Source organism: Acanthochromis polyacanthus, chromosome 19 (genome assembly GCF_021347895.1).
Source record: "Acanthochromis polyacanthus isolate Apoly-LR-REF ecotype Palm Island chromosome 19, KAUST_Apoly_ChrSc, whole genome shotgun sequence".
Lineage (NCBI taxonomy): Eukaryota > Metazoa > Chordata > Actinopteri > Pomacentridae > Acanthochromis > Acanthochromis polyacanthus.
In genome coordinates, this window is record NC_067131.1 from 5,338,105 (window position 1) to 5,626,462 (window position 288,358).

The 288,358-nt window shown below is 38.5% G+C and overlaps 9 protein-coding genes and 1 non-coding gene across 13 annotated transcripts in view; 4 read left to right on the forward strand and 6 right to left on the reverse strand.

Annotated features, from left to right (window-relative positions):
• Nucleotides 1–2,229: 2,229 nt before the first annotated feature.
• LOC110954653 (ankyrin-3-like) lies at nt 2,230–187,492 on the reverse strand. The gene is given in 44 exon segments (XM_051939494.1): nt 2,230–3,481; nt 4,936–5,007; nt 6,676–6,918; nt 7,068–7,151; nt 10,852–11,017; nt 11,633–12,242; nt 19,944–20,087; nt 21,275–21,406; nt 23,065–23,139; nt 34,141–34,222; nt 37,079–37,201; nt 38,464–38,589; nt 39,109–39,337; nt 40,475–40,571; nt 40,660–40,867; nt 41,781–41,992; nt 43,554–43,708; nt 50,228–50,452; nt 54,962–55,068; nt 58,292–58,394; nt 62,171–62,294; nt 69,482–69,554; nt 70,265–70,360; nt 70,517–70,615; nt 70,743–70,841; nt 71,641–71,739; nt 72,023–72,220; nt 73,227–73,325; nt 73,437–73,535; nt 75,518–75,715; nt 76,975–77,073; nt 79,898–79,996; nt 81,707–81,805; nt 83,851–84,048; nt 85,078–85,176; nt 86,966–87,064; nt 88,226–88,324; nt 91,509–91,694; nt 97,113–97,135; nt 97,138–97,210; nt 100,579–100,677; nt 103,911–104,009; nt 107,886–107,987; nt 187,151–187,492. Coding segments are annotated over 43 exon segments (6,054 nt in total). The 5' UTR covers nt 187,478–187,492; the 3' UTR covers nt 2,230–3,481; nt 4,936–4,959.
• LOC110954664 (microfibril-associated glycoprotein 4-like) lies at nt 116,876–124,030 on the forward strand. Its single transcript, XM_051939498.1, has 6 exons — nt 116,876–117,027; nt 118,823–119,014; nt 119,822–119,918; nt 121,094–121,261; nt 121,402–121,710; nt 122,428–124,030. The coding sequence occupies exons 1-5, from the start codon at nt 117,022–117,024 to the stop codon at nt 121,665–121,667; spliced, it is 729 nt and encodes a 242-aa protein (XP_051795458.1). The 5' UTR covers nt 116,876–117,021; the 3' UTR covers nt 121,668–121,710; nt 122,428–124,030.
• A 2,181-nt stretch (nt 187,493–189,673) lies between the features above and the next one.
• acsl5 (acyl-CoA synthetase long chain family member 5) lies at nt 189,674–201,703 on the reverse strand. Its single transcript, XM_022214762.2, has 20 exons — nt 201,223–201,703; nt 200,014–200,125; nt 198,957–199,021; nt 198,779–198,880; nt 198,275–198,374; nt 197,266–197,444; nt 197,142–197,174; nt 196,998–197,049; nt 195,193–195,266; nt 195,032–195,109; nt 194,813–194,947; nt 194,590–194,724; nt 194,412–194,507; nt 193,028–193,100; nt 192,790–192,878; nt 191,559–191,675; nt 190,760–190,903; nt 190,573–190,674; nt 190,278–190,349; nt 189,674–189,877 (listed from the first exon to the last, which is right to left on the reverse strand). Exons 1-20 carry the CDS (start codon nt 201,376–201,378, stop codon nt 189,740–189,742), a joined length of 2,052 nt encoding a protein of 683 aa, XP_022070454.2. The 5' UTR covers nt 201,379–201,703; the 3' UTR covers nt 189,674–189,739.
• A 2,651-nt stretch (nt 201,704–204,354) lies between these two features.
• On the forward strand, nt 204,355–220,210 carry gucy2g (guanylate cyclase 2g). Its single transcript, XM_022214757.2, has 22 exons — nt 204,355–205,814; nt 207,219–207,567; nt 207,644–207,768; nt 209,024–209,206; nt 209,283–209,427; nt 210,959–211,094; nt 211,177–211,280; nt 211,400–211,566; nt 211,854–211,994; nt 212,221–212,304; nt 212,489–212,587; nt 212,690–212,761; nt 213,556–213,724; nt 213,810–213,965; nt 214,691–214,868; nt 217,078–217,218; nt 217,294–217,486; nt 218,095–218,269; nt 218,516–218,614; nt 219,737–219,828; nt 219,915–220,022; nt 220,115–220,210. Exons 1-22 carry the CDS (start codon nt 205,464–205,466, stop codon nt 220,208–220,210), a joined length of 3,363 nt encoding a protein of 1,120 aa, XP_022070449.2. The 5' UTR covers nt 204,355–205,463.
• Nucleotides 220,211–221,263: 1,053 nt separating this feature from the next.
• Nucleotides 221,264–255,709, reverse strand: tectb (tectorin beta). Of its 4 annotated transcripts, none has more exons than XM_022214761.2 (11): nt 227,787–227,908; nt 227,636–227,711; nt 227,106–227,296; nt 225,212–225,363; nt 225,032–225,104; nt 224,763–224,866; nt 223,936–224,019; nt 223,681–223,843; nt 223,284–223,362; nt 222,704–222,736; nt 221,264–221,616 (listed from the first exon to the last, which is right to left on the reverse strand). In XM_022214761.2, exons 2-11 carry the CDS (start codon nt 227,700–227,702, stop codon nt 221,543–221,545), a joined length of 1,020 nt encoding a protein of 339 aa, XP_022070453.1. In that variant the 5' UTR covers nt 227,703–227,711; nt 227,787–227,908; the 3' UTR covers nt 221,264–221,542. The 4 variants fall into 4 exon arrangements, with proteins under 4 accessions (XP_022070453.1, XP_051795455.1, XP_051795457.1 ...); XM_051939495.1 differs by having other exon boundaries at nt 225,032–225,134; XM_051939497.1 differs by lacking the exons at nt 227,636–227,711; nt 227,787–227,908 and adding an exon at nt 255,257–255,709 and having other exon boundaries at nt 225,032–225,134.
• LOC110965636 (dickkopf-related protein 3-like) lies at nt 231,843–234,275 on the reverse strand. The gene is made up of 3 exons (XM_022214756.2): nt 233,723–234,275; nt 232,550–232,724; nt 231,843–232,048 (listed from the first exon to the last, which is right to left on the reverse strand). Exons 1-3 carry the CDS (start codon nt 233,870–233,872, stop codon nt 231,843–231,845), a joined length of 531 nt encoding a protein of 176 aa, XP_022070448.1. The 5' UTR covers nt 233,873–234,275.
• LOC110965643 (plexin domain-containing protein 1-like) lies at nt 242,566–262,397 on the forward strand. The gene is made up of 13 exons (XM_022214763.2): nt 242,566–243,042; nt 253,431–253,603; nt 257,445–257,588; nt 257,669–257,738; nt 258,992–259,114; nt 259,199–259,317; nt 259,399–259,498; nt 260,412–260,507; nt 260,600–260,681; nt 260,766–260,826; nt 260,901–261,024; nt 261,517–261,677; nt 261,865–262,397. The coding sequence occupies exons 1-13, from the start codon at nt 242,967–242,969 to the stop codon at nt 261,988–261,990; spliced, it is 1,455 nt and encodes a 484-aa protein (XP_022070455.2). The 5' UTR covers nt 242,566–242,966; the 3' UTR covers nt 261,991–262,397.
• Nucleotides 262,398–264,482: 2,085 nt separating this feature from the next.
• Nucleotides 264,483–264,554, reverse strand: trnac-gca (transfer RNA cysteine (anticodon GCA)). The gene has a single exon. It is a non-coding gene; the product is annotated as a tRNA-Cys (tRNA).
• Nucleotides 264,555–266,161: 1,607 nt separating this feature from the next.
• On the forward strand, nt 266,162–277,631 carry LOC110965640 (LIM and SH3 domain protein 1-like). The gene is made up of 7 exons (XM_022214759.2): nt 266,162–266,331; nt 267,640–267,734; nt 268,827–268,911; nt 272,426–272,533; nt 275,811–275,880; nt 276,000–276,088; nt 277,236–277,631. Exons 1-7 carry the CDS (start codon nt 266,263–266,265, stop codon nt 277,407–277,409), a joined length of 690 nt encoding a protein of 229 aa, XP_022070451.1. The 5' UTR covers nt 266,162–266,262; the 3' UTR covers nt 277,410–277,631.
• A 241-nt stretch (nt 277,632–277,872) lies between these two features.
• LOC110965632 (kelch domain-containing protein 1-like) overlaps nt 277,873–288,358 on the reverse strand; it is a 12,582-nt gene continuing 2,096 nt past the window's right edge. The window contains exons 2-13 of the mRNA XM_022214750.2: nt 288,321–288,358; nt 287,464–287,581; nt 286,204–286,316; nt 285,907–285,997; nt 285,725–285,823; nt 284,216–284,290; nt 282,809–282,867; nt 282,363–282,472; nt 281,722–281,794; nt 280,914–280,998; nt 279,256–279,335; nt 277,873–278,242 (exon numbers count right to left, since the gene is read on the reverse strand). The exon at nt 288,321–288,358 is cut by the window's right edge and continues 33 nt beyond it. Coding sequence (XP_022070442.2) covers nt 278,119–278,242; nt 279,256–279,335; nt 280,914–280,998; nt 281,722–281,794; nt 282,363–282,472; nt 282,809–282,867; nt 284,216–284,290; nt 285,725–285,823; nt 285,907–285,997; nt 286,204–286,316; nt 287,464–287,581; nt 288,321–288,358 — 1,065 coding nt within the window. The 3' untranslated portion in view covers nt 277,873–278,118. The remainder of the gene's footprint in view (nt 278,243–279,255; nt 279,336–280,913; nt 280,999–281,721; nt 281,795–282,362; nt 282,473–282,808; nt 282,868–284,215; nt 284,291–285,724; nt 285,824–285,906; nt 285,998–286,203; nt 286,317–287,463; nt 287,582–288,320) is intronic.

The window sequence follows — 288,358 nt, forward strand, 5'->3', positions numbered from 1 at the left end:
CGGCGGATCCGGCCACTCCGCTGGGCATTTCTGAGGAAGACGACGGTGCTCGTCCAAACTGTCAAGTCAGGTAATCAACATTTACCTAATTGGGGCGCCAGCATAGCTCAATAGATTAAGGAAGGGCGACCCATGTACAGTGGCCCAAGTTCAATTCCCGGTCGAGGTACTTTGCTGCATGTCTCTCCCCATCATTTTATTTTTCTGAACGAAAGAACTCAAAACTAGTGTACTAACAGGAAGACATAAGAACGTTTTTGAGACATGTCCATAACCATAACAATATTATTCCTGGTTAGCCGAGCTAGCGAGAGTCCTATTGAGGGCTCCTCTGGCACGGATTATTACCATCACACATGTAGCTTTGAAAATAAATCTAATACAAGACAGAGCTCCGTTTCACTGTGAGCTCTAATGTTTCTCTGTGTGACTGTGTCTGACTTCTTCTAATAAAACCCTCCTGTTTACTGGGAGCTGCAGCCATAGATATCTATCTATCTACTGATTCATATCTATGCTCACTAGTCTGGATGCAGTCTCGATGATGACGTTTCACGAGTACGTGAGAACGAAGGTAGGGACAGTTACGTACTGAGAAACGGCCACAGTCTTCTTACCGCAAAGGTACAAAACTGCTGTCTTCTCCTCCGGCATCAGGAAACGTCTTCAAAGCTTATTCAAATCCAAACTAAATACAATCAGAAGATCAAACTAACGTCATTGGTGCATTCAGGTGCAGTTCAACAACGAAGTTGCGTTCAGGGGCATCTGAAATCGGAGTATCAGTAATGTAAATTTCCAACGAAAATTTTGGGGGGGACACACGGGATGGCCAATCAGATCACAGGGGGACAACTGACCCCCGCGTGCCCCCACGGAAGATCCGCAAATATTGCTGATGTTTTGGATGACATTCTAAACTATGACGTTTTTGTGACATTTCAGATGTCATACATGACTTTATTGATCAAATTTCACCAGAAACTTCAGTTTTTATTAAACCTCACTTTCTACCCCTTTATTGATTATCCATGCTGTTGTGATAACTTAATTTCAATAAAGTGATCTCAGTAATTAAGTTTGTTTAGTTTTTAATTTTTCGGTGCAGTTTGTGAACATCTTACCTCTTTCTGGTTCAGTAGCTTCTTGCAGAAGATCAATATGTAGTGTTTTGTTCAAGTTTTTGTTTCCAGTCGTAAGCAAAAGTAGTTTAGTTTGTAGTGTGCTTGAAGTTTAAACTGTTTAAAACCACCGTTCAGCACGATTAATGTACAAAAAAAAGTGAAAACATGACCTGTAATCTGCAGACAGGCTTCTGTTGAACCTTTTACCTCAAACGCAAATCATTTACGGTTTAGTCGAATGTTTTTGTGAATCTGCTCGGGTTTTTCTGGCACAAACAGACGATTTTTAACCGACCTCTTCCAGAAACGTCCTGTCCCAGTTTGGGTTTACAGGAATAATTAACTGACCCACACAGATCCAGACGTCACAAATGATCTGCCAGAAGCTGAACTTTGAAATTTTTGTGTTTTACAGAATTCAATGAATTACAATAATGATAATAAAGATTCACAGCAGCAGTTTGAATATTCAGACGCAAACAAAACCTTTACATGTCAGTTAATGTAGTTATTATTATTAATTATAATTAATTAATAAAAATAATAATTATTATTCAGAAGCTGGCTGTTGTTTGGGCTGCACAGTGGTGTTGTGGTTAGCACTTTCACCTTTCAGCAAGAAGATCCCGGTTCAAATCCTGGGGTGGGCCTGGGATCTTTCTGCATGGAGTTTGCATGTTCTCCCTGTGCATGTGTGGGTTTTCTCCGGGCACTCCGGCTTCCTCCCACAGTCCAAAAATATGCTGAGGTTAATAGATTATTCTAAATTGTGCGTAGGTGTGAATGTGTGTCTGTATATGTAGCTCTGTGACAGACTGGTGACCTGTCCAGGGTGTCCCCTGCCTTCGCCCGAGTCAGCTGGGATAGGCTCCAGCAACCCCCCCCCCCCCCCCCCCATTGTTTTTTTCATTTTTGTTGTTTTCTGTCTTTTTTTTGGCCAAAATTAAATAAAAAGGTAAATATAAACAGACTGATGAGGGCGTGAACGAACTGAACAATTTTTTTGTGCACAATTTGACCTTTTTCTAACCAAAAAAGCAGAAAATAGATTTTACTCAGTCATCAAACAGCATTTGCATTCTGCACCTGGAGAAACCAGACGGACTTGTTGAGTTTAAACACAGTTTATTTTTCTGCTTAAATAATTACTTGGATCATCCAGTGTAGGCTATGTTGGTTGGTCATACATGTCGGTACCAGATTTATCATCGACAACGGATGCTCGGGGTGGATTTGTATGAAAAAAAACAACAAAAAGACAAGAAATAAGAAATACACGGGAACAGAAAATCACATTTTTAACGTGTAAAATTGAGATCGGAGTCTCGTCGGTACAAAGGAGTTTTTAACGGAGCTTCAAAATGAGATTCTCTGTTCTGGTGTAAATAAAAACAGTCCTCCTGGTTTTGTATTTTATGTTAAAACCACAGTCGACCTAAAAGCCTAAACTTCTAGACGGGTTTACAGATAGGCGGGATTTATTGGATGCTAATCGCACACACATGCGCGCACACACAAACACACACACACACACACACACACACACACAGAGGGCTGCTAGCGCTTTGAGCTAACGAAACATCGGGAGTGTTTCCGTTAAAGTAAAAAGTCATCATGAGTGCAGCTCAGACAGAAACCCTCTGATTTTTATTACAGTGCTCTGAGTTAGGAGGAAAAACAGAAAAGCGTTAAAGTAAAGTGACGCCACATGCAGTCTGCAGAACGCCCCGAGCTGTTAAAGAAACAAACCAAGCAGTGTGTTTTTTGTTATTTTCTCCATTCGCTTCTCATTCGGCTGTTTTTTTTATATATATTGGCTTAGGAAGAGCAAGTCAAGGTCAAGGCTTCTCAAACAGTGTCGACCTCTCGGCAAAGCTTCATCAATCAGTGCAGAAACAATCCGTGAAGCTACTGGTTTCTGTTGTTTTTAAAGATTTTTATACAGTGTCATTTATATACAAGAAAAAAATCACCCATTTTACCATTATATTTCATTTGTTTTTCTTTTTTAAAAAAGAACCACGTGGTACAACCCCGATACTGAGGGTCCAGGAGGAAAAATAGACGATATAAGGCGAGTGTCAGAGTGGAGTCAATCCGTCAGCGGTTGGTTTTTTTTTTCTCCTCGTTTTGCGCCGTCTTCGGAAAACGTCTGGCTCACGTCCATGCGAGTCCTCGAGGCGGCGTTCCCCAACGGTGAGTGAGTTTGGTGACATGCTCATGCGAAATCAAAGAAAAGTAAACGTTGTCTTGCTGAAAACCATGCGTTTGTTAAAGTGAAAGCTTTAGACGCGACTCGGCTGATTGACATGTTCCTCTGATGCTCCTCCCAGAGTGGATGCTGGACGTCGGTGGACCTGCAGGAGGAAAATCACAAAATTAGGTTTAAATTTGATGAGCAGATGGACTCATAGCACAGAGGTGTGCAGTATCCAGTTACTAATGAACTTTTTCATGCAAGAGGTCTAGTTCCAAAAAGTTTTCAACCAATTTAAGACAGATTTGTTGCATGGTTGATACAGCAACACTGTGGACCGTACCACCATTTGATTTTGGATCTACAGATTATTAATGATTGATTTTCTGGATGTACACCACCTGTCAAACGTCCATTTTTTATTGGAAATTCTGCATGTTAATGTCTTATTGTTCTCCGAAATGAAAACAAAGAACAAATAAATAAATCAAGTAAAAAAAAAAAATCTATTTAGAAACCAAAATGTAGTCGTTGCAGTGGTAGTAGTATTTGTAGTCGTAGCAGTTTTTATAATTCTTGTTATTAAGTAAAATAATAAAGTATTAATTCACATGTTTGTGTCAAAAACGTTTACAGTTATTTTAGTGTATGTAAATCCACAAAAAACAATTATTTACCAGATGTTTGCAGTTATTTTCAGCTTTTTAACGTTTTTAAATGTTACAATACTCCATCAGTTTCACCATTTTTTTAAAAACAGGATTTCTTTTTTTTGTTTGTTTTATTTGCAGTATAACCATGGAGCCGTGCACAGAGAAGCCTCTAGTCTCCACTCAGTTACTGCATCATTTTTCTGCTTATGCAAGTTGTAGCTCTAAAAAAAATTGTCATTCTGGTGATTTTAAAGGAAACCATGCCTTTTAGACATGCTGGAGGTTGTTTAGAGAGTTATAAACCGGGATAAATTTTAATGCTAAACTCTAGATTTGGGTAATTTTCCTGATAGAGTCGCATGTTACAGACTATTAGCTCAGAGGCTGTTTAAAAGTTAAAAATCTGCAGGATTTTTTTGTTTTTACAGTTTGTAGCTCTAAAAATGGTATAATTTAGGTGATTTAAAAGAAAAATGTGGTTAAACCGGCTGCACTTTTTTTCCCCTCTCCATGTTTATAGCAGCACATTACTTTCTGCATTACGATACTGTTCTAATAAAGCTGTGGAGGGTTTGGTGCCACGGTGGGTTCCAACACTACTTTTATGCAGACAGAGGGGGCTGGAAGGAATCTAGAAAAGTTGAGACATCTGTAGGATTTGGTAGCACCAACTTTCAAGACTGAATCAAGCTCCATTGCTGCAGAACAACTTTAAGTTGTTTACCCATTTCTGTTCCCTGAAAAAGGCCTTTTAGTATAATTCTGAAATGTCCGTTATTTTTCAGTTTTGGGTCATGTTACCTTTTTTTAACCTCTGGCAGTTCACCGCTTACCTTTGGACCATTTCAAGCTATTCACTGGACTTGAACTACTTAAACTGCAATAAAAAAATAGAAGAATTAAGCGTTCTAAAACCTCTGACTGGTGGTGTATCACAGTGAAGATGTCGTTAGCTTCTTACCAGGCGTATCTGAGAACTCCACTGTTATGACTGACTCTTCTTGCCCTGTTTCTTGTTGGAAGCGTCTCCAGGCTGAGCAGAGGAAGCAGCCAGGATCATGAACAAAGAAAAAGAAAGAAAACACAGAGTTAGAGCAGTATTCGGGCTAAACGTGAACCGTGAGTTAAAGAAGCTCAGATCAGCAACATCAGGCGACATGCTGCAAGAAAGTTTAATTAAGGAGAGAAAAAAAAAAAAGGGGTTAGAATGACTACAGACATAATCACACATGCTCAACACAGAGATTTTTCTATATTAGTGGAATATCTAATGTTAGTAGATCTGAAGCTCAATCAACGACTGAGCTACAAAAACAGTCACAGTTACAACCACAGCAAACTGCAAAACACACATTTTCCGACACAAGCAGCTCAGAGCAGCACTGAAATCAGAGTTCAGGTCACGGAAATGGGCCGATTTGTTCACTCTATCTGCTTCAGTTTATCAGTATAACAACCGCAGCAACTTTTTCTGGAATCTTTTGCTGTATTTCTTTGAACTTTTTGCGATATGCATGAAAACCGCCGGACCAAAACAAACCTGGGACACCTGGGTACAATTTTAGTAGAATAATAGGGGCTCTGAATCTGAACTGACACTTTATTTGGTCCAGATTGGACAGTAGTCGGGCTGAAATGAGCCCTCGAGTTATTTGAGTTATTTATTAATAACAAAATTCTCTGAGGGCTTCATTTAATCCACTACATCCAAGACCACAGGTCACTAAGAGGACCCAGACTTCATCCTATACGGACCCATAATGCTGAACTACGGAGACAGTTTACCAGTCAGACTGTCTCTGTACGATACTATATCAGTAGAATACTTTATATGTACAATACCGCAGTGCTACAGCGTGGGCCATAAGTTTCCATACATAGGAAAATGTATAATGTAGATGTTTTTATGCTTCGGAAACCCGAGAAGATGCGTTTGACGATATCTTCTGAAGACCACGGTGTATAATTTGACCAGGTCATTATCGAAAATGAGAACTCGTTCTCAACTAACTTACCTGGGAAAATAAAACTTAAATAAATCCAAATAAAATAAATAAATCAGGTGAAGATGTGAGACATAAATCATCTCCAGGAATCACCATAACAAGCAGAACTTCAGCTGTGCTAATGCAAGCTCATCAACAGTGGAGAACACAATATGTTTTCTAAACATGGTAATCATATAGAGCACATTAAAACGGCTGTCCAAGATAAAATATGTATTTTTCCTATGTATTGAAGCGTATGGCCCTCCCTGTTTACTGTATACATATGAAACCCCACAGATTTCTGCTGCACAGCACGCTAACTTCCACTTCTGATGCTTTAACGCCAAACACGGAATCGAATCACTCAGTTAATCGCTAGAATAATCGATAGAATACTCGGTCACTAAAATAATTGATAGCTGCTGAGAAAACAAGTATGATGAGCAAAGGAACGTAAGCAGCTTCTGCTAGAAGTTGACTTTGTTTTTTTTGCTGTTTTATGTCATTCTCTGTTCATCTGTGTGGCTTTAAAACGCAAACATGCAAAGCTACACGTGGATAGAAGCTACATGTATCTACAGATTTGGGCGTTTTTCCTTCAGGTTTCCATCTTGAACTGCTTCTTTTATATTAGTCTGAGTGATTTCAGTCAGTTTACATTCAGCTACAGCTTCATGCAGGTGTCAGTGAGCTGAGACTAAACTACGTTAAACCTCAGTTTTCCCTCTCTGGGCTTCGTCCTTGTGTCGGGACCGCTTCCCCCTCTTCTTGCTTTTACCCCCCGAGGGTCCGGCTGATGGAGCAACATCTGCTCCAGCTGTTGTTGCACTAACAGCAGCATCAACAGCATCAGAAGCATCAACAGCAGCAGCAGCCGGTTCGTCGGCTAAAAGTTCGCCTTCGCTTTCCCTCCTTTCCTCCGAGTTGTAAATCCGACGAACCACTTTTCTGATCACCTGTAGGGGCAAAGCATGAGGAGGAAATAACGGAGAGGAGGGTTTGGATGTGTGAAAGAAGATGTTCGTGATGCTTCCGTAAAAAAATGAGATGTTTCTGTGCTTTTTTGTGAGATGAGGATGAAGCAGGTGAGGATGAGGACGGTTACTTTTCTGGTGACCAGATTCCCGTCTTCGTCTATGAACTGCTCCTCGGTCACAGACTCTCCAGGAATGTTTCTGGCTTCCTCTCCCTGCGATAAAAGTTTATAGTACAGATGAAGGAGTGAAGGATGAGGAGGGCGATGGTTGTTATTCACCGGCATTTCCAAACAGACAAGATGGAAAAGTCAAGAAAAATGATTTGAAACCGTCGATGTGGCTCAAAATCAGGATTAACTGTGTTTTTAAAGTGGTCAAATCAATAAAAACATACTTTATAGTTTCCATTTGTGCTGCAGAACTGTTGGTGAGAAGCTGCTAAAATATTCTACAGTTTTTATAACAATATATACAACCAATATTTAGCATTTTGACAAGATAAGGCAGAGCTCACATGTGTGTGTTGTGTTAAGGTTTGAGAGGTTGCTGTGAAGTAAAAATGACTCTTTCCCCTTTTTAAGGTTTTTCCTTAACCCTCCCGTTATCCTCATTTACGGGCAACAGTTATTTATCAGTAAAACTTTTAACATTTTTTGGTGGAAAAAAAGAAAGGTTAAAAATGTTTCTTAAGAATGTTCACAAAAAAATTTGATTTTTTTCCTTTTTTTCTAATAGAAAATATTAGAAGTTTTACTGAAATATATGTAATCACTTTAGATATTTTTAGGATTTTTTTTGAAGGATTTTTACTCATTTTAAAAAAAAAAACACTTACTAGAATTTTGTTGCCAGATTTGGGGGCTTTTAAAAAATAAAAGTTGTAAGGGGAAACCTTTAAGGAATTATGAGAATTTTCTTCCTGAAGGTTTTTGCAAAATTTCTGAAATCTGGGGAATTTTTAAAAAATTTTTTAAATTTCTTTCAGACAAAGAATCAATATTTTTGGAGCACACAAATGAGGACAACAGGCGGGTTAAGATAAAATAAGTCTAAAATGTCTTTCCTGTCTATATAAATGTTGAAAAGTTCTCTTTTCATTAAAGTTTTTGAAAACTACGTAAACATTTTTCAATCTATTATTATTATTATTATTATTAGTATGTTTTATAAATCATGGTATTTCCATTCATTTTGAAGTCAGAGTTGCTGTTATTCTGATTCTTTTGACAACAAGATTTTCAGTTTTACTGCAGCTGTACAGTACACCTGTGCAAAATATCACTAGTGGAACTTTTCTCATTTTTCCGCCACAAACAAAACGAAGCAGCAGTTCAGTTCTGCAGCACATGGCATCTCTCCAATTCAAAGAAATGACAACTGAAGCCTGAAATTTTTACTCGTGAGTCCACCTTAACAGTTTGGAAACCCGGCTGATGCTGATTTGTTTCACGGGCTGCGTTCAAACTTCAAACCACAAACCTGCAGCAGCACAGACACTGAAACAACAAGCAGAAGCTACAGATGCGAAATAACACACCAATCAGTGTCAAAAAAGACAGAAAAATATAAAAGTTCAGCTGCAAACTAGATTAAATTCCATTTTCAAACCAAAAATCCTTCATGCACAAGAAGAATGAAGCTCATTCAACAACACCAGACACAAAAACACATCAATAAATCAGTTAAGTATCAATTAATCGTTTTGTTTTGGAGGAAAATGCCAGAATTCTTTAGTTGCAATTTTTCAAATGTAAATATTTGCACTTTTTTTTTCTTGCCCTTTTCCAATTGTAAGTTTGAACTTTCTGTTCAAACAGCAGCCAAACAAAACAGCAGGAAGTGAAGCAGCTCACACCAGCAGCAGTGAGTCGAGCTTCAGGCTTTAGCGATGCCGAACAAACACTTTTTCTGACAAGTGTAGCGTATTTTTTCAGTACAAATCCAGAAAATTGTTCAAAGATTAGTACAAATTTCCACCCACTAGAATCCTCCAGGTCAGATGACGCATGTAGTTGTGATTTACAAACTTTTCCACCTCAGCACATCAGAAAATCTATGCAGAAGTATCACTTTTTAAACTTCCCCGCTCAGGTTTTTCATGTGCAAATCTAAGTTTTGCACCATAACTCTCCTTTCTCCTGCATTTTCTCGCTTTTGCAAACACTAAAGCTGCACAAACGAAGCCGGCTGCTACCACTACCGTCATGCTCAGCACACTCAGCAGCAGATAAATCCTCTTTCTGCCTGAATCTTTGTGAAGATTCTCAGATCTTTAGCTACAGCGCCGCCTCCAGCTGCTCCACACACCTTCAGAATGACCCGTCTGCGGTAAACTCTGGTGGTGACGGTGGTTTCTTCCTCAGAGTCCGACCCTTCGGCTGTAAGTCTCCCCTGATGGAGGCAGCATTAATCACCCAGACGTGTCGTCAGTTTAAGGTTTCCTGGTGTAGTTTTAATGTTTGAACCTCTGAACCTCCAGCAGGTTTTTATTATTTTTATTCACTGTGGGTTCATTTTTCGCTGCAGTATAAAGTCCTAAACCCCTATGGAGACTCTCAGCTGTGTTTGGTGCTAACAAAGTTCAAGAAATCATGAAAATCTAAAATAAATGTTGGCTTTCTTCAATTACTCATTTTATAAATGAATAAAAATAACTGGAACCAACATGGAAACATCTTTAAAGTGCCAGCAGGTGTTACTAACATTGGGAATAATGGTGACTCTACAAACTGCAGGTATTTTGCAGCTTTTTTATACTTCTACAGCCTCTACAAACTAGTCATTTTTAACACTACTCTGACGTTTCACCGTGTTAAATGTATCTTCCAACAACTTGCTGCTCTGTTTACTGTTTTTGAGCCGTGCTGCATTTATTTTAATGATCCTCTCAGTCTAAAACTGGCTCAAAATCTTCCTAAATTAACTCAAATTTGGTCTCAAATTGCTTTAAAAGAGTTAAAAAATGAATAACAATACGTTCAAATAGACCATTTTTGAGTCATTGTGGACAATTTGAGTATTTTTGGGCAAATTTTAGTCCAGTTTTGAGTGTCATCAGCAGTAGAAAGGAGTTTCTCCATGGTGAATGTATCTCCATCAACTTGCTGCTCTGTTCACTGTTTCTGAGCCATGCTGCATTTATTTTATCTATTCAGCAGGTTTGATTTTCCTCTCAAGATCATTTTGGACAAGTTTCAAGTCTTTCTGGACATATTTTTTCAATAACTTGGACAGGTTTAAGTCACTTCAGACAATTCTTTCAATCATTTTGGTCAAGTTTTCTCTCTGCTCATCAGCTGTAAAAAGATCGTTCACCATGCCGAATGTATCTTCCATCAACTTCCTCCTCAGTTTACTGTTTTTGCTGCATTTATTTATTGTTGCTCAACTGTGTTTTATTTTCCATTTTTTGTTTCCATACTTGTTTCCCAGAATTTTTGTCACATATCTGTTGGTCATAACTGAGTCAATCATGGCTTCTAGGTTGTGCTCAGGAGCACAGAATTTATTGTTTTTCACAGAAATCAGTTTGTGTAAACGGTGCGTTTTTGGCAATTTTTTAAAGCCTATTTTTCCCAATGAAACCGCATGTCATATGACTAGTTCAAGCACCGTTTGAAAGTTGAAAATCTGATGATTCTTTACGTTTTTGGTGTAATTTTGACATTTCTTTAAAACAATACCACCAGATGGTTTCTGAGTTCAGAGGGTTAAATTTGAATGAAAACTCTAGTAAAACTTAATCCCACTAAAGCTAAAATGAATCCTTTAAAGTCTGCTGATGAGCATTTTTGAAGCTTTAAGTTAAGATAAAATACGGCTGAAAAAAAAACATGAGGTGTGTTGGTATTCTGTGTGTGAATTTTAATAACAAAACTATCGACAAACACGTTGGTCTGGAGCGGTTCTCACCTGGACTTTGTGCTGGGACCGGTCCCCTCCGTCTTCCCGTCCTTTGCTTGGTCCCGCTGTGCTGCTGTCCTCCTGAGATTCCTTCTTCTTCCTGTCTCCGGACGCCTCGGTGTGACCTCCGTTTTGAGCTGGCGTCTGTTCCAGAGAATCCACCAGGCTGTCGGGGCTGAACGAGCCAAATAAAATACGGATATTTATCAGATTAAATCAAATTTATTAATGGAACACTTTGAAACGCAACCTGAGCTGACCAAAGTGCTGTTATCAGGCAGGTAACGTCAAAACAGGAGTCAAAACGGTCTTAAACTGGTCAATTATTGCCATAAAACCTGCAAAATATCTAAAAATGCACATACTTTTACTTATTTGATTTATTTCAGACATTCCAAGGTATCTTAAAGACACAGAAAGAGAAAATGAAACACACTAAATGAAAAACAAACCTAAAATAACACCTGAAAACGAATAGAATAAGGTCATTAACTTTTACCAGCTACATGTCCATACATCTCATATCTTTTCGTCTTTTTCCAACTTCAGAGAAAAGAGAAAGTTTGATACGTTCCAGGCCTCTGCTGATTGGTCAAACGCCATGATGTAGTGTTTTGTAAGGTAGAATGATCTCTGATTGGCTGGGTGGAAAGGCAACGCCATATTTAACGTGTGCGGAAGTTACCAAATATGACCACCTGCCCGATGAAGGGCTACCACCAGGTGTCCTCATACCACCTGTGGATTGATGTTAAATGTATTTATGTCTGGGAATGAGATGAAGCCCCACCTGCCCTCCTCGGTGTTGGGACTTTGTCCGGGGGCTGCCGTCTCCTCGCTCCTCCATCCTGGAACTGAGCACACGTCTTTTTCTGCTTGCCGTACTTGTTCGAGGATGGCGTTCACCCTCTCCTCCGTAATCTCCTCTTCCTCCACGCCTCCCTCCAGCTTTATATCCTCCAGCAGACTCTGCAGCCTCTCCTGGGTCATCTCCTCCTCCTCCTCCTTTTCCTCCTTTCCGTTCCCGAGTCCGGCGTCCGAGGCAGCCTCCACGACGACTTCTGCTTCTCGCTTCGTCGCCTTCCCTGACTGTTCCACAGCCCTCCGGTCGTTATCCGGACCGGTTTTATTTTCCACGGACATCCCCGTTTCTTCAGGGCCAACCAGGGGCGGCTCCTGGGCTTTGGATCCGGGCCCCGGGGCCACGGTGAGGGGGTCGCTGCTGGAGGTACTGGTGGTCTGAGTGAGGGAGAGGTCGCTAGGTCTAGTTAGGGCGGACTTGCTAGGGGACTCTACGCTAGCGTCGCCCTCGCTAAAGAAGTCGTCGGAGCGGAGCGGGGTCGGGGGCACGTAGTTGAGGTCTGAGGGGGTCTGCAGCTCCAGATCTATATTGTGGTATTCTGCATGGATGGCAGGAGTAAAGGATTAGAGGGTCAGAGCACGGAAGAGGGAGGAAGAGATAAAAGAGGGAAGGAGAAGGTAGAGTGGTGGAGGTGGTGAAATGAGAAACACTTGAGACATTTAAGGGCTGCATTTGTTCAAAAGTCACAACGTAAAGTAACGCAAACATGTCTCAGATAACGGATTTTCTGTGTAGGAGTCAGAACAGGCTGTAAACGCAACACTTTTTAAAGTTATGATGAACTTTTTAGCAAACTGCTTCCATTTACACATCTTCTAGTAACAAATCCAACATCAGGATTCATTTGGAGTGGAGTTTGTTTCACTCGATGAATGCGAGTTCTTTCCTTTTAGTTCTATTTTACTCTCTATTAGCTCCTGAATAAACTATTTAGCTCTTTAGCTGCTAATTACACCCACATGTTCATTGGCTAGTTGCTAACTTTACAGGCTTTATCCTTTAGAATCCAAAAGGCTAGTGGCAGATTTGAAAGGCAAAAAATTCCCAAAAATTACACCATTTATCCGAGCAAGAAACTCTAAAGCAGAAAAAAACTCTGATTTTTCCCCTTTTAGACCGTCCTTGAATGAATTACTTGTGACACACTGTTTTATTGGAAAAATTCACCAAATCTAAGCTGAAAATTCTCATATTAAATCAAAATCACTTTATTCTACATGTCTTGTTTAAAACATTTGGCAAAAAATGAATCGTTTACATTAACTACATTCCCTAAAAAACAAAAAAATTCTTTGTTCCTCTACACAACTGTAAACTTATGACCGACTCAGCTGCGAAAACAGTCACATTACAAAAATTCTGAAAATATTCAGCTGACCTGCAGTTCTTTTGTAAAAACAACGAACCAAATCGAAGCTAAAAATGGCCGCATTTCGTCAAAATCACTTTATTCTACATGTCTCATATGAAAAATAAGAAATTGAGCATTTGCATTAACTATTTTAAACTAATTTTGTTCCTTTGCACATCTAGAAGTGACTGATTGAACTGATGAACTGCAGGCTGTGTTTCAAAGACCAAGCATAGAAACCAGTTTGAAAGATTTTGAGGAAAACAAAACATGGTTGATCAATAAAATTAATACGGCATGGTTCAGAGATAGTATAAGTTGTCAGCTAGTTGTTGGAGGATCCATTCATAAAAATAAAAGCAATAAACCTATAAAGCCACTGTGAGCTATCAGACTAGTACCAAACAACAGATTGATTGGGTTAGCAAATTACTGGTTGAGCATACTGAAAGTTTAGGAGCTAAAAAGTCAAATATTTCCCTCAGGAGAGCAAACAAGAGCTAAAAGGTGAGAAGGCATGAGATTTTAATTCATCAGGAAGTCAGAAACAACTCTTGATCTCAAAAGTTTGGGGTCACCCAGACAGTCTAATGTTTTCCATGAAAACTCACACTTTTATTCATGTGCTAAAGTAATTTCACAAGGGGTTTCTAATCGTCAATGAGCCTTTCAACACCATTAGCTAACACAATGTAGCATTAGAACACAGGAGTGATGGTTGCTGGAAATGTTCCTCTGTACCCCTATGGAGATATTCTATTAATAATTTCCAGCTAGAATAGTCATTTACCACATTAACAACGTCTAGACTGGATTTCTCATTCATTTAATGTTGTCTTCATTAAAAAAAAACTGCTTTTCTTTCAAAAATAAGTGACCCCAAACTTTTGAACGGTAGTGTATGTTTAAAAGATGTGCAAATGATAAAAACATGTCAGTTCTTTTGTGTTTACATCTTGTTCTGCTGCATCCAAAAGGTATAAAAAAAATTCAACACTTCTTTAACCCTCTGAACCCGAAATCCTGCTGGTGACATTAAAAGGTGTATTATCATTAAAAAATACCAAAATGAAACCGATTACCGTCCCCAGAATCTGAAAAGCGTTGGGAAATCGATCAAATCTAAGCTTAAAATCCAGATTTTTTTAATCAAAATAAATTTATTTACATGTGTTGTTTAAATATTTGCCATAAATATTCAAATTTAGTCACCAGATTGGGCAAAAAATTAAATATTCTGTGCTGCTCATTTTCCCCATTTGTTTCCATTATTGGTGACGCATGTGGGCAGTTTCTCATTATGTGTAAATCAAATTACCACAAAAACCCAACTTTTTTGGGGTGATTTCTAGCATCATAAATGGCTTTACTGCACAGAAAACCTTTTTGAGTTTTCTCTACTTTGTTCTTCTGTTTCCACAGAGCTACAGGACTTTATACTGCAGTGAAAAATGAGTAAAAATGTGACAGGGTAAAGAAAAAAAAAAAAAAAGAACACCCAGAAACTGTTTCAGGTTCAGAGGGTTAATGATTTTCCTTTTACACGTTTTAAACACTGGAGTGTGACTTCTGAACCAGCCCTCCATACACAGTAGACACGACCAGATCAAAAAAAGGATGGAAACAGAGTAAAAGTCCCAAAGACAGGATATAAAATGTGAGCTAAAAACCTGACATAGACTCTATAGGATTTACAGGAACATTCAGTCACACTAATCTCATCTGCAAAAAGTGGCACTTAAGTCAGACAGATCTTCTGTAAAAACACTAAATTTCAGACCCAACCTCGGCTGATCTGACTGTAGCATTAGTGGAATTAATGAGGAGGGGAGTCGCTGTTATTTTAGTTATTTATGAGCCAAAGCTGGAGTAGAATTAAGGTAGTTTAGTTGTGTTGATTTGAACATAAAAGGCATCTAAATGTAAAGCTCGGGAACAGATCGATCCCGTCTGAAGTAAGGAGGGATACCGGGAGGGAGGGGAGACGGAGGAGGGGAGGGAATGGGAGGATCTGGGGAAGGAGAGGGGGAAGATGGAGGTAGAGGAGTAAGAAGGGAGGATGAAAGAGGTGGAGATGGGGATGAGGCACGTACGAAAGGAGGAGAAAGGGGGAGGTAAACGGGAGACAACGAGGGTGAGGATGGACCAGGTAGGGAGAGGGAGCCGGAGGGGTGAGGAGGTGGGTGAAGGACAACAGGGGGAAATGGAAAACACGAAGGAGACAAGGGGAGGCTTAGTGCAGAGGGAGGAAGAGGAGGCGGCGTGAAGAAGGAGAAGCATCGAAATGGACACCGGGGTGAGGATGGTAGAGGAGGGGAGTAAGGCAAGGTGGAGAGGTGAGGCAGGACGGGGGCGACGGGAAGGAGGTAGATGGGAGGTGAGGATGGGGGAGACGGGAAGACGAAGACAGACGGGGAAGGAGAGGTGAGACACAGAGGGGAGGGATGAGACTTTTGGGGACACAGGGGGAACGTAGGACTTCTAAGAGGCTTTGGAGCTGTAGCAGTGAAACCACAATCCACAAAAGACAAAACAACAAGACAACCGTTAGACAGGAATCAGATGGAAGACACAAAACAGCATGAAACAGGTTAATACACGGACAATGAATGTGACTGATGAAGGCTACGAAGCTGCAGAAGCATCGGATGGTTTGCTTATCTCGGCCGATAAGCAAGAAAAGGCCTCCTAGTCGAAAAGCAGAAGCATCTTTCTGATGGTCAAAATAACTGCAGTCGAAGAAAGTTTGCAGAGCTGAGAGAAACTCCTGACTAATGGGAAATTATACGATGTGTCACCAAAGCGTTGGACGCCCATTAGTCTAATCCACTGCATGGAAACAGTCTCTAATGTTACCCTAAGTACAGCTCTACAGCAGAGAGAGGGAAGTTCACCAGATCTACGTTTGCCAAACAAAGCAATTAAACCTCAACCTTAAAGATTTTTTGTCAATGCTTCAGGGTCCAGTCCACACGTAGATAGATTTCTCAAAAAATGCAAGAAAAAAAAAGGCAAAACCACGGACGAAACACTGTCGAAAGCATGCCAAAATTGTGCTTAAAACTAATGTTTGTTCTATAGAAAGACTCTACGAGAAGAATCCCAGTCATCCACACCTTTAGAATTCATCCTTAAATGAGTGACCACTTGGATTTCTACAAATTTTCCATCAACAGTTAGAAGTTCTGAAATCTCCAGATATCTCGTGCTCCATCCACCCATGGAAACCGTCTCTAAAATAAAGCTCTACACCAAAGAGGGGGAAGTTTAACAGATCTACGTTTGCCAAATCAAACAATTAAATCTCAACCTTAAAGTTTTTTTTGTCAATACATCAGGGTCTTGTCTACATGTAGACAGACTTCCAAAAAAAATACAAAGCCATGTATGGAATCAGTATTTAGCAACATAATCCTGACCTTGAAGCCATGTTGACAACAGGAAACCTGAAAAAAGGTCTTACCAGTTCCAGTAGTCTATCAACAACGCCACATTAAGCAAGAAGGGACTTATGCAAAAATATTAAGGCCACTTCATGCTTTCTGTGTATGCAAGGATGCACCTGACAAACTTCCGTCTAGTCAAACAAATCATGCTTAAAACTAATGCTTGTTATGTAGAAAGACTACGAGAAGAATCCCAGTCATCCACTCCTTTATAATTCATCTTTAAAAGAGTGGCCACTTGGATTTTGTACATGTTTTCTATCAACGGTGTCCAACCACAGTGGGAAGTTGTAAAATCTCCAGATATCCTGTGCTATATCCGTCCAACTGTCATTGACACATGTGCATGGTGCTACAGTCTAATCTGTAACCACTGAATTTCAGAAACATCCTCTGAAGCCTCCAGTGTTTTCCCTGTGTTGAACTGGTGGTGCACCCAAGTACTACAGCTGATCTACAACACATTTTCAGACATCCATCCATCCATCCATTCTCTACACACCGCTTTATCCTCACTAGGGTTGCGGGGGGTGCTGGAGCCTATCCCAGCTGACTCGGGCGAAGGCAGGGGACACCCTGGACAGGTCGCATTGTCAGACATGCATTTGTTAAATTATTAACAGTAAATAGTTGATGAACCATCCTAGTCACATCTCTAGTCTCCATGCAGTGGGTAAGACCATCCTTAGGGGGCAGATATCTGTTAGCATCATCCAGCTGGAGCAGGAAACATCAGTAAGTCTCATCAAAGAAGCTAAAGCCTGTTAGCGCCTACATGAGTTCAGCTGTCAGCCCTAACAAGCTGCTCTATTTTTAATCTAGTCAGCGGCAGAAGCTAGGATTTGATCCAGAAGCTGCTGAAGTTTGCAAAAGATAGCCACAGGTGAGAAATTAGCCGGTTAGTGTTGCTCAGTGCTGGCAAAAAGAGAATTTGCTGTAGAAGTTAGTCACTCAGAAGCAGCAGGAAGAGTAGGAAGATGAGGAGGAGGAGGAGGAGGCGGGAGTCTGCTGGTCTCAAAGCAGAAGAAGCTGGAGGCTGGGAGGCTCAGAGGAGATGACAGGAACAGTACAGCTAGCAGCATTATACACTGCACACTTTGAAAAAAGGTGTTTCATTTTCAGCTCATCTGTGAGTGACATCAGGCAAACAAAAAAAAACAACAACAACAAAAAACACTCATGGATGCGTTGAAAAGGATCCGCCCGTTTAAAGAGTGTTAAAAGTGTATCGTTGTGAGTCAACACCAGAGCAGGCAGGCCTTCACAAAGCAACAGCCATGCATTTTGTAGACATATTTAAAAAATAAAAAGTCTTTAATGTTGGTTTCACTTAAAATCATCTTTACAAAAAGATCATTTTCATTCTGTTGTCATTTAAAGCAACAGGAGCTCTGATCGTTGTGTTAAGACGACTTTAAGAAACCAAATCAGACAGACTGGAAATGAAGAACATTTCAGAACTCTGCTTTAAAGTGTCCTTGAGTATTCCGGTTGGATATCTTTCTTAAATGATATGATGAGGAGCTAATAGCAGCTGTTAAAAATGTAATGTATGCAGCTGATGTAGTGGAAGAAGAAGAGTTCAGATCCTATATTCAAATTAAAGTAGGAACATTTTAACTCTCAAAAATACCGCATTTAACTTTAAATCCTTCAGGCAAGCAGAGAAAGATCAACTAAAAATGGACTTTATGTATAAAAATAAGCTCCCAGTAATTATTACTACAACTGAATCATTAAGAAGCTTTTAAACCATCTAAACAAACGTCTGTGTTAGAAAGGCATGCTATCTTTTAAAAATCATCACAATTACACCATTTATTTGAGCCAGAAGCCATAAAAACAGAACAAAACTGGCATATGTTCAACTTTAGGAAGGCCAATCACGTGTTTCTGTCAGGATGATTAACCATATCTAAATTTAAAATGTGACATTTCATCCTAATATCAGGATTTTCTACGAGTCTCATTTAAAAAGAATCGCCCTAAATAATCAGCTTGCACCAGATTGTGTAAAAAAAATAAAAAAAAATAAAAAAATCTGCATTTCTTAGTGCACAAAAACATGAAAACCCACCAAATAAATGTTTAAAAATGTCCATATAACCCTCTGAATCCTAAAACCAGCAGTTTTGATAGCAATATTTTTACAAAAAAAAAATCACCAAAAAATACAAAATTTATCAACGCTACAAACTGGAGAAACAGAAATAATCATTGGGCTTTCAATTTTCCAGTGGTACTTGAACTCCTCTATGTGGTTTCATAATTTAATTCGACATGTTTCAAGTAAAAATTCACAGGAAAAATAATGTGCTTAGAATAACCAGATTAAAAATGTGCTCATTGTTGAACTAATCAGGCACCAGAATAAACCCACTAACAGGTGAAACACTGATAATCTGGGTCCACCTAAACAATACTGCAGACCAAACACATTATAGCTTGTTTTATTTTGCATTTATCTTTCACTATCTTCACTTCCTGTGTCTAATTTCGTCCAGTTCTGTCTGTTTTTCTGCCGTTCATTAGTCTCTAATTCTATTTTTAACATCCTACGTTTTTCCCGTCACTTTGAGCTGCGTTTGATTCGTCTGAAAGGTGCTAAATAAATAAAGATTGATTGATAGATTGAGGTAATTTTAACCACTTTCTATCCTTTTTTGTCTGTAAAGTGACGCAGAATGACTTACATGTGTTAAAAGTGATAAAAAAAAGTGGGGTTTTTTGAACGGTACGGACTAATTCCTGGACACACCGTGATCAAAGTTCTGAAATGCTCCTCGGCGGGTCCATCACAATCAGCCACATTTCATTTTCATTTCTTAGGAGGAAAGAGAGAAAATACAGAGGGAGAGAGGAAAAAGACTTGCCATACTGCTTAAAGCAAACATGCCGTTGTTAGAAACTGGTTGTTATAATTATGTTTTTATGTATTTTAACCGCACAAATCTGCAAAAGGGGTTAAAATTTCAAACATACACATAAACATAACTATTGTTGAACCAAACCAGCGCCCTGAACCGTCTCACAAATTCACCGATCCCGAGGTTATCAGTACATTTGTGAGATGGAACGGAGCCGGCGTTCGCTGCCTTCATCATGCTTTTGTACATTTTTACAAAAACAGGGACACACTATAAGTTTCATGCACCCAAAATGGTACAAATTTTCCTGCAGTTGATAAAAATCTGTCAGTTGTCGTTAATGCTCCATAGACTGAATAAATTGCACTGCCCAACAAAGACGTCCCTGACCGTCCGGAGCATTAAAGCCATTTGGGTTCTTAATGAATTTCCACTGTTTAGTTGGAGCCCGATTGGTTCTGTATTGGTTTTGCACAGTCGGGTCTGACTGTCTGGCTAAGAGAGGAGGTGAAGAAGGGTGAAGGGATAGACTGAGAGATAGACTGAGAGTTCAGCTAGGGTGGGCTACACTTTACCATCGGACTGATCCGGGAATACTGCGTTATCATCGGCAAAGCAGCGTGTGCCTGAAATGTTACCGTAGTCAAATATGGGCCCTTCCAGCAAAGTCACAATATCCAACCGATTGATCTTAGTCAGCACCGCGGTTAAAGCGTCCGCTGGAGGGGAGAAAGACAAAGAAATTACATCAAAAACAATGATTATACCATTCATGTTACTTAATATTCTCTGTAAATTTGCATCTGAAATAAGTACACTCAACAAAAATATAAAAGCAACACTAAGGCACAGCTGTGCACTAATCATGGTGTCTAATCAGCATCTTGATATGGAACACCTGTGAGGTGGGATGGATTATCTCAGCAAAGGAGAAGTGCTCACTGTCACAGGTTTAGACAGATTTGTGAACAATATTTGAGAGAAATGGTGATATTGTGTATGTGGAAAAAGTTTTACATCTTTCAGTTCATCTCAAAAAATGGGAGCAAAAACAAAAGTGTTGCTTATATATTTTGTACTGTTCAAAAGTTGGGGGATTACTCTGAAATGTCCTTATTTTTGAAAGAAAAGCATTCTTTTTTCATTAAAGATAGACCTTGTTAATGTGGTAAATGACTGTTCTAGCTGGAAACGGCTGATTTTTAATGGAATATCTCCATAGGGGTACAGAGGAACATTTCCAGCAGCCATCACTCCTGTGTTCTAATGCTACATTGTGTTAGCTAACGGTGTTGAAAGGCTCATTGATGATCAGAAAACCCTTGTGCAGTTATGCTAGCACATGGATAAAAGTGTTAGTTTTTATGGAAAACATGAAATATACTCGAGGTGACCCCAAACTTTTGAACAGTAGTGTAAGTAACAGGTAAAATGGACAATCTTTGTGACAGGTGACAAATCAAAGGAAAATCCTGAACCATTGACCCTACAATGAAGGAATGGTGGCTTTGGTAGGTTTTTTTTGCTGGCATGTTGTGTCCTTTTGTTGAGACTCTAGACCGATGTGTTGTAATACACGTCAACAGGATCCATCATTTCAATGCTTTCCATTCATTGTCTACGTAAGATTCCCTTCAATGCACTCTGGCAACGCTGCTAGAGGTTAAAGGCGATTTGTACACAATTCTCATGTCTAACAAAAATCCTTGTGAACATATTAGACAGCATCCTCCACAACCATCATCCAACCAAATGAGCGAACATCCTCTGGAGAAATGGAGCTCCATACGTCCACTAGAGATCCAGAGACTGCGGTGGCCCCAACGCTTTCCTGATACACTCCATGTTAGTTTTTCCTTTAATTTGTCACCCATCTGTAAACAAAAAGCACACAGGCTTTACTTACTTGTGGCATTTTTACCGTCCCTGTGCACCCATTTCTTTAGGAGCATGAAGCTCTGTGCTGTCAGGGAATTGGGGTTCTCCACTCGGATGAAGTTGATCTCTTCCACAGAGAAATCTAGCTCCCTGGCCAGCTCTGGAACATACAGGAAACACCACAAAAACATTACATTTCTGCTTAGAAGAAAGTTTTTTTTAATGGTTAAGCCACGGTGCTAACATTACAAGGCTATTAGCATCTGTACTGACAGTGAGGCAGCAATATTTGGGGGTTTACGTTGCTCAGAATGGGCGTGAAGCAACAGAAATATATGCATTTGTGACCATTTAATGAACAAAAATTGTCAATTATGCTTGAGTAAATGAAAATTTGCTTTTCATTCTCAGATCTTATGACTTTGGCAAAGGTGGTGGTTAAAACCTCTTTATCAAGAGCCAAAAATACAAATATATAGCAAAAACTCTGTCGCTGTCTCACACAGATGCTAGTTTTGGTAGTAAAATGTGGATAAATGCAACAAAACAGCAGAAATAATTAGCAAGTAAAGATATACGAAAAGCTTTGCATTTTAAAGATTTCATATAAATCTTTTTTATGTCCAAAGGCGATGCAAAACTGACTTATTCCATCTTACATGAAGCTATGCTTCTTACCTGCCAGAAATGCCTCAATGTAAGTCCAGGATTTTCTGATGTTACTTAATAATGTCATCATGTTACATATGCATAATGCCTGCTAGCTTAGCACACCCTCAAAGACTGATCAGCTTCCTCCTAGTCCATTATTATTTCCCCTTTTTGAACATTACAGCAAGTAAACACATTCCTGTAGTCCCCCAAAATAAAATTATGAACCTCTAAATGAGCAGCATAAGGGCTCTTAAATTAGATTCCAGGTCTGCAGCACTGATTATGCACTCCAAATCACATGAAACTGATTACAAGCTGCACTTGGTTGCGTATTATTATCTGCTTAATCTGTAGCACTGAAATAAAAACCACTTCTAACAGTCTGAACATAATAAAGGGGTGAAATGCTGCTTGTGCAGACGAGCACAGCGGCCGTAAATCTAAAAACCACGAGGACAAAATGTTCACTGCAGCTCTGCAACAGGAACACACATTAAATATGGATTAGATTCCTCCTCTCAGCTGGTCGGGTGCTCGCTAAGTGAACCTAACTGGACAAACCGGCACGCCACTGCAACTGTAGTGGAATATTTCACATTAACAGCGGACACACCCTCAGACATGCTGGGCAGTGCTGCAGTGCTTGGACTGAACTGCAGTGGCCACACCCTCATCGCTGCTCGAGTACAATAAACACAAGAAATCCTCTCGCTGTGTCTCTTAAAATGCACCCAAACACAACCACACAAGCATTAGGTCATTAAAAACACCAATGCATTTACTTCTACATGCATTTTTCACCCTCCCTAAAATCTGCTATCATGAGCTGAGTGTGTTTTATTTTGGAAAATATACACAAAAGTCGAGGTGCTGTCTGAGTTTTATCATCCGTTTGATGTTGCTGATGATGTATGTGACTATAAAAGCCACTGCGGTACTCGGGAGTTAAGATGTTTTTATGGCAAACATCCACCAGATGGCAGCAAACACTGTACAACTAAAACTGTCAGTTCCAGCCGATTCATCCACTCAGACGATCTTTCAAATAAAGAATTCTTGTTGTTGCAAAATGGGCATCATATCTGAGGAGGTGGTTAAACTTCACCTTGCAGACGGTATTTTTTCATCACTTCATGCTTCTCCTGTGGTGTATTTTGCACTCACCAGTCCAGCTGAGTCCGAGGTGGTCGGCTACTATCGCCATGCGGAGGTCTGTTCTCTCACAGGGACTCTGAGGGCCTGAACGAGGAAGCAGTGGAGGGCAGGATACAAGCAATTAGCACGATATCATGGCAGCAATTCCCAAATTAATTAAGTGTCGCTCTCAGTAAGACACACAAATCTGCTCCCTGAGGGCCTCAATGACATTTAAAGAAAGAAACAGATTGGGATGGTGAACTGAAAGTTTGTCTGTTTCTGACTGTTGGTGTTAATGAGGTTTAACCATAAGACCCACTGAATAACAAGCTAATGGATACCTATGTAATTAAGTAATGCTGTAATTCTGATTTTAAACACAGAGTTACAACAAACAAAGGCTAACTTTAGCTCACTGTCTCAGGTCTCACTTTTCTGGCCAGACTCTCCTCAACATTTCAGTTTCGATGCCGGATTCTGTTGTTAAATGAATAGTTGGACGTTTTGGGAAATTGTTTAGCGCGATCTTCATCTGGCTGTCCAGTATGAAACTAGAGTCAGAATACAGTTATTTGAGCTTAGCACAAGACCTAACACCACCTCTTAAGCTCACTAATTAATGGATTGAATTTTATTTGTTGAATCTGTACGAAAATCAAAGTGCCGAGCCACATGTTGGATGACTGACGAAGCTTCATTCCCAAAATGACAAACTATTCTCGAGGCTGTCTTCTGTTTCTGATCTTCTATTTACTAAACTTATCAGGGTTCTCTGCCCCATCCTTACAAGACAAGCTTACATGTTCTGGATATTAAGTAGACTTATATAAATCTAGGGCTATAGTCAACCAAAGAACATGACCGAGATCATATCTGCTCTTCAGTTAACAGACTAATTGACGATATGCCTTATTGGTTGCTGGGTTTTGAAATGCAAACTACTGTTTGAAAAGTTCCCACTCAACTTTTTGTCTATTTATTTAAAGAAAATGCAGCCACATCAACAGCTTTTTTGACATGATGGAAGTTAGCTTGGTGCTAACTCTGAGTAAACAAATAGCAGTCTTCATTAGGTTGCGTAAGTTCAAAGTTGTGAAAACGCCCGGGTGTTCACAAGCAGCTGCTAAACAGTGGATCAATCCTGGAAGGCTGTTGATGAAGCGCTATTTCCTTAGATCCTTTTTTCTTTGGTCAGATGAAAGCATATTGACCAACCAATCGACCTGGACGCTACAGGTTTTGTTGGATTTCCCACTTTCCAGCAAACGCTACTAAAGAGCAACAGTGAGACGGTGGAATATACCAAAAAAATCTAAAGTTTGAGGATCTGTGAGGCCAGAAAAGAAAAAAACAGAAATCACATTTTCACTCTGAAATTTTTGATGCTCAGTAGTATTAGTAGTAAAAGTTTAGAGTAGTAGTTATATACCACGTCACTAACAAAACACAATCTACCGTCAGGCAACATTCCCTCTCACCGACGAAAGTGATTCATGGCTTCAACTTGAAACCAAATGCAAATCCAGCTGCACCGAATTTACCCACCAAGGCGCAAAAACCAGGTGCAGCTGACATTCACGTGATTGCCACGTTTAGCCGATGAATCGCTTTCATAGAGTTTTGAAAAGTACCATCAAAAGATATCTACAAACCAGGCAAGCAGACCAAAACAAACACAAGGCTGTAGTTCCCCAAACAGTCTAGGTCCCAGGTGTGTCTACGGTGGAGGTGAGTGGTGTGTCTTACAGTGAGGTGCAATGCTAACTTCATCTTGGTGTGAAATGAAACTAGACAGGAATGCATACTCTCACCTAGCTTAGCCTCACAAGTGTGCTTGTGCAAACCAACTAAAAGGTGTTGCTGATGTTGAAATTGTGGTTCTTGTACCTTCTCTCCAAGACGTTGCTGTCACTAGCTGAACACTATAATACAAGATATTCCGTTTCCTAAGAGATCTAACGGCCTGATATTAGCCCAAATAACATCTCCTGCCTGATCCAGGTCCGTGTCGTAGGATTTACCTCTACATCGGACATCACAGGACACAGATAACAAGAACGACAAGAAGAAGAAGAAGAAGAAGAAATGACAGCTACACTCACAACGTCACATCACAAGGCACCCACAACAGCTGCATGCATCTCGTAGAGAAAGATAAAGTACAGCAGAAGACGTTTAGAAAGGGTTTACAAACTAGTCTCCGTGACAGGAGCCGCGATCGGTTGATCAACCTGACTCCCTTCCTCCGTCCGCCTACTCTTCCTCCTCCTCATCATCATCCTCCTCTCACTGCTGGCTTGCTCAACCTCAGCTCTCACATCTCTAGCAGATGGTGTTGATGTGGTGGTGCAGGTGGAGGTGGAGGTAGAGGTAGAGGTGCGTGAAGGGCAGGAACTTCTAGAAGCTCTAGATGGCTCTGACAGGGAAGTGTTCCTGGTAGTGTTCAGGTTGCAGCTCTCTTCATCCTCAGTGGTTTTCCCCTCTAACTTTCTCCCAGCCTCCTTGGGAGTGGTTTTGTCCAAAGACTTGGCTAATACCTTCCTACTCGCTGACTTAGATGTAAGGTTTTTCGACACCACTGTGCTGTTTTTTCTCTTGTTTGTGGAGGTTTTCATTACGCTGTATCTGTCTTCAGCGCTGGATCTGCTTTTAGCTGGCTGTTTATTACTCCTGGCGGTTTTAATGATCCTATTGCTAATTGCAGATTTAGTTATAACCTGTTTCTGCTCCTGGGAACAAGAAGGGTATTTAATGGCTTTCATTACTGGGATTCTAGACTTAGGAAATAAATTCTCAAAAGGGTCGAATCTTTCCCTGATTTTAAACGTTGCTTTTTTCACAACTTTTTCTTGTGCTTTTTCTTTTGTCGTTGACCGACTTTGACTGCATAGTTTGCCACTGGGCACCCTCACTGGTAACCTGGACTTGGATACGTGGCTTTTGACCTCTTTGGCTTCAGTGGTCATTATTGCTGCATTAGGAAAAGCCCTGCCCTCCCTGCTTTCGTCCTCTAACTGGCTGGAAGATGCTTCTATCCTGATGACCTCCTGCAGAGTCGGTTCTGAAGAGGATAACAGGTCAAACACAATGCTGCCAGGTTGAAAGACCACTGAGTGGACATAATGGGAGTTAGGGATGCTGCTACTGGTATTGCTGCTCTGCGTTTGGGAAGTGCTAATGTGTTGTGTAGCTGTGCTTTGGTAATGTGAGTTCTGATCTTCCAGGGTCTGAACCAAATAGTCCCTCTGCTCAGATGTACCTGAATAATAATAATGATCTGTCATGCATGATGGTGTAATATTCAGCTCTGCCATGTTCAGTGCATTAAAATGACAAAAATCTGTATAAGTTCCACAGTAAAAACTATCTACAGTTCCTGAGGTTGCATTATTAGACTGATCAAAGGTGCTTCTACATTTAGAAGTGCTGTTTGAAGCATCTGAGGTTTTATCAGGTGACATTTTGAAACCTGTTCTAAAAGTGGAGAATTTAGGCTCAGTATTGGAGTCTCTACATGTGCTGTAGCTGCCAGCTGTATTTGATATCTCTAATTGGACAGTAGTAGTCTGAATGGAGACTCGAGGGACTGAAAAGGTATCTGTGGGATCTTCAGTGTTAAACTCTGAAGAGGCATCTATCTCTAAGTCCCTGACTCTGTACCTGCCCGCCGAGAAGTAATGCTCACCAATCTGAAAAAACTGGAGCCTCTCCTCCACCATGTCCCTCTTGCTCATGTCAATCGCACCACTGCGCGTCATCTCAAACATCTTCCCTTCATGGAAGGGGAATGGGTTTGGCTCGCTCGTCGGTGTGCTATCGTCTGTTGGTGTTCGGGCCGGGGTAGTGTCTGGTGTTGTCGCCTGAGACTGGTCGTCGACCGCCAGTCCGAAAGGCTTAGGCTCACCATTGCTTCCCCGTGTCCCTCCCATGTCAACGACTTCTTCTTCCCCACTTTTACTGGGCCAGGGGTCAAAATCCAGCCCTTTAGTAGCAACAGTCTTAAAAGGAGAATTAAACTCCTCTTCTAACTTATAACTAAAGTAAGTGTCTGAAAACCCCTCTTTATCCGAGGGTTTTTGCTCCTGACTTGTGGCTCCTTCTTTACTGTCAGGCTTACCACCATTTAGAGGTGAATCTTTTTTCAAAGTGTCCTTTTGACATTCCTCTGGGGTTTTCTCCTCCTCAATAACTTCCAGTTTGGTTGGAGGAAAAGAGCGATCGGTAGACCGATAAGTGTCTGTCGCCCAAACGTCTCTCCGGCTGTCTGGAAGACCAAACAACCGTAAGTCTGCTGACTCACACAAGCCGTCATCCTCATCCTGAAGTTCATACCCATCAAGGGAATCTATCTCTGTTGCATCTGTGTCATGAGAAAATTCAGCCGTTGTGGCTATCGAACAGTCCGTTATCGACTGGTCATTTCCATTTTGCTCATAATCATAGTCCTCTCCTTTGCCATTAGAACCTTTAGAACCGTTGCTGGAACCATTGGAGCCATTGGTCCCACCATTAATGTCTTTGTTATTACCATTTTTGTCAGGTTTTTTGGGCTTAGAAGCCTTTTCCTTCTCCTTCTTCTTGTCCTCCTCCTCAGAAACTTTGGAAGCGAATTTCTTAAAAGGAATCGGCTGGAAGATCGACTCGTCCTCGTCTTCATCGTCATCGGGTGGCACCGGTGAAGGGGGTTGTATACGTATAATTGGCTCGGTTAGGAGATGCTTGTCGTGCTCTTCTTGCAAGTTTACCTCCATCATTTCTGTTTCAGTCTCTGAAGAGGCACATGAACCTTTTCTCTCTGGGTCTGACATTTCTGAAGACGAGTCAAGAGGAGGAGGGGGAGGAAACTCAATATACGCAATACCTTTATCTTTTGACACTTCCTGCTGCTCCTGCCCTGCTGCTTCATCATGCACACCATTTGTTTCTTTCTGGTTCAAATTATCAGTTAATTCCTGCTGGTTATCAATAAGTTTTGCTTCATCTTTATTAGCATTAGCAAGGTCTGCCTGGCTTGTTTTGCTTTCTGGTAGGACCTCTTTAAAAGAGAAAACGCTCTTTCCTTGGTCGTCTTCCTCTGATTCCTCGGATACCTCCATAATGGGGCTTGGCTTCCCTGTCAGGAATCCCATGAAGCCATCAGGGGTCTTGGACGTGAGGTCGTAGCTGACCTCCTCGGAGCTGGGGGTCTCTGGTGTAAGGGGGCTTTTCCCTGAGCTGTCTATAAAAGAAACTTGTTCTAGTGTGTCATCATCTGGGCTTATGGGACTGAGTGCCGAGTTGGATTTCTGTTTTACTGTGTACAGTGATCCTTTAGCTTCCCTCTCTGCCTGCCTGCCCACCTGGACGCTGACATAAACCGGCAACGTTTTGATGCCCTTGAAGTTCTCTTTGGTTGTTACAGCAGTTGGAGGGGTTATGACTTTGTCCAGCACATCTCTGGGGCTCGGAAGGTTATTAGAGTTGGAATCTTTGGGCGCATTATCAAGAATTTCAAAGGTTAGATCAGTTTTTACAGGGGTCATCTCAGGACTTTTGGGCTTAGCTAACGTAGGTATCTGTGAGGGTTTAGTGATTGTCTGTTTCTTCGTTAGGTCATTATCTAAAGACAGGGATGTTGCTCTTATGGGAATTTGAGATTCTGTCTTTTTTCTGAGGTTTTTGTTTAGTGGTTCCTCGTCATCTTTTTTGGCCACCTCGGCTATTATTTCTTTGGCTGGGGCACTCTCAGTTTTTGTGATTTGTTGGTACTTTTTAGCCTCACTGACTTTCTCTACAAGTTTAGCAGTGCCATGAACAACAGGTGTTTGAAGTTTCTGACCTTTATTGCTTTCTTTAATTTCCTGAGTAACAGTGGAAGGACTTTCTTTCGCTTTAGTAGTTGTTTTGTCAGTCTTAGTTTCACTAATTTGTGGTGAGGCCTCTGGGATGTTTTTGTTTGGCAGCTTTTCTACTTTGGGGACTTTAGATGGTGATATCAAAGCAGACTTGCTTCCATCTGTGTCCTTCTCTACATCCTTTTTCGAGCTCCCTTCCTCTGACGTTTCGGATACTTTTGATTTTCCTCCTGCAAAGAACTGATAAACTGGAAGTTTGCTTTCTTGTAGTTTCTTTATTGAAGGCTTTGGCTGCACTGGAGGAGGAACTTTACTTGGGCTAGGTTGACTTTTACTCACTTTCTGAGCCTCAGATTCAAACTTCATCCTCACAGCGCTGACTTTGGATGTAGATTTTGCAGGAGAAGATGGTTCAGACTCACTGGTCTTAGTTTGTTTGATTTTATCCTCACTGGTATGAGAGAAAATACTTTTCTGTGGGCTGCTCGGTAAGCTAGAGCTTTTCTTTTCAGCTGCTGAGGCGCTGCCAAACATTTTACCAACTGAAGGCTCCCTGAGTTTGCTTCTACTAAACGTCTCTTCTACTGGTTTCGGTTTCTGCTGGGTTTTCTCGGGACTGCTGCAAGCTGAACTAGGCCAGGATCTGGGCTCCTTTAGCTCTCGTCTTACCGGCTTTTTCTCTGGGGACTGCAGCTCATCATTGAGCTTTTCTGTTTTGTCACGGAAGAACTGTGATACCTCGCTGAGCTTTTCCTCAGCCTCCTTTACAGTTTGGTCCACCCTATCCTCATAAAGCAGCTTATCCCTGCTCCTGTCGTGTTTATCTTCTGTAAATCGCATCCAAACTGCATGTTTTGGGCTACCTGGTTCTGTGGAGTAATGGAGCACTGTCACCTTATCAAACTGAGATGGTTCATCCCTGTGCATGAATTTACCAGATTTAGGGGAACTATCTTTTGAGGATTTAGAGCCAAATTCTCTTTTGGGGCTCCCATGCTCAGCGCTACGACTACCGCTCTCCTCGGAAACCTGGTGGCGAGTTTTATCAGCTGCTATCGCTGAATCCTCTGTGTCAGAGTGAGACATCGACACATCGAGTTTCTCTGAGAGAAGCATTTTCTCAGCAAACCTGTATGACTCGCCACGGATCTCTGATAGCTCGTCATCACAGTATTCTATCGAGTGTTGGCTCAGTAGTTTGAGAGCTTTATATGAATCATCTCCTATTAGCTGCGCAGAACTTGGCCGACTGTCCTCCTCCTGCGACACTGGGGTATTAACGCGAGATGTTTCCAGGAAGGAGGGCAGTGATTCTTCGGCAGTAAGCTCCTCTTCTTCCTGTTGGGCCTCATCAAAGTCGGTAAGCTCTCTTATTCCACGGTCACCTTTGTAGACGTAAAGCTCAGGGTGTTTCTTGGTTTCCCTGAAAAATACTTCCGTCGGCTCTGCTGTGCTGTGCCCCTTTTCAATGTGAACTTCGATTATCCTTTCGACTTTGGGTTTGGATTTAATGTCTCGGTCTAGAAATCTAGGGGTCAGCTCATCACCTTTGACTGAATCCTGGCTGGCTTTGTGCTCAAAAAGACCTGCCAGCTCTTTAGAAGGGTCCCTACCTGACTGGAAAGCTTTCATGATATCTCTAACTGACATGCCTTCCTCGATCATCTCTGCGCCGTCCGTCAGTTGGGGCTTATGATAGACCATTCTAGTGGTAGTCGTGATATGAGTTTCCTCTTTAAGACACACGCTTTTGTTCATCATGCCGTCGTCTTCTGGCATTTTCATCTGCAGTGCTTTCATGGAGCTGGCCGAAGCTGCATCTGGCTCTAAAGCAGGGAGAGCAGAAGCAGCTTCGTCCATGAATCCGGGCTCGCAGGGATCGTCGTAGCTCCTGATATGGACCACTTCAGTTCTGGTCTCGGTTACACAAGGTGGAATGGGCGAATCAGTGAATAAAGGTTTGGGTCCTGTACTTTCTGCACTTTGAGGGGCGGAGGGTGTCTTTTCGCTTCTGGTTTCAAACCCACTGTCTGACAAAGGACTCTTATCCTGCTCATGTGACAAGTCCTCAGGCGATTCTAGTATCGTGTCCGACCCCTGATAGGACTCAGCCAGTTTGCTTAAATCCTTCTCTGATGGAGACCTGATCATGCCCGAGACTGGTGGAGGCATTTTGAGTTTGTGCTCTTGTATGGACATGGATGGTTTGAGAACACGTTTTTGTTTTTCCTCCCCTTCCCTCTTTGCCTCCTCCTCATGCCTACATTTGAGCTCGGCCATCTTCGAGAGAGAACTCGCGCCGATGTCATTCGTTAAATAATCTACCACTTTTGCCAGCTCTAAGTCTTTGCTCGACATGGCCTGGTGTTTTAAAAACAGCGTGTTCTCATCAAAGAGAGGGAAATAGTCTGAGAATCTTTGTGCCTCTTCAATCTCATCTTTGGAAAACTCCTCCCATTCATCCTCTGAAGCTCTCTCTTTACCTGCAGTGGCCTTACTCTCGCTCATGATATCTTTCTGTAATATCTCGCTAACTTTAACTAAATCTTCTTTCACTTTTTCTACTAAAGTAAATGGCTCCTCGTCCTCTAATTTAGCCTCTTTAGGAGTACCAGTATGTGATGTTTGGACAGTTTTAGCTGCTGTCTGTGTGTCTGTCTGCAGGATTGCTGTCATTCTGATAAGATCTTCCTTCATGTCTGCTACATCTTTCAGTATCTCCTGATTGGACGCTGCAGTCGGGTGGATGATGGGCGGCGTGATAAACGGGGGGGATTTTAACTGGGACTTTATTTTTGTGGCTGTAATGCAGGAAGACATCGAGGAGGAAGATGAGGTTGAGGCTGAGGCACGAGGGGAGTTGGGAAGAGCCATTTTGAGAGAACCGGGCCCGGGTTTGACGGGCGTCTCTGGGATGATGTTGACCAGAGAAAAAACGGGTACAGTCATTGTGTTAGATGAAACTGCTGCGTTTGGTGGGACGGTTACAGATCTCAGAGAACTATAAGCAGAACTTGGAGTTGCAGATCTGCGCGAGGAGGATAGTGATTTAAGGGTGCCATAACCCGACACGGAGTACGAGTCTATGGCTTCGTTTATGGCTGCACTGACACCAGATGTCGCCGCCTGGGTGGTGGCCTGAATCCTCTCCTGGAGGCTGCTGCTTCTCTCTGAGAGAAGGCGAGAAGAAGGGGAGGACGGAGTCGAGGAGGAGGATGGGTATTTAACTGGCGATACTTGTCCATTCATTGTGGCCAGTTCTGAGGAAGCAATGGTCGTCTGGCCGGTTGAGGAGAGAGACGACAGGGATGTCCTCCCCCCTCGGGATGACAATGTTGAATCTACAGAGGTTTTCAAAGAGGACAAGCTGGAGATGCTTTTAACGGGGGAAAGGGTAACGTCTGTGGACCCAAGGGCAGTTTTGAAAGGCAGGTTGGAGTTGTACATGTTGTACGACGTCTTTGGCGATGCTGCAGCAGGAACAGGAGCTGGTACAGAACCGTTGGATATCGAGTGAAGTGGAGATGTTTTGGATGTGTATGCAGAAGCAAGGTTTTTGATGGAAGCTGGATCTGTGGCAGGTTTGCATGGGCTTCCAGAGGACACGAGGCTGGCAGACCCCTGGACGGGGTACTGGCCCTGCTGGACAACAGTTTTAATGGGTGAGGGCATAGTCCTATAAGACCTGATGGGGGATGAAGCTGCTATTTCGCTGACTGATTTAACTGGGGACGACATGGAAGGTGCTGGTGGTGGAGCTCCAAGGGAGGCTATGATGGTTGCAGGGCATGCAGGTGAAGGGGCTGAAAGGGGCCAGGCAGATTTCAGTGGAGAAGCAGCTGGTGAGCCTGCCGGTGAATCGGTAGAGACGAGGGAACCCCCCACTCCGACTGGCCTTGTTTGGCCAGGGACGGTAATAGGAGCAGTCGACCATGGTGGGTAAGGTCTGGTTGGAAAGACAGGTTTGTGAGGGTAACCAGTAGGCAGTGTTCTTGTTGCTGTTGCGCTTCGCTCAACTGCTGTTTCTTCAGGTGAATTTGTAGAAATAATGATAAAGAAAGAATGGTAGAAAAATAAACCAAAGGATACGGGAGAGTAAAGGTAACAGAAAATTATGTTAGGGGAGGAAAAGGAAGGGGAAAAATGTGAAAGAAGAGGAGACCAGAGGGGGAAGAGTTGGTCAGTGATGCAGTCCTAGTATTAAAGAAGGAAAAACAGCAGTTTTTAATGTGCTGAGGTAAGATATTTGGCTGAAGATGGAGTTACTAAAAGAAACAGTTGTGATCCTGTGTGATTCAGGACTTGGAGATGACTCAAACAGCAACAACGGCAAAAAACAACACAAGGAATAAACTGAACTGAAGCACAAACAGCAGCAAAGTAAAACTCCAAAGACGATGGCGAAGACTAACAACAGAAAAATGGCAAGACAAATGCACCAGGATTAACAGAAAAACAACTTCTCTCTTTGGATTTCAGAAGTTCTAAGTCAGCATATGGATTCTGGCTCTGATTTCAATCCGCTTTTTAAAGTGCCTTTTATCTGTTTGGTCCAGAAATTACATGTAATGACAGATTCCTCAAAGACAATTTAGACACTAAAATACAATAGAGCCAAGGGCTGCAGAAGTTTCCATTTTCCTTTTCTTAAAGAAGAAACAAAATATGACAAAATGTGCTCTCCAAGACTAAAATTTTGGCCCATTTTGTCATGCAGCGTCAAACTGGTGACAAGCAGCGATTGTGAAAAACTGAAAAGAAAAAACACCTGAAAGAAAGCCAAGACCTCGAACATGCAGGGCTTTTTTGTCCCACACGAAGATGCTACGTCATCGCAAAACCAAAAAGAGCTTCAACTCAGAGGGGACAAATGACATACAAAGAAAATTTTACTTTGACCACCTTCCAAAATACCTTTTTTATTCGTGCCGGTAAGTCAAAGGAAAATTTTGTCGTTGCCGCATTCTCACTCTGCAGCGGAAATCAACCAAACAAACCCAGGAGAACGTCACAACGTGGGCAAGCATGGCACAGAAACTCAAAAACCACTCATCGACCCATGCAAAAAAAGTATGTACCATGTTGTAAACAAGCATGTGGACAGTGCACGTCATGTGGGATGAGAAATATGCATTTATTACATTAGATAAGTCACATCTACATACTTGATGACGCTTTTTTTTACAGGGTTAATTAAAACTGCAGCTAACTTATCCACGAAACTTCTTATAGTCATCACAGGGTTTGTTAGTGAAGATGTCAGACTCACTCAGTGCAGGCTCGGCCAGATAGCTGTAGCGCTTACGTAAGGCTAGGGATGCAAAGGTATGACGTCGCTCTGGCTTTTCAGTCTGCAACAATAGCAAACAACACAAAATCCTATCAGTTCTGGTTCACCCTGCATGTCAGAGTGCTGCCAAATGAGCAACATTTGGACCTGTCAGATTAAAGCAAACCCTCTAGTCTGGATTAGTGGCTATTTACATGGAAAACAAAGCCCAGATTTAAATGCAAATTCTCATTTAAGAGTATTTACTGCACTTCAGTTCTCTATTTTGTTAGTGCTGATGCTACGACTTGAGTGTTGTTGTTCCAAGCTAGTCAGATTAGCTTGAGTTAGTCATTCTAAGGTAATGAACTCTAAATTACAAGGACTTATGGGTGGAAATAATTAGTCTTAACCCTCTGAACCCCCAAATCCATCTTCAGGTTTGAAAGAAAGAAAGAATCTTCAGGATTTTCAGACAATCCTCAGGTTCTGTTGGCAACATGATCCAAATTTAAACTTCTAATCAGGATTTTACGTCAAAATCACTTCATTTTACTCTATTTTGATTAAAAATGTACCACAAATAAAGTGTTGGCAGGAGACACATTTTGCAAAAACCAGAAAATTCTGGATTCTTCAGCACAACCATGAGGTCACGACTGATTCGGCCATGGAAAAAAACAGTAAGAATCTTTGGATTTCATCGTGCTTGAGCTCCAGCCGCAAAATGTTGTAAATCTAAACTTGAAATTGCGATTTCTTTTTGTTAAAATTACTTTATTCTACACATTTCGATTAAAAATGGACCAAAAAGCAAAAAAACATTTGCAGGAGATAGATTCTGCAAAAAATAAAAATTCTGCACTCTTCAGTGAAACCATGAAGCCACGACTGAGTCAGTTACAGTAAAAACAGAAATACTCATCAAAATGTTTTATTTATTTTATTTTATTTAACCAGGCAAGTTAATTTGAACAGATTCTCATTTTCAATAACGACCTGGCCAAGAGGAGACTCATTTAACCCTTTAAGCTTCAGTCAATTCCAGCCGTTTTCAGTACAAAAAATCGCTAATATTCTATTTTTAAATTAAAAAAATTACGAAAAATACGGGGAATATTGGACGCGCATCGGGAGGTGCATTTCCTTGAAAACGACCGATTCGGGGATTTTATACCGACTTCAGGACATGTTTTGGACAAAATAGTTTCCTGGCTTGTGTCATCTGATGTAAAAGGTTGGATTATGGCCGTTTTTTGTGGAATCTTTTTTTTGTGTGTAATAATAAACCCGGAAATGTGAGTCGCGCTGTGTGCGTTGAAGCCGTGTATAGAGAACGGATGGATGAATATTCGTTTTTGTCGGACAAATGTGTTTTTCTCACCCGCTGTGGTAATCGCATCTGAAAGTGGTTTATACCGGCGGATTCATGAGAATCTAAGCTTTCCATCGGTGTATAGTGTTTGTATAATCGCGTTTGCACCCGTCGGACATTCTTGAAATTCCTATGCAAATTAGTAGGTGTACCGCCGGCGGTACACTGAAGCTTAAAGGGTTCCAAATCTCAGCTTAAAATAACGATTTTTCATGTCTTGTTTAAAAAAAAAAATCGCCAAAAATAATCAATTTGAATGAACCAGATTCTGCAAAAAACTAAAAATTCTGCACCCTTTGGCACAACCGAGATGCCACAAATGACTCTGCAGTAACTAACAGTCATTTTATTACAATTCTGGGATTATTTTGGTTGAACTGCAGGCAGTGTTTGCACAGAGCAGATAGAACATTAGCATGGAAACTAATTAAAAATGTAAAAAAATAAAACAAAACTGTAATATGTAGAGTAACCATTTTCCCCAGTATTAATAACACATGTAGGCACTTGGAAAAATTGTGATTTTGTTGATTCTATTTTTTTTATTTTTGCGAAATTAAAAAAAATCAAAGAAAATCAACTTTTCTTGTTTTTAAAAAAAAAATTCTCACATTATAACTTTGTTCAGTTACACAGAGGGAATTATTGAGTTTCCTCCACTTCTAGTCATGGTTGCTCTCTTTCCATAGAAGTGCAGGACTTTATATTTTAGTGAAAAATGAGCTCACAGTGAGCAAAAACGCGATGCCGAAAACTTCTTGGGGTTCAGAGGGTTCAGAGCTTAAATCTGAAGGACAAATAAACTCCAGAGCTACAAACTGTAGAGCGCCAGGAGGTGGAAGGGCTTGACATAGGACAGGTAGCTCTTCATATCTATCAGATTTCATGCAGCGGCTAAAGGTTGCTTTGGACAGGGAAAGCTTGTGTTGCCCTCGTAGAAGCGTAAAGAATAAGAATAATAATGCGGCTATGAAGAGCAGATCTAGCGCAGAGGACAGCACATGGTGGGGAGGGTGTGGTTTACCTCGTCCTCGGCATCTGACTCCATATCCTGGTTCCCAAGATGCATTGCAGAAACAGGGGGAGTAACATAATGGAAAGCAGGGAGGGGAAAAGAAACATCAGGGCGTGAAAAAGGAGTGATCGACAGAAGAGAAGCCACTTTAGCAAACCAAGAGAAACCAAAAAAAAACACACCAAAAAAACAAATAAAAAAATAAAAGTATTCAGCGCCGACATTCAAAAACAGCAAAATGAACTCAAGCCACAAAAAAAGCCAGCCTGATAATCACACAAAGCCCTCAGCCACAAAGCATGTCGTCCAAATCAAAAGGCAGGTAGGAACAAAATGAAACAGCCAATGACGAGAATCCACTGCAGAGAAAACCCATATATACATAGAGAGAAGCTTTAAACAGATAAAAGACACGGTGGCGGCAGTCTGGCCAAAGTCTTTCTCTGTCTTCATGTATATAAGTTTTACCAGAGGGGCTGAAGCTAACCCTGACCATGAGAGTGGTTTATGGACGTGACAACATGATGGACGCGCCAACGCCGCCTTACCTTCTTCACCGCGGGAAGCGTGATGTTCAGGTTGCACACGGCCGTCTGAGGAAGGCCTTTGGTGGCTTTACACTCTTTGAGGAAGGTGAGGCGACCGCAGGGCTCCTGGCTGGGATCTCTGACCTGCAGACACAAAACGGCTTCTTCACGTTACCGTCTCTTTTAGATTCACCTCAGTACGAACACGGAGGGCAGCAGCACGGAAATGAGCGCGCGGATAAAGAGTTTCTTGAGGCGTTTTAACTCAGGATGTCACTATTTACACTACTGCAGATGTTGACAAGAATAAGTGTGAAGAAAGACACAGAACAGGACAAAAAGTTATAAGATCAACGTTTAGGATAAAATACCACCCCCTGTCAAAAGTTTTAGGACACTTTCTCATTCAAATAAAGTAGAATCTGTCCTACAACTTTTGACAGGGGGTGTATCTACCAAATTTGGTACACATAAGCAGCACATTAGGCTGAACAAAAAAGTCAGTGACAGCCACATTCCAAACCCAACAGGAAGTGAGCTATTTTGCGTTGAATGTCAGATTTTGCCCATTTTTCATTTTTTTCTAGAGCGAACTCCTCCTAGGGGGAAACTCCAATTCACCTCAAATTCGGCCAGTACATACAGGAGGCCTTAATGTTCAAAAGTTATTAAAATCTTTTTCCAAAGTCAAAGGGTGTGTCCGTGGCGGCCGCTGGAATTTTGATCCTTCGCCATGAAATTTCAAATGCTGTGTAAATGTCCTGAACATGCTCCAATCTGCCTGAAACTTTACATGTATGATCAGAGTCCTGCCCTGATCACATCCATATGATGAAATACAGTTGTAGGACAGGTTCTACTTTACTATAAATTAAGACCATTGAGAACTACTAAAAGCGACTGAAAACATGTAAGTTTTGAGATTTTTCTCAAAAATGCCCATTTTTAGGGACTTTTTAGTGCTTGGAAAGCTATTATCTGGTTAAGTAAAGGTTAAATAAAATTAAAAAAAAAAAAAATGAATTGAACTTGCACCCTGACTAGAAACGTAGAGACGACATCCAGATGAAGTGTTAAGATCCACTGGTGTGTTTTCTACTTGTTTTCTAATGAGTGTGATTCTGCTCTGTGAGTCGTGGTTTCCTCCCGCTGAGGTTTTAATCAGTCGTGTTGCAGCAACGACAGTTTTCACAGCAGCAAAGCAGCAAATGAAGCGAGAGGACTGATTATCGCTGGCGTCAGGTTAACGGGTCGATCAATGACATGAGGTCAACATGAAGGGAAGTGGGTTATGTGGGGAGGGAAACGAGGATAGAATATACGTGAGTGGAGTTTTAGCAGCTTTAGTTTGGATTTCTACATCCTCCACCTCCATGTTTGATCCCCCGGAGGCGGCGTGACGCTACCTTAACACAGAAGGGCAGCCGGTTCTCCTTGAAGGCGTAGAAGTTCAGAACTAACTGCTGGCCGGCTTTGGTCAGAGGAGCCAGGTTTCCATAACAGTCCACATAAATGGGCCGGCCCTCCAGAACCTGCAGAGACACGACAACACGGGAAAATCAGGGTTTTATAAGGTTTTAACGATTAGAGCTGGATAAAAGATGATGGGATGGAACCTGATTATAACTGGCAGCAGCATGGAGCCGTAGAAATTAGTAATATTTAGCAAAAGACCAGTTAAAAACACAACTAAAGCAGAGGTTTCCTGCTGAGAATGGACCTTTAGAGGCTGAAAATGAAGCTGAGTTTCCTATTTCTATGCATTTTCTTGTTATTTCTCACCATTAGATGAACAAAAATGTCCATTATGTTTGGTAAATGAGTTCCTAATCTTAAAAAAATGTTTAAAAAAAACGTGCATTTCTTTCAAATCAAGGTTGTTTTTTTTGCACTCTGTTATGCAGAAATACCCCGTAAAAGCATCAATAAATATTATTTTCAGCTTTCTATGTCAGAAAATGTGACTTAGTGTGCAATAATCATGGATTATGCTCCAAAATCACGGGAACTGAGCAGGTTTTTCGCAGAATAAACTATATTTGAGGCTCCACCTCGATGTCTTTGCTCCTGGCCACCTCCTCGAAGTTCTCCTGCTGCTCCAGGGTTTTGTCCACCTTGTCGTCCGTCATGCAGAAGCAGCGAAGCCTCGACTCCACCGGGTCGTTCATCTTAGCGAACACCACGAACTTGGCCATGTAGGGAACGCAGATCAGCTCCCGGTAGAGCTGGGAGGCCAAAGCCACCGTCTCTGGGATCTGGTGGCAGTCGGCCAGCCAGAACCTGCAGACAGACGGTAAATATAGGAGTCAGATCGGCACGTTTTTTAGAGGAAACTCGTCCTCAACCAGCTCGGATTTGCAGTAAATTTTTACAGCACAAGATATGGATATTTATAGAGATATCTGTGGAGTTTTAGCTTCATATATTGGCTATTTTTTTTAGATAAATCTTGTTTAAAAACTACCTGTCGACCCACTTTCAGCAGGTTTTTCCACACATTTTAGTTTAAGGTTTAAATGACAATATTTCAGAAACGATTAAAGATAAAAACCTGAAGTTTTCAATGTCATTTCTCATCATGTCATTAATTCAAAATCTGACAAATTATTGGAACTCTGTTCTTCTTGAATCAGACTATCTACCAATATAGTTATGTTTTTGTGACACAAAACCTATCAAATGTGCTCTGTCAGTTTTGAAAATTCAACAAAAATATCTTTTTAAAATCATTATTCGGACCAAATATTTCATGTTAAAACTATTCCGTGTGTTTAGTTTTGTATTACTATTACCTGCAGCTACATTTGGATCAGAAAATATCACCAGTTAACTTCTGCGTTATCAGTGTTTTTGTGATTTTGAGCTCAAAGATGAGACTTTTTAATTACATTTAGACTCCTCCGTAATCAGAGAATATTTGATTTACCTGTCTAAAACAAGGCCACATGTTGGAATTGTTGACTATCTCTGACTTTTCTGAAAGTGTTAGTGCAAAAAGTATGGATATTTAAAAAGATATTTGTGAAATTTTACTCAATATTTGTAGCACAACTTGTCAAATCTGCTCAATCAGTCCTGAAAGTTCAATAAAAACAAAAGTTTTTTTTCATTTTTGTGACCCAGTATTTTATATTAAACATCATTTAAATGTTTTATTTTGCATTATTGTGACATTCAGATACATATAGTTCAGAAAATATCACTTGTTGACTTCTGTGTTATTAGTTTTTCAGTTAATTACTTTATAAAGCTAAAACTTCTCAGATTCTACGTTAAATATCCCATTTTATGCTACAAAAATTTCCAAAACATCAGAGGTGGTCGAGTAGGAGGCTGCTCATGATTTGAGATGGAATAATCCTGTAAATAAACCCAACGTTTTGTAGAATAATATAAAAACACTGAGTAGTTTCCCACCTGGCAGAAACGTTGGTGGTGAAGGAGACGCAGTCGTTGACGAACGTCAGAGGAGTCGTTCCCGTGATGTCCTCCCACTGAGCCGGAGACGTTCCACCTGAGAGACAAAACAGTCAAGTACACATTTAATATCATTTATTTTTAATGGGTTATTTCTGTTATTTATGGTATTTATTTGTCCATACCTGTGATGCTGCAGAGGAGGCGGAGGCAGGGAGTACAGTCCCCCTTGTACCCGTTGCTAAGCCCCTCCCCCGACAGCGGCGGCACCGGGATCGTCATGGTGATGGGTTTGTGGAACTTCCTCCTCCTGGGCTCCACGGTGACGATGGGGCTGAAGGTCGCCCGGTTGCCGAGGATCTTCTTCACCGTGTCGTCAGGAACCGGCTGGGCCTGAAACAGGAAACAGGGTTTAATGTGTTTGAGGGCGAGGAAACGGCGGCTGGCGGGATTTCGACATGTCGCCATGAAACAGGAAACGTTGTCTAACGAGCCTGTCCAGCCCTGATGACAAACAGAGACCTATATGCCTTCATAGCCATAGCCTTGGATTTGCGGACCAGTAAGGATACGAGGACCCGACCAACGCGACTTTCAGCTTTGATTTTCCTATTTATTTCTATTGTGGTGGAACATTTACTCTTTCTTCTTGATAATTTAATTCTTTTAGGATCAAGAAAGTATTTCTATTCTATTCTATGCATCTGGGTTACTAAGTCCCTTAAAGGAGTAAAAATAAACCACTAATGTTCATCAAAAGTGCAGGAAGTATAACATTTTTCTTGTCTTAAATTTACCTCTAATGTGTCTGAATGTTGTACCTCAGTCTACTGTGTGTTTCATTGATATTATGCAGGAGAATAATATCTATTTTTATATCTTTTTATTCACACAAAATATCTCCAAAATGAAGACATATCTGGACGGAACATGTAGCAGAAAGCACTTACGTTTACAGCTTTAAAGTTAATCCTTGGAGCTGATTTCATTTTATTTACTATTAATGATGATTTAAAATGATTTCATTTTATTTACTATTAATGATGATTTAAAATGACTGCAGAGTTCCACTTCCTGGTTTAATCCGTGCAGGTATTGTGGTTGCGTTAGAACTTAAATTTAACAAACTATTCCTGTGTTTGGAGGCGTTAAAAGATAATTATGAGCGTTGTAAAATATCTAAATTTCATAAACATTTAATAAGCACATTGAGTTGCCCTCCTGTATGAAATGTGCAATACAAATAAAGCTGTCTTGCCTCAATATGCAGGTGTAAAGAGACAGAATCTGACGCCCCTGAACTCACCTGCAGTCCAACCTTGATCTTCTTGGTCAGCGCCCCCTCAGGGAAGGAGGCCTGGACCAATGGGACGCTGCGGCTGCACAGAGTCCCGCCCTCCGGCCCCATGTGATTGGTCTCCTGTCTGATCCGAGACACCACAGCAAAGTATTGTGGGAAGTCCTTGGTGACGATGCGGCAGATTCTCTTCCTCTCCAGCTCCTCGGGGCTGTCCAGCTCTACGGCAACAGGAAATATGATTAATGATAAGTTAAGAAAATATAAACAGTCAGTCACATGTCAATGACGCCGACCAATCAGAACAAAGATCAGCAGAAAGAGTGAAAATTTTAAACACAAACACAAAGATCCATCTTTCAGTCTGGCTTTTGATTGGTTTTACTTATTGCAATTAATTTTTATAAATTCAGTCATAAATTCATGTCAACATTTTTATTTTTATCTTTTATTATTTCATTTTTTATTATTATTGTTTTATTTTTTATTCTTTTTGACTGACATTTAGGTTCATTTTACTTAATTTTTTTCCTCATTTCTTTTCATTCTTTTAACTTTTTGCTGCTGATTTGTCTTTTGGTGCTGGACTTAAAAAAATATTTGAAGGTTAAAAAAATCTCTCTGCAGGAGAAACCCTGTGAAAGCACCAATGAATGTGATTTTTTTTTAATTAGTGTAAAAATTCATTAATGTTACTAAATTATATTGTTTTTTAGTCCTATTCAGTTTTTTACGCCTTTATTTTTGATTTTTATGATTATTCAAGCAGCATTTCCAGTTTTCCTAAAGCTTAAATAATAATTACATGGTTGTACACATGAATATCCAGAGCAGTAAATGATCTCATAGCCTCACTACAACATATATAACATTAAGTACAAAGCGATGGATGATAAAACCTTTTATTCCAGCAAAGACAGTGAGTCTATCTTGGTGTTTCTGAAAGAAATCTCCATTTTCCTGTGATTTTTTGACCATTAAAATGGACATAAGCGTTCGTTATATTTAATATACTATTCATTCTAATTAACAAAATACTTTTCCCCCCCTTTTCTTTAAATTTTTATCATTTTGATGCCAGATTAAAAAATAATCCTTCAGAAGACACAGAGAGAACACCTATAAATATTAGATTTTGCTAATTTACCATAAAAAAATTCACAAGACCACTATTTAGTCGATTGAAAAATGTTTCTTTTACCAAATTATGTTTTTTTTTTTCAGTTTTCTAGTCCTCTGTCATTGTTGTTATTATTGTTCAAGCAACATTTCCAGTTAGTCTCCAGAAAGTACAAAATGATAGATGATAAAACCTTCTATTCCAGTAAAAGTCTAAAGTCTAGCTGTCATTTTTGACAGAAATCTGCATTTTCTCGGTATTTTTGATCATTTCATAAATAATAAGGAGTATTATGCTTGAAATGTCAGTTAATAAAACTATCTTTTTTATAATTTTCGTCATTTTGCCACTTAAAGCCTCTTTGCAATGTGTCTCTATGCAGGACAAATCCAGTTATTTATTCATCTTTAGGTCGTCAGGCGTAGAAATATTTTTCGCTGATGCTCTTCCATGTCAAATCTGAACCCACAGATCATCACCAAATTACAAATTTACCACCTTCCTGCACACGAGGCATCACTATAAGCCTGTTCTGGAGTTTCTGCTGCTGTTTGAATTCAGTTTTTGTACATTAGCATCAAAATTTATGCTGCCACAAGCTCCAAAACCAGCGTCTACACATTCAGACATCAGACAGACACCAGGAGAAGCTACATCTTCACCTTCGTCCATGCCGTTGAGCAGCTGGTTGAGGTCGTCCGTCTTGCAGTCGTACAGATGTTCCTTCCAGTTCTCTCCGTTCTCGCTTCGCAGCAGGATCAGCTCCCTCTCGTGGCCTCGCATTGAGCCGAAGTGTGGGATCTCCACTATCACGGGCCTGGAGGACATTTGACCGTTGGATCAAACTGGTTTTTACTGGTAACTGAACTAAACTAAAACGTCTGGAGAAGCTGGTGGGACTGCATAAAGTTCACATCTTTCTCAGAACGATGGTTTCTGTGAAAATAATTAGACTCAAAATGCAAAATTAAAACTGCAATACAGATGACAAACATCATATGGCAGCTGAGAGAGAATAAATCAGGGATTAACCAGGAATTCTGGAGTTTGAATCTTCAATTTAAGGGTTGATAAATGTCCTCTGAGCTGCCATAAAGGAAAGGAAACATTGAAAGGAGACAGTAAATGATGTAAATGATGACGGTGTTGTTACGGCCGTGCTGCAGGTTTAACGACACATTCAAAGGAAATGAACAAACAGATGAAATGCAGTGAAGAGGTGGAAGAGAAAGCTGCACAGCCCTTATTAGAACAAGGCATGAACTCAAGAGAGACGGATGGACAGACGCAAAATAGAACAAAACAGGAACTAATCGCCTCCTTGAAAATCCCCTTCTGTCCTCACAATGACATCATTTTTTCTGAAGGTACTATTTTCTCAACCAGATTTACATTTTCTTGTGATGTTTAGGATGGATGTAGGCTGCAGACGAGCTGTAGTTCTTGTAGCAGCAGCTTCTTATAAATCTGTGTGCAGGATTTTAGTTTTTGAGGACTTCTGTTTCAGAGATCCAATAAAACTGCAGTTGTTCTCAATAACTAATGCAACTTTTTTAACTTTTAAGACCTATCAGTGTGCACCAGAACATAGTTTTACAGACTCTAGTGCAATTTTTGGGAGTATTTTTTATTTGCTTTACATCAATAACCCTTATATCCCAAGTTTTAATAATATATACTGACTTGTGTCTTAATTACTACAATAAATTGCTTTAACGTGCAATAAACCTAAAAAAAAGACAATCATTTTAGTTTTGTCACATATATTCAAAATACAGAAACTGCATAGCTGTATCCCTCAAATTTGTAAATGTAAAAAAGTTGCACAACATCCTGTGACCTGAAGATTTTTATTATGAGTGCTTCATTGTGTATTTTTACAAGCCCATCACTGCAACCTAGAAGTGCTCTGAGACCTGGTGAATGAGTGAAATGTTAGTCTAACTCCCCGGATTTTATATGCAGAAAGAATGATCGATCTATCTGATCTGGTTTCTAATCTACCACCAATCAGAAATAAATCAAGCAATCGCAGCACTGGTGCTACACTGGGCTCTAGACGGTTAATTTTAGATTAGCTAACTAGCCTAAAAGCAAGAAAATGCTCAGAAAATGGTGTTTTAAAGTATAGTGTCACTCTTTGCAAGTGGCTAGTCTGGGAATGCTAGAGGTTAGCCCTGGAATGCTAACTGTTAGCACTGGAATGGCAGTTGTTATGTCCTCCAATTCAGAATTTCATCCATTATTGGAAACACTGGGGAGCACTTGGAAAAATATTGCACCTGTACTGTAGATTTCAGGTTTATTTTTTAGATTTCTGTTAAATATATTCAAAGAAATGTAAGTTTTCTACTTCTTCATGGTTGTTCTGTTCCCATAGAGGTGTACAACTTTATATTGCAGCCAAAATGAGCCTAATGTGAGTAGAAAGAAGCTAAGAAACGCCGATAAACTGCTTGTTGGGGTTGAGAGGGTTCATATACCCTACAGGTTAACATCCACATGTCTGTGCTAAATGTGGTTACTCACGGCCAGTTTCATTTTCTACATCAACATACAGACAAACTGCACTGATTTTTTTTTTTTTTTTTTACCAGATGTCATGTGTCCCACTTTTCCCTTTGCTGGTTTACAACATCTGGACATTGAAGCAGACAAAGAGCCCCCCAACTGGCAACCCCCAACTGGCAACCCCCAACTGGCAACCCCTGTGGAGCATCTTTGACACAGTTAACCTACTTTACATTAAGATAATATCATCACTTTAACAGACTGACATTAACAGCGCTGACGAGGGATGGTAGCAACATTTAGTCAATCATTAGAAAACCTTTCAATATAATTTTGTTTCGTGTTCCCAGACTAACGGGTCAGTAGGCACTAAGCGGCACATGAGGCTTTGTCAGGGTGCCCCTTTACTCGCTAAAACCACTAGATAAAATTCTGCAAGTGACGTGTCCTCTGGTCCCTAAAGTATTAAACAGTAAAAGACTCCACCTGGTGGTACAATTAGGTACTACAGTTGATCTACAATACATATACAGGAAGTCCTCGGTTTGTGACGTCCTCGACCTACAGCGTTTCGTCATTATGTCAGAATCGGTGACGTGGAACTAGTTGATGAGCGGAGTGGACGATTATGTTGTCCCGCGGCGCTATGCGACAAATTTGTTTACATTCTCTGGTTGTACGCCACCTTGGATTGTGCTACATTCACTAACTTTTTGTCCTTCATTATGGCTCCCAAGCGTAAGTTGGAGTCTTCTGATGCTTCGAAGAAAAGGAAAGTCATCTCCATGGAAGTCCAATTAGACAGAATAAAACGCTTGCAACAGGGTGAAACACAGACGAACATCGGTCAAGTTGTAAAAACTGGTCAAAATATTCTGTTATCTTCTTGTAAGATGACTCATACATGCATGAAAGTTGTTGGTATTCATGACTTTTAGGATGAACGGATCGATATCATGATGCACATAACGGCTTTGTTTACATTTTCGTCGGAGTTGTGACTTACGGCGATAATCGACTTACATAGATCAGTAGGAACGTAACTCCAACGTAAGTCCAGGACCCCCCATACTGACATGCATGACCTTCTTCTTTTTCGTTATCGGTTAATTTTTAATCAGTTAAACTATGAATACCAATAATTCAATTAATGAGCACATGGAGTTTTGTCATGGTGCTCCCTACTAGCTAAACTCCCTGTCGGTAGCCCGAGTGATGCCTCCTCTGGTCGCCACAATATTAAATAGTAAAAGACTCCACCTGGTGGTACAACATGCACAACCTTCTTTTTACTTATCGGTTAATATATTTTTAATCAGTTAAATTCTGTTTGATTAATGACTAAGCATTAGCCTCTCACAGTGGAACATTTTGTGTTTAATTAACTTTAAACTTAATTTTTTAGCTCTTGTGTGTACATTGTAAAAGGTTAAGGTGTCAAAGCACTTCCATAAATAAATAATATATTATTATATTAAATATTGATATTATTTTCACTTTCACTGAGTAAACTTTTGTAAACTACATCAATTACAACAAGCAAATATTAGTTAATTTTAAGTCAGAGACTAACTCTTGATCTGTTACCCACTTTATTAGGAACACCAGTAAAATCTAAAACACTTGAACACATTTGTTCTGCTGTGAAGTCTACAGTAATGAATCCCACCATCACACATCAGTGCATTACTCACGAGCATCGACTCTACAAACTGAATCACACAGAGATGATCTTAAATATGGCAGCAGTCATGGGAAGCAGGATGATGCTCGGCCTGAGGAGGAAAGGCTCATGCCCAACAAGCGCAGTCCAACAGCCAATAAAAACCTGACGCCAGAAGCCTCAGAGAGCTTCTGAAACAAAACAGACGATGGAAGTGGCTGGAAAAGTAACTGTAATGGATTTCAAGCTACATTTTGTAGTTTTAGGAAGAACTTTAAAAATGCCAGAAACGACATTATCGGTTCATTAAGGGCTCGATTTCTTCCCAAAACCACATGGAAACCACATCAATGCTGCAAATCCTGACAAACCAAAGTCAACGTTGATGAGGAAAATAATCCATCAGCATGAATCAGCCTCGGTCATGTCGCCTCCCGACGGGAGGAAGAGGAGCAGGGAGGAGGAGGAGGAGGAAGGAGGTGCTATGTTTGGTTCCTACCCAACAAATCTAGTTCCTCTGGGTCCCAGCTGTAGCACGGGACTAACCAGGCTCTCGCCTTCATTAAGGGCTGGCAGCTTTCTGGGCAGATGGAGTTTACTGTCGGCCGCAACATAATGAAACACACATTTACACAAAACACACACTCCAAAGTCAGCAGAGGCAAACACTGATTCTGTTTTATTTATGAGCAGCAACACGACTCCTGGTTCTGCTTTCAAGTCCAGTTGAGGAGCTGAGCATGAACTACACACTAGTAATATTAAAGAGAAGTCTGATATTATGACTGGAATCATAAACTAATGCAGTGAGATGATGAAGTAACACAATAACCTCACAGAAAAGCTAATCAACAGCTATTATGATTAACATTATAGTCATTTATTAAGCAGAAATACCAAATAACTGCTGGTTACAGCTTCTTAAAGGAGAGTTTAGGCTGCTGGGTATTAATTGAAAGTCACAATGAGCTTTATTACCAAGTAGATTTTAACTAACAAGGAATTTGATGCTGATAAATGTATTTCAAGACAAAGAAACAGCAAGTTGAGCAAATCTAAGGAAGTTTATCCGATAGAAACACGTACGGCGTGCAGCAATTTGCAAACTATTCACCTGAGAATGCATACATTTACATATTAGATGGCATAACCAACTTGAGATGTACAGATAATATTAATCCTATTTAATAAGTGATGCTGATGAGGCCAGCTGCTGTTGAGAAATAATTGAATAATTTTGTCTTTTGCACTATTAATAAAAAAACTACAGATTATTCCAGAGTATGTTCTCAGTCTTTTAACTTCTTGTATCCTCAAAACTATGCTCCTTTGTCTACATATTTCCACAAATCTGGTATTTTATACACAGCCAGCTTCTATTTGTTCCACTATTCCAAGTGTTCATTTGTGCTTTTCCCTCCATGGACACTGCTCAAACTGTCCTCACCTCCTAATATAACTGTTGAGGCGTAACTTTTGCCACATTAAGGGTAATCCCAAACCAATTAATGGATCCGCATCGATGCAACATCAGATGTTCAGTGTGACTCCCTCTAAAGCTGCTCAAAATAGAATATTTCACAACAGACGTCAACAATCGGATTAAGTTAGGCTCACTTCCACTGCCTCTAATCCATTAACCTCCACAGAAGTCTCTGTCATGGTGTCCGCTGCTAGCTGCTAGCTGCTAGCTGCTAGCTAAACCCCTACAGCCACATAAAACCTCTTTAGTCGTCCACAACAGTGAACATTCAGTCAAATAACAATCACAAAACTGCCCAATCAAGCCACTACAGAATCATTCACTCCTATTTGCTGTCTTCAACCTGAGATAAACACCTCCAACACCACTTTTTATTTGGATCTCCATGCATGCTCCATCACACTGTATGGTGTTAAGCTGCATTTTATTGGTTATAGTGACAATAAATATCCCAATCTGTAATCCTGTTTGTGTGTTCATGTTCCTCCTCAACGCAAAAATATATGGTTGTATTTTTAAAAAAGGAAATCTCATCTTATTATTATTTTTCATGTTGATTTAGCTGAGTTACTCCCATTTGAGAAACACTGAAGTCCCTCATAGAGCAAGAAATAGAACAATGGGATTAATTTGGAAACTAAACACAGAACTAAAATCAGTAATCTTCAGCCCTGTTCTAAACAAAAAGCTTTATTAAACATGCAGCTTTTGTGTGTTTATTCCTCTGAACCCTGAAACCCACCAGTGGGATTGAGAGGCATTTTATATTTCCAGAGAAAGTAACACAATTTATCACAGCAAGAAACTGTAAAAACAGTAATTATCGCAGAGTTTTCAGCTTTCCAACAGCCACTGAACTGTAATTTGCCTTTCTGTAGGGAAAGCTAAGATCGCTTGATTCTACATGACTCATTTCAAAATTAGCCAAAACAAAATAAACAGTTTACAGGAACCACAATCTCAAAAATACAAAAAAATCTGCTTTCTTAGTTGAAATCATGAAGCTATCAGTGATTCAGCTGCAACCAACAGTCATGTGACTAAAATTCTGGGACTTTTTGATTGAACGGCAGCAGCAAAGACAGGAGTATGTTAACAAATTAGTAAAATATCTATAGTGTGTAGTGTCACCTTTTGTTTTTCCAGTGTTGGTAGCACTTTTGGACACTTGGAAATATGTTGAACGTGTAGATTTAAGTTGTTTTTTTAAATTTTTTTGTAAAAATAAATAAGAAAATATTTAATTTTGTTTGTTCTATTTTATGATTTCTAGCATTATGGTTGTTCTGTTTCTGAAAAGGTTCTGGACTTCACAAAAAAATGAACCTAAAGTGAATAAAAAACACCCAGAAACGGTTCAGGGTTCAGAGGATTGAACTGTAACTGCCTGACATTTAGACCTGAACCCAACCGAAGCACAAACTCCATTTTTACACATTTTACAACCGTTAGCGATGTTAAACACAACCTGCTTGCTGCAACAACCTCAAACCAAACTTCAGGAATCGACCTGGACATGCGACACATTCACACCGTCAGACAGAAAAAACGCAGGAAATGATGGCGATGGCAAGAAGCAGAAGGAAGGAGATGTCAAGTCACGGAAAGGAAGTGCACGAAAATAAGCAATAAAGCAAACAGCTAAATCTGTATCAGTAAGAACAAAAATGAAATCCTACCCGAGGAACTGAGCTCCAGCCGGGCCGACCTCCACCAGCCGGCTGGCCAGGCCTTCGCCCTCCACCATGGGAGGAGGCGACGCCAGCTTGTGCCTCTTCACTAGGCGGCAGGTGATCCTGGTGGGCGCCGTGCACTTCCTGGGCGGGATGATGATCCGCATCCCGTTGTGGCGGCTTCCCCTCATCGAACCTCCTCTGGCGTCCACCATGAAGCTCACCAGGAACCTGGAGGAGGAGGAAAAAGAACCAGGAAGAGACAAAGAGCGATAGGAGACAGAGAAAACCAGTGAAGAAGAGACGACAGGAAGTGATGGAAGACAGAGCAGCAGAGGAACCAGAGAGGGACGTGATGGGACAAAAAGGAGAAGACGTTAAGAGCCAATGAGGAGAGAGGAGCTTTAGTTTGGAGGTGAAGGTTCTTCCCATGCTGTGATCCTCAAAACACCGACAGAAGAGAACAGGAAGTAAAAGAAGATGTGAGGAGGTTTCTGTGTCGGCTGTGACTGCTGTTTAACCCTCCTGTTGTCCTCATTTACGGCCAACAAAAAATATTGTTTCCTTGTCTGAAAAAAAATCCAAAAATTCAACAAAAAAATGCCCATATTTCTGAAAATTTGCAAAACCTTCAGGAAGAAAAATCCAATAATTCCTAAAAAAAAGAGTTTCCTTTAAAAGTTTGACTTAAAAAATCTCCTAAATGTGGCAAGGAAATTCTTTTAATATTTTCAAAAAATGAGTAAAAATCTTCCAAAAAAATCCTAAAAATATCTAAAGTGATTTCATATATATCAGTAAAACTTCTAATATTTTCTTACATTCACTAAAAAATATTTTTTGGTGAATGTTCTTAAGAAACATTTTTAGCATTTGTTTTTTCCACCAAAAAATGTTCAAAGATTTCCCAAAAATGTTGAAAATGTGGACATCAGAAGTTTCACTGTGAAAATACATGTTTTTCTCCACATTTTCAAACTTTAAAACGGGTAAATTTTGACCCACAGGACGACACGAGGGTTAAAAACGTCGGCTTCGGCCAGCAGACGTGAATATTCTTAAATCAAAACTGTCATTATTATTATCATCATTAATTCCACGGCCAACAAACCAACACAGGAGCCTCCGGTGTTTCCCGTGTTTCACCCACATTGGAAAGTCGTGTAATTCTCATTTAACTCAAAGAAGGAAATCATAATTCACACACACACACACACACACACACACACACACACACACACACACACACACACACACACACACACACACACACACACACACAGACCCACACCATGCAGAATGGCAGCAGAAATGTTGTGTTAGTTTGCATGTAGTTATTGAACAAACGGGGCACAAAAAGTTCCTGTAAAAACAAATAAAGTGATTCTTTTTTTAGACCTGTGGTTGCAAAGTTTCCATCTAAAATATTATGTTTAACTCTCCGAACTCCAAAACTTTAGCATGATCTTTTTCATGTGCAGAGTAGTGTGATAAAATCCATATTTAGTGAAGGTTGTAAAAATGCCAAATGTTAAATATAGATGGTATGTAGAGCCACCATTTATTCCACCTGCAAGAACTCGCTAAATATCATTGATTGCAGCTTGATTGCAGGTTGATTGCAGGTATTTTCAAATTTTGTAGAATAAATAATCATCGAAACTCAGCTTCAGCTTTTTTTTACTTTACTGTGACTTATGGTAATATAATTGTGCTACATTTTAAAGAGAACATTTCTGCCTTCCAGTTATGGCTGTTCTGTTTCCATAGAGGTGAAGGACTTTGAATTGCAGTGAAAAATGAGCCCCCAGTGAGTAAAAATGTGATGTCAGTAACTGTTTGGAGTTCAGAGGGTTAATGACTGTTTAAAGTGGCTGTAAAAGTGTAGAACTTGCTGTTGGAGAATGCAAAAACATTCACATCCAGCACACGTCGGTAATTTTAAAACGTCACATTCGGCCAAATCTTGCATCATGAACTCATCTCAGATCACTTAGAGACTCACAGAGATTTCCTCCAAACAAACCAAAGGAATAAACCCAATCCAAACCACTTTAAGTCTGAAACAACACAGTTCACGGGTGAGGAAGAGCAAACACAGATGTTGTGAGTGAACAGACGGACAGATGGGAAGGTGGTGCGATGTCACCAGAAGACAAGGTGAAAAAAGATCAACCAATCACAGTCAATCACCTGCTGTCGTACTGCGGGAGCGGAGAGGAAAAACTGCAGGATGGACGACAAAGCAACGAAGGAGCGACAGGTCAGCAACAACAACAGCTTCGTCATCGGAAACACCGTCACCAAGGAATGGGACATTTTGGGAAGCATTTGCTTTTTGGTGGAGGGTCGCGAATCTTCTGGTAGATTAGCAAAAAGGACTGGAAAAAGTCTTTAAATGCTTCAGTTTTTATATTTAACAGAGATATAATGCATTAAATTAGCTGGACAAAGCCAGGCTAGCAGTTTCATCTCGTTTCCAGTCTTTGTGCTAAGCTAAGCTAACAAGCTGCTGGTAGAAGATTTGAAGATTTTTTTTCGCCTAAAGCCTCTTTCAGACTTTTTTCTGTTAATCTGATGGCATCTACAGATGTAATTTTCATGTCTTAACCAAGAACACAAGCCTGAACTGCATACAGTAACATAAAAGATGGACTTAAAGTTGTATGAAGTGATTTGGGGAAGATTTTTTCCACTATTCAGCAACAATATCGATCAAAAAACAGACAGTTTACAGTCATAAAAACAAAAAATACTTTAAACTTATACAATGCTTTTTAAAACACTCAAAGATACCAATCACAAACCATCTTGAAAATTCCAATTACCATTAATTACAAACTGAAATGCTTTTTAGAGTCTGTAACAAGTCAGATTGACAGACGTCACCAGTAATGAATACAACCTGTGTTGTGACAAAATAAACTCAGGTTTAGTTTGTTGCTCCCGGTTGTTTAGGACTGTTTCCTCTGAGTTTATTAAATATCTGCAGTATCAGACAGCAGCAGGATCCAGGTTAACAACTTATTATAATTATAAATATCCCCGATAAGGAGATAAGATGGATCAGGATCCAACTTTTCTTCACCTCAGACAGATGAACTGTCACACAGTCTCAGTTTATAACTACAGTAAAATCTGTAAAACTTGCATTTAATATTTGGTTGATTTGTTCATTATCTTGCTAAATATACCGTAAAATCTGGTGTATTTGACAAATATTCTACCTCCATCACTTTAGTCTAAATACAGTTATGAGGAACATTATTGAAAAAGTGACAAAATACCGTCACTTTAACAGACTAATGAAGCCAAGAAGGTCTGAAAGAGGTTTGACTGTCCTCCAGAAAAGCAAATCAGCACATTTCCCAAAATGTCAAACTTTTGTTTTCAGCTCCACCTCCTTTATTTTCACGATCAGGCGACTCACAGGTGGATATCTGCTGCTGCAATAATTAATCGAATTTTAAGAATTTAGAGTTTCAGGTTCAAACACTACTGTTCAAAAGTCTGAGGTCACTTAGAAATGTCCTGAAGATAACATTAAATTAAGGAGTGAAACAATCCTAACTGTGGCATGGTGGCATATTGAGGGGGTCTAATGGTGATTATGCACAATTTATTGGCCACAACAACAAAATTGTCACTTCAGAGTTGTCCTACTTGCTATATTTGGCTACCTCTGACCTATTTTTGTTAAAAAAAAATGAAAATCAAGTTATGTTGCCAATTCAGCAGAGTTTAGGAGATGTTGTGCTCATCACAGATGGTTCTTGCCATGTTTACATGACGGGATGGATGCTGCAGGAGCACTGGGAGCAGAGCATCGCCGCACAAGGAGTTTACTTCAACAGGACCCGTGGCCAAATATAAATCAGGACTGGTTTTTCATTATTATAGATGTAATCTCAGCTTTTTTGACTGCACTTTGTATTTAAATGACTAAACACACACATTCAGACTGTAGTTTTTTTACTTTTATAACCTTCACAGTAATGCGGCAGGTGTTGTTTGAATCACAACATCCTGAACATGAGCTTTTATGATACGTACACTACCGTTCAAAAGTTGGGTTTAAACTTAGAAATGTCCTTGTTTTTGAGCGAAAAGCATTTTTTTCAATGATGATAACATTAAATGAATCAGAAATCCAGTGTAGACATTGTTAATGTGGTAAATGACTATTCCAGCTGGAAATGTTTAATGGAATATCTCCATAGGGGTACAGAGGAACATTTCCAGCAACCATCACTCCTGTGTTCTAATGCTACATTGTGTTAGCTAATGGTGTTTAAAGACTCACTGATGATCAGAAAACCCTTGTGCAGTTATGTTAGCACATGAATAAAAGTGAGAGTTTGTATAGAAAACATTAAACTGTCTGGGTGACTCCAAACTTTACAACGGTAGTGTAAATGTAAAAAGTCATGTTTCTCCTTCCAGCAGCAGCTTTGAATATTTTATTCCACCTTAATTGTGAAAATGAGGGAGGTTTAATGTTCGCCAACAGATTAGGTTTCACATTTTTTTTAAAAGACCAGACAATCAGAGAGGACGACGAGAAAGTTCTGCAGGTCGGAGTCGCTTTCTCGAAGGAAAGGAAAATGGAGAAGACATTCAGGTGGAGACAAAGACAGCTGCTTCATTCTTTCCTCTAAACATCTTCAACCTTTCACTTCTTTCTAATCTTTTTGATTCAGTCTCCCTTTCCTCCTCCTTCATCCCTTCCATCAGACTTACCCCGAGTGGATCGGCGATGACACGAGGTTGACGTTATCCAGAGCGTCTGCCGTCCAGCTGTACCTCCTCAGAGAGTCGCTGTCAAAGTCCTTCGCCACCGAGAGATGCTGTGGAGGAGAAAACAAGGTCGGAGAGGGAGCGTTAAAGCGGAAACTCTTCGTACTGATGCATGAACCTGCTTCCTGTCATGAAGAATTTAATGCAACCTGTGACATAATAAGACATAAAGTCAGTTTTTTTTTTAGCTTATTTCTCCTCTGAGAGTCCATCGCTCTAATATTTCTTGCAAGATTCACGGCTGAGTCATAAAATGATCGGCACTCTTTGGAGGCTGCAGTGGCTGCCACTCAGAGTGACATAGAAAAATAAAGCTGGAGATGTAATATTTCATTAAAACACAAGCTGTTAAAAACATCTTGAGGACGTTGGAAAAGAAAAACATAAACAGGAACATGCAAATGACGGATGGTGGCAACGAAATCACTGAAAATTCTGGTGTTTTCTCTGTCAGAGCATCAGGTAATCTTACATTCATAAACTTAAATGCATTATTTCTATTCCAGATGGGCATTGATATGTTAACATAGATACAAAAATCACAAGAATTCAGTGTTTTTTACCCCAAAAATTAAATAACCACAAAATAAAAATCAAAGCCAGTGTTTTTAAATGCCCAATTAACCTAATTGTAACAAGAAAAAAGTATTTCAAATATTAAATCAGGGTCTAAATTGCTGAAAAAGAAAACCAGCACAGAATGAAAGAACAATATCCAAAAGTAATCATATTGCTATCATTTTGACAGATATTTAGCTCGCCATCTGAGTCAAAAAAATTTTAGTGTGAATACTTATTTAAAAAGAATTCTACTTAGACAAATATAAAAATGGGTAAAGTGACTTTCACTGCTCTCTGAACCAAACAAACATGTTCCCTAACGACTGGATAATATATACATAATTTAGAAACATTTAGAACGATTAGAATACAGATGTGACATATTTTATCTTTAGCAAAAACTGCAGCACATTGAATTTGGCCATATTTTGATTTTGTTAAATTATATTTAGGTTAATTATGCAAAAAAACGCAATATTTGATGAAAGGATTAAAATAGTTCTTTGGTGAAAAAACATCCTTAATAAACTAAACCTAATGTTCAAAGGTCTGTGTGTTGGATTTAGAGAAATCTATTGGCAGAAGTGAAACATAATATTCATAATCATGTTTTTATTAGTGTGACATCACCTGAAAATAAAAACTATTTTGAAATTTCTGATGCAGAAATCGTAACCTACTGCAGTTCCTCCAATGACCACTAGAGGCTGCTTTCAAAAGTGAGTCAATGCACGCTAAAATGTCTAACTTTACAGCAGAAATAAACATGATTACAGTCTGGTATAATAAGTGTTTTGGTCTCTGTAGCTAATTTACTTGTTCATGATTTCTATAAAGGGTGTAAATATTTATATAACTCACATGTTTAAATTATATTAAGGCTAAACGTTCTGCATAATTAGTGTGGTCAATAGTTGTAGTGTGCCAGGTGCTACTAAATCCTTCATACTGGACCTTTAAAGCAATAGAAAGTGGGCACATGGATAAAATACACACAGGACACTACAATAAATAAAACAATATCAACACATGCTCTGATATTATTGGTGCATCGCAAGAACTGAACATAACTGAAAGAGAATATCATACAGCATTCAATATGAGAAATTATGATAAAATATGAAAGAGAAAAGTGTTCCGGCGTGCACGGACAGAAGAAATGCGTGACGTCTACCTTATTGTGTTGCTCTACAATGAAAGACTTTTCCTTGCAGAGCATCTGAAGCAGCGTGAGAGAAGACCAGCTATTATTCAACAGCCGGTACATCCAAACATCCCATAATCATTACATCCAAACATCCCATAATCATTACATCCAAACATCCCATAATCATTACATCCAAACATCCCATAATCATAGAACCTGGTAGCTTCCTATCACATCACAGCAGCATTATGCGACGTGTAGGCAGAAACTACAAAGCCCTAAGTAAAGACGATGATCAGAAAGTCCTGGGACTGTTTAGGGTGCACTGAGCCAACTGTTGTGTATTTGTATTTACACTGTGGAGCTAAAACATCACATCTTGTGTCACAGTGATCCTGTTGTAGATCATCATGGTTGACGAGAGGTTGGTTTGCTGCTACCAAGTGAAGAAACAACAGTTGTTGCAATACAAAAGTCTGGACAAGGAGAACGTGGATCACGCTAACTGCTGTCTTTAACATTCATGTAGTTGTGTAGATTGACGTTGTACGAGTGTTACAGGAGCACTGGGAGCAGAGTATCATTGCACAAGAACAAAACTTTGCCAGGAAAGCGGTTATATTCATGATAAACTCAGTCTCATGACTTTTTGATCACCCCATGTAGTTCTATGAAGTGATGGTTGAATCATGAATCAACATTTTGTCTGTTCTATTATATGTGCAAAAGCATGTGGCTGGTTTCACACCGTTAAACCACAATTAAAGCTACCAGCAGGTGCACTAGACTGCAGTACCTTTTGACTGCTACCTCAAACGTGTCACCGAGAATCAAAAAGTGTCAACTATCCAAGTTTGGCATCACATGGTTGGTCAGATTCTTGGTCAGGATAATTAAAACCAGGGGTTCCAAACTACAAACACCACCTTCATTTTGCTACTAACCGTTTCTTAATGTCATCATGTAGGGTGTTTTGGTTTTCAAAATGTCTTTCTTTGCCCTTTGAATGACATAATTTCTTCTGTTTTTTTGGAATGTGCCGGTTTTACCAAATCTTTATCAAAAAGTTTCACTCAAGTGCTGAATTTAACCAGTAAAATATTCCTCACAGATGTTTAAATCTTCTAACATGGGATTATTAAAGTATCTATCTATCTATCTATCTATCTATCTATCTATCTATCTATCTAACCAACCAGCCAACCGCTGGTATTAAGAGACATCTTGTTTTTTGGCTCATTTTCTACAACAGGTTTCACACGAACATCTACTTTACCCTAAATGCTGGCCTTAAACTAAGTGTGCCATCACGGTAATCCCTCTCAGATAGCAGCACTAACCCTCTAATCTCATTTCCCCTTTCAGTAAAATGTAATGGGATTGGCCGTCTTTATGTCAGCGCCAACTCAGGTGTAAGAGGATTGGTGAGTAGCCGGTCGTTTGGCAGCGAACCAACTCGGCTCGGCACACTTGGAGACAGAAATGTGTCTCTGGAAGCTACCAACCGGCAGATCTTTCGCCGGGAGAGACGTTTAAACAGCAGAAGGTTCAGTTAGGGTACGTACCATCTCCTTAGTGGGCGCCAGGATTTCCTCGATCATCATGCTGTCCCTGGTGAAGGAGCTCCGGTTCAGAGTGTTGGACCTATCAGAACTGAAGGAACGCAGGCTTGGTGTGGTTGCCGTAGAAGTCACGGATTACCAAGACAACAGTCACAATGATGGAGTTGAGGAGGAGGAGGAAGAGGAGGAGTTGATAGGGGGGGTGGAGGGTATGAACAGAAAAAAAAAACAAACACAAACACATTAAATGCATGCAGCTTCCAGGAACCCGACTGTATGCCACCAGTGACAACAACAAGGCAAGAATCAACCTTCTGCTGCGAATTTATTTGGAAAAAACACCTAAAGAAAGGAGAGAAACTCCAGAAATCCAGATGTAAATGTGGCTGTAGGTCAGTGCTGGGTGACTTTTCACATTAAGAGCAAGAAAAAACCTGTTTGGTCTTAAAGTTAAAGCTCCTAAAGCCTCCTAAACGTTCACACCATGCTGCACACAACGCCCTGGAAGGCTAAGAGAAGCTCATGGGGGTGAAGCAGGAGGATGGATGCAGGTTCGAGTCTTTAAAAGATCCTGTGATGTTGTTTGCGATGGGGCTTTGGACAGACTTTTATGAGGCAAATAAAGAGCATTCCTGAGCAGTGACGCGTGATGAATGTTCTCCTGCAACATCCCAACAGCACTTATTAGCTCCACGCAAGAAAAACCAACGGGAACCAATTAGATCTGACGGAGCTCTCTGACTCTAAACGCCAAAGAAAAAAGAAAGTGGAAACTGAAAGCAGCTGTGGTTGCAACACTGATGTTTTTCACCTTGTTATCTCAAGATCTCGTATTTAGAGGCTGAGTACGAGGTTCTCTTGAGAAAACAAAAGGTTGTGCTGACGCAATTAAAGCTCAGAATACAGGAAGATAATTTCGTCATTCAAATGAGCAATTTAGGGTAAAAAAAAATGCACCAGATAAGACTGTATCTCCGTGAAACTCCTGAATCTTAAAAAAAGGGAACAAATGTAATGATCTTAAGAGAAAAGGATTAAAAGTGAAACCTTTTCCACCCTTAGCTTCCATAAAAAGCCCAACAGAAACCAGTGGTGCCAACAAAAAGCTCTGAAACTGTTTGTTGTTCATGTTTGTTTTTGCTGTTTCACCGTGGATTTAACATTCTTGGTTGGTATTGATCCATCCTTCATGTGGAGGATCGTCATCTGAGGTGGGTCTGTGGCTACCACCAGCAGAAGAAACAGTTTCTAAAAGACGCTTTGAACCCTAGTGTACGTTCTGTATATTCCTGTAAAGGCTATGAAAGCAGGGATGTCCCGATGAAGGCTTTGTTGTTTTTTGGCGGGGTTTAGCTGAAAAAGGAGCACCATGACAGAGACTTCAGCAAAGATCAGTGACTTCAGGCCAGTAAACAGGCAAGAAATGTCAGTAGGTTGAGATAGTTCAGGATTCTACACTCCTCTAGATCAACTGACAGCCAATTCTACAGCTTTTTATTGCACTTTTGCGTGAAAACAGATTAAAATAATGTGTCGGGCGAAGGTTTGTGTTGTGGACCCAATTATAATCTTAGCTTTGGACTCTAGACATCTCTAATGAAAAGCTGTCGGAGAAAAAGACTGAGAATTTTTCCAGTTCAACATATATATATAAGGACATTTCTAAGTGACCCCAAACTTCTGAACAGTAGCGTACGTGTTAGTTTTATTCTACCGTATATGTATATGGTGTAAAACTGCTTTCCAAACATGCAGCACCACATGTTTTGTGTTAAAAACATACAATACCCTTGTGAAATAACAGGATGTCTGTTCTTTGAGGCAAACTACGACCCTGAACTGATGAAGACAACAGCGTCTCTGTTGCCTTCACATCGATCAGTTCAGGTCCCTGGAAGCTCGATGAACAGGAACTCCACACAAACCAAAAACGATGCAAAGCTCCAACCTTTGTGGTAAAAAAACCCCCCACAAAGACCCAGGAAATAAAAATGACAGCCACACTCGAACACAAAAGCAACGGCTAAGATTTCGCTACCAGCTTTTAAAACTCTAAAAATCAGGACAGAGATCAGACAGGTGGACGACACAGCTGGAGTTAACAAACCACAGAAGTAAAACAAAGTGGTCAGAATCAACCCGTTAGTACGAAGATGGGCGTCACACTGGAGGACGGATGAGGTGGAGGAGGAGGGAAAAGGTGCAACGGGAGGAAGGGATGGGACGGAGGGAGGTGAAGGGAGGTGAAGGGAGGCCTCGTCATGCCTGGAGCCTTACCTGACTTTGGGACTAACATTAAGAAACGAACATGAGGAGGAGAGAATAAAACATCGTGAACAAACAGAGGAGAGATGCAGCGGAGAGAAAGAAGCCAGAGATGCAGAATGACGATCGACTGAAACCCGAAGAAATTTATGCTTCATAGTTCATCCTTCTACCCAAAAAAATGAGCTGAAAGAGGCTGAAACTCTGCAGAAACTCACTTTGCAGTCATTTTATCCGCTATTATTACAGAAATACAAACTTTAGTGCAACTTTAAGAGGAAAATTCAATAAGAAACAAGTGAAAAAAGTTTAAAACGCTGTTAACCCTCATGTTCTCCTCATTTACAGGAACCAAAAATATTGTTTTCTTGTCTGAAAAAAATCCAAAAAGTCAGCAAAAAAATTCCCCAAATTTCTGAAAATTCCAATAATTCCTTAAAAGTTTCCCTTAAAAGTTATATTTTTAAAAAAAATCCCCCAAATTTGGCAAGAAAATTCTTATAAATATTTTTTAAAAAATGAGTAAAAATCTTCCCAGAAAATCCTAAAAATATCTAAAATAATCATATATATATATCAGTAAAACTTCTAATATTTTCTTAAGAACATCCACATAAAAATCAACCAAAATCCAGCGAAATTCGCTGGATTTTGGTTGATTTTTATGTGGATGTTCTTAAGAAACATTTTTAACATTTCTTTTTTGTTCCACCAAAAAAAAACGTTCAAAGATTTCCCCAAAAGCGTTGAAAATGTGGACTTCAGAAGTTTCACTGTGAAAATGTATTTTTTTCTCCACATTTTCAAACCTTAAAACCTGTCTGTTTTGACCCGCAGGACAACGTGAGGGTAAAGTGAAGTAGAATTCAATGTAAAGAGACTTCTGCATGTCAGTGTTGAGAATGAATCCCAGTTCATCCTCCTCCAACACTGACTGAACTGGAAACCAGTTTGCTGGTCCCGGTTTATCTATTAAACTGGAACCCGGAGCTCAAGGCCGGACGATCGAAGCCTTTTTCTCATTTCCTGTCCGATAACTCCTCCCTCCTCGCTGCACAAAGTCAATATTTTCTGGCAGAAAGTTCAACAGAAAACTGTGACCTCAGACCAGAACCTGAGGCAGAACTACCTCATCTGGAGAAACGGAGGATTCATTTAAATAAAGAACATTTCTTCATATTTAGAGTGTGTATAAATGCAGGAAAAATGTTGAATTTTACAGCTAAGCATTAAACAAAGTGTATCGAAAAATTACAGCTCAAAGCTGTTATTTGTGATACTGCAGCAGAAAACAGAACGAATGCAGTTTGTAATAGTTTGTAATGTTTCCACTGCAGAAACATTTGTGCAAATTCAGAGGAAAACCACCTTCATCTGAACTTTTCTAGCACCACATGTAGCTTTAACGTAAAGTCTAGGAGCAGAAACAGCAGACAGGAACATTTGTTCTAGTTTTATAATATATAAATAATGCAATAATGATGGTTTTACTGCTGGAAAAAGTTCTCAAATTGGAAGCAAACACCCCAAATAAAACCCTTCCTAAATGCTGGTGTGATCAGGCCGCTGCAGGTTGTTTTCTTTTTTAAATATAAACTGTATTTTCAGTGTTTTTACCTCTGAGATCGAGCTCCAACACTGAAGCCCATGTAGCCCTCCTGAGGCAGAGAGTCGTCCCCCAACTCCCTCAGGTCCTGGGGGGCCAAATATTTATCGGTGTCCCCCGTCATGGCATCGTCACCTGGAGGTAGAGCAGAGACAGAGACGCAGACAGAGGCGTTCAGATGTTTCTGAGGTAGAACACAGGAGACCAGGCAGATGTTTAGACGTTTCTGCTTCCTGTTGCATCGATGCGTCGCTGCCTTCAGGCTGATTTAGAGCTAAAGTCACTAGAAGCTTTTAGTCTGATGACAGAAAACACAAAAAACCTGAAAAGGACAAACGACAAGCAGCTTTTAGTCAGTTTGGTGAATTCACAGCTCAACGATTTGGGGAAAATACCCAAATGCAGCTGGATTTGTTCAATATTTACTCTGGAATACAGAAAAAAGTATATTATATTATATTATATGTTTTTTTTAGTTGATTTAAATACAAGAAAGGTGGGAATTGTACAGTTAAATGTTGTAATAGAAAAAATTACAATATGTTAAAAAATGTTTTGATTTTGTCTTTTCTTTAGGGCTGACATGTAAATTAATACCTTTTTTCTGTGATTTACTAGTTATTATCTGCAATTTAATAAAACAGAGAAAATATGGAAAATAAAACTTATTACTTAAAAACATTATTGTTATACAATACTTTCAATTTTTAGCTGATTTAAATACAGAAAACAGTAATTTTACAGTCAAATGTTGTAATAGAAAGAATTATGATATCTAAAAATACAGATTTTTTAAAAATGTGGACAATATTTTGCGTTTTCTTTCGGGTTGATACTTTTTTCCTGTGATTTTACTAGATACTATCTGTATTTTAAAAAACAAGGTAAAATAGGAGTAAATAGTTAAAATAATTCCAGTTAGAAACTGAACAGAATTCTATTTACAGTGTGTTTAAAGTGTGACTGTCACACATTAGTTTCTAAAACCAGCAACAGGACGGATTAAATTCTGGATCAAACACATGAACAACTTCAACCCTGAACCGCAGCTTCAGTTTTTTGCTTCTTTTTCAGCTGAAAATCTGAATAAAGTGAAAGTTTCTGAGCCAAAGTTTGCAGTTAAAGTGACAGAAATCAGCAGCGCTTCAGAAAACCCCCTGATAGAAGCGGTAAAAAGCGGTTAAAGAGCAGAAACCTACGTTAGAGCAGCAGCAGCAGCGGCATGTTTTCCTCACAGCGACTGAAGCCGACTGACCACAGAACAGAGAACAAGTGCTGCAGAAAGAAAAGGAGGAATTCCTGCAGACCCCCTCTAATGCCGATCCCCTCCCCCTAAACGCCACAACGCTCCATCTGGACGCATTCCAGCCTCAAATCTGCTGCTTCCACTCACCTCCCGCTTTAAAGCACCTCATCCTGAATGAAGCGGACCACAAACCGTGCTCTGATGTGACTCTAACCAGGACAGGAATAGAAGCCGTGACTCACCGAGTTCTCCAACATCTGAACTCTACCTGCTGCTAAATAAAGACCCAAAACACAACAGCAGCTTCAACTTTAACCCACAACTTCATATTTCCTCATTTCTGACCTGCTGTGGTTTATTTTTAGGATCCAGCTCCACCTGTCTGTTGGCTCTTTATCATCGCTGCATCTAAAAAGCAAAAATTCTTCATCCTGCAGCTGCTTTACGGGGTGTTTACCACCTGACTGCACGAATAAAATAAAAAATAAAGGTTTCCCAGCATCCGTTTGGACTAAAATCTGCAAAAATCTGTTAAATTTGGTGGAAAAAACACTGTGCAAGTGAAATATTAGAGGATTATAGTTAAATTTTAATGTGTTTACATGATTTTATGTTCAAAAAACATGTTATTTTTAACAACTGCAGCACCTGTTGGGGAGTTTCTGTACTATAACTGGCAAAAATCTATTAAATTTGTTTAATTTAAGAGCATAAATCATTGTGCAAGTATGTATTTTTTGCTCTAATTAAAAAAAAACACGTTATTTTTAACAACTGCAGCCACCATTTGTGCATCTTTGTACTAAAACCTGCAAAACTCAGTTAAATCTGGTGGAATAAAGAGAATAAAACACTGTGCAAGTTAAATATTTGAGCATTATAATTCAATTATAGTGTGTTTACATGCTCTTGTATTCAAAAAACACATTATTTTTAATAACTGCAGCATCTCGCTGTGCATTTTTGTACTAAAACTTACAAAAATCTGTTAACTTTGTTGTAAAAATCACTTATATTTGAGCATCACTGTGCCAAAAGAGCCCATATTTTGCACATTTACAGATTTATATTTGCATTTTTTTGCTCCAGTGTTCAAAAAACGCGTGATTTTTTAACAACTGCAGCATCTATCTGTGCATTTTTGTACTAAAACCTGCAAAAATCAGTTAAATTTGGTGGAAGGAAGAGCATAAAACACTGTTAAAGTTAAATATTTGAGCACTGAGCTGAAATGCTGTGTCCAAAAATATATTCATGTCTAATTCCATTATGTGGTGTTTGAGGTTATAGATCCACATCGACTGAATCTTCCTGAAACTCTGCAGCTCAGTGAAACTCTCCTGAAGCCAGATTTAGATCCTGGATTTAGATTCCGTGTTATCGGAGACGCTAGCCGTCGCTGCTATGCGAGTATTAGCGAGCCTCGAGTTTCACTGGACGTATTTTTAGACCAGAAGCATAAAGACGGACACAAACATGCACACGCCTCCACACAAACCAAACAACCACAGAGCAGAGTTTAGTGGTTTTAGCTGCAGCTCCACACGGCCGGTTACTGGAGTTAGTCAGCGGTTCGTCGTCTTAAACTTACAGGAGTAGCTGATGCAGATATTTCCAACATCCATCTCTGTTTGAACACAAGTAAACACCACATGTTGTCATTTTTACACTTCTCCTCTGGAATCATGCATGAAGGAACAAATAAAACACTCAGCTGCACCTTTTATGCACTTGTGGGTAAACATTCCAGCTTTTTCTCTTTTTAGTTTTTTTGTTTTATCATTTTGCCTCCTTTTAAACCCATTTCCCTCCATTTTTCTCTTCCTAAACGTCCACTACAGTCTGGATTCTGCAGACACTCCGAACATCCAAAAACAATTCAAAGAACAGACGTAAACTCTATGAGATGCGATGAAAAAGCTGTGAGACTGTAAACACGCCTTTTTCTAATGATGAAATGAGAATTATTGCAAAAAAACCTGAAGGTTGTGTCTCTAATCTGGTTTTGTTTTTACCTTCAACCCTCCTTGTCTGAAAAAATTCTGCAAAAAAAATTCCACAAATTTGTGAAAATTCCAATAATTCCCTAAAAGTTTCCCTTAAAAGGAGTATTTTTTAAAAGTCCCCCAAATTTGGCAAGAAAATTCTTGTAAATATTTTCAAAAAATGAATAAAAATCTTCAAAAAAAAAAATCCTAAAAATATCTAAAGAGATTACATATATATCAGTAAAACTTCGAATATTTTCTTTAAGAACATTCACAAAAAATCAACCAAAATCCAGCGAAATTTGTTGGATTTTGGTGGATTTTTTTGTGAATGTTTCTAAGAGACATTTTTAGCATTTCTTTTTTTCCACCGAAAAAATGTTCAAAAATTTCCTAAAAATGCTGAAAATGCGGACATCAGAAGTTTCACTGTGAAAATATATTTTTTTCCACATTTTCAAACTTTGAAACGGGTCAATTTTGATCCGTGTGACGACACGAGGGTTAAAAATGTAATATTGTCATTTCAATTAATAATTTTGGAAGAAAACTGTACCAATACAAGACGGCATCTCAGGGAAACTTTAGAAATCTGCATGAAAGACCCAAACGTAACAATATTCATGTTGAGGATCATTAATCATCATAAATCAGGAGAAGAAGCAACAGTTTTTACAGTAGGAGAACTGCAATTTACAAAACTGGAGAAAGTGTGTGAGCTGAGGAGCACCAGGAGCATGCTCAGTGTTTCCTCCAACATTTAACAATGCAGTCCAGTAGGAATTAATCCCTCATTGTTGGACTGTCAAGGCAGAGTTCTAGTGGAACGTCCTGAGGCCTCGGAGAAAGAAGATTTCATGAAACCCGCCTAAAATCTGCAATGGTGTGGTGATTAGGTGCCTTTTTTGGCCAGTTGTTAACCTTATAAAGCCCCAGATTTGTGTCCCTCTCACTTCTATTTTGTACCTAAAATGAAATTAAATCTTTTATTTTGACACAACTTCGAGAATTCAGCTTTCATAAAGCTTCACATATTTTTACAACTGGACTTCCAGTGTTGCAGGAGCACTGGGAGCAGAGTATCGCTGCACAAAGGGGATTTTTCCAACAGGGACGGCGGCCAAATCTAAACCAGATCTGCTTTTTACTCCCACAGTCTCTGAACTTTAGAATCACACCTCATATTCCATCATTTATAGAGATCTATGCTACATTTAAACTGCATTAAATAAACCGTAAATGGCAGCAGCAGAAGATTAGCTCGCCTGCTAACCTCATGACATCCACATGCAGATAAAAACACTGAACTGTGTCCAAGAACTGTGGATTTCTGACATTTAGCAGCGATAAAACTACAAGATTCATGTAAAAATAAGAAAGTGGACCCTTTTTTTTTAACCATCGGTGCAGAAAAACGCCAAAGGGCAGGAAGAGCCGAGCCATAATGAAGCTAAGTATTGACTGAAAAATCTCAATATATCAATTCCTGGTTCTCTCTCTCTCTCACTCACTCACTCACACACACACACACACACAGACACACACACACACACACACACACACACACACACAGAGCTCTCTTTGGCCTGAATGTGTGAAGCTACAATAGAAAGCGTCGCCGGCAACAAGCCCTCCGAACACAAAGGAGGTCGAGTGTGACGCTGAAAAAAAGAAAATCTGTTACAGACACTAGACAACGGCGTTTACAGGGCCGGTCGCCATGGAAACCAAGCAGAATAAAGAAGAAAAAAGGGCCTAATTCTCAGCATTTTGATGCACGAAAAACACAAAAATGCTGCGTGAGCGAATCGAAAAGGAGGGAAGAGGCAACCAGAAGTGTTTACACACTAAAACCTGCAGAGAAAACCTTTTTAAAGCCCCCAGGAGAGAATATTTACGTTATTTTACTGATTTAAGTCGAATAAAGTCCGTGTAATCTGGACACTGCGGCAGTAGGGTTAAGAGGAAAACAAAAGAGAATGGAATGTTTAGAAGAAAGCACACAGAAAGGGTTAAAAAGAAGCAAAATAAAGGTGTTAAAATGAAAAAAATACCTTCTTCCACATCAGAAAAATAGTCCTCAGTGATGATTTCAGGGGCATTGGCTCTACGGACTGGGAGTTTGGGATGGAAGACAGGGTTAGAGGAACCAAAAAACACGACAGAAATCATATTTACAAGAAAAACACGAGCAAAGAAAGAGTGAAAATGAAACAGATTCATGTGTAGTTTAGATGAATAAAGGCTTAAATCATAGCAACGTGGAAAATGATGGAGAATTCTGGCCTTAATTGTGAGGTTTTGGATGAATTAATTTGAATTCCTTTAACCCTCCTGTTGTCTTCATTTACCAGCACCAAAAAATATAGTTTCCTAGTCTAAAAAAAATCCAAAAATTTAGCAAACAAATTCCAAAAATTTCTGTAAATTTGCAAAACCTTAAGGAAGAAAATTATAGTAATTCCTTTGAAGTTTTATTTTAAAAAACAAAATCCCCCAAATTTGGCAAGAAAATTCTTGCAAATATTTTCTAAAAATTAGTAAAAATCTTCCCAAAAAATCCTAAAAATATCTGAAGTGATTACATATATATCAGTAAAACTTTCCATATTTTCTTTGAGAACATTCACCAAAAAAAATCAACCAAAATCCAGCGAAATTCGCTGGATTTTGGTTGATTTTTTTGGTGAATGTTCTTAAAGAAACATTTTTTAACATTTCTTCTTTTTCCACCAAAATATTTTCAAAAATGTTGAAAATGTGGACATTTTTTTCCCACATTTTCAAGAGAGCAACTTTGCTTTCAGTCTGATTGACACATAAATTATCCTCCTGGAACGGACATTTTTCAGACTTTTACTGAGTTCTTGGTCTTGTCCAGGTAAAATAAAATCTCCAGGATGCGTCAGTCGTAGTTCCACTTTGATCCCTCTTCATCCACGAGGAGATTTTCCCAGTTTGTCACCCACAAGTTCCACCGTTTTCAGGAGCAGATTTCATCCTCAGCGAGTTCGGAAACACGACCAGCTTCCAGGACGTCTTCACGTCTTTCTGCCTCCATGTCCACAGTGAAAGTTTGATTTAAAAATGGAAACAAACTGGAAGAATGCAGACGAATATTGTATGTCCACGGAAACGTCAGCCGGTAAGTATCCTGAATGTAAATCCCCATCGCAGTTTGCAAAATGTCCGTTCCAGGTGGCGAGTTTCTGTGTCTAATTGTGTTCGATTTGTGAAAAGAAACACTTGAAATGACCAAAATAAAATGGAAAAAAACAGCTTTCTTTCCCCAAATCAGAGGCAAATAGTGCAAAGTTAGCTCGGCAATAAGAGCCACAATAACCGCATTAATTTATAAAACACTGCAGTTCAAATTCTCCCTTTAACCCTCTGAACCCCTGAGCAGTTTCTGGGTGTTTTTCTTCACTGTGGGCTCATTTTTCACTGCAATTTAAAATCCTGCACTTCGATCAAAACAGAACAACCAGAACCAGAAGTGGAGAAATCTAAAAAATATCTTCTGTGTAGCTGAACAAAGTTATAATGCTGTAAATCATAAGAAAGAAAACACAGCTGAGTCAGTCGTGGCTTCTCAGTTTCACTAAAGAGTGCTGAATTTTTAGCTTTTTACCGAATGTGGTTAACACAAATTGTTTATTTTTTGCAATTTTTTTTAAAGGAGATGTGGAGAATAACGTGATTTTAGAGAAATATTGTGATTTTTAAGCTTAGATTTGTTTAAATTTTTCAACGAATCTGATGATTCTTTCTGTTTTTATTGTTTCTGGCTCTGATAAATGGTGTCATTTTGGTGATTTTTGTAAATTACATGAGATTAAAATGTGGGTTTGGGGTTCAGAGGGTTAATGATGGACATTAGACAGGAGCAACAACAACTAAACATTGGTTTTCTTGACAACAGCAACAACAAAAAGGGGAATCTGGCGACAAGGATGCACCCAGCGGTGAGTCGGGCTGCTGGTTTTTACACTCTGGTTGGCGTTTTCATGATTTATCGGCTGAGTCCAGGCTGCAGCAGGTTTTAAAAACACATTTAAACATGACTAATCAGCAGCATGAAGCCTCACCCTCGTCGTCGGACATGTCCAGCACCTCGTTCATCGTCTCTGGAACGTTCATCTTGTGTTTCTCCACCACAGTCTGTCGAAACAAACACAAATTATTCATTTAAAATTGACTTATGTGAGTCGATGACCAACTTCAGTTCAGTTAACTTTATTTACAACCAAAAACAAACCAAAAAAAGGTTAGGTTTTAATGTAACCTTTCAAATTAAAAGCCTGAATTCACATAATCCAACATGTAAGAACAACAATAAATAATAATAATAATGACAATAATAATAATAATAATAATAATTCCTTTTATGCAACAATCTCTGAAATTCTAAACTTCCTGCAGATGTTTCGAACCAATAAACATTTTAAAGCTTTAATTTGAGGATTTCTTTTTTGCAAGCTGATGGGTATTTATTTGATTATTTTTTGTGCAAATGCTGTTTGTTATTTTTTCCAAATTTTTTCTCAGTTTTTCTTGGTTGTAGCAATATTTTTTTTTAGCAGGAAAAGGAATTGTGCTGTAAAATTTTTACTGTGTAAGTTGTAAATAACTAGAATTAGCAGCACATGTAAATTAGTTCCTGAAACCTGACAGTTTTGGTTTAGTTTCAGGTTAAAAAAATAAAATTTGACGGCAAAACAAAGAATCAAACTGAGAAAAGCAGCAGAAAATCCAGAATATTTCACCAAGTGGCACAAAAAAGTAAAACTGTACAACTGCGGTAAAAATTTTTTTAAAAAAAAACAAAAATTCCTGTGAAATGTAAAAATGAAAAGACATTCCAGACCAACCTGAGTGGTCAGAGTTTCCTCCGTTACCACCTTCAGAGTGTCGACTACGGAGATGTATCCCAGTCTCCTGGCGATGGATAAAGCACTGTTCCCATTCTGGATAAAACAGGAAATAAAGCAGCTGAGTGAAATAAAACTAGAATAATCAGTGACATGATGAGTCTGATATTTTGGGTGTAATTTGGAGACGTTTGGGTGCAGATTTAAACATCTGGAGTGTTTATTTTCACAGTTTTTTCGGAGTCTACTGACGGCGGTGAGCTCGTTGGGCGACGCTCCGTGATGCAGCAGCAGGTTGATGATGTGAGTGTGTCCCTGCTGGGCAGCCTGGTGCAGAGGAGTGTAACCGTTCTGTAGAGGAGGAGAAAACACACAAAACGTCAAAAAATAATCACAAATATTCATGAACACCACAAGCATGCACATTCAGAGTCCTACAGAGAGTATAAACTGTAGGAGGATCCTGCTGAACACCGACCTTGGTCTTACTGTTGACCTTCGCCTGATTCTTCAGCAGGAAGTTGACCATCTTCACGTTGCCATAGTGACAGGCCACATGGAGGGGAGTGTATCCCAGCTGGTGACACAGAGGAAATAGATTAAATACAAGATCCACAAGTTAAATGTGTTTTATTTCAATCTGACGAGCAGGAAAGAAGGTCTGAGAAGACATTTAACTCATTTAATATTTATTTAAACGTGACATCTATAAATGATCTGCTCCAGTATCCACAAAGCACAACCTTTATTTAAGAAAGCTTTGTTACGTTTCCCCTTTTGTTGCTGCACAACAATGAATCCTAGTCTAGTTTCACATGATGCTGCCACCACCATGCTTCAGTGTGAGGATGGTATGATTGCGGTTATGTGCGATGTCATGAAGTTGTTTGTAGTGATCTTTTGTCTTCATGGTGGAGTTATATGAAGGCACACGTGTCATTTCCTACTATCACTTAAGGAACAGCACTGCACTCAGACGATCTAACGATTTAACTTCAGATGGATGCTGCTGCTACACATAGCCGTTACAGTCGTGTTGCTTTCATTAGCAATCTGAAACCAAAGTTTCATTCACTGAAACTTGAGCAAGAGAAGAGGTTCACTGAATGAACTCGACCTATCAGATCTGAAATGGCCGGTGCGACTTCAAAAGTTGGCCATGGTCCCTGCTGTCACCACCATGGAGGTGCTAACAATGCTAATGCTAATGGAGGTGCTAACAACCACACTATGGCAACAACAACTAGTGTGAGAGTACTTGGACAGACCCAAAGTCCAAACCTTAAAAATAACAACAGACAGACACAATTCATCACATTTCAGAGGTGAATATTTGCCTTTTTATTTACTCTAAGACATGAAAACAGCACCATTACCTTGGTTTCAGGGTCGATAATTGCTCCATGGTTGACTAAAACCTCGGCAACGTTGACTTTATCCTCCTGGGCGGCCAGGTGGAGCGGAGTCAGACCAGACTGAGGATGCAGACAGAGATACACTTGAATAAACACAAAGGGGCAGGAAAATGCAGCTAAAAACTAAAATACAGCTGGTTAGGGCATGATGAGAGGTTTGGCACTGTGGTGACGAATCACAAGGGACAGAAAGCTGAAAGAAGTGATATTCTGGGATGAAAACACTGTGATTTCCGTCAGTAAAATGAAGACTCTAGCTGCTAAACACACATTTAAAACCTCACAGTGAGATCCAAACACTGTAAAAGAGGGAACGCCAGCAGTAGAGGCAGTTTGGTGTCACCTTGTTGCTCGTGTTGATGGGGGCGTCTCGAGCCAGCAGCAGCGTCACAATGTCCACGTTGCCCTCCTGCGCCGCCAGGTGCAGCGGCGTGATGCCCTGCCGGGTCACCGTGTTGGTGGAGGCGCCGTACTCCAGCAGCGTGGTCGTGATCTCCATCTGGTTCTTCTTGGCCGCGATGTGCAGCGGAGTGTAGCCGTTCTGGAGGCAGAAGAAGACGAGATTATCAAAGATTACCAAGATCATCCATTCACATGCAACCGAATCCAAACAGAACCAATTAACAAAACGTTACACCTGGTTGTGACTTAATAAAAGGCTAAATGTGTCTAACATATATATTTATAGTAAATTAATATGAGAAACATTTTGATGTGACTTATTTGACGCAAAACAACCATACAGTGACCAGATCGTCCTTTTATGTGATAGTTTTACTTGCTTCGAAACATATTTATTTGCCTTCCTGGAGACAATTTCATGAAAACATGGATACCGCAATTATAGTAAAGTGTCAAATATTAGAACAAAATCAGGAGAGAATTAGCTTAGCTTAGCATCAAGACAGGAAATAAAGGAAAACAGCTAGCTTAGCTCTATCCAGCGCTAACAAACTCTATTTAGCTGCAGCTCCAGAGTTCAGTAGAATAACATATTTTTTAGTATATATTTTTAGTACAAAATAACCAGGTTCAACTGATAAAATATGATGCAAATATTAGCGTTTAATGTTGACTTTTATTTCATCTGGGCTAACAAAGCTGCAGGTGGAGTGAATTTAGTGCACTGTGGAATATTTAATTCATCTGGAGATTAAAAAAAAGTAGATTTTGATTTAAAACTAGGTACGATTCTTTTGATTAACTGCAGCCTTGTTAGTTCATTTCCTATAAAATTGATGCTCTTGCATAAAGTTGCTAAATTTTGATATTAAATGACGATATTAACATCAGCAGGATCCTCTAACCCAACATTTTCCTCCAGCTATTCTTCTGACAGCTTCATCCTCTTAATATGTGAAAGAAGTGATTTCTGTTCAGAGATTTGTCGCCTCCTCAGCATTCTGTCAGCTCTTCCTGCTTTGATGCCATCGCTGTAAAACTGTGGGTGACTGAAAGTAGGTCAACCTGTTTCCACCTCCAGCCAAACAGCGAGCAGCGTTTTGGTGCATCAATGCATTAAAGCAACGCTGGATTTAACCTCTTACCTTCGCAGCAGCGTGCGGCGAGGCCCCCTGATTCAGCAGCAGCAGCGCCACCTTCTGGTGATCGTAGTGTGCCGCCACATGCAGTGGAGTTAGTCCACTCTGAACACACAGGTTAGACTCAGGTTTAAAGTGAAGAGGTGAACTGTGAGAAGCTACAGAGCTGAGGTGATTCTGTGCAGGTTTTTTAAAATAAACTTCAACATGTTTTACCTTCCCGGCAGCGTCAGGTGGAGCGTTTTTCTGCAGCAGCAGGTTGGCCACTTCCAGCTTCCCGTATTTTGCTGCAACGTGCAAAGGAGTGAAGCCCTTCTGGAATAAAAAACAATCACAACAACACCAGAATATTACAGAAAATTCAGTAAAAACGGTTGTGTAACTCAAAAAAACTGCAGTTAAAAGGAAAGTAACACGTTTAACACTCCTGAGGTCTGAACTTACTGTACACTCCCTTCGTCCTAAGGGTCAAAATACCCGCCTGTCCTGGTTCTAGACTGGTTGTGTCCTGGTTCTAGACTGGTTGTGTCCTGGTTCTATACTGGTTGTGTCCTGGTTCTATATTGGTTTTGTCCTGGTTCTAGACGGGCTGTGTCCTCGTTCTCGACTGGTTTGTCCTGGTTCTAGACTGGTTCTAGACCAGTTCTGTCCTAGTTTTAGACTGGTTGTGTCCTGGTTCTAGACTGGTTCTAGACTGGTTGTGTCCTACTTTTAGACTGGTTTGTCCTGGTTCTAGACTGGCTGTGTCCTGGTTCTAGACTGGTTCTAGACTGGTTGTGTCCTAATTTTAGACCAGTTGTGTCCTGTTTCTAGATTGTTTGGGTCCTGATTCTTGGTCATTTTTTCCTGGTTCTAGTTTGGTTGTGTCCTGGTTCTAGACTGTTTGTGTCCGGGTTTTAGATTTTTTTTTTTAGACAAACAGGTTTTTACCTTGATGTCACTCTATTTGTTCATTTAGAAGTGTTTTATTATTTAACAATAAGGTTATATGTTTGTATCGTCATGTATTCTTGATATGTTATGCTAAATGTTTTAAAGTATAAAATTAACAACCCTATGTTAAAAACAGCCCTTCAGTTAATAGTCGGTTGCTGTTCCACGACTTCTCCTCCCTACATGGCTGCTCCATGAACCCATGTGTGTTTAATAACTGAGTCATTTGCAGGCTTTTGTCATGACAACATGGAGAACCGATTGTGTGCTGCTTAGAAATGATAAAACACAAACGCTCAGGGTGGAGATGTGATGTGAGCTGCATCAGATTCTTTAGCTGTGAGGGAAAACACAGCAAACAGAACAAAGACGAACGGTTTAACAGTTTGGATGATCTAAAGACGTTCCTCTACAGGTGATTATAGATAATTAGTGAGATAATGAGGTCTTGCATCTGAGCTTTTCCTGCATTTTTCCTTCTATTAATTCATTACAGTCACATAACTGTTGTAGATTCAGTTCCTTCTGGCTGATATCACATGAAAACATCATGAAAAGATTAAAATAAAAGCAATAACAGCAGTCTGTTGGTACAACCAGACACGGTGAGAAATGACCTGGAACTATATTTAGGACCTGGAGGCTTTTCCTCCATCTGAGGACCATAAAACGCTCCATTACGGTTAAAACTGATGCTCCGAAATGAGTAATACTCGGAGGAAACTGAGACGAACCTGCAGCTCCGCCAGCAAACACTGTTTTCTAGACTCTTATTCTCAAACATCATGACCCAACTCTTCCTCCAATTGTTTACAGCAGGCCTGCAGCCGTCATGCATTCATATGTTCCACAGAAGCAGCACCATGTATACAAACTCCTCATTATGTCCAGTAATAAGGCCTCATTGTGGTTTCTGGAGCAGATTATGTTCCTGAAATGTTTGTGTTGAACAAGTCAACATTAAAGCTTCTTCTACTGTTGGTCTATCTAGTGTTTACCTTAGTGGTGATAGCTTCTTCTAGTGTTGGTCTATCTTGGTGGTGATAGCTTCTTCTAGTGTTGGTCTATCTAGTGTTTACCTTGGTGGTGATAGCCTCTTCTAGTGTTGGTCTATCTAGTGTTTACCTTGGTGGTGATAGCCTCTTCTAGTGTTGGTCTATCTAGTGTTTACCTTGGTGGTGATAGCTTCTTCTAGTGTTGGTCTATCTTGGTGGTGATAGCTTCTTCTAGTGTTGGTCTATCTTGGTGGTGATAGCTTCTTCTAGTGTTGGTCTATCTAGTGTTTACCTTGGTGGTGATAGCCTCTTCTAGTGTTGGTCTATCTAGTGTTTACCCTACTGGTGACAGCTTCTACTGGTGTTTACCTTGGTGGTGATGCCCAGACTGGCTCCTTGGTCCAGCAAAGCAGCAGCGATGTCTCGGTGACCCTCCCGGGCTGCCAGGTGTAACGGGGTGTAGCCGGAGCTGGTGGTGGCGTCCGGATACGCTCCGTTAGCCAGCAGCTGGAGCACGATGTCAGGTTTACCCAGGCGGCTGGAGATGTGCAGCGGAGTCTGATCATCCTGGAGCACAAAAACAAGAAAAAACAGTCAGACTGGGCGGCTACACATCGGACCCCTTTGGTCAGCAGCAGGGGGCACAACAGGGCACCGTTCTGGTCACACTCTACACATCTGACTTCCAGTACGAGTTTGAGGAGGGGAGTGCAGGGGTCTAGTGGAGGACTTCCTGGGATAGTGCAGCTCAAACCACCTGCAGCTGAACACCTCCAGGACCAAGGAGATGGTGGTGGACTTCAGGAGGGATAGACCCCATCTCCAGCCCGTTTCCATCGAGGGCACGGACATGGGGGTGGTCAGGACCTATAAGTACCTGGAACTGCAGCTGGACAATAAACTGGACTGGTCAGTCAGCACGGACAGCATCCACAGGAAAGGACAGAGTCGTCTGTACTTCCTGAGGAGACTAGGGTCCTTTAACATCTGTAAGAACCTGCTGCTGATGTTCTATCATTCTGTCGTGTCCAGTGTTCTCTTTTATGCTGTAGTTTGGTAGGGAGGGAGCATTAAAAAGAGGGAGCATTAAAAAAGAGAGACGCTGCAGGACTGGACGGATTTGTGAGGAGAGCTGGCTCAGCGGTGGGACAGAGCTGGACTCTCTGGTTTCAGCAGTAGAGAGAAGGACCCTGGAGAGGATTCTCTCCATCCTGGACAACACCCAGCATCCTCTGCACAGGACTGTGATCAGTCAGAGAACTCTTTAGTCCTCCATCAGACCGTAGAACTTATCACTAAGTGGTGGGGTGGGTCTCAGTCTGGATTACTGCCCAACAAAATCACTTTAAATCATGGTGTCTTGAAATGTATAAATATTATATATTAATTATTAATACAATTAGTATTTCTGTGGATTTTAAAATTGTTAATGTTAATCTGGTTACTAACCTGTCTGTCTGTCTGTCAAATACTCTAAAAAATTGCACTACAGCATGTAAAAATGTAAGAATATGTCCTTGCACTGATGGAGATGCTCTAAATCTCATTGTACTTGTGTATAGTGACAATAAAAGGCATTCTATTCTATTCTATTCTATTCTATTCTATTCTATTCTATTCTACTCTATTCTATAGTGTACTGGCACAGTAGTAGGTCTTAAAGGGTTAACCCTTTAAGCACTTTGTTCCAAATCTGGTTTGAATGAAGCAGTTTAGTCTTTCTCCGACAGTATTAACTGCATTTATTCTATAATTAAACACAACTGCTCTCTCAGACTCCATTAAATCCACTAGAAACAAACACGCAGGTAGGAACCACGGCCTACCTTGGCCTTGGCGTCGACCCGAGCTCCGTTCTGGACCAGATACCGGACCACGTTGGACTGTCCTGCCCTGGCCGCCATGTGGAGCGCCGTCTCCCCCCTCTGCAGTAAAAACACAACAGAAACTTTATTCCAGAGTCAGAACCCGGCATGGAAACACAAACTAACCCAAACACAGCCGGGATACGACTCCTGCAAAGAGAAAGAGAAAGAAAAGAAAGAAGAGGGACCCCCTTCACTGTCCACACCCATCTCACCATAATGACGTCCCATAATGCTCCGTTTCTACGGTAACCTGGCCACAGACTCGGCGTGGGCGACCAAATAGTTTGGGGTTGAAGAGTCGACTGAGCTGCACTCTTTCCCCTCTTTCTTTCTTCCCCCTCGTCTGTTTACTCAGCTCCTCTCTGCCTCCTCTATCTCTGTTCTTTGTGAGCTAAATGCAGCTCTGCAGTCGTACAACAGGAGAATATTCCATCGTCTTCATACTAACGTGTGGCGTTAACAGCCTCCTCTGCTCCTAAACATGTTTTACTGCTGCCTGAACAATCAGAGTTTCAGGAGGAATTACTCAGCATGAAGTCACTTTCTAGGCCTCACAGTGTTTGCAGGAAAATGTCTAAAAGTTGTAATACAAGGATAGAAAAATACTAAAAATAGATTTATTGTTGTTCTTTCATGCAAATCATGCAAATGAAGAAATAGCTATAAAGTAACATGGTGATGCTTTTGGATTTCTGGTTTAAATTGTTAAAAATGAACATTTTTACAGTTTTTATCTCTAGTTTTTTCAACAATTTGCAGTTAATTTACAGATTTTTAAAAATTTCGTTAAATCAGAGACTATAACCACTAAAATCACATAAAATAAAATATTAATTCATTGCTGACACTAAATGAAAAGTGAAAACACATTTTTAAAAAATCTGCATTTTTTCAAACATTATTTTATTCTTGTCCAATGTTTGACTGTAAAATGACACAATTTTGCTGTATTTAAATTAGTTAAACATAAATTATATATGTTATGGCTTTGTATTGCTGTTATTTTTTTTTTTTACAGATTTTAAAAAATTTGTTAAATTAGAGATAATTAGTAAAATCACAGAAAATGAAGTTTGAAATTAAATGTTGACTGTAAAAAAACGACAAACACTCTGAAAAAATGTTTATTTTGACAAATACTAAATAGTTTTATAAGTTTTTTAACATTTGACTGCAAATTTAAACAAATTTTAACTGTAATTAAACCTGATAAATAATCTAACTATTTTACAGAGATTTACTCTAATGTGATTAATTAATTAGGCAGAATTAAAGAATGAAATATGGTGAAATTATTTTAACTCTTAGTTTTGCAGTTTTTCCCTTTTTGTTGTATTACACACAATAGTCACAGAAAAAACATGTTTTACAGGTTAAATGTAAAAAGAACAAACACAAAACAGGCGGACGTCATCTCCAGGTCTGAAAAGTGAAACCTGCATTCTCTCTAACAGCCAGCAGGGGGGGACTATCTGGTTACATAAAGACATCGGATTGTTAAGGCGTCAATGATAAACTTAAGCTGTTTCTTATTTGATTCATTAGCTTCATAACCATTTTCCCAAGGAGTTTATGGTCTCAATCGTTAGTTTTAAATCTCCTTTGCTATATTTGTAAATTATGGTCCATTTTATTAACAGGTTGCTAGGATACACTCTCAAATCTTCAGCCACATCCGGTTTCAGAAGACCAAGATGGTGATGGTCAGACTCCAAACTTGAGGTTCAGACTGGTCGTCCACAAACCACTGAGTGACTTCACCATGGCCACGTCCATCTTTTATATAAAGTCTGTGGTTTCTGACCACCTGATGATCTCCAACATTCACCCTCCAGGAGGCGATTTTAGTCTGAACACAATAACAGAATATTTATCTGACCAGCCTGGAACTGGTGCTGAGCAAGCAGAGTGATGTCCGCTGGGAGTTTAGAGTTCTTGCCTGAATGAGCTAAAAACTATGAGAGCAGTGCCAAAAACATGATGGTTCATTAGGATTTCTGGTTCAGACTGCAAAAAAATCTAAGTTTTTATTTTGTTTTTATAGTTTTTATCTGTAGTTTTTTCCAACAATTTACAATAACATTCTAGGTAGTAAAATCACAAAAAAGTAGTAATTTACATGTTGATGGTAGTTTATTCTTGTACAGAGTTTGTAGCTAAAAATAAGTTAGAAAAAGTCCAAACTGTGAAGTTGTAGTTTGACAACTCAACGATGAAAACCCAACTCTGCATCTACTGCAGTAGTATTGATTATAATTAGCTATCAAAACATTAATTCCTCACAAAACATCCTTTTTAACTGACATGAAAGACATGCCACTACTGGCCAGCTAAAACTGGTCATTAATCAGTAAAATGAGCAGCATTTTACTGCTACAGCTGCTGCTTGAAATCAAACTAATTTTAGGGACTATAAGCCATTACATTGTTTAGCAGAGCAGCTACAGCAGGTTGGACATGTTTCCAGAGCCACAAAATAAATTATATCTGTAATTAATCCCTTACTGTTACTGGTACGTGATCTGAAGTTAACAATGTGAGAAGTTTACACGAGAATTAAACCCTTTTATTAATGCTGTTAACATTTCTTTGACATCTGAAACATAAACACAGGATAGAGAGTAGAGGCTCCAAAGGGAGGAAACATTCAGATAAATAGAACACTAGAGGTATTAAATGAAATAAAAACAAAAACTCAGCTTTATCCTGATGTACAGATCGTGAATACATGCATATTGTGCTTATCTGTGTCCCAGTACTGCACATTTTAGAACTAAATATCATCCTACGTTGAGTTTTCCATCTATGAAGGATAAATAATCCCACATTTATCACCAACACAAACCATTACAAACCAAGACAAGGAGTTTCATAAACTCACCACATTGCTGGTGTTGGGTGACGCCCCGTGGTTGATCAGCTGGTGGACGATGTTATCGTGTCCCATAAACGCTGCCACATGGATCGGAGTCAGACCGGACTGAAGGAGAGGATGGAGAGAAAGAAGTTTATCAGTTTATTAAACGTTACAGTCAACAAAACCAATGAAACCAACACACCAACAAGCCAACAAAACCAACAAGCCAACAAACCCAACAAAACCAATGAAACCAACACACCAACAAAACCAACAAAACAACAAACAAAACCAACAAATCTAACAAAACCAATGAAACAACACACCAACAAACAAACAAAACCAAGAAAACCAATGAAACCAATGAAACCAACAAACCAACAAGCCAACAAACCAACAAAACCAATGAAACCAACACACCAACAAACAAAACCAACACATCTAACAAAACCAATGAAACAACACACCAACAAACAAACAAAACCAAGAAAACCAACAAACCAACAAAACCAACAAGCCAACAAACCAACAAGCCAACAAACCAACCAACAAACAAACAAACAAAACCAACAAGCCAACAAACCAACAAAACCAACAAGCCAACAAACCAACCAACAAACAAACAAACAAAACCAACAAAGCCAACAAGCCAACAAACCAACAAACAAACAAAACCAACAAGCCAACAAACAAAACCAACAAGCCAACAAACAAACAAACCAACAAGCCAACAAACCAACCAACAAACAAAACCAAAGAAACGAACAAACCAACAAAAAACAAAACCAACAAATCTAACAAAACCAACAAATCAACTTCCTCTCCTCATCATACGATCTATAAATACTAATGTCGTCCAGAAATGGTTGTCTGTTCAGATTGTTCAGATGAGTTGTGTTTTTCTGGTTGTTGTACTGATACAAACACCATAAAAACCAAACAATAAATTGACCGTGTATCATCTGTGAATCTTAATCCTGTTAAATGTTGTTTCTTTGATCCACTGAGCTCCACTGCAGACAAAAAACTATCTAAAAATCCATCAGTCTGGATGATGTTGATCAATGATGGGATTGTTTTGTTTATTAACCACAAATGAAATTAGTTTCCATTAATCACCTTGTAAAGTCATAGTTGTCTTGGTGGCCTCCCTCACAAGTCTTATTCTTGTAACTCATTCAGAGGAATCATAGGAGTCTTGGTGTCCTCTATCACTAGTCTCTTTCTTATAAACCATTCAAAGTAGTCATAGGTGTCTTGGTGGCCACTCACTTTTTGAGGATGACCTTCTCTAGACAGATTTACTTGACGTGACATAATTTACGTGATGTGATCTTGAAAACAAATAAAAGGAGAACACTTCCAAGAAAACAGAATTTTTGTTTATAAGCACTCTACCTCCATGTCAAAGCTGTAACATTTTAAATTTTGCTTTTTGCTGTAAAAACACAAAAACGTCTGTTCTCTCAGTGTTGCAACGACAGATGTAGACAAACCCAGTCGTCTTTTACAGATTTATACTCATTTGCTGCAGACTGAACAGAACTAAACCAGAGCTAAACCTGAAAGTGAAACAAATCTTTAACTTTAAATGTAATCTAATTTACTTTAAAATCACAAGCTTTTAGTCAGATTAGTAGAAGGCAACATGCGCACTCGCTGTTCGGTATAACTTTTAAAGACTAAACCTGAGTAAAGTCTGACTGAAACAACAACTTTTCAATGAATCTGTGCAGTGGTGCAAGAATTTAGTTTTTGGTATGATCGTGTGGACAGACTTAGGTTACAGAAACGCCAATAACTCCAGCCTCATGCAGACGAACATCCTCCTACCTCGGTGACGGCCTGGATAGACGCTCCATGCTTCAGCAGCAGCTCCATCACCTTGACTCGGTTCTTCTTGCAGGCGATGTGCAGCGGAGTGAAACCATTCTACGACAGAAAACGAACACAAGTGTAAAAACAGTCCAGGAAGTCTTTGTGTGTGGCTTCTGGAGCCGGTGGAAGGCGAATTTGGAGTAGCTAATGGAAAATATAGCAGAAAGGGGAACTTTCCCTCCTGTTTCTGCATGCAGACCAGAGGAGCATGTGTGGAAATAATCGAATCGTGATAAAAAAAATAAAAACTACGCTGGCCTGAAATAGACACTTTTCTTTACGGCTCACTTTTTTCTCGCCAGCTTCTACACCCCCCCCCCCCCCTCCCTGCCTGCTTCACTCTCCTGGCTTTGAGGTTTCTGGTTCCGTTCTATGACTTCATTTTCCTCTCCATGTGCTTTCTTTTTTCTCTCTGGCTGTAAAGTCCCAGAGCTCTCACCACACCCCGACTGCTCCCATTACAGATGCTTGTCTATTGCCAAGACAGCAGGCGAGGTTCAAAAGTCTCATTTACTCTCTTCGTCTGCTGCATTCATTAGCTCTTCCATGTTCTCGCTCCTGAGCTGGTCTGGTTTAAAGTCTGTAAACAAACAGGTGATGTTTGAGCTAATTAAGGAGGCAAAGAAGAAAAGAAGGCAGAAGCTCAAGTCTCTGCTGAAATTCAACCATTTAAATCCCTTTTCAGTCATGCACCTCGTAAAACTAATGTTCTAGGAGTCTAACATGCTGTTCCTTTGTTTAAAGTACTTACGAGGTCGGATCTACCACATTTCTGGAACTCGTAAAACATGGCTCAAGTGTGAACTGACCATTGTACCATTACCATAAGTAAAATGTTCTCCTTCTGTCTTGTAGGATGTGTGCAGTAAATTTGTCATTTAATTATCACTGTTCATGTGTAAAACTAATTAAATCTGTGAATGAGTCTCCTCTCGGGTTTTCTTTACGTTGCAAAATGGGACAAGAATAAAATGCTTTTCAGTTTTTTTTGTTTGATTTTTTTTGCTCGATGTCTGATCCAAATCTTCAACTATTTAGCATCTGCCGATATCAGATCCCATGTTTCTAGATAATACACAGTCCAGATACTGTAGATTAGTTGTAGTACCTGGTTGTGCCACCAGCTGCAGCCTCTTACTGCTTAAAAATATAGCTGCCAGAGAATGTAAGTAAACAGCATTGCGGTTTAACTGGCAAATAGAGCATCATGACAGAGACTTATATGAGGCTTAATGATGTAAGGCCAGTAGATTAATGATAAATAAAGCTAAAACATTCATACATCCCAGTGGAACATCTTTTATATACATCTGTTATTATGGATGTTTTTCACATTTCTGCATGACAAAAAATGTAAAAAGTAATCAAAGAAAATTTTCCTAGATAATACACAATCCAAGTATTCTGGGTTAGCTGTAGTACCTGTTTGTGTCACCAGGTGGAGCCTCATACTATTTAATTCTGTATATAATAAAACTACATTGTGGTTTCGCTCGTAAAGGAGCACCATGACAGAGACTTGTATGAGGGTTACTGACTTAAGAACTGCAGAAAACGTTAAATAAGGTTGGAATAAACTAGGAAAATATTTCCATATCCCAGTGGATGTTTTATATATAGTTGTCATTTTTTATATTTTTCACATCAGCCTAGGTTTGAACTGATGTCGATCAATTAATACTTCTGTGACAGGCTTCAATCTTGGTTTTGGGATTGGGGCCTGCAACATTCCAGGTCACAACTACAACGGGCTTTCCAGATCGAGTGGTTCGTCAACTTTCTCTCATCCAATCACATTATTTTCCCTGCAACTAACTGACGATTGGTTGAAGAAAATTCACAATTTCAGTTGATTTTCTTTGGGTGAATACAGTCATAACCACAGCGTAATGGTTGTCAGGTCTAACTCTGCTTCTATAGGCCTTTCTGTCTCTCCATTAGATCAACAAACTCATTCATTCCAGATTCCACATATAGAGCTCCTCTATCTTCCTTCCATTGCTTTTCGCATTTTTTTGTCACGTTTTCCTTTTTTCAATCACAAAAACTTGGAAAGTCTGTTTCTGAAGCTGCAGAGTATCGACTGGCTCCGTCCTCACCAGTGCCTTGGCGTTGGGATTGGCCTTCTTGTCCACGATGACCTTCGCCACCTTGTAGTGTCCGCAGTGAGCGGCGACGTGCAGCGCCGTCAGGTAGTCGTTGGTCACATCGTCCACGGGAACCTCGTGGTGAAGAAGCAGCTGGACACAGTTCAGGTGGTCACCTTGCGTCGCCATGTGGAGGGGAGACAGACCATTCTGCAACCACAGAAGAAGAAGAAGGATGTCAACATGGGTACAACTTCCTCATGGGACATCCCGCCTCAATTCACCAACTGTCCTACATCTGACTGTCTTCAGTTTGACTGATACGTATTTTAAAGTGTTGAATATTGATTGAGGTGACCATGGGTAAAACCTAGGGTCACTGGTAACTTCAGTTTTTAAGTTAAAGATTTGTAAAGAAGGTGCTATCATGTCAATTTTTGCATCGTTTTCGTCTGTCAATCAATGTTTGAAGTGCTATAACTTGATGAATAATGTAGTTAAAGCCCTGAAATTTGGTAGACCCATTGATATGTACATCTAGTCTTCAATGGTACAACAAATGCTTTGATAGAATAATACAAATCGGTTATATAATGGTGCAGATTTAGTCAAAAAATGTCCATGTTTTATTCTTGCCCAGTATTCCACCAACCACGAAACCTTTATTTTTCACCTTAAGAGGCTGATTGAAGATGGTTTTTCCTGTGATTTTAACCAACAGGGGATTTAAAAGGGTACCTTATGGTGCCAGTCAGGCAGACTTTATGAGAAAAAAATTGATTGAAATTACGTTTTTAGCGCAAATTTTACTTGGCAAAGAGACACATAGTGACATAGAGGCACTGTGTTGGGAAACTTGGTAGCAATTTTTTTTATAGCTCTATTGGTACCAATCACAGGAAAAATAACAGCCATTCAGCCATTGCGGTTGGTGGATTATTGGACTAGGAAAAAACAGGGATGTTTTCATCAAATTTGCACCATTGAATAATTGCCTTGTATTATTCTCTCACAGCAGGGTTGTACCATTGAAATGTACATATGAATGGTTTTTGTTGAATTTCAGGACTTTTACAACATTATATCTCAAGTTATGGGTCTTCAAACATTGATCCACAGATTGCCAGAAAATAATGCAAAAATCAACGTGACCCTTCTGGTCTCTCTAAGTTTATGCATCTTTGTTGGTATGTTGTATGTAAAACAGTAGGTAGAAGCCCCAGGGAGGTGAAGGGGTACCTTGGTCTTGGACAGTATTGGAGCTCCTCGGTCCAGCAGCATCTCCACCACCTGTTCGTGGCCACTTCGAGCTCCACAGTGAAGAGGAGTCAGACCATCCTGAGGAAACAAACAGCTCATGTTCAGCTTCAACAGCAGATATGATGGAGACACTGCAGGCAATGCGTCATCCCCACACAGCTCTGGGAGGATTAGGATAATATGCGGCTAAGTTTAAAGGTTCAGAAAATCCCTCCGATAAAAATCACATGGTGTGCAAACTGATCTAAGCTGATCTGATTTAGAGCCTGTGGGTTGATGATACAATATGGGGCCTGTATGTGCTTCTACTGGAGGATAAACGACAGAACGCTTGAACTCTGTGAAGCCCAAAACCTGCCGGTGGCTTTTATATTCATGCTTTTTTCTGGCTAAAATGACGCCATTTATCAGCGTCGACAGCTGAAAACACAAAAAATTGTCAAAGGGTAATGAACGTATCATGAGTTACATCACCAAAAAATGACCAAATCCAACAAAAAGTAGTGCAGAGGTTGTAAAAATGTGAACAATGTTGTGAAATAGCCTCTATAGCAGGGATCTCCAAACTACGGCCCGCCTCCACATTTGGCCCGGCCCCCTGAACAACACCAGAGACACATTATGATTTTTTTTTACCAGTCTGGCCAGGCGATCGAGACTAATACACGCATAGAATGTGACATTCTACTGGAACCTACAAAAGGATTCAGTGTTTCCTCTAGGATTTTTTTCTGTAGGCGGTAGGCTCCGCGCTTATGAACACACACAGATACTGAGAGCGCCACAATTATCTGTAGTTTACCTTAGTACTCGCAAGTACCCGACACGGTGCAAGACTGCTGTGAAGGTGGAGACATGCGGCGGTGGAGTATTTGCAACGATTGAAAAAAATATATATTTAAAGGAGCGGCGCTGGAATTTTAATAGCACCGGGCTGCCGCTGCAGAATGAATGTAGCGGAAAGCCTGGGAGTAAAAGGAAGGAACACAAGACCTTTAAGACACTGCTCATATGAGTCATTTAAGTCAGAGATTCTGCTCTGACAACTAAGCTGAACTTTTACCTGTTAAGATTGTGCACGGCACAACAGAAAATTAATGTTCCATGGACTTTTTTTCTGTGAAGAGGGTAATTTAGTTATTATTTATTTCATAAATAGTGTTATTATATATTTCCTGACTTTTTTTTTCTGTGAAGAACCTCGAGAGGGTTATTTGGTTATTATTTATTTCATAAATAGTGTTATTTATGTCATTAATGGTGTTATTTATTTCCTGACTTTTTAAATATTTGGTTATGTGTGGCTTTGTGGAAAACAATGTTTACGTTTAGGCACCCCTGCGATCGCCACACTATTTCTGTTACAAACTGACCCCCCGCCCCCCACCAGAGAAGGGAAAAGTTATGCAGCCCTCACAGGAAAAAGTTTGGAGATCCCTGCTCTATAGTATGTAGAGCCAGAGTTTTCTCCCAGTATTAATAAACACCTTTGGGCACTTAATTGGACAAATGTTGTACATGTTGGTTCTATTTTTTCGCAAAATAAATAATCTAAGAAATTAGCTTTGTTTACGAATTGCAAAAAGACACAACTGCTTGAGCTGAATTACTAAGAAATCTGCAAAGTTTAGTTATTTAGCACTTTTTACAGCACAAAATCACGAAGTGTTGAACAACGAAAACCAACATAAACTCATAAAAACCACAAAAAGCAGGAAAATAAAGAAACAAAGCAGGTGTAGAGACTGAAGCCTTTTAAAAGCTGCGACTTTAGGAAACTTCAGAGCCAAATAGACAGAGTTCCCCTTTGATTATCAAGTAAACACCAACAACATATCAATAAAAGTAGATTTATTGTGTTTTGTACCTTCGTTCGAGCGTCTATCTTGGCTCCTCGCTCCAGCAGCAGTCGGACCATGTTGCTGTTCCCACGTTTGGACGCTACATGTAGCGGAGTTATATCATTCTGCAGGAAAACACAAGCACAATATCATCAGTTTAACTTTAAAAGAGGAAAATAGCAGCACAGAGGGAACCAAAGACTGATGGTCTTAATAAATGATAATAAATGTTAAATCAAAGCAGTTTAAAAAAAACACTTCTGTCTCGATTAGATTAAAATGGGAGTAAAATGGTTAAATATCCCCCTCTAGAGGAAAATAATCCCTCCAGCTGCAGCAACTTTAACTGCCCGGTGTTCTGGATTTCTTGTTCTTTTCATGAAAAATAAAACTGCCAGAGGTCACCAGTATCTGTTTACTGAGTATAAATCCTTGTATATATTTCAAATAATGCCTCTAAAATACAGAATTTGCAGAGTTCTGAAGAGAGAAAGTTGCAGGTTGACTGGTTTTATTTTGTATTTTATTCACCAACAACCTGCTTTCTCCACTTTAAACCCTAAATCTCTAAAACAACATGCATTAAGTCTACTGTTTCTTTTATTTTAGGGTCAGTAGTTTTCTGAAATAGCTGCAGTTCTAAATAAGTGTTACTCGGTGTGAACTACATGTAATAAACCTGTTGGGACTATTTTCAGCGGAGGATTAACACGCTCTGTGGTTTCCACTTTGACTGGCTGTTTGATTTTGATCTTATTCCAACAAACTGGTTGAAATAAATCACAGAAACATTCAGGATTAATCCATTTCAGACAAATTCAACAACCAACACGTGGATCTTCCAAAAACAGCAGCTGACTTCATCATGAGAACTTCAGTGGAAACCAATTGGACTCCTTATCTTTTTTTTTTTTTTTTTTTTTTTTTTTTTACCATTTTCAGAAACTAATGGATTGAGCAATATTTTCCGAAAAAAAAATCTAAATGACTTAATTTCAGCTTCTTAAATCTGAACATTTTCTGGTTTCTTTGCTTATCTATGACAATAAAATAAAATAGAACTCAGACAACATGTTTGAAAATCCTCAGAGTGTGTCTGAAGCTGTCTGAGGCTCTTCAGAGTGTGTTTCTGTTTCATTTGAAGCTGTTATAGAGTACATTTGAAGCTCTTCGGAGTGTGTTTCTGGTGTTTGAAGCTGCTCAGAGTGTGTTTCTCTTTCCCTTGAAGCTGCTCAGAGTGTGTTTCTGTTTTATTTGGAGTGTTTCTGACGTATCTGAAGACTCACTCTGGCCTTGAAGTCCACGGCAGCTCCTCTGTTGAGCAGCAGCGTCGCCACGTTGATGTTTCCGTAATGAGCGGCGATGTGCAGAGGAGTGAAGCCGCTCTGCAGACACAAACACCACAGAAGAAGAAACGGAAATCCATGAAACACGTGTTAAAAACAACCACAGTCGACCGAGCAACGAGCAAAGCATGATGGGACGTCACAGACAGCGGCTAGAAGCAGCACAGAGGTGGAACACATGCTTCAAAATCTATTAAAACAGCAATAAAAATGCACTCTCTGGTCACTTTAACGGGTAAAAACAGAATTTAATGCAACAAAATGCAACAGCTCCTCCACACGTTTCACCTTCATGAGGTTTATTGTGGTCAGTTTTTGTTAAAACTCTCTAAAAGGTGCTAATTCGACTATTTATTTATTACTTAGAGTTTTGCAGTGTTGCATTTTACTGAAATGTTTAATTCTCTTCACTATAAATGAGTTCATCAGCACTGAAGCTGAAATAACGTAACGTCAGTTTGTACGGTGTAAATCCTAATAACAGGTAAATATTCAGGTAAATTTATATTATATATAATACTGTAGAGTCGTAACTTTAATATTCAAACCTATTACTTAAAATTTTATGTAAAAAAACAAGTAATACTGTGAGGACCTAATATTTTAAATAAGCGTGAAATTTTGTCTAATCAATAATATTGTAAAGATCATTTAAAATAATGTAAGGTCGATTTTCATAACAAATTATTATTGTAGGGTTTAAACCTTAATATTTCCACTAATTGGATCAATTTGTACCATAAATAATATTTAATAACATTTAAGTTAGCCAGAAAAATTAATATTTTATCTTAAGCTTTATTTAATTATTTAATTGCAAACTTTTTCTTTTTTACAATAAATAATTTTCTTTACATTAATATTTCAACTTACAATTTATCTGTCAAATAATATAGTAGGGTTTTAAAATTTTAATTAGTTAACTGAATTCTAATAAAATATAATATTTTAGGGCCTTGAACCTGAATTAAAATTAATAATAAATAAAATTGAAATAAATAAATAAATCATTCATTATTAATAATTTATATATAATTTATTTTATCATTATATTTAAATATTATTATATTACATTTAATATATTTGATTAATAAATACAATTTTAATATTTTATATAATTATATATACTATTTTTAATATTATATTTAATGTTGTAGGGTCTTTAGTTCAGGTTTAGTGTGAATAAAATCACAGTAAAAGCAAACATCAGGACCTGAAGCTCCTGTTAGACGAAAAACATGCAAAAAGGAATATTTTTAGTTCCTAAAAATCCTGTTTTTCTGTGAGAAGCTTGACAGGAAACACAAAAAGCAGACATGCAGGTGAGCGTGCACGTGTCTTCGTTAAAGAAAATACATTTTAAAGAAACAATCAGCTCAAAAATCTGAACTAATGCAACCAAGAAGGCCTCAAAAAATCAATAATCAGAACCATAAATCATCATAATGTTTCATACAAACGTCAAGCAACGCAAGCAACAAAACAATATTAATGTCTGATAAATAAAGAGGGATTAGAGACATAAAAGCAGAATATTCTGTACCAGACATTAAAACATCTGCTAAACAAAATCTAATTCTGTCTCCTTAGAGGAGCAGGACTTTATATCGAGGTGGAAAACAAAAAGAACAGGTTTTAACTTCCATCCTGTAGAAAGTCTGTAAAAAGTGAATATTCCTGGACTCTGCTCTTATTTATTATTAAGTTCTGAAGCAACAAGCTGCTGCAGAAAGCAAAAAGTGGAAATGCAGGTTTAAAAACAGGAAGCAGAAGCTTTCATGCCAGCATTTAGAGCTCACAGCAGACAGAAGGCTTCGCAGAGGTGACCATGAGTGGACCATGAAGAAGAAGAGGAAGGAGGAGGAGGAGGAGGAGGAGGAGAAGGAGAAGATGGAGGAGGAGGAGGAGAAGGAGGAGATGGAGGAGGAGACGAAGAAGAAGGATAAAGATGAGGAGGAGGAGAAGAAGACAGAAAAGAAGATCTGGAAGAAGAAGAAGGATGAGGAGGAGGAGAAGAAGAAGGATGAGGAGGAGGAGGAGGAGGAGAAGAAGGAGGGGGAGAAGGAGGAGGAGGAGGAGGAGGAGGAGGAGGAGGTGAAGGAGAAGACTCAGAAGGAAGAGAAGAAGAAGGAAAAGATGGAGAAGGAGAAGAAGAAGAAAGAAAAGAAGAAGACGGAGATGAAGATCTAGAAGAAGACGGAGGAGGAGGAGAAGAAGAAGAAAGAGGATGAGGAGTAGAAGAAGAAGAAAGAGGATGAGGAGTAGAAGAAGAAAGAGGAGGAGAAGAAGAAGAAAGAGGATGAGGAGTAGAAGAAGGAAGAGGAGGAGAAGAAGAAGAAAGAGGATGAGGAGTAGAAGAAGAAGAAAGAGGATGAGGAGTAGAAGAAGGAAGAGGAGTAGAAGAAGAAGAAAAAGAAGAAGATGGAGAAGAAGAAGATCTAGAAGAAGAAGGGGAAGAAAAAGGAGGAGAAGAAGGAGAAGACAGAGAAGAATAAGATCGGGAAGAAGAAGGATGAGGAGAAAAAGAAGGAGGAGGAGGAAAAGGAGGAGAAGAAGAGGAAGATGTACCTCTGTTGTTCTATTCACCATCATCTAGAAGGGAGAGGGGATAAAGGGGGGACGGTCGGGTGAGAAAAAGGAAGGAATAGAGGGAGAACGAGGAGGAAGAGGAGGAGAGAATGAGGTGGTTAGTGCACCACAACAACACCAACACCAACAACAACAACAACAACAACAACATGGCTGCACCAAGCTGTAGATGGTATGCAGATGTGAGAAGAACCAAAACCACACAGAGGAACCAACATCTGGATGAAGGACTGCAGCTGGACGTTCTTAAATGGGTCTTAAATCAGAAAATAATCAACTAAAGCATGGAAATATGCAGATTATTTGTGTGTTTTTTTTTTTTTACAGTTTGGGTCAGTTTTCTTGTTTCTGTTGTGAAAATGTAAACTAAATCATTTTAAAGGGACTAAAATCTGTAAAGTATCAGTAAATTGTTGGAAAAAGTCCAGGGAATACATGTTAAAAAGGTTTAACTCTAACTCTGTGGATTTAAACTTGCAGCAAGCAGTCAGAGAACAGCTGCTGATTCTTTAAAAAGTGAACAGATGAACTGAATTTTTCCAGAAATGTTTCATGGAGTTTTGAATACAACACTATATCTCTACCCTGCTTCCTGTCTGCTAGCAGGGCATGCTGGGAGCTGTAGTCCTCCTACCTTGGACTCCACGTCGGCGTTGTGGTCGTTCTGCAGCAGCAGGGCGGCCGCCTTCGTGTCGTCCTTCCTGGCGGCGATGTGCAGGGCAGGAAGTCGGACTTTTCCTTTGGTGTCGTTCTCCAGGAGGAGGGAAACCACCTGGTCATGACCCTGCTGCAGCGCCACCGCCAGAGGGGTGAACCCATCCTGGAGGGCAGAAGAAAGAAGGCAGGACATCACTGAAGGGTTCTACTGAAGGACGATACAAACTGGTTCCACTGAAGGACATCACTGAAGGGTTCTGCTGAAGGACATCACTGAAGGGTTCTGCTGAAGGACATCACTGAAGGGTTCTGCTGAAGGACATCACTGAAGGGTTCTACTGAAGGACAACCGAGTCATGAGGAGGTTTAATGTTAGCTGCTACCAAAACATACACAAATATCCAAAAACACCTGCTTTAATTTGCAGAATATTGTTTAAAAAGTCTCTATAAATGTCCACAATGTGTCCTAAAAATCTTCTCCTAATCTCTAAAATACCAGTCAACTGTAATCTAACGTTTGCTTTTGTACATATAAGACCTGTACACAATGTTATTTTTGATAAACACAACAAGAAAAGCCCTCAGTCCTCCTCCAAGGCTGCTCATTCCCCCGTATGGCATTGTCAGAAATGCAACATTTTTTTTTATTAGTAATTGACAAATATCTGAGAAATTTTTATCAAACTTCAAAGATAACTGATGTTTTCTGGAGTTTTTTATGGTCTCGGATAAATCAGTTGATTAAAAGTCTTAAGTAACTGATTAGCTGTTTGGGCAATAAAATGTCAATAAACGATAAAAAATGCAAATAAAAGCCAGAAATTACATCCTCTAATGTCTCGTTTTGTCCATAACCCAAAGATATTCTGTGTATTGTCACAGAAGAGGAAAGAAACCAGAAAATATTCACATTTAAGAAGCTGGAATCAGAGGATTTAGACTTGTTTTCCCCAAAAATTGACATCAATGATCAAAATAGCTGCCATTTAATACATATGCTGATAACTAGTTGATTATTTGACCAATACTTGTGCTGATATTCAATATTTCTGATGTTCTCTTAGCTTTAATGCTAACACGGCTAAAAAATCCCACAAATAAACACGTATAGTCACACGTATCCAGAAATAAATGTGTGTTTTAATGGAATCTTTTGGCTGCTGCAGCTTTAAATCATGGAGCGGAGGAAACAGAATCAGCGTTTGAGGCGGTTCACTGCAGTCCTGGTCTTTCTACAGTAAACAAATCAGAGTGACGCTTCGCTGTCTGCATGTGAAGCAGGTGAGAGGCTCTCAGCAGAGTTTCTTTATCATCTCCAGTGTGTTTTCTACACAGTAATACTCAGAAATACTCTCCATGTACTGATTGAACCAGCAGAACGCCTCAGAACCATCCCTGACATCCAGTTCCTGACGTCAGCTGCTGCTATCGTCTGCAGCATCCATGTCCTCCTCCTGTTAAAGTGACAGATTCCTGTCATGCAGACATCCCTACACATCGCTCCCTGAGGCTTTATTCAGACAGAAAACAGAAGCTTTTCCTCTCTCACACGCTGAATTTTTCATTTTTTTAACCTGAGCTAGAATGAGTTTGACCCTCCTGGTCTAAAGTGTCACGTGTCTGACTGCAACTTAACCAGCACAAGGTGAGCTAATAGCCATTTAGCAATTCAGGTGTTTCAGCTAATGCGCGCCGGCCGCTTTAAGTGCCTGAGGAGGAGCTCTGCATTCAGCTCGAGGACAAATCAAAAAGGAAATTTATCCGCTAATGGACACAAACTGAGAGGCAGACGAGGCCGACGGCACACATCGATACGGAGACAAACGCAGCAACACGAGGCTACGAGCATCCGTGATTCATCAGAGAGAGAAAGATTCCTGGCAGATTGTGTCGGTGCGTAGGCGAGTGTTTACACGGGACCAGACTGTCTGGATAAAACCGACTCAGCATCACACCCACACCTCACAGCAAAACCCTCCCACTGGAGATCCTGCACTCACACACAACTAACAAACACAACCGGACCAACACTCAGGCTGACACACAAACACCGGCAACACAAACGCATTCACAATCTGATCCGTAAACATGTCTGCAAAACACACAAACACATTGAAACGCACAAATTTAGCCTCTGTAAGAAGCTCTAAAGTCAGAAGCTGCTCCCCTGTTTCATCTGCATCATTACGGATTCACAAAAGTCACTTTAATGTCCTAAAAATATCTCCAGATGAAGGTGTTTGATTGTCCAATTGGAGAATGAAAACTTGCAGTGACTCAGCACAATTTAACTCCACTCAAAATAGCAGCAAGCAGCTTCAACTAGAACAACTTAATGTGCAGAGATACAAAAAATATATCCGTTTGCATCTATTTAAACACATAAAAAATGTGGATTTGAACAGAAAATAGTTAAAATGCTGCAAGATAGCATCGAACAGCTTCAACAGTAACGACCTATCTTCATTTCAGTGGGTTAAGACACTTAAAAATTTCTATTTGCATCTATAAATTCAGAGAAAAATGGGGATTTTCACACAAAATAGTTAAAATGCTCCAAGATACATGCAATAAAACATCAAATGCAAACAAAAGACAAAGAAAATCAACTAATCTGTGATCTTTTGTGCCTTGTGCTTTGCTAAATCTGAATTATTAGCACTACAGTAAATAAATCAGATTGATGCTTCGCTGTCTGCATCTGGAGGAATTTCTTTGTGTTTTCTACACAGTAATACTCAAAAATATTCTGCATTTCCTGATTATAGCAACAGAATGAAGCAAATCTGAGATCAGCACAATTTAAATCCACTCAAGATGACACAAAGCAGCTTCAACAATGAGAACTTATATTCATTTTAGTGGGTTAAGACACTTAAAAATACCTATTAGCATCAATTTAAACGCATAGAAAATGGGCATTTCAACAGAAAATAATTAAAGCGCTCCAAGATACATGCAATAAAAACATCAAATGCGAATAAAAGACAAATAAAATGAATGAATTTGTGATGTTTTGCTCCTCGTGCTCTGCTGAAGCTGAATTATTAAACAGCAGGAGTTGCTTCCATCGTGGATATACATTTCCCTGCATGAATAATTCAGAGCGTCTCCAGCGGAGGCCGACGGGAGGCTGAAAGGAGGATGAGGAGGCAGACAAAAGACGGAGCTGCTGGAGGAATCAAGGTCAAGAGTGTTGCAGTTGATTTGCGATCTCAGCTGCCGTCTGCTTAAACGACTCCAAGCATTCGTCAATCAGCCACACTTGTCTTAGGGTTAGGTTTTTTGGAAGCGGGTGAAGGCGAGGGGAACGAATGTGGTGCCATGGTTGGTCAAACTCTTCTTCCTCTTGTGCTTTTTGACAAACGATCAACATCACCGTCCTTCAGAGGGACAAATCATTAGAAGAGATGTCAGCATGCAGGAGTTCAGCAGCTCTTTGGCGCTTTTTTCTGCGCAGTTTTGCTCTTTTTAGCAAACCTGTGAAGTCGGTCTTGTTTATGGTCGACTTAATTTGATTTGGATTACGGTACAATCTCATAGTTAGGAGGGACTTCCAGAGGCTCATAACACGCTATACTACTAATGAATTCTTAATTTCTTTGTATGCTCAGCTTGCAACGACAACAGAGGCTTTCTGAATCTGTAGCGGTGTGCTTTGATGTCAAATTGCGTTCCTGCTCTGCAGAGTACACACGGGTTGGCAGGTCTCATATTTGCGAGCTGGTTTTAAATATTACATCTTCAGTGGAAATAAAAAGCCCTGAGGTGGTGTACCGAAGTCAGAGGATGCTGATATTCATGAACACTAAAACAGACCAGAGTAATTCACTCTTTTCCGCTCTTTATAGGGTTGTCCTGGTCAGTCAAGGCAACGTGAAACTGATCAGTATTAACAGCAACCTAAATGTGATCCTTTGCTTTCACCCACTGCCACAGTGGTGTTGTAAAATTGAATAACTCTCTTACTAAACATGCAGCTATATCTATCAATAACTAAATAATTGCTAATACAAACTGTTTTGACATCTTACTATCGACACAGTACAAAACAGAACCCAGTGCAATGTGAGAATAGATAATCTGAGATAATTAAGCATCAGGAAGTCTTTGTCATGGTGCCCCTTGACTAGCTATAACCTGACAATGCTCTCCGTTTGCTAGCAGAACGGATCGCCTCCTTTGGCTAATACAGTGTTGTTTTTGACATCTTACTAACTAGATGCTACACAACAGAACCCAGGATGATATCAGAATAGTTGGTTGGAGATCATTAAACACCACAGAAGACTTTGTCATGGTGCTCCTTTACTAACTCAGAAAATAATCTTCGCTTGCCAACACACAACTCGCCGCCTCCTTCAGCCACTACAGTGTTGTTATTTCATGACTTACTGACTCCATTCTACTTAACCCTTAAAAAGCCGGGTTTTAGCCGAGTATACTTGGTTCCCGCTTACTTGTACACACAGCCGAAACCGAACATTCTCGGCTCAACGCGTGTGACTTGTTTATGTTTGCTAATCAACATAAAATACGCACACACCCGTATGTTTAAGTCGACCAATGGAAAGATATAAACATTGGCCCCAAATTTGCTTATTTCAAACGATAAAGCTGTATGAGCTGTTATAATGAAGCCGCAATTATGAAGCTCTTATCGGGGCCGCGTACCGGCCGAAATTCAAAATGGCGAATGTTTACGACAATGTGACCTCGCAAGACTTGATCAATATTTTATTGATTAGGTGGTTTTATGTAGTATATGTACTTCTCCAGAAATATGGCTGTACATGCAAATATATATATAAAATAACATGGCCTTGTAAGGGTTAATAGAATCTAGCAGAACGTGATAACAGCGGTTCAGAGGTCATTAAGCATCATAGATCACTTTGTCATGGTGCCCCTTTACTAGCTAAAGCCTGACAACTCTCTCAGCTTGCAAGCAAAGAAGGGACAGCCTCCTGAAGTCAGTACAGTATTAATAGAAGCCTAAAACCCAGCGACTCTTATGTGACGTCAGCTTAACTACATACTACACAACAGAACCCAGTAAATGTAAGAATCAATCTGAACACAGCAGAAACTGAGACCAAAATGAGTTTGTGTCTGTCACACTTCAGTCCTGCAGGTGGCTGTCTGCCGTCTTTCTGCAGAGGATGGATCGCTGTGACACTCTTATTGAAGCGATCGCTCACGCCACAGTTACACAGTCCTGTAACGTCACTAGCTCCTCCCTCAGTAGGAAGCGAAAGACAGCCAAGGTCACTCTGAACACACCGTCGCACTGCTGCTGCCTCATTCGCTCCAATCACTCCGTCTCTTTATCCAGGCAGCAGCTCAATCTATAAAATAATTAGTCTCTACTCCCTGTAAACACAGACTTCATTTGTTACATGGCCTGTCTCCTTAATGAGCCACTGGTGGCAGAAACCTATTAACCATCAGCAGCAAACAAACCGTCGGCCACAGCACTGCAGTGGAATTACAGGAAGCTAAAGGCTAGCTATTAGCCTCCTGGATGTGTGTGTGTGCAAACAGAGGTTAAGTGTATTTGCTATTTTCTGTTTGTTTACCTCAGTGGCGATGCTCTGACTGAGCCGTTGTCCAATAAGAACTGAACCACATCCATGTGGTTCTCCTGCGCCGCCATGTACAACGGAGTGAAGCCATTCTGGAAAAAAGACAACACATAAATGATTAGGAAGTGTCTTTTTTTTTAAAGATTTTTAACATCCACTGTTCACATCTGAGGGCAGCCGTCTCAAATTTAATGTTTCTCCTGAGAGATTTACATCAAACTTCAACTTAAATTAGCAAGAAAACTTGATTTGCCAAAAAAAAAAAAAAAAAAAACATTGGAGGACTTTACTGTTATTAGGATTTCTGTTTCTGTGCAATTATTACAAATTCTACATTATAAATACTTGATTTAGCCATAATTATAATCACAATATATCCAAGTCACAGTGACCAGATAAGAGACGCAATATATTTTTTATAGTGTGTCCATAATAATGCTTTCTGCCTACAGTGTTTACAGTTGCTGATTTGGTTTGACATCTGTTGTTGTAATTTTTCCACTGTTGTGTAAATCCCATTTGTTCCATAAGTTTGCAGGAAAGACAAAGTAACAATTAGGTACAAATTCCTACTTTTATAAGATGGGTTGTAAACATGAACATTATTTTTTTTAATTAGACAGGTCGGCCAGGTATTGGATTTTGGTTCGTTGATGTTGGTGATGCTATATTGAGTGTTTTTTTTAATACATGGATATGTTTGTTTGTCCACCCTGAAGTTACATTTGACTCCTCAGATGCATAAATATATCGTGAATAAATCCACCTATTATTGAATCTCAATAATCTGCTTCTGTGGCTTTTTCTTGGGAAGACGGGTCAATTTCATGATGTTTCTTGACCATTTTTAAACTCTAAAATGTAATTCCAGGAACCTATTTCCAACATTAAACATAAAAATTAAAATTTGTAAATTTAGACAAACCCTTCAAGTTGTAAATATTGTTTTATTGAGTTTTGTTGACATAATAATGTTGGTAATTACATCAGCTTAAAATAGTTCTGTAATTTAAACTAAAATGTTATCATTAATTGGTTTAAAACCAAATTCAAGTTGCAGTAAATTGACTTGATGACTTGAATGCAGGATTTCAAAGACTTAAAAACCCGTGTTTGCACTACCAATTAAAGATTCCATTGATTATAGAGGAAAAACTAATTTCACTATTATGGTTGTTGATTGAACATAATTATGTTAGAAGCTGCCATAACTCAAAAGACTGATGCAAACTGTTGAGTTAATTTCTTTTATTGGGCCTAAACATGTGTTTTTAAAGCTTAAATGAGGCATAACAACAGTAAAAATTACAAAATAAAGTCCAGCCATACAAAAGGACAATGCTGCTGCACTAAAAACATAACCAAAGTGAGAGAAACGGTGATCCATCCACTAATAACTCAGCTTGCATGAGGTCATCGTGGTCAGAGTTGAAAATCAATAAGCAGGAATGCTTCACGGCAGTATTGAATTTACAGGATTTTTGCATTAATGAGATAAAGTCGCTTCATGTGTCGATATTTAGTCAACTGAACCGTGTTTGGTTTGATCTGCAAAAGATTTTCTAATTGAATTGTATGAAAATATGCTCTATCATCATGCGTGTGACAGTACAAAGGCTGAACCCTCCATCTAACTCCTACTTCAGGTTTCAAAGCAGAGCCTCCGGCAGCAGAGCGATCATGGAGAGCAGCTCTTACCGTCGCCTCCCTACATACCTCACACCTGATAACACTGCAGATAAAAGCTCGAGCTGACGAGGACTCTGTGTGTGTGTGTGTGTGTGTGTGTGTGTGTGTGTGTGTGTGGTGTGTGTGTGTGTGTGTGTGTGTGTGTGTGTTGTGGTGTGTGTGTGTGTGAGAATGTGAGTGTAGGGCGGCACTCGAACAAGAAAACACGTCTCCATGGCAACACAGGGATCCAAAATTCACTTTGGCTCGCAAAATAAAAAAAAAAAACCCTCCTCCTACTCCCCTTCTTTCTTCTCTGGTCTTTGTAGTTATTTTGGTGTCGCTGCTTCAACTGCTTTTATCTTATTCAGATAGAGTTCACTGTCAAAATTCAGCCAATAACAGAGCCAGTAAAACTAAATTAGAAGAGGAAAAAACAGTTGTAGGTTGGTGTGATTAATCCTGAGGTGTGCTGAGCAGTGGGTGGATAATATAGCACGGGATATCTGGAGATTTTATTGTTCCTGCATCGACTGCTTTTATCCTATTCAGTTTAAACTCCACAGTCAAAATTCAGCCAATAACAGAGGCAATAAAACTAAATTAGAAGAAGGAAAAACAGTTGCAGGTTATGCTGATTGTGCTGAGCGGTAGCCGGAGATAGCACGGGACATCTGGAAAGTTTATTGTCGTTGCTTTCTCTCCATTTAAACTTCACAGTCAAAATTCATCTATAATTCAGCTATACTGCCACAATAAACCATAACCACTACACAGTGGATGTTCAACTAAAATGTAAGAAGGAAAACACGTAAAATTGCTTGTTTGTGGCTCTTGAAGATGCATCAACTCCCATCCTAGAGGCTAGCTGACTTAGCGCACTCGATGCTAGTCATACTGTGACACATATGGATTGGTTTGCTCCGTGTTCAGTTGCATTGTCCCTCATTGAACCAGAAAAATAGAGCAGGGTCCAGTAGATGTTTCTAAAAGCTGTGACTTCACTTGCTTTGCAGATTAAAGTAGCTAGTTGCAGGTCCTGAGTTTAGGCGGATAACAACATGGGATATCTGGAGATTTCAAAACTTCCAGTTGTGTTTAAGGAGAAACATCTACGAATCAAAGCCACTCCATGTCCGGCAGCGACTACGTCCATTACAACTCTTTTAATAAGGTGTGGATGTTAGAAAATCTCCTTGTACGGTCTACTTTGTTCCTTGCACATGTGCAGTCCCAGTGCTTGCAGTGCGGACATCAACAAAAGGATCTACGCTGACCTGGAATGATGATGAAATTTACATGAAGAGTGTCTTCAGACACTGTTCCAGCAAATACAGAGAGATTATGCAGTTTAATCCTGCTGTATCCCAATCAGTTTATACTTAATTACTCATTACAAGGTGTTAAAAACTTTGCTGTCCCTGCTGTGATGCTTTAAAAACTAGAAATAAACCCTAGATGGTGGAGGAATGCAGCAGTAAAGGAGCAGCTCATCAATAGCAACGTAATTTTCTTCCTCTCAGCAGCCGAGGCTTTGACGTTGACATCATCACTGTTGCCGTGGCGACGGATCCCGTGTGCTTGTGTGTGTGTGTGTGTGTGTGTGTGTGTGTGTGTGTGTGTCGCACTGCAGAGCTGCTGACACAGCACACAACCCACACACACACAGATGGATGCTGTGTGTACAATAGTTGTGTACACATCCGTCTGCGTGACTGCACACACAAAGATAATTTTACGACCGCAGTGTTTTCTGTGTGTGTGTGTGTGTGTGTGTGTGTGCGCGTTGTACCTGAGATTGTGCGTTGACGTTGGCTCCGTGGTTGACCAGTTCCTTCACCACGTCCGTCTGTCCGGCGAGGGACGCTATGTGCAGGGCAGTGTTTCCTTTCTGTTGGACAAATAAAATTAAAAGGTTTTAGAAAGTTACTTCAGTTCAGCAGCTTGTCTGTGTGGATGGAAGGATGGAAATATTCAATACATTTTTACTCAATGAGGGCTCATTTTCAGCATTTTTCCAAGTGTCCATCAGTGTTAAACATACTGGAAAACAATGGTGGCTCCGCATTCTGTAGATATTTACTACTTACGTTCTTACAACCTCTATAAACTAACCATTTTTTACAGTATTTTGCTCTAGAAAAGATGTTTCAACCAAGTATCTTCCAACATGTTGACAACTTGTTCCTACATAATATACACATTTTATTTACATTTCTGTTTACTGTTTCTGAGCCATGCTGCATTTACTTTTTTCATCCAGCAGGTTGGATTTTCATCTCAGTCTAAAACATCATCTCAATTACTTTAAATGAATTAAGAAATGAATTTTAAAGTCTTCAAAATGACCATTTTGAGTCACCGTGGACAATCTGAGTGATTTTTGGCTAGTTTTAAGTGTCTGCTCATCAGCTCTACACAGATGTTTCACCATGCTGAATGGATCCCTAACAACCTCCTCCTCTGTTCACTGTTTATGAGCCATGCCACATTATTTTATTGATCAAGGATGTTTGATTTTTCTCTCAGGATCATTTTCAATAACTCTTGAGCCATTTTAGATTTTTTTTTCATCATTCTGGACAAACTGAGTCACTTTAAATATGAACATGAGTGGTTTTAAAAACCTCTATTCTATTGATCCAGTGTTTTATTCTCCATTTAAGATCATTTTAGACAATTTTGAGCCATTTTTGAACATTTTTATGTGACTTTGGACAGATTTTAAGCTATTTTCGTCACTGTGGAGAAAATTAGTCACTTTAAATGTGAGTATTTCCATTTTTACAACCTCTACACACTGGTTTCACTCTACTCTGCTCTGTAGAAAGATTCCACAGTGAAACACTGTAAAAGAGTGAATTACCATTCATATAAATACTGATTTTTGATGGGGAAAACGTTTTTTTTTTTTTTTTTTTTACAATTTACATGTAATACATTTTAAAAAGAGCAATTTAAACAGTGGAAACCTGTAAACCAGCAGTATATTGTTCAATAAGTTACAGCTAAAAACTTGTATTTTTTTACAGTGTAAGGTTAGTTACTGGGCTCCAGTGGAAGCAGCTGTTGTACGTTCGTCAGCTATAGAGCTGCAGCTGCTGCCATGTTGGCATTCCTGCTGCTACTGAAACCTCCACATATTCTCCTCCTTCATTCCTTTCTGCTTCACCTCTCCTCTGACTACACGACTGCAACAATCATCTGTAGGCTGCTGCACTGAATGCAAAAACTACTCAACGGTTGCCAGATCAGAATGAAGACGGAGTAAAATCTGAATTTGGCAGCTGTCTTCCTCTTATAAAAGGAGATAAATCAGGTTATGGTCTCACATAAAAAGTGTTCTCTTGGATTGTAAACATGAAAATGGCCACAGAACAGACCAAGTTGGTTGGATGTTTAGAAAATAAACCCCACGTGGACTTAAATGACCTGAACAGCGTGTGACTCCTCCACGGTTTCCGTTAATCTGCTACACGGTACCAGTAAATGTCACCTCCACACAGCTTGAAGTGGGTGGAAAACGCTAAATCATCACTTTCAGAAAGTTACAGACAAAATGCAGCAAAAACTTCATTATTGGATAGATTTTCTGAAGCTAACCGACCATCAGACATGCAGTTTTAACATAAGTCCAGTTTTAATGTGAGCAGGGTTGGGCTTCGAGAACTGGATCCAGCTTCTCAAGGAAGCATTAAGAAAGATTCATGTTGCTTCTTGATTAGATCCTGACCATTAGATACGGAAAGTTTCCATTCCAGATCCTGTCTTAGATATGGTGACCTCAAGTATTATGTAAACAGCATTAAAATAATTTTACTGGTTTTGGTTTTCAGTCTCGTTCTTTTTGCCAAATAACTTTTCTTTATTGTTTATTTAAGAGTTTTAGGGAGGATAATCTAATAAAGCTGAGCAAAAAATATTTTCTTCCAAATGTAACAAAAATTTCAAAAACCTTAGCCTTTCTAACATTCTATTTCTGATAAATTATGTACACTTTCATCTGAAACAATAACCTAATGTCTAATTATTATCTCCTAAAGTCTAACTAGATGACTTTTTGCTGTACTAATAATGCTATGCTTTATTACTTTATTATTGTGTTTTTTTAGGGCTGCAACTAATGACGAGTCAACTAATCGTCTGAGCACGAGACGTCATCAAAAGTGGAAGTGAGCGCGCAATGCAACAGAAATCACCGTCTGACCGGAGCGCGGAACATGGACGGACGTCGGCGCTGCATCGTGCATGTATTATGTATGCATGATGCAGCGCCGATGTCCGTCCGTGTTCTGTTCACTTCCGCTTTTGATGACGTATCGTGCTCAGACAATTAGTCGACACGTCATTAGTTGCAGCCCTAGTTTTTTTAATTGTTTTTGTTGCTTTTTATGGTTGAATTTTTAAATTTTTTATTGTTTTTTATTGTTTGTTTAGTGTGAATGCTTGCGTAACTGCTGCATAACAAATCATCCTTCAAGGGACAAAAAATAAAGTTGAAGTTGAAGGTGATTCTTTAAAGGGACATCTTTACCAGGTTATATATTATATTATATTATATTATATTATTAGGTTATTATTACTAACACATTCCTGTAAAAACAGGATTGTACTGTTGTAGTAACAGTAAAGAATCCTAATTAATTAATTAATTTCATAAAAATATAATCATAAAACTGAAACCTTGTGAAATTCAAACACGTGCTCTTCCTGTTTATAATAATCAGTAATATTCATCTTGTTTCAAACAACTAAACTACTGTTCGAGAATGAGGTCAGACCTTACAGTAATCAGATTACTGTGCTGCAGGTAAACAGACTTTGATGTTTAACCTCGTTTCTCTCTCTAACCTTGTTTCTTGACAGCATGTGAACGCAGCATCTGAAACCCCCTCATTAACCGTAGCCTTGTAGAACTTAATCACTCTCGCTCCCCGTGGATAAATCTCTTTCATGGTTCACTGGGGCGTTTTTAGCCGTCGCACCAGGAAGCATTAACGCGGTGAAATACGGCGACACAGCAGACTTCCACTAAATCAGCCTCTCAGTGTGACTTTGTGAAAGTGCCGACGCAGCAGACCGGGATCATGCATGTGGCCTATGGCGTGTTCTGGCGTGACGTACCTTGGTGGCGGCGTCCACGTTGGCGCCCTGCTTGATGAGCTCGGCCACCACCTCCACGTGGCCCTCCTTGGATGCCAGATGGAGGGCGTTGAGGCCGTTCTAAGAGGAAAGAGGAGGAGGAGACGTCAGAACCGAGAAAAGTCCACTTACTGGTTTTTATAGCCTACATTTAAAACAGCAGACGGTGATCCAGAAGGATTTAAAACACAGAAACAAGATTTACCCGACAACTCTGAATGGAGCAACACCTGGACTACAGCTACCACCTACCTCATGGTTAATAACCTGCTCCTTATTACTCTACAAACAGAACTGAAATCCTGTTCTTGTAGAGTGAAATCTTATTTTTATTCTAGTTTTTCTCATGACTTTAATTTTTGTAAAGACTTTGTGCTCTTAAATGATGCTAGCATTGACAGCTTCTAAACTGCCTTTTGTTGTTGTTTAACTTTGACAATTAAGATCTATTCTATTCTACTGTTGTGTAGTGTTCATTTCTATTCTATTCTAGTCTATTCTGCTCTTGTCTGTATTGTATTCTAGTCTAGTTTAGTCTATTCTGTTCCTAGTCTAGTCTAATCTAATCTGTTGTATTCTACTGTTGTGTTCTATTCTATTCTAATTTCATCTATTCTATTCTATTTCTAGCCTAGACTAATCATCTAGTCTAGTGTTTTCTATTCTACTCTATTTCTAGTCAGGTCTAATCTTTTCTATTCTGTTCTGTTGTTGTGTTCGATCTTATCATTTTCTTTTCTATTGTCGTGTTGTGTTCCATTATTTTCTATTTGATTCTATTGTGTTCTGTTCTATTCTAGAGGGGTGTCGGTAAAGTCTGGACACACAGGAAATCTTGTTAGCTGTAATGTTTTGCCTCCACAGATTAAATATGGCTTTGTGGAAAGAAGAAAGAGTTGAACTGGTACTTCTCAGTGAAGGACGGACATGTGGAAAGATAGAGTTAGTGGGGTTAGGAAAAAGATTTTTGGGGGCTAGCATGAATTTTAGCCGTGACCAATCCTTTAGTTTGGGCTGATCCATTTGGTCGTCCAGAACAGGGTTTGTCCATGACACTGGCGGTTTCTTTAAAACTTTTTAACCACCTTCACCACTGTGAAGAAGCCAAGCGGAGTCCTGCTTGGATGACGTACATTAAATGTATCTGCTATCTTTCCATATGTCCGTCCTTCACTGAGAAGTAACAGTATCATACCAATATCATAGTGTGTATTCAGAGAAATCCAGAGTAAAAGTTCGACTTCTTGATGGATTTTTAAGGTTTCTACAACAAAGCAACCTTGTGTAACTAAGAATTACATTTATCTGTCTTGGGATCCATGAAGACGCCAGTAAAACCTTCAGTTTGCGCCGGGTTAGGTGGTTTATTGTGGATTTTAAGGTGTGTTTGGATCATTATCCTGATACAGAAGCCATCCTCTTTTGATGTTTGCTTCCAGAATTTGCTGTTTTTTAACTGAATCTATTCTTTCCTGTTAAAAAAACAAACCCCAAAACAAACAATTCTGGCAGCAACAGAAGCCAGAAGCATGATGATTCCGCCCCCGTGCTTAAACACTGGAGGCGTCTTTTTATGAGATTTGGCACGTTTTATTTTCAACAAAACTGCAGCCAACAGTTCTATTTTAACTTCATCAGTCCGCAGCACTTTCTTCAGATGTTCATTTGCAAAACTTTTGATGCAGAATTCTCTGGTGAGGAACCAGAAAAGGTTTCATCTGATGAAGGCGTCTGCAGTTAAACGGGGATTCGCTTTTCTCGCCACAAGCATTCTCTGGAGAAAGTTTTCCTCCTCACCACTCACTGACTTTGTTCCATTTCTTAATTCCATTAAAAACTGAGGAAACCTGAAAACACGTTCATCTTCTTTTAGCTTCTCCTGCTTTTTATGCTCATTATTTTAATGTTCAGACTGCAGACACTAATATTTTACCAATTAGCTGATTAATCTAAATAACTATTTTACACAAAAAAGACAAAATTACCATTTTATTGAAGTTAATTTTACTCTGATGTCAGTTTTTAATGCAGCACAGTATGAAATAAAACAAACATACATGTTAAAATGCAGAACTGTGAAGTTAAACTAGAAGCTAACAGATGGATTATTATTATTTACGTCTGTAGTGCAACTTCAAGATTGTTTCTGAGAAATGTAAGTTTATATTAAACCCTTTAACAAAGTACAAACATCTTTTCCAAACACAAAGCAGCTAAAGGAACATCGTAGCCCCAACTAGTCGAGGCAGATGGCCGCCTTCTTTGAGCCTGCCGGAGGTTTATTTTCACCTCAGAATTTTACTTTATTTATTTTTTCCTTCTTTCCCATCTTAGCTCAAAGGGAATTGTTGTTTTTTGTTGTCTTTTTAAAATTCGTAATGTCTGACCCTTACTATGCTCAGCGCTGTGGGACGATATATGTTTTAATCTGCGCTGTATGAATAAAAGTGAATCAAAACACTGAATTGAATTTTCTCCCCAGTATGTAAATGCTCTATGGTTTTAGCAGCTTCTTTAAATTCCATGTAAATATCTTTGAATTTACATCAAAGTTGTCGCCTTTAACTCGTGTTTTGCAGTTATAAAATCAGGATTTTAGCTGAATAAGCTCAATTTCAGTCACTAGTTCAAACACTTTCTGTTGACTAACAACAGAAAGAAAAAATATGTAAATAAGAGCAGCTTTATTGTGAATCCAGTTGTATTAAAATACAGCCAAGAGAGAAGTTAACAGATGTAGTGTTTGGGTCATTCCATATGAAATCAACCAATTTTAAGAAAACTTCCCACCTGACCCTCTCAGACCAGGGACCACTGGTTGAAATGATATGGAATGACCCATATTTAGTTTGAACATTAAACATAGAAGCAAGTTGTGCTTGGTGTCAAAATTTAGGGTAATTCCTGTAATTTCACGATGTCTTTGATATTTTTGATTTTTAGCTGTTCATATTTCATGCATTACATACCATAGCACTTTCATTTTACACAGATCCAACCCTTAGATAGCCAAATTATACCACATAAAATCTCTAATGGATATGATGATTAGTTTTTGTGTAATGGGTGGCCAAATGTAGCAGTTTAGAAGTTCGTGATGGATAAAATCGCAACTTTGTCATTCTCTGTAACATGCAATTATAAATATAAAGTAAATATTTTCACATTTCTGAGGACTATAGGTCACTGTGAAATGACTCTGAAAATTTCAGATCTCTATCTTTTGTTGTTCAGAAGTTATAGAAGTCTGAAAATGGTCGAAATTTTCAAGTCTTAATTTTGGCCGCAATTTTAGGGTACCCCCTACCTACTTCAAATGGCCATAACTTTGAAAGTAATGACAATAAAGAATTTAAATTTTGGATTTTCCCATCATATACAATGTACTAAATGTATGTAAAAACTTAGCAACATCGGAGAGGGTCAGGTGAGGACCACTGGTTGAAATGATATGGAATGACCCGTTTATCTCTTTAAGTGTTCATTCTGCTCTGATTTGCTACTAAAACTCTGCACAAAACCACATTTTTGTTCTGTGAAATTGTAAAAAAACTCACAGACTTCTCAAGCTTTGGGCACTGAGAAACGTTTAACCTGAACTGATGTGAACTTTGCTGCAGCCAGCATCGTCTAAAACTGCAGCCAAAAATGACACCATGACAACAAATATGAAGAAAAATGTTGTGAAGTTAAAAAATAAACATACAGCAACTAAAATTACTGATGCCGATGCACTGCGAGCGTTAACGTAATCGATTTGAAACTTTTTCATGGTGCTTCTTTACTGATTTTCACCTTAAAATTGCAAAAAAAATTTAAAAATAAACCCTATTTTTGCCTTAAATGTTGAACAGAAAGCTTCATGTTCTCTTTCTACTCAACAAACAGTTCACAGTAACAGATATTTCTCAGGATTTATGACGATGCTCAGTAAAAGGGATCTTTAAAAGAGCTCACCTGATTGCAAATGTTGATGTCGACTCCATTCTTCAGGTAGTCCAAAGCTTTCTCCAGGTTCCCAGCCCGAGCTGCTCGCAGATAACAGGCGTTTACATCCGTCTGCAGGGACACAGAAAGAGGACAAAAGGTGATTTATGCATTTTAATGTTCTCATATCACCAAGAGCTTAAGGACAGGAACAGAAAAGGTGAGAAAATTCAAACTGGAGGCTTAAAAAATGAAACGAAACACGTACAAACATTCGGAAAAGGTACAAATTGGATTCCTAAAAGCACTTTTTCTGTGTTCACACTCAAAGAAAAAGCTTTTTTTTTTTTATTTAGAACTTTGAAAATCATACAACATTAGTCAGAAGCTGTAATTTGTGTGTCACAGCGTCATTAGGACTCCCTGTGACGAGCGATAAGTTGAAATCCCTCGAGGCTCCAAATGTTATTAGCTGAAAAAAAAAAACGGTTTAAATTCTAAGCGGAACTGGAACCAACAGCAGAAAACATGTCAGCGGTGGGTTTTCATGGTGAGGATGTTCTGCCTGCAGGGTTAAACCGCTCCACGCCGAGCCAAGAAGAACCAGAAACCGAGCCGACGGCCGGAGGATTTATATGTTTTGTTTTTATTTATCTGCTTATGTATTAGATCGACTGGATCTGTGGACGAGGAGCTTCGTTTGGAGCCGACATGTTTCTACAGAACACCAGGTTCAGGCTGTAGATATTCGGATAGTTAGCATATTTAGACAGCATGTGTCACATTCATCTCGTTACCACCGGAGCCCTTTATCACCTGTTCAGTGCACGAGGTCAAACGTGCACAGTATCAGATGTGTTTTAGTTCATGGATAACAATCTGGATCCGTCTCTAGAAATCACCTTCAGCTACCTTGACTGAGATAAAAGATACTGTTGATAGATTTTCCATTAAAGTGTCTTTCTCAAGAAACGGCATACACACCTCCTGTCAAAAGTTTTAGGACGCTTTCTCATGAGAAAGCGTCCTAAAACTTTTGACAGGGGTGTATGTGATAATCGTATTCCATGTATATAAGTTGAAAAATAATAGTTACATTATTTGTATATAAGCTGGCAGATGAAGTGGAAACACACTTTTGACAACTGGATGAGAAATAGAGAGAGAAATGAAATGACAGAAAGAAGATAATACGGTATGCTACAGCAAAGTAAAAGTTGAGCAGAAGGCCATATTTCTGAGTTATGTCTGTTATAATATTGGTTTATTAGTTTTGATGCATTGATATGTTTATCATTTTAATGCTGAAGCTGGTAAAAGTGTTGGATCATTTTTCCATCATGTTTACTACATTTTGCATCATCAAACTAAATATAAAGAAACTAAAGGATTAAAAATGTTATTTGCCTCCAAGTTCAAGTGTGAAGTAGCAGAAAAACGTACTTTCCACTGCTGTGTATAGTTTGACTATTATTGTGTCCAATTACTTCTTTATTAACGCATACATACTAGGCCTGGACCCGAAAATCACGAATATCCGAATATTCGTTCGCTACGGCGGCATCTGGATATTAACTTTGGTATTCGAATATTCGGCCCCTCCCGGTCGGACGTTACCGAGCGGAACGAATATTCGGATATTCGTCTTTAATACGGCCCGAATATCCGGAGACCAGAAACCACTATTGGGGACAGCCCTAATACATACATATGTACGTTTTGAATGATAATAATTGATAATGGTTACATTTATATAGCGCTTTTACAATGAATCCATTATTCATTCGCTCACACATTCTCACTCTGGTGGTGGTAAGCTACATTTGGAGCCACAGCTGCCCTGGGGCAGACTGACAGAAGCGTGGCTGCCAATCTGTGCCTACGGCCCCTCCGACCACCACCAACATTCACACGCATTCATACACCAGTGAAGAGCACTGGAGGCAAGGTGGGTTAAGTGTCTTGTCCAAGGACACAACAGCACATGACTAGGCGAGAGCGGGAATCGAACCGCCGACCCTTCGGTCATTGGACGACCCGCTCTACCATCTGAGCCACAGCCGCCCGAATGCCCCAATTTCTCCACTTTTTCATTGCAATTCAAGTAGTTCAAGTCCAATGAATAGCTTAAAATGGTCCAAAGGTAAGTGGTGAACTGCCAGAGGTTAAAAAAGGAGAGGCTACCCAAAACTGAAAAATAATGGACATTTTAGAATTCTACTAAAAGGCCTTTTTCAGGGAACAAGAAATGGGTCAGTTTTAGTTTTAGTCCAGACAGCTAAAGGTGCGGAGCTGAAACTCATCATGAGGCTGGACTGATTTAACAGTTTTTCAGTCATATGTTGATCAGATATTTACATGAACTTACTAACCCAACTATAGCTGTAAATATCCCATAAAACCTGACAGAACTTTACAATCCGTTGAACAGATAGTTGAGCCTCATATTGTGGGTTTTGTGGCCTCGTCCGGCTCACTGCTCCATGATCTGTGTTACTGTGGACAGATTACTGGCCAAAGCTGACTGCTGAGCTCATTTCCACCCAGTGAATGGATCTTATCTCAGCTCATCGCCACACAAACTCGGTGTGTTTTTGTTGTCAGCGTGCACTCAGAGAGTCTAGGGATTACCATACATCGGGAAAACACACAGAGTCAAATGAACGACTTCTACTGGGAATGTTTCACAATTTGAAACATTTGAATTTAACTCCTATTGTTACCATCTCTATAGCTTTTGCAAATGTCACTGAATATGGCTCCTTCATTAACATTACTGTCTCTGTGCAGAGTCACTGCGTCAGTTTCAGTCTCTGACCTTGTTGAAGGTAAAGATGTAACTAAATATCACCAAGAAAACAGCAACCAGCAAGACTGAAGGCCTCCAGTTTTACAGCTAAACTTTTACATGATTACGGCAAATCTAAGGCAGATTTTGTACGCCATAGCACCATGTTACTAGCCTAGCCGCGCTAGACAACCCACGGCAACGAATTTAATTCTCTTCCAGGGTGGGTCTAGTTACCCTCGGTAAGCCTCGAGGTTGGATGCTCCTACAACTGGCCGACGAATCACCATGAAGTGTAGAGTCAGAAGGCGGGCGTAACTAAGTGACGACAGAGGCGCGACGATTCTGACAGAAACAACCGGAAACAACCATAGAAACAAGGATAGACAAGAAGATGGCTGCGCACAATAAACAGTTATCTTTCGACTCGGCTTTGGCCACAGCCAAAGAGCTCCATTAGCACCGACTCTGAATAATCTTTCTGTTAACATGTCTGTAATATACTTGAGCTTCACCCATTGACTGTATAAATAAGACTTCACCGAACACCCGCATCCTCCGATTTCCGGCGCTCTAGGAACTACGTCAGCCTATTCGTTGCGCTGATTGGTTGTATACCTACCCAACTGCTGCAGAGTGATTTGAAAGACAACCTTTTAGCCCGCCTCCCTCCCTGTCGAGAGTTGCTAGACCCTTGCGTCTTCAGACCTGGGTCCAGAGCGGCTAGGCTAGCATGTTACATGTTTCCATCCAAAATAAGTGGACACACAAAATGTCAGAAAAGGGTGAAAAATGTCCTGGTTTGTCCATAATCCAAAGATTTTCAGTTTACTGTCATACTGGAGGACATCAATCAGAAAATAATCATATTTGGAAACAGAGAACAGTTGTTAAGTCCCAGAAACGGTTGAAAATAGCAAATCTTGAATAAAAATGTGGGTGATAACCTGCAGAATTTGTCCCTATTCTTAAAATTAAGATGCTTCAGACTTACTGTGATTCTTTCTGCTGCTGCTGCTTTATAAATCTGAACCGATCCAGAGTTCTGAGGAGGTTCTTTAATCCCTGAGCAGGTTTTAAGGCTCGCTGCCAAACCTTTCAAATTAACAGTGGCAGCAGCTCGGCAGCTCGTAACTCAAAGCGTTATCAGGATTCAAAGCGTCGGCGTCTTAAAAGAGCTCTGAAGCCCAGCAGAGCGTTTCCCAGGTTTGTAGTCCCGACACCAGAAGATTCTCATCTGACGACAACAAAAACACGTCTTTCCTGACTGCAACCTGTCTCAGCCTTTAAGGTTCTCACCATATGACGGACAAACAAGCCGAAGACACGACAGATAACATCTTTAGAAAACACTTCAAATACTGCAAAAAACCCCAGTAAAAATTAGTAATGTTGTGTTATAAAATGACAGTTTTGCTATTAAAAACTGTTTTAAAAAGTGTTAAATATTGCTTGTACACTAAAACTACATGTCACAAGGCAGAAACAATTGAAATTTTTAACGCCACAGTACTGATTTTTTGCTTTTTTTTTGGCAAGTTTCACAAATTTTACAAAAAGCGCACACAGAAATTAACTAGATATTCGTATTATTTGCAAATTTGCCCAACAAAAACCCACCTAAAAACTACAATTTGGCTTTTGAAAATGTCTTTTAAGTATTGCTTTGCATAAAAACTCCACTTAACGAGGCAGAAAAACAACCCTTGTAATAGAAAGTCACTTCAACCTGCAGATAGGAGCTCGGCTTTTACAGAATTTGTCAAACCTGCCAAAAAAAATTTAAAAATTCAGCACTGTTGTGTTATAAAATGACAGTTTTGCTTTTAAAAACTGTGTAAAAAGTGTTAAATATTGTTTGTACACTAAAACTACACTTAACAAGGTAGAAAGAATTCTGCTTTTTAAATACCATAGTGCTGAACAGCAACAAAAACACACAAAAATCTTTACTTTTGTTATCTAAAATTATACTTTGGCATTGAAATATGTCTTAAGTGTTGCTTTTTCATAAAATCTCCACTAAACAAAGTAGAAAAACAACTCTCGTAATAAAAAAATGACTTTAATCTGCAGATATGATTTAAAACTCTGTGCTTTTGTGCTCGAAACTCCAGTTTTCTGTGTAGAAGTGTCTCAGATGTGCTTTCTGCTGCTCTAGATGCTCGGCGGTACGTCATCGTGTTCGGCTGCAGCTCCGTGTTGGAATGCGTGTAGCGTATGAGTGTGCTCTGGAAAAAGACCGTAGCATTCCCAGCATATCTCTGGAGGATAAATAAAGGACCAGTGGAGCGACACTCTGAGGTTACCATAAACTGACCTCACGCCTTCAGGTTGAACTCAATCACACAAAAACAAGATTAAAACCGTGAGTTTGGACCCATTTAAGGTGATTTTGTTCACGTAAACATTCAAAACGTGGACATTTTGGATTTTGGTGTATTTTTCTTCCATATTATGTTTATTTACAGACTAGTGGAAATAAAAAAATGCACTTTTACACATTTTTTGACTACTTTTAATCTATTTGCATGCAGAGATTTCAATTATAAAGCATATCTTTCAAGCTGTTTTCTCAAATTGGAGTTTTTTTGCCAGAAATTTCCTCTTCAGCTGCAACAAACATTCCAGTTTTATTCTTATTTACTATATTCTGAAAGTTTTTAAAGACTGGTGTATTCATATTTTACACACAGATCATTATATACCTAAAAATGAGTCAGACATTGATTTTTTTTTTTTCTGGCTGTTCATTTTATTTTCTGATTTATGGAGATATGTCCACCAATAAAATAATTTTGAAGCTGGTTTACTCAAAATTCCGATTTCTGTTCTGGAAATTGCTGCAAATGAAGACATTTTAAGATATTTAATACCTCATTTGCATATTTAAACATTAATTTTTAGAAAATGTGTAACACAGAAAGTCTTAGCCTTGTTGTAAGTCATCAGCTGGAGAAGTTTCACAGCGAAATCTATAAATCTGACCCTATTTGTGCCCAAATAAAACAGAAACAAGAAAGAAAATATCATCAAAATGTCCTGCAGAGGTTTATTACTTCCTGTCCCACATGTTTCCAGATGAACAAATCTGTTACCTGTGTTTTATTTTCTTGAACAATCAGTTGTTTTTCAAGCTGTAAAATGTCATAAATTGCTCGTTCTGTCGGTCTGAGAAACACAAATATTGAGTTTACTGCAGGATCGGAAGAGAATAAATGTTTTTAAGCTGCGATGTGGCGACAGGATGATGGAATAAAAGAAAATAGTGATGAAGAACTGGAGCTGCAGCAACCTGAGGAGGACAGGAACTATTCATTTCAACGTGAAGACGTTTTTATCGATTCTAATTCTGTAGCTGAACGGCCTCCAGGGCTCTTTATTGCTCACATTCCTGTTTTTATATATTTATGTCTGCACTGGACTCACAGCTTCCCCACATTTACATCATAAAGTCTTTGTTTTTGCCTCATTTACTGCTTTTATCCACTGAAAATCTACTTTTTTACCTCATTAACGCATCCGTGTGGTGTTTTTTTCTGTGCATCATGAGTGAAATATGCAGCTAATGGCAGCCTTTAAGTGGATTTGTAGGTAAGCTGGTGTGCTCGAGCTGCAGAGAATTCAATGAAAGGCATTTTAAAGCAGGAAGGGTTTTTTTTGTTTGCTTTTTTTGCAGATTTGACCACATTAGTGTAGTTTTGGTGCCTAAGTGATGTTAACAGACACTCTCTCAAAAGAAAACTGTCATTTTATAACATGACAGAGCAGATTTTTTTGCTGTTTTTTTTCTGCATTTTTTTTTAGAAATATGAGCAAATCTGAGTTCATATCTGAGTTAAATCCTTCATGAAGCTGTTGTTTGGTTCCTTAAGAGGAAATACTGCAGAGCGTGGATCACGTATCACCAGGTTTCATTACAAGGACAGCTTTTCCACTTCTGTAACCAAGATTAAAGAATTTTTAGACACTTTTCGAAAGCCAAACTGTCATTTTGTGACATGACATTGCAGATTTTTTTTGCAGTTTTTTCTGCAGGTTTGATTTTTTTTTTATTGTAAAATGTAGCTTTTGTGCATTAACAACATTTAACAGCCACTTTTCCAGACCTAAAGTGTAATTTTATGACATGACAGTGCATATTTTTGATGCTGTTTTGCTCATATTAGCTCATATGAGGGTTATGTTTTGGTTCCTAAAGAGGAAACACTGCAGAGCGTGGATCACGTATCACCAGGTATCATTACAAGGACAGCTTTTTGACTTGAATCTGAGAAAATTCCCACATTACAGCGTCTATTTCCAGCATTAATCTCACTGTTTTTCCTCTAGTTTGTAGTTTTTTAGCCTCAGTTTGAGCTCTTTCTACCAACAAACGGAGCATGCGCCACCAGCCAAGGTCAGGTGTCTCCATTCACACCAACATGAAACTGCATCAACCCTGGATCAACGCAATTTGCAGGATATAAAGACACGTGCAGCCAGAACAGGGAAGCAGTTACAGACTGAAAACACACATCCTCACACACACACACACACACCACCACCACCACACTGCAGCATTAGTGGTGCAGCAGACTGAGTTGTCTCTGCGACCGTCCAACATCCTCCAGCTAACCTCAGCATCCCTGAACCCTGCAGCAGAAGCTCCGAGGAGGAAGCTCTAAAGCAAACACTTACTTCTGCCAGATATTCTGCCGCCTCCTCCACTGCCATGTTCTCTGCAGCTCAGAGAGAAACCTGAACTCATTCACTGCCCCACAGCCGGACGCTATGGGAGGGATGGGGGAGGGAGAGGGGAGGGGAGGGCTGTCTGAAGGGTGAGTGAGAGAGAGAGAGAGAGAGAGAGAGAGAGAGAGAGAGAGAGAGAGAGAGAGAGAGAGAGAGGGAGAGAGAGGCTAAAAATACCTGAGAAAGTCCAGAGCTGGTGGGAGGGACGATGAGTTAATCTCAAACTAACTCTCAGAGCGACGAGGGATCACACAGAGAGAAACTCAGAGACTCAGATAATTAAAGATCCTCACAACAACGGCTGTGGATTCAAATGAAAAACCAAGAAGATGATTTTAACCCTCCTGCTGTCCTCATTTACAGGCACCAAAAAAATACTGTTTCCTTGCCTGAAAAATTCCAAAAATTCAGCAAAAAAATTCCCCAAATTTGCAAAAACTTTCAAGAAGAAATTTCCAATTATTCCTTAAAAGTTTACCTTAAAAGTTTTATTTAAAAAAAAATCCCCCAAATTTGGCAAGAAAATTCTTGTAAATATTTTCAAAAAATGAGTAAAAATCTTCAGAAAATCCTAAAAATATCTAAAGTCATTACATATAAGTAAAACTTCTAATATTTTATTTAAGAACATTCACATAAAAATAAACCAAAATCCAGCGAATTTCGAAAAAAAAATTTCCACCAAAAAATGTTCAAAAACTTCACAAAAATGTTGAAAATGTGGACATCAAAAGTTTCAGTGTGAAAATATTTTTTGTTTCCACATTTTCAAACTTTTAAACGGGTCAATTTTGACCCGCAGGACGACACGAGGGTTAAACTGAATGTTGCTGAATGTCTGTTGTACTTTTTCTGTATCTTATTTTAGATATTTTTATTATCCCCCGCCTCCACGAAGTGGAAAAGGGGGATATGGGTTTGGCCTCCGTCCGTCCATCCGTCCGTCCGTCCGTCCGTCCGAGATGAAGGGGACAGCTTTTCTCAGAAACTATTACAGCTAGGATCACGAAATTTAGTGTGTTCGAAAAGCTCGACAATGAGACCTGTGCGATAATATTTAACAGAGTTATGGCCCTTGATCACTATTTTGGATATAGACTGATAGACATCACATGTGGCGGGGGATATTGATGACCATGTCGTCTTGTTTTATATCATTTTATTTGTATTTTCTCTTATCTTATCTTAGGTTTGCATAGAGTAACCACAGGACAAAACTAACTCATTTAACTAGTTTAGTTTCAGTTATGGATTTAAATTCTGACTGCTGAACGATAAAAATAAACTGCATGGAGACAGACAGTGGGAGCTTCAGGACACTAGAACTTCAGGGGATTCCCAAAAACAGACGTCATTAAAATGACAAAATAACAAAGAAAAACAGGAATTTCTGGAATCACTCTAATAGTTTGAGTGTATTTAATGTCCTTCCAGTGTTGACAGAGTGAGGCAGTAAATAAACGCCGTGTTAATTATTAAATGAGGGAAAATACTGCATGATGCAACAACCAGCGTAGAACCGATATAAAAGAATCTGATCTAGTTGGAAACACATTTTCCTTTCTAGACGTCTGAAGATAAACTGCTTCCATTTTAATGAACTTTACAGAGTCTGGACATAGAAGTGTCTTCATTGGCTGCTGAAAAATGACGGTAAGTAACAGAACATGCAGAGTTTTAGTGATGATTTTATTTTATTTTAAATAGAACCAAAATCATCACGTTTTTAGAACAATTTCTGCTCGACCGTTTCTGATTTGCCTGAATTTTTGCTGGAGATAAATCATTTGATCGATTCCCTGAAACGCTGCAAACAGCCTCAGAGACTGCTTTGGGCGATTCCTCGATACCTAGAATGTGCAAATTCTACAAAACGATCCCGTTTAAACCTCCCACTGCCTTCCTGAAAGAGAGAGGACAGAGTGGTGCAGTAATCCAATCAGGACCAAGTTCACTGCAGGACCCAAACATCTAAAGATAGGAGGAGGACGGATCTATTCTGACCGTGAACCAGCAGATTACAGCTCGATCCTCCGTTAACGGCTCCTGAACTTGGCACTGAATCTAAACCAGATACAGCCGGATTCACAGACATGCAACAGCAATATTACGTTTTTTTTAAAAATATAAAACGACTTGCCATTTGTCAAAGCTTTTTTCAATCCAAATAATAAGAAATATTTGAGAAAATAATGACATTAATGACATTTTCAGCTTAATAAATACTAAAACTATTACGGTTATTTATTTTTTTCCAATCAATGTGGAAATAAGAAAAGCACTCAGAGAATGCAGTCCTCCTCCAAGGCTGCTCATTCCCCCACATTGCATTATCAGAAATGCAGTATTTATTTATCAGTTACTGATGATCAGAAATCACGGCATCATAGAATGTGTCCATTTAATATAGATGTACCCACAAAAAAAGCAGGTGTATGTTATGTTTGCAGGTGTATGTTATGTATGATACCAAATCACGTGACCTAAATATGCAGCGGGCGACAGGAATTAATGGGACTCAGAAACACCCCCCAATTTAATCAGTTGTTCCTTGTATCATTTCTGATGGATAAGTCCTGATAAGTCCTCAGTGTTGGATTTATAGTAGGATCACAATCAGCTGATGTAGTGTTCACTTGTTGTCATGGTTACAGTGCCGCTGGGCCGCTATCTGGCAGTGATACAGAAATCTTGAACAAATCCATGGATCCAGACTATAAGCTGCATCACTGCCAAAATCTAATCACTTGGTCCTTGTATCATTTCTGACCTTCCTTGAAAATTTCATCCAAATCCGTTAGTCTGTTTTTGAGTAATGTTGCTAACAGACAGACAGACAAACAGACAGACGAACAGACCAGTGGTGATAACCACATAACACCGCTGAGGCTCTGCCTCCTTAGTGGAGTAATGATAAAAACAGGAAGATTCTCGCCACAATCATGAATAAAACCCTAAAACCATCAGCAGAAGGTTGGATCTTATTTAACAAGACAATGACCCCAAACACACAACTGAAGTGGTAGAGAAACGGTTCAATCAGGCTAGAAGGAAGGTTTTATACTGGTCTCCTCTAAGTCCTGACTCAAACCCCATAAATGAAGGAACTAGTCTGTAAGTATGACAACTAATTTAGTTAAATTGCACCAATTTTGTAAATAGAAGGGTCAAATATTCAACTTGAAGCTTGTGGACGGAAACCAAAAGCCCCTGAAGACAAACCAATGCTGATCGTCACATAACTCCACCGCGGAGTAATTACATTTTTTAATTAACCATTCTATTCTATTATTTTATCTAGAAATTGAAAAAAATATTGAAAATCATTAAAATGACAGTGAATTAAAATTACTGTAAAGGAATTAATTTCTCCGCAGTTTAGCAGCGGTTTGAAGCTAAAGGTGGAATAAAGCAGGAAGTCGTGTCTCTGGTGTTTTTTCTGCTGCAGCTCAGACTCGTCTTCTTGTTGCTGCTGCCGCTCGCTGCTCGTCCGTCCTCTCTGCCCACCGACTGCAGCGACATCTACAAAGCCGGATCGGGTCTGGACGGAGTTTACACCATCTACCCTGCAGGCCCCACCTCACCTGTGCAGGTGTACTGCGACATGAGCAAGGACGACAGCTCTGCAGAAAAGTGGACGGTGAGGAGGGAGGAAGCAGCCGAGCTCATCCAGCTTACTGTCAACTCTTTTGGTCTCTTAAGGGAAAATATTTGACTGTACAGCTGCTAAATGCTTTCATAGCCGCTAGAAACCAACGGGAACTCAAGGAAGATGCAAAATATTTAAGTTGCCAAATGTAAAATCAAAACAACGAGCAGAAAAAAGTAGAAATATGATAAAATACTCCACGTATGACACTGTTAATTCAATATTCGCTCCTGTTTATTGCTCAGTTTTGGTCTCATGGAAGAAAATATGCGAATGTTTAGCCGCTAAATGCTCCACTACATCCAAATGCTTGACTTTAACTTTGCAGGTAGCATATAAATGTAAGTTTTATTATTGAAAACACGTTCTGGAAACCAATTGGAACTCCAGAAGTAAGCAAAACAGTTAAATTTTCAGAGACAAAACCAAAGAAATGGGCAGAAAGATGCTAAAGATTCCATGCATGACACATTTATTTCATGGTTAGCTCTCCTTTTTAGTCTCATGAAGGAAAATATTCAACTGTTCAGCTACTAAAAGCTCAACTACTTCCGAAAGAAAGGCTAACTCTTCATAAATGTGCTTAAATATTCCACATATGACACATTTAACTTATTGTTAGCTCACATTTTTGCTCATTGTTTGGTCTTTTGAAGGAGAAGATCTGACTTTTTAGCTGCTAAATGCTCCATTATGTCCACTAGCTGGGCTCTAACTTTGTAGGTTGCATATAAATGTGAATTTTGTCATTTCTCTTCCATTGACGTTCCTGTTTGTTGAACTTGTGTCTACTACCAGGTTCTTCAGAGGAGACAAGACGGCACAGTGAACTTCTACAGGAAGTGGGATGATTACAAAGCCGGATTTGGCAGCGCTGCCGGAGAGTACTGGCTGGGTACGACAGAAATTATTTATAAAGCGATGAAGCTGCTTCTGCTGCACTTCTTTCAATTGCACAGATTTACAAGTAACTCATAAATGTTAAACTATTAAACAAGTTCAAGTGTGATAATAGGACCTTGGTGCTGCCACACAAGTCTTTGTGTTGGTGTCCCTTTGCTTACTAAATTCCCACTATGTACTCAATAAGAAGTACAACCAGGTACTACAGCTAATCTACGATACTTGAGTTATCGTCTCAGAAAATGGTATCTGATTGGGATTCAGTATGAGCAGATACTAACTACTAAATGATGTAAATTGAATTTGGGCTGATCCGAACATTCCTACTGCAGGTTCTAAATTAGGGAGGCCCAAACCAACATCTTGGATCAGGACTGGGCCAGTTAAGCTACCATGGAAACACTTGAATTCTGGCCAGAGGTCATTTAGCCTCACAGAAGTCTTTGCCACGGTGCCCCGTTGCGATCTTAATTTCCACAATGTTCTTTGCTTACCACCACAGAGCCCTTTATAGTCTGAGTGACTGCCTCTACTGGTTGCTACAGTATTAAGCAGTAAGAAGCTCCACCTGGTGGTGCAAATGTATACTGCAGCTAATCTACAATTCATCAGTTGTGTATCGTCCCAGAAAATGGTATCAGACTCGGACACAGTATTAGAAGATGCTAAATGCTGAATGACTTTAATGGGATTGTGGCAAAATTAAACTGATCTGGACATTCCTAAGCCAATGTCTTGGATCAGGATTGGGGTCAGTTAAGGTTTCACTGAAACACTTGAGTTCTGGCAAGAGGTCATTAAACTTCACATAAGTCTTTGTGTTGGTGCTCCTTTGCTAACAAAACCTCCACAGCACTCTCCATTTGCCAATATAAACTGCCCACCATCTGACTGACTGCATCCTCTGGTTACTGCAGTATTAAACAGTAAGAAGCAGCCGGGTCCTACAGCGAACACACAATACATTGTTACTGGTAAACATTTTTAATCCATTAATATATCAATGCAATTAAGTGATTAGCGTTACTACTATCAAAACATGAAGTAATCTTCTCTGTATTTCCTAGTTTGGATGTTGTCGTACGTGGGTGATGCAAGGCCAACATCAGCCCCACTTGTGCCTCCAACTAAAACATTAATTTCAGATGTTCCATGATTATCTTCCAGGCCTGGAGACGATGCACCTGCTGACCCAGTCCAAGACCTACGAGCTGAGGGTCGACATGGAAGACTTTGAGGGTCAGAAAGTCTTTGCCGCTTACGCTTCTTTCTCTGTGGGTCCAGAGTCGGAGGGATACAAGCTAAATCTGGGGAGTTTCCTCAATGGGGCGGCAGGTTGGACACTTTCATTTCCCGTTTTTATCTCCTCAGTGTGACTAAACTGTACTGAAGCTAACAGTCCTTTGAAGACTGTTTTTAAAAAATGTTTGTAGTTTGTATTCAGCAGCGCTTCCTGGATTGTTTTCCCCCATTAGGAGACTCTCTGACATACCACAATGGGCGTAAGTTCACCACCATTGACAAAGACCAAGATGGTCATGGTTCAAACTGCGCCATGTCGGCCTATGGAGCATTCTGGTATGGGGGATGCTTCCACGCCAACCCAAACGGCATCTATGCCTGGGGGCCTTCACCCCGTGCAGCTGGTGTTATGTGGAAAACTTTTAAAGGCCTTGACTACTCCCTGAAAACCATGACAATGAAGATTAGACCAGTGAACCCTCCACCACAAACTGGTTGAGGGACCACAGCGATACCTGAAGCCTGGTAGAGTTTTGTGTCAGGTAAGATGAAGAAGAGAAGTCTATGGAAACTTTCAAATGTCAAAAATATTCAGTTTAATGATGCAAAAGAGGAAAGAAACCAGAAAAAATTCCTATTCAGGAAGCTGGAATCAAAGAATTTTGACGTGTTGCTGTTTTTTTGTTTTTTATTGACTGATTAATCGATCGATTGTGAGGAATCTCTTGCTGCTCCCCAGCATCAGCGTCAACCCACCAGACTCATTTCACTCAGAGTTTAATGATCCGTCTTCAGTGTTTTATGACAGGAGGAGGAGGGAGACGAGGGGGTTACCATGGCAACAGCAGCTCCTAAAATTTCACGGGTCGGTTTTACATCATGGGATGGATTTTCTCGTCAACAGCTGCATTAATCTATAAGGTCTGAATGTGAAGCATACGACGTTACCAACTAGTGCAGCTGTTTGGGTTTTACTACGAGTCGAATAAATGTCAGCGGACAAAACCCCCCCAAAATCTGGCATCGACTGTTGTTCCCGATTATGATGCATCTTATTTACATCCAGAAAAAATAATATTATAGAGCTGCAACCATTCTGATCATCAGTTTAAGGCATCTTTATTGAAAAAAAGTTGAAATTCTCCGATTCCAGCTTCTAAAATGTGAATATTTCCTGGTTTCTTTCCTCCTCTATGGACAAAACAAGATATTTAAAGAACACTACTGAACATTTTTCACTATTTTCTCACTTTTTACAGACTAGCAGGTGATGGATTAATCAAGAAAGAGAAGAGTGTTGACCGCTGAAAATGGGAAACAAACGGTCACTTCCTGCCTTAAAGCCTGCTGGTTTTCTGACCCATCCATCCACCCCAACATCCTCCCACTGAAACACATATTGTTAGTCTCTTTTAGCTCATTATTTAAGTTTTCTAGCCTTTAAACTCCACCATCAACATCCTAGTTTCCAGCTTGGTGGTTTTCTGACCGCTCCATCCACCCCAACATACATTATCTTAGGGTTTTGGAAAAAAACAACATATTTAAGGAACACGAATGAACATTTTTCACTATTTTCTCACATCTTACAGACTAGCGGGTGATAGAATAATCAAGAAACTAATCAACAAATGAGTGTTGACAGCTGAAAATGGGAAACAAGCAGTCACTTCCTGCCTTAAAGCCTGCTGGTTTTCTGACCCATCCATCCACCCCAACATCCTCCCACTTAAACACACATTTTTAGTCTCTTTTAGCTGATTATTTAGGTTTTCTGGACTAAACGTTCCAGTATCACCAGCCATTTATGACAAAGAAAAGCAACATTTGAGAAACTGAAACCAGGTGATGTTTGATGTTTTTACTTAAAAAATGAGACGGATAATTGATTATCTGGTGATCAAGTAATAGTTGAAACTCTGTTGTGACAAAAAATAAAAATTCTGAAGGCAACAGGGTTCTAATTTGAGATATTTAGCTACTTTGCATCTACAGAAACTATTCTGGAGTCTTTCTGAGTGTGATGCACAAAACAAACCAACAGTGTCGACTAGAAAAACCACATCTGGGACGGTGGAAGCTCTGAACTCTGCTAACTTCCAGGTCCTCTATTGGTCCCTGCTGGTCTGAGAGCTGAACTGCACCAACTGCAGCAGCAAAGGGAAGCTAAATAGGAGGAAATCGTGCATAAATGTGGCGTCTTTAAGCAGAAACGAGAGGAAATACCTGTCTCGGTTGTGGTTTGATTGTACAGAACTAGAGTCAGTTCTTCGTCACATAATTTAACGGATTCTAGGTGTTTGTCCTGCATCGTTCGGTGTTCTGTGAATGACTGAATCCACACTGATGGAGGAGGAAGCAGCCTGTTTTTAAATGACTGAATCCACACTGATGAAGGAGGAAGCAGCCTGTTTGTGTGTCGCTGTGAAGTGCTGCGATCTGATTGGCTGCCTGGCCTCTGCAGTCTCCTCACAGCTCCCAGATCCAGATGGAGGAGGATAAAAACTCAGACCGAGTCACCAACCGGGACGTGTTTTTAGCGTGTTTTAGAGGGAAACTCCAGACGTGAGGAAGCATTCTTTACGCCTCCACCTCATTGGTCTGCAGAGCGGCTCTGCTCATCTCTCATTGGACGGAAGCCGGTGACATCAGACGGATCGGATGTAGAAATGTGGAGCAGAAACACCTGAAGATGGATCCTGGTGAAAAGCTAAAGAAGGTCAGCTGATCTCCTCTGATAGATGGACACTGGTCATGAATAAATTAAGACTGAAAACACGAAGATTCATGTTTTTCCAACTAGAAACGAATCCTGCAACAACTGATCTGTCAGCTGTCAACCAATAAATAATTCTGCAACTATTTCGCTCCATAATTTATCAGTTTGAGTCAATTTGTTTTTTTAAAAAAGTCAAAATTCTCAGATTCCAGCTTCTGAGATTCAACTGTTTTTCTTGTTTCTTTCCACTTTAATGACAGCAAATTAAAAAACTTTAAACAAAACAAGACAGAATAAAGTTTAGTTAGATCAGATTCTGTAAAAAGAAAAAATTCTCCATTTCTCACCGTATTCGTGAATCTATCAGGACCTCATTTACAACCGACAGTCATGTGACAAAAATTTTGTCTTTTTCTTTTTTCTCTGCTTCTAGCTGTATTTATGCTGTTTTCACAGAGTTGCATTCAGCATTTATACAATAATTATTTCACTGTTTTAAGGCATCAGTGTGAAACTTTACATTTTTAGTGATAAATTCTGTCATTTCCATGTCAAACAACCAGATAAAGTGACACAAACAACAACAGCCTGAACAGAAACCTTCAGTTTTCCAGCTCACAGAGTCTAATTAAGGAAATGTTCAGTAAATCAATAAAGCACTTTAGGCATTTGTCCGACGTCGGCGAGGCTGTTTCCGCTCTCTGTCGACTCTCCACCGGCCCTTTTAACATCCTACGCTCTTAAACTGTTATTATTTTTTAGCAAATTATGGATTATGGCACATGTAGAGGAGGAAAAGTCACTGATATTTGAAAATCTGCTGTCAAACATCATGTCTGCCTGCCTGTTTCTGTCGTTTCTGGACATAATTTGGTAAGAATTGAACAGAGAGACATGATTTAGTGAGTTAAACTTTGATTATCTGAGCTGAACAGTACAGAAATGTTAAAAAGTCTTCTTTTAGCTGCAGAATTCGCCTTAGAATCATCACGTTTTTAGCTTTTCCTCTGTGTGAAAATGAGTTAAAATCAGAAAAAAACACCAGGAGCTAATTTTTTTTAATTTAATTGGATCTAAATGTAAGATAATTAATGCAATGTGAAAAAATCTGCAAATGTGACTACATTTGAGTATTTTCAAGGCTTCTAACTTGCTCATCAACGGATTAATTCGTCTCATTTTACGTCATGATGTTTAAGAGGCGAAGCAACACTCGGTTTTCCTGCAGATTTTCTTCACCTCTGTCTTTAGAGTCTTTTTCTCTTGTCTCATTGTCTCACTAGAAACTGATTTAAAGACGACGAGGATTGAGCTTAGAGGGAAGGATTGTGAGGAGCTTAGTGCGGTGAAACGCCCACAGAATCTCCCATAGATAATAAAAAGATGACTCTAAGCTGCCAGTTTTCTTAAGAAGGACACAGATGAAAAGAAGGAAGCTGTTGGGCTTCCATCGGATCATTTATTAGTGGAAATAACAAAAAAAAAAAAAAAAACGCCGGGTAAGAAGCTTAAAGTGAAGTTTAGTCCAAACAGTTGTACGAAAATAATCAATTTTAAATCATCAGACAAACCAAAGAAATAAATCCTCATATTTAAGAAGCAAAATTACATTATGTATTACGGCAAGGAACAGTAAAATCAGAAAGAATTGTCGTATTTTCTGGTACTTTAATTAACCATGTAACCAAATCTAAGCTTCAGATTTAATTTAATCAAAATCCCTTTATTTTATTTTACACGTCTCATTAAAGATTTGCCAAAAATAAAGAGCCTGTAGTAATTAAAATAGGTCAAAAACAAAAAATTCTACATTTCTCAGAGCAACCATGAAGTCATTAAAAGGAAAAAATAACGTTGTACAAGAAATGTAATGAATTAATTCAATTAAAATAGAAATAATAACATTTTTTTAGCCAAAATGAAGCAAACCTACAAAGAAAATCATGATACTTGAGTAAAACTTCTTTATTATATGTGTCTTGTTTACAATTTTGCCAATAATCAGTCATTTGTTGTAATCAGATAATGTGAAAACCAAAAAAATCCTCGGTCCCTGAACGCATCCAAGAAATCCTCACTGATTTATCGGAAACCAACGAAAACATTATGGGGCTTTTCAGCTGAACTGCAGGCAGTGTAATTAAAATAAATTAAAATATCTATAACATGTAGAGCCACAGTTTTCCCCCCATATTGGTAATATCTTATAAGTACAAAAAAGCATTGTGCATGTTACAAAAGAAATGTAACTTTGGCGGTTTCTTTTTGATGTTTTATGGTATCCTCAGACATTTCTGGGTTCTTTCTCCTCCTTCATGGTTGTTCTGTTTCCATAATGCTGTGTTAAATTAAGAGGAAAAAATGTGAAAAAGGCAGGAAATGCTTCAGAGTTGAGAGGGTTAAAACGTATAACAGGAATAAACACATTGAAGATGGATTTGCGGCTTTAATTTTGCCGTCTCCACACATGAACTGGATTCTTTTTGTTGCCTAAACACATAAACCAACCCTTCCTGCTCTCCTCTGCCTCTTCTATAAACACCAGAAGGTAAAACATGTTCCAGTGAACCGTCTCTGATCCACAAACATCTCCTTCAAAACGTCCGATCCACCTTCAGAAAACATCGGGGTCTCTATGCCACTTCCTGTCTGAGTCGTGACTCTGAGCTGGACTGAAGCCACGGATCAACACCTCGCCCACTGAGAGCTCAGCCTCCAAACATCCCATAATCCCACCGCTCTGCCTCCTCACAGACACCAGAGATTCAGACGGTGGATTTATTTAACCCATAGATTTAGTATTATACCTTCTGTGTGCTTCTGATTATTGAATCCATGAAGGAACCAGAATGTGAAACATTTCCATCCATCGCTCCGCTGCAGCCGACATTCAGCAGATCTGATGAAATTACTGCTTCAGATAAATCTGACAACAGAATCACATCCTGGACCACAGATATAATTTGAAGTATTCCACTTACGTTGACTTCCACTCGCTGCTTTCACGTTGTGTTTATTTGCATTTTCAGTTAGTGTTGGTTAACTACTACTGGCTAAAGTTTAGCAGCTAAACGTTCTTAAGTTTAAAGATGCAAAAATTACTTAATAAAATTCAGGCTTTAACCCTTACAAGGCCATGTTTCTGGAGAAGTACATATACTAAAACATATACTAAAAACCACCTAATCCATAAAAATATCGATCAAGTCTTGCGAGGTCGCATTGTCGTAGACCTTCGCCATTGTGAATTTCGCCTGGCACGGGTGTGTATTTACGGTACGCGGCCCCAATAAAAGCTTCGTAATTGCGGCTTCGTTATAACGGCTTGTACGGCTTTATCGTTTGAAATAAGCAAATTTGGGGCCAATGTTTATATCTTACCATTGGTCGACTTAAACATAGGGGTGTGTGCATATTTTATGTTGATTAGCAATCATAAACAAGTCACACGTGTTGAGCCGAGAATACTCTGTCCCGGCTTTTTTAGGGTTAAAACTTCTTGGTTAAGTTGAATATACTTAGGTACTAAAACAGTATTGGTAAGTTTAATGTCTAAAACTTTTTGATTAAGTTTAGACTCCAAAACTACTTGGTATCAAACGTGCCTGGCTAAGTTTAGGGATAAATATACTTGGTTAACTTTAGGCACTACAAGTTCTTGATTAAATCAAGGCAGCAAAACTCCTTGTTAAGTCGAGATTATAAAACTACTTAGTCAAGTTTTTGCCCCAAAACTACCTTTATATGTTTTGGCACTAAATATACTTGGTTAACTTTAGGTACCAAAACTACTTGAAAAGGTTTAATCACCAAAATGACTTCATTAAGTTAAAGCATCGACACTACTTGGTTATTTTTAGGCATCAAAACTTCTTAATTAAGTTGAAGCAGTAAAACTGCACAGTTGAGTTTATGCATCAGAAACTAGCTGGTTCAGTTTAGGAACCAAAGCAACTAAATAAAATGTTGGCACCAAAAGTATTTGGTTAAGTTTATGTGCAAAAATACCTGGCTAAGCTGAGACAACAGAACTACTTGGTAAAGTTTTGGCAGCACAAGTACCTGGTTACATTTAAGGCCCAACATACTTGATTGAGTTTAGGCACACTAAGTTAAGTTCAAGCACCAAAACTGTTTGGTTAAATGTATGCATTAGATTAAATATAAATAAATATTCATGTTTTGTATTAAAATACATCCCGTCACTATGGTAACCATGTTACAAAGCTCCACTCCTATGTTATGTAAATTTTTCCTGCATTTATTCACACGACCACAAGCGGTCGCCAGTGTTCTCAGGGTTACTTCCTGCTTATCATAATGATTGATTAAGACGTTCTGAGCTACCAGAAGGTGCAGGAGGTCCCTGGAGGTCCATGTTTAGGGGAAAAACCTGGACTGAAACATCTGAATCAGGAGCAGAGGGCGAATAAAGCTGAGTCATGCCATCTAAAACAGCTAACTCACTAAATATCAAACATCTTTCTGCACAAATCGCAGAATATGAATTTAATGCGAGCCGCAAGAATCACAAAAACAGCTCTGCCTGTGGAATCTGCACACCTAGAAACACATTCAGCATCGAGATGAGCTCAACGCTAATCTGAGCCAGCAGACGGAGGAACAACAGCAACGGAGCGGTGGGTGAAAACGGTTGGGGATGGGTTAAATCTGCTGAGATGCTGCTGTGTGCTGAATAAATGAATGGACTGTCCCAGTTCTGAGTCGATCCTCCACTGCAGAGGCTGCAGGATAAAAGGCCGAGCCATCTTCTCCATCTCTTCCAGCCCACTCTTCCCTCCTTTCCCCTGCCTCTCCAACAGCCTGTCTCCTCTCTAACCCCCCCACTTCATTCCCGTTTGATTCGTTTCTTCCTCCATATCTCTTTCTGCAGGGATGTGTTCTATGTTACCTCTTCCTTCCCCCGCATCCCCACCAACCCCTCCACCAATCACAGCGCTTGCCAGCCTCTGCACCAATCCTCCAGCTCGGCAACCCCCTTCTTCTACAGCCGTGTTCCCCTCAACATGAAACCCTGAGAACACGAAGCTTCGCCACATCTCTGCTCTGGCTGCGGTTCTGTGATGGAGTCGCTCTATAATTCATGATTTCTCTCCTCTGTTCGGCTGCTCGCTTCAGAGTGATGTCAGATTTTATTGTAGCCTCTTTAAAACATTCATATTACCTCATAGATCACTTTGCATTTGTCTGATAAGTTTGTCTATTCCAGCTTTCTGTCATTTCTTGGTCGATTCATAGCTTCACATACAGCGTCTCTCTGATTTCAGCAAAACGCCTTCAGGGGACAAAACTGATTGACTGATAAATTGATTGAAGATTGGATGAAATTAGGTCAGAAGCAAGAGACAGAAGGAATGCAAATTTCTACAATTTCTTGATTTAGTGTCATAAAAAAACAGCCCAAACCCCGAAGATGCAGAGTTTTTCTGTGCGGAAGACGGAGAAAAACATCAAATATCAGCATGTGAGAGACTGAAACTGGAGAAAGATCGGAGTTTCTGTTAGACAATTGTGCATTTCTGTAATTTCGCTACAAAAAAACATATAAACATAGGGCATAACCCTTCTAAAAATCTTACAACATGAATTTAAAGCATCTGTGCACAGAGAAGCTTCTAGTCTCCACTGAGTTACTGCAGTACAGCAGCTCAGACAGGTTTGTGACTGAAAATCACCACAAAAAGAGTAAAATAATTTGGTGAAATGTCAAGTTTTAACAACAGTTTTATCCATACAGCCCAAAACCACAAGATAAAGAGTTTCCTCTGGCCGAAAATGAAGAAAAGCATCAAATATTAGCTGTAATTGTAGAAAAATTGGCATCTTTGATTGGGGAAAAAAAAGTGTTTCTCCAGTTTTATACAAAAAAGAGAAGGTAAAGACATATTTGAGTAATATTTTTCCTGCAAACAGACAATACTAACCTTAACACCTTCAAAAATGTGCACAAATGTATGAATTTAAAGCTTCTGTGCTCAGAGAAGCTTCTCATCTCCTTTGAGTGACTGCAGCCCAACAGCTCACACAATTTATTTGATTTGCTGTGATAAAAAGAACAGCCTAAACCCCAACGATAAAGAGTTTCATCTTGCAGAAAATGAAGAAAAGCATCAAATATTAGCATATGAGAGGCTGGAAATGTAAAAAAAAAAATTGGCCTCTTTGATTGAAAAAAAAATTCTTTTCTGCAGCCTTCTACAAAAAACTAAAGGTAAAAATGCATTACTGCTGCAAACAGTCACTACTACCCTTCTTAAAACCTTAAAACACGTGCGCACATGTATGAATTTGAAGCAGGAGCTGGGTGAGACAACAAGGAGTGGATATTTTAATGGTAGCAGGTTTTTACTGGAGGACAAAGAGATGAAACTGGTTGAAGAGCGAGGACGAGGCTTCAAATGTGAATCTTGGCTTAAATAAGCGTCAGGGGGATTATGTGGTACAATGCCTGGTCACTGGGGACGGAGTGTGTGTGTGTGTGTGTGTGTATTATGTGTGTGTTGCGTGTGTTTTTGTGCGTTTCCTCCCCCCTCCAGAAGCAGAAGTGTGGCGGAACAATGCAGCCTCCTGCCAGCTGACAGACGTGATGCAGAGAGGAAGGGAGGCATCGATGGAGGATAAAGAGAGACGAGCAGAGCGACGGCACATTAAAAAAAAAAGAGAAAGAATCGAGTCCTTCCCAAAAATAAACCTGAGAAGAAGCAGCACTTTCCCTCCTCCTCCTGCTGGAATAGCAGACGTCTCCCTCAGACCTTCACGTCTTATTTTCACATTAAGCCACAGATTGATTCACAGCTTTCTCATTTAGCGGCTGCAGCTTCTTCTTCTTTTTTTTTTTTTTAATTACACATCCAGATATCAAACCATCATGATTGCAAAATTACAACTGAACTCCATCCTGAGGAGATTCTCAGTCATCCAAGTCACGTTAATCCTGGAGCTTCGGTAGAAACTGAACTGGAAAAGCTGCTCGGGTGAAGATGAAACGTCTTCAAGAATCTTAACAAAAAAAGTCCAGCTGCTTTCTACTGAAGCTACGAGGATTGGACTGCACCAGAATTGTGTTTTGAGAGGAAAATTTAATTTAGTTTTCACATAAACACAGCACCAGCTTCAAAGTTAGAATCAAAACAGTGAAATAATGCTAAGTTTTAACTATGATTTTATCTATTCAGCCCAAAATCCAAAGATAGAGAGTTATCACTTGCATAACATTATAAAAAAGCATCAAATATTAACTTTTGAGAGGCTAAAATGAGAGAAAGATTGCCATTTTAGTGGTCTAAAATCCAAAGACACAGCGTTTCTTGTGCAAAAGATGAAGAAAACCATTAAATATTAGCATGTGAGAGGCTGAAACTGGAGAAAGATTGGTATTTCTGTTAGAAAATTGTGTATTTCTGTGTTTTTTCCACAAAAAAAAAACATACAAATATAAGGTATAACCCTTCTTAAAACCTTAGAACACAAGTTAAACATACAGAGAAGCTTCTAGTCTCCACTGAGTTACTGCAGTACAGCAGCTCAGGCAGGTTTGTGACCTAAAATTAGCATGAAAAGCCGAAAATAAAGTGTTCTAATGCCAAGTTTAACCATGATTTCGAGGGAAATTTTCATTTTCACATGAATGCAACAGTAGCCTAAAAAAAATCAAAGACTAGAACAGAAAAAGACACAAACTAAGAAGATCAGAGGATGGAGGCAGAAACCAGGACGCAGATTCAACGCTGCACATTCAGTCGCTACAGAAGCAGCTGCGCAGTTCATTCTGGGTGTCCAGAAATGCTGCGTTAACTGCAAACCATTTGTATAAAGCCGAAAATAGAGGGGCTTGAACCTTCTGAAGAACTTTAACTGTTGTTGGTGTAAAACTAAGACAGATTCAGGAGCTGCCCGGCTCAAGAATCACGTACTTTCTGCATAGTTTCCTGCAGTTCGTCTACAACTGCTTCACCATAACGTCGCACATTAAACTCCGACCGTCGCAGTCTGTGATGCAGAATCAGCTGTCATCCTCAAGCAATGATTTATGGCACTGTAACTTTTTTATTCTGCACAAACAACATGTTTTAGTTCTCTCTACATCTAGCTATGGTTGTTCTGTTTCCATAGACGTGTAGTACTTTAGATTACAGAGAAAAACAGGGAGGAAAAACGTGCACGACAAACAGCCAGAAACAGCTCCAGGTTTAGAAGCATTTAGCTCAGTTTAGTTTTCTGCTCTTCAACATTAAAAAAAACACCTTCAAGCACCTCAGAATCTAACAAGTTGCATCACATTTAGTTTAGTTAGTGCACAAACTGTTGTCTCATCTTCGTAAATATTGTTCTTTCTTTGGCCGTTCTGGTGCTTTATTATTATTTCAAATCACAGGAAACAGCTTCAGTTTGCTTGCAGTTATATTTTAAATTAATTTATTCGTGTGTCCAAGAATCTTCCTGAAGCAGAGAAACAACAACATCTCTGTCAGTTATTTTTTTCGGCCGGCGGATCGACTGTTGCATTGTGGGTAATCTGATGGACTTGTTCATTAGGAGGGGACTGATTAGCTGCTACGTTTCTGCTGAAAACACAAACATGGCAGCGTTTAACCTGCAGTCTGGGGGTGTTTTTTTTCTGCGTCAGAATCCTTTATATAAAAATTTAACCTCCAAAGTGTTTCATTTAGTTTTTGGCTCAGATCTGGCAGAAATCATCGTGCGACCAAGCTGGCCTGAGGGCAGGAAAGTGTGAGGAAAACAGTCCAGCCAGTTGGAGTTTTGGCAGCGATTCTCGTCTCCTGCTGGTTTTCTTTCATCACTTCGGACATTTTAGCGATTCCACGACTCCAGACGGCTTCATTCGACCTCTGATCTGCCCTCCGTCTCAGATATCAGCCACAAACACTCTCAGACATGTAGAAAACAGGATCCATTTCACGCCATAATCCAAGCTATTACTGGTTATTAGGACTAAAAGAAGATTCAAAATTATGTCCATCTTTTTGAACCAAATGCAGGAACACAAACGACTGATTTCACACGAATCTTCTAGAGACGAATAAACATTCAGTAAATATTAAATAAGTTAAGCTGAGCAGTTTCTATCAGGTTGATCCAGCTGAAAATGAATAAAATACCTTTAGATATCGGATTCATCCTGGAAATCTGTTGGTTTCGAGTTTAAGAAAACCAACAAAGTAGTTCAATTAAAATTTAACTAATCATGTTTGACGTACAATTTCGTCAATAAAATTAACTAAATCTAAGCCTAAAATTGCACCAAAATCACTTTATTCCAATTTTAAAATAAAAATAAATCAAAAAATAAAGTTTGTAATAATCACATTCTGTCAAAAACATAAAATTCTCCACTCCGTCATGCAAACATAAAGTCATTAGCTAGTCGGGTGCAATTAATGGTCATGTGACAAAAATTCCGGGACTTTCGTATAAACTGCAGGCTGTGTAAATAAAATAAAATATCTTACATTTGTCAAGAATGAACACAACACTCAGATTCTGTTAAAACTAAAAGATCTGCACTCCTTGATGCAACCACAAAGCCAACAGTCAAAAGTTCTGTGACTTTTCATCTGAACTGGGCTGAACTGCAGGCCGTGTAACTGAAAAGGTTGAACACCGTTTTCTTTTTTTCCCCAATATTGGTAAGAACTGTCACCGGAGAACAAATTTGTATTAATGACACCTGCCTATAAGGTAGAACTTTCATTGTGTTTAAAGGAATTTTTCACTCCGACATGTAAACGTCTCTATAGATCATGAAACCGAGTGTAACAGAACTTTTGCAAAGCCTGGTATAACTCCACCATGCTGCATAAAATACATTTTTAAGTTCTCTCTGCTCCTACTCGTGGCTGTTCTGTTTCTTTAGAGCTGCAGGATTTTATATTTTAGAGAAAAATGAACCAACAGTGAGTAAAAATGGGGGTTCAGGAAAATACAGAATCTGTTTAATCAACACTGTCAGGTGAAGAGACAGAACGAGGAAGATTAATGACACGAAGGAAAGAGAGACGAGGGAAATAAATAAATGAGTGTAACCGAGGAGGAGATGTTTTGCTCCCTGGTGTCCAGCAGACGGAGTTTATAGATTTACCTCCAGTGATCCGAGGACAACTGATATCTGCTCTCAGACACAAACATGATGTCACCCAACACGCCACGGCAACACGCCACGGCAACACGCCACGGCAACCTGTTGCCTTCACGGCGTCACCGTCAACTGTCAAGGTCAAACCTCCTCCACAGATTCGTCAATGTCAGAAACTCAGAGCCTGGAATGCTCTCAGACTGAAACTCGTTGTGATTTCACATCATCTCCTGCTGCAGTCGTTGCTCAACACAACCGATGCAACACGGAGCACAAAATAAACACAAACTGCTGCTTTTAGAGCAATATTTAAAGACTGGGCTGGATTTTAGAGGAACATAGATTCTCAAATCTGGAAAAAAAAAACAACTAAATAAAACAATAAACCAATAAAAGCATAAAAATAGAGTTTAATTAGCAGATAAATTACAGATTTGGTTTGAATTTATGAGTTTAAAGCTCATTCAAAGACAAAATGTTGTTAAATTAACTGGTGTTTTTATCAAATCTTACAGAAAATGCTCCGATTTGAGCTAAAACCATCATAAAATTAACTAGTTTGCTGACTGACAGGAATATTTGATCATTTTTTCTTTATTTTTTTGAGAAAAATGTGCAACATTCTCTGATTAAAGCAAAAACTAAACTAAACATATTTTAAAACCAGTAAAAGTCAAAAAAGAATTAGTTTAATAAGCGGAAAAATGACAGATTTAGTTTAAATATCAACTATACTAAACATGCAATCAATATTTTACGACTGTGGTGGATTTTAAAGGAGCATAGATTCTCAAATCTGGAAAAAGCAAAATGAAACACGTTTAAAAAGAACCTTAAAAGTAGAAAAAACAGGCTGTAAGTGGCAGAAAAAATGGCAGATTTGGTTTAAATATCAACTATACTAAAAATACAACATGGGATTTGTGCAGATTTATGAGTTCAAAGCTCATTTGAAGACAAAAAGCTGTTAAATTAACGTTGATTCTAATTCTAATCAGTATTTTTACTCATTTAGCTCATTTTCACATCATGTTTCACCGTAAAAAAAACTTCATTTCAGATAAATAAATGAGTCAATTTAAGTATTTTAAGTGATATAAAAGCCTGTTTTTGGTGCTTTGCCACATAAATGTGATAAATTTGTTGACGCTAATTGATCAGTTAATTGAAAAACAATAGAACCATCAGTTGCGGCCTTATTTTCAAGTGAGTTTAAATCCAGCCTGTTGGATTATTTTCACACACTGGCAATCAGCCAACGCTCCAAATTTAAGAAACTAATGACCTGAAACACAAGAAACAGCACCTGTTTCTGTTTAAACCTCCTCCTGGGAATATTTCTTTGGATTTATATGAAGATTTTAATGATATTTTCAAACATTTCCTGCTGATTTTTTCATTTTATCACACTAAAAGTCTCACTTTTGGGTGTTTTTTTTTACTCAGTTTGCTCACTTTTTCAGCCACCTACATCACATTTTGTCATAAAAACTTAATTTCAGATCAATAAATGAGTCAAATGAAGTATTCTAGCAGATTTAAAGCCTGTTTTTGGTGCTTTCCCTCCAGTTTCACCTGCAGGACGTCTCCTCTGATCACTTTGACCTTGATGCTAACGGGGTCGGCTGATTAGCATGTGGCTAACTCACTCTGAGCTAATCACAGACACACACCAGAGAAACACACAAGAGACCAACAAACACACAACTCAGAGGAACTGACTGATTCCAGGTCAGCCCTATTGAGCGCCTCAGTCTTAACTTTTTCCTTCTTTCAGTGACGCTGTTCAGAAAAAAAAAAAAACCCTGAGAAGCGCAGGGTGTGACTGCTGCACATTTCTGCTGCCGCTGCACGTTTCTGCATCCGATTGACACGTTTTTCAAAGTAAAACAAAGCAGCGATGCCAGGAGATGATCAAACAACACCTCCCTGTATGAAGGTTGATAGAAGAAAAGAAAAAAGCTGCAATTTTTATTACAAAAAAACCCAAATTGAAAGTGAAAGTGGGAGTTTTTCCTATTTTTTTAATCAACTCAAGATGCTTGATGAACAATAAAGAATTTAATTAAATCAAAATTAAAAAATAAGGAAAATCTTAATAAAAATAAGATTCTATTATAGAAGAAAATAAGAAACAAAGATGTGATTAAATTTAAAAATGGAAAGAATAATAATAAATGACAGAATAAGGTTTTAAAAATAATTTAAAGACAAGGTTTTATTACACAAAAAAATGATAAAATGAATTAAATTCAGACTTTAAAATTAAATGTAATATCAAGAATACAGTATGCTAAAAATAAAAACACAGTAAATATACTATTGACATAAGAATGAAAAATAAGAATAAATATGGAAAAAAGATAAATAATAACAAGCATAAATGAAAATAAAATAATTAAATCAAATAAAGAAGCTAAATAGAAAAAATAATAATAAATATGAAAATAAAAATAAGAATAAATATGACTAAAATAATTCAATTAAATGATAAATAAAAATAGGAATACATATGAATATAGAATAAAGATGAAATATACAAACAAAAATAAATGACGAAATTAAATGAAGAATAAAAATAAGCATAAATATGGAAATAATAAAAATAAAAAATTAATTAAATTAAATTAAAAATGAGAATAAAATATAAATAATAAAAATCCACAAAAGAATAAAAATAAGAGAAAGATTTAAAGAATAAAAATATAAATAAGAAAGAAAATAAGAATAAAAAGGAGAACACAAATAAGAAAAAATAAACTTTAAAGTGAAAGGTGGGAGTTTTTTTCTCCTATTTTCTCATCAACCACTGAGTTATTCAATGATTTTATAAACAGAAACACTGCAGAATAAACCCGGCCTGCCTGATGGTTCCTCTCATCTCTCCATCTCTCTGAGTGTCCCCCCCCCCTTCCTCCCCCCATTATTCCCCCTGGACCTCTGAACACGTATGACCAGCTGCATCACGGATAAACACGCCAAATCCTCCTCTGTCTCTCTCTACCTTTTTCTTGGTGACTTCTCTGGACCTCTTCCTCGCCTTCTTCTTCTCCTTCTCGTCCTCGGCGGCATTCAGGTTCTCGTCCGCCTTCTTCTTGAGCTGCGAGGCGGCATGCGCCATGCTGCCAATTAATCCTCTCAGGTGGGACCACCAGGGCTGGAAGAACCCCTCACCAGGGCTGGAGAACCCCTAATGAGCTCCTATTGTTCCTCCTCACAGGTGAGACTTCCCTCAGAGATCTCCCTTCCTTTGTTCCCTCTGAGGTGATCCAGGTTTGATCCAGAAAAAGTGCAAAAATGACAACAGAAAACAAAAGAAGAGCAGCAGCTTTCTGGTCCGAGTATCTTCTAATTGCAGAAGGAGGTAAAATAATTATAAAACCGGTTTTATATTCGGAGCTCCAGGGTTAGACCTCCAGAGGGGGTTGGGGGGCTCAGGCTGCAGCCCTTCCCCAGCAGAGGGCTCCGTCGTCGGGGTAACCTGCCTGCTGCTGCTGCCTGTCTGCCTGGTTCTCCACCGGCTGCATCCTCTGATGAGCGTCTTGCCGGGACGAGTGAGCAGCAGGGAGGAGGTGGAGGAGGAGGAGGAGGAGGAGCAGTGGGGAGGGATAGATACCTCTGCTCAGGACCAGCTGGTCAACAGATAAAGAAAATGCAGCAGAAACAGTCGACGGGATCTTCTGTTATGAAACTTCTGATCTGATCTGCAGTCAGTTTCCAGCATCCATAAAACCATCAAACCATCAGCTCTGACCTGGTTTAGCTTTAAGAATAAAATCCAGAATATTTCAGTGATTCTGTTGAATTTGTCATCACAAAGATAAAAATAAATGATTCATTGTTACGCAGGTTTGAGACGTCAGAATTTAAAATGTTGATTTTTTTTCTGGAATAAAAGTCAGTCGTCATAATTGAGTTTGTGTGATGGAATAAGAACAAAAATAAGACTAAAAACAGGAATATTAATTAAAACTAAGAATAAAAACATGAAAAAATAAGAAAAAGAATTTAAAATCAAAGGAAAGTTTTAAATAAGAATATGAATAAAAACATGGAGAAATAAAATTTTGAATAAGATTATCAATAAGACAATAAGAAGAATAAAAATAAGCAAAAAAACAGCAAGAAGAATTAAAAATGAGGACAAGACTAAAAAATGATAAAAAGGAATATAAACAAGAACAATAATTTGAAAAAAGAACAAAAATAAGAATAAAATGAGAATATATAAAGAATTAAAATAGTAATAAGAATTAAAATAAGCAGAAAATACAGTATGAGTAAGAATAAAATGAGGAATAAAACAAAACAAAATAAAGATAATAATTGAGAATAAATAAGAACAGAATTTTAAAAAATAGGAATAAAAATAAGAAATAAAATATGAATAATAATAACAAGAAATAAGAACAGGAATGAAAATAAAATCTGAAAATAATGTGAATAAGAAAAATAAGAGTAAAATAGGAACAAGTATAGAAATAAAAAGTTAGAACTGAAATAAAATAAGAAAAAAATAAAATAAGAATAAAAATAGGAATGAAAAAATAGGAATATAAATAACAACATTAAGAAAAGGACTGAAAGCAAAAGAACCTGAACAAACTGCGACTAAGAATAAATATAAGAGTAAAATGAGAAAAGGCATAGACATAAAAAGTAACAATAAGAATTAAAAGAAAAATAAGAATAATAAAAACAAATAAAAATAAAAATAAGATTAAAAATATGAATAAAAATAAGTAAGGAATAAAAATAAAATAAGAATAAGTATCATAATTTAGAATAAATGAGAGTAGATCATTTTTAAAAAGGAATAAGAAATAGGAATAAGAAAAAAACAATAAGAATACAAATGAAAATAAAAATAAGAATGAACCAAAAGTAAGAATAAAAATATGCATAAGAAAAAAAATAGGAATAAAAGAAAGAATACAAAAAATAAGAATAAAAACAAAATAAAAATCTGAATGACACAAGATAAAAACAAAATAAAATAAGAAGTCATGATTTATTTTTTGTGTCAACTGCAACCAAGTTTGATTAAAAACACCAAAAACATTAAATCTGCTGTCAGTAAAATGAAATACATAGTAAAAACTGTAAAATTCTGCGGCTGTTTTGTTATTCCTGCATGTCTTGTCATTTCTATTATTTCTTCTTGTTTTTATTCTTATTTCTGGTCATGTGAACGTGTTTTTGTCATGTATGAGCTCATGTCTGCAGCCTGTGAATATTAAAGCGGGCAGAGAGACGTCATGAAGTCATGTGACAGCAGAGGAGGCTTCTGATTGGCTGTCTGGGGTGTGAGGCGGGTCTAAACCTGGACCAGGACAATAACAAAGAGGAGCAGAGGATGCTCTCCACGGAGGGTTGATCCTGTTTTACTGGTATTTCTCCTAAACTAGATGTGCTTGGTTTGATTTTAATGAACTAAACAAACATTATTTGATGAACTGGACACAGTAAATCTGAGCAGCTGAATGTTTTATTTCCTCTGAGAGAAACAAAAGCTGCTCAGGTCGTCTCAGATTTTAGGTCCTGGTTCTGATCCAGAGGCTGAACAGAAAGATGAAGATCATGTTAAGGATGAATTTAATACTGGGGGGCTAATTAACATTTCAGTAAGGAGAATCCAGAAATGTCAGCTGTTATATTTGAGTCACATTTGACATTTAAATTCCCCCCAAAGCAGGAATCAGGAACAACTTAGAAAAGATTTTTATCTGACGTTTTAACTTTCGTTTTTATTTCAGAAACTTTAATATCCAATATTTAGTTTAATTCCCAACAAAATACAGAAACCATAAACCAACAAATCAACCTCAAACTGCTACCAATTCAACATATTTTTGTGGTGTCCTTGCTGCAGATTTTTACAGTTTTTTTTCTCCATATTTTTATTTTTTATGACAGTGTGTACAGTAGGACTGAAACTGTGCAAAAAATTAGTTTTAAAAAATTCAAAAATCCCCATAATGGACGGCATTTATGTGTCCCTGAAGCGTTCAATGAGACGGACGCTTAAAAAAACTGAAAGTGTTTGAAGAGAAATGTCCACAAATTAAAAAAAATAAGTCCATGTGAAGCTAATCCCAGACCAGCTCTTCCTCACCGACTCACTGATTAATCCTCCGTTTTCTCCGTCTGTAGAGCAGCTAATCAGGAATCAGAGCTTGAAGTCTGTCCTGAACCTGGAATTAGCAGCAGATCGAACGTTTGAAGACGTTAAAAGGTTTCGGTTTCTCTCTCAGCTCAGTCAGGAAAACGTCAACGCCAGAACATTACTATTACTTTCTGTTCCTTCCATCATTGTCTGCAGTTTTTTTCCCACCTTTTCCAAACTGCTCGATGCATCCATGAAGCTGCCGTTTATCAACTTACTGCATTAAAACCTGCAGGTAGAATCTAAATCACAGAGTTAATCCTCATTTTATGTAAGAGAAATGCATTTTAGAATGGAGAAAATGACATTTTCTGGGCTAAATGATTGACCTGCAGCCATAAAAACAACCAAAGTGATGAATAGTTTTGCTTTGCGACCTAGAAAATGTCAGAAAAGGATGAAAAATGTTCTTTACAGCCTCAAAGAATCCAATCTGAACACTTAAAATCATCCAACCAGCAGCTCAAAACACAAATAAAGTCATCCAAAGTTGATGCAAATGATGCAAAATGCAGAAAAGCAGCAAATCTTCACTTTCCAGCAGCTTCAAACAACAAATATGAAGAGTTTCTTCCAAAAATAAACTGATATATATCCAGTTAAAAAGTGATTTTTCAACCTCTTATTTATGTAACTCTGCAGCTAGAGTCACTCGGTGCATTTAATCCATCTAAAACAACATGAAAATGTAATTTTTTTCTCCACAACTGACCAATTTTTTGAAGACTACAAACAACTTCAGTCCATTCAGACCATCTTTAGTGACTACAGACTCAGATAATTGATGATTTTATTTATAAAATAGCTGAAAAATGCAAAAAAATGTTCTAAATGCTTGTTTTCTATCATAAACAACTGAGAAAATAATCAAATAGGGACATTTTAGAGGAGGAAACCGGCTCATAAACAGGTTTAATTATCAAAATAGTCGGAGATTAGTCATGAAAATATGATGTAAAACCATCGTTCTGTAAACGTTGAGCTGATTAATGGATGAAATCAATCAGAAATCAGCATAAATCAGAAACCAGTCGCTCCAGTTGAAGCTGCTGGATTCAAACATCGTCGAAAGAATCCTGATGAGGGCTGAGGGTGTTTTTGTTTCCTCTAATGGTTCAGGACGGATGGTAAAATGGACGGTAAAAGTCGATGGAAGGACAGGAAGAGACGAAGACAAACAGCCGGAGAGGATTCATTTCCATTAACACGGAACAAAGGATAAGACTTAAGCTGCTGGAGTTGGTTCCAGCTGGAAGTTTACTGATTATTAGTGATGAAATATTTAAATAAATCACTGTTTAAAGACCAAAAACGAAGAAATCTACATAAAAATTGTGAAACTTTGATTCTTTTTCTCCATAAAACACCTTTTCTCTGGTGTTTGTCTCCCTCTAGTGGCAGCTGAGGACCATCACAGCTTTAATACGGAACAATACACCTCTGAATTATTCATTTATTTACTATAAATAATAAATTCCAGCCACTAGTGCTGCTGAGCGGCCTTCAGGAATAAAACCACCACGATGAGAAGCAATATGAAGGAAAATAAACTAAAAAAAAGTCATTATTATTATTTGTACAATTCAATTAAAATGAAAAACTAGAATAAGATAAAAATATAGATTTCTACAGTTTCTACCATTCAAGGGCTGAGAAATTTAAGCTGCAGAATAAATAGACGATAAAAATAAATACACAAGTAGAAGAAGTCTAAAATGTAAAAATGTCCTCTGAACTAGGAAAATAATATTAATATAAATAAATAAATATTAATAAAATAAATAAATTTATTAGCATTATTATTGCAATCATCATCATTATTGATAATAATAATAATAACAGAGAGAAGTAGTTTTTGCAAAGGGAGATAATTGAATCAACTTAAAATAATTAATTTTTAATATTGGCTTAAAATTTTATTTTTCTTCACTTTGTGTTCCCTCCTGTACTTAATTAAAGCTGCATGAAATTAATTATCTATTTTATGTTTATTCTACTAATCATTAAATAATTTAAAAAATATCTTTGATTTTAGAGGAAAATTAGTTCTTCCAGCTCTGCATAGTTTAACATCAAGATGACATCAAATAATACTGAAAATAAAAAATAAAAATCAGCAGCTTAATTGATAAATGATTAATCATTTGGCTTTTTCAAAAGAATGAATATTTAAGTGAAAACTGACAAATTTCTTCAGTTAGTTTTCAGGCAAAAAAAAAAAAGTGAAAAAAATCTCAAATAACCAGCATATTAATTAGTAATAAAATAATGATAAAAACTATAAATGACACAAATATAACAAAAATAATAAGATTTATACTTGAAATATGGATATTTTAGCATTTAAAGACATTAACTGAAAGAAGATTGTTCAGTAAATAAAATAAAAATAATCAGGGAAAAATACTAAAAAATATATATTTTTTCTTCAGTAATCAACTTAAAGGTGTTGTTTATTCCACTAATCTTCTACATCTATAGATTGTTGGTTGAACATGAATTCATTAGAAGTTTTGTGAATTAAAAATACTGAAACAAACTTCTGTATTATTTTAAGTTTTTTAAATTCATATTTTACTTTTATTCCAGCAGTTTGTGTGTTGATGCAGTTCAGTTCCTTACCACGAGGGGGCAGCATCACACAGAGAACACAACTGTTTTTTTTGTTTTTTTTAATAAAATGCTGATTTTAAAGGACTGTAGCAGGAAAACTGATCGTCTCTGTCAGTTTTCTGTCTAATATTTGTCTCCTGGAGGATCAGAGAGACTAAAAAATAAGAGAATAACGTTTTTGTTGAGCTTTAAATCAGACCGGATGTCAGACTGAGTTCAGGATGTTCAGCCTTTAGTAATGAATTAAAATAAAGAGCTCAACCTGTCAATAAAGTCTGTGAGCTGGATGTGAGCCCAGAACCAGGAGAAGCTTTTTCTGCTGCTTCATCATCTCAGAACAACATTTATTCATTTATTCTGCTGCTCCATGCAAACACAAACCTGCATGTTTCTCATTTTTCTCATCTACACCAGAATGAAACATTGTTTACTGCATCTGCTGACCTTTTCCTTTTAACTCTGCTAGAAAACACAGTTTGCTGCAGATGTGCAAAAAGAAAAACCCAGAATAAGCAAAAAACGCAACAGAAATGTGAAGATAGGCTGCAGAAAGAAACAAAAAAATCAGTTGTACGGAAATATTTCAGCTGCAAAACAACAAAATATCACTTATTTATTACAAGAGTTAAACCTGAGAGCTGCAGAGTTCAGAAGAAACAAGAAAACAAGGACTGAAGGACAAAACTATACAGAATGAATATATTTTCCTCTTAAACGAAGGTATTCTTAATTACTTCTGGATTGTTTTGGTTGTCTAAGAAAAATTCAGCTAATATTTTAATTAATGCTTCAATAAATATTTAAATTAACTAATTAACTGTTTAAACGAGAAAACGTCTTCAAATGCAGATTTTTGCATATTTCAATGATTTTTAAAAAATAAAAAACAAAACTGAAACTTTTTTCAAACACTTAAATCCACAACAGCCTCAATTCATGAAAAAAAAAACTTGATTCTGATTTGATTATTTATCTATAGTCAGGCTTTAATTTAATCAAAATAGTCTTTTTAACATAAAAAGCTAAACTATTCAACTCGTGAATCGACTATTTTTGTGCAAAATGAAGGATTTTGACCAAAATCAGGTTTTCTGTCTGCAGAGACTCTTATGTTTCTTATTAAGCTGATTTTTTTTTCCAGTTTCACAACAGAAAAAGGCTCAAAACACTCAAAATAATGCATTTTTTCTGCCTATTTAATGAGGTATTTTTTAAGCTAACAAGTATTTCTTCCCAAATGGAGCTTTTCAGTAATCTATTGAAAATATTGTTTATTTTTATATGTAATTGTAGAAAAACTATTTTTTATCAAATGTTGTGCTGAATCAACCTGTAAACTAATGTTTGATCATTAAAATCAGCTCCAAGCTCTATTTAAGCTGCTTTTTTCCAGTTTCACAGCAGAAAAAGAACACTCGAAAATGTGTTTTTTCAGCTTTTTTACTTTATTTTTTAAGTTAAAGACAGAATATAACCTCCTCTACAAACTCAATCATTCTGGAACGATTATTTCTTCTTTTTTTCAGTAATCTGCTGAAATAATTCCTTTATCTTTACATATAATCGTAGAAATTTATCAAATATCGTGCTGAATCAACCTGTAAACTAATGTTTGATCATTAAAATCAACTCCAAAAACACTATTTAAGCTGATTTTTTTTCCAGTTTCACAAGAGTAAGACTTAAAACACGAAAAAAAAAACATTTTTTCCTGCTTTTTAAATGTGTTTTCTAAGTTAAAGACAGAAAATTCTATCATTCTAGAACTATCATTTCTTCCCAAATTGAGTTTTTTTCATTAATTTGCTGAAATATTTCTTTATTTTTATCTATAATTGCGGAAAAACAAAGAGTTGTATTAAATATCGCGCAGTAACAACCCCCGCCGACGTTTTTTTAAGAACCACAGTGAATTTCCGCCACTCATCGTGGATTAAAGTTATTCTTAGAAAGTCTCTACCTGCTCAGAGCACCAGGTGGGCGAGATCATCAACATCCCATAATTCAGCGCTCCATTAAAGCGTGCCTGGTGGAGTTACTTCCAGAGGTTGGAGGAGCTGATTAGTCCTGAGTGGAGCTTTAATCCATCCTGTTGATTAAATTTAAATGTCTCCATAATGGAGATCATCGTCTTTATTCTCAACAACATCCTGATCTAACAGGAAACGCATCAGCTGGGATCGAACCGACACCAAGCTTCGATGCGATTCTGAAACTCCAGAAAAGACTTCAATACCCACAAATCACAGCACTGACACTCAGTATTTAGCGAATCTACTCAAAATCCAGTTTTCTCTCTTCCTTTTTTGGATGAAACTGCAGAAAAACTTTTTTTTTTCTCCAGCTCCAGCCTCTCATATGTTCTTATTTGATACATTTCTTTACTTTCTAAGGGAGGAAACTCTTTATCTGCAGTAACTCAGTGGAGACTAGAGGCTTCTCTGAGCACAGAAGCTTTAAATTTATATATCTATGCATGATTCTGAAGGTTTTGAGAGGGTTAGTGTTGACCGTTTGCAGGAAACATCTTGCTCACACACATTTATTTGCTTTTTCTGTAGAAAATTGCAAGAAAAATGAAAATTTCAGGAAAAAAATAATCACAATTTTTCTCTCTTTCTGGCCTCTCACATGCTAAAAGTTGATGCTGTTTTATCTTCTGTAAGAGGAAACTATCTTTGGAGTTAAGGATTTTTTATGACATTAAATCAAATCAATTGTCTGAGCTGCTGTGCTGCAGTAACTCAGTGGAGACTAGAAGCTTCTCTGTGCACAGATGCTTTAAATTCATATGTGAAGGTTTTAAGAAGCGTAGCGTTGTCTGTTTGCAGGAAAAATCTTACTCAAATACATTTTATTTTCTCTTTTTTGTAGAAAGCTGCAGGAAAACAAAATTTTAAAGCACAGTTGCAAATCTTTCTGCAGCTCCAGCTTCTCATTTGCTGATATTTGATGATTTTCTTTGTTTTCTGAAAAGAAAATCCTCTGTGTTCTGGGTTTCGGTTGTTTTTATGACACCAATTTTTTTATTTTTTAAAAGTGGAATTTCAGCCACTCCTCAACTAATAAATCAACATATCAAAGCAAAGATTCACAAATATTCACTGACAAGGTGAGAAATTTAGTTCACCATCACAACTTAACGCAAAACAGAAAATCTGAGCTGGTAGGAAATAAAACCGTCACCAGACCAGCAGGTTTCAGAGCCGGATTTTAACACCGATCTGAGATAAAACGTTGTGTCACTGCGTTGTCTCTTATCTCCTGCAGCAGATATCAGCTCCATTCTCTCGTGTCCAAACACCAGTAAACCTCCTGACCGCCGTTTTTTATCGCTAACGAGACAAAAGGACGTCCTGGTGGGAAGAATCGATACTCCTGAACCAGTTTGTGTATCGAGTCAACACTGAACACAGAAACATGAATACCAGCAGATTCAAAACCAGAATAAAGAGATTAAAAGGCCTCGAGGTGCTTCAGACTCCAAATTACTGCAGTTCTGACATATTTAATGGATGAAAACGGGCTGGAAACAATCAGTTCGCCTAAAATCGGCTGTAAAAGTTCAACCTGTGAGGATATTAAAGTGTAAAACAGGCGAGAAGTTCAGTAAAATATCAGAAATGCAGCTCAGTCTGGGATGATTTTTCAGAACAATTTCTGCTCAATCATCTCTGATTTACTTGTTTTATCATCAGCTCCAGATATTTTAAATGGTATCTCACAACTTTTATATTTATATATTAAACAGTTTTTGACATTATTTTATTTAAAATTCACCCGTCAAACCGCTTTCAACACATTTTTCACACCTAATTTTAATTTGTTTGAATGGCAATATCTGAGGAAGGATTAAAGATAAAAACCTGAAATCTTCTCATCATATTGTTGATTTATTACCTGTAATATTAGACCAGAAGATTAAACAACCTCTTTTTATGGCTGAGTTGAAATATGAACAAAAATGAAACCATCATGAAAAGTTCCATGTTTGATCTCGAATTAAGAAATAAAACTTAATAATACAAAATTAAACATGTAGGACAGTTTAATATGAAATACTGGGTCACAACAATGGAAAAAAAAGCTTTTTTTTGTTTAATTTTCATGAACTGATTGAGCCGGTTGGAGCACAGAAACTAAAATATTAGTAGATCTGATCCAAGTAGAATAAAGATCTGGAGCTTCAAAGATTCTGGTTATTGCAGATCATATTTATCAGCTCAGGTAGAGAATTTGCTAAACTTGTTCAAGTCTTAAATATTAACAGGAACATATTGTCCTTTTACATGAACCAAAGCTTTCATCCACATTAATGTATTTTATTTTACATTCATAATTTCCACCCTGATCTGGAGTTTTAGGAGCTCTAAATCTGACGCTTAAAGACTTTTGGAAACGTCTACAGGTGTGACCAAACTCTAACAGAATGAAGACTCTACAAACTCTAGATGTTTTAATTGTCTACTTTTAAGCCTTTTTTAATCCATGTTGCCTTCATTCTACAGCTCAAGTGTTTTATTTCTTTTCCTCTCAGTCTTTTCTTTAATTTCCGTCCACGTTTCGTGAACACGGCCTGCAGTTCACCAGAAAAACTCCCTGAATTTTCATCACCTGACTCTCCGTTCCAGCTGAGTCACTCATAACTTCTCGTTTGCACCAAAGACTGCAGATTTTTTAGCTTTTTGCAGAATTTAGTTCAACCAAACGGGTTATTTTTGGTGGATTTTTAAATGAGACATGCAGAACAATCAGAGATGGTGAAGCAGAAACTGCCCTAAACATGGTCGGATTTAAATAACACAAGAACATGACTTCTAACTCTGCAGCTCCGTCTCACGTCTGGAATAAAGTTTTGGGCTGAAGTTGCTCCAGAAACAGCAGATCTGGGTTGAGTTTTGACATCTGAGCCGGCAGCTCTGCTAATGGAGGAAGGTTTCATCCATTACTGCCCACATGTTCCTAATGGACGTTTATCAGAGCTTTATGGTTCAAACATGATCTAATCTGCAGCAGCTTCTACTGTGAGATGCTCTCATGTGTTTCCTTATCGGGTTCAGCTCCATTTGCAGGACGGCGTGTCAGATACGTAGACGAGGGGTTGTAGAAGCGTTCTGTCCAAACAATACGAGCTGAGAGTTCAGGATTTACACGACTCTGAACAGATGACGTTAATATTAAATATTCTGATCATCACACATCAGCTCCACATGACGGTTTTAAGAGCTCACTGTTTTTTTTTTAACAATCGGAGCAAGGCCACTAGAAAAACGAAAAGAAAGAAGGTGAAAATAAGGTCAAACACAACAGATAAATATAATAGACAGAGGATAAAGGGAGAAAAGTTCCACATTTAAGAAGCTGCGAATGTTTATTTTTGCCTAAAAGCTGAAAATGACTTAATTCTCAAAAACCTGTCATTTTCTGTAGATTATTTTAATCAACTTCCTTTCATTCTCCAGCATCTAATTATATTTATATTTATTTTATAGCATTCAATGCTGTCAAATAATCATATTTTAGCAGATTAAACACATTAAAACTGTGTAATTTTAAATAAATCTAAACTGTTAGAACTGTTAAACAATATAACTGCAATTTAGCTTCACAGTCTTTGTGTTTTTATCATTTATGATGTGATTTTTTTTTCTGTTTTTCTATCATTTTTTTAAAAGAATGTCTTATAGCCTTGAGGAGTAACTTTGCATTTCATTGGACATGATGTAGGAGCCGCTGAGAAATGAAACTGTTGAATCTGGAGGTGTACACAAACAACAGATTTCTGACAGTTCCCTCTATGACCAGACTTCACCTCCAACAGAGAGTGTTTTCTTCTCGCACCCTAATGTCTCTAATCGACCACAAACTCTCATCAGGACCAATCAGGAGGCGCCCCTCTTAGTGTGCTATCACCATGGCAACCGTCACATCCTTCCCGTTACGGTCTAAAACGGGAGCCAACGGTTTCCCGGGGAAACGACGGAAAAGGTCAGAGACTGAACTCTGAAGGAGGATTTCAGATTCCAGACTTTACCTGCTGATGGAAGGAAGAGACCAAAGGACGAGAGACCATCAGAGACACTTACCTAAAGAGAGAGAGAGAGAGAGATAGCATCAGTCTGTCTGTCTGTAACTGTCTGTCTGAATTTTATTGGATGGATCTGTACCAAATAGTCTAAGTTTTGAAGTGAAATGAGAAATATTTATATACAAAAAAAAGATTTTCAAAAATAAAAACCTGAAAATAGACGTGTGCATGAATTTACTCTCTTTGTTCTGAAGCCTCTAAAAAGCTCAGATTCAACGATTACCTTCAGAAGTCACATAATTAGTGGAATAAAGTTCACCTGCAGTCTAAGAGTCACACGATATGTCAGGTATACAGGAGGTCCTGGACTTACATCAGAGTTTCGTTCTTACAATTTGATATAAGTTGATTTTTGCCATAAGTTGGAGAAAATGTAAACAAAGCCGTTACCTGCATCACGATATCGATCAGTTCCTCATAAAAGTCATGAATACCAACGACTTTCATGCACGTATGAATCATTCTACAAGAAGATAACAGAATATGTTGCACTGTTTTAATTAAATCTAATTCACTTCCATGGAGACGGATTTCCTTTTCTTCCAAGCATCAGAAGAGTCTCACTTACGTTTAGGAGTCCTAAAAAAAGTTAGTAAATGTCGCACAATCCAAGGTGGAGTACAACCAGAGAATGTAAACAAAGCCGTCTTATAGCGCCACGTGATGACGTATTCATCCGCTCCACTCATTAACTAGTTCCACACAACCAGTTCTGACGTAACGATGAAACGCTGTAAGTCGAGGACGTCGTAAACTGAGGACTTCCTGTAGACGCGATTGTGCTACAGACGACTGACTTTAGGGGGTGAATAGTTCATTGATGTTTTCTGTTATTTTGTCCTATTTTTGTTTGTTTCAGAATTTTAAAAAAATCACATTTTCAAAGTTGTAGTCGTGTTCTTTAAATGAAACCATGCAAACCCTCAAACAATCCGTTTAATTCCAGGTTGGGATTCAACTAAACATGTAAAATATCTGAGGGGAGTATCTGTCTGTCTCTATTTGTCTGTCTTTCTGTCTGTCTCTAACTGTCTGTCTGTATGTCTGTCTTGTCGGGGGTCAACCTCGGTCTCCTGCCGGCGCTCTGCCAGCTGTCGCCTTGGCAACCGGATACACGAGCCACAAATAGCACCGTATCCCTCCGCCGTCGTATCAAACCGCATCACAAACCCTCACGGCTCCACGTCCCTCCGCAGCAGCAGATAGATCCCATTAAAGAGCTGTGAGTCACCGTGCTTCTCTACTGAGTTATATGCAATAAAAATACCCAAAACTACTAAAACCTGGAACATAAAACACAAAGACAGCAGAATTCAGAATGTTTTAGAGGTATCAGGTATCCACAGAAAAAAGGAATATTAAATGACTCAGAATGGACCGTAGGGTAAACAATAAATCTGTAGTGAGACATTCCTAGATAGAACTAGAAGTGGTCCATGGAAGGACAACCAATGAACTGGAGACAAGATCTTGTGCTGAACAAACTCCTAAAGCCTTCATACTATTTGGATCCTGCATTGAAGCACATGTTCCTTTGACACCTAAACACTGGTTAGACTGCACAGATCGTCTCACGGCAGCAGTATTCTCTAATTAAACATGATTCAGGAACAGTGGAAGAAACTAGAGTTCAAGGTGTTGACTCGTCCTCCAGTGTCCCAAATCTCAGTCTGATCAAACATCTCTGGGATGTAAAAATACCACCTTAATTCATCAAAACCTGATTTTACACATTAGCACTGGCTGGAGGTCATTAAGTACCACAGAAGTCTTTGTCATGGTGCCCCTTTATGAGTTAAAGCCTCACAATGCTTTCTGTTTACCAACATGGAACTGAGAACCACAGTAGTAAACAGTAAGAGGCTCCACCTGGTGGTGCAATGAGGTAGTACAGCTAATCTATAAAACATTTCCTGATGCGTGTATTGGCTCAGAAAACGGTATCAGATATCGGCAGAAAGAAATTAAATATTAACTGACTCTGAATGGTGTGTAGAAGAAAAAATAAATCTGTAGTGAGACATTTCTAGTTAGCACTAACCAGAAGTGGTCCATGAAAAGACAACCAGCGGAGACAAGATCTTGTCCTGCTGTAGCACCAACTCCTAAAACCCTTAATACTTTTTGGATCCTGCATTAAAGAGGATGTTACTGTGACACCTAAACACTGTTCAGACCACACAGATCGTCTCACGGCAGCAGTATTCCTGATCAAACATTTCTCAGGAACGGTGGAAGAAACTAGAGTTCAGGATGTTGACTCGTCCTCCAGCGTCCCACATCTCAGTCTGATCAAACGTCTCTGGGATGTTCTGGAAAAACAACTCTGATCCATGGAGGCTCCACCTCACAGCTGACAGGACTTAAAGGATCTGCTGCTCAAGTCTCAGAGCCTGAAATCACAAGACGCCTTCAGGACCTGGACCGGTTCGAACTGTTTTAGAGGACCCAGGGAGACTAAAATAATATCAGACAGCTGGTTTAATGTTGAGGCTGATCAGTGGATATGTACAGATTAACCTTATTTACCCTGAAGGCTTGAAAAATAGTAAATAATGTTAGATTTTATAGTTCTTCCTGTTTTGTTGAATTACAGATCAAATTTAACAAAATCAGAAAAAAATATTCATTTAAAAGATGTTAAGAAGGAACAAAAAAAGAGATCAAAGTACACAATGTCTACATTTAAAAAAAAATCTATTTTACAAGAAATAATTAGGTCTTTTACAACTGGTCAATAAAACTGCAAATATAAAAGTAAAACCATAAATTTAGCGTCCCAGAATGTAAGTGAACAAATTACCAAATTTGTAAACGTACTGATTTTATATATATATATATATATATATATATATATATATATATTTCTTCTAGAAATTTACAGTTTTTTGTCAGTTTTTCACGTAAATGAATACTTGTCTTTTTTGTAATTTCCTTAAGTATTTACCAAATAGGAAAAGTTTTGATCTGCTTTTTAAATCAATCAACCTCTCTATGTAATATTTTATTATAGTCACACATTGTAAAAAAAAAAATAATTACCATGTGTAAAAAATAAAAATTTCTGGCATGGACATTATGTACATTTTATATATCTACGGTTTTGCATGCCAATTTTAGATTTTTTTTTGTTTTTTGTAATTTCTTTAGCTATTAAGTTTGTTTTTTAAAATGACTACTTTTTCTGAATACTTAAAGTTAAAAATTGCTAAAAATGTAATGTTTTTTACAGGATCATTTATTTCTCCTTCTGTATGCCATCATTTTCTACCCTTCCTATTTTACTTTATATATTCCATTTTCCTCCTCCATCCTCTTCTCCTCCATCCTCCCTCTCCCCGGCGACCACATGCCTCCTCTTGATGCGTTGCCATGACAGCGTGCCAAGGTGTTATCACCAGGGTCGTGGCCGTACTGAGCATGCCCAGCAGCATGAGGTCAGGAAACCCGTCCTGGAGGAGGCTTCTCCTGTCAGGTTAAAGTGTTTTCTTTGTATGTGGACACGTTCAGTCATAGATGCGGATTAAGACGAGCTTTCAGTAATGGAAAGTTCACGTCTAATTAACCTCCGTGACGTCAGGGAGGGTTTTCATTCCACGTGGATCAGCTTCAGACGAGAGGACTCCATCCTATATATCAGAATCTCTCTGATGACTGTAACATAATATTTAAATCCAGAGTCATTTCAGATCCTTAAGGACGTTTATTTGATGAGGGAAGAGCCTGAAAAGTATTAAATGTCATCTTGTAACTGGGCTAAAAACAGAAAACTCATCCAGTGAAACCTGGAACCAGATTTAATGATGCTACAGTTGGAAAACATAACATAAAAATGATTTTATTTTCTTCCATGATTACTTAATAACTAGATCTTGAGCTGAGATGATTGTCATTACTGATTATTTATTTCTACATAAACACTGTCAGAACCACCTGTGTGACTCCACAGACCTACACTGTGTTAAATTAAAGTAAACATCTCATGACATAAAAGAAAAAATACAAAAAGCCTAAGATTATAAATAATGCCCACATTGAAAATCTGTACTTCAAGTAATTTGCGCTTTTAGAATTTTTTTAGAATTTCAGAATTTTTCTGTACTTAAATCTATAAATAATGTAACTTTCAGGATTCTTACTTGTTATTGTAACTAACAGGATTGTTTTTCACAGTGCACTGTAAAAACACTTTAGACACTTTCTGGCTGTAATTTAATATTTTTACGGATTTTTCTTTCTGTTTTAGAGTCATAATTGTAAAATAAAATAGGGATTAGTATATTTTATTGTTGTGTAAATTTCCCCGCTGTGGGATCAATAAAGGCTTAATCTATTAATCTTGTTATTATGTATAGTTTTATACAGTACAGTAATACTTTTCTCTGTATTTTTTAGTAATGGATATTATCTGTAATTTAATTAAACTGAGAATGTCTGTAAAATGATAAATTGCTTTTGACAAATGTACATTTAATGTTTTTACAGTGTAATACTACTTATTATGGGTTTTCCTGAATATACAGTCAGCAGAAATACTGCATTTGTCCCTGTGTGTGTTTGAACGGTGTAATGAAACCTGTATTTGTGCACGTGAGCCGTTTTTGTGCTCATCTTACGCTGAATGTCGGGTTGGACTAACAGAGACCAACAGACGGTTGTTTGATGATGTTCTGTTTGTAAAGAGCAGCAGCAGATCATGTTCCTGTGTTTGATGATGATGATGAAGAACAGAACTGATGCTCTAAACACAGACGGCGATGACGTCGGTCTGAGTGTGACCGAGGATCAATCTGAGTGTTTCCAGCCAGAACTGACTGTTCTGGTCCAGAAACCGTTCAGCCTTCATCCCTCCCAACATCATCATCCCTCCAATCGTTCTATCGGTTATCATCGACGCTCCTCCATCTGTCTTCCTCGTGTGAATCAGTTAACCCGACACATGCTGTGAGAGTGGAACTGGAATGCACATATTAATTTAGCGGCTCCATGGAAACGCTACACAGACTGTTTACGTCACCCAAAGCATGATGGGAAGCAAAAACACAGAGTTCACACTCACAAAGAAGAACAACAAGATGATTGAATAAATAGCTGGAAAGGCACTCACAGCGCAGTCCTCCTCCAATGCTGCTCATTCCCCCATATGGCATAAATGCAGCATTTGTTTATTAGTTATTAATGATAAGAAATCACGGCACTGTAGAATGTGTCCATTTAATATAAACTAAATGACCTGGCGCTGAGCACAGGCGTGTGTTTTTCATGTGTACGTCATGTACGGATACCGGATCACATGTAGCAGGCGGCAGGAACTGATGGGACTCAGAAACACCCCCACAATTTAATCAGTTGTTCCTTGGATCATTTCTGATGGATAAGTCCCGATAAAGTCCTCAGCGGTGGATTTGTAGTAGGATCACAATCATGTGATCATCAACAGGCAGCTGACGTAGTGTTCACTTGTTGTCATGGTTACAGTGACGCTGTGTCGCTATCTCACAATGATACAGAAATCTTTAACAAATCTATGGATCCAGACTATAAGCTGCATCACTGCCAAAATCTCATCACTTGGTCTTTGTGTCATTTCTGACCTTCACTGAAAATTTCATCCAAATCCGTTAGTCTGTTTATGAGTAATGTTGCTAACAGACCAACGCCGATTGTCACATAAAAATACACTTTTTGGTTAACGGACGGAACACCACAACACATTGGTGGGCTTGAAAGGCACAAAATGACCAGAATGATACCATTCATCAGAACTGATCAAAGTCAGAAATTGTAAAAACGATTGTCTTTGAACTAAAATCATCTGTGACATGCCAAACACTAGGAACTAAATTAAATCCAAGCTTAAAATCGTCTTCCAAATCACCTTATTCTATGTCTCATTTGAAGATTCTCCAAAAATAAGCATCTTTGCAGTGTCCATACAAGCAGCTTTGTGCTAAGCTAAGCTAAGCTAGCCAGCAGCTTGCTTTGAGGCCAAAGGTACATCTGGTAAATACCGACCGAAACGGGGTAAATACTTACACAATCTCTTATTTCGAGTTATATATATTTATTTAATTGATATTAATTTGCAGAAATCTGATCTGACTTTGACATGCAAGAGTCTTTATTTAAATTCTTGTCAAAGTCAAGTTAATTTGACCTTGATTCAATGTTGAAAAGCAATAAAAGGGGAAAACTTACAAAAGGGGTGAATATTTTATGTAGATGTTGTATAGCTGATATTTACAGAACATATTGTCTAAAAAACTATTCTAATTTCCATGAACCAATTTTGTTTTGTCTTATTCGCTAAAAGATAACTTTTCCTAGGAGAACCTGAAAACACCTTCAAACAGCAAAGCCAAGCGAACACATGTAATCCTATACAAAAACTTTAATCCTAAATTCCTCCGGTGTTCTCTCTGGAAGTAAAAACAAGCAGGAATCAGCTTCTTAGCAACCTTACATCCAACAGAAAGAGGCGGTGGATGGATGAGCAGCTGAAAGTGAATAAATAAACATGACTGGAAGGAGAAGAGTCACTGAGAGGGAAGAAACAGAGAGAGACGGTGACGGTAAGACTGGACGGAGCCCAGTGACAGATATTACAGGAAGAGATGGATGTTTTCCCCTAAAACCATTACATCACCCTCTTCACTGTGCTGTTGCCGTGGCTACAGAGTCACATTAGGCTAATCATACAAACGTCTGACACCTTCATGTTGCCCTGATGCGAGATCCGTCCCCTAAACTCCAGTGTTTGTCCATTTAAAGGTGCTCTACTTTCTGAATACAAGGATTTACTGTATATTGTAGCCCTAAATGCAGTATGACACAGTTCAGACAGAGGATTTATTTACACCTGAGTTGGTTTCCAGAAGCTCTGCTGCTTCATTACAGGAATATGGTTTGGTCAGAGGCCAGCGAGGTAATAATGTACAGACTGTTCACCAGGTTCTGTAAACAGGTCGCCGTCCAGTTTCCATCAAATCAGCAGGGAGAGTCACGAATCTCACAAAGAAAGAGTCTGTTTTAATCAATTACATCCCCATCTATGCACTGGAAAAGGGGTAATGTTTTCATACTTTGACGACCACGTCTTGCTGTAACTTTTAGAGATGATAGATATTGATGACTCACAGTCATGTGAATGACTTCTCACGTTTTGATCACACAGAACACAAAAACAAAGCCGACAGGACCAGTCTTATAACTTCCCCCCTACAGGCCTGTCAGATGGACTCAACAAACCCTTCACCAACACCACAGCTCATGTCCAAATGTGTTTATTTCAAATTAGAGCCAATGATTGTTTTCACTGTCAGTGAATCTGTAGACTATGTTCTGCATTAACAGATCTGATGTTTGGTCCATAAAATAACACAAAATGGTGAAAAACGTTCATCAGAGTTGTCTTGTTTTATTTACAACCTAATCTTAATCAGTTTACTGTCACAGAGGAGGAAAGAAACCAGAAAATACCACATTTAAGAAGCTGAAATTGTAGAATTTAGATTTTTCTTATTTAAAAAAAAATCACTTGAACCAATTAATCAATTGGTAAACTAGTTGGCAAATAAAGCAAAAGTGGACAACTAATTGATTAATATTGCAGATTGATTTTTGTTTGGGATTTTGTTTCAAACTTAGTTATATGAAGGTGGATATTGTTTTTGCTCATTTAAAATGGCCTTGTTTAGGCTTGTTTGGTTGGAGATATTTATTTATTGATCAGTTTCAGGTGTATATTTCAACACAACCTAGCTTTTGACTGTTTTGCTAATAGAGCTATCTTAATTTACAGCTAATTTCCAGGCGACTAAACAGTCAATTAGCATAGCTGTGTTTGAAAGGTTAGCTAGCAGATGCTGTTCAAAGTTGTAATAAACATTAAATTTTACACAACATGCCCAATTTTCCTGTCAAAATATTAGAATACTTAATTTGTTGTCAGTGCAGCTGGGACTTATTTTGCAAACAGTGCTAGGCTAAGGCTATCACTAAGAGGTTAGCTGTGGCTGTTAGCATGTGGCTAACACTATCTGGCGCAATATGACGTCTTTCTAAAATCAGATTCATTTTAACAGTCTGTTCTAATTGATGAATAGTTTCTGTATCAGAAATGTAACCTGCAAAAACTGAACAAGAGACTCAACCATCAACACAAATCAGGACATTAGCTGCTTTTACAGTGGCTAAGGCTAGAAGCTAGCATCTAAGTTAGCAGTCAGCCACAGAAGAAGAGTCTGTAAAACAATAAAATGCTTCTATATCTGGACTTCAGTGGATAATAAAAGTGATAGAAATAAGAAAGATTAAGAAAACAGAGAAGAACCACAGACGTAACTGCAGGAGACAAACTGTTATTGATCTCAATCAAACAATCGATCAGTAAACAGGAGAGCATCCTAATGTCATCACTCCTATTTCTATTGTACATCATCAGTTACAGTAAACATTATTAATATGGTGACCTAGAATGAAATATAAATGAAAGGTTCTCTGCCTTTGGCTCTTCATATACAACATCTAATCTATATCAGTTCCAAATATTGGTAATCTGTCTTTCTCAGTTACCAATATTCGGCATCAGTGTTCGTCCTGGAAAAACTGTATCGATTGATCCCTACAGCCAACTGCTACTGGCAGTAAACCAATAGCGAAATGCACCAGTGACAGGCACGTAATCAATATTAATAAGATAATTATTTGATGGAATGTTAGATAGTTTCACTTAAATGCATGAATTCCATGCAAAACCACCATGAAAGCACAAAATAAAAAGGCAAGGCTGCACAAACAAACCTAAACAGTGCCTCTACATGTCTAAGAAAAACAACTTTTTAGCTTTTACTGCTTTTGTGTTAAAGTCAAAAGTATCGCAGGTTTACCTCAATATAAAGGCAACACTGGTTAAATTGGAATTAAAGCTATTTTCATCCTGATCTTTATTCAAAATAGGTAATTAATCAATTATTGTCAATATCTGTAAGCTGACGTTTTCACCTGTAAATCCATGTTATTATAGTGAACAGTTTCAACTGTTAGTCATACTTTTAAGTAGCCATTTTTCCACCATTACTCATCCATTTGAATCATTCATGTCCTCCTCCTGGCCGTCTATTAATACCTTTACCTTTCACTGACATAATATACACAGGTCCACTAATTTAAAAGCACACAGATTTGTGGAAAAGCCAACAAAAGGCACACACAGACATGCGGTCAATCACAGCAGCCTTAAACAAATAACAAATATCACTACAACAATGAATCAGGTGACAGACTGTCTGGGACCGACTGATTTCCTTTGTGTCCTCGTCCACAGTTTGGCTTTTAAAAACCTTTCTGCCAAACACACTGGAATTACTTCAACCTTTGGAGGCACATTTAGTGAATAATTTATAGATAAAAACCGTCATGCTCTGTGTGGCAGAAATATCTTTTATTCTGCTTCCTCATTATAATGCCACAACCCCTGAGATTTATATAGCGGCTGCTAACTTAGGGCTCCATTTAGTCCAGTTCAGAGGAAGTGAATGTGAGTAGAGATGCTGTGTTGTAGGAACCGGACAGTGATCTATAGCTGACACTCGGCCAACGATTCTGCAAACCCTGGCTGCTTCTGAGACTCGCCACTGCTTAGTCAGTCGCTCCTGCATTAAGCTAATTCACCAGCTATACGGTGTTTGTGCACATTTTACATTTCTCTACAGTCTTGGACAGAAAGTAATACTAGAGGAAGCATCCTCTCAGCAATAACCGTGTTCACCGCAGGGATTTATTACATTTATACCTGCTGCAGTGGCTCTGCGCGTCAAATAAAGATCAAAATTGAAGCTGCGTGTTTGGTTTTAATATGCTGGTAAGAGTCCTGGGAATAAGCTGTGAAAATAACTACAAGCTCAGTATGTTAACCACAGCACACAAACGTACTCAGACGAGAAATTTACATCGTAAGCTGATATAACTTAACCCCTTCTGGTCACAACTGAAACACCCAAATACCTACGAGTAAATAAACAGTACGTATACAGCATTTAAAGAAAGTATTAAGCCTCATGGAAGATTTTCTCTTTTACTGCTTTTCAACATTGAATCGTGGTCAATCTACAAAAAAGATTCTGAAGTGGAAACAGATTTCTACAAAGTAATGCCAATTACTTTGCAAAATGTAAAATGTAAAATAAATGAAATAAATCCTCTGAGGTTGGTGAATGTGTCTCAGTGATTGTAGGATAAAGGCTCCTAGATCTGGAAGGTCCAGTCTCTGACAGATCAGTACTCCTGGATAGGATAGGAACTACAGAACTACTGACTAAAGAACCATGAAACTCTGGGAAAAGACTATAATACGGCAAACGTCAGGCGATGAATATAAGAAAATGTAGAGAAAATAAAAATATGGTACATGCATAAATTTGTCTAGAGCAGGACATCCTCAAAAAGGGAGTGACCGAGCAATAAAGACACTCGTGATGGACCAGCTATGACTCTTCTGAAGGAGTTCCAAGCTTTAGCAGCTGAGATGGGAGAGATTATTCATACAACAACTGCTGTCTGTTCTTCACCAGTCAAAGCTTCATGTAGACAAAGAGAAAGACATTGCTGAGAAAAAAAATTAGTCTGGACTGGAGTTCAAAAGAAGTAATGTGGGGAGTCTGAAAACACCTGGAAGAAGGTTCTCTGGTCTGATGAGATCAAAATTGAGCTTTTTTGTCCATCAGACTAGAAGCTATGTTTGACGCACACCTAACTCTGCACATCATCACAAACACATCATCCCCACACCATCATAACGTAAAGCATGGTGGTGGTAGCATCATTACGTGAAGCACAGTGGCGGTAGCATCATGATGTTCCTCAGTACCAGGTCTTTGAAGGCTTCCAAATGTAGAGGCTGAATGAATGCAGCAAAGTCTAGAGAAATCCTGGAGGACAACCTGATGCAGCCTGAAGACATCTGAGAAGATTTGTTTTGAGCTGAAGCTCCACAGAAACAAGCCCTTTATTGGAACCCTACCCTCTCCAGCTGTATGAATTATTAATGAGCAGAAAAAGTGACTTAAAATATGGACTTTTGATTGTGGTAAAAAAAGCTAATAGCAGACTTTCTAAAGCACTGCTTTTCCAGTAAATACAAAAAAACAACATAAGCTCCAAGCAAAAGTGACAAAGTCCTGTAGCTTCCAGAAACAATGAGTCATTACAAGCTAACAGGAGGAAGTGTGAATTTTAGCCAGAAAGTCAGATGAGTCACCAAAACTGTTGTATAAACTCAACCTTATTATGAAATTCATAACCAAATCTACAAAGGTCCTTTAACCCTGATAAAGCAGCAACTCCAGCCAAAAACTAAAAACAGAGAATGAATATTCAGACTTCGGTTAATCAAACAGAAATAAAATGACTCCACCACTGCTTTCTCAGCTTGTTTCTACTGCCAACACTGGCTATAAAAATCATTTAAAGCACCTTAAAAAAACAAAACGCAGACAGATGCATGTTAAACAAAAAAAAATGCTGGCTCTAGATACTACAGATGTTTTACTATTTACATTTTTACAGCCTCTACAAACTTCAGTTTGTAGAGGCTCACCATGCTAATGAAGTGATCTTCATGTTGTCAATGTGAAGCATGGTGGTGGCGGCATCATGACGGGAAGCATTATGATGTGAAGCATGGTGGTGGAAGCATTATCCATCCATCCATCCTCTATACACCGCTTTATCCTCACTAGGGTCGTGGGGGGGTGCTGGAGTCTATCCCAGCTGACTCAGGCGAAGGCAGGGGACACCCTGGACAGGTCACCAGTCTGTCGCAGGACTACATATACAGACACACAATCACACTCACATTCACACCTATGGACAATTTAGAATAGTCAATTAACCTCAGCATATTTTTGGACTGTGGGAGGAAGCCGGAGTACCCGAAGAAACCCACGCATGCACAGGGAGAACATGTAAACTCCATGCAGAAAGATCCCAGGCCCACCACGAGATTCGAACCGGGATCTTCTCGCTGCAAGGCGAAAGTGCTAACCACTTCTCCACTGTGCAGGGTGGCAGAATAAATACTCAGACTTAGGTTCAGTATTGTATCTTCAGCTTCTTTCTGCTGCCAACACTGGCTATGAAAATCAGTTAATGCAGCTTTAGAAAAATAAAACAGAGGCAGATGCATGTGTTTCAGCATAGAGGCCAATAAATAAATGACTGCATCTTGATTGTAAGGTGTCTATAATTACAAACTGATAGATATTCTTTACTGCTGAGGATTAGGAGCTGATTAAAGCCCAGATCTGATGGGAGAAGCTCTGCAGTCCTGGTTCCCAGTCAACTGCTGAATAAGGAAAACACAGCAATGTACATTTGGACCCGAGTCCTGGAGTCCAAGCCAATGATCTCACTTAGTTTCTCTGTGTTTGGCCTGATCTCTTCACTGTGTTGCCCTGGTCTCTGTGTTTGTGTGCAGGAATAAAAACAGAGAGGTAGCAGCCACGCTAACAGTGCCGGGCCTCATCCTGTTCCCGTGAAGCCAGAACCAGAGCCAAACGCAGCGTTCTGCTCCACGGCTGCCTCAGCAAAAACACAATATGTTGGCTCTGGAGGCCACGCCGGCAGGAACTCTCACCCCAAACAGCACCGGCCGCTTCATTATACCACGAGCAGCGATTTTTGGCTGGAATAATATGTGCACGGACAATAAACGGGGGTGATGAATCGCTGTGTCATGGAATAATGCTGCGAGTCTCAGAGCCACTGAGAACCTTCCACATCATTCTACTGCTCATATAATTATGGATTTTACATATTTAGCTTCTTCCAGTTATCTTTTAATCACTTTTTATCTGCGCTTGTCTTCTGTTAAGTGAAAACTCAAGGTTGACCCAGCAGCTGAACTAGAATACAGACAGCCTGAATAAGACTCTCGACCTTTAATGAGTTATTCAGCTGCTTTAACCTTTAAACAGGTAACACTGAGATTATCTTCTGAAAACATGACCGATATTTACACTGAATGGCCATTTTGTTACCGTTTCACTATTAAAACCTTCTCTTTAGAGACTGGAAGCCGAATGTAAAGATGTTTTCAAAGCCCAAGTTATTTATTTATTTTTTTTACAGTAGTAATATCACAGATTTAACCATTTATTAGAGCAAAAATCACAAAGACTCATCGAACTTTTAACTTTCAGACAGTCTTTGAACCAATAATCTGTGGTTTCTTCATTAAAACGAACCAAATCGGACTTAAAAATTGTGTTTTAAAAAAAATACTTCAAAATAAAACATTCTTGAGGAATAATATAATTGCTACATGATTCAAAAATTATATAAAGAGGAGAAAGTCACAAATACTTCTTTCCCATTTTGTTGTGAAAACCAGTATGAGTGATAAATGGGCAATGAAAAATCTGCCTAGTGGATCAATTGGTCTCATTGAGAAACCATTTTAAAAGTTCAATATCTCCAGAAATTTAACTCCTACAGCCATGAAATTTGGTAAAGACACAGACAGAATAGTTCAGGGCAGATTTAAATGTCTGAATGGATTCTGCATGAGTCAAAAATAGAATTATTGGCTCTTAAAAATGGGAAAGTATGGCATCAAGGCCCCAAAAAGTTCATGTAACTGTATATGCATGGATGGATCCATGTTTCTATTAAAATGCAGCCTTTGGCCGACATTTCACCAACTTTCGAGGCTCTAACATCAGCAGAATCTGATGTGTGGGAAGTTTGACGAGACAAGGTTCCAGGTTTTTGCAATTTTGACAAAATGGTGGTGTGGAATTTTGCACTTTTCTCCATTTTCCAGGGTCAGTAATCAAAAATGTGGCCTCTGTTGAATGAATCCAGTTATTTAGATCTGCTGGAAACTATTCTCTCTGTTTCTTCACCAAGTTTCATGACTGTAGGTGTTACATGTTGGACATATTCAAGCCTAAAAACGGCTCCCTAGATTAAAACGGTTATTTGCGAGTGAAAACACAAGAACTCCCAGGTCTGAACGCATGAAATACTCAAAATTCTGTTTAGATTTGGATCCCTAATAACAAATTAGTAAACCTGAGCCCTGTTTTCCCCGCAGTGGTAACAGCCTGCCAGGGGTGTGACCGCTGTATAACGTTGCCGTCTTTCTGAGGATGCCAGCAGAATTTCAGAATGAACATCTCGTCAGTTAAGGTTTCACTCTCCAGCCAACACTTCCTGCCTTAACTTCAGAGAGGAGTCCGACTACAACCTGGCAGAACCCTATGAATGGCTCGTAACGGCGTCTGAGGACCGATCAGGTGTCTCTGGCAGCGTCGACGGTGAACGGTGGAAGACGGATGGCAGATGAGAGCCACTGAAACGCTGTGCAGCAGGAATTCCAGCCCGGTGTAGAGTAACCGTCTGACTCCACCCAAAGCTCAACTCAGAGTGGACATGTTGTCTGGAACCACCACAGTGGATGAACACACTCATATGATTAAATAAACTAAATAAACTCATTTAGTTTATGTTGTTTCTGCTGTTTCAGGAGTTCATGTTTATAATACCTACAATATGCAGGCTTTCTTATATTTTCTGTTAACTTAACGACTCTGCAGGGCTCAGCATTAATACAGACACGTGACAAATTGTTTGAATAGCAGGAAAATGTGACACCGATCCGATGCAACCAGATCTGAAACCAGGTGACCTGTCAGTAATGTTGGTAATGTTGATGTTAATGGTGACGGTAAGGTTGGCAGTGTTGATGGTAATGTTGATGGTAATGTCCGTAATGTTGATGGTAATATCGGTAATGTTGGCAATGTTGATTGTAATGTTGATGGTAATGTTGGCAATGTTGATTGTAATATTGGTGGCAGTGTTGGTAATGTTGATGGTAATGTTGGAAATGTTGATTGTAATGTTGATAGTAATGTTGATGTGATGTTGATGGTAATGTTGGTAATGTTGGCAATGCTGATTGTAATATTGGTGGCAGTGTTGGTAATGTTGATGTTAATGGTGACGGTAAGGTTGGCAGTGTTGATGGTAATGTTGATGGTAATGTCCGTAATGTTGATGGTAATATCGGTAATGTTGGCAATGTTGATTGTAATGTTGATGGTAATGTTGGCAATGTTGATTGTAATATTGGTGGCAGTGTTGGTAATGTTGATGGTAATGTTGGAAATGTTGATTGTAATGTTGATGGTAATGTTGATGTGATGTTGATGGTAATGTTGGTAATGTTGGCAATGCTGATTGTAATATTGGTGGCAGTGTTGGTAATGTTGATGGTAATGTTGATACTGTGGGCAATGTTGATTGTAATATTGGTGGCAGTGTTGGTAATGTTGATGGTAATGTTGATGTAATGTTGATGGTAAACGTTAGCAATGTTGATGGAGATGCTGGTGGTAATGTTGATGGTAATGTTGAAAGCAACGTTGATGGTAAACGTTAGTAATGTTGATGGTAATATTGATGGTAATGTTGATGTGATGTTGATGGTGATGTTGAAAGTAACGTTGATGGTAAACGTTAGTAATGTTGATTGTAATGTTGATGGTAATGTTGTGTGATGTTGATGGTAATGTTGGTAATGTTAGCAATGTTGATTGTAATATTGGTGGCAGTGTTGGTAATGTTGATGGTAATGTTGATGTAATGTTGATGATGGTCGTTTATTCTGCAGGTCTTTGGTCAAACAGAGTCTCAGAAGTTTCAACACTGAGTCATGGTCCCATCTGTAAAAAAAAGACAGAATAGTTTCCAGAACATCTAAATGACTGATTCTCTCCAGCAGAGGCCAAATGGGGGAAAAGTGCAAAATTTTCAATCGAGGATGGTAATGGAGCCACAGGAAGTTCCTATAAGTATAAATATATGGATGGATCCATGTTTCCTACAACTTTTATGAATAATAATTCATTTTCTTACAGCGCTTGACCATGAAAATACACTATTTTCTACTGCACACATGGTTATTTTATCAATATTTTCCACTATTTGAAAAAAAAACAAATATCAACCCTTGCAATAAATACAATATTCAAAAGTTAAGCATTTATAAAATCATGGTGAAACAGGAGAAGGAAATAAAGTCTAATTCCAGGTGAAACTATATGTTTAGTTCCTGTCTTCTGTTCAAATGTATTTAGTACAATTCCAGCTGAAACTGTGTGTTTAGTTCTTTTTTTTCTGCTGAATCTTCCACTTGATGCTGAGCGCCTGGACGGTATTGACGCTGAGAGGCTGTGGGCAGCAGAGACTGAACGTGGGCAGCCCGCTTACATAACCAACGGTCCACTTCTTCACTAAAACGGCACAAAACCAGCGATACGTCGGCGCATATATGAGCCTCCAACAGATGGACGCTTCATCTGAGCTCAGCTTCATTATTAGAAACCAGAGAGACGCTGAATGGATCCATTAGATCACACATTAGTCAGAGTTTGGCTCTAAAGGAAGGTTTAATGCAGTTTTTTTTGACAGAGCAACTCTAAGGCTCAAGATACTGCGATACTGTAAAGTTTAGAAAATGTGAAATAATTAGATTTTTATTTCATCTCAGGATTTACACATTTTTAAACTTTTTTTTCCTAAGTTTTAAAACTATTTACTGTTATTTTACAGATTACAGAATATGTATTAATTTACATGTTGAGTCTAAAAATAGGCCAAAAGTTGTCCCTGATGTTCACATCTAAATTTTGTGTTGTTTAGGTTTTAAAATATTATTATTATTATTATGATTTTGTTATTCAAGCAAAAATTCATCAAAATTAGGAATTGACAAAAATGTTAATATTTAATTAAACAGTTTAAAAAAAAACATTTCAGCCTGTTTTGGTAAATTTCTGATAACATCTAGTAAAATAACTTTAATATCAAATTACCTTTTATTATTTTCCACTATTTAAAAAGAAAAAATGTCAGAAAAATCACAATAAAATAATAACCATTGTTTAAATTATTGTCTTGCTTATAATGTTATTCATGTATTTTATTTTTTCTGAGTTTGATTTTAAAAAATGTGTAGTTTTTTTTATTAAAATAATTAATAGCGTCATTGTGCAGCTGAATGCTGTAAAACATCCAATTACTGTTCAATTACTGGGGCGGCATGGCTCAGTGGGTAGAGTGGCCGTCTTGCAACCGAAGGGTTGCCGGTTCGATCCTCGCCCCGTCGTGTTCGAGGTGTCCCTGAGCAAGACACCTAACCCCGAATTGCTCCTGATGGGGTCATGGTTAGCGCCTTGCATGGCAGCTTCCGCCATCAGTGTGTGAATGTGTGTGTGAATGGGTGAATATGATGTATCATGTAAAGCGCTTTGGGTACCTTGCAGGTATAGTAAAGCGCTATATAAATACAGACCATTTCAATATTTTCCACTATTTGAAAGAAAAAATGTTTTATCTCATATTTAAATCAGTAAAATATCTCACTCTTTTACAGACATTTTATGATTTGTTGGGGGGAAGTAATAGAAGAAAATAGTAGAAAATCATTTCAATGTACATGTTGACTGTAAAAATAGACCAAAACTGTCAATAATGTTCATATTTTTATTAATATTAATTCAATTGTTTACAATATATGACCATTAAATGCATTTTTAAAAACATATGTATTATCTTACAGATATTTGTTGTTAATTTTTCATTTTTTTTAATGTTATTTACAGGGATTTGTTGCTGAGTTTTCTCTCAGGTCTAACTCTAACCCTTCCCGTTTCCTTCTTGGTTACAGTCGGACTGGTTTAGGATTTCAAAGTGGAAATGTAAAAGGAAGCCGAGGCTGGGTCTATTTCCTGGAGCTGGGTTTGTTTTCACCTCCAGTTCAGCGGGTTCATTCGGGGATAACGGCGCCGAGGGAGCAGCTTTATGATCCAAACGGTCGCCATGGTTACGTCCATTAACACACCTGCAGCTTCCTCCTCCTGCCTCCATCACTAAAAACTGAACCTCTGGAGTGTGATTACTGCTGCAGAAGACGGAGTAAAGAGAGGAACACATCACCATCTCTACCACTAAGAGCTGAACTGCTGGCGTGTAATTAAAGGATGACAGAGGAACACGTCTCCGTCTCTACATGTTTATTTCCACCAATGTCCTCTTTGCTCTGTGAAAACACTTCCTGCAGTTCATCCAAATATTCACAAAATTTCCACCACGTATCTCTTGTTCAGAACCGAGTCAGGCGTGAGTCTCAGTGGCTCTGAAGAGCACAGAATTTTTTTTTTTTTTTTTTTACAGAATCTGGGTCAAGCAAACACTTCACTTTGGAAAATAGTCAGGTTGATAAAATATCACAATTTAAAGCTGTGGGTAACGATTAAAAATCAGACGACTGTGTTTTTAACGTCTCTGGGTCTGAAAAATGGTGCGGTTTTGGATCTTTTAAAAATATAAGAAGCCTTTGAATGCTACTGCTTGGTTTCATGAGGTTAACAGGAAACAGGAAATTAAATTAAAGTGAAACTGTCCTTTAACAATCACTTTTGACTCGTGGACTTTATCTGAGGTCTTCATACTAAACTCTATCGGCGTTTCTGTCAGTGAACGTCTCTCTGCTCACAGAATTACCACCTGAATCCTCCCACATCAGATGATGAATCTTCTGTTACTCATCCTGCTGTTGGTCACATCAGTGCTGCTGTTTTCTACTCAGTGGAGGAAACGATAAACTCATCAAAGCTGCGACGTCTTATTCTCCCGTTTCTACGTTAGTCTCTGCTCTCCTGAGTGAAAAATCCTCTAATGAAACACTGAAAGTCTGCCAGGTCTAGAAAACTGTGTTAAACAACAGCGGAATACTGAAACAGTCAAAATGATGAAAACGAATAAATAAAAAACACAAATCATGTGGAAAATAAAGATTGTTTAGCTGATCAGAATACAGTAAAATAGATTTCTGATGTGCAATAACATTTATTTTTCACGGTGTCAAAAACGACAGTTTTATTCAGATTAAAATGGAATATTATAAGTATATGCTGCTAAATGAAACAAATAAGTTTTATTATACTGTGATTTTTTTCACAAAATTTCCCTGTTTTGATAAATTACACAGAATATCTTGTAAAAACACCAAATAATAATAATTTACATGGTACCCCTAAAAAAAAACAGCACAAAACTGCAAAAACTTTGTATGTAGACAAATGTTAATTTCTTCTTTTACAACATTTGAATATTTATTTTAAAATTCATCATTTCATTTAAAAAACTATTATTTCAAAAAAATTATTTCAACTGTTTCTGCTGTTGTTTGAAAGAAAAAATATGGATGTCAAGGACTGAAAAATGATTTTTTTTTTTAAAATTATTAAAATATTTTACAGATTTTTACAAATCAGTAAAAAAAAATTCCTTTGCATATCGTTTTTACAGTTGTTTGAATGTTACAGTATTCTAGCGATATGTTTTTATTATTTGTTTGTACAGTGTATTTATCCCATCCTGTCATCCCTCTAACATCCTCCCCGTTTTATTTCCTCCTCTTCACTCTTTGCCTACCACCTCTTTATCTGCCTTCTTCCCTAAAATAGAGCCTTTTCTCTTCTTTACTTCTCGCCTTTTTGGCTGTTTTTCCTTCACATTACTTCCTGTCTCGTCTCCACATCGTCACGGCGACACAGCGGTCATCTCTCATCAGCTCATCTTCCAGCTCCTCTCTCCTCCCTGACTCTCCTGCTTTGACTTCCGCATCTATTCCTCCTCTACTTTTATTCTGGAAACACAAAACGAGTCATTAATCTAGAGAGGATGCAGTAAATCATGTTTCCAGTTGGAGAACAGAAACACCTGTTGGAGCCGACGGAGGTTCACGAGCTCTGGGAGGCGATTAGGAAGAGCTGACTAAACATGAGGCTGGATCTTATAGAATAATGGTGCTGAGGCAGCTTCTTCTCTCTGCAACCAATACTAAAAAACCTCAGTTTGGGCTCGACCGCAGAGCTGCAACCATTAATCAACTAGATGTCAAATACTAAATTAATCACTGACTAATGAGTCAAAGTCTGAATTCTCTAATTGCAGCTTCTTAAATGTGAATATTTAACAGAAAAAAGGATTTTATAAGGGAGGTTATGGACAAAAAAAGGCATTTCAGGACGTCATCTTGAACTCTGTCTGCATTTTGTTTTACCATTTTCTGATATTTTACTGACCAAAAAACTACGATTAATCCAGAAAATAATCAAAAGATTCATCGACAATGAAATAAAATCATCAGCTTCAGCACTAAAAACCAAAAACTGCATGAAACACTAGACTTTAAGGCTCATTCTGAATCTTGTTTACGTTTCCTTTGGTGAAAAAATTTTGGATTAAATTCAATATTTAACCATTTCTGAGGCCAAATGTTGCAGCGTCATCAGGAAATGATTGATTATTGGTTAATGAACAGAACCACTTTCATTCAGTTTTCATCTAGAAACTTTAACAGCGACGGTTTCTAAAACCCTGTATTGATCATTGTGCTGTGAAATTGGCAGAAAGCACCGAGTTGGCAGATTATTAGCTCTGACTAACCGCAGACAGATGGAAGTTTGTTGAGTCTACACTTGTTGATTGGATGGACAAAATAACAGAAACACCAGTCAGTGTGAAGCGGTTCAGTTCAACAGCCTCCAGAATAACCGCTAAAGTAAATCAACACTTCAACCCTTATGAAGGAAGAACTTCTTCCAGGACTGTTTTGGTTTTTAGCTGTCGATCAAATAAAAAAACTACAACCTAGTGGATAGTTTGTCACACTCAGATCTGGGATATTTCATTAATATAAGATGCTTTCAGACACAACCAGAGTCCAAAATGAAGGAACTCCTATTTAATTCCTGTCTGTCGCAGTTTAAGGCGTTATAGAAAAGTAAAATGACTGAAGCTGGTTATAAGGCAGTCCATGGAACAAACAAACAATTCAGTGATTAATTATTAAAAACTGAATAAACTGCATCAACTTATTGCCACGCAAAGCTCAGAGATACTTTTTTTTCCTTTTGAAAGAACCTTTAGTTGATTGAAATGATGCAAAATCCCAGACAAGAAACCCAGAGAGCTTTAGGACTCTGTATTGTTAGCCATTGATTAGCATGTAAGTGGTTAGCTTGCTAGCTACAGTAGATCACTCTGATACCTTTAGACTATTATGTGTCTGCAAGGCTCCTGTTGGCACCTGATTCTGACATCATCATCACAGATTAGCCTTGTATGTTAAAATAACGACCATTTCCACCTTCCAGTCAAACAGAAAGCCCATTATCACCCATTGATCATGAATAAACAGAAAGTAAACCCAATGACATCTGTGATCTCCTACAGTTGGGTGGATAAATGCACGTAAAACCTTCTGCGGAGTCGTCAAATTGGTTTCTAGAGTTTTGTAGACTGTTGTAACCATTGCAATGGATGTATTTGACACAAACTAACCTCCATTTCTGCACCAAACCAGGTAGTTTTAGTGCGAAAAATTAATCAAACAGACTGAGAACGTAAATAAACACAGGTAAACAGCAGGTGAAAGCAAAAACGACACTCATGTGATGATAATTACGGCACGAGACGGAAACCGAACTTTTGCATCAAAGTCCAGTTCCTTAAACCAACCCTACGGCATTATGAAAACATGTCAAGCATCATCTCTGAGCTCCTCAGTCTTAAATGAAATGTGACAAAACAGTGAAACTTGAACTTCAATTGCATCTTTGAGACAGAGGAAGAATCACAGGGAGACAAATCACTGCTAATACAGTCGGTGGAGAGGGACGATTGTGTTCGTAAGACCAAAAATTATTACGTAGACACTAAAATGTGCCACATTTAAGGATATTTACACCAAAAGTAGAACTCTGCCTTGACAATCCAACGCTAAAGGGCAAATTCTCATTACAAAACCATGTAAATGTTCAAAAAAACAACAAACATGCTGCTGATGCACCTCATCTAGATGCAGACAGCGACTTTTCCACTGCAGTCTGCTGTTTGTTAGTCCGCATGTTTTTGAGTTTGGTCTGTGGCTACCATCCACAGACCAAACTCAAAAACATGCAAAACACTGATTTCATTGCTGATTTCCTGACAGTTACTGCTCATACATGTTGCACACGTGTAACCACACCACAAACATACACAGAAAAGAAGTTTAGAGGGGTTTTGTGATTTCATATGCTAGCATGTTAGCAACTAGCTTACCATCTACGAGAGGTCGCTATGTTGTTTAGACGATTTTATTGAAACAAAGTTCGCATTAGGCTGAGTTTTGTGTTGGTGACATGCAAAATAGAATGATGTTAATGTTAAAAATGAGCTAGATTGTGTAGAAAGATATGTTTTCTAGTGGGATTGTGGTGTTTCAGCACTAAAGGCCAAATATTGCTCAAATGATCCCCGAAATTTCATTTCTACAACGCAATCCTTTTACAAAGAGCTAATATTTCATTCCAAAATTCAGTATATGTTCCTAAACCTATCCAGATTCTCCTTTTTGTCAGATTTTTGTGTGTTTTTATGGCAAAAACAAAGGCTGCGCACCAACACACACACAATAACTCCACCCACTCAGCCAGACAGCAGCTAATGTACTAGAAACCCCACCGTCTCTGATAAGCAAAGAAAAACGCTCATTTCAATCACTGAATCACACCACACTAAGTCTGGTTGACGAGCATCGCTGAGGCTTTTCTCACGCCTCTTCCTCCATGTTTTTGACCTCCCGGTTCCCTTTTCACCTCCAGTCCTACTTTTCTTCCATTATCTCACCTCCGTTCTCCATCATCCCTCTGCTTTTGTCTCACATTATCAGGAGGTTAACAGGTGTTTAAAGCCTGCAGCCGCGCTCAGAATCCCATTTAGAAGAAGCAAAACATGTAATTGGCTCAAAGTATGTCTTGCATTTGTGACAATTAAATCCAAAAACGCACATGAATCCCAGATGATTCCAGATGTTTTTCCTCTGTGTGTGTTATTTAAATGCACACAATCAGGAATTAAAAACTAAAAATTCAGAATAAACATAGATAATGCCATGTCATCTACTAAAGAGCCGCCTTCCACCAATAAAACCTAAAATACTCAATCAAATATTCGATTTTCCTGTAACTTTTGCTTTAAATATACTGTTAAAAGCCCCCCAGCCCCAGCTTGTTGTCTCTTTGTTTTACCTTCTTGCCTTTCTTCTTGCGGTGAGTCGACTTGCCTCCAGATTTCTCTTTGGCCTCCTCGCTCATGGCAGCAGCTGAGAGTCCATAAAACAGCTGTCCAGACAGGAGGGTTTGTTTTCTTTCTTTTCTTTTAATCCAGCATGGATGAGCGCAGATAAAGAAGCAGGAGCAGGAGCAGCAGAGTGTCGGCGGCCGCTCTGGCAGCGACCAACCCTCAGCTGATCACACCCACTTCCACTCACAAACACAGCGAGCGGGGAGTGGAGCCAGCAGGGCAGCAGTCACGGACACAAGCTTTATTCCTCTCTGCTGTTTATCACACACTTCTTTCCCTGCTTTCTACCTGTCCGTGTTGTGTTTTTCTTTTCTTTTCCCGCCTACATGCTCCACCAGTGAGAGCCGAGCAGCAACAAGCAGCAGGAGGAGTATTAATAGAAATCAATAGCAGCTTTCTGAAGCTTTCTCAGTCACATCGGCTCCTATTCAACAAGTTCACATGTTCAGAACGTGGAATTACAGCGAAATAAAATCATTCACTCGCTCCTGCTGGTTTCCACATTCAGGCTGGAGTGGTTTCTTATTTTGTCCGTGTGGGCAGTCAGCATGAGAGGAGGAATATTAATTATATTAGTGATAATATTATGTTAATTCATCTACAGGAGAGAATTCATGTTCCTTGTGGTTAGATGGAACCAATGTGTGCTTTAATCAGAGTCAGGATTAGGAATCAAACCTCTCTCTCTCTCTCTAAATACTTGACTAGCACAAAAACGTGGCGTTGGTTCATCCGCCAGTCAGGAATAAATACATTATAATTATTAATGAAGAATTAATTAACACATTCCTCTGCTCTGAGTTCATCCTGTGAATGTGAACGCTGCTTGGAAGTCATTAACCACCACAGAAGTCTTTGTTATGGTGCCCACTGCTACCTAAACCCCCACAATGTTCCCTACAGTATTAAACAGTAAGAGGCTCCATCTGGTGGTACAACAAGGTACTACAGCTGATCTACAACACATTTACTGCCTTATCAGTTGGGATGGATGGATAGATGGATAGATTGATAGATCGATAGATGGATGTTCTTCTATGATACCGTAGACGACATAGAAAATGCAGCACAATAACAACTAAAGATACACAATAGAACATCACGCATCTCCAACATCAACAAGTGGAATTAAAGACGCAAATTTGGAACAATTTTCTCCGCCAACAATGAATATCGATCCACTGTAGCAGCTTGTGTCACCTAACAGCTCCTTTAACAACATAGAAATCAGCCACTGGATCACACTGACAATGTCACAAACCTGCCGATAAAGCCGGTTTGCGTTAAGCATCACAGGAGACTTTGTCATGGAGGACCTTCACTAGTTAAACTCCCACAATGCTCCAATAGTTAAAATGATCGCCATCTTGGGTCTCTACAGTATTACAAAGTAAGAGTCTCCACCTGGTGGAACAATCAGGCACTACAGCTGATCTCCAATCAATTTGAATATTATTTGGATGTATTTATTGAATTCTTTTTAATTATTTATATCATTTATTTACCTGAATCAATTAATTAATTTATTAATTTTATTTTATTTATTCCCCGTTTTGTTTTTATTTGTTTAATTTCATTTTATTTGAATCGTTTTATCCATTTTTTGTATTTATTCATTTTCCTGACATCTATTTAGAAGCATTTATCATTTTATATGCGTTTATTTTTATTGTTGTTATTGTAAATTACATTTTTATTTCTGTATAAAAATCAACAAAAACTGTACAATCTTCCACAAACATCCACTTTTTTATCAGTAACATAAAATTTTGCATAAAAAAATAAAAATATATATTTATTTATCAGGATTAGGGATTGAACCAATATACCTCTTGTTTTTATTTAAACTGTATTTATTTATTTAATAGTCTCTTTAATTATTTCATGAATTGTTCATTTCATTTATTTATTGATTCATTTATTATTAACTTATTTATTTTATTCAAATTTTATATTTTTAGTTATTTGCTTCATATATATTTATTTATATTTATTTATTGTCTATTTATTCATCTTATTTGCATTTATTTTATTTATATGTATTCATTCATTTTTTGTATTTATTTGTTTATTAATTAATTTTGTTTGTTTTTATTTTTATTTATGTATTTCTCACACTAAAATATTACTTTTACGTTTCAAGTGCACGCTTTTAACCAGTCCAGATGTGCACAGAGGCAACACAAACTCTCACTTTACGACTACAACTCAACACTGTGCATAAATATATTAGATGTAGCTGCAGATAAATGACTGCTCAGGTGATTCTCTCTTTGGAGAATCAGCAGCACAGGACAGATACAGCAGTCAGGATGGATTATTATTGGTTTAAATCCTTCATCACCACCACCCATCGACCTCATCAATAATGAACAAAGCCAGTGGAGCCCCCCGGTGGTGGATCGCTGCCCTTTGAGTGTTCTGTTGTTGGATTAAAGCGTTGTGAGTCCGTTTGGCCCAGAACAATTAGAATAGCATTAAGGATTGCATTCAGGGCCTTTTTATTACTGCTGTTCTCTGCGGCGCTGCTCTGTCCTTTTTCTCAAGTTCTTGAACTCAGCACGCAGTAAAAGGTGTTTAAATGAACACAAATGCAGGATACAATTGTGTGTTTCATATAAATCTGTCACAGTGGAGGTTAATCTGTATGATTCTTTGTTTAGGAGTTTCATTCCATCATTTCCTGTTCGAACTGAAGAATCCACAGCGACATCTGGTGGCCACAACCGGCTACTACAACAACCAGCTAAAATACTTTATAAAAAAAAAACAACCTAAAAATCACAATGATAAAAATGTTCTGACTACATACTGCAGCCACACAGGACTTACTGTCATTGTTCGTTGCTTTTACTGCAGTAAACCCACAAGAAACAAATCTGAGAGCTTCATATGCAAAAACAGACCTCGAAGAAGAAGAATTTTTTTAAATTAAATGATTTCAAATAATTATTTTTTATGAATGTAAAAATTTATTATTATATTTTGCTCATTATTCTTATGATTATTATTATGATTATTATTAATAATCGTAATAATAATCATCCAAATTGTAGAAAAAATCCTCAAATAATAATAAAATAAAACTAAAAATAACATATTATAATAACAACTTATTATTATTACTATTATTATAATAAATAGTTTAATAAATCATTTTGTTTGGAGCCAGCTGGGTAGAAATCCCTCCTGCAGCTCAGTACCGTGTCGATCCTCCAAAACTAAACGTTGGCTTTTTAAAGCCGTTTACCTGAGAATGGAACCTTCAGGGTTCTGAAATGAGGAAACGATCGCCTCAGATAAACTTTCTGTGGAGGAGGAAACATTCCTCTGAGTCCAGAGCAGCTTAGAATAACATCCATCCCATAATAACCTGAGCCAAGTCCACAGGTTTATCAGGTTTGTCTGACTGATAATAAATAAAGAGAGAACTGATGATCTGTGATCTCCTGACGTGGTTCATGCTGGAACTAAACTGGAGGTGGATCTGCTGGACTTGTTGCTGCCTGTCTGAGTTTAGATCATCACAACCAGGCGCTTTATTAAACTCTGGAGCAAAGACTGGGTTTGGTTCTCACTGATCCTAAACGCTGCTTTAATGATAAAGATCACAGAGAGCAGCTTAAAGCAACACACTGAAAAAACCTGAAAACGTCAGCTATAAACGTGTTTTTACTGTCTGGATTCAGGTGAACTGTTTTAGATATTTAATATACGATTATCTGGCCTACTCTGTACAAAAATCACACAAAAATTAAAATCTGAAAGCAAAGGAATCAGAAAATGATGCAGTAAAAAAAAATAATGAAAAACTGTAAAAACAAAACAAAATGTGAGATATTAATACTGGAGATGCTTTAAATGCAGTTAAACTGAGAAAGAATAAAAATACAGATTGTTGATGTGGATTTTATGAACAGTTATGACCTTTTATGTTTTCGATTTGTTGAGAAATTATTGTTATAATATTTTGGTCATTATTACTTGCTGATTAACGTTTAAGCAGACAACTTTTAGCCATTTTACACAGGATTAATGAAAATCTGGCAGCAAAGATACCAGAAGAAAAAAAAAGAGAATACTGTAACATTCAAAAACTGTAAACTACAGTAAAAATAACATCATATATGTGTTAAATAATAATGTCTAAGATGATTTAAATACAGGAAAACTATAATTTTACAGTTGTAAATTTACTGTTTGTAAAAGAACAAACAAAAAAACAATTGTTGATATTATTATTATTATATAGTTTTGGCCAACATCAGCCAGCATGTAAATTCATACTTTTTTGTGTGTGATTTTAAAACAAATTATCCGTAATTAATAAAACTCAGAAATCTGTAAGGTAACAGTTTGTCTTTAAATCCTCCTGGCATCATAGAAGTCTTGGTTTGTATATTCTTTTAAACGAGGGTGCCTAAAAACACATGGAGGATCTCTAAGATCTCCAGATATCTTGTGTTGCTCCAGTCCAACTAACTTTAATATCCTGGGGAAAAAACGACATCACAGCCTTTTAGAAACATTATCAGAAGCTTTGAGTGTTTTTCTATGCTCACTATGAATTCATACGATGGTCTGAATGCTGTTAAATCGCCTTTCTGTAATCTTTGTATTGTAGAAATTACTGTATTTTGTAACTGTGATTAGGTTAATGTTCAGTGAATGTTCCCTGACAGATGTAAGGATCCAGCAGAAAGAAGAAACTGAATATCTTTGGGATGTGAACAAAGCAGGATTGTGGAGATGCTTCCAAACACATGGAGGAGCTTTAAAATCTCCAGATATCCTGTGCTGCTGCAGTCCAATGTCTAACTAACTTTAATATCCTGGGGGAAAAAACAGCATTGCAGCCTTTTAGAAATATCAACAGAAGCTTTGAGTGTTTTTCTTTCTAACATGAAGGCGTTCAATGGCCTGAATGCTGTAAATCATTGTCCAATAATCTACTCTGTGCTCCATAAATGACTGTATTTCGTAACTGTGATCAGATTTATGTCGGTTGCTCTTTCCCTGCCAGATGCCGGCTCGATCCTGAACAGCAGCTTCTCAGAAAACTTTCTGGCGAACCTCAGACAACAGGCGTGAACTTGTTGGATGTAGCTGCAGGTTGTCGACTGTAAAAGTCACAGTTAGGAGCAGAATAAAGATTCATTTAGAGTTCGTTTTTCACCTCAGAAAGACAAAAAAAAAAAACTTTGACTATTAAGGCGATTTTTACATTTGCAGGTTTCAGGAGCCGTTTATACGAGGACCATCTTAACAGAAAACGCAAAAGTGGCGTCTTGTCATTTCACGTTTAGACGAGCGGTTTTGAAGGAAATCTGCGTATATACGGTGACTCTATAGTGTGTGGAATTTGATTGGATATGCATGCCAGGCAGCTGGGTGGCGCTGTGATAAAACTCCGCCATGTCTACGCGCATGCGTACTATCTCCCTTTTCGGATCTCTGCCGCGGTAAATGTTCATGAATGGAATCTGTACAGATTCTGCACGTTTGTTGGTACGACTCCTGTAGTGTACATAGAGCTGCCAGAGTTGCTTGAAGGTACAAAGGATGGGAATAATCACACATCTTTGTTTACTTCCTTGTACCTGCCGGCAAACCAAAGCACTGGCGCACGTATGCGACGTAATCGAGTACGCGACGTGGTCAGATCTTGGCAAAGTTTTGCGTTTTGCTGTTTAGACGGAAACGTAACGGCGGAGCGTTTTCTACTTTTCCACTCTGGAGGCCAGTTTCAAATTTTTGCGTATTTAAGCCCCCAAAACGCCGTCCTCGTATAAACGATAGGGTGTTTTGTTGAAATATTTTGACGTTTTGACCTGCAAGCGTCCTCGTGTAAACGGCCCCTCAGTCATAAATGTGACAATCTGAGCTGATATATTGAACTAAATCAACAAAACACTTTTGTTTTCTTTTTGTAGTTTTTCTGGTTGCCTGACATGAAGGAACGTCAAATATCCTGATAAAGATCTGAGTTTATGTAAACTAAAGCAGGAAAAACAATCCTCTTTACTCATATCAGTACCTGTCTGCTATCTACTTTTCTTCCTAGTTTATCTCTGATCTTTCTGTCTCACTTCATCTCTTTTTGAGATTTCTGAGAAGAAAACATCAGCTCCACATGACGGTTTAATCACAGCAGAGCCCTAAATCAAAGACAAAAATCTGGAAATGTCTTTATTCAGCTGAAACTCCCAGAGATCCTCGCTGCATACTAATGAATCTCCGATAGAATCTGGATAGCGACCAGCCGGGAGGAAATTAGTTCATACACGGTTGCCAAGGCAGCGCCATGGTGATAGATGAATCGCCATGGTAACGACAGTAACGCGGCAGGATGTCTCCATGACGATCCAAGAAACTGTGAGAAATCTATTGGGTGAAACCAGTGGATCAGCAGAGCTTCAGTTTATCTCAATAATCTGCTTCTGAAACACAAACAGAGGAAGTTCTAAGCACTTTTTTAAAGGAGTCACCTCTGATTAAAACTCAGGTCTGAAGGTCTGATTCTCCACGGGTAGTACAGTCATGGTTCCCAACAGACTGCAGGTTTGCCTGGAAATAATAAAACTGTTGGATGGATTGGAAGTATAAAGCTGAGCATCATGAATAGATTCATGACTTTACGTAGGGATAAACTGATCTGATCTGCTAGAATGGACATTTCAGCAGCAAGAAATCTATCAGTCCAGGTTAAAGTTCCTGTTTGGTCATCGAGCCAACCTCCAGAAATTCATGTCTGTGTATCAAAGTTACATATTTAGAACGTTTTTGAATAAAAACAACCCTTTCCCGCCCCTAAATGTCACACCAGCTCACCTTGGACTGGTCAAACACTGTCAAACTACCTAACCAACGGCAAGGTGATCGAACTAGAAAATAAAACAAAATGTAAGACTCTGAAATCTGACAGCATATAAAAGACGCTGGAAGGACATGCTGATAAGAGGAAAAAGAAGAAGCAGACAGATCTTACTGGTGTGTCTACTTCTAGCTTCAGGAAAACCATCTCAGAGTTTGGAAAAACATCATGATCTGGGTTAAAATTCGACTCTTTCACTGCATGTTTGGGGCTTCTCCTCCATTTTCCAGGTTACCATGGTGATGAGTCCCGCCCCCACTAACATACGATTGGCTGAATGAGGAGCGACAGTGAAGCAGTGAAATAAAAAGCAGGAAATAAAAATTTCTACATCAGAACTGGAGGATTATTCGTGTTCTCCTCTAACCAGCCAATCAGACGAGTCCTTTTCCGTCTGTTTTTTGCAGGTTCAGCAGCAGATTAAAAGTTAACAGAGCGTCATGGAGCAGGAGGAACAGAAGGAATCCTGAACTCTGAGACAGAGCAGACCCACTGGGACACGTTTCCAGCAGCAGCAGATCAGACCTAACATGGTCTGTAGTCCACAGTTTAGATCCTGACTCACGTTCTGAGGTCTGACTTCAGCATTAAATCATCTGCAGCTCAGGAAGGCTCCCTGCAGCAGATTATTTCTCAGGCTTCATATGATGGTTAAACTGTGTTTGTCTTCAGTAAACATCTTTTTATTCAGCACCAGGAAGAAGGATATTGTAATTTCAGTGTTTTAATGAAGGAAAAAGGAGCTGTGAGAGTTAAATTTGGTATTATTATATTATCTTAAACATGTAAAAAGTGTGTAATTGTTCTGTAGTGTTCATTAATGTGCTTTAAGCAGTTACAAAGAAAAGATTATTGGAGAGGATGCATTACTATTTTATAATTTGAAAATGTGAGCACTTGTAAACTACAAGGAACTCCATTACAGCTGTACATATTTTCTATTTCAAACCGCATTTAATAAACAGATTTTGTCATTAAACTGTTGTTTTTTTTTAAGGAGGGTTTGTTTTAACTTTTTTTGGTTTAATTGTTGTTGTTGTCTGTGTGTTTTGATTGCATTTTTGTTATTTTTTTGCATTATATTTTTTTTATATTTGTTTCATTTTTGTTGTCGTTTTATTGGTTATATTTTTGTCATTTTTTTATTACAATTTGTAATTTTATTGGTTTTATTCTTGTGGTTGATTGGTGTCGTTATTTGTTAATATTTTGGTTGTTTTATTGTTATTTTGTTACCGTACTGTCGTTTGTTATTTTGTTTGCTGTTACTTTGTGTATTTTATTTTATTCGTGTTGGAGTGTTTTGCTGTTTATTTTTGTTGTGGTTTTATTGGTTATATTTTGTGGTTACATTCTTGTCATTTATTGGTTATATTTTTTGTCATTTTTTTGTTTAGATTTTTGTTGTTTTTTGGTTATATTTATATATATTTTTTACAGTGTAGATTAGTGAATTCCATATAAAATGAGTAAAATATGGCTGTTTGTTTATGAGCCAGTGAGTAATAACGATCAATGACATCATCTGCAGAATTTCTCAGCACAGAGCAGTTTGACCTTCAATACTTTAAGTAGAATTTTTCTAAATTATTTGTTGAATTTGTTTTAGATTTTAAGACAAATAACTTTTAGACGTCATTAAATGTAATATTAGTGGTGAGATGTGGTTCTCTTACCGTCTCTCTTACTGGTTCTAGTGGTGAGATGTGGTTCTATTGACGTCCCTCTAACTGGTTTTAGTGGTGAACACTAACTGGGTGATTTGTGGACAAAGAGCTGAGTCACTGTTGGATCCATTCAGACTCATGAAGCAGCGCTCTGGTGTCAGTCGGTGCAAAGATCTGGATCTGTGTTTGCTGTCATTCCTGCTCCGCACTGGTACTCATTCTTTTATTCATTTATTCGTGGTTTCTTTCAGTGTGCAGATGTTCAGACAATAACTGACCTTTTGTTTGCTGCAAACCCACAACCAACGCTGCTGCTCTGAAATATTAAAGCTCCTCTTCGCTCAAACGCTGCAGAACAGTTCAACTCTCGTTAAATTATTATTAAATCACAAACTACGGATGTTTAAAATGACATCTGTAGAACTTTACGGTGAAATATCAAACAGCTGAGGAAAAATCCCCGCTTAACTTTTTGTTAATTTGTGCTCAAAGACGAGACTTTTCATGACGTCTTTTTAATACTTCAGCTCTTCCACAGAGTCATTCTTGCAGGGAAGCATCTGTCTGCGTCCTTAACCTTCACCCCTGTGTTTCTGTCATAAAAACGCTTGTTTGGCATTAAAACCGTCTTTATTTTGTCAATATTTAACAGCTAAAGTTTGGAATAAACCAAGAGCAAACACTATCCTTTTTAACTATAATTATTTTTCCACTTGACTGTTATTTTACAGATTCCTCCCTGATTTTTTCAACTATAAATTAGAAATAAAGACAGAAAAAAGAAACTAAAGTTTAGATCTTTATTTTTTATGATTTCTGCATTATAACGGTGTCATTTTGCATAAAACATATTATTTGTTTATATTTTTGTGGTGATTTTGTTTATGTTTGTTTGCATTTTTATCGTTGTTTGTATTTTTGCTGTTATTACTTTAGAATTTTGTCATTTATTGGCTCCATTTTCATCACTTATTGCTTACATTTTTGTTGCTATTTGTTTTTGTCAATCTGTGTTATTATTTCTTTACTTTTTGTCATTTATTGGTCGTATTTTTGTCATTATTTGGCTTTATTTTGTTTATTGGTTCTATTTTTGTTGGTATTTGATTAGATTTTTGTTGTTTTTCCAATCAGATTTTTGTCATTTATTGATTAGATTTTTGTTGTTTTTCCAATCTGATTTTGTCATTTATTGATTAGATTTTTGTTTTTTTTCATTTATTGATAAGATTTTTGTTTTTTTTTTTCAATCAGATTTTTGTCATTTATTGATTAGATTTTTGTTGTTTTTCCAATCTGATTTTTGTCATTTATTGATTAGATTTTTTGGGGTTTTTTATTGGTTTTTGTCATAATTTGTTTTGTTTTATCTTTTTTTTAGATTTTTGTATATATTTGGCTGTCGTTTTGTTTTTGTTGTCGTTTGCTGGTTTGGAGCTGTTCTGTTTGTTGTTATTTTGTTTTAGTTAATGGTGCTTTTTCTTGTTATTTTTGGCATCTTTGCTGACAGATTTTTAAGAATAATTTATTTTCTGTGATTTGTTTTTCCTTAATGAATACACTGACCTTTAATACTTTTAAGTAGATTTTTCTTTTTTTATTGAATTTGTTTTATAACTTCAGACTAATGACTTTTAGCCGTCATTATGTTCAGTATTTGCAGTGAAATAATGAGCCGACTTCTTGCTAAAACAGACTATGGTGCTGAATAAGGACGTCTGCTGCTCCACTGACCCTGCAGGACTTTATATTCTGGTTTCTTTCTGCTGTCCGAGTCCTCGTCAGTAACTTCCCTTCAGTTTTACAGCCTCAGATCATCTCCATCTAAAGCACACAGACGCTCCGGTTACACATTCACACCCAGCAGCAAATAAAAGCTGCTCGTCGTCTCCACGCTCCGCTGCAGCTCCGCGTTTGTCTGAGGCTCAGCCGTCCAACTAGAAACAACAGAACGGTTTCTACGCCAGACTGAGGTCATGTTTACTCGTCTCTCTACAACTCTGAGCTCTGACAGTGGATCAGTCCTGCAGAACTCTGACTCAGCTCAACTGGACAGATTTAAATACCAACAGGACACTGAAGGCCTCACAGAGGGCAAACTAAGAGAAAAAAGTACAACTAAGACGACTAAACTCAGATCTAGAGGTCTGGTGAGCTTTTACAGCCGTTATTAATCGTTACATCACAAAACTGACATCAGCAAGCCACACTGTAAAAGAATATACACCAATAAATTGTCCCGGCAGGACAGAATTAAAACGCTGAAAGATATTTCGTTCACAATATAAAACATCACCACCACTCTTTGAACATCCTGTAGAGATAAGAGTGGAGATAGTGAGAGTGGAAGATAAGGTTTGGAAGAGGTTTCAAAGCAATAGAATCCAAAAACAGAACCTAAATAAAACTATAAAGCCTTACAGTTGACTTTATAAGATTCCCTAAATGCTGACTGTGTCTCTTTTAGTTGCTTCCACGGCTGTTTAACACCACCACGGCTGCAGCTGAAAGAATAAAACCGTCTTCCACACTGGAGGAAAACATCTAATCTATGGTTCTAATGACAGTCTGGTCTACTGATGCACCAATAACCTAGAAGGAATGTTGACAGTTTCATTAACACTGTCACTGTCAGCGACTTTCCTTCCTGTTTTTAGTTCATGTTACATCTAAAATAATTCCAGAACAGGTCTATAAATGTCCCTGTCTATGTTTGTCATCGGTTATCTTTTTTCCAACTCTTTCATGACGCCGCCCTCATGTCCAGGTCCAGCAACCCTGAGTCGACCTACTGAGCTGATAACCAGCTACAAGAGAAGCTTATCAAGACTGCGGTTGTTGGGTTTAGTGACGGCAGATAACGGAAAGAAACTCTGGAAATGTTCAACTCCAGCATGAGTCAGGTGTCTGGTACAAAACCAATGTTTCCCTTTACTCAGTTAGTACAAAAATAAAGCAACTATTCTGACAGTAGATCAACCATTTGGAGTCTATACTGAAGAAAAACTAAATTCCTTGGTTTGATTTTCGCTCCTTTATGATTGTAAACTGAACATATCTGGACTCTTGTTGGACAAAAAAAGACATTTGAAGCTCTGGAAAATGGACCTTAAGACCTTCCTGTCCCATTTCTGGAGAAAATATTGAAGAAAGTCATGCAATAATAGAAAATATTTTTTAAAAACTCCAACTAAAACTAGGCTAATAAGCACCAATAGAACACCAATTCAAACCACTGATGGGGTGTTAAAGGCAGCAACTGAACAGTCAGTGTCAAAGTCATTTTGCTCTAAAGAGGAAAAATTTAAGGATTTAGGATCTAAGTGACCAAAAATTGAGTTTTTCAGGTTTCAGATTGTCAAATCTGAAGATTTGTTGCTTCTTTTTGACAGGAAACTGGATGAGTTTTGATGTTGGGTTGAACACAAACAGCTCTAAAGGTGAATAAATAAATCCAAACTGTAAAAAGAGGCCGTCATAATTTACGGTTTTTAAAATCCCCTGTTGGTTTTGGACAGCATTAAACAGCTGAAAGACATTTCATTTCCAACATAAAACAGAGAAAAGTTCCAAATTTTTATATTTAACAAGCTTGAGCCTGTAAATGTTTGCTATTTATCTCAGTTGGGGAAGTTAATGATTAAAAAATTCAACCAATTAAAAGTACATTAACCGATAAGGCAGAAAAAGAAGAAGGTCGTGCATGTCGGTAAATGTACGGACAAATAGAAGGAATGACACCGATTATCTGATTACAATGGCTCCTGTGAATTGAAGTTTGCTTGTTCTAAAGAGGAAAAATGTAAAGATTAAAGATCTAAGTGACCAAATTGTAGGTTAAAATTAATTAAAATGGAGTTTTTCAGGTTCCAGATTGTCTAATATGAAGATTAGTTGAGTTCTGATGTTGGGTTCCTGGTCAGATAAAAGAAGAAGCTCTCTGAAGACGTCACCTCCAACATTTTTCACATCTTTGGTGGAATCCTGTGAATTCCTGTGAATCCTCTGTAGACACCCTGAACACAAACAGCGGTTCTCCGTTTGCTCTGACCAGAGGTGGAGTCTCACAGTGTTTGTTCTGTTCTAATAAACCTCCTCAGATACGACCCAACAGCCTCCATTTCCCATCACAACCTGTGGTCAACCATTAATGGAGGCGCCCAGACAGACACAGACAGTCTGGACAGAAGAAGGAAAACCTCAAAGCTTTCAGGACGACACTGATGTTTAGGAGAAATGTTGACAGAAATGTTTCAGAAGATTTGAGTAAAAAAAAGGTCAAACACAAGCAACAAATTCAGTCCAAGCCTTTAAAAACATTCATCAGCAGGTTTTTCTGACCTTAAACTGGGTTTTAGGAGTCGATAAAACCTGACAGAAAGCATCTAAAGTAAAGTTAATGAGTCTCTGGTACTTCAAGGGATGAAAATTTTACAATTTTTAAAGAATCTGGTGCAAATCAGTGAAGTTTTCATGAGATTTCTGAATAAATATCACAATTTTAAGCGTAGATTTTGTAACTTTTCCCAATGAAACCTCAAATCACACACGAGCATTTCAAGAACCACGGGAAAGATAAAAATCTTCAATTTTTTTTCTGTTTCTATGGTTTCTAGCTCTGATAAATGCTATAATTTTGGTAATTTAAAAAAGAAATTAACACGCATTTCAATTCTGTGGACGGACGCAACGAGGATCTAAAACAACGAAACACAGAGTTCAACCAGCAGGAAAAACACAACAAACTGTAGTAAAAAAGGTCAAACACACACAACAAATCCAGTTGTATCCTTTAAAAACATTCATCATCAGGTTTTTCTGACTTTAAATAGATTTTTAGGAGTGGATAAAATCCGACAGAAAAGATATGAAGTAAAGTTAATGAGTCTCTGCTACCTTAAGTGATGAAAACATGTCATTTTCCTTCGATATTTTCCTCTCAGCCTCTGCTGTGCTTGCCTCTCTGCTCTGTTTAAACACTGCCTGCAGTTCATCTGAAGACTCTCAATGTTTGTCACGTGACTGCTGAGGCGTCTTTGTTTCTTAGCTGTGATGAGGAGCAGAAATTTACGAAGCTGGCGCGATTTCTGAATAAATATTACAATTTTAAGCTTAGATTCGGTGAATTTTCCCAATGAAACCACACATCACATATGAGCAATGCAAGGACTGTAGGAAAGATAAAAATCTGAAGATTTTTCCTGTTTTTACAGTTTGTAGCTCTGATAAATGCTTTAATTTTAGCAATTTTTAAAAGAGTTAACATGCCTTTCGATTCTGTGGACGGGCTTTGGGGTTCAGAGGGTTTAGAAAGTAGAAATCAGACACAACAAACTGCAGCACGATGAACACATGACGGTCAAGAACAACTTCACCAATTCACTGAATCACAACAGCTTCAATCAGAGATCCAGAACATCGGCGTGAAAGCAGCAGCTCTGTTTGCACTTTACTTCAAGGAGATCAAAATCTATTTCAGGTGTAAAGATTCGCAGGAATGTAGCAGAACATGGAAGTGAAAGCAGCTCTGTGCGACGAGAGATAATCATAATCATCAGAGAAAATCCTCAATATTGATCTAAATCATCTCATCAGCTCCACCTTCATGTCTTCAGGAATGTAAACCCAACGCTTGAATGCAAACGTAAACTGCTAAAGGCCTCTGAGCTTAGTCAGAGGTTAGGTCAGGAATTCATCTCAGCTTCACTTCTCAACCTCAGATCATTACTCAGCTGAAACAGTTACATAATTTACCAACTAATCGTGACACGTTCCCATCTGAAAACCTCCCGAGGTGCTCTGAAAGGTTGCAGGTGAACTAAACAATGTCGTCCATCCAGTTCTTGGATGTTAGCGGATGAAAAAAAAAACATTAGCGCTGTGCTTATTCTCAGTGGATGTAGCATCTTTAGCTGTAGCACGACAAAGAAAATCAAGAAAACACAAATTTAACCGGACTTCAAGTGGCCTTAGAAGCCAAGAAACTGCAAGGAATTTGAAGATTTTAAACCAAACATTGCACAAAAATCCACCAGTTTGGTATCTGTAGTCCTAATTTGGGTCTGGGCCACAGTAGTTCTAACATTAGTTAAAAACAGCCTTAAAAAATTACAAAACTTCGCTTTAATGACATTTTTGAGTCAGAAAACTACTTTTTTCTGAGTAATTTCAGTGTGAACTTGAGTTTTGTGCAGTAATTCAGGACAAACACGAGAAAACTGAGCGTAAACTCAGGTCATATTTAGTAAACGAGGACCTTTGAGTTTTATTTTAACAGTTTTAAACTGAGATAACAGTAAACCTCTTATTTGCATAAAAGATCCGCGTCTAAATAAACGCTGCAGGCTCAGTTTCAATGGAAAACTTTCACATATTTGCGCTTTTTCTAGTTCAGTTTTCACTCAGAAGTGAATCAGAAGCGACAGTCTGAAGCTCCGGAGACAAAAATAAAGTCATATTTCTGACTTTAAACCAGAATTGAGCAGAGAAAGTCAAAGTGCAGCTTTAAACGTCCCTGTCTGCAGCTGAGCCAGTCCTACCTGGTCGTCGCGGTCACCTGTGTAGGTGGAAGCCATGTTGGAGTCCAGGTGAGTCCGGTCCAGATCCGCTTCAAACCCGGACACCAGAACGCATCCGGACACAGCGACCCGCTGACCGACCTCAGAGCTCCGGAGGCGCCCACAGACAGCAGCTCTGACCCGCGGAGAGAACCAGGAGGAGGAGCGGAACACCGAGCAGCTGCAGCCCGATGAGGGAGACTGAAACCCGGGGAGCGAGGCGGACAGCAGGCGGCAGTAAAACCCGCAAATAGATCCGCAATAAGATCCGCAGAACTGATCCAGGATCTGGGTGTCACCTGTGGCCATCTGACTTCTTGTAAAAGTACTAATACTGCAGTGTAGTTACTCTGTTACTAGTAAAAGTACTGCAATTACATTTTTACTCGAGTATAAAACTATTGGTGTCAAAATGCATTTAAAGACGTATTCAGATTTTAAGATACAGTAGTGTAGAAGTACTCCATTACAAGTAAAAATGATGGATTTAAATGTTTGCCGAGCATCAAAAATATACTAAAAGTCTATTTTATATGTGTTGTTTTTTGTGTTTATTTCTTCTTTATGAGTATTTAATCTAATTACTGCGTCTGTAATCGTTAGTTTTTCTCTTTTAACTCCAAGATTGAAGTTTGGTCTTTAAAATAAAACACTTTAAAATAGATTTAAATCATTTATTTGTAGACTTAAAGTGAGCAGATCCTGTTTTTTTTCTGCTTGAATAATGAGTCTCTCAGTTAAACATGTCCTCAGTATCAGAGTTTCTGTTAATAATTCACAGCTTTTATTCAGGAAGTTCAACCTTTAAGTAATGAAACTGAAGCTTCACTTCCTGTAGTGTTTATACCTGAACACATGGGGGCAGCAGAGACCCAGAAATGTACAGTTTGTTATCGCTCTAATATCTTTTACCCCTTAGAAAAGTGAAACGTTGGATATTTTAAGGAACAGAAAAGTCATTTATCCACACTGGAAAAGAATAACCGGTTGTGGTGCATTGTGGGAACTGTATTGTTATATATATATAGTGATTTTTACTTCAATAATTAACAGTTTGGGGATTAAATTCCAACAAAAATGACAGAACATGCAGCTTTACTCATCTGTAACACCTATGACCCTACAGTGTTATTTATGTTGTGATTTTATTCAAGTAATTTACATATTAAGGACTAAAACCCCATAAAAATAAAATAAAATATGACTTTACCTGACTATAACGCATATTAAGACGCTATGTTGTTATTTATTGCATGATTTTACCAGAATAATTTACATTCTGGGGCTTAAATTACAACAAAATGACAGAAAATACAACTTTACTCATCTATAACACCTATGACCCTACAGTGTTATTTATGGTGTGATTTTATTCAAGTAATTTACATATTTGGGGCTAAAACCCATAAAAAAATAACAAAATATGACTTCATCTGACTATAACGCATATTTAGACCCTATGTTATTTATTGCATGATTTTACCAGAATAATTTACATTCTTGAGCTTAAATTCCAACAAAATGACAGAAAACACAACTTTACTCGTCTATTACACATATCAAGACCCTATGTTGTTACTTATGGTGTGAATTGACCTGAATAACTTACATTTTGGGGAATAAATTCAAACAAAAATGACAGAAAATACAACTTTACTTGATTGCAATACATGTTAAGACTGAGGCCCTACAGTGTTAATTACAGAGAATGCCCTACAGTATTATTTATGGTGTGATTTTACGTGAATGATTTATATTTTGGGGATTAAATACCAACATAAATGACAGAAAATATGGCTTTACTTGTCTACAATACATATGAAGACCCTGCAATGTTATTTATGGTGTGACTTTGAGTAATTTAAATTGTAGGGACTAAAACAATAAAAACAATTTAAAAAATGTGACTTGGCTTTGCTATAATGCATATTCAGACCCTACAGTGTTATTTATGATGTGAGTTTACATGAAAAATTTACATTTTGGGGAAATAAACCCAACAAAAATTGTGCAAAAATATGACTTTACTTGGCTATAATGCACACCGAGACCCTACAGTGTTATTAAATATGGAGAAAAACCTAAATATTATAGTATAGCTGAGACTCTGCAGTATTAATTACAGAATAACTTGAATATTAGCTAAGACCCAAGAGAATTAATAATTGTGGAGATTAACCTGAAGAAACACGGGTGCATCGTTGCTCCATTTTCTTGATGCAAATGTAAAAATAAACAACTACAAGATTATAATTTCAATATTCAACACTATGAAGTGAATTTAAAGTATTCCTAAAGTATTTATGAAGTACAGTAGAACTTCTGCAGCAGTTAAAGGATGATTTTATCTGTTTTAAACCCAAATTAATCATCAAAAACCTCTCAGAACTTTAACGTCATCTCTATAAGGTTTGTTTTACTGAAAACATGAACTGTAGTTTATATTTTAAACTACTTTACCAGGAAGGTTTAGGAAGGATTCGGCAGAAAGAAACACACCCAGAGTAGAGTAGTTGTTGGTTTATTTTGTTTATGGGATGTTGGAGTCGAGGAGTTCTTGGTTCATTGTGTTTATTGTATGTCGGCGTAGAGTTTGTCGATCTGAGGCTGGAACAGAGTCTTCAGTTCAGCTCTCTTGGCCTTCAGCGTCGGTGTCAGCAGTCCGTTCTCGATGGTGAACTGCTCTGGATGGAGGCAGATGTCCTTCACCTGCAACAAGAAAACACAATCCTGATAAAAGAGAGTATTTACACCTATTTTTAACCTTTGTTTAACCAAATGTGGGGGGAAAAAACTGTGAAAATGAGGATTTGGAGTCAAAAAGAACGAGTAGTAATGCACATTTTGACCACCAGATGGCGAACAGAGATATGTTCAGTCAAATGAAAACCTGAAGTAAAATGTTATTTTAGTGTTTTTCTAAAGCTATTCCAAACCGTTAATGAGATTCAGGTCAAGCAGAGCAGATTATTTCAGAAATAAATGGGAAAAGATGTGTACATTTGGTTGATTTGACAAATTTCTTTAACATTTTTTAATCCCAACAACAATAATAATTATAAACTCCAAGTTAACCTGAAAATAACCAACTTCCTGTTGAAGTCTTTACCTGTTCAAAGGACTTCAGTCCAGCTTCTTTTCCCAGTTTGGTCATGTCTGAAATAATGGCCTTCTTCACTTCCTGCAAACAAACAAAAAAGAAGCTTTCCGTGAACATCTCAGTCTAACTGCTGGATTTTCAATAAATGGGATTTGCAGATGTGAGCTTAAGGAGTTCTACAGTAACTGGATGCTTTCTATGTTGATGAACAGGTTTCCTTTGCATATTTCTTTGCCAGAGCTTCAATAGAAAATTAAACACGTTTTTTCGAGTTCGTTTTGCAGAATCGGAGACAGAACATTACTGCTTTTTTGCAGAGTTCTTCGATGGATCCGTGGCAGCCGAGATCTTTGACGAAACCCGGCAGGACTTCAGGGTCGGGAACCACGATGGCAACCAGGCAGGACTGGAGAGGAAGTAATCCGATTACCAGAGGCAGAGGTTAATGTATTTACTGTAATAAAAACAGAACGTAAAGATGCCATTTGTACCTGCAGACTGTCTCCGTGAACAAACACCTGAGCCACCGGTCCACTTCGTATGTAGACGTTCTCGATCTTCTCCGGAGCGATGTACTCGCCCTGAGCCAGCTTAAAGATGTTCTTCTTACGGTCGATAATCTTCAGAACTCCACTCTGACAGAAAAAAAACAAGTTTGACAGGAGAAATAACTGCAAATATATAGAATTAACAGGTAAAAGTGGAACCAAAGGGAATATGTGCTGCGAAATTAGCATTAGCACGTCCACACGTTTGAATTAAATACGGCATCAAACAGCAAAAAAAAATGCTGTAAATTGACTATTTTTAGAACAATTTCTACCTCTACAGAAACAGCACAGCCATGAAGAAGTAGAGAACTTTAAAATGTCTTCTATGTTGGGTTTGAAAGTTTTCTGTTTTTCATGGAAGATGTTTTGATGCAACGTCAAATACTTTATTTAAAAGAAACTACTGTTATCTTTTTTTTTTTTGCATGAATTTGTTTCCATTATTTGTGGTCTTATGAAGGACTTTTTAACCTTAAGCTTCCTAAAATATCAAAACTGCAGCACCTCAGTTTAGTAGTAAAAACAACTGTCAGAGCCACTAATGATCTCAAAGGATGTGAAAATGGACTCTTCTTCCAGCTCTGAAACTCTCCAATTCCACCTTAAAACCTCATTCCTCACACATTAAATTTCCAGGACTTAAAGGGTTTCATCCCTCTGCAGGAGAATCTGCGGGTTTTCTGTCTTATTTAAGCTTATTTTCGTGGCGTGGGGAAGAAAAAAAGAAGCCGTTTCTCACTGGAAGCCATTTTCCGATGTCTCCGGTGTGAAGCCAGCCGTCTTCATCCAGAGCCTCGGCAGTTTTCTCAGGATCTTTCAGGTATCCTTTAAACACGTTTTTACCTTTAATGCAGACCTGGACAAAGAAAAGAAAAAAAAGAAGGTGAAACAGTAAGACAACATGAGATTATTGACTCTATTTAACTGAAAAATCACCAACACTAACCGGGACTAGTGGTTATTCAGCTACTGTATTTAAGTTTTGGGGTTCTTGTACTTCAAGTATCGCATTTCCTGCTACTTAATTCTATAAATAGTGTACTTCTTACTCCACTAAAGTTATTTTATAGCTTTAATTTCTTTGCAGGTTCAGATTAAAACACAAAAATATGATTAACAAGTATATCGTGAGGTATTTTTGTTGGAAAAACACAAAGAGACGCCTTGTTTTTACATTAAGGTGAAGATTTAAGATGAAATTTACAGCAGTAAATATTAAAAATCACATTTATTTTTAGCAGCTGCAACATTTCCCTGTTCTAAAATGGATCATTGTGGGACTTTAGGTGGATATTTTATTAATTTGGAGGGAAATTCAAGAAACCAGCAGCATATTAAACATACAGAAAAAACATAAATAAGGTCTTTTCACAGGATTTCTACACTAAAGTATTGGTGCTTTTACTCTAATAAAAGATCACACTAGTTCCTCTGCCACTCTGGGAAACTTTCCAGCTTTTAATACTTTATTTTTGACATGCTCATGGTGCAATTTACGTAACACAATAAGATGACAAAAACATCGATACGTACTCAAGTTTTGGTCTTGAAAATGTCAGACTAATATCTTAGTGTTTCGTCGATAAAATAAGTCTTGTACGTCCTGCTAACCTCGCATTAGCTGTTTCTGAGTTGACTTAAGTGTCAGAACTTCATCCATGGATGGATTTCAAACAGGAACAGAATTCACTTTACTGTCAAAAGGTGAACTAATGCAGGTTAAAAGTTGCAGTCCAAAGTTATTTGTTTTTGCATTTAGTGAAGAGTTTTCATAGCAACGAAGTCCTAAAAAAATCCACATTTCTTGGTGGATTCATGCATTTTTATTCATTTGGGACAAAATCAGACTGAATCTAAAGTTATGTGCTTCATTTTAGTCTATTCTGGTTCGAAGGACCGAAATAAAGTTTAGTTTTTGATGCAGAGTTTAAATATACTAAACTCCACCATGTGAATTCTCATGAACTCACCTCTCCTTCACCGTTTGAAGCAAAGTAGTTCATCTCTTCAACATCCACCAACTTCACAACGTTACAAGGCAGAGGAGCCCCGACATGACCTGTGAGAAAACACCATAAAAAGTTAGTTTCACCTCCTTTAAAAGAGAACATTCTGTTCAAACACAAAACTTCACCTGAGTCATCTGCATAGTTTCTCAGTGAGGTAATCTGATCGAAAAGGTTTTGGTTGTTTTTCTGAGCTACGTACCCGATGTGGCGTCTCCTGGCAACGTGAAGCTGCATGCGGCTGAACACTCCGTCTGACCGTAGCCCTCAAAGATCTACGAGAACCAGAGAACCCGGGTCACCGTGACAACAGGAAACAGTACTACACCGCTCACCTCAACAAACACCAGCATTGAAACAACATCATTCTCCTTTTATTGGACCTCAGAGAACAGAACAGCACATTAGAAACCCGATATGCAACTCAGACCCAAGAAAACCCTAAGTTTAGTGCAGTTTGTTTGGTTTTAAGGGATAATTCTGAGAAGAAGAGTACAAAAATTCCTAATGGTCAAATAAACACTACATTTTAGCACATTTCTACACTTAAACCCCTAATTATTCATAAACATGGTACAACTTTGATTAAAACTGAGGGTTTTTTTGACCAGGAGGTTTCTTTTGGCTTGAAGACACAAACAAGCGACAAAATACACCTTTAGCCATCGTGGCAGTTTGTTTTTTTTACTAAAATCACCACATTCTGGGTCTTTCTTCAGGTTTCCACTGGAGTTTCCTCTTTGTGATGATCTTCAATCTTCATCACTCTGATCCTTCAGTTCTCCACAGATTCTGGACTCCAGCATCTTCAGATTGTTTTCTGTTCATTGTTTCTTCACCACTTTGGCTTCATGTCTCTGTGTGCTGATTCTTGGGTCATGTATCTTCCTACCAGCTCTTTGAGGTTCTTAACAGTGTCCACTGGGACTCCAGTACCTCCTTAATCCTGAAAGTTGACTTTTTCAAACTCTTTTTATTGTAAACACCAGTAATTTTTGCACCTTAGTTCTTCAACCAGCACAATTTGCAAATTGATTTACTAATTTTCTTAAATGTAACATGTGAGCTGCTAGACACCTTGAATTTCCCCAAAGAAAGTATGTACCCAAGTATCCATCCATCCATCATCTGTCTTTACCTCCATCCATCCATCACCACTGAAACCTTAAAAACTTGGATTTAGTTTTTACTTTTAATTATGATGTCTATTTGACCAGTAACTGACTAGAGAACTACTGCATCGGTTATTTGCGGTTTGCAGTGTATTACAACACTCTAGAACAAGCTAAAAACTAGCAGGAACATTTAGAAGCTGAATTTTCAAAAACATATGCAACAATTTCCAGCAATACAAATAATTTCAAACCGTAAAAATGTAAAAAATATGCACAGAAATAGTTCAAATTCAACATTATCGTCTATAATAGGGCGTCTCATTTGTCTTTTATTGCTTGTTTCCAAAAAGAAGACACCAGATGATCAATTAAAAATTTACTATTAATTGAAAACTGACATGAATTCGAACTATTTTGGGACCTCAGAAGAACCTGTGAGGTTCCACACTGTCAGGATTATGTGTTCATTACCTGGCAACCCAGAGCAGCTCTGAGGAAGTTGAGGACAGACTGAGATATCGGTGCAGCTCCCGTCACCATGATCCGAACACGACCTCCCAGAGTCTCCTGCAGCCCAAATCCAACACATTTCCCTTTAAAGAACATGCCTTTCTACAGGATAAAGAGTTCTTTAAAGCTGAACTCGTACCTGGACTCTGTGGAAGACGAGTTTGTCCCAGATGCTGTTCTTCCTGATGATGCCGTCCTTTACTTCAGCAAATTTCTTCTCCACAGCGAAGTTCAGCAGCCATTTCTTGAAAGGTGTCGCAGCTCCGCTCTGAACCTGAAGAAAGATAAAGCTGAGATTGAAACCAGAGGTCTTCTTGTTGACTTTTGAAGCAGAACTTCAAGAAGCAGCTGAGATCACTCACCCTGTCGTAGACCCGGTTGAGGAGTCGAGGAACGACCGGGAAAATGGTGGGCTGGAGGGCTTTCATGTCATCTGGCAGCAGCCGGATGTCGCCCTGGAAGAACCCCACCCTCGCTCCGACTCCGTACACAACCGTCTGCACAAAACACAAGAAATCATGAAAACCCAACAGACGTCCTTGTAAAGATCCTGAATGAACCTGATCCTGTCTGGACTTTACCTGTACGACCCTCTCAAACATGTGAGCCAGAGGCAGGAAGGAGATGCTGACGTCCTGAGAGCTTGGAAAGACAGACGACTGCAGGACAGACAGAAGATCCGTTAGCATCCAGAACATTTCAGGCAAAAAAAGAAAAAGGATCCCGTTTAAAAAACACAAACCTCAAAGGTTTTCAAGACACTGGCAGCATCTGAGACGACGTTCTCGTGAGTCAACATGGCTCCTTTGGGGTTTCCTGAAGAAGACACAAAAGATTTCACCTCTTTGTGGCCCACAAATTTAATTTCTGTTCATGTTTAAAGCAGAACTTCAGACTTCAGTGGACAGATGAATAACCGGTCGGGATTACAGGTAACTGTGGTAAAAATAATGGAAATAATAGAACAACTTTGAATAACGGGTCAAAACAAACTAAATGCTTAGTACAAGGTCATCTAGTTTACTTATTTATGTTTAAAGACAATTTTTCGGAGAATAGAACAGGTTATACGCTTGGAGCTCCTCGTTTCTCATAATTTTATCAGTTTTTTTATGCAGTAAATTGAAATAAGTATTTTAACTGTTTAAATATAATTTGTGCTAAATTCCACTTTATTCATTTGAAAAAGGACCATGTACATTTATTATCATTCAAATAAATCTACCAAAAGGTTAATTTTCCATCTAAAGTCCTTTTTTTGCTGCTACTCATGCAAATTTCATAATAGCACAATATGCACAACCGTTAAATCAACCAACATTCTAATAAAAGCCATAAAATGCAGTTAAATAACAGTAAAAACGCAGATTTATGAAGATAAAACTTGTTGGGCAAATGAAAACACATAAAAGAAAGTTAAAAAAAAGCTTCATACATCCACTTATTTAGGGCTAAATGTAGCATTAACAGAGTGAATATGATGTTTACAGATTAACTGTCTTAGTCTGGATGTTAACTTTTGCTAATAAACACCGAACAATTTAAATTCCTGGTTTTGAAAATTCAGAAAACTCCAATAAAATGTTCATTTTTGTTTTTTACATGCTAAATTCAAAGATCTTTTCAACTGTTTGGACAGATTTTGTGTGTTATGTCTATGCTTTTTAAGCTTTTTCATTTTATTTTACAGATTTAAAAACACAGAAAGTCGTTGAGGTCAGCTGGAAGAGGTCACGACTACACGGTGAGCAATGGCATTAAAAAAGTAATGAAAGCATTCTGATTATATGCATACTGACTTTTATTTTAAGGGTGTCCCTCAGGGTTCTGTGCTGGGCCCGCTATTATTCACCATTTACAGAAAAAATCTCAGACAGAATAAAGGAGGTCAGAATTCCGTTCCTATGGTGCGACGTAATATAATTTAGAGTCGTAACTCACATCCTGTACATAACTACCGATGTCACTCAGCTATGCCAACACATCAGTGAAATCAGAATCCAAGACATTAAAGCACTTTTTTCCCAAAAAAACAACACAAATGACAGAAAGTGAATGTAGCACAATCCAAGTACAACCAGAGAATGGAAACAAAGCTGCCTTCCTCGTATTGTGCCGCATGACGACGTATTCATCCGCTCACCAACTAGTTCCTGCGTGAAATTTGTTTTAACGTCAAACGCCATTCTTCGGAACGATGGAACAAGACTTTAAGTTTATGGGAATGTAACCACGAAACATCGTAAACTGAGAACCTGCTGTATTCCAAATTCAACTCTTCATTTCTACGCTGATGACACCGTCTTATACTGAACACCCACTCCTGTAGGTGACGTGGAAACAATCAGACATAAAGGAAGCTGAATAAGAGTCAAACTAGTGCAGTTTTAGATAAACTTCTTTCATTGGGAATCTGTAAAACAAAAAATATTACAGATGATCTTCAAAATGCGATCTATCTATTCGTAGTTCTTTGCTCATTTCTTTCAGGATTTATAAAATCCAAACTGGAGATGAAATAAATACAACAAAGTGGTTGTTAATTACCTGTAGTCCCGCTGGTGAAGCAGACAATACTGAGGTCTTCTGGTTTTGGAGGCTGTTGTGGATTAAAATCATCTGATCAGGACAACATGCAGCTGATTAAATGTCTGAAACTAAACTCGTTCGATGACTTTATCAGAAACTTACAGCGGGTTTCTGCAGGTTACTCTTCCCTAAAGCCTGCAGGACAGAAACAGAAGCTGCCCTCAGTCACACTGAACGTTTTAACCGTTAGTAGAACATCTGGATCAGATGTTGATCTCAGGTTTACCTCCATGTCCTCCAGGGACACGACGTCGACGCCACACTTGGTTCCTCGATCGACCAGCTCGGAGCTGAAAGTGTCCATGACTATGACGGTTTTCAGAACCGGAGTCTGGCCTTTCTCCCTGTTCTGCAGCAGAATTTCTAGTTTCTTCTGGTTGTCACAAATCACCGTGGAGATCTCAGCTGGAAGAATAAAAAGACCTCAGATGAATCAGCAGTGAAACAGACGGTTTAAAAGTGGTTAAAGTTGATGAAAGGGAAAGTAAATATACTGGATTAACCTGCAGCCTGGTCTAAACTGTCGATCAAACTGTATTAAAACTGGATTTATCAGGCAAAAAAAAGCATCAATATTAAATATCTGAACCCAAAAACCCAACAGAAAGTCCTAAAGACTAAATAAATATTCTTTTAATTTCTTTTTTCGTCTGTAAAACTGTCAGAAAATGTAACCAAATCTAAGCTTAAAATTGTGATATTTCATTCCAATCACTTTATTCTACTTGTTTAAAAATTCATCAAAAACAAACCAATTGCTGTAACCAGATTCAGTAAAAAAAGATTAAAATTCTGCACTTCTTGAAGCAACTATAAAGCCATTAGTGTCTCAGCTGTCATCAACGGTCAATTAGCAAAAACTCAGGGACTTTTGGGCTGAACTGCTTCCACAGGAGGAGACGAATGGAAATAAACTGTAAATGATTTAATATCTACAGCATCTGGAGCCACATGTTTTACAGGAATGAAAACACCTCTGCTTTGTATGTTGACTTCAGAAGTTTTTCCATTTCTGTAAATAATAATTTAAAAGGGTAACTTCTGTTTTTTGTAACGAACCAACAGTAAAAACGACCAGAAACTGACTGATTTGGGTTCAGCAGGTTCCTGACTGTACAGAGGAGGAGCTCAGTTTGGAGATCAGGGTGATAAATTAGTGAGAACAGATTAAAGGTCCCAGCAGGGATCAGCCCGTTCCTGGATCAGTAATTAGCAGCAGGAGAAGCTCCGGTTACCTTGGTCGATGATGAAGATGATGGCTTCAGTTCCCAGAGTGTCGTACAGAGGAACCAGCACCATGGAGTAGGTGTAGCAGGCCAGCTCGCTGATGATCCACTGGAGCAGACACATGACGAGTTAGAACACCACAAACTAGACCTGGAGCCCTCTTTATGGACCAGAAACTAGACCTGGAGCTCTCTTTATGGACCAGAAACTAGACCTGGAGCCCTCTTTATGGACCAGAAACTAGACCTGGAGCCCTCTTTATGGACCAGAAACTAGACCTGAAGCCCTCTTTATGGACCAGAAACTAGACCTGAAGCCCTCTTTATGGACCAGAAACTAGACCTGGACGCTGATGATCCACTGGAACATAGCGTTAGAACCCCACAAACTAGACCAGAAACATCTTTACTGACCAGAAACGTCTTTATGAACCAAAATCCAGACCCGGAAACATAACAACTTACAGCACCACAAACTAGACCTGGAACCCTTTTTCCAGAACCAGATCTCACCTCTGGTCGGTTCTGAGCGAAGACGCCAATAAAAGTGCTTGAGTCTGGCTTCAGGCCTCGATGGAGGAGTCCTGATCCGAGGCGTTCCGCTCGGTCCGACACCTTTAAAGACATGGAACTGAGTTAAAACCAGCAGAAGTTCAGGTTCTTCCAGAGTCTAAAGGTTCTGCTGGTTTACCTGTCGGTACTTCAACCACTGGTACGGCCGACCCGGTTTCCTGTAGCCCAGACATGGACCATTACCTGATAACCAACGATGAATTTAGATCTAATTAAAGTCACGTTTATTCATCCAGCATTAATTTCAATCCCAGTTTTAAAAAATAGAGTTAAATCTGTTCTGGAAAACAGAAAAATGTGAAATAAAACACAATAAAATTAGAATAAAACGGTCTGAAGGTATCAGAAATGTGACATATAATTTTAAATGATGATGCTCATTACCTTAATATTCATCTTTATGCCGTTGTGTCAAAGATAATAAAGCGTTTGTTTGTCCAAATATGTCAAAAAAACAAATTAAATTTACTTATGAAGCTGAGTTAACAATAAGAGTGAAATCTGTGCTTTAGGAGGCTGGAAAATCTATAGCTTTATCTAAATGTTTTATCTAGTATCTAGTGGCTGTTGTAGGTCCAGTACATCACCAGTGCTGCTGAATTAGACACTTCCAACACAAATCAGATCTGAACGACAAAACATTTAAAAATTCAACAAAACTGCTCAATTTTCTTTTAGAACTTGAAAGTGTAAAAGCAGAAAAACTGGTTGGATTTTGATCTTTCCAACCCTGTTTCAAGTACTTATTTGTGTTTTGCCATCAGTTAAGAAAATTAACCAAACCTAAGCTTAAAAACTGAATAACATCATTAACAACCATCATGAAGACGTTAAGACCAACAAATGAAAACTAAATGCTAACATAACTGCACAAGGGTTTTCTAATCATCAGTGAGCCTTTCAACACCATTAGCTAACACAATGTAGCATTAGAACACAGGAGTGATGGTTGCTGGAAATGTTCCTCTGTACCCCTATGGAGATATTCCATTAAAAATCAGCCGTTTCCAGCTAGAATAGTCATTTACCACATTAACAATATCTAGACTGGATTTATCATTCATTTAATGCTATCTTCATAGAAAAACAAGGACATTTCTACGTGACCCCAAACTGTTGAACCGTAGCGTTAATCTCAGTGATCAAAGCTAAAAGGAAACCAGTGTTCTTATTACCTGAAACTCTCTGACCCCTTTTGAAAACTTCGTAGAGGGTTTTGGCGTCTTCGTAGAAGTAAGACATCAGGTTGTTGTTGTCCTCCATCAATGCAGCTTTTCTTGCACCATCCTAAAGGAGTCAAACAGCAGCGTTATGTGGATTCATCCAGGTCACAGGAGTCATTGGAGCTTCAGCAGAAAGCAACTGGACTTCTCTGGTTTGGGTTCGTCAACACAAGAAGAACCTTAAAGAGGAGTCCCTTGGCTTTCTACTGGAGCTTCTAGGAAACTGGCAGCATTGGACTTCATGGAGTCACAGTTTCAGTGTCGTAAACATCCAGATATATGCTCTTCTGTTAGTTCAATCTGAGCTAATTTCCACCGAACTGTAAAAAAAAACACTCACTAATTCCTTGAATTTTCTACTGAGACATCTCAGTGGTGTTCACTTTGATGTCCAAGCTTTGGGAGATCAGAGGGGTTTCAGTCACTGCCTAATTTTTTTGGTCATTTTGGACAATTGTTTTTCAGACATTGAGAAGTTTAAGTCATTTTAGACATTTTATATTGCAGACATTTTAGCCATTTTCCAAATTTGAGTCATTTTCAATATGAATAGTTCCATATTTAGGTCCTCTACAGTCTTTTTCTCTATATATTGAGTCTAGAAATGTAAGAAACTATTTGAAACTTGTCCAAAATGACTCAATAATTGTCAAAATTGATGTAGAATTGGTCCAAAATAACACAAAATGTCTAAAATGAGTCAAGAATTCTTGAAAATAACTCAAATGCAGTCCAAACAAGTAGCTGAAAATATCAGGAAATTTGTCATTTTAAACTAGATTTGAGTTATTAAAGTAAATTTAAGTCATTTTGGACGAGTTTTAAGCCACATTTTAGTCTCTGCTGTTAATAAAAAGATGTTTCACCATGCTGAATGGATCATCAGCTACTTGCTCCTCTGTTTCATGCTTCTGAGCCTCGCTGCATTTGTTTTATTCATCCAGTAGCTTTGGCTTTCTGCTCATGATAATTTCTGGACAAACTTTGAGCCATTTTTCGCAAATTTTTAAATTATTTTGGAGAAATCTGAGTCACTTTTGACCATTTTCTCCATAGTTTTTAACAAGTTTCAATCATTTTGGACAACTTTTCAGTTCCATTGAATGGATTTTTGATGGATTTTGTAGCCTGATGTCTCGGTGGTGTTCATTTTATGTTTACCTTGATGCCCACAGTCTGGCGGTTGAGGTCGATGGGGGTTCGGACTGGACTGGGTCTGGAGTTGAGGTAAAACAGGGTTGCGCCTGCCAGAGCCAGCAGGGAGACGATGGCCGGCGTGGGCAGAGGGCTGAACAGCAGCTGGGAGATGAAGTCCATGGTGCAGGCCTGAAACACCCGGAAGAATCAGGATTCACGTCTACGGCTCGGACATAAGGAGTCGTTACGAAACGCTAAGCTCCTCGACGAGGTTTGTCTCCATGACGACCGGAGTTCAAAGTCAACGTGAATTGAGCAACTCTTATTACTACCAGATAGAGTCCAGAGATTACAGGGAGCACATGCAGCCATTGAGGCTTTAATCAGCATTTACATACAGAACGGCATAAACAGACGCTGTGTCAGATAAAGACCATCTAAAGGGGTACAGTGGGATTGGTTTTCTGTTTAACAAGCTTTAAATGAAGTTTTCTTGACCTCTGAAGTAAATGTAAACTACATTGAGATCCATTACTTTCAGAATACACCAACAAAGTCAACATTGCTGATTTAGCACTTTTTGCACCAAAGTGTTTCATTTCCAGTAGAATTGGAACTAGAAGACTGGCATCACAAACTAAATTAGGTTTATATAGTGAAGTTAAGACCCTATGGTGTGGCTAATAATCTGAATTTACCCACATTATTCAAATATTATGAATTAAAACCCTACAAAAATGATCTAAAATACAATTTTACTTGACTGTAATGAATATTAATAGCTTACAGTGGAATTAATCATGCAGAGTAACCTGACTCTAAAAAACTTAAGGATTTAATCCCAACAAAAATCATATAGGATACAGATTTACCTGACTCAATATTAGGACTCTAAAGTGTTATTAATCATGGAGAGTAACACGACTAATGGAGCTAAAGCTAACTGAGTTAACCAGTTTAACAAAGCATTTCAGATAACGTCACATTCTTTCATTTATATTTCACTCTTCAGCCTCATAAATTCACATTTCTGCCTCTGTGCTTCACTGTCAGGACGATGCATTCACTGTGGGCGTCAAAATGCGAAAAACATACAGAAAAACCCAACAAATCTAAGGAGTCTTTGGATTTGTTGGGTTTTTATGGATATTTTTACTTGGATTTCCAATGAGTAAGCATTGATTCAATTTTTATTTTTTTAATACACTAATTTATCTCTACCATAACAAGATTTCATTCCACATGGTTAGTTAGTTAAGAGAATAAATAAAAAGATATACAAGCATGAAAAAATTAAAGACCCTAAATAAATAGATTTTTGTAAAATTGTGAAATATTGATAAATAAAATTAATATTGACAACATAAGATAATGTTGATTAAATAGAAGCAAAACAAAAACACTAACATGGAAAAAGCATGTTTTTTTAAACATGTTTCTTTCATTAACAGCATATAAAGTTACAAATAATATAATTAAAGGTTAATATAAAGGTAAAATTTAAAAATGGAGTTCAGTGACAACATTAGATGGGATTTAAAAATATTTTAGAGTGTACAAGTTGAATATTCTGGCTGCTGTCTAACACTCATCTCGTAAAAGCCACATTTGTACAAACACTGGACTAAAATCTGCTGCAGAAAACCAGAGTAAAGGTGAGTTTTTCTTACCTGCCTCTGGTCTCTCAGGTGTGCTCAGCTGATCCTCCTCTGCTCTGAAGGGCGACACATGCACAACCCATAAAAACCCTCCGACACTCTGAAAACCTTTGAACCTTGGACACCATCGCTTCCACTGATTAAAGAAAACTCTGACATCAAAAACATGCCGGCTTTCACACCAGCAGACTGTTAAACGGGGCATTACGAAACCCGCTCTACAAATTTTATTTTATTTATTTATTTTTTTTAAATTTCAAATCAGTACTGGGGTGCAATAACATAGTTCATACTTTTTACAACAAATAATAATAATAATAATATATATATATATATATAAGTACAAATTTACATTCCTGTGATTTGAAAAGGGGATGGAAGAAGCTTACGCTTATAAGGCTCCAGCCCCTCACTCGACTGATTGAGTGATTTAAATGATTTAATTAATCTGATTTCCATCCAGATTGATAAAAGTCTGCGGTGATCTCATGCAGGCCTATGATGCATTTGATTAAAGGTCGATCATCTTATCTGCTGTTTATCGTGTTCAAAATCTTCAACGTGGAACTCAGAAGAAACTGCAGACTGGAGTGGTGCAAGAAGTTGTTGAAAAAGAACCCTAGATCCCACTGAAGCTCCTTTAACAGTGCATTTTGTTGCTCAAACCTTTATTTTTTTGGATCACATTTGCTCAACACTCTGAGCTTTTTCCTGTGTAGAAGTGAAAATGCTGACATGTTGCTGGTGTGAGGGATCAGTTTGGTTGTAAGCGGAGGGAAAAGGTTCATTAGGAGAAGCTTTGAGAGGTTACCTGGTGGGATTAGCAGCAGATCCCTGGAGGAAAACGTCAGCTGAAGGCAGCGACACCACTAAAGTCCAACCTGCCCAGCTGTGGTTATTAACACCTCAAAGTGCAGACAGGTGTGAGGCTCGGCAAGGCTCGACCTGCCTCCAGCACTGCTGCGTTTTCTCTTTATTTTAATGCAACTGACCCACATCCTTTAAATAAACTTCCCATTTGCCCTCTTCCTTACTGTGTTTGCATGCAGTTCAAGAGTTTATGTGAACTTTGACTCCTGATTTATGGTTGTAGGTGATGCTGACGGCAGATAGAAACGTGGCACTTTTGGAATTTACTCATCCGTAGTTCTAATCAAGGACTTATCTCCAACCAGATCTGTCTTTAGGGCATCAGGTCGGTGTTGAGAAATGAAATTAATTATGCTTCTTAAGATAAAAGCGTCATCTTTATGGTATTCATTAATCACAACTTCAACCTTCACATTCTTTTTGATGAGTGCAAATTAAAAAGAGTTTAGAGAGATTTTCGTCTGTTTTCAGACTTTGGAATTTTTCTATGTCCTCCCTCAAAAAAGCCATTTTAAGGGTTTAATATCTCCAGAAATAAAACTCACACAGTCATTAAACTTGGTGAGAACACAGACTCCAAACAGTCAAACTGTACCAACAAATGCCAAATTTATTGATTACTTCGCCTTGAAAATGGGAGGAAAGTGCAAAAAGTTCAATATCTGGAGAAATACACATTCCACAAACATGACATTTGGTGAGGAGACAAAATGATCCCACCAGAGGGAAAAATGTCAATTATAAGCCTCTACAAATGAAAGAAAATCTATAAAAGAGAGTGGTATAAGGACTCTAGAAGGTTCCTGTAAGTGTATATATGTGGATGTATACAAAATTTACTTGGGAAACCATTTTAAAGGTCCGATATCTCCAGAAATAAAACTCCCACAGTCATGAAATTGGGTGAGAACACAGACAGAATAGTTTCCATCAGATCCAAACAGTCAAACTGCACGAAGAAATGCCAAAATTATCGATTATTGATCCTTGAAAATGGAAAAAAAAAACTGCAAAATGTCCAATAGAGGGTGGTATAGGGGCCCTAGAATATCCTGTAAGTGTGTATCTATGGATGGATCCGTGTTTCTACTAAAATACAGTCTTTGGTCGACATTTCACCAGCAGTAGAATCTGATGTTTGGCAAGTATTATAAGCCAAGATTGCAGTGTTTTGCTAATTTGTTCTGCTAAAATGGTGTTGCTCCAGTATTTTAGATTCTTTCCGATGCTAAGTTACCAATATTACTTCTATTTAAGTGACATTTTTGTGATGGAGCATCTTATTGAAGTAAATTATCTGAATACTTTTTGCATGCTGGATGAACTGCCTTGAGTTTCTACTTTGGGGCTTGAATTTCCCAAGTAGTCCTTGTAAGAGGTTTCCTTCTGATTGCTCTTCAGAGGAATTAAAGCACTGTTCAAGTTAGAAACCAGGGAGTTATTGAGAGGCGACGGAATTTTGAACCATTTGGCATACAAGTGATATTTCCAAAAAGATGTCCTCACATTTTCTACATCTATGAATCTTTCTCTACTTGTCTTTGTACCTATTGATCTAATTCTAATTAACAATTTAATCATCATCTTTCTTTTGAACCACTCTGATGAAGGACTTGTTTGGTTTGGTGTTGATCTTTGCTGTCCCTCCCTCTCTCCTCCACATATGTACATGTCCTCCTCCCTAACCAGCTGGGATTTCTCTATATAAGCCCTTTGGAGCCCTCCAGGCTGACAGTGATGCTGAGGATGCTGTATTGTTTTGGCATGAGCTTCTCTCTCCACTTCTTCATCCTGGTATCGGCCGCCGCCGTCATCAATAACGGCTCTCAGCCCCTGAAGCTGCTGATCGGCTTCCAGGCTCCGTGGAACATGTCGCTGCCGTTCAGCGCCCTGAGGCTGGGCTCGGCCTTGCAGATCGCCGTGGACAAAGTGAACGCCAACCCCGCCCTGCTGGGGAACTACAGCCTGGACTTTGTGTTCAAGGACACCGACTGCAACCCCAAAGAGTCGCTGGGAAGCTTCATCCATCAGGTGTGGAGGGAAAACGTGTCGGCGCTGTTCGGGCCGGCGTGTCCAGAAGAAGCCGAGGTATGGAGGACCTAAAGCTGAAGCTATCAGACAGAACAGAGCAATAAATAAGGTTCTAAAGGTCAGGATTCAGCTGTGGAGTTCATTAAAGATGCAGTTTGTGCTGCTTTAAAGTCAGTTTCTCTACTGGAAAGTATTGTATAAATAGTGGAAACTTCACTTTTCTCAGAGTTATTATTGTATTTGCTTTGTTCTTGTTGGAGATTAAAAAAACTACATTTACTACATCTGCTTCCTACTAAAAATACAGTCTTTGGTCAATTTTTTTAACCAATCTTTGAGGCTGTAACATCAGTAGGATTTGATTTCTGGCAAATATAGAAAGACAAGATTCAAATTTTTTGGGGATATTTTGACATCAAAATGGTGCTGCTCCATTAGTTCAGATTTTGTTCAAAGTTTATTGTTGTTGTTTTTTTTTTTGGTCCTGTCAGACAAATTTTGGGCAGTTTTGAAAATCTCATACCTTTTCAGACCTGGGAATTTTTAAATGTTGCCCCTTAAGCCATTTTAAAGGTTCAATATCTCCAGAAATAAAACTCCCACAATCATTAAATTTTATGAGGACACAGAATAGTTTCCAGCAGATCCAAACAAACTGCACCAACAAACATCAAAATTATTGATTAGTTGGTCTTGAAAGTGGGAAAAAATGCTAAATGTCAGTTTTTTTTTTACAGGTACTGGCTTTGATAAATTACATAATTTTGGTCATTTTTAAAGATAACATGACGTTTAACTCTGTCTGCAGGTTTTGGGGTTCAGAGGATTAATATACTTTGTAGTATTAAGTCAGAGACATGATGTAGAATCAATCTTTAAATAATTATACTATGAGGATGTATTTGCACATATAGAATCTAAACAGGAAATAAAAAATAACTGAACTATTTTACTTTTCTAAAGTAAGTAACTAAAGTAAAATCAGTGAAAGACTTGAGTATGTCTGTAATGGAGTATCTTAAATCAGTAGATGATCTGAATACTTTCTCCACCCTGGTGGGGTTGTAGGTATTTTCTACTACATTATATCTTTTACTATTCTGTGATTTTCCGAAAAGCACAAACATATCTAGATAAAGGTTTAATTTGACCAATGTTTAGCATAAAACACCAATTTGTCTGCATTCTGTTGAATTTCTATGCACCCGTTTGTCTCCTTTCTACATTGACATTGATTTATGTAAAGGAAAACACTAACTTCATCCATGTTTTCTGAATATTAATGAAGACATGTTGTCCAACCTGTCATCTTCGCTTGTTTTTGAGGCTGTGACATCTGCACATTTTGCACTTTTTTCTTCCAGAGTTGACAAATTCTCCAGTTGTTTTTGACAAACTGAACATTTTCGTGTTTTTCCGACTTGTTTTTAACTTTTATTTCCCATCATTCCTTCTTCTGAGGTCACTGGTCTCATCGCGTCAACGTGGAACATCCCCATGTTCAGCTTCGTGGGTCAATCCTCCAAAATGGATAACGGTGAGATCTACGACTCCTACATCAAAGTGGTTCCTCCTCTTAAAAGAAGCTCGGAGGTCCTGGTGAAGACTCTGGAGTTCTTCGGCTGGACTCACGTGGCCATGATCGGAGGAGGACTGGACTCCAACACTTGGGACAAAGTGGACGCTTTGTGGAAGACGGTGGAGGATCCGCTGAGAGCTCAGTTCAAGCTGAACGCAGCCGTGAAGTTCGACACCAGCGACCCTCAGCTGCTTCACCAGAAAGTTAAATACATCTCAACGGTGGCCAGAGGTAAGAGGAGAGTTTCTATGAGGCATCTGAGGCGACCATGAATCCACCTCATCTGGACAAACGTTTTCTTCTGCAGTTATCGTGGTTCTGACCAACAGAGATGACGCCATGAATCTGCTGCTGGAGGCCGAGCGTCAGGGTCTGATGAACGGGGACTACGTCTTCTTCCTCGTCCAGCATTTTGAGGTCAGTGGCAGCGTGGTGAGTAAAACCAAGAAAACACATCAAAAGGAACACGTGTTCTGGAGGTAAATCACTAAGAAGTGGGGCGCTGGGGGAAAGCGGTTGATGAAGTGGAAGAAAGATGAGTTAAAATTGATTGCAAATAGACAGAAAACGGCCACAAAGAAACACAAAACAACTAGAAACAGACAGAAAAGTATCACAGATGCACAAAAAAACTACAAATGGACAGAAAACAAACATGAAGAGACACGATACAACTACAAACATAAGATATTTACCACAAAGAAACACAAAAAACTACAATAAGACAGAAAACCATCACAAATAGGCAATGAACAGCTACAAACAGACATAAAATGATGAAAAAGAGACAAAAACAACAACAAAAGAACAGAAAATAACCAAAAATAGACACAAATCAACTACAAAGAGTCAGAAAACCATCACATATTGGCCCAAAACAACCACCAACAGACAAAAACAACCAAAAGACAGATATTTAGTAGAAAGAGGTACAAAACATCTATAAACATACAGAAAATCACCACAAAGACACACAAAACAACTACAAAGAGACAGAAAACCATCACATATAGTCCCCAAAACAACTGCAAATACACTAGAACAATCAAAAGACACAGAAATTTAGTATAAAGAAGTACAAAAAAACTACAAACACCTTGATAATGATCACAAAGAGACACAAAACAATTACAAATTGTCAAATCAAATGAGCATCTTCACAAATTCCTGTCTTTTTAGCTTGAAATCCCCTCTTCATGTTCCGTACTATGTACCATGTTCCGTATGACAGCTCACTGACTTGGGGAACAATAAAACTTTGTAAAATCAGCCTGCACATTCGAGGTATTTTAGTAGAAACAGGTCCACAGATCTCAGACTGACGCTGACAGACGCAGCTTCTCTTTTGCAGCCAGCAGACGTTGACTACATCAGCTGAAATGATGCAGCAGCAGCAGGTTTTAGCAGCGAGCTAATTAAGCTAATGGTGCGTCTATGAGTGTGTTGAAAACGTCGTCTACAGCTGACTCTTCCAGCTGACTCATTTTAAAGCAAGAAGGAGGTTTAAAGCAGAGATAAAGAGTCTTTGTACTTTAAATGTTCCTTTGAACATTCATTTCCCACAAAATATGAGGAAAAATGAAAGGTACCAGAGCATTATTCTGCTAAATATAGCCAGGTCCATCTTCATCATCTTCAGTTCCTCTTTACTAATTCATTTCTGGGATTAATCTCTTCATCGGTACAGGACAACTTGTGGAAAAACGCCTTGAACAGCAGGTTAAACCAGGCGGCAATCAGAGCTTTCGACATGACCTTCATCATCGGACAGAAAGCCTACGAAGGCTACGAGTATTACGACTTCTATGGGGAAGTTTTCCAAAGACTAAAGGGTCACCCGTTTAGAAGCAACCTGACGTCTGAAAGAGAGGTAAGCAGGCGCTGATGACAGATTAAAAACCTAAAAAACACTTTTACATTCATCCTCCTTATTTACTTTATTCCAGGTGAGCCCCTACTCGGCCTACCTGCATGACGCCGTGCTTCTTTACGCCATGGGCCTGAGGGAAGTCCTGAGAGACGGAAAAAATCCTCATGACGGCCGGCAGCTTCTGCAGAGATTAAAAAACAAGCGCAGCATTCAATTTTATGGTAGCTATGACCTGTAATGGCTGTTTTATGAGGTTCAAGCTGTAATTTTGAAGGCTCTTACCCTTAATTTTCAAAACAATAAGAGCATTTAGTAAAAGGAATGTCCCAATCCAGATCCTGAGACTGGAGACGAATTAGATTGAAAAAAACTAGTGCACAGATTGTAACGTCATTTTCACAGGTTGAGCTGCAGCCATGATTAATGGAAACATGACTTATTCTATATCTCTTGATTAGTGATAGTATGACTTGTTCTATACTTGTAGCTCTGATTAGTGGTACTATGACTTGTTCTACACCTCCTGATTACTTCTACAGTGTTCATGCAGAGCAAAAAAAAAAAAAATCAAGGAAATTATTTGTCACAAATTTATGTCCAACCCTTTTGTTTACATCTCTAAAACCGCAGTTTTAAGTCACGAATACATGATTTAGGCCACAACAACTGCCAATAATTATTACACTGACATATAGGAATGAAATCCCAGGATGATTTGCCACATTAAATCTGGCCAGAGGTCATTAAGCATCACAGAAGTCTTTGTCATGGTGCCCCTTAACTAGCTAAACTATGCTCTGTACTTGCCACAGCAAAACTACCATGTTTAACAGAAAGAGGCTCCCCTTGGTGGTGCAACCAGGTACTACAGCTAATCTACAATACTTGAAATGTGCATTATCTTGAAAAATGGAATCAGGTATCAGCAGATATTAAATATTAAATGGTTTGAATTGGATCAGGGGCCAAAAACATGACAATGTCTTCCCTCGTCTTTACTTTATAAATAGTGAGGTAATTTGTTGACATACATAATATTGTCCATTTAGGTTATCTTGTATTTTGCTGTTAAAAATGTTCAAAAACAGATAATGCTGCTGCAATATATATACTATATATTATATACTGGATGATAGCATTAAGAATAAAAGAGTTCATGTATTGTCAGATCACATCTCTCTATAATACCCTCACTGAATAGATACAATAAATAGATATTTAAAGAGGTTTTCTGCACATCAGGTGGGAACGGCATGAAATCTGATACAGGTGAAATTTTAAATTAAGAACCCGAAGATGTGAAGTTTTAAAATAATAAACATCTATAGCCTGGTTCCCTTTTCCACTTGAGGATCCAGTCTACACTGAAAAAAGAACAGATTCAACTGGTAACATGCAATATAATTACGTTTATCCAAATTAAGGTATCAAGTCATTTTAATAGCACTGGTTTAAGTTGGATGTACCTAAATTGTTTGTTTCCAGGTGAAAAGTTTGCTGTCGGTTGACTTTAAAGGACGCCAACTTCAAGCATCCATTTTATCAACCTTTCATAAACAGACTGATTATTTAGTCGAGCGTAGTTCCATCTCTGGAGGCAAAAATCTCAAATAAAAACTATCTGCAGAGAAATCAAAACTATTTTTTGGTGAATCAACATGTTAACAGGTCGTAACTTCATTTCCTCATCGATTCATCCACTAAAACATCATTTCAGAGGCAGTTTGTTGCTGTGTTGGCGTTTCATCTCAGGTGCGTCTGGACTAGTCCACTTTGACGAGGAGGGGGAGAGAAATCTGGACTATTCCATTTATGACCTGCAGCACAACGGAGACGTCACCAAGTTTGTTCCCATCCTGCATTTTGACAGTCACACCAAAGACGTCCGGTACCACGTTTAGACCATCAAACTCATAAATCACATCCGGTTTGGGGGTAATCTGGAATAATAATACACATAACTTTTTCAGACCAACATCCATGTTTTCCTCCATGGTGTGGCCTAAAGGAAAACCTCCTTCTGACATCCCAGAATGTGGCTTCAACAACGAACTGTGTGAATGGCTGACCAATGGTAAACCAACGTCTGGTTTTATTTTCCCTTCCAGACCACCAACACTAGACTTAACACCCTCCTATAAACCCACTCAGGCTAAGCTAACCTCATCATAACTTCCTGTTTCTTCGTTCCAGACTTGGCCCTGCTGGCTCTGCTCGTCATCTTCCCTGTCATCGGTGTTGTCGCTGTTTTGCTCATCGGGGTTTTGATGCTGCAGAAGCTGCGGCTGCAGACGAAGTTGGACGATTCGTGCTGGTGGATGATCAGCTACAGCGACATCACCATCATCAGGGAGCCCTCAGTACAAGCGCATAAACTGCATATGAACATTAAACAGTGTTAGCCGTGTTTTGGTTACGTATCTGCAGGCACATTGCATTATTGCATAAGAAAAGTTGACAAAATCAGCAGAATTTGAAAAAAAACTCTACTTTTGTGGTCTTAATCATCAGTTTAAATCTCTTTTTACTTTTTCGAAAAAGAGTTAATGAGCTTCAACGAAGATGGAAACACCTTTTCTGGTCAGACACGATAATTCAAAGTTTCCTCTAAATTTGCTTGACAGTGATGGTGGTGTTTCTCCTGCAGGGAGTTCAGGGTTCATCTCTCAGCACCACCTGTAGTCAGACAGGAAGTGGAAGTTCTCACTCCAGTTTCTCCAACAACAGCTTCGGTCTGAGAGACAAGATGGGCAAAGAACACGTCTACACCACCATCGGCCTCTACCAGGTACCAGATCAGTACTTTAGATATCTTCTAAGCTTCTGGCTTTACCAGACTGAATAATTCCTGTGTGTGCTGAAGAAGAAGACATTTTATTCAGTTTAATTGCCCTTAGGCATGAAGAGGTGTCATTTTGTCTTTCAGGAGCTGGTTAGTTTCACTTTAAGGCATCTAGCACGCTTTATAAATGTCTTTTGGCTAACGCCAATGCCATATTTTTAACTTGACACAGGGAAATCAAGTTGCCATCAAGTACATTAAGAACCTGAAGTGTTGCAATTTCCAGAAACCTTCCATCATCGCTGAGTTCAGTGTGGTAAAGTTCCTCATTTGGTTCCAGATCAAACTTCAGTTTGGACTTTTTGGTTCATCTGATTGTTAAAAAACGTTACCGCAGTAAAATCCAGCTTCAAACTACATCATGCATGTTTCAAGATATTACTCTAAGAATCTATGAAGTGATATGTCATGTCCTAACCATATCAACCTCTTCAAGACAGATAAAAGAGATGAAACATGAGAACTTGGTGCAGTTCTTTGGTGTTTGCATCGATCCCATCTGTCTCGTCATCCAGTACTGCAAGAAAGGAAGCCTGAAGGTCAGAGAGCCAAATACTGAAGGGAAATTCAGTTAAAAAACATTCATAAATAGACATTTAACTAAAATATGTTCATGTTCTGTGGTGTTTCTTTGTCTGCAGGACCTTCTGAATGCTACAGATGTTGAGCTGGATGGGATGTTCAAGCTGTCCTTCGCTTACGATATTGTCAACGTTAGTCTGTTTTATAAGTTTCTGCTCTAAGTTTGTGCTTGAAAAGTCACTGTATTCACTTAATGTAGTTGAAGTTTCACAAATGTACTCAGAGCAATAGCAAGGACTTTAGAAAAAACAAGGTGAAAGAGATCAATTTAAAAATATATGCAGAAATAAAAAATAAAAAACAGAAAAAGTACCAGTGAATTAATTAGAAAAACTTGAATAACAAAGATAAACTGTTGCTAAAATCTGGTAAGCCTTCTTGTATTTCCTGTATTTAATTAATTCTATTTACTACTTTAGATTTTCTGGTTGTTTTAGGGTCTGAATCATGCTGTTTGTTATAAAATTGATGGATAAACACTGAACCTTTTATTGATTTTCTATTCATTTTCTGTGTTCTAAGAGGAGTTGGTTTTAAAATTTAAATTATACTATTAGAGTCAGCCTTTAAAGAGCCCACAATTATTAGTTTTTTGTAAAATGTTAACTCCCTTGTGGCTGCTGAAAATGAAACAATAGATGTTCATTAACCCTGTTGGGTCACAAATGTTAATATAAACTTTGTAAAGTAAGAAAATCTGATGCCACATGACATTATAGAAGTTACTAAAAAGTAACTGATCAGATCCCTCAAGGCAAAAATCTAGAGATCAAACTGTTATTTTTAAGTAGATCTGATGAAATTTTAGTTTCTGATTTGTAACTCCACTTATTCCAAAGACTGAGACTGATTTTGTTCCTGTTATATGATATAATGATGAGTATTTATGATTAGAATTAAACTTTTCATGGTATCTGTGATCCAGGGGATGGAGTTCATTCACAAAAGTCGACTAAAGTTCCACGGGAACCTGAAGCCGAGCACATGTCTGGTGGACAGTCGACTCCAAATCAAACTCTCCGGTTTCGGACTCTGGGAGTTTAAATACGGCAGCAAAAGCAAAACCATCCCACTGGAAAACAACAATTATGAAGGTGAAGTTGCATCTTAAAGCTGTCTGCTTTTATATTACAGCAGTAAAGAAGAAGTAAGATGTGAGGTGCTTTGGGTTCGTTGCAGAGATGTTTTGGACGGCTCCAGAGCTCCTGAGGCAGGCCGGTCTGCTGGTCAACGGGACGCCCAAAGGGGACGTCTACAGCTTCGCCATCATCATGTGGGAACTCATGTACAATTCTAAAGCTGGTCCGTATCAGGACATCAACCTGGACCCTAAAGGTGGGCAGGATTCGCTCGTTTTCTGTAGAAGAACCATGTTGACGGAACCTTCTAAGCCTTGTGATACACCATCCACATAGCACAGTTTGAAAAGGTGCAGTCAACCAATGAAAACCTTGGACTGGAGGTGAACCTTAAATAAGTCTATGCAAAGTGGACGGAGGCTGAACAGGATTTTACATAAAAGGAAGCAATTTACATCTTTGTGGAACCAATATCCTTCGACTTGCGTTGTGTTTTTACTTGGTGTTTCACTCCGTTTAGGAAAATGTCATGGTTTGGGTGAAACTACGATCCTTTCATACAAGCATCGCCTTCATTTCCTGCATTACAAAAACACGTATCCCACCACAGCTAATACAAGATTAACTGACTGAGAAAGAAGCAACAACAACAAAAAAACAACAATAAAATAGATGGCAAAGATACGTTGATTAGAATCATATTTGTGTCTAAAACGCAGGAGAAAACATGTTTCCCCAAAAACGTAACCGAGAACGCAGTTTAGTTGCATAGAAACATATATTATGGTGACAGGGATGGAATATTTCACCATATTTACCGTCAGTCTATTCAGTAAATGCTAGAGGATCTCCACATTCAGAGGGACTCACGTCTAGAGACCATTAAATTTAATGACAATCCATCTAATTTTGAGATATTTCAATCTAGACCAACCCACAGCGATACAAATACCCTAACTAACATCCCAAAATGTCTTCCAGAGATCATTATGCAGCTGAGGACGCCTTTCCAAGGAGAACCTCTGCGACCGGTTATATCTGAGGATCTGTGTGAAGAGAACATCAACGCCCTGCTGAGGTCCTGCTGGAGCGAAAACCCCGATCATCGACCGCCGTTCGGGTCGATCCAGAGGAGGCTGAGGGACATCAGTCCAGACAGGTTGGACTTTTAACTCCAGCACAGACCATTCCCAGGAGCAGGAATATATACACACGTGGACAAAATTGTTGGTACCCCTCAGTTAAAGAAGGAAAAACCCACAATTCTCACTGAAATCACTTGAAACTCACAAAAGTAACAATAAATAAAAATTTATTGAAAATTAAATAATCAAAAACAGCCATTACTTTTGAATTGTTGATTAACATAATTATTTAAAAAAACAAACTAATGAAACAGGCCTGGACAAAAATGATGGTACCTCTATAAAAGATTGAAAACTATTTGACCAGAGTGACATGATTAACTCAGGTGTGTCATTTAATTGACATCACAGGTGTTTCCAAACTCATAATCAGTCAGTCTGCCTATTTAAAGGGAGACAAGTAGTCACCCTGCTGTTTGGTGAAAAGGTGTGTACCACACTGAACATGGACAACAGAAAGCGAAGGAGAGAATTGTCCCAGGACATCCGAAAAAAAATTATAGACAAACATCTTAAAGGTAAAGGCTATAAGACCATCTCTAAACAGCTTGAAGTTCCTGTGACAACAGTGGCTCATATTATTCAGAAGTTCAAGACCCACGGGACAGTAGCCAACCTCCCTGGACGTGGCCGCAAGAGGAAAATTGATGACAAATTGAAGAGACGGATCGTTCGAATTGTATCCAAAGAGCCCAGAGCAACCTCCAAAGAAATTAAAGGTGAACTCCAAGGCCAAGGTACATCAGTGTCAGATCGCACCATTCGTCGTTGTTTGAGCCAAAGTGGACTTCATGGGAGATGACCAAGGAGGACACCACTGCTGAAAAAAACTCATAAAAAAGCCAGACTGGAATTTGCAAAAATGCATGTTGACAAGCCACAAAGCTTCTGGGAGAATGTCCTTTGGACAGATGAGACCAAACTGGAGCTTTTTGGTAAGGCACATCAACTCTATGTTCATAGACTCAAAAACCAAGCATACGAAGAAAAGAACACTGTCCCTACGGTGAAACATGGAGGAGGCTCAGTAATGTTTTGGGGCTGCTTTGCTGCATGTGGCACAGGGTGTCTTGAAAGTGTGCAAGGTACGATGAAATCTGAAGACTATCAAGGCATTCTGGAGAGAAATGTGCTGCCTAGTGTCAGAAAGCTTGGTCTCAGTCGCAGGTCATGGGTCTTCCAACAGGACAACGATCCAAAACACACAGCCAAAAACACCCAAGAATGGCTGAGAGAAAAGCGTTGGACTATTCTAAAGTGGCCTTCTATGAGCCCAGATCTGAATCCCATTGAACATATGTGGAAGGAGCTGAAACATGCCATTTGGAGAAGACACCCATCAAACCTGAGACAACTGGAGCTGTTTGCTCATGAGGAGTGGGCCAAAATACCTGTTGACAGCTGCAGAACACTCATTGACAAATACAGAAATCGTTTAATTGCAGTGATTGCCTCAAAAGGTTGTGCAACAAAATATTAAGTTATGGGTACCATCATTTTTGTCCAGCCCTATTTCATTAGTTTGTTTTTTTAAATAATTATGTTAATCAACAATTCAAAAGTGATGGCTGATTTTGATTATTTAATTTTCAATAAATTTTTATTTATTGTTACTTTTGTGAGTTTCAAGTGATTTCAGTGAGAATTGTGGGTTTTTCCTTCTTTAACTGAGGGGTACCAACAATTTTGTCCACGTGTGTAAAATAAGATAAATAATAAACAGAAGAAGAATATCATGAAGAAGAATTATGACACAAAACGACGTAAATCACATACACCTACCAACAACGATCAGCATGTACAACGTTTTTCCAAGTGCCCAGAGACGTTACCAACAAAATAGTGATAAAGATGCAGGATTTTTCAGTTTTTACAGAACCTAGTCAGACAATTCTTTTTATTTTTAGCTACTTTTGAAATTAGACATCTGGAATAAGAGTGATATTGATGAAATATCACTATTTTAGATTTATATTTGGTGCATTTTCAGGAAGTCACACAAGGTTAGCTCAAGGTTTGTGTTTTTTTTCTGCTTTTACAGTTTCTGACTGATAAATGGCGTTATTTTGGCTATTATTTTTAACATTACATGCCACTCAAAGTCACCATTGGATTTAGGAACTCAGAGGGGTAGTAAATCTGTGGAGAAAATGATTAAAACTGTCATATAGTAATGTTAAAGATGATTTTAAAACTCGAAAATAAAGACTTTCTGTTCTGTAGTCATGCGAACATTCTGGACAACATGGTGGACAAGCTGGAGAAATACGCCAATCACCTGGAGGAGGTGGTGGAGGAGAGAACCAATCAGCTCACTGTGGAGAAAGCTCGAGCAGACAAGCTCCTGTCCAGCATGTTACCAAGGTACCAGAACAAACGGTTCCTTAGATTCCCTATCGGTGGACTCTTCTTACCTCAGGGCTGTTCCTCTGGTTGCAGGTACATCGCAGATCAGCTGATGGCAGGAAAGTCAGTGGAGCCGCAGAGCTACGACCTGGTGACCATCTTCTTCTCTGACATTGTGGGCTTCACCTCCATGTGCTCCGTCAGCTCGGCAATGGAGGTCGTGACCTTCCTCAATGACCTCTACAGCCTGTTTGATGACATCATCAAGATGTATGACGTCTACAAGGTGAGACCGAGCTCTGCTGCAGATAATAACTCAGGATCAGAAGTGTCAGGACAGTAAATGTGTTTCTGTAGCTATAGGTTAAATATTTTAGTAAATATTGACATTCCTACAGTTAAACAGATGAATACTGTGACATTTCCCCAAGTATGGAAACTACAACTATCTGGTTAGCTTAGCTCAGCAAAACTGGAAACTGTTCAAAAGCTCCAAAATACGTACAAAAAGAAGTCAGACAATCCACTGTCCATTCCTTCTAAAGCTCATTGATTCACACATTAAACCTGTGGAGTTTAATCCATAGTGTAAAAATAACCATCTGAGAAATGCTGCCACACATAGTTATCTTTAGAGATGCTATCAGATGCTAGCAAGCAGATCTTGTCACTTTTGAATGCCACCAGGGCTCCTTCTGCCTCTGCTTCCAGTCTTTATGCTAAGCTAAGCTAACCAGCTGCTGGCTACATTCATTTTTTAGTCTAGACATGAAAATAAAAACCAATCTTTGCATCCAACTCACAGCAAAAAGCAGATTTTCAAATGTCAAATTATTCTTTTGAATTGTAGAAACAGAATTCCATCTGTGGTTTTTAAAATGTGGTCTTTGTAAGGTGGAAACCATCGGTGATGCCTACATGGTCGCCAGCGGTCTGCCTCTCAGCAATGGCAACAAACACGCTTTAGAGATCTGTACAATGGCTCTGCATTTCCTGAGCGGCATCAAGATCTTCAAAATCCATCACATGCCGACCGAGAGTCTCGCAATTCGCATTGGGATACACTCTGGTAGGAAACAGAAATACAGCTCAACTAAGCTAAGTCAGCATCCTCACAAACCTTTTTTCAAAATGAACTGAAAAGTATTTGCTTTTGTTGGTGTTTTTTCCAACTATGAAGTGTTTGGAAGTGACAGAAACACAAAGATTTCTGGTCCTATGCACTTGTCATTAGAACGTTGTGGTATGCAGGTAAAACATTTGAGAAATGTAAAAAAAATCAAACGTACCAACAGTCATGTGTGGTGTTTCATAGGTCCAGTGGTTGCTGGAGTTGTTGGCACCACGATGCCCCGGTACTGCCTCTTTGGTGACACAGTGAACATGGCGTCTCGCATGGAAAGCAACAGCTTACGTGAGTTAATTTGCTGCAGTCATTTAGTCAATTAGATTCTCTGTACCTGAGTTTATTTAAACCTTCATGGGAACACCTTGAATAAAGATTAATATTGCTGCATTGTAAAGGTGTAAGAACAGAAGTGTTTATTTTCACTGCAGATCTTAGTTTCGGTAAAGAAAAACTAGAAAAATAATAATGAGCTCTTCACTCTGATGGCGTAGTCATATACCAGCAGCTAGTTAGCAGTCACTCTAATGAGGACGATTCTCTGGTTCATGAACCATTTTGGTGAAAACTGAAACACCTAAACCATTCAATGGACTCTCATGTTCCCTTGAGGATGAACCCAAACACCCAGTGATCCTCTGACTTCATATCTCGAGTCACCATTGCAGATAATGCTTGACACGATTACAGAATGTAACTTGTAGAGAGTTTTTCAAGTGTTGCAGGAGCACTGGGAGCAGAGTGTCACTGCACAGAGGTACAATTTCACTGAAGATAGACGGTATGACAACCTCCGTCAACAGGCCCAGAAACTTTCATATTGAGAATCATTACTGGTGATGAATGTTGCGTCTATGGCTACGACCATGAGACCAAACAACAGTTTTCAGTAGAAGAGCGGATAGAGTTCAAGACTGAAGATGGAGCATCAGGTCAAGAGCAGAACAAGAAGATTTTCACCATTTTCCTCAACATTTATGTGGCTGTGCATAAAGTTGCCCCTCAGAGTTGGGTAGTTGATGTCGAGTTCTACTGTTACGTCTTAGGAAGTCTAATAGAGAACATTTGGCACGAATGACCTGAACTCTGACAGTGATTTGGTTCTCCAACATGGCAAGTGACTCCTTTGTCTTCCCGTATACTAAAACCTGAAGGGTTTGATGTAGTTTAGGAGATCAAGAACCCACTGCAGATAATGCTTGACATGATCACAGAACAGAACTTCCAGAGAGTTTTACGACTGTTGCAGGAGCACTGGGAGCAAGAGTGCCACTGCACGGAGGTAGAACTTCAAAGAAGACAGAAATCAGACACAGACTCTGAACATTTGGCTGCTAAACATCAACTTAGCATGTTCAACATAGTTTAACTCGATTAACTTCTAAAAGCACTGCTGTTTATTCCACACAGCCCTGAAGATTCACATTTCTCAGACCACAGCAGACATCCTCGTCCAGGCCGGATCATTTGAGATGGAGGAGAGAGGGGAAATTGAAATGAAGGTGAGACATGTCTGCATGTTTTTGCCGCTAAATAAGATGTACCAAGAGTGTGTTTGACATGTTTTAACCAAGTGTGTCGATGACAGGGTAAAGGGTATCATAAGACCTACTGGCTGCTCAATAAAATTGGCTTTAATCCTCCTGCTATAATCCACAACTCTCCAGCAGCTGACAGTATCAAAGTAAAGTCAGAGGTACAACCACAGTCAGTCTTAATAATCAGCACACTGTAAGTAGTACTGTATGCCAACCAGTGTTGTTGTTTTTTTATGTTTATCTCTGCAAGAAGCCAGGAGTGGCCAGGACAACGGGAAAAAAGGCCCAGAAAACTCTGACCAACGCTCACATGGCAGAATTCACGATGACTGCGGTGCACATTTAAAGACAAGGTGGAATATGTGGCAGTTTCACAGGTTCAATAAAACACCATGCAAAGAGAAAAACGTGGACAGACTGAAGTTAAAGTGAACAGAGCCTGGAGACTGGATATGAACTGTTGGTAAATTATATGGCTAATGTGCCTAAATCTATATTTTTGGTTTTTAAGCACAATTCTAGAATTTGATCGAGTGCTGATATAAAAAGAAGCTTAAATCTTATGCAATACATCGTTTTTTTGTTTTCTAATCAAACAATTAGAATATTTTTCCAGCTGAACTGTCACCCAGCTGTGCACAGTTCAATAAATGAGGTTTTATCACTGTCTCGTAAAACTAAACGAAAAATTCTAGAGCTAGAATGCAGAACAGTCCAAAAATGGTAAAAGTAACTTGGAAAAACTTCATACAAAAACAATAAGTCACTGGAAAATGTATATACAGTGCAATATTGGAGTTAAATGCATAAAAGAAAAACTACTCTTTCCCCTTCCTAAGGTTTTTCCTTGCCATCATCCTAAATTATCTTCCGACAGGCAGACGATGTTGGAGGAAGATCTGCCAGGACTCTCTGCTCTGGCTGAGGTTAGATATTGTCTATTCTAGGCAGACTAGTTATCTCCACATTGGTCTGTAATCTAAATCTGACCTTCCAAAGATCATAGAGGATCCTCAGAACTGATGCTGGCGTTGCTTGCATGAACTGCTGCTCTGTCAGTGTCACTTCTCCTGATATCAGTAAACTTTACTCTCAACCTAAATCATCTGAGACTCCAGTGAGTCTCTCTGTGTCGCTCTCATCTTTTCTTAAAAGCTTTATTGCATCAAAATAAAACAACCACTTCAGTTTTTGATAGTTTTCCCAACAGCTCCTCTGTTAAATCCAGAGTTACAGCGTCTTTATCTCCAATAATGTGATGTATTTCTGTGTAAAAACTGAATATTTAGAATAGTTAAATAAAATCCTTTAAATGTCATTGGTTTGCTCATGAACTAAGTGCCCTCTATTTTATAAGGATATTTATTAGATAAAAAATGTCTGAAAATCTGTGTTGACGTCATGGTAAAACAAAATAGTTTATTTATTCACCAACGCTGTGAAAATCCCACAAATAAAGTTGAACAGAATGTTGTTTGTTTGAATTTTCCAGTGAATCTTTATTGGAGAAAGCGGTGAAATAATGTGTTTAACTTTACATAAGATCATTTAAAGCATCCGTAAATGGGCTAAACGTGAATCAGATGTGAGAGGATCATTGATGTTCATGTGTGGAGGAGGAAACGCTCCCTGAGTCCTGGCTGATATTCCCCTCTGGTCCGGATAAGGAAAGGTTTCTCTACATTCTGGATCCGTTTATTAAATCAGAACAGGAGTTTATGAGGACCAGCAGCAGCATCAGTAGAGAGGTTCCTGGAAGAACAAGTCAGTGGGTCAAATATTAAAAAGGAGATCAGTTTTAGAGAAGATTTTGGAGCTCTGAGGGCTTCTGAAACTCACATGGTGGACATTTTCTACTCTGAAAATCTGACAGCAGATGAGGCTTCAAGGTCTTGTCCACACTAATGCGGATATTTTACATTTTCCTCGACGTTCAGGCCTCATATGTTGCACACAAACATCATTTTAGGCCATTAAAGTGAGATGATTTCAATCCTAAAGTGTAGATTTTTTTTAAAAATATTCAGGTTTATGTGTTTGAATATAGACAAGAAAAAGAATACTGGACATTTTCTGGTTTCTTTCTGTTTAATTAGTACTTCCAGTTACTAGTTTACAACTTAACATCACATCCTTTTTAAGTTCAGAAATTACAGTTTTCTCTCTAGACTTTCCTTTTGTTCTACATTTATGTATTCTATTAGCACCGCTTGCACATTTTCTTGCAATAATTCTTGTCCTTCCTTTCTTTATACTTTATTCTTATACTGTATTTACATATTATTTTCTATTAGCATCATAACTTTTCCTTCTGCTCGCATCGTTTGACCCTTAAATTTTTCTTAAATGTAATTTGTGTGAACAACTGGAACCTTCCTTCTTATAGAGCATTAATAGTCGATTTTGTCGTTCTCATATGTGGTCAAGAAAAGACAAAAAGTCGTCCAAACCTCGGTGTGTGTGACCGAGCCAGGCTAGGTGTTAGCCTCAGCCAGAAGCTACTTATGCTGAGCTAGGCTAGTCTGCTGCCAGGAAAAGAATACATAGAAATAAATCCAACCTGTGACATCACCTCTGACAGCAGCCAATCACAGGACATCATGCACTGACTTGTAAAATGATGTTCAAACGGACAGATTATTTATTTTTAACACAGGAGGAAAATATTAGCCGAGAAAAATATCCATATTAGTGTCTACAAGACCCGAAACTGAACTGAAATCATCAAGTTGCAGGGATTAAACAAATTAAACATCAGTGTTGTGCTCTTCTAACCAGAGTTTAGAGTTTTCTTTTACATTTTAATCACATTTATTATTACATTGTTGTGTTTGTTCACCTGCTATGTGTCCGTTATTAGAAGATCCGAAACCTGTGGAGGTATAGAGACAAAACTGCACATCAAACTAAACGGTACAAACTTCTAATTATAATACTTAGTAATGCTTTATATTAAAGTAAACATATTCACCATTAATTAGTAGCTTATCAGCATGTCAATTAGCAGCATATTGACTCTTTGAGTCATTATAAAACATTTTTGACGTCTTCTTCTGCAGGAATAAGCTATCATCTAACTTATAATCAATAAGGTTTAATTATTGGTAGATTATTGGAGAAGAACTACTGGTTAATTAGATAGTAGTTACAGGTCCTGCAGAATAAACCATTAATAAATGCTTTATAATGACTCATAAAGAGCCAAAATGCTGCTAAACTGAATGCTAATAAGCTACGAGCTAATGGTGAATTTGTTCTCTTTAGTATGAAGTGTTTTTATTTCTTTTTAACAGTTGTTAGTGGAGCGTCTTTATGTGAAACCAAGAAGCTACCAAGAGCACAGATAGCTTTTCATTTATTCATATTTGAGTTCTTAATATCCCAGCATCCTTTTAAACAGGAAATGCATTAAATTCTACCTTTGATGTGAAACTCAGCGGTCAGAATCCCTCCACTCGGGTCGACGTCCGCTGACTGACTTCTAATATTGCAGGGGCTCTTCAGGACAAAGAAAAGGCCGTTTAAAGTTTAATTTGATGCTTTTTCCTGCATTCAACTTCATTTTATTTCCTCAGTAAAGTTAAAAAACACTTCAGAACTCTTTCTACCTTTAATTTGAAGGATCAACCTGTTAAAAGCTGTTATTCAGCTTCCTGTTACTTAAATAGTGAATGAACTCTGCATAGAACGGAGTCATTTTGAATGTTATCAGTGACATCTTTGGGTTTGTCTGCTATTAAAGGTCAAAATGTGTGGTATTTTTCATAAAGGCATATATTGATTAAACTGAATTTCCTATATCCTGGCTGTCCTTACCGGCTGACAGACGAGTCGTTCTCCATCACAGACCTGAACCTCACAGTGAAGCCAGACGGTGGAGACCTTCTCCAGCCGCTGGAACCGGAACGAGTTGAACTTGAACATGGAGCGACTGTCTTTGGCGTTTTCAAAAATAGTCACAGTGTTGTCAGAGGAGCAGCTGGAGGAGAATTAAAAGCGATTTTTATAAAGAGGCGGGATGTAACGCCACAGATCTGAGTTATTCAGGATGAACCTTCTGGATCCAGGTACCTGTTGATGATGAGGCTCCACCTCTTCCTGTCTGTAGAATACGGAGTTGGAGTCGCCCAGCAGTTGCTGATAACAACTTTAAATCTGAAAACAAGTTAAACATGGCTCAGAAATGTTTAACATTGTGATTAAGGCGCCCATATTGAGCTCATCGGGGTTTTCTCTTTGAGGTGTTTTTGTGCATTTAAAAGTTCTGCAAGCTTACAAAGTTTACACTAAAGTGACTTTTGTCCTTTTTTTAATGCACATTTTGAAGAATCGGATCATAAAAATTAAATGAAAATGGGAAAAACTTAACTCAGTTTCACAAAAAAACTTCATGGTAGACAGAAACACCGTTTATAAAAATGGTTCTGACCCATCAATCTTTAGGAACTGTTTTTAATTGGAAAAGTCGTATTTATTCTCCAACAGCAGCTGATGGTGGCCATGTTTCATGATGTCTGGAGATGAACACCACAAAGAAAGATCTAATCAGTGGTGAGTTTAACATTTGCTGCATCAGAACTTATTTAAAAATGGTGTTTCCATCTCCCATGACACACAATAAGTCTTTGAGTTCAAGAAAAACATCTGAAGTGTCAGTAAAAACTTGAGGAACTGGGGAGCTTTGGTTCAGGTTTTGTCATTTTTAATGATTTTTTCAAATGTGATACTTAAAAATGTACATTAAAAACATAATTGAAACACAACTGAAGAGTAAATTGTGTTTTTTGAACATTAAAACATGCAAACATGCTCTAGTAGACCCCAAAATGTAATTACTAACCTGTAAATGTGCAGAATATGGGTTCTAGGATAGGAGCTTTTAAAGGTTGTTGAAATACCTGTTACTTAGACCTTTAGCCTCGATGCCGATAAAAACTTCAGAGCCGATCTCAGAAGTATCGATCACGTACGGAGCGTCTTTAGCGTACAGGAACTTTGAATTCTGCAAAATATATATGCATTTGTTTTGTCTTTTGTCATCTTTCATTGGTATCTGATGACTGTAACAGGTTCATTATATCTTTACAGATAGAAATTATGATAAAACAAATGTAAAAACTGCATGAAACATGTTGCTCCACTGGAGGAAGCGTGAGCAGCGACTCACCGTGAACACGTTCATAGACAACTGTGATCTAAAAGTGCCTAAACTCCCATTGTTGACATAAACTGTAGCCACTCTGGAAAAAGCAGAGGGTTTAGTAAAAACGCTGCAAGTCTTTGGGTCAGAATGCAAACGTGGTTCAGTCTGCAGCGTCGTCGCCTCCAGTCCTGAAGCGGTGCTTACCTCTGGCTGAACACGGCGTTATTTACCAGGTAGGCTGCTCGGTACATGCAGCTGAAGGTGTAGTTCACCGGCTGGTTCCTCACCGTCAGAGATGTGTCGTTGGACACAATGGAGTTGTAGAAGATGTACTTGGGGTCTTTGCCGGGCATGTACTGTGGAGAACATCAAAGGTAGAGTGGATCAAAGGTATTCAGGTCCTTTACTTAAGAAAAAGTACAAATAAAGACATGTAAAGACTGGGACTGTAACATGTTAATTTAGATTAATTAATTATAGAAAACAAAATGTTTTAAAGGGTTGCACAGTGGAGTGGTGGTTAGCGCTTTCGCCTTGCAGCTAGAAGATCCTCTGTTCGTGTCCCAGCTTTCCAGGGATCTTTCTGAATGGAGTTTCAATGTTCTGTGCATGCATGGGCTTTCTCCAGGTTCTCTGGCTTCCTCCCACAGTCCAAAAAATGCTGAGGTTTATTGATGACTCTAAATTGCCCGTTGGTGTGAATGTGAGTGTGATTGTTTGTCTGTATATGTAGCCCTGCGACAGACTGGTGACCTGTCCAGCTTGGATAAAAGTGTAATTGTTTTCTGATCACTGACAGTATCACCTCAATGCAAAACATGTCGCTGTTAGCACCAGAGCTAATATTAGCTACAACAGTCCTGGTACCAGCTAACGATGTAGCTATCCCATAATAGGTCACAAGAAGACATTGAAAGTGCTTGAGTTTCTGAAAAATCTTTTAATGTTGAATATAATTGCTTTAATTGCACTTTAAGTTTGCAGTAATCTGTATTTAGTAGACAAATGAAAAATGCAGATAAATAGAAAAGACACAAACATTTTAGTTATTTAACTTCCCGTATATGTCCGTTCATCATTGATTCTCAAACAACATTTATTCGAACTGAAAAACTTTATTTCTTGTGTCAAATATTAAATATTGATATTTGACAAAAAAAATTCTTAACTACAAAGTCTCTAACTAATTAGATTTTTTTTTCTTAAATTGCATCCCACTACTAGTAAAAATACTTCTGCACTGCTGACAAGCCAACACAGAAGAGCCTTAGACCTGTATTCCTTCTCCTGACCAGCAGGGGGCATCTAATAGTCATCTAATAGTCAGACTGTATCAAAATCTCTGAGAAAATGAACCAACTTCTTACTTGGTTTATTTTCTCAGTAAACATTTTCCTATTGAATTTATGGATTCAATCTATAGTTTTAAGTTTCCTTCAGTAAAGAATGATGATCATTTCGTAAACTATGATCCTATTTAAAGGAACACAGAAGATAAAGCATTATGTTTTAATGTGGGACTAGTTGCTACCAGGTCGACCTGTCAGGATTGAGGCATAGCGATGGATTTCCATGGTTCTCTGTACATTCAAGTTTTGGGTTTTATCTGTGTCTGATAACTTTAACCCCGGTGTGTCTGTGGAGATCCTCATTCATCCAGGTCACGGTGATGACCGTAGGAGCTTCAGTAGAAGTCCTGGAGCTCTGGTTGCTAATTAGCCAATAGTCATGGACCTGGAGTGACTGTATACACCACCGTCAAAAGACAATTCCATGTTTTCCATGAAAACTCACACTTTTATCCATGTGCTAACACAACTGCACGAGGGTTTTCTAATCATCAATGAGCCTTTCAACACCATTAGCTAACACAATGTAGCATTAGAACACAGGAGTGATGGTTGCTGGAAATGTTCCTCTGTACCCCTATGGAGATATTCCATTAAAGATCAGTCGTTTCCAGCTAGAATAGTCATTTACCGCATTAACAATGTCTACGCTGGATTAATCATTCACTTAATGTTATCTTCATTGAAAAAAACTGCTTTTCTTTCTAAATTAAGGATATTTCTACTTCCTGTGGTTTCGGTGTCCTCACCTCAGACTGAGTGCCGCAGTAGGAGTGGTTTCTGGGCGTCAGGTCTGGGATGATGAAGCGATAATAACCTGGACTGTGGATTCCCGAGTAACAGACGCCACCCAGCGACAGCTGCTCGATTTCCCAACCGTACGGACACTCTGGGACGTTGGCGATGATGGCGTTGGGGAAGCACGACACCATGACGTAGTCTGGAATGAAACGTAAAGACGCAAGCTTCATTTAGGTAAGCTATCATTTATTATGCTGAAGGTGAGAAACTACAGGATAAAACATGGTCAGTTCATAGACTTTGAGGATATTTGGCTTCCATGAGATGTTTTCTTTCAGACCAGTAAAGACAAAACATCTAAAATAAACATTTAGATGCTTATTTTACTAATTTTTCATTGGACATTTGCTTTTCTTAAACACTTTTCTTCATGTAAGCAGCCACATATACGCTCAGATCTCATTATAAAATCTGTGTGATCTGCTGGTCGTCCAGTGTTTTATAATGAGATCTGAGCATATAAAGTACATTCTGTTACCTGCTTTTTGTGGAGAACATGTCCATGCAACAGGCAGCAGCATGAGCAGAGCACCAACAGAAGCCATGGTGTGAAGCTGAGGAGACGTTTCACAATCAGAGAAGACAGAATACCCAAAGAACAACACAAATCTGTCAGGAATCAGACTCACCCGATGGGAGGAAGAGTCTTTAACTAACTGGACGTCAGAGGATCCTCATGGCTCTACAACACCTCCACACCTGGACCAGGTTTTTATACGGTCTCAGGTAGATCCACATCCTCCCCCCTCCTGCTTTCAGACCTCTATTGTAAATCTGCTCACAAAAGCTCTCTGTCTGCTCAGACATTGACTTTCAAATGACCGGCGTCTCTCAGGATCAGCTCTCGGTGGCTGCAGAACATTTATAGAGAACCGGAACAGTTTAGATTTTAGATGGAAAAACACCACAAACTTACAACTTCTAGGAGGAAAACCAATACAAAGCTGTCCATCTGTTGTAGAAGGCCTCATGTTTTTCAACTCTAAATTGAATTTTAGGTTAAAAAACTCACGTTACCAACAAAGCTGGGGAAAAAAACGACTTATCTAAAAGTTTTGTAGCCTTTTCTCACCCTGTCACAGCATATATCACATTCTAACTACCAAACATCTCTAATATTTCTATTTATAATCCCTGACTCATTTGAATTTAAGAAATATGCTAACTGTTAGCTCTGCTAAAAAGTTAAATTAGGAGATCAAGTCCAATCTTGTCTTCTATTAGAGAAATGTTTGGGATTTGTAGAGTTTTTCTTGTATAATATTCTAGTTTTTGACCAGAACTTAACTTGACAAAGCTACAGGCAGCAGACTGTTAACTTAGCTTATCTTAGCAAAAAAAAAAAATGGAAGAAAAGGTGCAACAGCTTCTGCAGCTCTGCACAAACTCACTAAATCTGTCTACCGAGAAAGCTAAAGCTCCATAATTATCTTATGTGTTGAATGTTAGCTACACAGTTTTACGAGGGGTTTTGCGGGGAAATTTTTCTCAGCTAGATCCAATAATTTCATTTCTTTGGCACATACACCTTCCTCAAAATGGAAATTTCTCATTTTCACATGCCAGTCTTGTAGGAATTGAGGAAACAAGGCAACAACATTGAATAAAGATCTTCCCAAAATGCCAAACTATTCCTTTTAATAACCTTAAAATTCATCTAGACAAGTAAAAACATAACAGGATATTGTATTGTGACAGCCAGCAGATCCTATAAGACAGAATTTAAGGTAAAAAAAAGACGACATATTCCCCGTCTTTGTCCTCGTTGCCAAAAAGTACAAAACATTCAGAAACAGAAAACCATTTAAGGAGCTAAACAGTGCAAATAGACACGTATGAATCCCTTCAAAATGCGATGGCAGCTCAGATAGGAGCAGGAACACTAGTCAGCAGTGTTCCTGAGGCTTCTGTTCACAAATATAAGGTTTCTCTCACCCTATCAGATATCTCCTTTGTCTCATCTGCCTTTCTCATGTGTGTGAAACGTGCGTTCTAATTGGCTCGTTTACGTCCGTCACGCTGCATTTCACTGGAAACCTCGTCAACTTTAGCTCCGATTTAAAGCCCAATCATATTTCTGACGTGACTTCAGCTGAAAATAAGGATTTCACCAAGATGAAGACTCATCTAAGCTTCATTCAATCCACGAGACACAACCAAAGTTTGAAATCCTTCGTGTTATTACCATGAAGTTCCTTTCCCAGCATCCAGTACCTTCCCGCAAAGGCTCAGTGATAAGCTGTAAACCGATAGCAAAAAGGTTAGACACTAATGTCCTTCACGAAACAATCCAAGTCGCCCGGCAATAGAAGGGGCAAACTGCAGACGTTTAGCATGAGAAAGGGGCGACGGGGGAATTAGCAGTCCGAGGAAGATAGCGATCTGTGGACGGTTCGGGGGGACGGCTAGCGTTACAGCATCTGGTAGAGTCGCCAGATTCCTCCGAGTTATGCAACCACCGCCCAAGACCCAAGAAACGTGCTGAGAGTCGGACAGAGTCGGTGTTCAGATGTCTGTTGGTTCTGGTCCATCCATTTGGACATTTAAAGCCATAAAACACCCACAACTTTAAAGTAAAGTAGGGCAGAACAGAAGCTACAACTGACTGGAACGAATCTCGAAGAAACAAGCAACTACTGAAACGTCTAAAACCACAAAGACTTGTTTTCTTCGTTGTTTCTTGCTTAGATCAGTCTCTGAACCCTGTGAACTCTGAGCAGTTTCTGGTGTTTTTAACTCACTGTTGGTCCATTTTCCACCTCAATATGATGAGTTTTACCTCCATGGAAACAGAACAACAAGGACTAGAAGTAGACAGAACTCAGAAATGTCTTCAGTGCTGCTAAACATAGTAAAAGTCATTCTATTGAAAAAGAAGCAAAAAAAGTTGAATTTCTTCGATTATTTATGTTAAAAGGTAACAGGAATCAACATGTCCAACATTTTTGTGTCCACAGTCGCAACCGACACTGGAAAAGAAAATGGAAACACTGCATACGATAGATAATTTTCAACCTTACAAAGATGTTTTACCATGCTCGATGTATCTCCAACAACTTCCTCCTCTGTTCACAGTTTCTGAGCCATGCTGCTTTTATTTTATTCATCCAGGATGTTTACATTTCCTCTCAAGATCATTTCAGACAAACTTTAAGTCTTTTTGGACAAATCCTACACAATTTAGGACAAACTTTTTCAATAATTCTGACAACTTTAGTGTCACTTTGGACACATTTAAAGCCATTTTATACAAATATTTCAGTCCTTGCAGTCAAGTTTAAGGTATATTGTAATTTAAGTCACTTTGAATAATCAGTATTTACATTCATACATCCTTCATAAACTCTGTAGAAAGATGTTTCACCATGCTGAATGCATCTCCAACAACTTCTTCCTCTGTTCACTGTTTCTGAGCCATGCTGCATTTATTTTATTCATCCAGTAGCTTTGGTTTTTCTGTGTCTCCATTTTGTATCTTGTTTGTCCTGTTTTTGCCGTTTTCTGTCTCTTCGGGACAGTTTTGTCTCTCTTTTGTCATTTTGTGTCTTGTTTGTGTCGCACTCTCGTCCTTGCTTTTGTTGTTTTGTGTCTGATTTTGTGTCTTGTTGTCATTTTATGTCTCTTTATGGTCGATTTGTCTCTACAAAATACAGACATATTTGTTTCCAGCTTTTACAAACTCTTCTCATGACCTCTAGAAAGATGTTTCACCATGCTGGATGTATCTTCAAACAACTTCCTCCTCTGTCCACTGTTTATGTAAATGCATGTTGCTTCAGTAGGTAGTCTGTGAAGTTCACACCAGTAAGTACCCCAAAATCCACCTTTTATTTTGAAATATTTACCTGCTGCCAACAAAGGCAAAGTTCTGAAATATTCTTGGCAGCTTTTATAAATAAATGGGGTGTAATAAATGTAATAAATCTATGGAGTCTTTGCTTCTGAAAACATTTATTCTCTAACATGACGGGAAACAGATCAGAGTTCACTAAAAGCATGAGGAGGATGTTGTAGAAGACATTATAGGTGCATACAGGAGTGCTTTGGTCAAAATACACAAAAAGACTAAAAACTAAAAAACAACAATACATCATATTTAGGAGTATAAACATTTCTTTCTATACAACATATTTACATAATAAATAGTTTTCGTTGAAGCTGGTTTCAGACTTTGGGAACTTGGCAGGTCCAGTCGGTTCGTTCTGGCTGGTAAATAAAATCACTCCTGAAAAACAAAACAAAGTGAAGTTTAAGCTTTAAAAATGAATATATAGAATATATTTAAAGCAGATTTAAAACACGTCATATAAGGAGATCAGACTTGTAAGTTCCTATGGTTTTAGTTTTAGGTGAGCACAGTCATGGAAAAACTTAACAGACCACCGGTGTTTTCCTCAGTGTCTTGTCTATTTCAATGTCTGGTACCACTAAAGGTACATTACCTAAAGAATACAATGAACACGACAAAAATGCAGCTGATTCCATTATACTTTATGTCCTATTTGACATGCTTAAGCTTCATTGTATTTCCAGGGTATATAAGAGGACATTTGACGTCATCACTGAACATGTAAAGGTCTGGAGTGCTTTCCTGCTTACATTCAAGTCGTAGCACAACTCAGAAGCTGTCAGCTCTCACAAAACGCCTAAAACAAAAGAATTATGTGAAGCTCCACCAGAGGTACTCACTCTCTGCGGTGTTTCCCGGCGTTTTCCCGACACAGTAAACCTTCATCACAGGGACAGATCTGGTTGATGCTGAAGGCCAAACCTCCATCAGGAACGAAGCAGGACTCTCCGTCCACCAGACGCCTCTTACAGACCAGCTCTCCGTGATGCCGAGCACAGCACATGGACGGACCACAGTCCCTGTCCACCTTACACCTGGAACCTGGAGACGAGACCACATCAACCTTAATGTCCACAAGGAGACAGCCAACACCTGGAACCTGGAGATCAGATTTACTTTACTGCCCAGAAGGAAACTGGTCTGGGTTAGAAGAACCAAACATCAGGCTCCAAAAACAGAGGGAGAACTTCAGATGATCATATGAGTAAAAAAAAAAAATAGAAAAGAAATAAAACTCTGAATCAGACCTTAGTAAATACTAAATAATGTGGAATCTAGAAACCAAAGAAAAGAAGATTAAAGGGATAAAAAAAAACAAAAACATTCAGTCAAACACATGGTTTTTTGGTTTCTGCAACCAACAATGAATAATCAGTGAGTTAAAGTAATTAAAAACTACACTGATAATCGCTTTTAGTGACTTTTAAGGAAGATGAAGTCAAAGTTCTCTGATTCTAGGTCTTTAAATTTGACTTTTTTCTCTTTCTATGCTACCAGAGCTGCTACCAATAATCGATAATCGATCACTTTTGTGGTTCTTACCCTCATGTCCAGTGGGAACGCTGCGGTGACATTTCCCAAACATGCAGCTGAGTCCTCGGACACACTGGGAATCTCTCCGGCAGTAAAAACCTTCAGCTCTCAGAGGAACACACAGACCGAAGTGACGGTCACAATAAAACCCTCGACCACAAACTCTGTCGTGTTCACAGACGGCCTGAAGAAAAATAGGGAACAAAACGTTTACTTCCTGTTTACTAAAAACAAACAAAATCTGTCATGTTTACAGATTGCCTGAAGAAAAACACAGAATATATAAAATATCTTCTTCCTGTTTCCTAAAAACGCACAGATTAATTTATGTAGAAATGAACAGACTGGTGCAGAAATATTAACATTCATTTTCAATACAAACTGGAGGAAGTGGGGCAGATTTACAGTGAAGCTGTTTGCAGTTTTTCACCATTATCTGATTCTGTTTAGCTATACACACACATACATACATTATATATATATACATAAATAAATATATATATATATATATATATATATATATATATATATATATATATATATATATATATATATATATATATAAACAAAAAACATTTTTATTTCTTTTACAACCTTGGACCATAAATTTAAACAAATTTTTTCTCTACTCAAATCAGCAAAAATACAATTATTTTACATAAATTTGCTGCTATTTTAAAGAAAAATCTGTATATTAAGGTTTGAAAAATTATCATTAAATATCGTTTTCCCCGTGTTTTCCTGTTTGATAAAATTACAAATAAAAAAAAATTAAACTGCATTTTCCTGCAGTTTAATTTTTTCATAGTTTGAATTAATTTAATACATTTTTTGAAGGTATTTTACAGATTTTGCTCATTCTGTTAAACTTCAGAAAACATCCACCATAAGGTATAATTTACATGTTGACTGCAAGAAAGAAACATTTATAATATGGGACTATAAAAAACTATGTTTTCCAGATATTTGCTGAATATTTTTCTATAGATTCCCATTTTCAAAGCATAGAAATCTTTTTCTTCTGATGATTGTTTAAAAAATGCCAACAAAGCTTTGAGTTATTAAAAGTTAAAGTCATTAATAATAACTAAGACTTACTGTCTTAATAATAATTAATAATTAAGACTTACTGTGACTTTTAATGAAGGAAAAGTCTGTAATAATACTTAACGATAGACTTACTGTGAGTGGTGTGACTGCAGGACTTTCTCTCAGGGTTCTTCCTCCTTCTCGAGGAGGACTGTGAGGCATGTTCAGCATCCAGGCCCAGATCCGAGCCTCGGTCCAGCAGAAGAACAAACACAAGCAGAGCAGCTGCAGGTTTCTGGACATCTTGGCAGAAATTTAACCGAGGATTGGAGGTGAAAAAGTTTAGAGTTGAATGTGTGGACAGTTCAGGACTGAAGTTCTCCAGCGGGCTGATCCTCCTCCAGAAGGTTTTATAGTCTGAGGAGCTCCACCTCGACCCCCGCGGGGTGTTTGTCCAAGAAACAAGGCTGGGAGGAGACCATTAGTAGTTAACAGATTAACTAAATCACCCCATGCAGCCACAAAGAGAGGGAGGCTGGAGACAATAGAGCCGTGCCGAGCAGCTCCTCCTCCAGCCGGTTATCTCCTCCAGACCAACAAACGACCAGAATAAAGGCTGACCAACGCTCCACATGTCTGGCTGATCAATGATGGATAAAAAAACCACAGCAGGTCTCAGCCTCGGAGCGTCGGATAAACCCCAAACCCAGAACCCTCACACTCTCCCAGACAAAGTTCAGAATTTAAAATCATTTTTTTCCCAACACATGTCCATAAAATCACACTGTTTTCTTTTATTTAGATCAGCAAAAATAACATTATTAGATATTATAATATTAAATAAGGTTTACTAGTTATTCAGTTATCTATATTTTATATTTAATAATGTATATTAATCTATAAAAATATTGTATATTTTCTGTCATTTGAAATATTTATTTTACTGATTTTCCCCGTTTTGTTAAATTAAAGATATCTAGGAAAATCACAGAAAGATTCATAATTTACATCTAAACTGTAAAGTAAAATTTTAAAAAGTCCACATTTAAAATCTATTTTTTTACAACATATGACCATAGAATTACACTATTTTCCTTTATTTAAACAGCAAAAACGTAATTATTTCAGATATTTGCTGTCATATTTATTAGTTTGATAGTTTTTGAACGAAACAATATTCTACTTTTTTTGTATTTTTTTCTGATCTCATTTTAGATTTACTGAAAAAAAATATATACATTATATTATTATTACCATAGATTTTTATTTACGGGTGGTAAAGCTGCAGTTAGATCATCACACACGGACAGATTTGTAAGTAAATCATAAATCACGTCAGATGTTATTTAGACAGTTCAGACGTACATTTCGAGCATTAAACTCTTCATTTCCTGCATTCTGGTGATCGTTTCTGCTCCATTTCTGCATCGATTTGTCAAACACCAGCTTCCAACAAAAATTCAGTAAAGCTCTCAGGCTCTCTGTGCTGCTTTTAAAGGTTTATTCTCCTCCAGGTATCATTTAAAACGATTCTTGCTGGATCAAAACACATATTTACACTGGATTTACTCCTTTATGTCTTCTGTTTAACCTCTAAATGAGCACACGGCCTCAATTTAGTGATAAAATGAGTCATTTTGCTTCATTTCTACACCTCTGGGATGACAGATACAGCACATTTAGGCTTTAACTGATTAAAATTTTGATCAAATCTGCCTCCTAAATGCATGCAGCAGCGCTAAATGCTGCTCAGATAGCTGCACAAACACAACGCTGATTTACATGATGCTAACTGCTGCTATTGTTCCGGCTAACTGACCGCTAATTATCTCATTAGTCTGGTTTGATAAGACCTCAACTAGCAGAGATAACAGATATCTGATCTGCTGTCTGCCGATAACTGCATGTAAATTACCAACAATTACTTAGGAGAGAAGCTAAACGCTGATTAAACAGCAAATGTTAGTGGAGGTTCATGAAAACTTGACAAATTCCTCTGAGAAAAGCAACCTGCAGGTCTGTTAGAGACAAACTAAATGTTAAATATCCGCAGCACTGTTATTAAACAGCGAAGGATGTCTGTTGGACAACTAATGATCGACCTGCAGCTGATAAACTGACTCTGAAAAGTGAATAAAACGACATTTATCCAGTCTGACCTGCTGCTAGATCCTGATTTATCCTGTCTCCATGTCTGAGATAATTAATAACTACTAGTATAATGGGTAAAATTATGCGCTTTCTGATGCTGCAGATATTTAATAAACTCAGATTCAAAATAATTCTAAAAACCTCAGCTGTAATCAGTCTAAACCTGCATTATATTAATTATTGGTCAGTCTCATTAACTGTTTTCTCTTCATATTAGTGACGTTTTATATATTTTTTGGGACATTAATCAGTTGTGAATAGATGTAAAATTGTACAGAAAAGTAAATAAGAATCAAACTGTCTGAAAAGTCCAAAAAGTCTCCCCCAGCTAACTCCACACTACTTCCTTCATGTGTCGTGTTTGTGCTGAACTTTCTCCCTCTTGTTGGGATTGTTGTTAGCAGGATGCTAACTCAGACGTTCAGATTAACAGAAAGTCACGCAGGTCAGATAGTCGTGTTTTGCGGCAGACAGCACAGATCGGATACTCAGATAAACCCATGCTGTTAAGCTCTTAAACAAACTAATGGCATAATTAGCGGTCAGTTAGCCGGAACAATAGCAGCAATTAGCAGCATGTAAATAGGTGTTGTGTTTATGCAGCTATCTGAGCGGTTTAATGCACTAAAGATGAAGTAAAAGAGGTGAAAATGCACTTAAATAACATTTATTTTGCCTGAGTTTCAGTGTTTGTAGACTCATCAGGTTATGTGGTTTGTTGCTAATAAACAGGAAATGTACCTTCTCCTTGCTTCTGAATGAAGCTTTTGAGTAGTTTCCATGTGCACTATAACGTGTACTACAGTGTGCACTATGCTTCTGTTTAGCTAAGGTACCCACATTTATATTCAATTCCAAAAACATATGTATTGTTGTATTTTTAATTTAATATGTGGCTGTAAATACACTATTTAGAGCCTTTGAGCACTGATAGTGTATGACTGTATGACAAAAGATTTCCCTTTCAGACCAGAGCTGAGCTCAGAATAACTGCTTAAACTTCTCCTGTCCTGATCTCATTCCTACTAACTGCTATTTCTCTCCTAGTATTAATAACGACCTCCTCCTCCTCTGATTTATTGAATGCTGACAGCAGATCAGTGTCTCCAACGTGCTCCCTGATTTAATGAATGAAACAACATCGTGGTCAGTTTAAGGACAAACAAACCACTGACAGGGTGATGTCTGCTTATTGTAATGGACCTGGACCCCTGCAGAGAGCTCAGAATGGCTCAGTCCGCCTCCCCAACACCCAGAAAACACATTCAGAGCAAGAATAAATGGATTTACAACCAGCCAAATGTGGTAAATGTGTTTTTAAGGACACTGTGGAACAACATTCAGGTTTTAATGTGTAGTTTTAATATAAATGAACAGATCCTATAACAGGTACCAGATAGTTTATTATAAATTAACAGCTGACTGCTTTTCTTGTTTTGGAAAAAAAAAATTTTTTTGGTCTAATGAAGATGACATTAAATGAATGATAAATCCAGTGGAGACATTGTTAATGTGGTAAATGGCTATTCTATGTGGAAACGGCTGATTTTTAATGGAATATCTCCATAGGGGTACAGAGGAACATTTCCAGCAACCATCACTCCTGTGTTCTAATGCTACATTGTGTTAGCTAATGCTGTTGAAAGGCTCATTGATGATTAGAAAACCCTTCTGTAATTATGTTAGCCCACGAATAAAAGTGTGAGTTTTCATGGAAAACATGGAATTGTCTAACTGACCCCAAACTTTTGAACGTCTATTAGATAATGAGCAAAACTACTATGAGTCTCAACTCTTTGTTTTTTTTAAAAAGCACCAAATAATGAGTAATCTCAGGGCACTTTAATATACAAGATGTACAATACCTAAGACAGACTGTTAATTTTTTGCTGTTAATTAAGTCAATTCAACATATTTTAACTCATAGGGCAAAAGTAGAGGGACATGCATGTCAGAAAATGTATTGTAGATTTGCTGTAGTACCTGTTACTCTTTAATGAAGAGGAGTTACAGAGGAGTTTCCTGATGTCCCAAAAATGTCTCATTAAAACAAACTAAACACCTGTAAGAGTGAAATACAACAAGCCTACCTGCCTGCTGTCTAACTGCTAACTAAAGTCGTGTTGATGAATTCTGCAGCATCAGGATGGTAAAAAGGTGTCTGGCGGCTGTCCGGTTTAGCGAGCTACCTGAGGCTCATGCTAATGCTAAGCTAGGTTTTCCAAATGCTAACTGAGGCCAAGTGTGTCACTACAGACGCTGCTAACGTTCAGGAGCAGCAGGATTCTGGCTATCTCACTTCCAGAGAGCGAGATTAGAGGATCAGTACCACTCTCATATTGCAAATATGCAGCAGGGGCAAGAAGCTGGTTAGCTTAGCATAAATACTGCATGGAAATGAACCAGATTTTAAACCGCTTTTTCAGATTTACAGACATACGTAGAACTAGCTTCCTGCTAACTTTGTGACTGCAAACAAACAGAACAGAGCTGATCCATTCAGAACAATGCAGTAACGTCTCACCTTTAACTGGATGAACCCAGGAATCTTTATAGCTGATGATAAAAATTAATGACGTTTGTAGAGGAGATGCTGTCTTATTTAGAGCTGGAGTCCTGCCAACTGCTCTGGAAGCCAGAAAACTGAATAAACTAAAGACTTAAAGCTAAAGTCCTGAAATGAGTCCCTTTGGATTGGATAGGAGCTAAACATGTCCTGTAAAGTCCTGTCAGCTCCTAATAACTGGCTCAGGATCAGCTCCATATTTATGGTTCTTTAGACACAGCGATGCCTTCAAAGACACATTTCTGACGAGGACTTCTTGTGCTAGAATTTGTATGACAAACTAAATGCCTGGTGGTTAAAAATAGCCTCCGATGAGGCGAGGCTGCCTTTTATTTTGGTGTCAGATGTTTGAAATGCGTTCCTAGTGAGGTTTAAATAATGTCCTGGAGAACCTGTTTCCAATTGGAACCAGACAGCAGAGTGTGACTCCTCTAATGGGAAACAGCTCAGTGTCCTCTCGCTGCCAGACACTTTTAAATAACGCAGAAGAAGAAGAAGAAGGCAGCACAGGGCAGCAGGAGAATGTGGAGCAGAGGTCAGCAGAGGCCAACAGTCTGAAACCACATCAGATATCCTGCAAGGACAGACGCAGGAAAACAGGTTTTTATAGGACGAAGGCGGCTCTCTTCTTGTTTTCTCATCTCCAGCTTGTTTGGAAGTTTATAACCTCCTGATACTGGATGTTCTGTGGCTTCATTAATTCCATTTAAATTGATTTTCCTGCTCTCAGCGCCAGCGATGAATCAGCTTTGGTTATCGCCTTTGTGTTGCTGTCGTTGTTGAGGCCTGCTGGGTGACAAACTGAGGGGAAACCCAACATAAAACATCTGAAAAAAACAGTCTGTTGAAGTCTGGAGATGGAAGCAAAGCGACTCTTCAGCAGATTTTCTCTCATCTGGTGGTGAGCTGTTCGATGCTTCGCTCCAAGTGGATTAAGATCTGGAGACCGACGATGTTCCTCTTCATGTTCGTAAATCTATACAATTTACAGACTGTGAGCAGATGGATGGAAAAACTTCTGCTTGTTTCCGTCCAGTTTTATCGGATATGTGCACGAAGCACAACACGATCACAAAATCACGACTGATATTACACACACTGTACAAAAAAACAAGCTAAAATAAAATAACGCGATAAAAGCGGTAAAAATCTGGCAGCCAGATTGCCACAAAAATACTGTAATTTCCCAAAAAATGTAAAAAAACAAAAAATAATGGCAAATATCTGTAAACTATTGACATTTTTAGCTGATTTAAATTCATTAAAATAAAGTAATTTTATAGTCACATATTGTAAAAAGACAAATACACATTTTTGATGTGGGAATTATTCACTATTTTCCTGATTTTTACAGTCAGCATGTAAATTAATCACTGCTTGTTTCATTCATTTTGTTTGTTTTTTGTTATCGTTTTGTTTTAAAGTCAACATGTAAAATTTAATTTTTCTGTGATTTTACTGGATGTTTTCTGTAATTGAAATAAAAGAAAAACCTGGAAAATTGAAGCAAAATAAAAACTTTTTCTATAAAAAATGTCAAATATAATATAAATATAAAATATTGATGTTTTTGGCTGATTTAAATACAAATTTAAAAAAAAATTTAATTCAAAGTAATTTTGTGGTCAGGCATTGTCAAAGAAAAAAATATCTGTAAAAATACAAATCCTCAATGTGGCGATTATCAACATTTAAACTAATCATTTTATTGTGATTTTATCATCTATGATTCAGCAATTTTTTTTAGCAAAAAAATGGAAAATATGTAAAATGCCAAAATAATAACAGGCTGAAGGCTTCTATTGTGTTCTAGTCTGTTCTAGCTCTGCTGAGACTTGGCTCAGTTTCTGTACGGAACTGAACATCACACCTGATAAACCCAACAATTCTAGCTGATAAAAAACAACAATAACATGCCTTTCAAACCCATCAGCGGCACAGAGTTGTGGATGATGAGCACAAGGTCAGATCTGAACATCATCATCAAAAAAAAAAAAACACTACTTCAAAAGTCTTTCCCAGTGTTTCACCTTGTTAGGAAGGTAGTTAAACCATCACACACCTGTTTTCCTCAGAGTTATATGAAGAATCTAAGTTAAATCAGAGCTTTGTGGTCCAACCAGAGAACCGGTCCAGCATTAAGATGCCCCGCTTCATTAACAAGGACTTCAGACTGAAAAACTGCTGTTTACATTTTTCCTGGATGATCAGACGAGTAGGAGGATTGTTGGAAGCTTGGACAACAACAGACAATGTGGAGAACAAGTGGACCAGCTGTTTGGATTCAGTCTAGAAGCTAAACTCATTTATGAAGCAGGTTTTCTGTGTTTCTGCAGTAAAATATCCACAGCCTCGACTGAAACACGTGAGATCTGGAGACTCCTGGCTCTTCTCCCTAAACACCACATGACATCCTCCTACCAGTTTACATGCACACAGGATTAACTGCTGGGCGATTATTAAGGTGGAAAATATCATGTTTATGGATATTTCATCATCTGGAAACCGGCCCAGGAGCTCCTCTATACTTTCATTACTGTAAATAAATCCAATGAAAAGATCAAAACAATGAAGTGATCCAGCCAACATGTTCTGTCTGAGCAGCCAAACCCTCATCTATCTCCATGGTTGTTTACAAAAAAAAAAAAAACTCACTCAAACTAAACAAACAGCCACACCCAACATGTAGATCGTCTAAAACAGCAGCTATCTCATCTGCTTTACTCCTCAGGAGGCCTTCTGCTGGATCACCGGTTGATATGTTTGAAGAAATCAGATGAATCAGGACAGCTGTTATCACTCACCAGGTAAAAATGATTTATGCTTCAGATATCAGCTTTTTGTGTTGGTTCAGAATTTATTCAGGCTAATAAAGCTGAAAGTAGAGAATTCAGAGTTTTGTGGAACATTTAGTTCATCTACAGATGATGGATGTAATTTTTCCCCATTTGATTGCTTGAAAAGTAGATTTCCTTTGGTTTTCTACAGTTCTATTGGAAATTAATCTACTGTTGATGGAATAATCAGCTCAAGAGACCATTTGAAGTTTAATTTTTAAACATAAAAACTGAACTGGATCATTCTTACACCTAGCCTAGCCGCGCTAGACAACCCACAGCAACGAATTTAATTCTCTGCCAGGGTGGGTCTAGTTACCCTCCATAAGGCTCGAGGTTGGATGCTCCTAAAACTGGTCGGACGAATCACCATGAAGTGTAGAGTCAGAAGGCGGGCGTAACTAAGTGACGACAGAGGCGCGACGATTCTGACAGAAACAACCGGAAACAACTAGCCTAGCCGCGCTAGACAACCCACGGCAACGAATTTAATTCTCTGCCAGGGTCGACAACAAAAACGACAACAGTCGTTGAGCTCCATTAGCACCGACTCTGAATAATCTTTCTGTTATCATGTCTGTAATATACTTGAGCTTCACCCATTGGCTGTATAAATAAGGCTTCACCGAACTCCCGCATCCTCTGATTTCCGGCGCTCTAGGAGCCTATTCGTTGCGCTGATTGGTTGTATACCTACCCAATTGCTGCAGAGTGATTTGATAGACAACCTTTTAGCCCGCCTCCCTCCCTGTCGAGCGTCCCTAGACCCTTGCGTCTTCAGAACATGGGTCTAGCGCAGCTAGGCTATCTTACACCCAGAACACACAAAAAAATTAACAAAAATTAGAATAAACTGGACAAACGCTGACTTGAAACTTGCGTCTTACAGATATTTTCACATTTTCTACAGTTTCTTCTCCGGTTTTTAGATGTTAAAGTGTTCCACCATGTTTTTATGTAGTTTATTATGTGGATCAGAGTCACTAGTTGTCAAGACATTATTCATTTATTGGGGAGAAAGTCAAAATTCTTGAATTGATGATTCTTAAAACTAAATATTTTCTGGTTTCTTTCCTCCTCTATGTCAGAAAATGGAATGTTTTTGTAATGTGGACAAAAAAAATAACATCTGAGGATGTCATCTTTGGATCTGAGTGACATTTTTCACCATTTTCTGTCATTAATCGATAATTTCAGTCCAGCAGCAGCTGATTAAACCCTGAATCCTATTGGATTCTAACTACATCTCTGCAGAGACTAATCATCCTCCATTATCAGCAGCAGAGAAGCTCATTTTAGCTGTTAAAACAACCTACAAACTGCATCAATCCCGGTATTTTTCCTCAAACAAACCACAGGAGAAGCTCAGCCATTTAACATTTGTTTTGGTTCAACAAGGTTCCACATGGGGGAGACATGCTCCTCCTCACAGCTACAACACCCTTTTTTCTGTTGGGAAGGAGAGAAAAAAGTGTAGAAATTCATAAATATTTCCTCTTTGGGGAAGTCTTACAGAAACCCAGAGCTGTGTGGAGTCTGAGCAGAGACAAACTTCCAGAGGTGGACGGGAAAAAAAGAAAGAAGTAATTTCAGGAGAATCATGAGATCAGAGCGACGGGAAAACACCTCAGCTGTTTGTCAACTCTGCCATGGATTCGTCCTCTGAGGGCCCAGCGAGGACGTAAAGCAGCGACGGACGGAGGAGGAGGAAGCAGTAGAAAGCTCGGCTGGAGGAGGAAAAGCCAGTAAGTGGGAGAAGCAGAGGCAGAGAGAAGGTGGGGGAGTGGAGGAGCGAGGAGCCCCGTTCTTCCAAAAAACAAGAAGAAGAAGGAGTGATAAAGTCATGGGGCTTTGTGCTGTTCTGATCATCTGCCTCTCCCAGGCTGAGCTGGCCAGAGTCTGGGCTCAGGAGCTCCAAGGTAAGACCTCAAACATCCACATTTTATAGACACGACTTCAAATAGTCACATTTTATAGACACGACGGCTGAATTTCTGCTGCGTCTGGAAACCTCTGAAATATTACCTGACCTAAATTCTTTGCAGAAAGTCTGGCAGCTGCATGCTTCAAGTGTTTTTGGTTGCTCGTTTAAAGTCTCTACAGATGTGCATGATGCTTGAAAATCGGCATTTACTCCGGTCCTGTACTTTTGTGCTTCTTTCCGTCCAGCTGATGTTCTCTACATCACCTGTAGTCTGTCATTCTCTGCATGTATGTATTTCGGTTCTCCTTGGAGATGCATTATTTTTAGCCAGCCCCCGTTCTTCTGCTGCTCCTCCTCCAACTATCAGAGCTGCTCCACTTTCTCCTCTCCTGTGGTCCCAGATCCTCTGATCGGAGGCCGAACGCTGCGACGCATCCTCCCAACACAAACCCACCATAAGAATCCCGTCTGGGCAGCAGAAACCCACTCTGGGCCTCTTTTAACTCACTTTAACAGCTTCACATTAGTGGACTAACAGGTAGCGCTGGACCACTCAGATTCAGGCGTTCTGATCCAGATCTCTTTCTCAAAGCAGCTAACGCTCCGGCAGAGTTGCATAAAATTGTCTGGCCTTGTTTCCTCGGAGGTCAGGACCGTAAAGACCTCCATCATCTGCCACCGATAAGCGTTCAGCAAAGTCAAAAGTTCAGACATTCAGCAGAAATTAACAGGTTTGGGTTCGGGTGCTAACCCCGACTGCGCTCTTTAATTGCTTTTCTTGTTTTTAGAAGAAAAGTTTGGGGTCACTTAGAAATGTCCTTATTTCTGAAAGAAAAGCATTTTTTTTCCAAATGAATATAACGTTAAATGAATCATAAATGCAGTCCAGACAGAAACACTCAAGCTAAAGACCTTAAAAGTGAACTTCAATGCAATATTTAGTAAATGTGCTCAGTTACTTTACTGACTCCCACAATAACAGCAGAATCTCAACATGTCACATCCCAAGTTTTTCAATTTGAGCAGAAATTTGTCACTTCTCAGATAAAAACCACACAGCATGATGACTTTTGACTGGATTTTAACACAACTTGAGCTTTTTAAAAATGCCAGAAGCTTGCAAAATTACACTACCGTTCAAAAGTTTGAGGTCACTTAGAAATGTCCTTATCGTTTTGGAAAGAAAAGCATTAATTAATCCAGTCTAGACATTGTTAATGTGCTAAATGACTGTTCTAGCTGGAAACGGCTGATTTTTAATGGACTATCTCCATAGGGGTACAGAGGAACATTTCCAGCAACCATCACTCCTGTGTTCTAATGCTACATTGTGTTAGCTAATGCTGTTGAAAGGCTCATTGATGGTTAGAAAACCCTTGTGCAGTTATGTTAGCACGTGGATAAAAGTGTGAGTTTTCATGGAAAACATGGAATTGCCCGTTTGACCCCAAACTTTAGAACGGTATTACAGATGTAAACTAAGGCTAGAGACTGTATTGTATTTATTTTTATGAGGCGGTTTCTTATTTTAGAGTACTTTTCTGGGCTGTTTCTTTTGCATTTTTTACAGTGTATTGTACAGATTTGGTTGGTAGCAGGTTATATGTACTCAGATGTAATCAGATTACAAGAAGTAGGTGACTAATGCAAACAGATTACATTTGATAAACTGTGTAATTAGATTGGTGAAAGATTACATGATTAGATTGTGATTACATCTTTTTCGTGATCACAGTAAGTTTCCAGTTGTGCTAACGGTGATAGAAGTCGTGTTTATTTCTGTTTTTCAGCTCTGATTCATTTCTCTTCCTTTTTATTTACGCTGACAATCAAAGACGTGATTTGAACGAATCAGAAAGTTTATTTCCACAGTAGGAAAGTTTCCGGGTGTAAAAACCCAACGGTGACCCAAAACAGGTCAAAGGGGGCCAGTAAATCCTCCAACTCCCAACCAAATAAATTAATTGATTGTCAGAGAATCACTGGACCCCCAGCTCTCAGCTCTCCGTCTAACAGGTCTGGTTCTACAGCCTGGTGGGGTCTGACCCACCGTTCTGAAGAACATTTAAGCTGGTATTCGAGGAAAATTCACCTAGCTTCTAACTGCCTCCATCCAGATGCCTAATCCTGCTTCCTCTGATAATTAATTTAACTGAGTAGCCACTTTTGAATGGTTAAATTAACTACCAGTCACGTCTGTTAACGGCAGCTTTTCCTCTCATGGGTTTGGCACTTGGTAAGTTGCTAGGTTAAAGTTTAGAGGTTAGGAAAAAAAACAAGATGTTTATAATAGGCCACCCATGGCCCCAAAGACTAGTAACCTTTCAGAACCTTTTTTAGATGTAATGCACACAATAATCTGACTTCTTACCACCAGAGAAAATATTCATAATTAATCATTGTGATAGGGATAAAGTGAATTTCCAATCTGTTAACTTTAATTGCAGGAAAAATGTTTATTATAGTATCTTAGCAAAGGCAAAGCAATAGCACTTAATCATCAGAATTACTCAAACATCACTATTCCTTCAACTGCTTAACATGACTCATAAGAGGAACTCTGCTTTCATAAAAGAGAAGTAATAATCACCCAGATTACATAATTTGGAGGGGAGAGCAGCCGGCTATTGCCGCAGTCGACGGCTCACCTGAAACCCGACAAGCCTTTGACATTCGCCGGGTTCCAGGGGGAAGTGAACGGGGGTCCGGACCAGATTTAGATCTGCCTGTATCCAATTTGGTTGTTTGGGCCAGTAAAAACTTTGATAATCCATTCTGGTGTTGTTTCTCACGGGGAAGATAGAGTTTAGTAATGTTCCTTCAGTCAGTATTATTTTTAGATCACAGTTCCATAATCCTCAAACAGCTCAGAAAATTTCATAAAGCATAAGTTCCCCTTTTTCGTCAAATCTACCAAAAACACTGGTTTCCTATGGTAACCAAAAACATCCCTTTTCACAGTGAGCTGCTGTTCTGACCTGGTTACTTCTTAAACAAATATTATCAAGACAACCTTTCAAAAATGATCAAACCATCACTTTTTACAGTGAGACACGCTTCTGATTTTTACACCGTTTCAAAATTAAGGAATATAAGAAATAGACACTTGGTTAGTTCAAACTCATTCATGAGGTCAAATCACAGGTTATAATATCACAATGTTCCCTTATTTAGCTGTTGTACTGTCAGAGTCTCCCCCTTGTGGCTGATTCTGGGATCTCATATCTCCATGCTTCACAACACGGGATGCTAACAGTCAAAGAGATCCGAGAGCCTGAGTGAGTTCAGGTGTCACCTGTAGGGCTGCAGACAAACAAAGAAGATCTGGATTGACTGGGGACGGCGGAGACGGCCCGAATATTCGGATCCGTTCGTGTGGTTTGTGCAGCGGCGCGGCGGCGGCGGAGACGGCCCGAATAGTCAGATCCGTTCGTCTGGTCTCCCGGGTCCACATATTTGGATACCAAAATTGATATCCGGATAGTGCCGTAGCGAACGAATATTCAGATATTCGGGTCCAGCCCTACTACAGAAATGTTCCACAGAGCACCGAATGCACTCAGTCTCCTGGCTAAATGACCTCAAAATCAACAAAAAAAAGCTCAAATTTGCAGCTTTTTAAAAATCATTTGAACCTAAATTATTTTATACAGAAATGATGCCAACAGATCAAATCTTAGACCATATCAGCCGGTGATCACAGCACAAGAACTACTGAACAATAAAACGTGTCGTTAGTCTGGAGCTGACTGAGAAATGTTCAGGAAACGTTAAATGACTTCTCCACGTTTTACATCGAGGTCAAAGTAATGCTTACTAATTTTTACATTATTTGTTGCGTTTGTGGGTACATCTATTTTAAATAGACGCATTCCATGGTGCCATGATTTCATCCATCAGTAATGATACGACGACTGAGCAGCCTTGGAGGTGGACTGTGCTCTCTGAGTGGTTTTTTAGTTTATAAATGCAGCATTTGTTTATTAGGTATTGATGATCAGAAATCACGACAACATAGAAAGTGTCCATTAAAATTTCATCCAAATCTGTTAGTCCATTTTGGAGTAATGTTGCAAAAAAACAGACATATAAACGTAACTACACCGATCATCACATCCTCTACCAGTCAAAGTTCTGGACACACCTTCTCATTTAATGCTTTTTACTTATTTGTATTATTTTCTACATTGCAGATTAACACTTCTTTTATTTTTACAATATAATTCCATCTGTTTTCTTTTATAGTTTTAATGTCTTCAGTATTAATCTACAATGTAGAAAATAATTAAAGAAAACCAGTGAACAAGAAAAAGGTGTGTCCAGACCTTTGACTGGTGGTGTAATAATCTGAGTTAAATGACTGCAGAAACTCCAAACAATCGGAGCAGACAGATCGTTAGCTGGCTGTTAAAATCAGCTCCAAATAAAACAGAAAATATCTGAGGCAGCTCATCCCTCACATCCAACACTTCCTGAACTCTGATCGATTAGTCCAAGTCGGTAAAAATAGCACATTTCTGTCCTTCCTCCTCCTCCTGATCGGTCCAGCTGCCAGGGTTTCTGATGGTGTGTTGTGGTTACTGCCGTTCTCCTCCCAGGCTATAAGCTGCTGTAACACAATAAAACCAGCGCTAACACAGCTAGCGGTGACCTCAAAGTGATTTCTGCTCCACTAATGATTCCTGATGCCAGAAATCTGCAGGTGCTTCACTAATCCCCGTCCTGACAGAAACAGAGTCTCATGTGAGCGCTTCGGGGTCGAGGCTTTGTTTGTATCTCCAGACTTCATCGTGTCTCCTCTGCTGTGTTTGGACGCTGAACAATGGTTTGGTTCTGATGCTGACCTTTTGTTCTCGGAGGACGAGGCCTGCAGATTTTTCTCTTTTCCTGATGGATCCTCACCTCAAAATGTTGTACGTTTACGGAGAAACAGACTGGATCCATCTGAACACACTGGTAGAACATTCAGCTTTTATCTTTAGCTATCCGTTTGTGCCTCTAAAGAGTGAATGATTTATGTCAACAAATAGTTGTAGTTTTGTAGAAGCAGTAAAAGGCCGCTGTGCTACGGAAAAGAAATGGAGAGCAGGAGATGGGTGAATAGAAACGGGAGCGTGGGACCCGATAAAGGGATGAATGAAGACAATCCATAGAGCTTTAAGGCCGTGTCCTAGTTTGATGTGACTCCAACACCCACTAGATTTACTGAGGTGGATGCTGCAATGCAGATATCAGAGGAGGCAGAAACAACGAACCGGAGCTGAACTAATTATTCTATTATTATTATTAACCGGTCGATCGCTTTCTCCATTAATAATGAGACACAGATAGAAGAATGCAGCAGTTTAGCAGAATAAAGTGAATAAGTTTGATTAAATGTCCTGATTTTTGGCTTAGATTTGGTTCATTTTCACGATAAAACCGAACGTCACACATGATTAGTTCAAGGACCCTTCGGAAAGATTAAAGTTTGATGGTTTTTTTTATTTTTACAGATTTTTTTTTGCTATAAATAGTCTAATTCTGGCGATAAAAAAACAAACATGCTTTTTAAACCCACTAAAGAAGGTTGTTGTTCAGAAGTTTAATAATTTTTTGGGTGTTCTTGAGAATAAAGCAATTTTGAAGAAATATCCAGATTTTTAGCTTTGGTTTGAATAATTTTTACAATGAAACCAAACGTCACACATGATTAGTTCAAAGACCACTGGAAAGATTAAAGTCTAATGATTTTTCTGTATTTTTTTTACAGTGTTTTACAATGACATTTTTTTACTGATGTCTCTGCATTTTTGCACTATACACTTTATTGCTGTAACATGCAAAGTTCCCCCAGTGTGGGAATAACAGAGGCTTATTTTAGCTTAGCTTAGCATAAAGACTGAAAATGAAGGGAAACCGTTAGCATGGCAGTGTTCTGTGAAATATCTTGTTTTGCTTTTTTGCAGAGTGGGATATATGGAATCGCTTTGGATAAAAGCATCCATTAAATTAAATCAGTCTGGTCGACAAAATCCCAGAAAATAAACACTCAGTGATGTTTTTAAATGTCCTCTTTAGTCAAAACTGAAAGATTTCCATTTTTATGTCATAGAAATGTGAAGAAACCAGAAAATATTCACATCTCTGAAGCCAAAATTTGAGAATGTGGACTTTTTTTATTCTTAAAAAATAACCAAATCTACAGAAAATGTTGCTTAAATGCATCACCTAAAAAACCTCTGATGTGTTTGTTGATCAAACCCAACAAGCCTTTAGGATTCCAGGTTTTATTCTGCACTCTACATATGAGGGATTAAAGAGCAGGAGCATCCGTCTTTCTGCAGATCCACAGATGCAAAGTGACACCCTAACGGCAGGAACAATCTAAATTTAGAGGTCTGTCAGGATCCTTTTCATGCACGTTTACAGTCGATCCATGCTGATTTGTCACATCTGTCACGTTGGGAGTTTCGTTCTTCCTTCAAACCTCGCCGTGTTTTTCTGCACATTCCCACTGCAGCGTCCACATGTGTCTGCCAGATCTGATGCTACGAGGTCGGCTCATGTCCTGACGCGAAGCCCGGCCCCCTCTTGAACTCTTTTTAGCCCCATTTTGTTGGAAGTTCATCCAGGCCCACATGCAGCCAGTTAGAGGTTCGAGATGTTCCAGGAAAGAAAACAAGTTTGACACCGAGGAGGAAGTTTGTCGAGCAGAGATCTGAAAGTGACCCATAAAGTTTAACGGTGGTCCTCCTCGTCTTTTCCCTCCTCAGCTGTTTGGTGGTGATGATGATGATGATGAGAGTCAATCTGACCTAGTTAGGGGCCTCTAGTTGTGAAGCTGAGGAAATAACTTCCACTGCAGCGTAATCAAACAGGATTCCTCATTAGAACAATCTCCCCTGAGTTTGTGATAACCTCTCTTCCTTTCTGTCCCATTTCATCTCTTAAGTCTATTTTTTTGTTTCTTTATCACGGTGTTTGACCTCAAACAATAGAAAACGTCTCTATCAGAATCTTTATGCGTTGTGTTAAGGTGTAACGTTCTAATCTTACAGTAAACCGTATCTAACAGCAGAAGAAACAGGAAGTCAGTGCATCTGGCCTATAAACAGTCAGGTGGATAACCTGCTGTAGAACCATAATTAGCTGTGCACACATGATTTTTGCATCGGCATGTTCATTAGGAGGCATTTCAGATGCTGATAGATAGATTTATTTATCTTTGGGCACAGCTAGGCTACCTCTTCCCCTTATTTCCAGTCTTTATGCTATCCTAAGCTAAAATAAGCCTTTATTAATCCCACAGTGAGGCAGCAAAGGGGTCACCATTAGCAAAAAAAACCCTAAACATAGTAAAGAAACATACATGAGCAATCCTACCAGCTGCTGCAAATAGCTTCATATTTATGGTAAAAATAAAAATCCTGTAGTTAAGTCTCTGAAAGAGAGTAAAAATTGATATTTCCATAAATATTGCACTGTTTTGTCCTCTTTCTGAACGCCTAAATATACAAGCAAGTTTGAAAGCATGTTATGGTCATTATCAGCTTTCTGACAGTCCTTGAACGCATCACGCGACACACGTCCTATCGGGAAAAATAATGAATAATAATTGTAATATTGAATCAAAACGATTTTACGTCTCGTTCATGAATAAAACCATTTATACAAAATGCAGGAACATTCTGTGTTCCTCATCAGATCTTTGAAGATGTGATTCACTGCGACCAACAGTCACAAAAACTCTGAGTTCTCAGATGAAGTGCAGGCAGTGTTTCCACAGAGCAGAGAGAATAAAACGTCTCAGATCGATTGAATAAATGCAGCATGGCTCGAAAAATTGTTGGAGATACATCCAGCATGCTGAAACATCTTTCTACAGCTGATGAACAAAGCAGGAAAAAAAACAAAAGCCTCTGTGCAGTTTGTAAAAGTGAATATATCCTCTACAGGATGCATGGAAACAAGTGTTCAAGGGTCAGTAACACCTGTGGACAAGTTTTTTTTTGTTTGTTTTTAATTTCTGCAAAATAGATAATCAACTAAATTAAACTTTACTTTTTTTCAGTTTTATTATTTATGGTATTACAACTTTCATTCCTCACACACACAAAAAAAAAAAAAGAATTATGAGTTCTCTCCGCTTCTAATCGTGGTTGTTCAGTTTCTGGAGCTAAAAACAGCCAGAGACTGTGAGTAAAAAGTCAAAAACTAACTAACCAACAGTCCAAACACTGAGCAGTGAATTCTGGACTCCATCTTAGATATTTATGTTTGAGCACAACTGCAAAAAGCCAAAAGTATGCAGAAACCAAAATATAATGTCTATACTGTTGCAGACATCTCGTTCACTCCACTGGTAGGAGTTTGGAACTTAAGTTGAATTCACCTTCAGCCATAACAGCAGTAAGAAGAAGTAAAGTTCTCCCACAGCAACCTGGAAAAAGTATTTCTGAACCGCTGTCCTGCTGAAGGCCAAATACAGAGCTATTGTCTAAAATACCATCAATGTGGGCACTTTAACCGGAACAGACTGAGAAATGCCAATAAAAATACCTCCAAACCAAAGCTAGAAATAAATATGTGGACATGATGGAGCGTCCTGACATAGTTCTGGTCATACGTAGTAAACGTACTTTTAAAAACGAGGAGAAACACCAACTGTCTTTCTCAACATGTTCACAACACGTTGTCACTTAATAGCTCATTACAGCTCCCAGAAAAGCGCGACAGAAAACTGGATTCTGTCCTCGGTTTGAGTAGGAAAAAGCTTCGCCCTGCAGAAACGCTGAGCATCAGTTAAAAAGTCTAAACATCCATCTACGATCTGTTGAGCAGATGTCACCGAAGCCCACACAGACGTAGGAGGAAGAGCTGAAGATGTGCAAACGGAGGGATTATTGGAGCAGAGAGCGGCGCTGGCGGCTTCAGCGTCAGTCGATCAGCAGCCAGAACACAGCCGGCCACATCACCGCTTTAACATGCGCAAATTAAAACTAAATCATGACAGCGTTTCCGTGTGACAGATGTAAAGATCTCCTGAACGTGGAGCTCAGTTCTTCTGCTAATGATCCAGATTACAGCAACAAGTAAAAAGCAGATGTGGCCACCAAGTTCACAGACTAAACTCTTCAAGTTCCTTTTAGCTGCAGCTTTTCATGAGATCATTTTAACAGATTTGTAAATGTAGGAGATTTCAATGATCATGTTTTTCCTCACAAACACCTAAAGAAACGATTAAACGTCCAAACGAAATTTGTCAGTGACTTTGAAAGGCAGGTTATTTTTAAATCACCAAAATTAGACAATTTTTCATCATAACAAACTGTAAAAACTGAAAAAGTCATCAGATTTTATTCTGTCCAATGGTCCTTGAACTAATCATGTCGGATGTTTGGTTTCATCTGGAAAATTCACTAAATCTAAGTTTAAAATTAGGATGATTCATCAAAATCACTTTAATCTCAAAAGCACTCAAACAAATGATTAAACCTCTGAACAACCAAGTTCTTCAGTGGGTTTGAATGTCATGTTTTTGTTTGTAAATTGCCAAAATTAGACAATTTATCACAGCAAAAAACTGGAAAAAAACACAAAAATTGCTGGATTTTCAAGTTTCACTTGAACTAATCTTGTGTGATTTTCACTTTAGTGAAAAAAATTAACATCATTAACAACTAAAATCAGGAGCTTTTATCAAAATCAAGTTATTCTGCATCTCTCATTTTAAAAAAATTGTCAAAAAATAAACCGTTTGGAGTCATGAGATTCTTTAAAAAAAATTAAATTCTGCGCTCCTCATTACATTTCAGAAGTTATTACTGACTAAACTGGGACCAACAGTTACTTGACAAAAATTCAGGAACTTTCCAAATGAACTGCAGGCTGTGTTCACACAGAGCAGACATTAGACAAGCATAGCAATATATTTAAAATGTAGGTAGTTCATTATCTGTAGCGTGACATTTTCTGCGGTATTTGAAACTCCTGATGGGACTTAAATAAAACATCTTTTTTCCCTTTTCAAAGATTTATTGGACTACAGCTGCACACCTCTGAGTTTTTCTCCTTCTCGTCGTGGTTGTTCTGTTTCCATAGAGCTGCGGGACTTTATAATACAGTAATAAATGAGCCAGACAGTGAGTAAAAACACGACAGGAGCAAATAAACACCCAGAAACTGTCTGGACTTCGGAGGGTTAATCAGTAAAAGTCTGGAATTTAGAGTTTCCTGTTTTATGAGCTGAATCCAGTCGGCCTCAAACTGACGGTCGATAACAGGTGAAGAGTTACAAGAAAAATCATCGTGACCCTGCAGAGTTCAACAGACATCTGCTGCTTTGTGGGTTTCTGAAAGGATCTTCAGGCATTCAGTCACCATAATGCCGTCTTGTTCCAGATGCTCGGACTGTCCTGGATGGAGACCAGTCCAGCTTCCACAGAACCAGGACAGAACAGCAGATCCCACAGAAACACCGAGAAGCTCGTAATGCTCAGACCGAAGGAGGAGGAGGAGGAGGAGGAGGAGGAGTGGATATCAGCACTCTGCCGGACAACATGACTCGCATCGTGGTGAGATTATTTACACTTTATTAAACCCTTCTTATAGTCACTGCTGCTGTCAGGCCTCCTGTTGTCATTTAAAGCTAATAATGAAAAACAACTAAAGCAGGGAAAACTAATTAATTAACTGCTGGTTTTAATGTAATCATTAGCATATGTACACTACTGTTCAAACATTTGGGGTCACCCAGACAATTCCATGTTTTCCATGAAAACTCACACTTTTATCCATGTGCTAACATAACTGCACAAGGGTTTTCTAACCATCAATGAGCCTTTCAACAGCATTAGCTAACACAATGTAGCATTAGAACACAGGAGTGATGGTTGCTGGAAATGTTCCTCTGTACCCCTATGGAGATATTCCATTAATAATCAGCCGTTTCCAGCTAGAACAGTCATTTACCGCATTAACAACGTCTACACTGGATTTATCACTCATTTAATGTTATTGCCATTGAAAAAAAAAAGCTTTTCTTTCAAAAATAAGGACATTTCTAAGAGACCGGTAGTTTATACTAACCAAGACGGCAGAAAATGTGTTGATGTTGTGGTTGGAAGTTTTAAACAGCTTTCTTTTAATTTTATGAATCAATGACACAAAATGAAGTTGGCAGACATCATTCCTGATGTAGCTGCTTTAAATGAAGTCATGTGACAGAAGCTACTCCATTATTGTAGATTACTATCCAGTACTGTAGATTATTATCCATTATTGTAGATTATTATCAAGTATCGTAGAATATTATCCACTTGGGCCACCATTGGGCTATCATAGCACACTGTAGCTCATCTACACAATTACTCTGACCAGAACTTGTTAAGCTTCACAGGAGACTTTGTCATGGTGGCCATTTACCAGCTAAACTCCTGTTCTCAGCCTGAGTGACTGTCTCGGCTCACTATAGTACTAAAAGGGCACCACCTGGTGGTACAACCCAGTACTACAGCTGTACATTTTCTCACATGAATGCCCATCATCTTCTGCTTTATCAGTTCATTTCTACTGGATGAATAATTAACAGGAATTTGCACCCCAGTAGATCAGGTGCAGTATCTGGTCGAGCCAATAGGTAGAGCGTCTTATGATTTAACGATGGAGGTACAGGTGCTGATAGCGGGTGAATTAAACCAGCACACCTCCATTGTTTCTAACTGTCCTGTTGATAATTCTGCAGCATCAGGTTATAAAAGGTGTTTCTCAGCTGACAGCTTAATGAGGTGATAGTAGTAAAATACGGTAGCAGCTTGTGGTTGAGGTTTTCCCAACCAGATAATATCTCCTTCAGACGTCTTTCTGCAGGGTTTATGTCTTTGACGTGTGAGCTGAGCAGCCCAAGAGAGTGATTTTACCATCTCAGATAAACTAATTCATATTTTCACAAGAAATAAGATAAAGTTTGAGAAATGTGTAAAGAAAATATTGCTGAGCAGCTGAGTGTGTATCTGAGTGTTTCGGTGAGGATTCTCTGGTGTCTCAGGTTCTGGACTTGTCTCTCACTTTATTAAAACCCAAATAAATTCTGTTGTTCGTTTTTTTTTTGTTTTTTTCTCTCTCCCACAATTCAAATTGAAAACAGACGAGGTCCTCGTCCTGCCAACTTACAGTGTTTGTCTAAGCGTCAGTGCGTGCACGTGCGTGTGCGCTGGTGAATGACTCACTTGGACAGATCACCAGTATCCCGTTGTACTGCTGCTGCTCTTTCTGATCCCCATTTCCACAGACCTTCCACCTCCCGTCCAGCCGGAGTCTCTTCCATGAATCCGTCAGCTGTGAGGGAAACTAAATGATTATTCTGCCCACCTAGAAACCCCTCCTCCTCCACAACATGCAGGCCGGTGTCAGGCAGCAAAGATGGAGGCAGAAAGTGGGTCATTGCTGTATATGGAGCAGCCGGAGAGGTTGTGAGAAGCTGCATTTAACTGCTCCACTTTCCGAGCCACCAACTAAACCCCAGAACCATTGCTCTCTGTCACCTTCAGCTGTGGCGTTCATTAATAACGCCGTCAGGAGATCTGAGCGCTTGTTGTCAAAGAATGACGTGTAAACAGCTCCCTCCAGTGGAGCTCTGTGGGCGGAAGTAGGAACAGAAAATCCCCCAACGCCCTCATGAGAATAGAACAGAAGATTTTCAAAAGTTTGGGGTCACCCAGACAATTCCATGTTTTCTATGAAAACTCCCACTTTTGTTCATGTGCTAACATACCTGCACAAGGGTTTTCTAGTCATCAATTAGCATTTCAACACCATTAGCTAACACAATTAACGATGGAGGTACAGGTGCTGATAGCGGGTGAATTAAACCAGCACACCTCCCTGGATTCTAACTGTCCTGTTGATAATTCTGCAGCATCAGGTTATAAAAGGTGTTTCTCAGCTGACAGCTTAATGAGGTGATCATAGTAAAATACAGTAGCAGCATGTGGTTGAGGCTTTCCCAACCAGATAATATCCTTCAGATTTTACATCTTTGACATGTGAGCTGAGCAACCCAAGAAAGTGGTTTTACCATCTCAGATGAACTAATTTCAATATTTTTCACAAGGAATATGTTAAAGTTTGAGAAAAGCGCAAAGAAAATATTGCTTTCTTCCCTCCTGACCCTTTGAGGTGTGCAGACATCCAACAATGGAACCAATCGATCGACCCAGATCCTCTCTGGGTCACACTTGTCATGACAAAATAGCTGAAAGAAAGTAAATCAGACGTTCTAGTCAAAGTACTATTAATGCAGTGCAGTGATTTCATGATGGCATTGCTGAAATAATGAAAGAATCCCTCTAAAGTCAGAAATAAGCATCTAAACAAGACCCATCTATTAGAAACTCTCCTTAAAGATGATGATAATAGCTGTATTTATATAGCAGCGTGTATAAAATGCTCTGACAAACAAACCAAAGAAAAGAAAGTCAGACAATGTTGAAAAGAAAGTCAACCAGATTCACTACAAATGTCTCCTTCAGTTTTCCTCCTTTGTGCTCTGGAACAGATAAAGAGCTCTACTGGTGCAAATAATACAAACAAGTCAGACACAGATCTGGAAAACATCCATGAAGGACCTTAGAAGTAATCAGAGGAATCTTAAAATTTGTCCTAAAGCTCGCACAGAGAGATGAGTCTCAGTGTTTTTCAGCTCAGAAACTTTCTGCACGTCATCAATGTGAATTTGAAGCTTTTCATTTTACAGCAATAAAAATTAAACACTAAACGGTTAAAGTCGTTCAGTGAAACTACACGGAAAGCAACGACAACGCAAAAAGGGAGTCCTGATAAGAACATGAGTCCATAAAGGGTTTTCCTAACAGAGGAAGATACGCTGAGCACCGAGGAGCACTTTAACAAAACTGTATATAACTGTAATAAAACTGTTTTTCTTGAACTGAATACGGCATTTTGGTCCTTTTATTGCTCTTTATGATGTAGTTGGATTGATGGTAAATCTTTAACTAACTGCATTTCTTTACTTTTTTCTTTATGTTTAGCCTTACTGGTATTCTGTTGTTCAGTGAGTCTTCTCTTTTTGACTCGTCTTTGAACCACTTTATAAACTCTGGTGGTAAATAAATAACCCTATTATTATTATTATTAGTCTTCAGGACAGACAGAACAAACTTCTCTTACATATTCTTGGTTATTGGGGTGCTACCCATAAAAATGAGGACAGTTACGACAGCGGCACTTCTCTGAAAAAGATTTTCGACTATAATTGCAAAACTTCTCCTCATTAGGAACTACTGAATAAAACTCAGCATGGACCCTCAGCCTGACTGGTACCGTAAATATCAGACCGTAATACTCGGTCTGAACTCCGTCAGTGTGAATAATGTCCTGGTGAACGGTTTCTCTCAGGAGGACTCCCAGAGGTACTACAGATGGCAGAGCTTCGGTCCAGCAGACGGATGGACTGAGAACTTGTGGGTGGATCTGAACAATCTGCATAAAAGCCAAGTCCGGATCCACGGCATCCTGTCCAACACTCACCGACAGGCCGCGGTAAAACCACCGTTCATACACACACCAGTAAAAACATCCGATTTACACACACCTGTATCTGACATTTCTCTGCTTCTCAGAGGGTGGCGCTGTCCTTCGACTTCCCGTTTTATGGACACTACCTGAGACAAATCATCGTAGCGACTGGAGGTGAGTCTCACTTCATCTGATTCTACAGCAGCTCTAATCTACTTTAAAGCCTAAATATCTACCAGCGTGTTGAAGGAGACTCTGTCCTTCCCCGGGAGAATATTCAGGCTTACCAGGCGATAAGAAACCTAATTAATTGTAAACGATTTCGCTGTTAATCTGTTTTAATTGCTTACAGCCTTACTGTAAATGTCCTAAATCCCAATTTCTTTATCTAAAGAAAATGTGCCTTAATTCTCCGAAGGCCAAAACTGGTTGGCAGCTAAAATTAGACTATTTACCAGAGCAAGAAACCGTGAAAACAAAAAGGATCATCGGAGTTTTAGCTTTCCTTGAACATATTGTGCGACGCATCGAGGAAAAATAACTTCAAATTGTGATATTTCATTTTAAAAAGTGTCAAAAAGACAGTCTGCATCAGATTCCTGCACAAAGTGTTGCGCTTCTCATCGCAAATCAGCAACAATCACATGAGAAAGTGAACCACAGGACATGATAACATCTGAAACTGACCTAACATAAAACCTACTGGATGAATAAAACAAATGCAGCATGGTTCAGAGACAGTGAACAGAGGAGCATGTTGTTGGAGATACATTCAGCGTGGTGAAGCAGTTGATGTGCAGAGTCATGGGAAAGACGCAGAGTTGGCAGAGGTTGAAGAAATGGAAACTTTAAAATAAGTAGAGCCACTAATTTTGTTCCCATTACTGGTAGCCAATACAGAATTTCACATTTTTGTTTGTTTGTTTTTTAAATAATTTATGGCATCATAATTTGAAACTGTAAACAGAGAAGCAAACTGTTGAAGATACATTCAGCATGGTGAAACATCTTTCTACAGCTGACGAACAGAGCAGAGAGAAAAACTATGTCAAGGTTGTAATAATGTAAAATTTTAAGTATCTACAGATATTTCTGCCTTCTCTCCTTCTAGTTGTGCTGTTTTCATCAAGGTGCTACAAAAATGGGGTTGAAGGGGTTAAAAAGAGTCACTTATTTGTTGCATGAAAGCAGTCTCACAGCTGTTAGTTTGGATTCATGGAAGACTTGGTCGCTGGTCATGTTTTGCCACCTCTGTTCTCACGCAACTGAAATAAAACCCTCAGACTGAGACGTAAACCAACGATAAAACCAGATGATCTCACAGAACAGGTTGAATGCTCCACTGCTGTTGAACAAATGAGTCTAAATCTGCAGAAACCAGGTCTGAAGCATCTTGTTTACTAGATTTTCTGGCCTTTTCTGCTCAGGGTTCATCTTCATGGGTGAAATCACTCATCGAATGCTGACTGCCACTCAGTACATCGCTCCCCTCATGGCCAACTTTGACCCCAGCTTCTCCAAGAACTCCACGGTGAGGTACTCGGACAACGGTACGTAGGAGTTTATCAGGGGAATCTGTGATGTTTAGGAGCTCCTGGTTATCTCTGACTGGTAATCTGTTGATCTGTCTTCAGGTAATCTGTTTGTGGTTCAGTGGGACAAAGTGAGGCTAAAAGATCGAGAGGCTGAAGGACCTTTTACCTTCCAGGCGGCTCTCCACAAAAACGGAACCATAGTTTTCAACTACAGAGAAGTAATTTATCTGACTTCAACCAGTCCTCAGCTTCATGTCAGGCTGAGAAACTTTACAACAAACTCTGTCGTTCTGTTCCAGGTCCCTGTTCCAGTGGAGAAAATTAATTCCACCGAGCATCCGGTGAAAGTGGGACTGTCTGACGCTTTCATGGCTTCTCTCTCCTCCTCACAGCTCTCAGGTCAGTTTTAATGAACTAAGAAAAGTGGTTATCTGCTTCAGAAGGGACTTTAAAACCTCTGGAAGCTCAGCGCTCCCAAAAGGATAAAAAAATCCAAACCAAATGAGTCATTTCTAGGAGAAAAACTTAGTTTCTATCCAGTTTTATATTCAGGCAGCGAATAAATGTGACGGCTCCAAACAGGATTAATGGGAGAAAAAGCACAGAAATACAGAAATCTGTTTTGAGTTGTTCTCTAATTTCTGCTGAGATATTGGATGATTCTATTTAAATGGAACCATGTGAGAAGGTCAGATGGTAAATCACTGTTTGGTGGAGCCATTCACTCAGTCTGACTACAAACCGCTGTTTGGATGCAGACACAGAGGTTGTTGTATTTTAAAAGCTTGATATTTAATCCACTATATGAAATATGAATCTAATCATAAACGCAATAGAGTAGAAAGTTAAGTACTTTAAAACATCAATGCAATGCTTGTAAATGTACTCAGTTACTGTAATTATTGACTCCAACAACGGCAGAATCTCAGCATTTCGCCTCCCAAGTTTTTCAACCATAAAACACGGTGACTTTTGATTGGATTTTTACACAACTTGAGTTTTTTTAAAATGTCAGAATCGAATTTGTCTACCAATGGAATAAGGGGAATGGAGCTTTTGCTCTCAGCCAAACTAATATGACTAGCCAATGGGAAGTAGAGTGGGTGTCCAGGACGGTTATTTCTGTTGCACAGTCACTTCCGCTTTGATTAATTGCCTGAAAAATCGATAGAATACTCGATTACTAAAATAATCGATAGTGCAGCCCTAGTTCTAATGCTACATTGTGATAGCTAATGGTGTTGAAAGGCTCATTGATGATTAGAAAACCCTCGTGCAGTTATGTTACTAATATTCCCTACTTGTGTTGAAGATTCGAAGCAGCGTACCATCTATGAATACCACCGCGTGGAGATAGACACCACAAAGATCGTCAACAGATCTGCGTTTGAGTTCATACCTTTACCCAGTAAGTATCGTCACACTCTGGTCTTTAAATGCCAGTTTAATCTCCATAGTCACTCCTCTAAATACAGACTTCTGTTGATCCGATTCCTCCAGCTTGTCTTCAGCACACTTCCTGTGATCTCTGCCTGACGTCCAACCTGACCACCGGCTGTGGATGGTGCAACACTCTGCAGCGGTAACCTCACATTCACTTTATCCTCGTTAGAAAGAAGCCCGGGACAATCTGGCTCATCTCATTTAGTTTGTCTGCGTGTTTCAGATGTTCTGACGGCATCGACCGGCACAGACAGGAGTGGCTGGACTATAACTGCCCTGAAGAGGTGAGAATCTCAACCGGTTTCTACAACAGAGACGTGAGCAGCCGTTTCATCAGTTTCTTCTTGTATTAACTCAGGCTAAAGGCACGTGTGAGGACTACAACCCGGTTCTACCTGAAGGATCCGTGAGCTCGTTCAACCACTCGTCTCCAGGTCCAACACCTTCTTCAGCCGTGTCTGAAGACCAGCCGGTCACTCGGGGTGAGGAGAATAAAGCTTTAACTCTGTGGAAGTTTGACTGACGAATAATATGATTGGGTTGACAGAGATCTCCAGTTCAGCGATCAGAACTGAACCGTTAGGAGAGATGTGAGGTTAGGTTTGACTGACCACAGCCGATAAAGATCATTTTGGCTCCTGGAACTCGGCTCGGATCCGGTTCATTTATTATTCCTGTCAGAAATCACAACACTGCACTCCACTAGTTAATTACTAAGATCTGGAAAACATGGCAGCGCTGCTAAGAAGGATTGACACGGGGCAAGGAATACAGTAGTTAGACGACCTGGAAAGTTTTAAGCAAACTTCCATCAAGAGAATAAGATATATGGCTTAGTAGTGGCTAATGATTCAACAGTGCATTCTTCGTTTTTTGTTGATGCTTGTTCACTTTGGATTTTTACCTTTTCCTCTGGCAGATGTGGTCTCTTCTGAAGTAATACAACATATAACCCCAGCGTGTTCTCCTTTCAGATTTACAGACGGGTCCTCCGAACCATAAAGGCATCACGGAGAACACGGCCATCATAGCGGGGGTGGTGGCTGCTCTGATTCTGCTGGTAGCTCTGACTTTACTGGCCGTTTACTACATCAACACTCATCCAACAGTAGCTCCACCGTTCTACCTCATGCAGGTCAGAAAACAACCCAGCTCTCCATATGTTCAGGTTTCTCCTGCTGCCCGCTTCATTTATTAACTCTTTTCTGAGGTTTACAGCGCCGCTCCAACAACTACTGGCCCTCTATGATAAAACAACCCAGCTCTCTGTATGTTCATATCCTGTCTTTAATTATTTACCCACTGGTTTCTGTGGTTTGCAGCGCCGCTCCAACAACTACTGGCCGTCTATGAAGTTCCGTAACCAGGGCTGCCACTCCAGCTACGCCGAGGTGGAGCTGGGAGGTCACGAAAAGGAAGGATTCATCGAAGCTGAGCAGTGCTGCTGAGGACCAGAAGGAGAGGAGACGGATGGACATTTGTGACCTTTGTGGCTGGACAGTGTTCATGTAGCTGCTCCTGTAGCTCTGCCAGCTTTGTCCTTTGCTGTTTGCCTTCACACGGGGGGATTAGAAGGTGTCCAAAACCCACCGGTGCAGGGAGATGTCAGGGAACGAACGAGCCTCCTACTGCAGACCATGTACAGCTCAACTATGTGTTTCTGTTTTAATCCATCTCACAGAGTTTTGTTTGTTTGTTTCATGAAACTTCCACGCAGCAGCGACTGGTTGATAAAATGTTCTACTACACGGACTTCACTACGCAGATATCTAGCTCTATAATGATAGCGATTATTCTGGATGCGTTTTAGCCTTTCTGTTTAAATGTCTTCTAATAAAAGCTGGTGGTGAGTGTTGGCTGTAGTCTGGTGTGGTGAAGAACTGAAAATAATCGGAACATATCAAGAATAAGAAGCCTGACGCTTTCAGGTGAGTTTCAGAGAAAATCATTTCAAATTATTTTATTTGCCAGAGCTGCAACAATTATTAAAATACTCAATTAGTCGTCAGCTGTTAAATTAGATGTATGGTTGAATGAATCAATTCTGTTGAGTGATTCATCAGTTTCGGGTGATTTCTAAGGAAAATTTCCTGGTTTTAGTCCTTCTGTCCTGCACCAACTGACTGGTTGTCAACTTGCAAATTAATCTGCAACCATTTCAGCAGTCTATTGTTTGGTTTGAGCAGTATTTTTAAGGGAAAAAACATCTAAATTCTCTGATTCCAGTCTCATAAACGTGGATATTTTCAGATTTTTTCGTCCTCTATCACAGTAAACTGAATATCTCCAGATTGTGGACAAAACAAGACATTTGAGGAAGTTAATCTGAGCTTTGGCAAACACTGATTGATTTATTTTTATTTATTTTTTTATTTTTTTACAATTTTAGACTCAACAACTAAGCAATTAATTGGGGAAATTATCAACAATGAAAATAATCATAAGCTCCAGCCATATTATTCACATGCTACATTAAAACTTCAGGTTAAGACTCTCTAACATTATATAGGACACAAATTAGCTTGACGAAACTGAATATTAAAGTGTGGAGCCTACATTTATATATATATATATATAATGCTAATTTCCCTGACTCATTTATATATTACATGCTGGTTACTTTAAAGATTTAAAATAGTACCCGCAGAGGTACAGGTGGGATATTAGATGTGTATTTAGCATTTTAAATTAGTAATTCTATATTATATATTCATTTTTGAGGGAAAATTTGCCCTTCTACCAAGTTAAACTGTGCAAAAACGGGCAAAAATTGAAAATTATTTTCTTGTTGGTGACATAATACCATTTTTTGATCTTCATTCTGTCCACAACTAAGGTAATCAGGTAGTTGATTAGGAATATCTTTATCACTGAAGTGTCTTGGCAGGATGTAGGTAAAAAGAAAATAACTTATTCAAGTTTATGTTCTTTTATTTTAAAAAAAAAGTAAAGCTCAAAAGCAGAAGGATGACAAACAGTCACTAAGAAGGACTCAGAAATAAAAAGCTACATTCAGCTCAGCCACATGATGGAGCCAGAAGAAATTTAACAACTCAAACACTGAAAGACAGAAATATGTTCATCCACAAAACAGAAACTGCAGCTTTTAAACTGACATTAACAGAAAATGCAGGTTTTTAACAGGCAGACAAACACCACATGGAGGCACATTAGCTGTTTTCAGCCAGCTTAACTATTAGTAAACTTCCCAGAACCAGTAATATAAAATAGTTTCTAGATTATTAACTTAAGAAAGAAGAAGGTTAAAGACGTTTATCACAGCTTGTAGGCTACCATTTAGCAATATGGGGCCTAATGAGCTGGAATTAGCAGAACACAAACTACGCACTAAAGTGGCCCAAAATGATCAAATTATCCTAAATAATGACTTAAAACACGTATTAAGCGGAGTATATGACTTACAGTTGGATGGGCGGATGCTGACAGGATAAATGAAGGGAAAAACACCAGTTCTGGAACATTACTTTAGCTAAAGTTTAGTAGAAAGTTTGATTTAATGTCTTCCATCAGGTGGAGTATACCATTCTGAAGAGGATGGGGGGGGGTATCAGACAGGTGGAGCATACCCATGGTGCTGACCGTTGTGGATGTTACAAATTTCCATTTTGGTTCACACCTAAACTGTTCCCCTAAAATATCAAATTTTTCGCTGGTCCTGATGTGTGTGCAAATTTTCATGCATTTTTGAATAGTTTTAGGCCTTCAAATTTGCAAAAAGTGATAAAAGAAAAGTGACAAGAAAAAGAAAACAAAGGGTTTCAATGGAGTCTTCCCACTTTCAGTGCTCGGACACAAGCAATGAGCTCATAGGAGCCACGGCTATTGGTTGAGCTTCATGATAGCGTTTCGTAATTTTACCTCTGTCGCCGTGTTTGTATAAAATGAAAGCGTTTAAGCATAATTACATTGATTAGAAAAGAGGGGGCACCCGGATTTGAACCGGGGACCTCTTGATCTGCAGTCAAATGCTCTACCACTGAGCTATACCCCCGATGCATTATGAGGGGAGACGGCTGTGTTTTTAAAGAGGAATGAAGTACATTTTATCGTTACTCTGAGTGTTCTATTTATTAAATACCGTCGATATAGAACAAATATTATTGCTTATTATTAGTTTTTAACCATAATGACGCTTTCAACGACGTTTACAGTGAAAACAAGATGGCAGCTGTAATTCGTCATGGACACCGGCAGAGGGAGCAAGCTGCATTCAGACGTATTTGTAATACTATAAACTACAAAAAACAGCTTTAACTTGGTGTTTTTATACTTATTGTTGTTTTTGCCTTTTAAAATGACAGCTTTACGGTCAGAAATGCGTCTACAGGGCCTGTTATTTTAGGTTTTATTACTTTATGTTGTGTGCCGGTGCCTTTTAAGGTTAAACGTATTCTCCCTGAGGCTGCCTTCAAGTGCTGCACAGAAAGCAGGAATTACTAACTTCTATCTATAAAATAACAGCTGTCTTCACTGTGTAGTTGCGGTTTTATCTCAAGTTATGAATAATGTCAGATAAACACAAAATCTCGATTCTGGATGATTTTGTGTCTGATTTGGCCTTGATATTAAGACAAAAATAAACAAAAAACAGAAATAAGGAGCTATTAAACTACACAATCACTATAATAACATTAATAATAGACACTTTCACTATAGAGGACCTTTTTTTTTTACAAATGTAGAAAGTGTCAAAAGTCATTAGAAAATCAGAAAATAGATTGACTTAAAAATTAGGGAAAAACAAAAAAATCATAAAAACTGATCACAGTGCATTAATAAAAAAGAAAATATACTAAAAAAGAGGGGCATTAAACAAAGCAATTCAAAAAACTTTCATTAAAATACACCTTTCTTCATTATTTGTAATTTATTCTGCACGCAAAGAACATTTTCAACTTTATTATAAATCCAGGGATTTGTAGATTGTTCATTAATTTAGAAGAACTGATTTATTACTGACTTGAAAGAGGCAAAAATGTACATTTAAAGAAGTTAATTTCACAAACAAAACACACAAAAGCTTCTAAAAACTCTGAATAAATAAGAAAAGTTGATCTACGGGAGAATAAATATTTATAAGAAACAAAAAATGCCTAAAAGCTGCACTAAATCTCTTCATAATTCACTATTATTGTCAGATAAAATAGGATTTTAAATTGTTGTTGTGAGGTTTTAATCCATGATATGTACATTACGCAGGTAAAATGACACCATAAATGACATTTTAGGTTCTTAACTTCAATATTTAAACTTGTATGTTTCATTTTAACATAAATCATAATATTTTTTGGTTTGTTTGCTTGTTTTGTTAGAGGATGTTATAGTAAACTGCTGTTATTCTGACTTTTGAAATGTTTAGTGTGCTTGAATTATGTTTTTCTTTGCATAAATAAAGATGTTTACACCAGAAATTGGCAAATGCGAATGTTACCACAAAACTAACAATGCCTCATTTTTAAAATCTTTACATAATCTAGATGTATTTCCATGTCTGTCTGGTGACTTATTCTCACATAGACCAAGCTAAAACTCCAGTTTCCGAGGCTTCATGAAGGCCCCACTGACTCCTCCTATCTTCAGAAGTTTTAGATTCCTGCAGAGATAGTTTGTCTGTTCTCTCCTGGACTCTTTCTACTGAAGCAGGAGGTTTTATTTTTTTTTATGTTTTATTTTATTTTCTTCCTCTGAGGTGTTTGAAAATGAATCCTCCGTGTGGAAGATGCAACAAACCAGTTTATCCAACAGAGAAGGTCAACTGCCTCGATAAGGTGAGAAGAAAAATGAATAATGTTCAAGATGAAGGCTGGGATGTTCTGTTTTCACTTCAGGGCAAAGATAGTCTTTTTATTCAGCACATTTCATGCATCAAGTGCTTTAAATGGTGCAAAAACTTTAAGATTTGCGTTGAAATAACAGAAAAAAGCAACAGAATTTAAGCTAAATCTGCTGCAGATTGTTTAAATTTAAATCAGGGTTGTACAATTTCACAGTAAATTATCATTTTAATGGCTGTAAAGTTGTAGAAATGCTTTAAAATATGATGAGATCGAGTCTTTTTACGTTATGTCCTCTCTGTGTTGCTTTAAAATATATTTTTAAAACAGATTTAGTATAGTTTTTGAAATATTGTTGTAAGAAATTTCACTTGTAATTGCTTAAAAGTCATAAAAATGCTGCAAAATATGTTTTTTTTTGTCTGCAGCTGTAGTTATGATTTTTACTTTATTCACAAAATGTATTTTTGCACAAATTATGCGACATCTTCTCTGTGATGCTTCAAAGTAAGAAAAACGACAGATTGTAAGATAAAATTTGAAATAAATTGTTTAAATTCAAATTATTATCATAATTCTTCATGGGTTTTACATTTTTAGTTGCTTCAAAGTCGTTAAAATGCTTTAAAATCTTCTCAGAATGAAGATTTTTTTGGCCTTTTTGTGGGAAAAAATGTTGTTAAATGGTTCATATGTCATTTTAGTCTTTCAAAAATATCACATTTTGCACAATTTATGCAACGATATCGTGTATGTGATGACTTAGAATAACAAAAAAATACTGATTTTAAGTTACATTTTGAAGTATATTGTTTAAATGCTAATTATTGTTGCAGCAGATTTTACTTTGAGTTGCTTGAAAGTTTTCAGAATGATGTAAAATGTGCTCAGGTTGAGTCTTCTTCTGCTATTTTTTGGAAAAATTTGAATTTATGATGGTTCACATTTGATTTTATCTACAAAATATTTCGTTTTTCATTCCATTTCGACACAAATTCGAAACTAAACAGAATAATGACCAGGAAAACCACATAGTTTAGTCCCAAACCTCCACATAGACAAAAAGTGTTGCTAATCATTATTTATCTGGTGTCAGCTGGTTTAGAAGATGTGAGAACAACCAAATAAAGACCAAACATGATGATTTAAGGTTAACTTCATTGTCGTTTTGCTCTTTAAGGATGTCAAATATGTAGAAATGTTGCTGAATTTTACGTTAATTTCCCTGAAACAGTTCAACTAAATGAGTTTTTTGTGTTTATCTCTTCATGTCTGACTGTTTTTTCTGTTGTTTTTGTCCAGTATTGGCACAAAGGTTGTTTCAGCTGTGAGGTTTGTAAAATGGCTCTGAGTATGAACAACTACAAAGGCTTCGACAAGAAACCCTACTGCAGCATGTGAGTGTTTTAATAACATAAATATAACATTACTGCAACATGTGAGTGTTTTTAATAACATAAATATAACATTACAGCAACATGTGAGTGTTTTAATAACATAAATATAACATTACTGCAGCATGTGAGTGTTTTTATAAAATAAATATAACATTACTGCAACATGTGAGTGTTTTTAATAACATAAATATAAAATTACAGCAACATGTGAGTGTTTTAATAACATAAATATAACATTACTGCAGCATGTGAGTGTTTTTATAAAATAAATATAACATTACAGCAACATGTGAGTGTTTTAATAACATAAATATAACATTACTGCAGCATGTGAGTGTTTTTATAACATAAATATAATATTACTGTGACGTGAGTGTTTTAATAACATAAATATAACATTAGTGCGGCATGTGAGTGTTTTAATAACATAAATATAACATTACTGTGACATGTGAGTGTTTTAATAACATAAATATAACATTACAGCAACATGTGAGTGTTTTAATAACATAAATATAACATTACTGTGGCATGTGAGTGTTTTAATAACATAAATATAACATTACAGCACATGTGAGTGTTTTTAATAACATAAATATAACATTACAGCAACATGTGAGTGTTTTAATAACATAAATATAACATTACTGCAGCATGTGAGTGTTTTAATAACATAAATATAACATTACTGCAGCATGTGAGTGTTTTTATAACATAAATATAACATTACTGTGACATGTGAGTGTTTTTAATAACATAAATATAACATTACTGCAACATGTGAGTGTTTTAATAACATTAATATAACTTTGATGTTGTAAAATCACAGAAAAAATAGTATTAATTCATATTTCAACTGCAAAAAAGTAAACCAAAAATGTAAATAATGTCCACATTTTAAAGTCACACTGCTTTTTCTATACAATTAATAGTTTTCAACCTTTGTTCTGTTCGCCCTTGTTGCCAGATTTTAACCATTTTTTACAGATTTTTTTCCCGTGAAGATAATCAGAAACTTGATGAGTATTAGATCCACTGATCGATCGATCAATCCCTGATAATAATCATGTGATTTCCTGTGTCTATTTCCAGGCATTACCCTAAAACCTCGTTCACCATCGTCACCGACACTCCAGAGAACCTCCGTCTGAAACAACAGACGTTGCTCAACAGCCAGGTGAGATCAGAGCACACAGGTGACGCTTTCTGCTGTTACACCTGATCAGAAACCTACTGTTAAAATCTCTCACACGATGATGAAATGTGACATTTATGAAGTGGAAATGTTTCTTCTAAGTGATGATAAATCAGACCTCAGGCAGATAAATGAGTGTTTTAAGGAGAATTTTCTCTTCTTCAGTGCTTCAGTTTCACTTTAACCTGATCAAAGGGATTAAATCCTCCCAGATTCCTTCACTTTAACTTTCCTTTGAGGATTGTTCTGTCGCTTTGGAGGCAGAAACGACGCAGTTTGACCTTTTACGGCTGCTTTTCTGTCAGGCTGTGCTGACATTAAATTATAAATGATTTAGATCCATGCTTCATGGTGGAACCCATACACATAGAAACCATCCATTCACCTTTTCTGGTTTCACAAATACACAGTGGGTGGAACCAAAGATCTGAAATCCGGACTTATCAGACCAAAGCACAGATCTACACTGGTCTAATGTCCATTCCTTGTGTTTCTTGGCCCAAACAAATCTCTTCTGCTTGTTGCTTTTCCTTACTAGTGGTTTCTTAGCAGCTATTTGACCATAAAGTCCTGATTGTTCAGTCTCCTCTGGACAGCTGATGTAGAGATGTGTCTGCTACTAGAACTCTGTGGCATTTATCTGGGTTCTAATCTGAGCTGCTGTTAACTTGAGATTTCTGAGGCTGGTGACTCAGATGAACTTATCCTCTGCAGCAGAGGAGACTCTTGGTCTTCCTTTCCTGGATGGTCCTCATGGGATCCAGTTTGGTCGTAGCACTGGATGATTTTTGTGACTGCACTTGAGGATGCATTCAAAGTCCTTGTAGGTTCCCGGGTAGCTCCTAGATGGTTCCTTGTGGGTTCCCAGGTAGCTCCTAGATGGTTCCTTGTGGGTTCCCAGGTAGCTCCTAGATGGTTCCTTGTGGGTTCCCGGGTAGTTCCTAGATGGTTCCTTGAGGATTCATTTAAAGTTGTTGCAGTTTTTCAGACAGACTGACCTTCAGTTCTTAAAGTAACGATAAACTGTGATTTCTCTTTACTCGGCTGATTGCTTCTTGTCTTAATATGGATAAATATATATATATATTTATTTATATAAATATAAATATGGACAAATGAACCTTGACGAGGCTCACCTGTGAAGTTAAAACCATTTCAGGTTCTACCTCATGAAGCTCATCCAAGAGCGTTCAAAGCAGGAATCAAAGCAAAGAATCTAAAATATAAAACATGTTTTCACTTATTTCACACTTCTTGTTTCCTTGATCTGTGTTCATTCATAGTTCTTATGCCTTCAGTGAGAATCTACAATGTAAAAATAAAGAAGAACCAAACGAAAGACTGCTAGTGTAAGTCATACCACAAAAAAATAAAAAAATGTCAAAGTAGACTGATCCAAGTAGAACAGGGCTTTTAAAGAAGAATTTCATCTTAAGTTGCCTTAATTTTTTACAGATTCCATTATAGATATCCATAGTTTATTCTAAATAAACTTTCAGGCCAATGAGAGACGGTGGAGCAGAAAAACACGTTATTTCTCCAAACAGGAGTTCAATGTAAGCTGGGAGAAGAGTTTGATTGAAAATTATCCATTAAATGTCTCTAAAGTCACACGTTTGTCAAAAAAGGAAAAAACTACAAAGTGAGAAACAACCTGCTGAAAGTGGATCAACAGGTGAGTTTAAAGAAGAATTAACTCATAAAGTATTTGAACTAAAACTAAAAGCTGAACTAAAACTTCACTTCTGCTGGTTTGAGTGTTTGTGTGCCAACGTTTGCTGAGAAAACAAACCACAAGTTAAAAATGAGCTGCAGTGTTCAGTGGGAAGGACAGAAGAGAACCCACAAACCTCAACCAGCAACACGAATTAAAGAATTAAAAGAATTTAACGGACTGAATGACGTAGAAGCTGTGGAATCTGACTTTATGTAACTTTCATTCTGCTGCTGATTTATTGTCTCTGATGGAACCGTGACACTAACTGGCTCCATTTTTGGTTAAAAGCGTTTTAAAAGCGTTGATTGTGGAGATAGGTCGGTGATCAGATCTGCTCTGAGTCCAGCTTCTCCTCCTCTCTGCTCTTCATCGTTTATAACCATAAAAGTCTCTGCAGCCGAGGCTCTGACCGAGGAAACATGTTCCTCATAGCAGCGCCGTGACTCACGCTGTGTTCATGTGGTCACGTTTACCGTCAAATAAACATGTTGGCTTTTGTTTAACTCTCAGGGAAAGTGATGAATTAGAGCATCGGACCTTGTAATTGGAGCGGAGGTCACTTTAACGAGAGGCGCCTTCCTGAAACGTTTGATCTGATGTAGAATAAAAGAGAGATCTGCAGCTCTGAGAAGAATGAGAGCAAAGGCTCCCTTCAAACGGCATCAAAACCTCCGAAACCACCAAACCTAAACCTCCTTTATTCATCTCTGCAGCTGTAGCCACTCATTCTTTTACTTATTTCCTGTTCCCTGACCTCGTTTCCAACCTCTAGCTTCATCTGTTTACACAAGCTTCTGTAAAATCTGCTTTTTTACGCGTTAGAACATTTCTAAGTGGTTTTAATTCGGTGCTGCATTCAGGTTACGTTGGATTTTTTGTTACTTCAATGTAAGTTGCAGAAAAGGAACTCTTATTTTGAAATATAGCAGCTCTCAGGTTTCATTTTACATTTAAATATACAATACGTGATATTGTTGTTTTCTACTGACAGTCGACTCTGTATCTTGTATGAAACAAACAATTGTCTCCACAATATATTTCATGTCAAACCAGATATGGCTCAGTGTGTTTCCAACACAGTTATTACTTTCTAAATGCTGCGGTGTTTCTGTTGTGTTTGTCCACAACGAGCCAAAATTTACCAAAATACCTCTAACTAATCCAAATGTTACAAAAAGCTTCCCACAGTGACAAAAAATGGCCAAAAATTTAACAAAAAATGTCAAAATTCAGTCAAAAATGGTTGAAAATGGCTTAATAATTAATTGAGGGGAACTGAATTGCCAATCAGTGTTTGATTTGTTGGGTTTTAAACATGTTGCTCAGTGGATTTTCAGCACGTTTTGACAGACAAACTCTTTGGCAGCTTCCATCTGAAGAAGCCCTAAATTCCCTCAGTAACATCTGCAGAGCTGTGAGGCCAAAAGGACGAACCTCTGCTCTGAGGATAAGAGGCACTTGGGAGAAATCTGAAACACAATAAGTCCTGTTGTTCCCATCAGCAGGCCGGAATTAGATTTGGAAAAACTCCTGATAGTGATGTTGCTGAACCCGATTTAAAAAACAAAACAAAACAGCAAATCTACCAAATTTGATGCAACAGAAATGAAGAACAACAATCCAGCATCTGTTTTAATTCTAGTAGCACCTGGAAACCTCTTCACAGTTTGAAATACGGTTGGTTTAATTTCAGATAAAGCTTGATCCATGTCCAGGGCAGAATGGATTAAAGACAGACATGGTAGCAATCTTCTTCTAACGCAACATTGATGTTTGCAGGCGCTCTACAAGGAGGACTTTGAGAAGAACAAGGGGAAAGGCTTCAGCGTTGTGACCGACACTCCGGAGATGCAGAGACTGAAGAAGACGCAAGACCAGATCAGCAACGTAAGTCCAGTCAAGCAACACCAAACACATGCTATTCCAACTCCCTTACCATGTCCTAAGGGGTGATCGAAAAGTTCTGGGACTGCAGCGATTGCATGAAGCTAGTCATTGTTAGCATGTGGAAGCAGCAAATGTCACGGATCAGGAGCTTAGAGATCCAAACTCCATGTTGAGGATCATCACTGGTGACTAGAGGAGGGTTTGTAGCTTCTATCAGGAGAAGAAACAAGTTTTGGATGTATAGTAAGACACATAAGTTGACACAACTTCAGCAAAATAACGTGAACTGTGGTGCAGCGATGTGTTCAGGCTCCAACTACACTCAGTGCCAGGTGACTGTACTCTGTTTTATTGACAACACCACCCGGCCAGATTTAACTTCCTGCAGCTTCTTCCTCTTGTCCAGAATGAAACTCAAGTTGGATTGAGTGTCACACATTCCAGATGCTGCTTATTTCATCACTTTCCAGTCATTGCTTACGTAAGCAGCAGACTGGAAGCTGCATTTCAAAGAACCAGGTGTCGTATTAGCCGCTCCTCATCAGGACAAAGTGAAGGTTTGGGCTAATTTATGCTCACCAGGGGTGTCCAGGGCGGCTAACTGTTGCTGATCTACAATTAAACACTCAGTAACTGTGATTTCTTGCCTAAAATGTTTTCAGAAACACATTTTAGTGAACTGTTTTAAATTTCCAAATGAGCCGCCATGTTGGTTTGGTTCCAGATCTGGGAGCGGAGAAGCTAACAGCCAAACATCCGTCCAATCAGATGCAGCCTTTATTAGCATAGTTGTAGGAGGGTGGAGCTTGTTTTGATTTCCTGTTATAGAGAAACTAGTTGCACAAAGGTAGGAAGCAGTGCAACTCCACATGTCTAAAAACACTCTTGTAGACAGGTAACATTAGAGTGTCACAGGAGCACTGGGAGCAGAGCATCGCTGCACAAACCTCATCACTTCTTATTCCTTTTATTTATCACACTCACACCTTTCAGAATCTTCTCAGAGAAGAAAAACTCCTCCGTTATCTGAGTTCACAGAGAAACGTCTGGTATGCATCCGACTGTAACAACAGTCCGGATCTGAGCCCAGAGAACAGAGCGATCCAGGCAGCAGCCAACGATGTCAGAGTCCTGCAGAGACACTCAGGAACATTTCAGACATTTCTGTTGGTCCGCCGAGGAGCAGCTGCTATATATGGTCAAAGTCTCTCAGCTGTGGACGCAAACCCACACACACACACACACACACACACACACACACACATTACACAGTAAAACACACACACCCCTCCTCTTTAACTCCCATGAGACACTGCAGTTGTAGAAAGGAATGATGGGTGATCAGCTGCATGTCAAAGGGGAAACTCTTATTTTTCCATCGCCAGTCGGAGCTTTCTCTCTTCCTTCTTTTTATATTTGTAGATTTGCTTGTTTTTATTCTCTCAGTCTTTTTCCCATGAAGTCGTGCTGCTGAGGTTTGCTGAGGACACGACGTTTGTCTGCAGAGATTCTGTTTCTGTCCATTAAAACCAACACTTTTAGATTTACACTGGAATGTGGAACGATATCAGTAAACTCACATCTGTTCTCTAGACTCATTCAACAGCTTCTAGGTGAATTTATCACTGATTACTGATCGCTGATTCTGCTATAAATCACTAGTAGAAAACCAGTTAAGCTGTGAGACACTACAAGCAAAATCCATGTTTTCCTGCAATGATCAAATTTAGGATTTTTGCATATTTTGCCTCCATAGCACGTCTTTTTTTCAGACTAATGGAGAGAAAACATCCTAAATTCACACCATAACTTTTTTTTATTTTACTTCTTGTTATCTATTTGCATCTGCAGATTTCATTTCTAATGCATAACTTTACTAGCTTTGTTAGTTTTTTCTCATACTTTGAGCCATAAATCTTCTTTTTAGTTGTACTTACATGCACTAAACTATCCAGTTTTATCCCTTTCTGTATCCTGAAGGTTTTCTCAGAGGGGTTTCTTTATATCTCATTCACAACCTGATTTCTAGAACATTTTAATCTGAAAACATGCTGAAAATAGTCTCTTTTTTTTGGCTCCTGATAGTATTTTCTCATTTATGGAGCGATATAAACACTTTTCTAAAGAATTTTGAAGCTGGATTTATTCAATTTATCCAGTTTCTGTTCTGGAAATGGATGCAAATTGTTGCATTTTTTAGATGTATAACAACTCAATTTCATTTGAAAAAGTCATTGTCTTTTTGTAAATAAAGAGATCAGGAAGTTTCATGATGATATCTGTTAGTTAAAAATGTTTTTTTTTCTGTTTAACCAGAGAGTTTGCCCTTAAGAGAAAAAATAATCAGTGTGTGACATTAAAAGACCCTCAGAAAACACATAAAATAAATATTCTCACCACTTAGTCGGGTTTTTATTCACATAAATGTTCTGAAGGGTTCATATTTATCCCACTGAGCATTTAGAGGAAACATTACATGCATTCTAATCTGCATTTATTGGTGCACATGGATTCACAAATATAGAACAAAAAGCTGTAAATGTTTGGACTTAAACTGTTCATATAGAACCTTTGATAGAGTCACTGTTTGATCAGTAAAGATCAGAAAGTTGTGGGAGGTCAAATGAATCAGAATCCGTTTTAAGTGTGAGGAGTTTGGTTCAGTGTTTTGGTCAGACGGAGTAAAACGGAGGATAAATGTTTAAAGAGCAGCTGCTGCACATCAAATAAACAGGAAGTGTTTTAAGACTAAAGTGAGCGTTAGAAGTCGCATAAAAAGCGAATGCAGCAAATAAAACGTATTATAAAGTCATAGAAATGTGTTCAGTGTGCAGAAATGTGAAAATTATTCACCTGAGAATGTGTAAGATTACAGTTTACACACCGTAAACAACCAAAAATGTGCAAAACATCATAGTAATATTCATATTTGAAGAGCTGCACGTCAACTTAATGCAATATTTGATTGTTAAAGACACAATAAAACCGTTTTCATTTTTATTGCTATTTAAAATCTTTTGTTAGAGGTATTTTCTATGTAAAATAAGTAAAAGTTGGTTCGTGCTGCAGCTGTTGTCTTCAGTCTGTTCAGATTTATCCTCATCGACTCTCAGCTTCTCCTAAAATGGAAAACGGCTTCAACCAGAGGACATGTTGAGGGTGAACAGAAGGATATGAGTTCACTGCCCTCCTGTGGATCTAACGTGTGTGTGTGTGTGTGTGTGTGTGTGTGTGTGTGTGTGTGTGTGTGTGTGTGTGTGTGTGTGTGTGTGTGTAGATAAAATACCACGAAGAGTTTGAGAAGAGTAAGATCCGCAGCGACGCACCTCCACCTGAGAACAGACAAGGTGAGTTATTACATCACACACTCACCTGGATCACAACTAAAACCTGGATTTAACTCTCTCTCTCTGTGTGTGTGTGTGTGTGTGTGTGTGTGTGTGTGTGTGTGTGTGTGTGTGTGCAGACTATGAGGACCAACCATCCAACCCAGGGAGATTCAGTCAACCCGCAGTCCAGATGCGTCCTGCTGCTGTAGCTCCACCTGGTGGAGGGGTGAGGGTACTGCATTACTAAACATCAGACCGAGAGGTGGAAGAAAACCTCAGCTTAGTCAAAGATCATAGCAGCAAAATGTAGTAGAAGTACTACAGTTTATGTCCGGGTTTATATGAAGGGGAAGCAGATAAATACGAGAAGCCTTCGTTCATTAACTTGGAGAAATCTGCACTGTTACAACAGTAAAGGGCAAATATTTAAGGAATATCAGCAGAAAGATAAAAAAAAAAAAAAAAGTACTTGTTCTGATTTTCCATTTAGAGAAATTTGATTAATGGGAGAGGGAAGAAGAAAAAACTAACTTCTGATGCACAAATCTTCACTTTTTGGTTTTTGCTGAGATATTGGATTATTTTAGCATTTACAAACCATGAGAAGTATTATGATGTATAATGAATATAATCCTTGGAAAGTCCAGCAGTGATGCTTTATTATTAAAGATTAAATTTATGGATGCCGTTTGAGGGGAAATTTACAAAAGTGATGCCGAAATAAAGGCATCAATATTTATAGTGCAATAATATAAATTATTCTGAAATAGAGCATACTGCATTATGAGTAGTTTTACTTTGATGTAAATACATTTTAATATTAATACTGTGTCCTTAGACAAGTCTAATACCATTTGTGTTTACTGTGTGGGTTTCTGTCCACAGCAGGGAAATTCTATGCAAATTAATCCGTTTCCTCTCTGACGGCTCTTTATTTTATGCTGGTGATGCAGATTTTGGCAGAACTTCCTCCTGAGTGTTTAGAACAACATAGTTCAACATTACATAGACCTACAGCTTTGTGTCATTTATTAAAAGTACATTTATGCAAATTGGTTTTCTTTAAACTTCAGTTTTTGGAATGATAGCAGTTAAAGGCGTCAAACATGGCAGCAGGTTAAAGAGTCAGAGGGGAAATCTTTCTGCTGGGTTAGTTTCACAGAAACTCTGGTTAAACTGCCGTCAGTCTGACTGATGGTTCGTCTCCTGACAGCTAGCCTGACACATAGCATGAAAGCTAGCCTGAGAGACACTCAGCCAGCATTTAGGCTCACAGTTAGCCTGACAATTAGTCTGAATGACAGTTAGCCTGACGTTTGGACCGGGTTAGCTTCCCAGCAGTGAGTGACTTCCTGTTTATTGATGTTCTCCAGAAGCGCTACCAGGCCTTGTACAGCTACATGGCAGCAGAAGCAGATGAAGTTTCTCTGCAGGAAGGCGACCTGATCCTGGACGTGGAGCCCATCGATGAAGGCTGGGTGTTTGGATGCAACCAGAGAACGGGACAGCGAGGGATGCTGCCGGCCAACTACGTCCGACCGGTCTGAGGAGAACTCCTGCAGTCAGGCTTCTATTGGAAATCAACTTTTACTAATGAAACATACCGTTTAAAAGCCTGGGTCTGCTTTGCTTTTGTCAGAAATGTGATTGATAATTCAAGAGGTACTACTCATGGGTTGTTAAATGAGTTCAGGGGAAAATAATGATCCTAAAAAACAGTGAAATGGAAGCAGACTGTGGAATAAACGCTGACATTACATCAAACTCTTTATATGTTCCCGAACGTGTCCTCAGTATCTTATTGTAAATCTCATTAAACACCCGTTTGATATAAATCTGAGGCAGAAAATCAGAAATTCTATGGTTAAAATCATTGAATCTGATTCAAGTTACAGTGAAATATTTAACTGTGTCAGATTTGTTTCTTCAACTGAATTTTGCTTCATTCTTGCTTTTGTTTTGCAGCTTTTTCCTCGTACTTCCTCAAAATAAATCCCACCGAGATGCAGCTCCATTGATACCTTTTATTCAAAAACAAACCTCATCAAAACCACTAAATGAAGTAAAATCTGACAGAATCTAAAGTGGACGTTTAAAACAAGACAAAAGCTTTATGTTTAAATAAATGTTCAAGTTAAAACAAGGAAACTTTAGCACCTTCTGGTTTTAAAAGTCAAAAAATGAAAACAATGTTTTAAGAATCAACTGGCTCAGAATATTTCCGCATCTAAAAAAACAAACGATCCTCTTCAAGCTTTAAGGCTTCATGGCGGAGAAAAAGGCGACTCTCTTGGTAATTTTGTTCTGCAGCTTCGACGGCAAACAGCCGAGCTGCTGCCTGAACAACTCCGGGTTTCCTCCGATGAAATCCTCACAGAGTCTGCAGAGAGAAAAACATCTCATTTATTAATGTTTATCTGGAGCTCTGGACTCATGTTTTACATATCTGGCCTGATGTTTGCATGCCGACGGTCTGCCTGTACTGCTGCGCTTCCTTTAAGTCAGACCTACTTTGGATTTTACTTTTGAGGACACCATGATGCTGCAGGCACGGTGGTGACGGCATTATAATCTGGAGACGCTTTTCAGCAGCAGGTTTTGGAAGACGAATGAATCCAGCAAAGTTTAGGGTTATTACTTTATAGAAATCTGTTTGACAGAAAAGAATCTCTAAATTCTCGTCCAAAAAGCCGAATTTTAAATGAAGGCTCACTGTTGAAAAGCAACAAAAATTCCAAGAGTTGATTGATTTTTCTTGGCACTGTGGAGTGTTTATACTCAGCTGATTTTACACGGTCCTATTTTTTGACCATGCAGTTTAATTTCAGATTTTTTTAACACCAGTTCACCCTTTTCCAGCATTTTAAAATCATAAAGTAAGCATTCATCCCGTCAGCCGTAAATGTCTGTAAAATAAACGGGAGTGAATCCATGCTGGTGGATTGTTCTAAGGAGGTGTTCTTTGTTGGTTAATCTTTTACTTATTCTCTGGATGAACTGCTTCAGTGTTTCATCTATAAAATGAAGAACAATGTCAGTGTTCTCAAAAATCCAAGATTCCACAGCCAAAGAAATTCAGCTTACTGTCATAAAGGAGGAAAAAAACTGTAAATATTCACTTTTAAGAGGTAAAACATGCTTCCATATTCTATACTGCAGGTGTTACATAACAGAAAAACACTTGAATCTGAAGCGAGTCCCGTTAATCCAAACATTTCACACAAACAGCAGCCGTAGCTGGATGTGAACAAACATCAGAGGACAACACTTCTCTCTGTGGACTCAGTTAAAACTGATTTATCGTGTGTGAACGTGCAGACGTCAGCTCACATGCAGGACATACATGTGACTGAGCAGCAACGCCACCGGAAACCATGATGGATGGAGTTTTACCTGAAGAGAGGATGAGGCTGAGTCTGAAACAGGAAGACGTCTCTGCAGTGATGCTGGGATGGAAGCCTCAGAACAGCCACCTGATGAACAACAACGCCAGTTAGATCGATAAACTAGAAGAGCACTCAGCAGTCCTCAAAGGCTGCTCAGTTTTTGTATGATTTGACAGATGAAATCTTAAAACAGCTTGTGGTCCTCAGTGGTAGGTTTGTAGAAGGATCAATCATGTGATCATCAGCAGTCAGCTGATGTAGAGTTCATTTGTTGTCACGGTTACAGTGAGGCCATACAGATACAGAAATCTTTAACAAAACCCTGGATCCAGACTATAAGCTGCATCACTGCCAAAACCTCATCACTCGGTCCTTGTGTCATTTCTGACCTTCACTGAAAAATTCAAATGAGTGTGTCTAATGCTGCTAACAGACAGACGGACAGATGCCGGTCATCATAGTGCCCCGCCTCCTTGGTGAAGCAAATTAAAAATGCACTAAAAGTAAAAATATGCATTTTTATATTCAGAAGAAGCAGAAAAAGAATCAAAACAATCAGAAGAATTTGAAGAGAAATAGTTAAAATGCATAAAAATTAAAATGTGCATTTTTCTGTTCAAAAGGAGAAAAAAAAAATCAGAAAAAAAAAATCAGGGAAAGATTATGAAGAATACAATTAAAATATTAAAATTTAAATATGTTATTTATATTTAAATGAAAAGGAATAAGAAGAACAAACTGATGAAATAAATAAATTAAAATACTGACTAAAAATATAAGTCTTAAGCTTGCTTTTCTTTATATTTGAGAAAACTTCTTAATTTTACGTGGATTATTTCATGCTAGATTTTATAATATTCCACATAAATCCACAGAGATCCTCTCCAGAGGACTCAGAATCGAACCAAACTATCAGGTTCAGTTTCCATGTCCAGTCAGTGTTTACTTCCGCGCTGTAGTGATGGTGCTCTTCATAATCTGAGACCTTAAAGCCTTTAAGCGTTCTTCATGGAACACTTTCACCTAATCTCCAGCTATAATTGGCTCTCAGACTGCAGCCGATCTGCAGATCCTCCAGCTATGGAGCCGCTCTGCTCAGGAAGCAGCTCCCAGACACGAAGAAACACCGAAACCCGGGTTTGAAATAAAAACACTCATCTGTTCTATGGGTCTCGTTCAAAACACGCCCAGAAATTAACCATTCGACCTAAATAAATCCTAGAAAAAAATCAAAAACTGTGACCAAGAAAAATCTGTTGGATTTTCAGGTTGAACTGCAGGCAGTGTTCCACAGAATAGGAACTAATTAGAGACATTCAGAGGAAAATTAATCAAACTGGATCAATAAAATAAATGAGAACAGAGAAAAGAGGAGCAGGTTGTTGGGGATCCATCCAGCATCCATAGCGCTTTTATCTGGTTTATCAAGAACAATAATAATAAAAAAGGCTAAATCAAATACTTTAAAAATGTTGTTTGTCATTTCTGAAGATGAGAAGTTGCACAAAAATAGCACATTTATTACAGTTCAAAGGATGCATTGTTCAAAAGAAGAGTTTCCTGATGTCTGAAAGTGAGACGTTTGCGCTGTACGAGTTTACTTCACGTTCAATAAAAACCACATTAAATCTGTAAATGAAGCTCAGATCAGCTGTGATCACCTACCGAGTCCATGAGGATGCAGAGGTTACTGCTTCCTCCAAACACCACAACGTCACCGTCTGAGCCCAGACAGGCCGAGTGACAGACCCTGACAGACCAAGACCAGAAGACTATTAGAAAACACTGGAAGCTGCAGGACACTGCAATAAAAACCTCTGATTTTTTTTAAAAAAAGGGAAAGTTAGGAAGCTAGGGACAGAAAAAAATGTGCTAAAAATGGAGGAATATTTTTCTTTTTATGATAAAAACTGCGGAAAAAAAACTCAAATCATTTTAAATAACTAAATAGTAATTTTACAGTAACATAAAATATTATTGCTACTAGATAGTTTTAGCCTGCTTTTTAGGTCAACATGTAAATTAATACTTTTTGCTGCGACTAGTTTCTTTATATTATTAATATTTAATTTAACATAATAGGTCAATTCTGTGAAATAGTAAATTGTTCAAAAAAATTAGAAATTGTTCATAAAATGTTCTATTTTTACATTATAGTTGAATAATGCATGAAAATGTGAAAAGCTCTCATTTATTTTAGTTAAATATCATTTTATTAGTTTTCTGTCGTTTAACAAAAAGGGAAAGTTCTGAAAAATATTAAATTGTTTCACTTCTTTTAACTCCAGAAAGCAGATTTCTATCCGTTTTTTATATTGTGGGAGGCACAAATAATGGCATTCTGTAAATAAAATGATCATTTCAATGCAATAAAACATAATAATTTAATTAGAACTGCCTAATGAACACAGTTTGCTTCGTTTGGCTTTTCTCATGCCGACTTTAAACTAACATGAAGTGAGAAATCCTCTACCTGGGCTTGTTTTTGTGAGGATGCGTCACTTCGGTCCATTCCCTCTTTTCTGTGTTAAACTGCCAGGCGTCATCTGGAAGAAACAGATTCATTAGAAAAACACTGAATAAAAACCAAAAGAAGCTTCATTTTCCTCCGTTTTATAGAAATAAATACAAAGATGGTCATGAGACCTTTAGAATTTCACTACATTTTGCTGCTAATATTTACTAGAACTGCAACTAGCTATTATTTTACATGGTAATTACTTTAAAATTACCAAAAAAAATGGTGAAAAATGTCAGTTTAGTGGCATAAAGGAGGAATTAAACCAGAAAATACTTAAATTTAAGAAGCTGGAATCAGAGAATTGAGACATTTTCCTGCTTATCAAACGAGTTGAAAACTTTTCTGTTCAGGAGTTTTACTGGTAACTGAGTATTTCTACACTGTTGTATTAGTACTTTTACTTGAGTTACAGGATGCGAGTACTTCTTCTATCAGAGAGAACTTCTACATTAAAGCAGCTAAATAAAACAATAAAGCAAAAAAGAGGCACAAAAGGCAGAACACTGGTTCTTTACTGTTACTTTTTGGAAACTTAAACGGCCAACGTGTCTCTCGGCAATCCGTCTTCTTGCGTATCAAACATCATTACTTACTGAGGGTGTTTCCGTCGGTGCGAAAACCTCCGTACACGAACAACGTCTGGTCTGATATGGACGTCATGGTGTGCATGGATCGACCAGGAGGTGTACAAGAGGAGAAGTCACTGAGGAAAAAACAGAAAACAACTAAATTTCCCTGCTGTGGGATTAATAAAGGTTTAATCTATCCATCAGTGGATCCCTAAAGACTTAAAAAAAAGTGGATTTAATAAATATTTTAACCTTCAAGTGACCAAAACGACCGAGTGGGATCGTCATATTTAACACAGAAACACTTTCACTGCTTCTTTTATCCATGATGGATATTCTAAAATGCTCTAATCTAAATAATTATGGCTTAAAATGAATTTTTAAATGCAAAATGCAGATATAAATATGAAGCTATTTGGTTAATGAAGGTCATAACTTTGGTCTGTGTGTGAAAACAAAAGGTGGTTTACAACTGAGTCCACGTCCAGGTCTCCAGGTCCAAACAGAACACGTCCAGCTCAGACGTTTCCTGCAAACACAGAATCATCTCAGGAAAAGAAATTCTCTCTACAGAGTAGAAATGTCTTCAGTACAGTTCTAGACAGATCTGAAACCCACTATAGGGGGATTTTCCTGTGGAGAAGGATTATTGTTGCCACTAAGATGAGAATCAGCAACAGAGAAAAGAGAAGAATCAGGAAAGGTGTAGATGCATTTGTTAATTCTGCTGTCATTTAGTGCTGTGCTTCATCAAATGCATAGAAATTACAGGAAAATGCTCAGAAGTCTGTTAAATAATCCAACACAGATGCAAAAACTTTCAGATAAACATTTCCCCATATGTGACTATTGGACGCCTTTTTTAAAAGCCCTGATTATTATCCTGCTGCTACACTGGAAACATTTGATTGTAAAATTACACAATTTTTGTTTTGATGTGTTTAAGAAAAAAAACATTTATTTTTCAGACATTTTTGGTCATTTGAAAAGAAAATTATCTATATTAAAGATTGGAAAATGGTAAAAATTGGCTGTATTTTACAGATTTTAACTGTTACAGATAATATTTAGGAAAACAAGACGACATGTCATCAATATCCCCCGCCACATGTGATGTCTATGAGTCTATATCCAAAATAGTGATCAAGGGTCATAACTCTGTTAAATAGTATCGCACAGGTCTCATTTTCGAACTTGATCAAGGTGTCCATGGTGTGAAGCTACACACTAAATTTCGTAATCCTAGCTGGAATAGTTTCCGAGAAAAGCTGTCCCCTTCACGGACGGACGGAGGCCAAACCTATATCCCCCTTTCCACTTCGTGGTGGCGGGGGATAATAACAAAATAAAAATTAATTTACATTTTAACCACAAAAAAGGTCAAAACTGTAAGTAAATTAATCAAAAATCTGTATTTTTACAAACAGAAATTTGTTCTTTTTATAAAGTTTGACCATAAAATTACAGTTTGCTAGAATAATGTCATTCATTTACTGTTAGTTTCAACATTGTTTTTACAGTTTGAGTGTTTTTATGTATTTTCTGTCATCCTTGCTGCCAGATTGTCAGTGTGTTTTGCTTTTTTATTAAAAAAAAATCTCTCTTCTCTGACGCTGTCCAACCGTCTGATCTGGAATGTTCTGGCTGCAGTTCATCCCAAATAAGCCAAACAGGGTTGAGGTCGGTACAGAAGAATCTCGTTCTTCCAAACTCAAACTACTTTTTATTTACAGGATTTGACTTCAGCTTCACCTCTGGACAGGAAAAGGAAACAGGAAAGGACCTTCCCCAAACTGTTGAACCATGAAGCTGGTTTCAGATGTCACCGTTAGACTCCCACCACCGACCCTCAGACTGTTTAGGTTTACAGAACTCACGGCTCCTCCGCTGATGAATCCTTTGTTCCCCAGCAGGGCGCTGGCATGGCAGCCTCTGGGTGAAGGAGCAGAACCCTGCAGAACCAAAACACATCAGAATGTAGAGATGCTTTCAGAAAACCAGGTTTAGATTTCAGTTTCATGACCTAAATCTGCTGTTTTACTACTAATCTTGGGTTTCATGATGTTTTTATTCACTGCCAATGAGCTCCAAAGTCGATTTCCAATCAATCACTTTACAGCAACAAAAGAAGACCAAAGAGTTTTCCATCAGCACGATAAAACAGAACAATGCAGTTTGGTGACTGAAAAACCATAAAAACCATGAAACCAAAATGCAGCACAGATGAATCGGTAACATTTAAATGAACCACTTTGAGACGACGTGAAAATAAAACAGTGCTAGGAGTCAAAGGCACGTCTGAATAGTTGGAGAGAGGTTGGTGAGAACACAAAGTTCCAGTGGAAGTGCGTTCCAGAGTCTCAGTAGACTTTCAACACATTTATTTGGAAAAAGTGGCTTCATTAAACCGTTACTGTAGCCTAGACCCATGTTCTGAAGGCACAAGGGTCTAGGACCGCTCAACAGGGAGGGAGGCGGGCTAAAAGGTTGTCTATCACATCACTCCGCAGCAATTGGGTAGGTATACAACCAATCAGTGCAACAAATAGGCTGACGTAGTTCCTAGAGCACCGGCGGATTGTGGCTAAGTCCCATTAGCTTCCAAACCAGCGGAGCCAACTGGTATATTAAGGATTTACCATATCCCGTCAGCATAAGTCCAAATACGTCTTTCTTCTCAATGAAACACTTCAGTGCCGTCCTTTGTTTATCTTTCAAGTTGAATTTTAGCTTCAAATCTTTAAGGGCTGTGGCCAAAGCCGAGTCGAAAGATAACTGTTTATTGTGCGCCGGTTGTTTCTGTCAGAATCGTCACGCCTCTGTCGTCACTTCGTTACGCCCGCCTTCTGACTCTACACTTCATGGTGATTGGTCCGGCCAGTTTTAGGAGCATCCAGCCTCGAGCCTTATGGAGGGTAACTTGACCCACCCTGGCAGAGAATTAAATTCGTTGCTGTGGGTTGTCTAGCATGGCGAGGCTACTGTTACTGACTAAAAGCAAGATCCTAAGACGACGTGGACCTTCAGATGGGAACATCAAACTGTCCCTTTAATAAAGAAAATTCCAGGAGGACTTGAAAAACAAGGATGCCAGAAAAAATTGATTAAAAAAAATTATGAAACACTGTCATGTTCAAAAACTTTAAAAAAAATAAATAAATATCAGCATGACTATCATGGACAAATCCACTGGACTTCTCTTGTAGGTTCTTGAAGACATTTCTCCTGAAGCATCTCCAAGAACCTAAAAGAGAAGTCCACTTGATTGCTACTGAAGCTCCTCTGATCACCATGACCTGGACACCTGAGAACCTCCACAGACACACAACATTAAAGTACTAAAGTATTAGTATTAAAGTACTAAACCCTGGTGTTCTTCTACTCACTCTGATCTCCGGTTGGCTCCACGTTAAAGTGTTGGTGTCAAAAACGTTCACCTCGTTGTTCCAACCCCAACAACGGAACAAAGTGTTTCCTATTGTTGTCTAGAAGGAGAAGAAGGAACATTAGAAGGAAAACCATCATCAGGAACTACCAAGTTAAAGTGATTATTGCCAGAAGAACTCACCCAGGACATCTCATCCACAACGAAGCTGGACGATGGCGTGTTTCTGACCTGCCCGATAGTTTTACATCCATAACCACCAAAGTAGATCAACCTGCAACCAAACACTTATTTATTTACCTTCAATTAAGCGAAAAATCACCACCAGATGTCCTCTAAACCCCCGTCAGATAAACGCCACGCTGAGGTGTTGAAGCTGCTCTCTAAAGGTCTCGTTAAAATGCTAATGAGAAGCTCAGCTGGAGCTCCGCCCACTCAGGTTAAACCACTTTATCCCCACGTTCTTCAGGGTAAACTGACCGGTCTCTGTGCACCCAGCAGGAGTGTTTGTTTCGAGGTGACGGCGTCGTTCCTTTAGTGTCGGTGAGTTTCCTCCACGAGCAGCAAACCTCGGACAGGTCCACCACGAACATCTGCAGACACACCAAAGAAGGAAGCAGCAGCTTTATCAACAAAACGCTAGAAAACTTAAAAAAACGTGGCTCCTGGAGCAGATTTACAACTTTTTCTTTAAGATCTAAAGTCTCTTTCTGCTACAGCTGCAAAAAAAAAGTCTTTTTTTTCTTGTTAATCTCAATAAAATGGTGGGAAATGTGTTTCTCAAAGCCAAAGATGAGAAAGGTCTTGTCCAGAAAATGTTCAGTTTATGGTCATGAATGAGGAAAGAACCAGAAAATATTCACATTTAAAAAGCTGGATTCAGAGATTTTCTTACAAAATTACTCGAATCAGTTAACCAATTAGCAAAATAGTTTATTAGAGATTAAAGCTGGAATGTGGTGATAAATAGCAGCTGCATTAGTCAAATAATCAACAAGTCGATTGAGGAAAAACAGCATTTTAAAGCAAAACTAGTGAAAGAAAAACTTTGTAAATTTGCTTCTTTTCTTTGTCCAACATCATTTTAAACTGAATATTTGGTCAAATAAAAGAAGAAATTTGAAGAATTTCTTGTCAATTTCTTCTCAGAAATCCAGTTTACCATCATTGAAAGGTAAAGAAACCAGAAAATATTAAAATCCTACAAGGCCCAAACCGTTTCCTCTGAATGAACTTCATGTTGCTGCGTTTAGTTTCAGACGGTCGATCACATCAGATAGAAGAAAAACAAGCAGATTTTCTGATTCCTGTCCTCGTGTTTCACTCTACTGGAGTCTGTTGTCAAACAGATTAACATCTCAATGTTTGAAGAAAAGATTAAGAACTCGTTTTACTACATTTCCTGCTACAGGTAAAGTCTTTCTAGAAGCCTCAGAGACTCTTCCAACTCTTCTACAAGACAAACACCTAACTAGAAAGAACTGGTTAATGAAGATGCTTTAATCCACCAAGATGGAAAAATGTAGAGAAAATTGGTCTTAAACGACTATTTGCATGTTTTGGACTAATTTTGGGTCATTCTGGACTAATTTTGGATAAACTTAGGTCATTTTTGGACACATTTTAGGAGTTGATGAAGAGAGAGTGGTCAGAACGTTTGGCCTGATGGCTTTATGTGGATTTTAGGAACGCCTATAAAACAGAGGCGAGTTCTCTTTAAACCGGACCACCTGCTCTCACCTGGTTGCTGTATCCGACGGCGTCTCGTCCTCCAAAAACGTAAAGAGTTTCATCGATGTTCGCTCCACAGAAACCGTCTAAATCTGGAGGAACGTCTCCGCCGATCCTCCTCCGCTGCCTGGAAAAGAAAAACACTGAAAACGTTTGGCTTCAACCCGCCTGCACCCGAGTGACGCAACCAGAAAACAACAAGAGACTATTGTTCCTCATTAACCCTCCTGTTGTCCTCATTTACGGGCACCAAAAAGTACAGTTTACTTGCCTGAGAAAGATCCCAAAAATTTAGCAAAAAAAAAAAAAAATCCCCAAAATTCTTAAAGAGTTGCAAAAACTTCAGGAAGAAAATTTCAATAATTCCTTAAAAAATTCCCTTCAAAGTTTATTTTTAAAAAATCCCTAAAATTGGGGAAAAAAATTCTTGGAAATATTTTCAAAAAATGAGTAAAAATTTTCCAAAAAAAAAAAATCATAAAAATATCTAAAGTGATATTTTCTTTAAGAACATTCACCAAAAAAAAAAAAAAAAAAATCAACCAAAATCCAGCAAATTTCGCTGGATTTTGGTTGATTTTTTTGTGAATGTTCTTAAAGAAATATTTTAGCATTTCTTTTTTTCCCCACCAGAAAATGTTCAAAGATTTCCCAAAAACGTTGAAAAAACAGAAATCAGAAGTTTCACTGTGAAAACATTCATTTTCTCCACATTTTCAAGCTTCCAAACGGGTCACTTTCGGGTTAATCTTCCTGCTTCTTTATCAGAGTCACAGTTTGCCCCGTTTTTTAAAGTAACTGCATCTATAAGTTTAATGTCAAGGCGACATCTGAGCTGATAAACGGCCTTTTCCTTCTTATCTCACCACGTCCCGCTGTCCAGATCACAGAGCCATATCTCGTC

Coding starts and splice junctions, on each gene's coding strand:
- LOC110954664 (XM_051939498.1), top strand. Junction 119,015..119,821: donor GCTCTGCAGAAAAGTGGACG/GTGAGGAGGGAG, acceptor GTCTACTACCAG/GTTCTTCAGAGGAGACAAGA. Junction 119,919..121,093: donor TGCCGGAGAGTACTGGCTGG/GTACGACAGAAA, acceptor ATTATCTTCCAG/GCCTGGAGACGATGCACCTG.
- acsl5 (XM_022214762.2), bottom strand. CDS start 201,378: ATGGACTTCATCTCCCAGCTGCTGTTCAGCCCTCTGCCCACGCCGGCC. Junction 200,126..201,222: donor GCCAGACTGTGGGCATCAAG/GTAAACATAAAA, acceptor TGACTCCTTTAG/GATGGTGCAAGAAAAGCTGC. Junction 199,022..200,013: donor AAGGGGTCAGAGAGTTTCAG/GTAATAAGAACA, acceptor GTTGGTTATCAG/GTAATGGTCCATGTCTGGGC.
- gucy2g (XM_022214757.2), top strand. CDS start 205,464: ATGCTGAGGATGCTGTATTGTTTTGGCATGAGCTTCTCTCTCCACTTC. Junction 211,095..211,176: donor AGTCACACCAAAGACGTCCG/GTACCACGTTTA, acceptor TAACTTTTTCAG/ACCAACATCCATGTTTTCCT. Junction 211,995..212,220: donor CCACCATCGGCCTCTACCAG/GTACCAGATCAG, acceptor AACTTGACACAG/GGAAATCAAGTTGCCATCAA.
- tectb (XM_051939495.1), bottom strand. CDS start 227,702: ATGGCTTCTGTTGGTGCTCTGCTCATGCTGCTGCCTGTTGCATGGACA. Junction 224,020..224,762: donor GCTAAAGGTCTAAGTAACAG/GTATTTCAACAA, acceptor ACTTGTTTTCAG/ATTTAAAGTTGTTATCAGCA. Junction 222,737..223,283: donor CGCTGAGTTTCACATCAAAG/GTAGAATTTAAT, acceptor ATACCTCCACAG/GTTTCGGATCTTCTAATAAC.
- LOC110965636 (XM_022214756.2), bottom strand. CDS start 233,872: ATGTCCAGAAACCTGCAGCTGCTCTGCTTGTGTTTGTTCTTCTGCTGG. Junction 232,725..233,722: donor CTGCAGTCACACCACTCACA/GTAAGTCTATCG, acceptor ATTTTTCTTCAG/GCCGTCTGTGAACACGACAG. Junction 232,049..232,549: donor CGTTCCCACTGGACATGAGG/GTAAGAACCACA, acceptor TCTCGTCTCCAG/GTTCCAGGTGTAAGGTGGAC.
- LOC110965643 (XM_022214763.2), top strand. CDS start 242,967: ATGGGGCTTTGTGCTGTTCTGATCATCTGCCTCTCCCAGGCTGAGCTG. Junction 260,508..260,599: donor TGAGTTCATACCTTTACCCA/GTAAGTATCGTC, acceptor CGATTCCTCCAG/CTTGTCTTCAGCACACTTCC. Junction 260,682..260,765: donor TGGTGCAACACTCTGCAGCG/GTAACCTCACAT, acceptor TGCGTGTTTCAG/ATGTTCTGACGGCATCGACC.
- LOC110965640 (XM_022214759.2), top strand. CDS start 266,263: ATGAATCCTCCGTGTGGAAGATGCAACAAACCAGTTTATCCAACAGAG. Junction 267,735..268,826: donor AAGAAACCCTACTGCAGCAT/GTGAGTGTTTTA, acceptor GTCTATTTCCAG/GCATTACCCTAAAACCTCGT. Junction 275,881..275,999: donor TCCACCTGAGAACAGACAAG/GTGAGTTATTAC, acceptor GTGTGTGTGCAG/ACTATGAGGACCAACCATCC.